This window comes from Thunnus thynnus, chromosome 11, assembly GCF_963924715.1.
Source record: "Thunnus thynnus chromosome 11, fThuThy2.1, whole genome shotgun sequence".
Classification (NCBI taxonomy): domain Eukaryota; kingdom Metazoa; phylum Chordata; class Actinopteri; order Scombriformes; family Scombridae; genus Thunnus; species Thunnus thynnus.
In genome coordinates, this window is record NC_089527.1 from 16,629,280 (window position 1) to 16,896,787 (window position 267,508).

Sequence of the window (267,508 nt, forward strand, 5' to 3'; positions counted from 1 at the left end):
GATGTTTTGCACCTGGCTTTGGGTGCCATTAAATGTCTCGCCGTTTGGAGGTTCTGCTTGTCTCTTTTCATCGTCAGAATTACATTGAGCATTTTTCCAGCTATTGTTTATCAACATCTATGTGTGTTTTGAATTGAAATATTAATATATATTGTGTGTTGAGCAGGCAGATTATAATGTACTCTGGTCTTTATCAACATGTTGTGTTACTGAGAACAGAATTCAAGGCCAAAACAAAAGCAACCTGTATTTTTCTCCCTCACTCTTGCTATACGGTGTAGGTGTAATGTCCTCTATTTAGATGCAATTCAAAGGTTGGTGTGGGTGTACTGCAACTTTAGCCAGCCAGAGAAAAATAAGAAGAAGCCCAAGAATAGCCTCATAGAGCCATGACTGAAGTATACCGATCACCTGAGTAACAACCAATTATTGTGTGATTTGTTGGAAAGTTACATGCACTGACATGTTAGAAATTCTGAATAAGCAAAATATAAAAGAGCTTATCAAGGGGCGACACAAGTTTCTGAAACTTTTACTGTTGCTTTTCATACTTGAGTTAAAGCATGATGTGTTTCTGAGGACAACATTTTCTTTTAAGATCTCGTAACACGTTAATGGAATCACAGGATTCATCCTGGGGGGCCATAATAGTTCAGATCTCATAATGCAATGATTCCCCCGAAACCAATGTTTTTCATGGTTGACAGGCAAGATTTAGAAAGCTTGCGTCCCATATTTTTTCAGTCATATTTGCTGGAAGCAATCTGGGTCCAGCACTGGCCTAGTTATGGCCCTCTATTTCGGGCAACCCTTTAGAAAGTATTAAACAGAAGAGAACAATGAAATGTTTGAGTGGCATGAAATACTCTCGCAGATGAGAGCCACATCTGTCCAAAAAAAGTGTTGGACTGGCATCAGTCATGTGACTGTAGACTGTGACACTGATCAGCCCTCGAGTGGTGCAGACAGACAGGAAATAGAGTTTTTATGATGTTACAGCCTCTTAATGTCACATCTGTAATTTCCCTTTAATTCCATAATTTCCTGCTTGTAAATTTGTGTTTGTTTGTGCAGATTGGGTATCTGAAAATGTGACGTAAAACTGCTGTGTGTGTGTGTGTGTGTGTGTGTGTGTGTGTGTGTGTGTGTGTGTGTGTGTGTGTGTGTGTGTGTGTGTCCTCAGAGTTTAAGAGATTGTCTCTTCAGTCTCCACTGAACCTGCTTTTGATGATTTCCTCAAGTGTTTGACCATTGAATTTGGGACACGGTCTGTCCACAGGTACTTTTCAGAGCCATGTGAAGATGAAAAGCGTTTACTTACTCTTTTATCATATTTAAGATTCTAATACACGTTTCAGTACCATTTTTTGATAAGTGACCCTTTATAAAAAGATTTATAAGTTGTAATGAATGGATTCAGTCATGGTTAATAAATAAATTCCTTTATAAATCAGATACAAGTCATTAGTAAGAACAACCTTTGGATTACCAGGTTGTGAAAAATCTCTTTCACTGTTGAGTCATTAATGAAGTTCTTAATAGTCATTAATGAACGTCAATAAACAATTAGGTCTGCAATTATATATATTAATGAATCATTAATAAAGGATAATAAACATCAAGTCTGCAGCTGAAAATGTCAATAAGTCATCAATAAAGGTTGAGATTAGGAGGTTTATCACTTTCTAATAAGCCAAAAGCAAAAGTTAGTAAGTCTGTAATCTGTAATTGTAAATGTCCAGTAAATCATAATAAATTAATTAAACCAGATGTTCAAGAGCATTTTTCAAATAATCCACTAGAGGAGCCCTCTTGAATTAAAGTATAATGTTGGAAGAAACAGCAGCCACAACCTGGCAACCTAAAAGTTGTTCTCATCATGGCTTGTAACTGATCATTACATATTAGTAAATGATTTGTTACCCATTAATAAAATCATTAGTTACAACCTATAAAACCCTTATAAAGAGTGCCCTATAAGAAAGTGGTATCGGTTTCTGTATCTTAAGTGTCAACACAAGAATGCATCCTGACATTTCCAAAACCAGCTCCTGTCAAAAAAAATATCTCAAGAGATTAAGATAAGAGAGAACACAAATTCATCTTGTTTTTCCATAAATCATTTGCCCACTCTTAACAACAGTTATTATGTTCTCTTTGTCCTGTCACTAAAAATCAAAAGTGAGAAAAGAATAAAACTGATCGGGTAATTAATAAACAGAAAAGCTTCAGAGGCCCGGAAAGGTCAGGGGTCAACTATTTTTGTTTCAGCTATGACACCGGACTGTATCTGTTCCTTGATCCATAACAATAGTTAATGTTTTGATACAGTCCTTTAGAAAGTTACACTGCCAGTTTAGGGTAACACTGCGGATACTACAGGAAAGGAGATGATCTGACACCTAACATTATGCATTTATTGCTTATTACTCTGTTCAAAAGGGAGAACTCAGGCTTTATACAACCACAGGCTGTGACCACAGCAGCTGCTCTGCCTGGCTGTGGGTTGAAGCTGTGACTGTGAACTCTAGACCTGGTTATTGCTGGAGCTTTGGCTGCACTTGTGTGGATTATACTGTGGCTATACTCTTTATTGCTTCTATTAACATTAGCCTCATCATTAAGCCAGACAGTCAGGATTTGAATCCGGTGCTTCTATTTGATATGACAGATGTGTTATCAAACACCACAGGAGTTCAAGAATAACTTCAGCTCAGCCAGCACTGTCTGTCACTCCACCGCACACACACAACCCCATCATGTAGTTAGTGACACTCATTAAAAATGGATGTGTCACAGCTGTCATCATAACAATCAAAGCCACAGCCATAATTACAGCAACAGCAATACACAGCTATAGCCACCCCATAGCCGTAGAATCACAGCTGATCATAACAAGGTGTAGATAACTTGTTTTACTAGTCTCCACTGGTTATCTTAACATTAGCTGCAGACATCGCAGCTAATGTTAAGATAACATTAGCTGTGGTCATAACCCGAGGCTGTAACTGATACAAGACATGATATCATATCAGCCTTCCTCTATGGGTCAGAGGGAATACAAAAAGACACTAGAGAGGGCGGCCATATTGACCTCAATATTGATGCAATCAGTAGGTGATTTGATCATTTTTAACAGGGGGGGTGGCCCAACAGGACTGCAGGATTATCATATAAGCCTAGCCTAATTCTTGATATTATAATTGCAATTATAATTTCAATTTAATAGAATCACTATTAGTCTAAATACATGTTTTGTGTAGGCCTATTCTCTACCAGATGTGGATATTAATATTTCAATAATGCTTATGCTCATAGTTTTGATGGTATAAACTTTACTTCAAATTATGTAACTGTTGCAGCTGAGCATGGTGAGGTCAGTGCAGGTTTATTTCCTCAGGCACATTACCTGCTCCACTGCCAGGTCACACAAACTATTTAAAATCTTTTATTACAGAGGTGGCTTGGTCTGAGGGTGTATTTTCAGCAGCACAGATGCTAATGAATGATCACAGAAATATTATAGGAATATTATAGGAATACCACTGGTAGCAGTGTGTCTCTATGATCCTCCCGCTCTTCTGTGACTACACATTGCTACTTCTCATTTTGATCATGAGGGTGACACCACTCTATAGAGTATATAGGTTAAAATATACTATAGAATTGGGTAGTTATATTATATAGTTTAGAGAATATTATAGATCCAAGATGAACTGACAGAGGGGCGGGACTGAGAGAAAAAGGTGCAATTACAAATCCGTCTGCTACTTCAGCACCACAGACAGCGCCATGGATTTATCAATACACAGCACAGTTAGACTACTAATATTTCAGAGCTATGATTCTAACTTGCAAAAACCTCAGTCAGATAAAGGATCAAAGAGTCAGGCAGACTAGACGAACATATTCAACTAAACAACCCCTCTGCTCCTTCACTCTCTCTGCTACTAGGGGATGGCAGGTTAACAAGGGGATGCATTTTGCTAACAAGGGATGGCATCACCCCTCATCCCCCCTCAAATCACCTACTGGATGTAATTACTGGTCAGGAGGTAGGTGGTGAAGGAGGGTCAGCTGATGCATATTGACCTGTTCAGGTAGACCCTCTTGACCCGTATTACTATGTCAGTCTGAATGAGATACAAGATGGATTCAGACTTTCCCTCAACATACAAAAACTGCACAGCTGATTTGCTAATGGCTAATTCAATTCAGGATCATTGTGAAGAATATTGTTCCTCAGTGAAGAAACCTTTCTTTAGAGAGGAAGGGAAACTCCAACTCTTCAAACATAGCAGAACGTATTATAAATTTCATGTGCAAATGTAATCATCCATCCAGTGCACTCTCCAACAACAGAATCACCAATTAATACAGACTAATCCACAGCAACAAAGACAACTAATCACATTTAGATATACCACTGTGAGCCATTCTGCCATCGAAAAAAAAACAAAAAACAAACTGCTTACAGGGTACTCACCCACCAGAAATAGTGACAGGATGAATCAGCATGTAGCTTTCAGCAACAAAAAGAGAATAATTTCAAACATAGCCCTGACTATTGAACACTTAAGCTTGAAGCTGTTGTCTGGAATTTGCAGGGAGAAAGTCATGCTCTGTGTCTAAAAGGGAAAAGTCCTCTAAATCCATTTCAAAGTCGAGGGCAGACAGTGACTGGAAAAAAGTAATGAATATTTTAGAGGCAGTGAGCACTGCACTGCACTCCAGGTGACACTCTTGCGTTTATAGAGCTTATCAGAGACCCATCACCCATCGAGCACGGCCATGGCAAAGCCATGTGTCTGATTGTTTATCAGCTGCTTGCTGGTGCCTTCCCCTGTTACCTGCAGGGTGGGTTCTCCTGTTACCTCGGGCCAATCACAGGGACATTATGCAGTAAATTGGACATATAAATGGCCCTTTTGAAATGGAGTGCTGCTGTTGAAGTTTTGCTCTGAATGTCTCAGATTAGAGATGGATTATATGAGGAAGCTGTATGCTTGCAATATAGCACTGGCTTCCTGTGGGGAGCTGATATGGTTTTCTATGATGTGTGTCAAATTGCATAAATTGTATTAACCCCTTAACTACTAGCTTTCCCCTTTCATTTCCCCTTACATACTATGCTTTACATACTGTATTTATGGCCACCAGTGTGTGTATGAATGGGTGAATGCAAATTGTAAAATGCTACTGTATAACATTTACCAATATATTCTAGATGTGTTGTGCGGTATTTTATACACATTCCTCCAAAAAATACTGGGATCTCCATTAGATTTTACAAAAAAGTTATGACTCGTTGTATGGATTTGGTTGCCGAATATGTGAGCCTGTCAGAGGGCGGATGCCAAAAAGAGAGATGGGAAGAAAGAGAGAGAGGAGGAGGAGGAGGAGGAGGGAGATATGAACGCATGAAATCTCACGTGCTGCAAATTGTGAGGAACTCTTGTTGAGACCATGATGGACAGTGAATGATAACCCTCATATTTTGGTTTACTTTCTGTCTGTGTCTATTTGTCAACCTAAATTAACTGAAACCAGTGCCGAGCTCAGTGCACGGCTGGCAGTGCAAGAACATGCTGGGCCCAGCTCATATACCACCCAGTCAATCAATCAACACTGCGGGGGACACTGCAGCGTATGTCATGGCCTGTTACTAGCTTGTACAGCCACATGGCTTAGTGGTAATTCACTGAGGGATCTCATTAAATTGTGTAACTGCTGCACATACAGTATATAATGCTGATGTTTGACCTTGTTGTTATTGTTTTTTTTATTTCTATCAACACAAACAACACATGGATGGCAAGGTAGAAAAAAATGTTGCAAAAGAAATGTTCAGAGCAGGTTGAAGTCTGGACTTTTGACTTGCAGGGAGCATTTCTACATACGTTGACCTCAAGTTTTAGCATCGTAACATAAATAACAGAAAATCACATAAAGCATATATGCTACATATATAAGCAACATGTCCCCTTTAAGGGTTAACAAGTTGAGGACATATAGTATATTTGGTCGACAAGGCTGTGAATGACACTCATCCCAGTCTTGAGAGGCTTTCCTCGCTGTAATCATTCCTCCGGTTCATACTGGCTATTAAAAGATCCCCTTCAAATGCACTTTCAATGTAAGTGATGGGGGCCAAAATCCACAATGTGTCCACACAGTCATTTTGTGCAAAAATGTATTTAAAGATTTATTTGAAGCTTATATGAGGCTTCAGCAGTCTGAGTTAGTCATATCAAATGGATATCTGCCACATTTACAGTCTTTTTAGCATCAAATTCCCTCTTTGTGTTTCCTCAGACAATGTTTCCCTGTTGAACTGCGGTGGGAGTATAGTAACAAAAGGAGGGACTTTGGCACTAAGAAGACTGTAATGTTGAAAGATATCTACTTGATTTGACTCATTTAGACAGCTGAAGCTTCATATTAGCTTCAGACAAACTTTTAAATACATTTTTGCACAGAAGAAGGACTGTCGATTTTGTCCCCCATCACTTACTTTGCAAGTGCATTATGAAGGGATCTTCTAATGGCCAGTATGAACAGGAGGAATAATTACAGCAAGAAAAAAACATGTTTCAGTGTTCATCTAGGGACCTGACTGTTGTTTTAAGATGGACTTCAACAATTGTGAACCTATCCTTTAACTTCCATCTACCTGCAGCACATTTTCATCAAATTCAAAACAATCCTCCATCAGAACAAATGCATATAAACTTGATTCCTCCTAATGCTTCTCCTCTCAAAGGTGAGGCACTGTTGGCACTCCATTTTCTTCTTTCTGTCACATAAAATGTGAGTGTTTGGGTTTTGCTCATCTTATAACTGACCTCTGGAGAGAAAGTGCAATTGTATGAAATTAAAAGGAAATCTCTGTAGGAGTGTAAATGCACATCAAAAGGGAGAAAAAAAGGTGGAGCTGACAACATCTCTCTACAGCTTATGACTCGCGCTGTGCCAAGCCTGCTCGTGCGGCAGTCCTTGAACAAGGGCGTTTTTTGATTTGGTGTGTGTCATCCTGTGTGTGTTTGTGAACTCTCCACTGCTCAAGGTGCCTGCTAACTGAATGACTTTGCCACGAGGGATTTACAGTAATGGCAATCCATCGCATCACCAGATCAGTCAGTAGCTTTTGAAAATGGAAATTATTTCAAAATGTTCAACTACATGTAACCAGCCTGCACACACACACACACACACAGTCATGTTTCCATCAGAGGAAACCAAGTCTTCACCCTAAAATTAATGATTTACTTATTAATGAAAGCAACTTGCTTTTTGTCCCCATAAGGGATGCGAGTCCCCACAACATGAGGAATACCTGGACCACACACACACACATACACAAACACACACAAGCCATCCTAAGACTTTACATTAGCTTGCATCATCATGCTTCTAATTGAGCTTCCTCTCATCTGCCTGCCTGCCTGCCTGCCTGCACCCCCTCCATCTCTCCCACTTTCTCTTCCCCTCTCTCCTCATCGCGTGGTCATCCAGTTACACAGTTCTCCTCTTCACCACAGAGCAGAATAGAGAGCGTACATTTATATAAACCGACTAGTATTTCGTGCCGTGGTTTTCTCTCCGCACTAGTGGAGAAAAAAAGAATCGATAGACACAATGCAGGGAAAAGAGAAGCACGGAGAAATCAATCTGGGCTCCCATTCAAGGTGAGAAAGGCTCTTGCATGTCTCTCATACAATCAGCTGCTAGACGAAGTGTGGAGAAGACTGTCTGGGACAGACGCCCAGAGGACATAGCAGGACTTTGTCTCTATAGTTAGAGTGGATCAATAAAAGAAAGCGTGGGGAGTTGGGGTTAGAGTGGCTTCACTGAGGCACAGGTCATCTTTTAATGGTGTCCAGTCCTAACTCTTCCACTGCACTCACTTCAGTTTTATTTTTACTCTTCAATGTAATTTTTCTATGCCAGTGCAGCGTGAGGAAGTAAAGGTTACAAAGTAAGGGACGCAAACAAAAACAAAGAACATCCCTCAAGACATTTCAGAGGAGGCAAACAACCACAGCTAAAGTAATGACTCAATTTTACTGTATCTCTCACTTTGCTTTGCTATTCCCTCCCCTCCCCATCTCTGGAGAACATTAGTCATCAGTGTGTCAGATGAAAGAGTGCATTTAAAAGGAGATTTAAACTTTTTTTGAAATGTGATAAAGCACTGCCTACAACAGACAAAACTGAGGGTAAAAAAGTGAGTTTCATTAAGATTTATTCATATGAAAATAATATAACAATAATAAGAACATAAGAGATGTTTTAACCTTCATTAAGAGGGACTGTGTTCAGTGTGTAATGTCAAGGGTTGTCCCTGAATAGAAAACATTTTATTGAATAACAGATATAGGATGTATCTGCTCTTTGAACACTCTGAATCACAATTTAGTTACTGAATCATTTTTTGACATGAGGGACTTCATGCAAAATGACTTTTTCTTCTCTTTTTTTTCCTTTTTTTACACCTAGTGTTTGTAGCATTGTAGCAATACATATTTGTGAACATTTGAGTGATTTTTGTTCATAACTCTCCAGGAAATAACTCTTTAAACATTAAAAAAGAAAATTAAAAGACTAAAAAAGATATTTAACCTAGCCCAGCTTCATTTTACTAACTGACTAATAAGGGGCTGTCCTATTCGTTTCATATTTGAGTGCATTTCTTATAACATTATGTCCATCAATACATCACAACACGTATTCAGCATCCTATTCTGTACTGTAATCTCGCTTTAAAGGTGCATTAAGTGACATTTTGACTGCCCCCGTAGCACAAAGTAACTGTGACACACTAGTCTAGCCTAGCCTGCACACCTTTCCAAGACTCCCCTTTCAGCTGGCATCACAAGACGTTTCACTCCGAAGCCGAAAAAGCAAATAATAATGCAGTTTTATTATAATGTAAGTTTATACGTAAATATTAGATATATCCCCCCTTCACTGGGTGTCTTACTAGTCTCTGTTGTGACGACGTGACTCCTACTTATGTAAAGTTCAGGCTACTGTAGAGCCCCTTTCACACATGCACTGCAACCTGAAATTTTCCAGATGTTACCCAGAGGAGCTGTATGTGTGAACTCGAATGTCCGAATCAATCGGACCGGACATTAAACGGACTTTACCCTGCCAGCTCCTTAGTACGAAGTCTGTGTAATGTCCGATTGAGCCCGTGTGTGAATACAGCAGTGAATTCTCCGGAGCAAGAGGGCTACAACTGCTCGCTACTGTAAGTGCAACAAAATCCGGCAGTAAGGGAGACAGTACAAGAAATTTATCCAACAACTGTTGAACAAGCAGAACATAAACTTAAATACGTCTTTGATTTCCAGCAGTCAACTCCCCTCTCATGCACAGCCGTTATTTTACACATGCGACCGGTGCTGAATAAGCACAACAGGCCAGCTAAGCTGCATTATTTTGACTGGGCCTGGTAGCTCTGCTGTGAAGCTAGCGCTAATGGGTGAGAAGACTTTCTGTTATTTCTCGTCAAATAAGAGCAGTTTTATTTCTGGTGAAAAGCTTAAAAATGCTGAATTACAACAGCAGCATTCTTCTGTCATGCTCATGTCCTGCCCTCTGCACCCCTCGCCTAAACCAAACGGAGTATTTCAGGCAAATGAGAATGCGTCTGACACGGACAATTTCATGATGTGTGCTACATGTGTGAAAGGGCAACTTCGAAAATGTCCGGACCTGATTCTCTGGAATGAACTCTTTCCTGAGTTCATATATGAAAACGGCTTATCTATGCCAGATACACGTCAATGCTATTTAATTTAACCTCTATTGCATTGACCTCTATTGGATTTAATCTAATAGAGGTCAATGCTAGTCATGTTTTGCTTCAGGCTCCATTTAACCTTGAACAGCACTGTAGTTCAGTTCAGCTTGACCAGAAAAGGTGTCTGGTGCTGATTAATGTTTTTAGAAAGTATTAAGAGTATCCTTGGTCCTTACTGGCAGGTACAGCATAGGAATGTGCTTCTGTGTAATCCTTGATTGTCAAACACTGACCTATACCTACCTACCTACCTACCACTTGTGTTGGTGTCAATAAAGTGCAGAGAAGTACAGCCAAAAATCTTTTTAACATGATAAATGGAGGTGTGTCTCAGCAGCTCGGAGCTGAGTAATTAACAGGTTTAAAGGTTGCTGTGCTTTAGGCCCATGAGAGGTAGCTGGCCTCGTAGTTATTGTGCTGAAATTTCAGAATTACTAATATATGTGGGTGGAGCCACTGACCAGAGAACAAGAAATGCCTTATCTGCCACTTGAATGTTGAATTAGAATAAAGTCTGACTGCCAGATTGACAACTGGAGAACACTGAGAATTACCTAACTGCTTATTATCATCAAGAAACCTACTTATACCACCTTTATTCACACATTATTTAGCTCCAGTAATATATACCTACGGAGAAATCTCACACAAAAGTCTCACTTTTTCTCTCACTTTCCTCCTACGGAAGTGCACCTTTTAATGATTCCTTCTGGATTTTAGATTTTTCATGGTATAATTAGCATGTATCATTTGGTCCACTGTGCATGTGCTTGATATTCTTGTGCTTCCGCTTTCTCCTTTGTTGTAAAAAGTTGCAGAAATTCACTCCATGCAGGGGATGTGAACAGAGGAGAGGCTGCGTGTGAGTGCAGGTGTACAGTCCTCAGCCACCTGCAGGAAAACAAATTTGACTCAAAACAACCCGACAAAGCCCTGCTCAAGTGTTTGAAGGGGGTTTGTTTCCTATTGTTCCGTCTAAAACACATCCTGGAGTGTTGTTCTCACTAATATGATGTTGCTCTGTGCATCACGCTCCCTCATAGTCAGTGTCCATATCAACACCTTGTCAGCTACACAGTTGTTTCAATCTTTTCGATGATCTCTATCATTGACTTGGAGGGGGAGAGCAGAGAACAGTCGTCCTGATCCCAGAGGCTGCTGGGGCTGGAGTTTCCATCTGTGCTCAACTCGTCATCCTCCTCCTCCTCGCTCTCCTCCTCACAGGACTCCAGGTAATGCAGACCCAGCGCGTTGATGCCGGAGTCCTCGGAGCTGGACGGAGAGGAGCAGTGGTCCATTTTGGTGCCCTTTATCTTGTCCAAGGGGGAGGGGTGTTTGTGCTCAATGTACACCTGTTGGACTGGTGGCGGCGCAGGTGCGTGTTGGATTGGCGGTGTGGGCTTGACTGTTTGCCGAGGCTGAGTGGCATTTTGGGGCATCTGAGGTGTAGCGGGAGTAGGTGGGGGAGGGGTGGGAGCATGAGGCGGTTCGGGTAATGCAGGCAGTGGACGCTGCACGTAGCACATCTTTCCGTTGATGCGTTTGACGATGTAGTCGTCCACAAACAGGTCTGCGATGACGCAGTACTTGGGCGACTCCAGGTGAGGCGGAGACTTAAAGCAGGGGGCGAGCTTAAGGAAGCGCTCAGCCAGAGAGACAGACAGGTCGATGGTGTTGCTGTACTCTGTCCCGACAGGCGGCACGGCTGTGCTAGGCAGCTGGCACACATTGGTCATGGGTTGGTACACATACTTGCCTATAGGGGGCAAAAAACAAACAAACAAACCACAGATCAGTCATTTTCATTGGTTCAGATGAACAAAATGCACACTCCTTTTCAGACATGATGGAGAGAATCAGTAAAAATATTTCTGAAAAGGTAAACATGTAGTGCAAGAAGTAGTGGCAAGAAGCAGTATGTATGCAGTCTGAAAAATGTGATTCATGTCAATAAGTGTTGATTTTAAAGGCGCAATGAAATAAAAAGTACTACATTTTTAAAGTCCTTATCCTTTGTACCTACGTTAATTGTTCTCTCTCTCTCTTAGTACATGCTAAATATTCACATATCAAAATCCCTTTCTTCTCTCTTCCAGTAAAATGTTTTTGGTGGCACATCCTGAGGCGTATAAATAAATGTATCCAATCAAATCTGATTTGAGGTGACCATCATATATGACAGCAATATAATACTGTAATAATAATTATAGGATTGTACAAACATGTATTTTCAGTTAGCCTCAGCCAAGAACACAATTTTTGAAGATGCCAAAAAGTGGGCAGGGAGCACATGTTTCAAGCTCATAGTTTGTCTGTGATGTCGTGTCTTGGGGACGGTAGCAATTTTCACATCACAAAGCTTTTGATGCTGCCAAAGGCAAAAGTACCTGCCTTGGCACCACCATCTAAGGTGGAGCTGCAGCCTGAATGTAATATAGTTTAAAATTTCAGGTCACTGAGAGCAGTGCAGCAATCATTTTTGACCCTTAGAAGCTGATGCAAGATTTAATTCAGAAATGATGAAATGGCAGATGGGATTAAGGCCAAGCAACATTTACAGCTCTAACATGAATTAGGATGGTGTCATTTAGTGTCACATGAATACTCAATAAGATAGACCACAAATATGTTGTGGAAAGTGACCACATTCATATACACATTTTCGAACGCCTTCCATGTGAGTTATGCCTCCCTTTTTTGGCAACTCGTGAACAGGTGGCAATTGCAAAATGACTGCTTCCAAATGTTACTCATTGTTTGCAGCCCACTGCCTCCAACTCTGAGCCGTGCTGCCTGAATAGCGCAGCTCAGATGTGTGTTTAACTGGCTCCCTGGAGAGAGAGAAACTACAGAAGCTGACAAGCCTACGCATCACTTCCTCTCACTCTGTGTCCTTGTCTATTGTTTTACTGGCTGGGGGATCCATTCAATCAAAAATCTTTTCCCAGGTTACACTGAAACATCAAACTACTTCAAAGCACAAAAGTGGCTTTGTTTTGCTTTGCTGAATGGACAAAGTGAGATTGTAACGCTGAACACTCATTTTTTCAGCACACAAGACATTTAGTTGAACAAAATCAGCTGAGCAGTCATGTTTGAATTAATTTTCTACCCACAAGAACAGTTTTAACTAAATTTGCATGACCGCCTCACTATCAAAGTCATAAAGCTGCATTATGCACCCATATGAAGTGATTAAAAAAGGTAGCAACTGAAGCTTGATGTCCGTATACTTGGGCATTGTTAACACAAAACACGAATGCTACTTTCGATGCAGACAAAAAGGAGGAATAGTAGCCATCCTCTGTTTGATGAGAGAAACTCAATGGTCCATGGTCAAACTGAGACGAGCTTATTCAGGCAGACAAGATAGTGGGAATAAATGAGAGCTAAAGCTGTAGAAGGCAATGTGTTGGCATTTAGTTTTTATTTAACATATTACATCTAATTGTGTTCATCCATCTGGAGCTTCTCATACCAAAAGCAGTACTGGGGGACAGACAGATGAATGGGCAGACAACAAAACAGACAGACATATGGAGCTAATGCTACACCAACACTAGTCATCCTCAACAGCCTTGTGGAAGGAACACAGGCTGTCTAGCTGTGGATCTACAGGGAACGCTGCAGAATTAGTTTGCACTAAGTTAGAAATATCTCTGTCTCCGTCAGCTCCAGAGGATAGTACGTTATGTGTGAGATTAATCTCACTTAGTCTGGCAAAAGGGAAGAGTGGTGAATCTTCACATTAGCAAAACACATCTTTCTGTTTTCTAATACCTGGATGCTATCTACTTGGATTATTATAAATACTATTATTATTACAAATACTGTATGTGGTTGTAATTGCTAAAACCTGCATTAGCTCATTTTATGGCCATTTGGGGGCAGTGGAAACAAGTTGTAAACACAAGACAGATCATAACCTCTTAAGTTGAACTCATTAGCAACCTTTTGCTTATTTACACATCATCCAGCAGTTACAGAGCAACATTATCATTCATATGGAGTCATGTTTCTGTCCACCTGATGAATATAAGTCCAATATTCACTGTCCTTTAGCTTGGTTTTTGCTCTCTACCAACTCCTGAGGGAAATATCTCACTCTTAAGCTGTTAAATGTGCCATTATGTTCACCAGCTAGTAACTAACTGTATCTGTTGGTGCTGAGGTAGAGTACAATGGATTTAAGCTGCCAGCTGTGGCCAAAAAAATGCAGCCGGACGGCTAAACAATGGGCTGAAACTTGCTATAAAGGCTCCATAAAGCCAAGGGTTCTTTTTCAGCAGCTTTTTAATGGCCTGATTTCCTTTCACATATTTTGTCTGTGATTGTTTAAAGGTACTATACCGAGTTTTTGATCACTAGTAGTGCTATGGAGCAATGTTTTTGTTTGCATTATGCTAACATGTGAGCATTCACGCTATTCCACTGACAAACAGCTGGTGGCAGTAATGTGCAAAGAACAACAGAAATGCACCAACAAAAGGAAGAAGACGACTGCAACTAGCAAACATAGATGTTAACAATGAACCATTTAAAATATTTACAACATTTGCAAATGTTTTATGAGGAAGGAAACGCACCAAATGGATCTGTCAGGCCTCGGATACACACAATGTGTTTTGGTGAGAGACACTGAATGTAAACATAACTCCTCTCAACAATGGACATTAATTTGACAAGCGAAAGCAGAGGCATGATTTCTATGTATCTATACTGTGCAGAGAAAAGCACACACTAACTGACAGCTAGTGAACGCTGCCTTTGCAACTATATTGATATTCAGTTGTACTCTAACCTTCTGTGTTGCCCAGTGCTGAAGCCTTGCATGACAATGTCAGCTGTTAGGCCGCCTCTACTCCCTCTCCCTCTGCTCATGTGTCTGTGTGTGTTTCCACTCCAACAAAGACCAGATGTCCGCACAAAGACAGAAAAAAATGTGAAATTCTCCTTATTGAGGATATTTTTGCAGCCTTCACCTCTTAGTTCAGGTTAAGGACAATAATTTTTCTTTAGAAGATAAAGCTGGTATTCTATATTTTTCTTATTGTGAACAAATCACATAAAAGGACCAAATCCAGCAATATGTTCATCTCTCAATACTTTCTGTCTTGGTTGCCCTGTCTGTGGCACTCAAATCACAAATATATTGCTCAAGTTTTTAATGTATTTTTTTAAAGGGTAAAGTATTTCCCTGAAACAGCTGTGCACTGCAGTTTTTTGTAAAAGTTTTTCAAACAGGAGTAAACAGTTTGTTTTGATGGGGACAATTTTCAGCTGCAGATTAATACACATTTGGTTTGGTTTGAGTATTTATAGTAGCAGGATGGTGTACAGTATGTGGGATTAAATCAAAATAAAATGCAGTGTTCATCTTTATGAAGAAATTGTGTGTTTTTAATAGATATATTAAAAATAATATTGTGAAGAGTGATTAAAAACCACTTCTGGTTATGTATCTAACATATTTTTTTGTTTTGTGGTATATTCTCTTCTGTAGGATAACAAGCTAAACATGGACGACATGATGTCACACGACAAAACAAGCCCTGTTTCAATGATGGTTGACATTAAAAGAAGCATTAGTAGAAACAACAGTAAATGTCAGGTTTTTGACTCAGTTGTGAGTCAAAAACTTGAGAATCAAATATTATGAGAGCTCTTCTGCAGACACAACCCTTTATACCTACAATCATACTGAGAAAAATAAACTGCAGAGGAAACACAGGCACAACGTTTACCACTGACAGCAGCCTTAATAGACCAGAACAATATGCAGCTATAGGACATGTTGCACTTTGAGTTAAAGGAGAGTGACTTTTACTTTTTCTTGACTGGAAAGCCTTTCATCACATTATCATTAAATGCCGCTGAGAGCAACAAATTCACCAGGGACTGATGAAAGGCATTGTGGGATGCATAGGAGATGTAAATGAGGCTGTTGGGCACATCAAAAAAGAAAATTACAGCTCTTCATTACAATTATCTGATTATGAATGCAGGATGTCTGCAGTTTAGAAGCAGTGGAGGTGACTCTTTCTCTTACTCTTACACTTATGGGAATTAACTTTTTCACTGGAAAAACAAAGAAAGATATCCAAAGGTACTAGTGATATCTAGAATATATAATATGACATCTGGGACTAATTATTTTAGTCAGTATATGAATCATTTAAGGGCGTTTACACACCTTTGTTCATTTGCTCTGGTCCGAATCAGTTGATGGCTCGGTGTATTTGGTGTATTTCCCCCTTGATTCAGTTTCTTTTCACAAAGAGAAAAATCCAAGTGAGCCAAAGGAAGAAGGTCCTGAAGAAGGCCCACTGGCCAAATACAACGTATTTCGTACTAGTCTAGGTCAGATCTCAATTCATTCTCCAGCTAGTTGTTAGTAACTGTTAAGTTCGCTCATCCGCATCCTAGTATGCAAAGCTCACCCGGCTACAGAAGCTGTTTCACTCAAACTTGCGGAGTATATCTAGTAGTTGGGTTGGATCAAGGTCAGATTACGTTCCCACCACAAATTAACCACTCCAGAGTTCATTTAGGATCAGACCAAGACCACCTCCACTGAATGGTCACAGTGTTTGCACCAGAGTGCGTTTACTGTGTTCACACCTGCCCGAATGAATCACACCAAGGGGAAATCAAACCAGAATTCGATTTAACTGGACTAAAAAGTGCAGGTGTGAAAACACCCTTAGAGGAGGTGGTCTTGGTCTGGTCCCAAATAAACTCTGGAGCAGTTTGTTTGTGGTGAGAGCGTGATCCGTCCTCAATCCGACCCGACTACTAGGTGTACTCCACAAGTCCGAGTGAAATGGCTCCCGTAGCCAGGTGAGCTTTGCATACTGGGATGCGGATAACAGTTGCTAACAAGTAGCTGGAGAATGAATCGACTAGCACAATGCAGTACTTTGTATTTGGCTAGTTGACCTTCTTCAGGACCTTCTTCCTGTGTTTACGTTCTTGCTCCTGCCCCAGACACATCTGACCAATGAGAAAAGTGAACATTCTCACATGGCTTGTAGTGACACATTTTGGCTTGCTTGGATTTTTCTGTGTGAAAAGAAACCAAACCAATGGGAAAATGCACAAAGTTCACCAACTCATCAACTGATTTGGATCAGAGCAAATGAACTATAGGTGTGAAAACACGTTAAATGGTCTTGGTGCAGTTGTTTTGATCCGCCCCCAAGTGTGATTATTGTGTTCACACCTGTGAAAAGTGTGAAGTGTGAAAACACCCTTAGCTTCATTTACATGTTGAAACAAGCAGATAAGAGAATGTTAAATACAACAATATATATTTTTAGCCATGCTAACAACGGTTCTAGGGATAGTAATTTCTGGTCTAATGTAAGGTTTGTCGATCAGTCGGTCCATCACTTTGGTCCAGACTGCAATATTTAAAATTTTGTTTCATTCATGGTTCCCAGAGGATGAATCCTACCAACTTTGGTGATTCTGTGACTTTTCCTCTGGTGTCACTGAGGTTGATATTTGTGGGTTTTGGTGAAATCTCTCAACAACTATTTGATGGATTGCCATGAAACTCTGTGAGGACGTTCATGGTTGCCAGGGGATAAATCCAACCGACTTTAGCGATCCCTTAACTTTTCCTCTAACACCACCATGAAGTTCTCATTTGTGGGACTTGCTGAAATCTCTCAACAACTATTGGATAGATTCTCATACAATATGGTACACATATTCATGTCCCCTTCATGTCTATGTGGAACGGGGCGAGACACAATCACTTTTGAGTGCAAATTTATTTAACTTAATTTAATTCAACAAGATTAACTTTGACACATGAAACCGCGAGGTTCTCCAGTGTCCAGTCAGCTTGAGAGAGGGGGTGGCATTGACCCTTCTCATGCCTCATGAGTAAATTGCAGCAGACTGCAGCTACAGTCTTCTTAATAGACATTTATGTTGAAACTCAAAGAGTTCAAGAGGTTAATGGGAAAGTGGAAGAACAAGCAGCACATTCTTGGAAAGTTAGCTCTTCAGAGGAGGGAGTGGAGTGCAGGAGGAGTGAGGAGGAGCTTCAACTCCTCTACTCCCACCCGTCTCCATCTTGAAAGCCTCCTCTGCTCTCTCTTGGGCGCTGCCTGGCCGACGGCTACACAGTCTGGTCTAATACAGGAGACCTAAATAATGCATCATGCAGCCCATGCATCTCTCACTCTGTTCACAGAGCTTCAACATAACTCTGTCCATATTTCAGCTCTACTGACACCCTACAGAGTGCAGCTGGAAGAAAAATACTCGAAAGAAGTTCATTGTAGACAAGCTCAACATGTACTGCAATCAAGATGAATGAGCACGACAGTCTCACGCAGATGATGTTACTTTAATATTGGCTTATATCAAAGCCTTGGTGGAGAATGAGTCATTAACACCCCCATCAGTTTGATTTTTTGTATGTTTGAGCCAAAGCCAGCAATCTTTATGTGCATACTGATCAGCAGATACTCTAAATACAACACAACTGTTCAAAGCATCATGTTGGTCCAACCTGGTGAGAAAAAACAATTATTTTAGCAGATTGTTATCGTGTTTCACAACAGCTGCTACACCCTTTTGGCCGGTGGATACGGTCCGCTCACACATCCGCTGCTCTTTGTGTTTAAATCTGTCCAACAAAGGGGCTGCAGCCGCGGCAACAACATAAGTTTCAGATTTCAGCTGAGGGGACGGTCTGACCCTGCATCATGTGAAACTCCTTTGCTGTTTCCTGTTTAATGTCTCCAGAGGCAAAGGCTGTTCCTGATTTATAGCCAGTTTGAAATACACTGTTTAGTCTATACTGAAAGTGAAAAAATACAATCCTCTGTAGCTGTTTTTTCAAAGCATAGTCAACTTTTAACGCCAACTCTTGTCATGGCCTTAAAGGATTGGCTTTTCAAGCGTATCTTAAAACAGTACTCACATATGTACATACCTCCCTACACTGTAACAGACAGGGGACAAAATCCACAGTCCTTGCTCTACGATTGTCATTTTTTATTCAGAATCTGAACAACTGTTTGAATGCTGAAAAAAATTAAATAGTCAATCTGTAATTATCATAACAAATTCAAAAGTCACAGTGTACAAACGCGACAAGCTGTGCTGTGTACTCCAGCAGGGCGTTTATAAAATGCACTGTCACAGTGATCTATTGATGCTCTTTTCATCTATCAGTAAACACAATTAAATTTTTCACAGCAGATATTTTGACTGATCATAGTAAGAAAAGCACAGGTGTTACTAATCACATTAAAGATCCTTTCCAGACATGTATGAAATCCACTGGAAACCCAAATCCACAGTAGCCTTCTAACTATGTAATTTAGGGTCTTACGTACATAATAGTAAGCATCTCAAAAGTATAAGAAATTAGTTAAAATCCAAATTCGAAATATTGTCATTTAAGTTTTTATAAACTTTCCTGATATTGGGTTTGAATCGGGCGTGGTTATTCTGGACATTTATTACGAAGAATTATGCAATAAATTCCACAAACAAATCATTAACAACATAACGTGCTGCGGTAAGCGTACTGTCTCATTTCTAGTTGCCGGAGTTTCTGTGTCATTGGTAGTGTTTCTGCATCTCAACCCAGTTAATTTTGCTATTTTCTTCATTACTGTGGCTAGTTACCCGCTGTACATTTAAAGCTCTCTCCTCTTAGCGACTTTCTTGCTCATCGCACAGTTATTTACATGCTTTTCAGCTCTGCTGTTTACTTTAGCTTATCGGTTAGCGATGGCTTCCCCCTCTCCCTCTCGCTCTCCTGCTCTCTTGCTCATGTTTAGCTATTCCCCTGCCTCATTTAATGATAATGGTACATTAGTAGTAAATGTATTATGTTGGATGCGAGGCTCAATGAGTTAGAAGCGCAGCTCGGCACCATGGAAACCCAGCCCTTTATGGTCAACGTTCCCTCACTGGATAACAAAATGGATCTGATCTGACTGAGACTGAGTGTTCATCAGGAGATGAGGAACTGTTGTTTTTTTTCTACTGACAGAAACTTAGCTAAACAGCAATATGCCGGACTCGGCTTTTCAACTCAACGGGTTGCTACTCTTCTTTGCAGATCGCGATCAGCTGTCAGGGAAAACCTGAGGAGGTAGACTCTACATATAATTATCTTTAATCATAAATGATTGGTTCCTTAGATTTGTGAGGTATGAAATCCTGCCCGACTGAATCCATTTTTTGAGACTGTCCTTGGTACACTGCAGTTTCAAAGCGGAAACGCTCACCATGGCATTGACTGCTTATTTTGCTCTCGATATGTCTTGTAACATTAGAAAAACAGGGTTAAAAACTTGATTTTCACTGGAGGAGGTCTTTAACAATGACTCTGTTCTATTCAAGTGTCCCAGTAAGCCATGTGACAGTGAGCCAGCATGCACAATAGCAGGACCCTGAAACTGAAGCAGCTAAATGGAATTCAGCAACCATTCGATTTAACTGTTACATTTGTTTATCTGCGTCAACATGTCTTCTGTGAAAAAAGCTAATTGTTGCTCTCTTTGTTAATGAAAAACTGAGGAAATTAATGAGGCGTCATGAACAGATAATCATGACACCAAACCATTTGAGAAATAGAAGCAGCATTTTGTTTTCTTAATTATTCATGGAAAAACTGTGGATAAAGGAGAGTCTCTTTGCTGCCTTTCCAAAGCACATTACCGCAACAACTTCACTTGTTAGCTTGTCACTCAGTAAGGCAGCAGAGGCCCTACGAATAAACAAAAACACCACTCTGTAATGTATTTTACAATTAATTTGAACAAATTACATCATTCTCATTCGTTCTAACTTGATTTTTTTTTTAAAGCAGCAACCCTGTCTCACTCCATGAATTCAGAACAAAATGCCCTCCTTGCGTTTCATCGCGCTGTGTTTGCTTACTGAGCTTTGATCAGAGGATACATAAAGGGAATTTGGTATGATATTAAGACAGACTTGAAAAAAAATCATAAACTATCCTTTGAAATATATGAGCAAACTTGTCAAACTTCAGTGTGGACGCTGCTCTGATTTCCACACTGAGAGACCTGCAGCTAAAGTGATCAAAGCTCTATGTTTCCCAACATGTGCAATCAATCCAAAAACTTCCCCTCGGGCCTGTGCTGACAACGTATTGATCCTTCGATAATAGGTCAAGCTTTTCTATGATTCAGCACTGCGGTAAATTTTGAATTGGTCACCAGATCAATCAGTATAGGGAAGAGCTTTATCCAATAAGACTCTATATTTCCCTTTAGAAATAGTTGCAACAGCAGCGGTGGTGTGACAGATGAGACTGCTGAGAAAGTGTGACAGAAAAGATTCTACTTTTCTGTATTTACAAGAAACGTACAAGTACTAAAGTATGAGAATCAGAGATGACAGAGTAAGAGTGGACTGACAAGACAGTTTGGGATTCATTAGAATTTGTTAGATTTTGTTCTTAATGAGTAATTCATTGCTCTGCCTGGTAATTGTAATCAGTTAGTAGAGAATAAAGAGAGAAAAAAACAGTCATACCAGGTGGTTCCAGTGCTGCTGTGAGCAGAAGCTCTCATCAGACATGACACATTGGCAGTGACACTAAACACAGCTAATTATCACTAATGAGAGGCTTGGACTGATGTTGTCACCAGCTGGGAACACTGCCTCCACCTACACACAATTCCATTTCCCCCCATTTTCTTAGCCGAAGGTTTCAACAAAACTACAACCAAGTGGAAACGTGATCGGTGTCGTCAAAGAGCAGAAACTGAGACATTCTGAGGACGGCTAGTTTGCAACGGCACATAAAGGAAAAAGGAGACTCAAGCAGGTAATAACCATAGAGATGTGCAAAGACCACAAATAAGAACACCTTAGAAAACCCTGTGATGGTCAACAGCACAGGAGGTGCAGCAAGTGAGCGCCTTTAAATACCTCGGGACTGTTTTGGATCAAGCCGTCACCTTACAACAAACACTCTTTCTATTGTGCAAACTGAGGATTTTTGAGTTTAGCCAACACATCTTACGTTTGTGTTCTTACATTCAACATTGTGTCCTGGTTCAAATACCTCACTGTCAAAAACAAGGCCAAACTCTCCAGAATAGTCGAACTTGGCAGCGCAACATCAGGCTGTAAACAGCAATCGTTAGCTCATCACTATGACAAAGCAGTTTAACGCATGACAGACAAAATCTTGAGGGATTCATGCCATCCCCTGAATCATCACTTTCAGCTCCCGTCCTCAGGGAGACGGTACAGAGTCCCCTGCGCAAAGAAAAATATCTATAAAGAAATAATTCATCCCACATGCCCCACATCAGTTAAACCAGTAAATAATGGACATGCCAATATTTTTCTGACCTGGCACTTTACTTCTTAAAGTGGTCTAGCAATTTATTCCTTTCTTTTTCAGGAAGTTGCATCTAATATAGTGTAAAATGTTTATTACTTACTGTTTTTGTAACATATGATGTTGAATGATACTGATGTTGATTGTCATACAAGCTGTAGACGAATTCCAACTTTTACGCTACAAAAGGTGGACAATAAAGTTGTTTTGCTTTGAACCTCATACTGCCCCACGGGTAAGATAGTGGGAATAATTTGCGTCAGATAATTTCAATGCTGAGCCAAGTCTTGAACACACGTTGACATTTTGTGTTTGTTTGCCTGGAAACCTATTAAAAATGTAATTAACGAGGCAGTCCAGCAAGGCTCCCTGTGGTGAATACACAATTATCAGCTTCAGAACAAATTTATACTGCAGGTTATAGTCATAGGCACGCTCCTAATGAAAACATGGGGAGATAACGCTATACAACATTTCACCTATTTCTATCCGGCGTTATTATGCATCACTAGAAAGAAGGGCGAGAGCAGAGCAGACCAGGCAGGCATTGCATGCGGAGGCACGCTGCTATACTTTTCTCTCTGGGTGTCCTGGTTCTGCCTGATTCCGCAGTCTAAGCTTGGTTTATTCTCACTGTGGTGCATGACTGTCCTGCGAGGGGAACCTGTGAATTACAGTGGAGAGTAACGTGAAGGTGAGAAGCTCCATTATAATGCAGCTGGCTCTTTCTTCTATAGCATAGATAAGCCTGAATTAAATAACGGACACGCCCAAGTTCACTGTGCAGATTGTACAGCACATTTTCAGGCCGTGTGATGAATATTTCAAAGCAGAAAGGAGGAAGTCTAAATGTTTACAAATGATGTAACACTGAACAGGCTTTGGCGAGAAAAATAAATCTCGGATGTGGCTCACGATAAACACTGGAAAGAATCCTTATTTTTTCTGCCACATCAGATATTTCAAATCACTCGGCTCATTCTGGACGGAGGCCGGCATCTAAATCCAATGATTACATGGCAAAGATTACAATGTGACTTCTGCAGTTGCACACTATAAGCCCCGAATGACTGGTGCAGAGTGGATGGTGATTGTGTTCTACACTGATCTGAGGATTTTCAGGGCAGCCAGAGATGGGATAAATTAGGGCAGCACAAAGAGACGGACATCCTGTCAGATTCAGACACAGCTATTGTGATTCTGTGGTGGTGTCGAAGTGTCAGGTCGATAAAGGTTCAAACGGAAAGAAAGTGTCTGAGACGTGGCTGGTGAAAATGCCTGTGACACTTCTCAAAGTGAAGAGAAAAGTGTGCATGTTTAAGCGGAGCTGAGGCCTCTTACCATCAACACTTCAGGAGTAAATATAGTTAGTATGATAGTATTGACTGAACTCAATTACCAAAATGGCCGTTGACTGACTGCTTCTCATGAAAAGACCTATTCTTGTTACAATAGTCAAGAAAATGTGGTAGATAATATGATGATATTGAGGCAAAAGACAGAAAATCTCATTGTTTTTCTGCATTTTTCTTATTGTCAACAAATCCCATGAAAACCAACCATGTGTTTGTCTGTCTCTCAGTACTTTCCGACTTCCCTGTTTGGGCACTCCAGAAACATTTGTAAAGATTTAAAGATTTATAGTATATAGTTTCATATTTTTAAAAGGCTCTTGTATTTCCTACAACAGCTGGGCATTGTTGTTTATAGCAATTTAACAATATAACAGAAGTAATTACAACATTTCTCAAGGACTATTTTCGGTTGCGGAGTAATACAGATTTGTTGCTGTAGTGAGTATTTACAGAAGCAGGACGGTGATTGACTCAAACTATAGTGCCCATGTTCATAGTGATGCAGGAACATGTCACCCAGAAAAGCTCATTGATGTGTTTTTAATAATTTGGACAACAATGGAGGTCTATAGCACAGAGTAATAAGCTACATCCAGCTCTGTATTGTTAGACGATACTTGTCAGCAGGTTAAATTCATTGTTGGTTTTTGTCTTTTCATGCGATTTGTTGACAAGAAAAAAAATCTTCTACTTTATAGTATTTATGATTACTTGATTTACGTGTATATTTTGATTGTTATGCACCACAACACCAAGGAAAATTCCTTGTAAACCTACTTGGCAATAAACTTGTTGGTGATTTCTGAAATATAGATCTCAAGTAGATCTGCGACAATTAGTTGATTAACTGATTGAAAGAAAATGAATTATAAACTATTTTGATTATCAAGTTATCGTTACAGTCCATTTTCAAGCAAAAATGCCAAATATTTGCTGATTTTCTGTTATATATGACAGCAAATTGAACATCTTAAGGCTTTGGACTGTTGTTCCGACAAAACAAACAAATTGAAGATATCATTGTGGACTATTTTTTAACATTTCATTGACTAACTGATCCAGAAAATAATCGACAGATAAGGGCGGTTGTGGCTCAGAAGGTCGTCCACTAATCATAAGATCGGTGGTTTGATCCCTGGCTCATCCAGTCCACATGTCGAAGTGTCCTTGGGCAAGATACTGATCCCCAAATTGCTCCCAAAGGTTTTGCCATCAGTGTGTGAATGAGCATCAGAAACTCCTCCTGAGGACCAGGTTGGCACCTTGCATGGCAGCCACGGACATCAGTGTATGAATGTGTGTGTGAATGGGTGAATCTTGGCTTGTAGTGTAAAGCTCTTTGAGTGGTCAGCAGACTAGAAAGGTGTTACATGTATATGCAGTCCATTTACCATAAATACGATGATGAAAATAACTGTTAGTTGCAGCCTTGATCCCAAGACCTTTAAAGTAGAAATGAAAGCAATGACTCACTTGTGTGACGTTAACGTGCACTCTCTCAGGTCTCTATTTCGCTAACAGTGTAGGGAAGTTTCATGGTAGTTTCAGTCAATGTTTTTTTTTTATTATTATTTAGATATTTAGATAACATACACCTGTACCCTCATATTTAGGTTTGGTTCAATAGCAGAGTCTCTTTTATATTCTTTTTAAGATGTAATACAAACACATACATTTATAACCATACATACATAAGCAATTAATCTCAGTTGTAGTTGGGTTTGAGTACGAAGTGAACTGGATGATGCTTTAAGCAAAAATTTAAGATTGTTTTCATTATTCTAGTGTCTCAAAAAGCACTCATCTTACATTAGTTGATATTTTGGTAAATTGGTTTATAGAAAAACTAATTTTACATAATTAAATTCACAGTAATCTGCTTTTACACATAACATAAAGACTGACAGACAAAGATATGAAAAATATGGATACTGAAGGATTGTTTAGATGGTATCTGTTTTGTTCGCTAGATTTTCAAGGCCTGCACTGAACTACAGCACACTGCACAGTGACAGTGTGGGCTGGATATCAAAATTTAACAGTCTACAAAGAGCAAAAACAAAACCAGAGGAACACTGGTAAACACTGGAGCCATGAATCTGAAACATTCATCTCTCTGCTTCTAAATTTTTCAGCCTCCACTGTTTAGACGACATAAACTATTCAATACAAGGGCGTCCATAGGAAGGGTTGACACTGATTAAGGATACATGTGATACATGTGACTCCATGTAGGTTTGACCTTGATATCAGAACAATAAGGAATATAAACAAGACTCTAAAATCGATGTGGAAGTTTGATCAGAAATGAAATCTGAGCTGGTCTGTTCCATCTGTAAGTCAGTTTAATGGCTTTTAATCTTTATCAATGTGACACATCATACCTCATTTAATATCTTATCAATGTCCAGATAATACCTGCTACATTTTAGTAATTTTTTGTCGATATACAGTGTGAATTAGGTTTTATGATGCTTCTACATTCACTACATGGTCGTGACTTCCAAATATCCTAAATAACTTGTCATTATACAAACAGTGATATATTTCTGGTAGCACAGAGAGCGGTTAAACCATTTAAAACAAACTTACAGTGACACCAGCCCAAGTGGCAGCACCAGTGCAGTTTGAAGCACTTCCCGTGGCTGTGCGTAGCGCAGATGGAGAGTCCATCACAAGGCAGGAAGTCTGGTCTCCCCGCGCAGCTCTTGGCCAAAGCCTGCGCCTCGTCCAACTTCTCACTCTTCGGACACCTCTGTGCTCCCGAGGCGGCCATGCCAACATTTCCTGAATTTAAAAACAAACCAAAAAAATTCGTCCGAGTAAATTATAACATGACCGCGAGGGACCGAGGCGAGGTTTACGGTCCACGCAGCCCAGGAAGCTGTTCAACTGGGGGGTGGGGGGGAAGACAGACGCGTACGACAGCGCTGGATCTCAAAGCAGCTCCTGCAAATTGTGGTAGAATATCCTGTAAAAGTAGGAGAGTATCAATTAGCGAGGTGTTAATGTCATATTCAAAGCCTCCCGTAGTCGTGATCCACACATCTCTCCATCCTCTCCCCTGGCGTCGGGAAGCTCCTCTGTCCGCTGGTGACGCGCGTACGGAACAACGGCGCGCATCTGAACTTCATCACATAACGGGAGGAGTCCACAAACACAAAGCCAGCTGCTCTGCGCACTTCAAACACACACCCAGGCTTTCATCAGCCCTTCTAAAAAAACTTCAAAACACCAGGGTCTGCATCTGAAAGGACTACACTCTCCATTTCACCTAAATATATTCACGCATGGGCCACAATCGGAATATCTGCTAATTATCTTGGTTTAATCAGATTCCTAAAACATGATTTTTTTAAATTATCATGCATTTAACTGCGATTAATTAATAAAAGGTTTTGGAAGTATTTTAGTTGTGGATAAAATGGAGCTTAATACAGTATAATCATAATCCAGCTGCTCAGTCTGGAGCTTTCAGCCGCTAGGTGGCAGCCCCAACATCTGCTCATTGGAGGGTGTGAGATTTATTTGGGAATGAGCCACTGATTTATATAAAAGCAGTTTAGAGCTGCGTGTCTCCCTCAGCTCTCCTCTGTCAACGCTGCAGCTGACGCAGCAAAAAAACACAGAATAAGCACCACATGAAGCTCAGTTCCCTTTTTTTTTTTGTCTTCCAGAGAAGCATATTTCCCTGATGGAGCAAATCGAAATGCCACTGCCAGCTTCTTGAATGTACTGAGGGTTAGAATAACAAGCCAAAAATAGCACAGGTTAATACTGTAGTGAGCTTTACACAAATAAATCACAAAAAAGGAACAAATGGGTATATGACATCTTTACTGAGGCAGCAGATGACATATGAGATGATACATACAGTATAAAAGTACATTCATATTTATTACAAAGCATTTATTTAAACCTGAACAAGCTTATTGTAAGAAGATCAGTAGAAAGGTTGCGAATAATTAGTGTTTTATTCAAGGTTAACCTGCAGATTGTGGTCACACGTCTTTATAGAAATCCCCTGCACATCAGAGTAAAATTCCCCATCAGTGTATTTCAATCACACACCCTGACAGATAATGCTTATTTTTTCTACTTCACAAAGAGGTATTGTATTAAGTACAGCTGTACTTTTGAATGCACTCCAATACAACAGCTCTGCAATTAGGGCTGCAACTGACAATCAATTTATGGTTTGTTTGTCAGAAAACTGTAAAAAATAGCTGTTATATTTTCCCAAAGTGCAACGTGACATTCTCAAATGTCTTGTTTTGTCCAACTAATAGTCCAAAATATTGTAAATAAAATATTTTATTTACAATGATAAAAACAACAGAAAAGCAGAAAATTAAGAAGCTGGAATCAATGAATGGTCATCATTTTTGCTAGAATTTTTTTTTGTGTGGATCATATTATGTTCAGTGTTGTTGAGACGGACAGAGACGTGTTTATTCAGCTCAGTCATTTTTGAGGAAGAGGTTTGTGGTGGTTTGTGTTATAGCTACTGGACTGCAGTTTATTAATAGCATTTTCTCCACCCTGTTTACATACACAAGAGAATTAACTTTACAAGCTTCACAAAGATACAATTTATTGCAGGGCTGCTGTTTTGGATTACACAAGATTGTTCAGCTGTACTTAATAAACTGGCAACTCAGTGTAGGCACACATGGCAGTTCAGATATTATGATTATTAATCACAGAAAGCACAGCAGCCGTCTTTAATATCACCAATGATCACAATAAATAAGAAATCAGTGAGTATTACTAGGTTGAAAAGCACAATTTAAGTGCAGTCCATTTTCTGTTTATCACAGTATGAGATCATGATTATTGAGGTGTATTAAGAGATTAAAGCTGAAATGTTGTTTTAAAGCTGGCTGTGGACTTTCTTGATGACTTCACTCCACTTGTGGACAGGCGGGCTCCCGCTGGCCACCAGCCTCCTGAGCAGGCCGCAGGGCTGCAGGTAAGGCACATCAGGGTGAGCCTGGTGGTAGTGCTCCAGCCTCTCCAGGACCCTCTCCAGCCCCACCATGCCAGCGTAGAACATCGGACCTCCCCGGTACCTGGGCCAGCCGTAGCCAAACACATAGATCGAATCGATGTCTTCAGGTCCTGCAGCTATTCCGTCCTCCAGGATGCGGAAGCCCTCGTTGATCAGGCTATAAAGGCAGCGCTCCAGCACCTCCTGGTGGTCTATGCGCCGTGCCACCAGACCGTGCCGGGCTCTGTACTCATCCAGAAAGCGGTGCACCCATGGGTCAGACCTGGCTACCTGACTGCCGGGTTTGTCATACTGGTACCATCCCCGGCCTGTTTTCTGACCGAACCGTCCCTGCTCACAAAGCAGGTCTCCCAGGGGGCTGTACCGGTGGCCTTGTTGGACTCTGGCTGGCTGCTCTGATGCCTTCCTGATCTTCCAGCCCACATCGAGCCCAGAGAGGTCGGACATTCTGAACACACCCATGGCAAAACCGAACTCCTCCAGGGCTTGATCTACCAACTCAGGTGTGGCGCCCTCCTCCAATAGGAAGAAAGCTTGTTCCAGGTATGGCTTCAGCATGCGATTCCCCACGAATCCCCTGCAGTTGCCAACAGCCACACTGACCTTGCCCATTTTCTTTCCCAGATGCATGGCAGTGGCCACGGCTTCAGGAGAGGAGCGTGGTCCATACACCACCTCCAGCAGCTTCATGACATGGGCCGGGGCAAAGAAGTGCATCCCAACCACAAGCTCTGGACTGCGGGTTTGAGAGGCCAGGTGGTCTATGTCTAGTGCAGACGTGTTGGTGCACAGGAAAGTGCCCGGTTTACAAACAGCAGACAGCTGCTGGAAGATCTTCTTCTTCAGGGCCATGTCCTCAAAAACAGCCTCGATGACCAGGTCAGCATCTGCTACAGCCTGGAGGTTAGAGCTGTAAGAGACCAGGTCGAGCACAGGAGCCACCCCACGTCTCTTAGCTCCCCGCTCCAACATCCCTGATACTGCCTGCTTTGCCTCCATCAGCTGCTTTTCCTGGGTCTCCACGGCGACAACAAACAACCCTGTCTGAGCAAGGGCTACCGTTATACCTCTCCCCATTGTGCCGAGACCTTGGAGGACAAAAAAAACAACAACAAACAAAAAATTACATGGTAACAGAAAAATTACTTCAGAATCACAAAAACTAAGGCCATAGACATTGCTGACTAATAAAGTTACTCTATATTTAAGTATAAGATTCTCTTTTGTGCAATATGCACATTGCTAGACTCTAAATAGTTTTTGCCTGGTAGCATAAGGTTTCTCCAAAGCTTGCAAATTTAATGCACAAGCTGCTGAGCTTCACATATCCAGATTGTCATACATCCAATCCTCCCTGTGGGGAGGAGAGAGTTCATCCACTTATACCCGGCTGAACTGTAAACGAGGGCTCGGTTTCCATAGGCAACGTGAATTTGGAGATGCCACACAGATAGCCTGATGAGTCAATGTACTCGTGTTCATAGAAGTTAAAAGCTCAAAGCTCTTACCAATGACAGCTGCTTTACGGATGGGCCTGGGCTTGCTCGTGTCCCAGCGGGCTCCACTAGGCATGCTCCACCTGCCAACGGCTCTCTGAGCAAAGAAACAGTACTGCAGAGCACGAGCCTGTCCTGAGTTGAAGAGAGTGGCCATCAGCTCTTGCTCCCGCTCCATGCCCTGAGTGTAGGGCAGGGTGGCAGCTGCCCGCACTGCCTGGACACACGCAACTGGTGCTATGGCACCACGGGCAGTCTGACGCACCTTCTGCATCACCCCCTCAAACAGAGCATCCAAGTCAGAAGGGTGAGGACACGGGTTGGTGCTTATACGACGGGCATCCAGCGATTGTTCTGAAACAGAAACATGGAAGAAAAGTAACTCCAAAGGAATAAACTTTTCACTTGTAGTTCTGTGATTCTTGCTTCCAGGTAAAAGAAAATTAATCAAAAATTTACTGTGGAATGTCATTTTTCTACATACATAATTTTTTTCTTGAAACTGAAAAATGCCTCCTAGTTTCCATTGGTAGCACTTTTTCAACATTCTTCAATTTGCCAGCCAGCACTCAGTCTGGCTGTAATTGGTTTTTCAGAAACACTCATCCACTCAATCACTGGATACCCCAGTAGCTTCTAAGAGCAGAGTGATTTGGCAGACCATTTCCAAGATAATCGGAGGGACTCTGCCAGTGCACCGTTACAGTTCACCTTGAATAATACCAATCTGAAACCGAATGAAAAGCAACAATTTAATTCTGGGCAAAATAGCTAGTAACTTTCCGACTCTCAGAGCAAAGGGGGGGCGAAATTGAATTTCTGTGATTCTACGGCCTGTGAGCAATAGCACAATACCGAAGCAAATTTCCAGGTGAGACTACATGAAAAGATTTAATATTAGTGCCTTAAAAACTTGACAACTCAAGACTTTGTGTGGGCAGTAATTTAAACCTGGAAACAGTGAGGGTGAAGAAGACGGCCACTCTGCTTAAACCCTGTTAAAAGCATCTTAATTCCCATTTCTGTCTCCTCTGACATGATTACATGAGACAGTAGACAGAATCCTTCACAGCTCCACTGAATTACACTCAGCTGTGGGTCTGGGCCAGAAACTGGGTCACCATGGCAAAGCTTAAAGAGACAGCAGCCACATCTGATCCATGGTCTCTCCACTTAGTCCAATAACAAACAATTGCGTCTAATAAGTGTACATCAATACATCAAGACTGAAGAATGAACGGTGCAGGTCATTTCAGCCAACAGTTAAATATACATTCATTCCACACTGAAATGTCGATTAGATGCTGAATTGCAGTGCGATGTGATTCCGATGTACTTTAGGACGGCATTATTGCAGCGGTTAATCTGTAAATGGTTGAGCTGTGTTGATGGATTTGTTGTGCGGCAAGTGGGAAGCCTGGTTGTCCTGACAGATGTAGCGGGCAGATGTTGCAACTACTGGGGTAAAAAAGTTAATCTGGTCACCAGCGAGAGACTTGAATCTGTGTGTGTGTGTGTGTGTGTGTCTGTGTGTGTGTGTGCATGAGCCACACGTGCATCAGTTTAACAGATTTTTGCCTAAATGTGCCGGCTTTACAGTGAGTGATGTGCTGTTTTTTGTTTGCACCTATGGATGTAAAAGACTTAATCTATTCTGTGCTGGTTGACTCACCAGCCGATGGCACTCACAAATTTAGATACACATTTCCTGTCGCCGTTGTATTGATTAATTGATTGATTTTATTTGACAATTTCATTTAAAAACACCAGCTCTGCCAGGGCATTGAGTGCTTACATAAAAGGAAAATCAGGATAACACAATAAAGCCCAAGTTATTCACTGTGTTAAATCAATCTCTTCCTCAGTGCTTTATTGCTTTGTTGCTCTACTCACCACTCAGTTAATAAAACTAATTCGAACTCTGTACATCATAAATAAATACATCAACATATCAACATTATTTCACAGCCCCCTCAGCAGATTATATACATGTCTGCAAGGTCTGCACATAATAATTAAAATAAACAAACTACATCAATACAAAACCAAGAAAACAAAATAATAACAGACATAATATCCTGCTGTAAATAACCTCTGAGCCAATTCTTAACTGCCAGCTTGAAACCTCCCAAGATGCTTATGATTTTAAGATTCCCTGGCAATCTATTCCACAGATTTACTGCCATGTACAGAAATGTTTCCTTCCCCAGGTTACTCTTAAACCTGGAAGGAAAAAAAAAATCAGTGGAACTGCCTCTGGTGGAAAGGCTGTGAATATCCCTCACATGGATGAAATAAAGGTATTGAGGGACAGCACCATTCACAATGCACAATTCAATCTGAGAGACTGTTTCCTGTATTTTCAAACACCAAAGCCTTTCAAAATGAGAAGGGTGAAGGTGAGTTCCCATGGGGAAATTCAGAATAACCCTGACTACCTTATTTTGAGACGTCTGAAGACTGTTTTTAAGGTATGAAGTTAGGCCATTGTACCCATGAACAGCAAGCACAGTCAAAATAAGGCTGGACAAGGGCTCCTACCAGGGTCACCACTGCTTTCCTGTCCAGAATTTTTTGAAATTCTGGCTAAGAAGCGTGTTATTTGATCACCTTTTCAGCCCACAGCCAAAGTAATTGACTGACTCCTTAGCTGCAAGCACGTTGTCACCAACAACAACATTAAAACCAGGGGACCTTTTTAATTTATCTTTGACCCAAACAGTATGGAATCCACTGTTCCTAAATGGAGTGACAGCTTATTATCAGTCATCCACCTGCTGACATTAAGAAGTTCTGCACTCAGCGTACTTTAAACTATGCTTTTATCTTCATGGGAAACCAGTCCTGCAGAGTCATTTGCATATAAAAAGAGTTTACATTAAGTGACAGACTTCAGGTCATTTATAAATAAGAGGAAAAATAGTGGTCCAAGTACGCTCCCTTGCGGGACCCCACAATCTATAGACCTAGGGTGAGATATTGTCCCACCAAATGCTTCCTGTCTTTCAGAGAAGAGCCTACCCACCTGACTACTGCCATATCAAATGACTTCTCTAGACCTAACATTGCCATACCACAAAAATTCCCTACCCCTACCTCCGTCCTGATGTAGGCAGTTAAATACAACAAACAGGTGTCAGTGGAGCCAGACTGAAAATCATACAGTAAATTGTGTGAGGACAGGAAGTTGTCAGTCTGATTAAAATTTATCTTCTCAATGATTTAACAGCCCTGCTAATTAACTCAACTCAAGATTGGAGTATCTGTCAAAATCTCCTCAGATTTCCGTTCTATCTACTCAAATCTCCATCATGTATGCTGTTGGCTTCTCTGTGTGACTCACTCTAAGCCTCAGCTTTACTAACAACGCTCACTTTCTCACCCACTCAAAGTCATCTTGGCAGGCATGTGTGAAAAAAAAGCATTTGTAAAGAGCATTAGACTGCAATCATATTTAATTGTAAAATGTTGTTTTACACAAAATCCTTGAGTAATACAGTTGAATCAGTTGAACTCTTGCACAGGTGGGGTGAGAGAAAGCACAACATCCCACACAGGTTTCAAACCAAATTAAATACCTTAGAAATTAGCTGTCATCGTCAAGAATGACTGTAACAAACACTTAAAGATCACAATTATGAAACAAGTATCCCTCTACCTACTGTATAGTACAGAAAACATCTTATGTCTCATCTCATGTTCCATTTCATGCAGAAAAATCAATGGCTCTTGTTCAACCAGTGACCTGCTGAGGAAAGACTGAACAAAACACACCTTCTCCTCATGTACTCTGACAATGTAAACACAAAGCCACACACCTACAGTATGTGTATTAGTTCACAATACCAAAGGGGATATGTGCGTTTTCACACCTTGGTTTTTGTACAAATAAAACAAACAAGCTATAGAGACATATTAGAGGTATAGAAAGACATTAGAGGTGCTGCTGGGCAGTTTTTTTTAGGAAGGAAGCCGGGCTAGCTGCTGCCTTCTGTTTCTAGTCTTTCTGCTAAGCTAAGCTAATCTTCTGCTGGCTGTTGCTTGATATTTACTGTAATGACATGATCTTCTCAAGCTTCTCATCTAATTCTCCACAAGACTGCAAATAAGCGTTTTTTTCCCCAAACAATTCCTTCAAAATGAAAATAAAATGTATATAATTATGACTTCTTGTTTCATTTGTTTAAATGTGTTGAATTAAATAATTCGCACAATAATAACAGTGGGAAAATTAATAATTAGAAATTGATACTTTTTTTTGAAAGAGCACAATAGATAAATCTTAAATGTTATTTTATTTTTCATTCAAGTTGAGCCTGCCAGTATTGTCTCTCAGTATTGTCACTGTGTAGTGAATTTGACTGGGTTTTCTTTGAAACAGACAGAGAAACAATTCCTTCAGAACTGCAGGGACTTGGCACACTTAAGCTATCCATTCAGGGTGTAAATGAGTCTGATTCACCAGCACAGGGCAATCCTTATCCACCTAAATGACTGGCAAGGGCCCATTATTAATATTCTAGGAAAGTTTGTCCCTTTTCGCCCTTCTGAATAATACAGCAAAAGCAGTGAAGACATCAGAGCACATCTGACAGAGCCATGAAACATTTATGGCTTCTGTGGTGGAGAATCTGCTTGCCGTGTCTTCTGCTTCCTTTGACTTCCACAACCTACATGTCGACACTTCTTGATGTTGGATTTGCCCAAAATAACTGCTCTAGGAGGAATTTCTCTGCCTTTCACTGAGTTAATTTTTAAACCAGTGAAAAGCAAGTGGATTTTATACCAGTGGGCACCTTGTGCTTTCTGGGGAGGGGGGGGGGGGTTTGTGTCTCACCTGCAACACTCAGGGCAAACTTCACAGCTGCATCCACAGTGTTCTGATCAGTAACCTGATCCACTATTCCAAGTGTCAGCGCCTCAGCAGCAGTGATATGGCGGCCTGTGGGAGACATGAAAGTCATGAAGGGTCAACATAGACAACATGTGACATTTGCAATTATTAGATTAGGATAAATGGGGCATCTAGGGGGCTTGATGGTTGAGACACATTCCATGTAACCACAGCGTACTCTGTTTATCTCGCCTTTATCAGATAAAGGCAAAATGCCACAAACATAATTTTTACAAAAAGGGTGAGGAATAACAGTTTGCCTAAATGTAATTTGTTTAGAAAATTTCTAACAATCTTAACAGAGCAGTGAATCACACAAAAGGCTTCAGTGGTGGTAAACAAAGTAAAACTAAATACACGCTGACCCCTGCTGGTCATATGAGTAGACTACAAATCTCTTGGTGAGAGCAGCTGCACTCCTGTTTACGGTGTTTAACTTACATTTTCATAAATATAACATGCATGGACACTCCATATTTTCCCGTATAACAAGACCCAACTGAAACTCTAAAAATGTGGGTGTACAAACTGAACCCTTTAAGAAAAAAACAACTTCTTCATATTTATTAATGTTTTGCATTAATCTATTTGGCACTTTAAATACTGTAAACTCGTAATTATCAACTCTGTAAAAGTGAGGCAAGGTTAACTTGTCTTTGCTACCTGTGGTGATGAGGTCTAAGGCTGCTGGGACCCCGATGAGTCTTGGCAAACGCTGGGTTCCCCCTGCAGCTGGCAGCAGACCCAAACTCACCTCTGGAAGCCCCAGTCTGGCCTGAAAGGAGACAAAGGTACAAAAAGTTTGATGAATGGAAGGTAATGAACAGTGTGGGTTTGCATGACTTTCACAGACACAGTGTCCTCTGGCCAGTAAACACATTACATGGATTATTACAGAAACTCTCACAAAAGAATGATAAAAAAAGTGTGATAAAACTACAAACAAGACTGTCTTTCTTACCTCCTGAAAGTACTGTATATTTTAGAGGGATAAAAAACAGATTTCCTTTTTCTCTTTGGCCTAACCAAGACGAACTGGTCCTGTTTTTAATGACTTGAAAACAGCTCTTTGATTGAGTGTTATGTAAAGGTCACTCTGTCACATGCAAGACGACACTGTCAGTTAGACACTGATGCAGCTTGACAGTCACATCAGAGAGACACTGACTGAGAGAGACACAGAAAGATCTGAATGGTAAACTAACTTTGGAGTGTGCAATTCGATAATGACAGCCAAGCGCCAACTCAAGACCTCCACCTAAAGCAAGTCCCTCTATGGCTGCCACCACCGGCTTGTCTGCAGCCTCTACAGCGTGGATCATCGGTACCAGCGGAGGCCCAGACATGGTGGTCCCAAACTCCTTGATGTCGGCTCCTGTTATACAAATTCAAATCGATGATGTAGTCAGGAAGCTCAAACAACACAGTATAAGGTGCATCTGGTTCCAAAGACTCCGAAGGCTCGTATAAATATTTTTCAATAGTTCATGTTTATCATACAACACACAGTTGCCCTTGTTATTTAATTAACATCAACCACTTAAGAATATTTATAGAGCTTCCTGGTGAGATTACTTTGTTGTTATGATTCCTGTTCTCATTAACACCCTGTAAGGTATTGTTGTGATTGCTGTGCAAAGATCTTTTCTACACATTTTTAATGAAATCCAGTTCCAATTTATATGAAACAAGGGTATAAATGTATTTACCTCCACAGAATATTCCATTATGTCCACAGATGACAAGAGACTTCACCTCTGGGTCGCTGAGAGCTCTCTTCACCGTGTCAACAATGCCCTGCCTCACCACTGAACTGTACAACAAAGACACAAGTTATTGCTATACAGTATGACACTGGACTCAACGTGTTGCTAAGGTTCACACATTAATTCACTAAAATGTGGGTAATCCTCCCCAGACATTTATAGTATCAAACACATTTGTTGTTAGTTAAGCTTAGGGGACAGTTCAAAGTCAGACCTCCCTGCTGTTCTTCCCTAATTAAAATAAAATAAAAAAATAATTATAAGACATGAGAGAAAACATAAGATCAGACTTTTTTTTTGGACTGGGAAGCTTTCAGGTGTTAATATGTGTAACTGTGTGAGTGTGAACAAGGTGAATAAATAAACTTTAAAGTCCAACTAAAATCACATTTAATTATCCCTCTTTGCAGTCAAATATTAATGTCAACATGTTTTTTTAAATATATATCGATATTGTTAATAGCTTTGTATTATTAAATTGAAGAAAAATGTATTTGAGGAAATATGGGAAATGCTACTTTTTGTCTCAGCCAGCTAGAGGGGCGTGTCAGAGGCTTGTTTGATTGACATTAGCTGGCAGGCTACCGGTACTACACATAGAGGTCCTACAATGTATGGCACAAGAGACAAAGTGAACAAACTGCTATAGCTACAAGTCATGGTCAGACAGTGTGTGCCTACCATGGATTTATATATTATGCACTTTCCCCCTGTGAACGTTTGTTTGGTGGCTCAACAAACTAAGGTGCAGGACAAGAGGTGTGTTCATGTTTGTAAGTTAGATAAGAAGGAGACTTTAGCTGGAAAGCTAATGAGAGTTTTTTTTCAGACTTCATATGAATAAACTGTTATAAAACTCCAGTAACAGAAATACAAACAGACTTATAAGGGCCTGGGGAGAGGAAAGTGCTGCTTAATCAGCCGTTTAATGGACCATATGGAAACCTATTCATCATGTTTTACAGATGGAGCCTCTGAGGCCACAAACAGAATTGTCATTTACTGTCTACAATATGTCATCAGCTCAAAAATCAAGTTTATAAACAAAGAAGTTTGAAGAAGTCATTAAGTTTCAACGTGATAAAGCAACGTTAAATATGTTTTTTTACAGGATTAAAGAAGTTGTTCTTCAGTTGTTTTTGACTCCAGCTCACCTGAGTGCGTTGACAGGAGGATTCCTGAGAGAAATCAATCCAACAGACCCAGAAACGCGAGTATATTGAGCCATGCTGTCGACCAAACACTACAAACGATCGCACTTTTTTCTGGTGTGCTGCAAGTTGAACTTTGTAACTTTACTGTTCTTGCTAACATGGCAACATCACCTTTATCACACTTTCACGTCCATGAAGCAATGCAGCGTGTTTCCAAAGCAGTTTCTTCTTCGTCCTCTACACTTTGTGTTCAACTGGCAGTTGACGGTAAGCCATTTTTCCCCTAGGAAGGTGAAATCATGACCCGCCCTACTCTGTCTCTGATTGGCTAATACTCACTGCATTCATTGGTTGGATCTGTTCGGTTTAGACATGAGGAATGAGATTGATTAGAGTTAGGATACGAATATGAAGATAATCCAATCAGAAGCAGAGTAGGGCGGGTCATGACTTCGCCATCCTAGGAAAAAAAATATCGCTGACGGTAACCGCTAGTTACGCGCATTTCCGCCCCCGCCTGGCCTGGATCGGAACAGAAAACTCTATTTATTTATTTTTTCTATCTATTTATTTTTTAGTATGCAGTTAAATTAGCTACCTTGTAACACTAGCTTTCGACCAAATAATGCAACATCTTTGACCTAAAATATTAAAATAAAATAAAAAATAATAAAAAAAAAACTCGAGTGTGTTGGCAGGGGGACGTGACGTCATGGCGGTTGGTCGTTGTGTCTTTTCCGTTGGTTGCTCTGACTGAGGGAAGGAGGAGAACCAGCCGTTTGCTGGTGAACAACAAAGTGAGGAATATGCGCTCACTTGTCGGACTAGTCGCTGTCGTTGTTGCAGCCAGCTTGTACCTGTACTCACTATCCCTCTACCTCCCTCCGGCACCACGGAGAAGCTCTCACGCAACTTCCAAGACCGAGCATGCTGAAACGGAAGAGTCCGAGGAGCCGACTGACAGCTCCGAAGAGTCCAGGTGACTAAGCTAAGCTGTAGCATGATAGCTACGTATTTCCATAGGATGTAACGCCAAATAAGTCTCTCCACAATGCCTAAGGTGGCATTGAAATTGTATGCTTCTCTAAGGTTATTATCCCTTAAGATAGCTGACTAATGCTCTCATGCTCCCATCTCCTCCACTCTGTCTTTCACACACAGATGCACTCATCAACCAGAAATAAGTTACCATTTTCTGAATAATTGCACAGTAATTCAGCACACTACGGTCTATTAATATTATCATGACTTTACAGCTGCAACGATCACACGATTTATCGATTAGTTGCCAACTGTTAAATTAATTGACAGCTATTTTGATAACCGATTAATTAATTTGAATCTTTTTTCTCTTTTTTTTAAGAAATCATGTCCAAATTCTCTGAATTTAGCTTCTCAAATATGAATATTTTCTGGCTTCTTTAATCTTCTGTGACAGTAAACTGAATATCTTTGGGTTGTGGACAAAACAAGACATTTGAGGACGTCTCCTTTGGCTTTGGGAAACAGTGATTGATATTTTTCTTACTTTTCTGACATTTTATGGACCAAATAACTAATTTAATCGATTAATCGAGAAAATAATAAACAGATGAATTGATAATGAAAATAATCGTTAGTTGCAGCCCTACATGAATTACTGGATTAATAGATTAATAGGTGACTTTGAACTACTGTCAAACTCAGTGACAACGAATCATGAATCAATCATCGTAATGTATCTCAGATGATTTCAGATTTTGTACTTATCAGCTAAACCTGATAAGCCAAACCAAGGTCCATATGTGACCTCAGCACTCGTTGGTTTTGGCCTGAGAAGAGATGTCCTCATCTAACCAGGTTCAATTACCTGATTTAGAGATTATAAAAATATTATACAACTATTTTTCATTTCAAAAGTTCAATTGCTGGACATGAGATGTCTTCACTGAAAAGTCTATTTTCAGTGTTTGTGCACTGGAGGCTTCAGGATTTCACATCGCATCTGTGTAGGTTGCATACTGGACCAGGTTTGACTTAAAACTAGTTGTGATGTTACTCAGTTTACTGTCATAGAAGACTTAAGAAACCAGAAAATATTCACATTTAAGAAGCTGGAACCAGAGAATTTTAGCATTTTTTCTTAAAAATAATTTTAAAAAAGACTCAAAACAGGTATGACTTAAAATCTTTCTGTGTATTGTATATTTGTATTTTATGACATATATTGTTTATTATAAATGTATAATTTTAAATGTTATATATTATACAATAGCCTAAAGCAGAACAAAAACAGTGTTAACACCATTATTTAATGATGTATTATTGTTGAAGATGTATTATTATGATTGATGATTAAGACTGATCATGATGATGATTGTATTATTATTATTGTTAATGATGTATTTTATTGAATGTGTTTTTTTTACGTTTAAGTATGTACATTTTCCCTGTGCAAAAACCTAAGAAAGTATATTTAAAAAGTAAAAAAAAGACTCAAAACGATTAGTAGATAGATAGTTGTAGATTAATTTGTCAATCTAATAATCAATTAATCGAGTAAACAAAACAAGCAGTTTGAAGGCCTCACCTTGAGCTCTGAAACTGTGATGGCCATGTTTCATTATTTTCTGACATTTTATCTACAAATTGATTAATTGAGATAATCGGCAGATCAGTCGTTAATGAAAATAATTGATAGTTGCCTCCCTAATGTGAGACAAATTGGGTAAAATACTTCTAAATTACAAATATCAGCATGCTTTCATTTACTTTGCACTTCAGTATGTGACTATTATGTGACACATGGTTTTGTATTTGTTAGCAGATATATTGTTACCATGTTTTTTTTGTCCATATTTCCCAGCGCTGTCTGTACATGAAGGATGAGCGGATGATGAGACTAACTGGAGTGTTGTGATGTTGTGGCAGGTTGAAGTTCCCGTCAGACTTGGAGGAGTTGAGGGAACTGGCTGAGCTGCTGCAGTTTTACAAGACAGAGCACACTGGATATGTCCTTGTACTCTTCTGTAGTGCTTATCTCTACAAGCAGTCCTTTGCCATTCCTGGATCCTCGTTCCTGGTACGTTTAAAAATAGCTTCAAATGTTCTCTGTACTGATGCTGGATGACAAGGGGGACGTTGTGACCGAGTGAACAAATGGTGTGTGTTAAAATACGATTAAAAGTAAATCTTTGGATTTTAGTGGATAAGAATTGGGACGTGGACATTGGAACATGTCTGAATATATGTGACAGAGAAAAGAGACATGGTTTAAAATTTTCCAAGAACAAAACCGCTTGCAGGAAAATAGGCCTGCATGTCATGTGTGGCTTGGGACTCTTCTTTAAAGACGCCATGCAGATGATGAAAATATTCAACTAGTGCAACAAACAAAGGGATGTCAGTCTTGCCTTTTTGTGTCAGTCATACAGGACTTTGTCAAGAAATCTTGACTCACATTAGTTTTATACTTTCTACCATCTGTGCTGTTGAGTGTGTCACACCGAGATGAGACCTCAACCACACGCCACATGCAGGTTAAAGTGGTAAAATCTTACCCTTAAAATCACTGTTAGATCAGAGTGTTTCTCTCCTTTCACAGGTAGAGATACAGTAGATCTGAGATGATTATTACAAACATATTGATGATGTCTTGTAACACAGGCTTCTCATTGTGCAGAACATTCTCGCAGGAGCTATATTTGGACCGTATGAAGGACTGCTGCTTGCCTGTGTGCTCACCACTGTGGGCTCCACCATGTGCTACCTTTTGTCCCAGGCCTTTGGAAAACACTACATCGTTAACCTCTTCCCTGATAAAGTCTCCATGCTGCAGAGAAAGGTACGTTTTCTTGTAAAGAGAACATATTCAAGGCAACAAATATTGAAAGTGTTTGTATGAAATTATATTTGACAGCAGGCAAACTTGTAGAGAACTGTTGCACAAATCTCAACATTCAACTGTTGCTTTAAGGGGCAAATATCTTCTGCATAAATGATAGAAAGGAAAAAGATCTGCACACTGTTGACATATAAATATAAATACAAGAAGCCTACGCATCTTCACTTTACTTGATACTTACAATTTACGTACATGATACTTCCAAAGTGCAAATAGTGCACAAATTTTTTAGTTATATAACCATCATTGGTGTTTTATAAAAGTCTAGAATTAAAATAAAATTATTATACGTAATCCACTGTTAAATACATCTCATTACTGCAAGGTAGGGCTGCAACTAATCTGACAATTAATTTCCCATTAATCAATTAGTCATTCAGTCTATAAAATGTCAGAAAATGGTGAAAAATGTCAATCACTGTTAGCCAAAGGTGACGTCCTCAAATGTCTTGTTTTGTCTAAAACCCATAGATCTTAAGTTTACTATCATAGAAGACTGAAGAAACCAGTAAATATTCACATTTGAGAATCTGGAATAAAAAAAATTTGTATTATTCTTTTAGAAAATTACTCAAAATGTTTAATCGATCATCAAAATTGTTGCCGTATAATTTTCTGTCAGTCAACTTCTTGATAAATTGACTAATCGTTGCAGCTCTATAACAATACATACAAAACAGAATCCTTTGTCTTAAGAGCTGCAACCATCAGTCATCTAGAAAACTGTTCATGCAAAATGTAATTGGATTTTCCACTTAAAAATTCTCCACCGACAGAGGAGGACTTATCTTTGCAATGCTTTTTGTAAAATCCCTTTAGATAAGTTGTGTAAACCTCACAACCTTTAAGAGGAAATATGACACTTACTTGAACAGGAGGCGATGCTACGTACTGACAATGAATCTGAGTCAAAACTAAATGCTTCCAACGAGTATTCAGAGTTATTTTTTCCAGACATAACACGTGATTATCATTTGTAAGTAAATCTAAAGTGAAAACAGGTTTTTTTCGCAGTGTTATTCATCAAAAATGGATCTGATTCTTCTCCAACTATAACAACATCAAATGATGATTCCTGTTGATGAGCTACACAGCCTGTTGTTATTGTGGTTGCTGTCATTTGACACTGGATTTCTTTTGTTATTACAATATCAGAAACCGATGTGACAGAACATCTCATCTAACATCTAACATCTCGCTCTCTCTCTCTCTTTCTCAGGTGGAGGAGAACCAGGACTGTCTGTTCTTCTTCCTGCTCTTCTTGAGATTCTTTCCAATGACTCCCAACTGGTTTCTGAACATGTCTGCTCCAATTGTAAACATCCCCATCACCTTCTTCTTCTGCTCAGTCTTCATTGGTGAGCACATGCAGACACCCTCTCCACATTCATCATACTGTACAACATGTAGTCACTCTGCCTGACAAATAATGTAAACAATAAATGAAGTAACTGAATCCAATCTGTACTAAAGTTTGGTCATAATAGGTTGCATGACAATTACTAATTATTTAATATTCGTCATCCACCTGCACTCTTTATATATTTGTCTCATTCCTGTTAGTTTCAATGTGTGACTGTGAGATTTGTTGATTCAGTTTGTCTGTGTTGTGTCTGTGATCTGTTGACAAGAGTTTTGAGTCTGTTCTTGATATATTTTTAACAGTAATTTTGCATTTTTTCTAATGGTGCACCTGCAGTTTGGGCTAAGATGATTTAGACTGTGGAGTTTTGTTAGTTGTTGCTTTTAAACTCACACATCAGTGTCCAGATTATAGATAACAAATGCTGTTATTTAGGATATATCCTACTTCATTTTCCTCCAGACCGAAACTTTTTTATTCATTATTTTGTCGTTTTTCATAAATTGTCAGAAAATCACAGAAAACCCAGGCACCCTGGTGTGAATTAAGAACCACAACATGCAGCTGGAGACCTTTGTTGCACGTTTGTTTTCATCTCTCTGCTGTCAGCTACCAAATAATGTAAAATGTTCCAAAACAGAGAAGAAAATCACTGAAAGCAGATATGCATCCATCAGTTCAAACAAGAATACCAAAGCAGTTTTCTCAGCACTGCAAATAACGTTTCCTATCATGTGTCTCTGCAGTTTGTTCATTATTTGCTCTGTTTTCTATCTGCTTTCACAGGCCTCCTTCCCTACAACTTCATCTGTGTCCAGACGGGCGTCATGTTGTCCGAGGTGTCGTCGCTTGATGACCTGTTCTCCTGGGAGCGGCTGCTGCAGCTGCTGGCCATCGCCTGCATGGCTCTGCTGCCCGGTGCCCTCATCCGCCGCTACAGTCAGCGCCGTCTGAAACTGGATGCGCCATTGCAGAATGGACTCGCCACAAATAAGAAGATCCAGTAATCAGTTCTGGGCATGAGTTTGCTTCCTGGCGCTTCGATGCCCTCAAAGTGATTGTCTTTTAAAGTGCGACTCTTCGGAAAACCTTTGTGCACACACGTGTGTCAAGGTCACTTTTATTTGAAGTGCTTTACTTCTCTGGAGTTGGAAAGGGATCACAGCTTTTAGAAAAACGGCACCGTGATATTGGAAGCTGAGTTTTTTTTGTTGTTTTTTTTTTTTTTTACCAAATGTTATTGTGTGCCACAACGTGTGAGCACATCATATACAGAATATGTATATAGATGTATGAATGTACAGTAATCATGGAGAGAGAGAGGGAAGGATTTTAAGGAAACTTTGCTCCTGCATGTGTGTGACACAGTGTGAGTTCTGCTTCGATCTAAACAAGTGTTTTAAGTGCCTGTTAAGCAGTTTTGGACTATTTCAAACTTCTACCTCAGACATGAACAAGTGGAAACATTAATGTAAATGTTCAGGTTCAGATGATTGTTTTGTTGGGTTTGTGTTAATTATTTGTAACTAAAATACTTGTGTTTGTGTATATACTATACAACTTAAAAGTTGTATTTTTCTTGCTTTATGAAGGTACGACAAAATCGCTATATAATACTGACAATCACATTTTCCAACTTCAGTATAAATTGTAATACAGTGTTTAGGGCAGTTTTTTTTTTACTGTTTTTCAAGAGTTTGGACAAGTTGTGAAATTTAGAGACCAGTATTTGCACTCATAAGACCTGAGTGCCATGTTGAAGAGTTATTTTGAGTAATTAATTAAATTATGTCATGATTTCATGCTATCTAATGAGCTGGATTCTTATTTGAAAGTGAATGTGCAGTAAATTCAGTCAGCGTGAAGCTTCTGTTAAATCAAACCTGAAGTTTTTGCTGTCTCTTTCATGAGCTTTTTGTACAGTAATCTGGTCCAACAGCATCTACGCTGCATTAAGTTTTGTTTTTTTTTTCTTTTGGGTCAAGATGTGTATTGTCATGTAAGCGTTCTGTTTAATCAGAGATTAAATTAAATTATTTGAAGCGTACTTTAATACACAGTGACATTTGTGGTGTGTCAGATCACAGATGATTTGGCACCTTTATTCCAGAGGTGAAAAAAAAAACAATTTTGAAGTAATAAAACAACAGAAAACACGTGAAAATCAGCATTTTCTTTCAAATTTTCTTTATTGCTCAGATCCAGGTTGCTCAGCAATACAGTTCACTCACAACTCAAAACAACAGCATGGCTGTAACCAGAAAAGGCATGGATCCACGAGATATATTGAACACGGATCGTATGTCTGTCCAGCGCACAGTCACCAATTACCTTGAGGTGTTTGGGACCTTTTGGCCCACATGGGAAACTTTAGGGTCGTGACCTACTGAGGAAACAAAAGGAATCCCCCAAATGGTGAAATGTTGTTAATAAATGGATCCATGTAAAACCACTACTGAAAGTCTAGTGCTATATGAAGTGTAGTACATACTGGATCACCTAAAACAGTCTCATGCAATGATTTGTGTTTTCTCATTTAACAAGACGGGACAAAAACACTGCTGTGGTTCTGCATACATCTGACCAGACTTTACTAAATCCTTCCTCAGCTAATCCATATTTTTTGGATGGTTGTTGAATGCCCTCTTTTCTGTTCAGTCCCAAAGGCAGAACAAGTTTTATCCGCTTTTTTTTTCCAGACCTGGATACTCTGTCATCCCTCCTTCTTTGCATGTCACAAATTCTTATATTTTATTTGCACCATTCTGATTCCTGAATCTGTTCAAAAATCCTAGCTAGCATATTTTAAAACCACAATTTAACAGCTAGTATTGGTAGTGATCTAAGAGGAATGAATATTAAAGCAAAGAATCCCAGCTACGACTCCAGACTACATTATTAAATCAGTGTAAATGACGAGAAAAACCAGATCAACAGAAAACAAAATAAAGCCTAAACTATCCAACCACCATGTGATATGACTAACAACACTCGTACACCCTCAGTGATGTGTGTAATTGTGGTTTTCGGGTACTGAATATTAACACCTAGCAACACCCCACAAAACTTAGAAACACCAATCCTTGGAAGTAAAAAAAGAAAAAAAAAAACTATCATCTTGACAAGTTTCGCCTCAGACTTACAGATGTCTCAACAACCAGGATGCTCTGCTTACAACACCACCACGATGAAAACGAACATCTTGAACCAGCTAGAGGGAAACCTGCACTTAAAGGACCAGAGTGTAGGACTTAGTGGCATCTAGTGGTGAGGTTGCAGATTGCAGCAAAATGAATAACCCTCCCCTTCCAAGCACGTAGGAGAACCTACGTTGGCTGCAAAACTCACAAAAAACACGAAAGGCCCTCTCTTGAGCGACTGATTGATTGATTGATGGATTTGTCTGTTCTGGGCCACTGTAGAAACATGGTGGTGCAACATGGCGGCTTCTGTGGAAGAGAACCTGCTCCATGGGTGCATTATAAGAGCTGGAAACGGCATCGCCGCTCAGTGTTGCAGCCAATTTTTCCAAGTGGCCACTGCGAAAAAAATCCCCCTGCAGCCCAAAAAGCATTTTCCCCATAGACCATCATTGTAAAAGAGACGTCTGCAAAACTGTTGACAGGACACCTCGAACTGCAAACAAGGTCAATTATGACTTTCTATTATAAATTTTTGATCCATGGAGGTTTTATATTTGTAAAACTTTCCTCGAGATGAGAAAAGTGATTTAAAAATCCATGACGTAACAATGTAACAGACCACAATGTAAAGTCTATGGGCCGAGGGGGAACTCAAGGGTGGGCCGCATATCCCCGGAAGTAAACCTGGAAACCAGAAACTATTCTTAAACAATTCTTATTGGACTAAATAGGCGCCATTTTCGGTCCGGTATCCAGCTCTTATAATACATCCATTACCCGCTCCCCTCTGTAGATGTAAAGGGCTCATTCTAAGGTAACAAAAACACAACAATTCTTATTTTAAGGTGATTATACATTAATTAACACATACTTATGAATATTATATTCCATTTCCCGCCACGACCGCTCCGAAGATGCCACTAAATTCTACACACCGCGCCTTTAAAGAGCCAAAAACACAAGAGAGACAGAGGTCTGAAGAGTCCTCCGCAATGCAAGAAAAGAGCGTCAACTTCAAAACTGCTCTAGAAACTACTGCTGACAGTCAAACAAACCATGAGTGAAAAGCTGTTTTCTCCGAGACATGTCCTACTACGGCGAAGCAGACCACCACAGGAGTCATGCGTTGCGAGTAGAAGCACCGTACTGCATTCATGTGGGTAAGGTCAGGGTATTGATCAGGTCTGGTGAGCGATCATCAGTATGAGGTACTGTACTGGCTGTGGGGAGGCTTGTTTAAACAGCCTCAGGCATTGTGTGAGTTTGAGAGACCTTTTATGTTTTTTTATTTTAGCACTGCTAGTCTGTGTTCACTGGGACAAAAATGATCTGCCTCATCTTATGACACAAGTCTGCCCTCCAAAAGGTTAACAAAAAAAAAAAAAAAAAAATCAGCTCTCAACAGTTAAAAAAACTCCAAAGACAAACACTAACTTTCACTAGATCATTCATTTATTTAATTCTTTTGCCCTACATCAGTTTTAGTAACTAAAGTCAGCCTTTGATTCTGAGAGGTAATTCTGAAATGTACAGCACAACAAAAAGAAAAATTCAAAATCGGTAGATCGATGAGAAAACCACTTAGAGAGTCAGTTTTTGAGGGAAGCTGTGACCACTCTAAACTTCTCTCAAAGTCTCTCTCACGATGCAGGTGCAGACTGATAAGTGTTATAGCGAGACAGAGAATGATGCATTTATGTGTGACTCTATTGTACATGTTTACAGATATACAGTTATCTTGTCGTACACAGTGACATTTCATCGACTAGAGTTGTTCTACATTCTACACAGAAGACTAGGGTTTTACACCATGTTCAAGAGTCCTGTCAGTGTATTTTTGCAGCTTTGTGTTTTCTTCAAATCAACCCCAGAGTATGCTGTTATCAAATAGAGCTGGTAAGATCGGGTTGGATTGTTACAAAAATTCCTTTTTCACAAGTGAATAAACTTCATTGTTTTGTTTTTTTTTGTTTGTTTTTTTTTGTTTTTTTTTTTAAGTCTCAAAAAACCTGGAGGTACAGTCGGGAAAAACAGGAGGTACAGTTGGTTAGTTTCTGTTTCTATCAGCTGATTTATATTGTTTTCTTTCTTTGATTGGTGAAATCAGTACACAACATCCTCATTCAGAACCACTTCGGGCAGGTATGTACCCCTTAGATCCTGCTCTTCATTCCTTTCTAGCAAAAAATCGATTTGGAAAAATCCTTTGACGTGTATCATTAAGAGGTTGTATGGCGTCCAGGCAAAGACAGTCCAACAGAGTTGACTACGGTTTACAAAGTTTCACTTGTCGGCTGGACCTGAAGAGTTTAGAGATTACTGTAGATTCTCTTGTTCTTTTTTTCATTAAAAAAGAAAATTAAAAACGCTCAAAATGATCAGTTAACAAGGCATACAAAATGTGGAAAAAGGGGAAATGAAAGATTGGACTGAGGTACCCTGAAGCCTGAGGTAGATCACAATACTGACATGCGCACTGTTCACATCCTGACCAAAGTTAACGCGGTGGTTCACTTTACTGTTCTCCCATTTTTTCAGGTTTTTATTTATATTATTATTCATAGTCTAGTTTTCAAGAAAATAAACACTTCCCTTCAAAATAATATGGCAGTGTCCCACTGAGGAAAAAAAGAAAAGGACTTTGTTTTCTTTTGTTTCTTATCAATAGCTCTCATCACAAAATAGGAAAAAAATAGATTCATAAATATTACTCTCTCTTTTTATATATATATATACACACACACATGCGCACACGCACACACACATACACACACGCGCGGAGGAAGCTGTGCGTGTTGGCAATAACCTTGCGTCTGGAAGATGAAGCTGATGGGTTCGATGTCTTGATAGGTGACGAAATAAGGCAACAAGCTTCCATGGTCTCCAAAGTAAAGCACAAAGGGGACACCAGGACCTGCGTGTCCAGCGTACTCGCACAGCAGTCGGCCAGCTCGCAAAATAAACGAACGAAAACAAAAGCGTTAAAGTAAAAGGAGAAAAAAAAAAAAAAAAAGAAGCGAGAGTGAGAATGACAATCTGTGTGTGTCTGTGCCGCTGGCCTGGCCTGCTGGACACGGCAGGTGGGGGGGGTGGGTGGGGGGGATTTTTTTTTTTTTTTTTTTTCTAAAAGGCTGCATATCGTACATTCACAGCTGTCATGTCAAGCCGTTTTAGAAAGCTCCCTGACAAGAGAGGGTTAAAGCCAAACGCGGCTGCGGTCACGTTTGTGGTTGTGTGTGTACCACAGGTCATACAGTGCCTCCCCATAAACTCCCACCCTATATCTAATTTTTCCTCACTGCCACTCCATAGGTATGCACTCTCCCTCCCTCCCCTCCCTCCCCTCCCCAACCCACTAACCGGGCCCTCGCCTCACATTTTGTTTTTCGCCCTCGTGACGTCCTCGTAAGGCTGAGCGTGTGGCGGTGCACATTCAAAATACCTGTCAACAAGCAAAGATGCACCGATTGTTTGCTTTTAAGACGTCAATTTGCTCTGATCGTTGAGGAGGATGTCTTTTGACACGTCCTTTTGATTTTTTTTTTTTATCATCAGGACAATAAGCATGAATGTAGATACAGTCTACTCTACAGCATGGGAGAGTGATACCCAAAAAAAAAAAAAAAAAATCCCTCTGTTGCATTTAACTTCTGTTGAGCACAAGTGGCAGTCAGTTCAACGTTATCAAAAGGCTAAAAAGGAAAAAAAAAAAAAAAAAAGAAAAAAAAAGTGTTTCTTGACGACAAATATTTTTATCCTATTAAAAATAACATTATGATTGATGAGAGAGAGTGATGAGAACGTGATAGCAGAAATTAGCAGAAAAGAAAGAAAAAAAAAAAGTGTAGCATCAGATATGAATGGTGCGAAACATTTCATAGGGACGTTATCTTTTGCGTTGGCACACACACAGGCTTGTTACAAAAATTCAGAACCATTCACCATATTACTAACGGTGGGGAGGAGGGGGGGGAGGGGGTGCTCGTTTTGATTTCAGTGACCTAAAATATGAACAAATGAGGGAAACCGCTATATGTGGCTGCTGCAGCCCGATCGATCTCTGGAACAAGCAAAATATTAAAAACAACACCAAGACTTACTGTTATTTTGATAGACAAATAACAGTTCATACTGTCAGTGTGTATCAATATACTTTTCTACCCTGTATTAATACTGCTAAGGATATTTAATCAAACTCTTGTGAGAGAAGGCGTTCCATTGTAACTCACTCTTGCTCTAACCCAAAGTATGAATCACAATGCCTCACCTACGCTCGTGTTAATACAGTTGCTTTTTCTGTTAGGCCTATGTTAGTCCAACTAAAGAGATAACGTTATGCAGGGCGACATACTACTTCCTGTTTTACCTTTTTAACTGTGAAGACAACAGTTCCCAAATTCTCTGCCATTTCCACCTTTCTTGATTTTTTTTTTTGTTGTTGTTTTTTTTAATTGTTTTGGTCTTTTTTTGTCTGTTTTTGCAGTTATATCAGTACGGTTTCTCCCACTCTATCTGCTCTCACAGGGCTGGCAGTGCACACAATGCCCTCAGCCTTTGGCTCTCACTTGTTTCCCCCCTCGTGAAGTTCTTTGGTTTTGATCCCGGTGCTGCTGGTCTGCCCTGCATGTCCCCCTTGGCCTTGGCCTTTGTCTGGGTAGGTCTCTGTCCGTTTGGGAGGGCTACATTCATTGGCTGGCGCCCACTGGAGCCACCCCGCTGGTCACTTGGAGTGGTGCGGTGACACGGCGGCGCCCTGCTGGTGCTTCTGTTCCTGTTGTTTGACCTGCTGAATGATCTCCCGGATCTTCCTCTGTGCAGTCTGTTGGAAAGACGTCACATGCAGGATGAGGTGTTAACTGAGACATGACAAGATGTCCATATGAAAATAACAGCAAGTTGATAAAGTACAGTACAATAAAAGGGAAAGCAGCTCCACAATGCTTAAAAACAGCAAACAAATATAATGAGCTCTAGTTGAATTTAAACTGTCATCAATTTCTTAAGGTTTTGTCAAAAATAGTGTTTACTTACTAGTGTAAGTAAGATTAATGGGATCTGTAGTTGTTGAATGCTGACAAAATAATTGTTGATGGGTATGTTCATGATGTTAAAACATTAATCAGGTCATACATACAGTACTGTGCAAAAGTTTTAGATATTTTAGATGTTTAGATTCTCATCTATTATGCAATACCATCAGGGAGGCGTCTGAAAGGCCCCAAATTTATTCTGCAGCATGACAACGACCCCAAACATACAGTCAGAGTCATAAAAACCATCTTCAGTGACAAGAAGAACAAGGAGTCCTGCAAAAGATGGGACGCCCCCCACAGAGCCTTGATCTCAACATCATGGAGTCAGTCTGGGATTACATGAAGAGACAGAAGCAGCTGAGACACCTGAATCCACAGAACAGCTGAAACAAATTCTCCAAGATGCTTTGAACAACCGACCTGACAAGTACCTTGAAAAACTGTGTGCAGTTGTACCGAGGAGAGCCTGTGTTGTTTTAAAGGCAAAGCATGGTCACATCAGATATTGATTTCATTAAGGTTTCTTGTCTTTCGTGCAATTTGTATGAAGTTAACTGATATGAAAAACTATTAATGGAATTATTTTTGAGAGCATCCTCACTTTACATTTAGCATCTAAAACCTTTGCACAGTACTGTACATATATTGAAAGTATAAGTGATGGACGGTGGACAAAATGAACAGTGTAAAAATTTGTTCCACAGTTTATCTGAAGCTAATATAAGACTTAACAGTTTGGGTTATACAAATTAAGTTGATATTTTCCAAAGTTACAGTTGTTTTTAATACAAAATTCCCTTTTTTCATTACTGTCCCTGCATTGAAGCCCAACAAGGAAACACAAAGAGGGAATTTCATACAAAAAAGACTGTTACTTTGGAAGATAACCTCTTTATTTGTCTGAATGAGATTCATAGTAGCTTCATATTTTGACGACCCGCTGATACCAGTCAGTTCAGTAGCAGATACGCAATGAGAAAAGAAAGTTCCTGTTTCATGATTCAGCTTTTGACAACCATCGATGAAAGATGAAAGAAACGATGAAAGAAACCCCTTCTGTGGCCTTGGTGTATTATAGTGATAGTAAAGTACATGTGTCACCTTCAAAGCTGCCATTAAACACACACCTAAACATACTTTTACCTCAATATGGTACATAAATACATAAATAATTATTTAGTCTTTAGAGCATGTACACCTATGGTACACAGACAAAGGTGATTTCAATTATTCTGCCTGATTAGACCTTTTCTCAGGTGTGCGGGTGTGCGCCGGCCGTGCATGATTGTCACTTTTGTGTTAGTTTTGTTGCAGCTGTAATTTTTACACCTTTATCATTGTTATTAGTACACGAGGCCCAGTGAACTCACATAATTATCATAAATCCACCCAGCTTCAACCTGAGCAGAGGTCTAATTAGCCAAAATAACCCCTGTGGAGGTTTGCAGGGCCTTTAACTGAGTAACGTCAAACATTTACATTTAATTACTTATTTTGCTCTTTTCATTCAGTTTTTTTTATTTATCTTTCAGTTGATTATCGTCTCGTATACATTTAGTGATAGTAGATACTGTATGCAACAGTTAGTTTTGGTTTCAGTTTAAATGTATTATGCATAGCCATGGTACGCTCGCACAGGCGTTTTTTGATGATTAAGCTTCTTCTCAGGTCCACCCTGTGGGTGTGTATAGACAACACATAACTGACATCCTCCTGACTCTCGTGTTGAGGCAATTCAAAACGAAACTGTTTCAGCGGAGTACGCTGAAATCAGCTATAATGTCAACTGATAAATAAAATTGGATAAAAGAGTGCAGAATCGCTTTGACAGCCAAAATGAGCAAAGACACAAAACACAAACCAAACAAAAGTGAGCAACAGTCACAAGTGAGGCACATACATAGCTGCTCAATTAAGAGTTGTTGTGAAATGCATAATTTGCACATTAACAATGTCACGCTCATCAAACTAATCATCCAAAAATAACCAACAACAACTGTGTGTTTTCAGGGCCCTAAACTTGTTTTGCATACCTGGCTGGCAAAGAAATGCCCACTGATTTTCACAAAGACCTCGTCGTTCTCGTCTGGAGTTTGGTCCCGCGGTACGATGACCTCAGCGCTCGTAAGGTTTTGCAGCTCGTTCACCTGGAAAACAAACCAGTCCAGAGGTCACCTCCAGCCTGACTTCTAAAACACACTGACATCACTTGTAAAAGGTATCAAATTACAGTAAACAAGGTACTATTTGATGTACAGTGTGGAGCACTTTTACTGATATTTATTGCGCTTGTGTTAAAATCTCTGTATATAATTATAAATAGTAGCTCATCTCAGTAAAAGGTTTCTAGTTTAAAAAAGAAAATGTCGTTAAAACTGATATTTTCCAAAAGAACAGAGTTCAGACTACAGTAGGTGGGAAGTGGAAATGTAAAAATAAATTGCACAAAGAACAGGTTTCTCTCCTTGCTGACTAATTTTTTTACCTTTGACCAAACACATCTAATTATTATGGAGATGTAAAATTGCCCCTTTTGATATAAAAAGTATCTGTTTATGTCAGAGTAAAATAACAGACTTTCAAAATTACTCCCAAAAGACTTCCGACCTTAACCGTAATTCAGTTCATTTTCTCTCCTGTGCATCAACTCACCGTCTTGCCGCCTTTACCGATGACCCTGCCAGCTGCAGTCGAGGGAACCTTGATGTGCGTCTCCAGTTTGACCTCTTCCTTCGCTGAGAAGAAGTTCTCCTCTTTCAGCTTTCCAAATATCCGACCTTGGGCCTGGAATACAGAGGAGGGTATGAGGCAAGGAGAGACTGGGGAAAATGGGGATACACAATGATCCACTGCTGTTTACTAGAATACAGAACGGATGATTTTTGAAAAGATGTTTATGAATTTCAAGCAGCAATTTCATCCTCAAAAATGTATGAATACAATTTCAGTATAAAACTGTCATTTTTAACAAACATTCATGCGCACATTCATGGTATTTTTACCTTAAACTGAGCCTCTGGGGTTCCAGTAATGATAACCATCCTCTCAGTAACATCTGGGCTCTCAGCTGGGGCGATCTGACATACACACAGAGAGGAGTTATGGAGACAAATAAGGACAACATTTGGTCGAAAGCTGTTGAGCTTGTTCTGTTGTAATGCATTTAACGGCTGCATCATCTGAGAAGCCAGCAAATTCTTAAAACGCCTTAAATTACGTTACAAAAAACCACTGACCAGCTGTCCCACCTCCCTAGATGGACCATGAATAACCTCCGGTGTGGTCTGCCAACTTGATAACTTCACCTTAACGCTCGATTTGAGGCTTTGAAAAATGCATTTAACCCGTATTTGTGGACTCAACCCTACACGTTGATCAGAGAGGGTTTGACCACCTCCCTCCCCTTCTCGCTGAAGTGAGCACTTTACTGACACACGCTGACAAACCCACCTTAATGGAAGCTCCAGCAAAGTGGGCAAGTTGTTTGATGTGCTGGCCCTTCTTGCCAATCAGAGCTCCGACTGCCTGAGTTGGAATAAAGAGGTAGACGACCTCCTGTTCTGGAGCCTGTTGCTAAAAAAAACACACACACAAAAAAAATCAACATAACCACACAGTAAAAAGATGTTTTACTACACTTTTACTCTACTGCTGACGGTGGCAAACATGCATGCACTGACAACAGAACAGAGACAAACACTTGATTTAACTTGTCAGATACTTGAAGAGCAGCCGAGAACGATGACACCACATGCAAGCAAAGCTAAATTGAACTCTCTTCGAGGGTTTGCGCTTTGGGTAAACATCCCACTTTGGCTGCGTCTGAATGGAATATTTCCTATTAGGGCCAATGGTTGCCCTGTGTTTTTGTTTTTCTTAGCATGGTAACACTCATGTACTTGAGGTTTATAAAGTGAATTTTTACGAGCCACAGGACAACTCTAGGCTGAAAAGTCCCCATCCAGAAATATTTGTGGTGTTCTGGTGAATGGGTGATGGTACGCAGGAATGTTCGACTCACTGTCCAACGCTAGACGCTGACTGAGAGGTTGTCATGGTCTGTTATTTATGTCTCCCTCTCTATTAGTCTTATATCTTTTCGCAGGAGTCTTGTAGGAGTTCTCCCTTGCCACACACAGGGAAGATAACTTTTCCTAAGCTTGTGTGGAAAAAAACATGGCTTTCAAATTGCCCTCTACTATTCAAAATAATCATCTAGCAACACAAAACACAAGAAGTGAGCAGGAGAGTCTCCAATCACCACGGCAACATTGACTGTAGTGCAGATTTAAGGGAACATACTGAGTGCTGGTGGGGGATGGCACTTGCTGGAGGAACCCCGTACAGGCCACTGAGATGTGAAGAGTGACTCTGAAAGTGAAGTGACAAGCAGACCGATCAGATGGCGCTCATACTAACACACATTCATTCACACACGCACGTACACAACTGGAGCTCCTATTAGGGGAATTTCAGGGCATAAACTCTGAGTGAATCACACTCTAACTTTCTTGACTAGGAAGCACGCAAATACATTCTCACACTGTGTCTCACACCACTTTGGCTTGCCTCAGGCTATGAGTGGAGACTTTGATTTACAGACAAACTGACTCATCTCTGGAGAAGATGGGGGAATTCTGGTTGTTTCAAACTGTGTGTAACATCATGCAAGAAGTCATCACACTATTGTTTTTTCAAAAAGCATTTCAGGGGCACCCGGTTTACTATGTGTTGGAAACAAATTGCTTTATCAAGTCAAAACTAATTCCTTCAGGGATTGTGCGTTGCTTTGCTGGGTGAATAAAACCAACACTCGACTTCCAAATGAGGTATTCTTTATCTTTTTTCCCTCTCACCTTTTATGGTTGTGTGTGCAGAGGTCGTGTGTGAAAAAGGAGCGTGTACTCACTAAGAATGGGTTGTATCCTGCTGGTGCCACAGGGGTCACTGCACCGCGTGGTCCAGCAGCAGGGGGCAGCACCGGCAGACCAGAGGAGAAGATGCCCAGAGCGTTCAGGTTCAAGCCTGGGATAAGGTTGGCCTGTTGCTGTTGAGGAGAGACAGATTTTAGATACGGGCTGAAAACTACAAGAAAAGTGGGGAAGACTTCATGACAAACTATAGAGATAAATTAGACACAGCAGTGGATTAGTTTAAACTGATTTTAAAATGGGTTTTACATCCACAGGCATCCATGAGTTATCCTTTCTGTTGCAAGAGGACGCTGACTACTATAGTTTTATCTGCAGTGAGCTCAACTTCTACCGCTGATAAGAAGTGAAGAGTAAATGCGGAAAAAAACGCATCACTCCTTCTAGGTGAGCATATTCTTTTTTACTTCTTTTTTAAAAAAAAAAAAAATAACACCCTAAGGGCCTTAATTCTTTAACTGTCCTTTATTTAATCTGACAACAAACTGAGGTCACAGAAACAAACATAAATCTTGCTTTTAATGTTTTCCTCTTACATCACCTTCAAGGAGAGAAAAGAAATGAATGTGTCCGACTAAATTTAAGGTGAAAAGCTGCAGCCATTCAACTCAATCGAGAAAATACACCAAACATTCTCTAGTTCCAGTTTATCAGACGTTTTTGTTATGTTAAATTGAAAATATTGGGGTTTTGGATTCTTATTCAGACAACACAAGTATTTAGAGGCATTTTTCATCTTTTTCTAATATTTTATAGACCAAATTTTTGATCAATTTATCAAGAAAATAATCCATAGATAATGAAAATGAGTTGTAGCCCTAGTTAGGTGAGTAGATCCTTTACTACTGTACCTCTAACTGCATTATTTATACTTGTGTGTGTGCTGTGTATGTGCATGACAAAAATATTTCAGTCAGCTATTCTGGTTTTCATGGCCGACAACACGCTGTCTCCTTTCACTTCCTTGTTACTTTTCAAAGTTTTGTGTAATGTCCACGGTGTCACGCTAGATGGCCCTAACCGCTTACTGTGTAGACACACGGTCCCAACAGGTGCCAGGACCGCTCACACCAGCCAGCACAATTTGACTGCATGCTGTGTGATACCTCTTGATGATTATTTCCAAGCCGGCATTCGGATCGTCGAAAATTAGGGAGAAAATTGGCAGCGTGCATGCAATTAACGGAGAATAAGCGGTTGTAGTCTGAGAAGCGACAGTGATTCTGAATCTCATCTGTGTGTCACTGCGACGGAGAGCGTGCGGTGTGTGTGATATCGTCACTATCTCTCCTCCTCTGAAGTTGACCTCTCTGGCTGCGGCACCGGTGATGTCATCAGGGCAGTGTGAAAGAGGAGCTGGGTGAGGGAGCAGCCTACAGATATCAGACGGATGCTGGGAAACGCAGTGTGTTACAGCAGACACACAGCGGGGGGGAAGTGAGTGTGAGTCAGAGGCTCTGTGAAACAGGCACACACGTACGCAGACACGCAGCGCTCACACACTCGAGTCACTGATGAGCTATTTGGTGATTGTTTACTGTTATCCATTTACTAAGCATACAACAACCGGTATTACTAACGCTGGTCGTGATATGTGTGAATGGGAGGGCGATATCATCCTCCTGTGTATCATCACTCCACTCTGTTGTTCACCTGTCAGTCTATGTGAGTCAACCTGAGATCATTACCCTAAACACACACACACACAAACACACACAGATGAGACTTTTAAAAGGCCTGCAGATGGTAACCTTTGAGTTCGGCTTACATTTATAGCAGCAATGTCATTCTCGTAGGCTTCCCTCAGTTTCTTCATGATCTCCGCCTCGGCTTTACAACACGCCTCCAAGCTGCCCTTCACCGTGATGGTCCTCTCAGGGTTGTAAATGGTTAAGTCTTGTAACCTGCAAGGGAGATCACACACAAACACACACACACACACACAAATAAGTACTCCCATTATGCAAATACAAACACAGAGAACAGGCACAGTCATATTCTGCTCACATATTTTCTCAGAAGGGCAGCAGATTTTAATTGGATTTCCTGTGTTTGTGCTTATCTCACTCAAGTGTTACTGTAGGTTGTATCATTGCTGTCAAAGCTGACGGTAAAATTATTTTCTTAGGAAATCAGAAAAACCATCTGCTGATGACAGAATTCTGGTAATTTAGTATTACACTTCCATAAAGTTTAACAACTCACAATAAAAGAGAGAGAGTGGTCAAAATCCTGACTTTAAGCTCTCTAGTATGAGTCAAGCTCAAAAAAGCCTGGATCCTACACTTCCCATAATGCAACTCAATGGCATCTTTCATTAGACCCTCCCTTCCTGGTTCTTTTAAACTCCACACCTCCAATTTGTAACACGGGCTTTCCGGGAAAAAAAAAAAAAAGTCTCCAAGACCAAATTTAGATAAACCAGATGACATCATCAGGATTATTTCCTCAGACTTGACAAAGTCTTCTCCAGAGCCGCAGAAGAAATTTCACAACCACTAACCGTGATGAAGGTCAAGATGCAACACAGTGATGTGCATATACAGATAAAATGGAGTCACATATCCTTGCCTATTATTTTCTGAATAGAAAAACTAGGGTAAAAGAGGCAATAGAGTGTAAAAACACTGCTGCAAAACATTTAGCTTGATCTCTTAATTTTGTGTAACAGCTGAATCACAGCTCAATCTCTCTGGATTTAACCACAGTTAGGTTCAAAAAAGTTTTAAGCCTTTTGCGAGACACATATTTTTCAAATCACGAATGATGATGCTCACCTTGATCTTTTTTCCCCTCACCTTTGCAGGAGCCTCAGAGAGCAGGTGAGCTGAAAACAGCGCTACTGAGCACATCAGTCATATCTAAACTAAATCTTTTTTAACGACTCTATAAAGTACATGATGGCTCCATAAACTACTTTGGCTGAAAGTTCAAACAAACAACACCTTTGGGCCTTTGTAGCAGAACCAGTTTATTCTCTGCTCAGTGTCTGTGGACGTGGAGAACACTCCAAAAGGATTTCACCGAGCCGTGAAAATTGTACGTACTGTCTGCCTCTTCTTAGAAGGACCATCTCCTTCCCGCTTCTTCTTTCTCCTCCACTCTGTCTCTTTCTCAAGGCTCATTATGCCCTCAGAGCTCACAGAGACAGAGCAATTCATTAGCCCTAAATGAACGAGGGCTGGTGAGCACAGTCCGTTAAATGGGGTGTAATCACCACCTTACTAATATCATGTTCTGGAGTGAAGGAGCTGTAATCAACTCTTAACATTTGTTCTCTAACAACTCAGTTAAGTGAAACCACACGCTGCGAAGGCTAATGGGCACGGAGGGAGAGAGGTGTGGCGCCAAGAAGTTGAAGTCACTGCCTGTTATTTGTGCATTGGTAAAATTTAAGTACAAACTTTGCCTTTGAACTTTGAAGTATAATTGCTGCTATTCAACAATGCCACTGTCATACAAGCACTTAGTGAGTGTGTGTGTTTTCCTCAAGGTGCTAATACAACCAGAAGCGTAGCTGCGGAGCGCCGTGGGCGCGTGTGAAAGTAGCAGGAGAGACGACTTACGAGGAGATGGTAATCTTGGTCCCTGTCTCCTCCTCAATCTTCTTCAGGTTGCGGCCCTCCTTCCCAATCAGTCGCCCCACCAGGCTGTTGTGGGCGAGGATTTTCAGAGGGATGTCCTCCGTCCTGCATACACACACACACACACACACACACGTGAGGTAAGATGACTGGGCACAAGCTCCGCTGGATGTCACTGATGTGGTGTGAGGAATGTTATGGTGTGATGGGGATGAACAGGAATGTGGATAGCTGCCCAGCATGAAGTGCTGTTGAAAGCACAGGGCACAATGTTAAGACACAAACCTTTCGTTTAATAGTGTGTAAATGATGTCAGTGTCTTTTGGATAAAATGAAATACTTTAAGTATTCACACGCGGATTTTGTGTCCACATGCACCCAAAAGTTGTTGCTATAAAAATAAACTGATCAATGTGGTTTACAGTAAACAAGAAAACAGCTCAGAAAGTGCTTCTGGTAACAGAATGTGAAGAGAAAAACAGGGTAAAATATGCCTATAAGACCCTATAAGCAAGAAAAAATACAATAAATAATGAAGCAAATTTCACATCAATTTTTTTCATCAAAAGAAAAAGATCAGATAAAAAAACTTGTTTTGATTCTTCATCATTTGCATCAGTTTCCTTGAAAATCTCCTGAAAAAAACCAATGTAATTCTGCACAAATTTTAGGCAAAGTTGTGGCAGCGTTCAACTGGTACACTTCCAATTCATTTATTCTAACTGATTACGAAGCACCTGAGTCTGTGCAACAGAAAGTCAGCTGAAAATGCAAAAATGTAAAAACTGTGTCCGGCAAGCACACAATTCAATGTAACGAATAAAGTTTATAAAAATGAATGAATTATTAATGGAAAATTACTTGAGATAAATAGAGCAGTTCTTTCAAAGAAATTCCTCTGGAAATCAACAACTGCTTTCAAACGCAACACAACTAACTAAAATAACTAAAACAACAGTCTCAGAACTCTATTTTCCCTGTAATTAGAACCAAATTACACAGTAATTTCTAGGAAATAGTAAATAACTAACCCGTAAAATAAAGCATCTCTGATTTATTCATTTATAAGTGTATGCATTTTTTTTAGTATAATTTTGATATAATCTATATTGTGGGGTGTGAGTGTGAATGTAAGTTGTGGTGGAGGGAAACCAGATGCTGTGGTTGTTTTTGGGCTGGGTCACAGGCCTACTGGTGGTGGTGTGTGTGTGTGTGTGTGTGTGTGTGTGTGTGTGTGTGTATAAGGGAGGGGGTGGCAGGTCAGAGCACGTTATAATCTTTGAGTGTGGATCTGGGCTGTGGGGTGAAATTAGTTTGGGGTGAGCTGTGGGGCAAGTAAGGGGAGATGGCAGTGTTGTGAGTTTAGAGGCCAACTTCAGTAGTTTGGGTTTCACAGGGTGTTGGGCCCCTTAGATGTGGTGAAATTAGAGGGTGTGGGGAAAGCGGAAGTGACAGGTTCATTTCTGCAGGTGTGGCACCCATGTTGAGGCAATTTAAAGGAAACTACTGGTGGCATTTAAAGCTACAGCCCACTACTATCTACAATGGCTTTATGACATTATGACATTGACATTATGGCTGTCATTCAAGATTCATATTCAACATTTGACTCAAAAATTAAAGATTAAACTAGGCTTGTATAGAATTAACTTCTTCCACTCCCACCCTCCTACCATAGATCCATTTTTGGGGGGAACAGGGGATGTTTAGGGGGAGATGGCAGGTCAACACTATATGCCACATAGAAGTGGTATACATCATCTGAAAGCTGGGAGCCTGAAGATTAATTTGACATGCAGTTTAAAACTGTTTGTCAAGTTTTACTAGTAATAAATTTGTAATGAACAGTGTGTTTTGGTTAGGCGCCTATTCAAATTTTTAAAGTTTAGAGTGTATATGGGCTTAGAACATTATAATGGAAGTATATGATAGCCATTCATATGCTCAAATATGTCTATAAAGTCGTTGCAGCAATTTTTGGGTTGATATCATTTGTTACACAGATTTGGTGCAAAATTCAACCATTTTTGACCACTCCAGAATTGATAAAAATGGTCAAAAATCCCTTCAAAATACTACATTAAGACACCAAGACCTTGAGGAACATCATAGAAAAATTTATGCTGTGATTTGGTATCAAAAACCTTTGACATTTGGAGATTTCTGTAAGAATTGCATTTTACAGCGATTGGATGGCAAGTAGAGGCAGCAGCGGGGTCTGGAAATTGCTTAGAAAGCCCCTTATTGTCAATAATATACCTAGGAAATCCAAACATCCTCTGAATGCCCTATGTCTCTAGTTTCATCCTAGAGGTCACAATAGGCCATTTTATACAGCGAGGTCAGTTTTCAAAAGATCGTCTCACTACAATGAAAAGGCTACTATGGGGATTAACATCATGAATACAATTGGACTCATTGAATCCAAAAGAGCTTTCCAGTCATACCCAATTCATATAATTTCCAAGACTGTTTAGGGATCCCAGTATGCAGAAATATTCAAATACACCATTTTTAAAATAGACAAAAATACCAAAAAACACATTCATACTGCATGCAAAAAACTGCATGGGATTAGCATAAAGTGGGCATGTCTGTAAAGGGGAGACTCATGGGTACCCATACACCCCATTTTCATTCAGATATCTTGAGGCAAGTGGTCAGTGGTATAAAATGACCTATTGTGACCTCAACTGGCCATGCCAGTTTTTCCCTCACCAAAATTTAGCCTAACTTTGGAGCATTATTTAGCCCCCTTCCTGACGAGCTAGCATCACATCCAATACCAATCCAGTACCAGTCGATTCCTTAGATCGTCTAGTTTCATATGATACCAGTATCTTCACTGAAGCTTTAAAACTGAGCCCACAAAAGCCTCTGAAAGACAGTAATGTCACCTGCGGACGCCGACATCCTCAGGGAGTTGAAGAGGTTAAAGGCTATCTGTCTTTTTTAAACCGTTAAACTACTGTGCAGTTAACTTAAATGCTTGTAATTGATTATGGCAATATTCTGTATTGTCATGCTGCCCCATCATCAATCCAGCAGCTAAACTCTGTTTATCACAAACGACAGATTTCATGCTCATCATTGTTCTCTGTATCACAAGATTGGATGGACTCCCTAACAGACAAGAAGAAATAATCATCTCATGATAATCATCTATAAAGCTCTACTGTTGAAGCTTCCAAACATCTCTTCTCTCATTTAAATCATGTAATTACAGTGCATGATCCAGTAACTATAAATATCTCATATGTTCGCACTAATGTTGGCAGAACTGGTTTCAGGTACTAAATACCTTTTACATGGAATGAACTGCAAACTGCCTTCAAACTAGAGTATTTCTTTCCCCTTGGAGATTTTAAAGCTTCACTATCTGATGTTTCTTGTGACTCTTGTTACTGTTTTTATTTATAGTTTGTTGATTGCGTCCTTCTGACCTTAATTGTGTTGTTTCTGTTTGCTGATTGTGTGCTTGTCTCAGTGTTTCTTGTTCTCAGGTCTCTCTTGAAAAAGAGATCTCAACCTCAATGAGACTACCTGTATAAAATAAAGATTTAAATAAAATTTTAAAAAAACCAAACATCTGGTTTACATTTCTCTGAGTCATGGTGTAATGCACGCTGGTGTATGTTTTCTTTTCAACCTTAGCAAACTTTAACACAATAGAAGAAGAAGATACAAATGTGGCCGCAAAGTTTTAAGACCTAACTTCCTCTGGATGTCAGGAGATTGACAGGAAGCAAAGTGTGATTTCTATCACAGCAAGTTGTGAAAAGTTTTATTTAGAAGCAATGCTCAAGATTTTCATCCAATCAAACAGCCTGAAATACTCTCTGGTGCCATGAGAAGTCTTTGAATGCACACAAAGACACAAAAGCACCGGGTGCAATCAAATGGCAAAATAAGCAACCCAATCTGAAATCTACAAATATCTCTAACAATGCTGGTAGTGTGCACACATCACCGGGAGTAATGTAAATGAGTGCAGAACCCTTGACAAACAATACATTTAAAGTGATAAACAAAGATAAACACGGGTATTATGTGTGAAAGGTGGGTGATGAAGCTCAAAGAGTTTAAAAGCTGCAGTATCTTGTTAAAAATGTCAAGCCCAATTAGACATGTTGACCTCATTTCTTAAATGCTAAGCTGCGATCACATGTTCACACCGTGTTTACTGTGTTAGTGGTCCAAGCCAGAGAATGCACAGTGAGATTAAAAAGTGTGCAGGCAGGTTAAAGGATGAGATTACAGGCTGCACACATTATAGCTAATCTCCCCCATGGAAGTGTATACATGCTCTGGATAAGCACATTCGAGTGTGTTTATGTGCATGTTTAGGAACGTTCGCGTGTGCTTGAGTGCCGACTCACGTCTTGGTCTCGTTGGCCTCCTTCTGCATGATGTCCAGGATCATGCGACAGGCGGAGGAGCAGCCCTCCGGAGTTGAGTGGATGGTAATGGGCTTTTCTGCCGCACCTGCATTTTCCTTCCGATGAATGTCCACCCTGGGAGAGGCATGGACACGACATAGACAGAGTGGAATAAAGACAGAGAGAGTATTAAAGTCAACTCTGCTTGCATTGCATATTGATTTGAAAGAAGCAAAGAGAAATAAAATTGCAGTGCTGAAAAGAAAAACAAAGATATCAAAAAGGGAACAAACAAATCAAGATAAACTGGAAAATATAAGGCAGCAGTAAACATGCCATCCTCTACTCATGAAGCAGTCATTATTTGGGCATCTCGTTTCCAAATATTATTTCACAACTTTTCCTGTGAGCTATCTTGAATCCCACGTCAGACAATTGGACTTCATTGATTTTTTTTATGAATTCAAGCTTCAACAAAATTAGAGCAGAGCTGTCTGAGACTTAAAAAGACCATGAACAAAGCAGGAAAGACAAAAAACCACCAGGAAAGATTTAGCGTGATTAACGAGAGTCTTCATCAGAGTATCTTACTTGGACTGCGTCTGTTTGGTGACATTCTTGATGGTGAGGCCCTCCTTGCCGATGATGGCTCCCACGAACTGAGTAGGCACGAGCATGCGCAGGGGGAAGTCGTGTTGCCGGGGGCGCAGAGCGCCGAAGCCTCCTGAGGGCCCAGGCTGAGGAGTGCCCTGGTCCCGGGACGATCGACCCCCGCGCCGTGTGCGAGCAGCCTGGACGGGCGGAGCAGCATCCATGTCCATGATATATGACACGTTGAAGGAGTAGTCGTCAAACTGGTGTCCTGTCAACTTCTCAATGGCTCTGGGGGGAAGTGAACACAAGGTGGAGGAGGAAGAGGAGCAGAAGATGATGAGGAGAGAGGAAGGAAGAAGAACAAAGGACGAGACATAAAGAGGAGGAGGAAGAGGAGAGGGAAGAAGGAATAAGAGAATAAGAGGTATGCGGCATAATAATGATGAGTCGATGTAAATCACATAAATAGATACATGAATACAATAAAAAAATACTGTCTTAAATGAAAGATCAGATTTCTTCTCAAGTCTCTGATATACTTGCTTTTAACGACACATGTACACATGACGGCTACCTCGCATTTACTGTGCACGTCATAAGGAATGAAGACATTTAAGCACATAAACAGTGGAAGTATATAAGGATTTGAAGCAAAGTCGGCAGCACACTCTGAACAAGCAACAGCAACAAAGGTGGAAAAATTTAAAGAAGCACTAAGACTATGTCCACAATATGCCGGCTAGTTTTTTAAACTATGTTCATGTGTGAAAACGAAGTTAAAGAAACATCTGAGCAAAGAGTAAAGTGCTAAATCTCATCTAAAGCCAACGCCTGGCAGGACGCTGGCTGTGATGTACCCTGTTTTAATACAGCTGAATTCACAGTTTGGTTTTTGTCATTTACATATTTTACTGTTTGTGGTGTCAGAGTAGTTTTGATTGCGGATCGCAGAGTACTACCTCTTAACCCATCAATCATTCCCGCATACAACAGCTGCACCGTGTGACTGGAAATATTTGAAATGAGTGATCACACGGAAAACGAGAGACGACAAAAGGTTGTCTTCTTACGTTTACTGCCAGACGCACTACAACAGCAACTGGGCAGGATTACATCATCGTTTTCCAAAAGGCTGGCGGTTTGAAATTGATCCACTCTGGAGACGTTTTTAATGCTGAACAAACTCGGCTTAATGTGAACAAACTCTAATAGAAACTTGTTGCTGCTGCTGCTCTTTTTTCTGCTGTGATCTCAACATTAACATTATAGTAGCCTCCTTGGGTGTCACCGTTTTTAATTATGCTTACGTTCTGCAAAATCGAGAAAGATTTTCCAGTGTCAGCCAGAGAGGATTTGACCTTGATCCGACCCTAGTGGATATACTTTTTAATCCTCCAGGTACACACAAAGAACACAATGCGGACAATACTGATTGTGTTGCAGCTGCTTGTCTGTGCATGTACGTCGGTAAAAAGCAAGTGTACCCCGAGCCTTATTCTTGCAACTCGACTGCATCAGAGAGATTATTGGTGCTGCTTACTCTTTAGCTTCCTCCTTGGTTGCGTACGTAACATTCACCACTGCTGTTTCTGTATCAGTGTTAACTGTGGAGAAAAGAAAGGCGGAGAAAAACAAAAACATGAGATACAGTAAATAAAGGTGTGGCCACATTTACACATGCACATAGCAGGTCTTTGTAGATGAGTTAGACACGCGTCCAGGTTCCCCTGGTGACCTAGAGAGCCACTTGTCTGTGTGAAACCATTATAGTCATCGCCGCACTGGCTTCCCTCCAGACCCCGCTGCTGCCTCTACAGATAGGAGCTGCTTAACACAATAGCCTCTCTGCCACTTGCACAATAACAGATTAAAGTTTGACATGACAGGCTAAACAAAGCAAGTAATCTGCGCAAAAGTGCAATGCAATGCACAACACAGACACACCTTGGGAAGATTTGCGGTCCTGTGCTGCTCAGTGAGTAAAGAACAACGTGCTTAACATGCTTTAAAAGATTGAACTGTGAGGTCAATTTGATTGAAATTAACTGACATCTATTTTGATAATCAATTAATCATTTCTTATGATTTAATAAACAGGATATGTTAGGTTTGGATTGTCGTTTGGACAAAACAGTTAAAGCAATTAAAACACAGAAAAAAGTTAGCTGCAGCCCTAAAGTGAGGACAAATCTCACAAGTAGTGGCCTCTGAGTAATGAGGCTGAACTGCAACTTTTTTCTCTGTTGTCTATGAGAACAAGCATGAAAATCACTTGTCTATTATACTAAATGTTTTTTTGAAATTGTTTTATATGAGGTATAAGTGTGTAATTAACTTTTGTGGTATATACACGTTTGCTCAACCCATGTAATCTAATTAACCTTTTCATCTTCTAGAGAATGTAATTTTCAGTACCTGATTGTAGAGAGACTAACAGTGATAGTAAGAGAAAAGGGTTTCAGAAATGAAGCATGTCTTATTGATGAAACGCTTTCTGATCTACCAAGGCCTCTGTCAGTAGAGACAAATGCGTCTCTGCTTTCTCAAGGGTGGATCTCTATTTGTGTGACCGCTAAATGTCAAAATAATGAGTCTACAAGGAAGCCCTTTCTCTTTGACTGTGAGGATTGGTGCCAAAGCTGGCAGAAAAGACATTTACTGCAGATGCTTTAGATAGTTAAACAAAAACAGGCTAATAAACTCCATCTCAACAATTGGCAAGTTAAACACATGAACACACAATCGCCAAAATAAATGAGCCAAGAGATACGAGGTATGTTGCCAATATCACAGAAATAGTGAAAAAGAAAAGTTTCAGAGTGGACTTTTTTTTTTTTCCTGTGAGATTTTTTTTTTTTTTTTTTTTTTTTTTTAGAAAAGTGAGGCATCATCGGAGCGATTCGCTCCATCAGTGAAAAAGCAAACTTCCAAACCTGCTGGTGCGTGGCGGACAGCAGGTTTGGAAGGGTTAAAACCAGTGAGAGCGCCCAGCTGGCTTAGAGAGGGAGAGTGGGCAGAGCCTGGCACGGTGCCCGGCCCCGGTGCTCACAGCCAGCTCTGCCCCGCCCCGCCACCGGCAGCCTTCACCATGCCACACAAGAACATGGGACTCCTCCAAAACCTCACCCTGTAACCAGAGCGCACGGGCGCAGGCACACAAAAAGTGACAGGCAGACAAGGTGCGCAGACAGGGTGTTGGACAGGGACACGGAAAGCGACTAAGACGGGGACAGACGTGTCTTTTGAGGCTTTCGTTGCACACTGAAACTGTGCAACTGTGACGTTCGGAAAACCGAGTTGTAGGATACAGAAGAGGAAATGCCGCGCTGCTGTCTGGTACAGTAAAGATGAAGTAGGCTGTTCTACAGCAGCGCCTGGCTTCTCTTTTAGCACCTGTCATGACTACAGTGGGTGGAAGTTGGTCTTGGCTGGTTAGATGCACAGAAAGGCACTCTGCTCGTCAGTGTATGTATGAGGATTTGAGTGAGTGTGTGTGCTGTACGCTTCTACAACTCGTGTGTGGAGACAGGGAACAGTTCCTACGGATAGCTCTACTGCTGACTACCCCGCAAACACACACACACACACACACACACATAAACACACACTCCATCAGACACTGCAAAACCCTCGCCACAGGCGCCTACAGTGTCCTCCCCCATTACCACGACGCACCTCCCCAAAACTGACGCACGCGCAAACACATAAAGGCATAAACACACACACACACACAGACACATTACTACTGGACATCTGCCATGTCTGCCCACTTCAATCCATACGCTGTGGCCAAGGGGGATCCGAGGCAATTCACAGTGCTTATTATAGAGGCTGCGTGTAATTCAAACGCTCTGCTCCCCGGGTCAAACTTATGAGACGCACGTGCACACAGGCACGCACGCACGCACGCAGACAAGATGATAAAAGCTGATTTATATGCAGAGATGGGTTATGTTTAGATAATGGGTGTGTGGGTTGATGGTAACGAGGAAGTCACACAGGGAGACTTGACTCACTGGGAGGTCTGTGTGTTGCTAAATAAGACACATGTGCATTGAACATTTGGAGCCAGATGATGAGATGTGCAACTAAAACCCAAGAAGAAAAGAGTCCTGTACCTTGTTCCACGTTTTCTACAGTACCATACTGAGCTAGAAGGCCATCCAAAACCTGGGGGAGAAATGAGAGAGAGTTAGAGGAAAAAGTACAACACATGAGCACATGGACAGACACACAAACACATACGCACAGGTCTGGTGCTGCTTATGTGGGCCAGTGTTCAAGACACAATGAAGCAAGTGGTAGTATTAAAGAGAGTAGAAGAAAAACTGGAAATTCAGGGTTATGTTGCGAAAGAACAAAAACCTCATTTAAAATCACTTTGACTTTTGTAATACTACAAATTAATTTGAAAAAAAAACAGCCTTCTAAGATAACCTTACTCAACAGTACTGTAGAGTATGTTGTGTAATTCACTCAACTTGTCTAGACAGGGATGGAAACTTAAAAAATGAAATGCTAAATTGCTTATTTAATATTTCAGTTTCAACAAACAAGACCAGTGGGTAAACATTTGCAGATGGACAAAAGAAGTAAGTCGAGTGGCCATGAGTAGTTCAGATACGGCTGTAAGAACACTTACTGGCTTAATAAGATGTGAAATAACTGCTAAAACGTTGGAAAGATGACATTAGAAGAGAGTGTTGGTGGATGCCGCATTCATGCAATGCCAGCAGAGGGTGAAAACAGAAAAACCTCCCATTTGTTCACACATTATCCCAAGATGTTACACTACACCCCAACTGCTAGCCTAAATCAGCTGTTTTTATTACATTTTTTTAATCATTTCTTTAACAAGAGAAACCAGATTCAAACAAATTCAATTGAATTAAAGTGAATATGGGAATTTATTTTAATGCTCACTGCTGTTAGCAATGGCGGCTTTACTGTCATGTTTGTTCACATTTCTTTACTTCTTTTCGCTATGTGGGAGATATCGTTTCTGTCAGTAATTTCCAATATCTTTAACTGAATTACGACTAGGAGGCTGACGTAAACAGTTTTTTACCCTCAGCTGCTTGTAATTACAGTCTGAACAAAATGAATGCTGTACATGGGAGAAAACAACTGTTACAATGATATACGTACGCTTACTACTAGCTAGTAAATCTTTTTTTGAATGCTAAAAACTTTATTGTTGTTTAATCAGGAAGAGCTCAAATTAATAGCAAGTGCTGTAGCAGATACTCATTTATCTTAGATTATTGGTAGTAAATCAGAAACACTGCCAAACAGAAACTGTCAATGAAAGATTGAAAGAGTTACTAGCATGGTTCACCATTAACACAGATATATGAGTGAAGTAAGTTTTTAAAATATTATTAGTCATTTTTATTATACTGGCATCATATTTGACACTTAACCTTTATAGTTTAGCATTTATTAATGCCATACAGGGCTGTAGACGCACAAACACCCATTTACCCAACTTGCATCTATTAAAATAACATTTATACACACTTAAGTTAGTATAAACACTGGCTGAAGTCAAGGAACAGACATATAAAACACAATTTTAACAAATGAGTTGAGATGCTGGACATATATTATAAGTGAATAAAAGACCTAAAAGCATGCGACTAACTATGAGCTCTTAAATTAGGCTTAAGTCTGTTACATTACTGTTGTTTTAACTGTCCAGTGCATCTACCTGTTGCTGCTTTAATGCGTTTATAGTTTAACATCAGTAGTTTAATAGTTATACTCTGAAACATAACATAGCTTTCTTTTTGAGAGTTAGATGACCTGATCGATCTCATGTCTGTGTGTGCAGTATAGAGCTAGAAATAGAAGGCAATTAGCCTAGCTTAGCATAAAGACATGAGGTAAGGGGGGAAAGATAGCCTGGTTGTGTCTGAAGTGAAAAAATACACCTACCAACAGCTCTAAACCTCACCAATTTATGCTTATTAATTATTACATTAACAATGCATAATCAGATATTTCCTTCTTCCATCAACTACTAATTCTGAAACAACAAATATTTCTCCTTGTATGCATAACATATATAAAGAAAACAAAGTCATACTTGCATCTGCAAAGGACTGTCAGGAAAGTGTTATTTTTTGAAGTTGGATTGTTTGACAGCACTACAGATGTTTCCTAGCAACCGATTTACAGAAACTAAAACAAACCAAAGTCTCAGACATTCCTGAATTGGTGCAACCAGATTTAGTAAATGACAAGTCTGAAACCTGGAGTCACTGTGAACAGTGAACTTTACAAACAAACAAAAGCTGTAATCCAAAAGTAAACTTCAACTTTAATTGGAATCTGCTATAACTCCAAGCATTATTATAAGATATTTTAATACAGGGACATTACACAACACTGTGTTTTAAATATTAAAGTTTTCTGGTGCTGTTTCATCAGTAACGTTAGTGATAACAGTTGAGAAATTCAGTTCAGAGATCAAGGTTTTTTCACTAGTTTTGGTATTCTGTCATGTTCCAAATATTGATCTATAGAGACACTGTTGGGTCAATTTATTCATCCATCACAGCTCTTGTGGGCTGCAATAGAGTTGCTGAAATTAGGTAAGACCTGGTGCAATAGGAGAAAACTGATATGAAAAAAATGGAAAGTCTACTGGATGTCGTTTGTCTGATGGAACAGATACACTTTTATTTTAATCAATAAGACTGTCTACACAGGCCATGTAGCAGCTTGCACCATATGCACATAAAAATTAGTCTATTTTCTTCTGTTTTACACACTTAACTACAGTGATTGTATGTTGGGGCTCTGAGTGCTACGGTGGCCCTGAGGTGCAAAACACAACAACAAAACAGAAAACACAACATTTTAGAAACTTAAACGCAGCATTTGTTGTTGTGTTTTCCACCTCGGGGGCCACCGTAGAGCACTGCCAAAACACAGATGACCTAAACTCTTTAACTGTGCCTGAACGCATCCTGTGCAGACACACAGATGGAAGCTGCTGCTCTGTTAAACGTGCTGCTCACGCTACGTCTCCTTTGTAAAAACAGTATAACTGAGCAGCAACTGCGAGAACATGACCACCACCAAAAAAAAACTTTTGTTTTTCGGTGAAATGAGCCACCTTTGGATTGCCAGGTTGCATTGAAATGTAAAAGAATAAAATAAAATCTGGGACTTTTTATATGTGTCAAACAAACAGGGAAGCTGATTTGCCCAAGTTGATATTTAAATTCCTTTAATGGTCCGGAAAGTTTTGTGGGTTCTCTAGGAGCTTGTAGACAAAACCTACTGATACGGTGGAAAGCAACAAGAGAGTCAGCAGGCATGAAGACGGAGACACTCACACTGAGAAAAACAACTCGGTCCCCAGCAAGGCTACAGATGTTGACGCACACTCACATTGTCATCCACAAAGTAACAAACACTGACGTAGACATAAGCACACACACATAAACACAAACAGTTAAGCCTAGAGAGAAATGCAGTATAAAGCCTTGTGACTCATTTTCGGGAAAATGTTTTATATACTACCTGGTGCTGTTCAGTGTCCACACACACACACACACACACACACACACACACACACACACACACAAACAACTGACCTCCCACTGTAGATGAGGGGGAATGTTCCGGATCTGGATCTTCCGACTCCTGCAGAGATGAGAGACACAGACGGAGTGGATTTAACCGACCTGAACCACAAACTCACAGACACTTAAGAGTTACAGTCATCTGTTGTGTTTACAGCAAAGCCAAACTTTACATTTATACTGTATATAGTATATATACAGTACACACATTAGCAGCATCAGCAGCTGAGACGCAAAGACATTTCGATAACGAGGGCAGAAATGCGGTCAGAGTCGATGTGATTTCACTTTCTACAACACCCACAGTTAATTTGACAGTGTCACAAGTCAAAGGACTGACAGACAGAAAGGTGTGTAGATGAGGATGTTTATTACACGGCAGATAGTGACTTTCAGTGACGCCTCCCTCCAAGTGCTAATTCTCACTACTCTCACTACAAGTGGTGGGAGTGACACAAGAACATGAAAAAAAAACATTTGTATGATCCATCACCGCTGACAGTCATAACTTAACAACTAAAAAAAAAAGCAACAACAAAGATATTTTTATTTAAGATTTGTCCCTGAAAGAAAAGAAGAAACTAAACTGTGAAGGAAGTGATTTAAATCACAAATAAGAAATGATAAAAATGAATTTAACATTCACACGATAAAATAATCAAGTTGCGCTAAAGTCGCAGGCGGCATTGGTGATGACAAGTTTTAAATTTAGCCATGTCTTAGACTACAAAGACAGGCCTCCATTGACAGAAATGGTCCTGAGTGAACAAATTTGAGCCTTAAATGGTGTTTTTGGTTTGAAATTGAGATAAGAGAACAAAAGAAACAACCAATAAACATTTTCATCTGTTCCTTGACAATTTATCCCTCTTGTTTTCAATTTTTACGCTCATTTTTTGTTGCTATTTAAACACAAAGTGTGGAGCATGTTAAATGGTGGCTGCTCAAACCTTTGTGAATTTGAATTGTGATCAACAACAAAGACGTTCAAACCCCTGGTCATCATGTTTTACTTCTTTATCTAGACAAGTCAGTCAGAGAAGACAGTGTCCCTCTCTGCCTGGTCGTTTTGGGATCCAGAGCTTCCACACAGCCTCTCTCTGCCTCCAGTGAGCGTGTCAGCTCAAACAGCAAAGCCACACAAACCGCCCAGTGACCACAAGCTGTTAACAACTACATTAACGTGAGAGCGTCCAGCTCCGCAATGAGAGCTGCTGATATAAAAAGCAGAGAGGCTGGTGGAGAAAAAAGCCACACTGCTGAGCAACTGTATCCTAAAAGCCCATTTAAGAAGCATTCTGGCGCACAATTAGGAGGCATTACAGGAGCGAGGCTGAAGGACAGAGGTAAAGAAATGAAGTAGAGGGGGAAAGGTAATGAGCGATAATTAGAGGTGGACCTTAGTTCAGGAGGACACTCTCAGAAACACACATTTCTCCATCTAGGTTTTGCATCTTTCTCTCCAAATACGTCTGGGTGCAAAAGACTGCAGGTCAGAATTTCCTGTCAGCAGTGAGGAGAGGACGAGAGGACCGAGCTGGCAGCTGGACATGAATGAATGACTCTGTCTGATTGTGGAGCTCGAGGAAAAAAAAACCAAGAGGAGAAACACAGCGTCACACGGATTTGGGACAGCCCTTTCCTCTCCTCATCCACCCAACAACATTACAAACACATTATTTTTAGAGTAGAATATGTTTCACATGTAAATCACATCTGCACTATACTAACAACTCTGTAAATCTATGTTAGTGACTTTAAATCAGTTTGAAAGGTAAATACTTTCATAAATAAAACGACAGGGAAATGATTTAACTCTGATATATCCTCTGTCATGTGTTTCCAAACAAACAGTGGACACAAAAAACACAGAAAACTGATAACTGCCGGTTCATCCTACCGCATGGTGGCCGGAAAGCTTTCTGTCAGTGACGGTGGTTTAAAGCGAGTGGTTCGAGGAAAGATCTCTCTTGGCAACCGGTAGCCAAACAAGGCTAAACCGATAAAATCAGTCTGTGCCACTAAAGCACATCACCTTTTTCAATGTAGTAAACAACCTCCTGCCATCCAAAGGCAGCCAATCGCTGAAAAGCATTTAAGGCCAGCTCAAAGCCTCAAAACAGCCCCAAACGCTGGCATCCCTGAGCTGCCGAATATGGAAACTAAAAAGCTCCTTTCATTCAGCGCCGTCTGCTTGGATAGCACACGAATTCTGAGGGCCCTGGTCTCTATTGTGTTTTTGCTAATTGATTTGCCAACTGTAACCTCGATGTGATGTTAGACTGCTCCTGGAGGACTGGGCAGAGTTTGGTGTAAACGTTTGTCTCAATAAGACTGCGCCATTGATCCCTCACGCCACTCCTTTCTCTTTATTTTCTTCTCTGTTGCTCGCACAGGTTTTAAAGGCCACTTGCTTGTCTGTCATTCTGAAATATGCAGAGGAAGCTTCCTGGATGGACATCTTTTGGAAAAAGTGACAGTGCCTCCCAACAGTTCTTCAAGGTCTCATTTTCAGCATGCCTGTGGCTGCAGGCTAACCATAAGATCACTGCTTTCTGTCTGTCTGTCTGTCTCCAGGGAAAGGAAAGACCCACGACACATGCCACCCTGCTACATACACTGTCTCTCTACAGTGTTCAGGTCTAGGTACAGATATTGACACATGTGCTGCTTTACAATCAGTGAATAACTCAGTGGAATTATGTGAAGCAGCAAGCATCTTCTAATTCCTCCAGTTTGTTTGCATTCAAGCTGAACCCGTCGCCCTTTCTCAGCTCCTCCTTTCCCAAAGTCCAAAATGAACTACAGTAGAAGATACAGACTGAAGTCAATGGTTACTTAATGTTTGTTGAATGTAACCAAACTGTCTGCTGCTGGTTTGGAGCGGCCTGCCAAGAGAAAAAAGAAAGCCTCTCAATTTTGGCCTTTAAATATCTGAGGGTGGCCATGTTCATTTGAAAAGCTAATATTTACTGCACCCACCTGCACGAGGTGAAAAACCGTGTCTGCGCACACGCGTGCATACTAATACGCACATGCATGCGGAGCAGTCGAAGGAATTTTAACCTCTGAGAGGGCGGGCGGACAGAGGGGTGAGAAAGAGGCTATTCACCCCTCGCCAACCTAAATATATCCGTGGAGGAATTATACATCAAAAACGTATACTTTTCTTTAAAAGCTTTTGTTTTCTGTAATGATTTAATACATTTTAACACATTTTAACACTTCTGTGTCTGAGGCTGAGCTGGCTACCCGCTGAGAGTTTAGAAGATGATGCAGGGGAGATAACATCTCTGTCCTCTTCATGTGCACATGACCTGACAGAATTAGCAACTTCTGCAGCAAATGTTGTAGATAAATCTTTTAATTTTTCTTCTAATTTTCAAGACAGCTCCAACTGAAGTCCACCATACCATATGAGTCACAGGGTTGAATGTGGACAGGAGTCGATTGAATAAAGAGCACGTGTCTGTCAGTACAAGAGGGGAAAGGCTTTGAAATAATACTCTGGTGGAGGCAAAAAGTCAACAGCTAGGATGGTCTGGGAGAAATTCCACCACAAATGACAGACATGAGATGAACATAGAACATAACATAATCTTCAATGTGCAGTAACTGTGAGTCAAACTCCTTTTGGGGGGGAGATATAATCTATTAAATGTAGAGATATGACTTCTAACTACCACAAATGACCAGGTAGTTATCACGTGACCTACACTTATGTCCAACAGCAGCAGATGTATTGCTAAAAGTAGCACACGATAAAAATACTCAATGCAACTAAAAGTCCTGCTTTCAAAATCTCACTTAAGTAAAAACGCAGAATTATTAGCAGCAAAATGTAGTTTTAAGCATCAAAAGTAAAAGTGCTTATTATGCAAAATGGTCCCATTCAGAGTGTCATATTTATCACATACAGACGGGTGACAAATTAAATGAAAAACCAGTACAGGTCTGAATGCTTGACCCCTACAGTGAGGGGATCTGGTGGCTCTGTTGTGGTTTGAGGAGCATTTTGCTAGCATGGTTTGGGTCCACTTGTCCCCTTAGAGGAAAGGGTCACTGCAAATCAATACAAAGTTGTTCTGAGTCATCACCTTTATCCCATGATGAAACATTTCTATCCTGATGGGAGTGGTCTCTTCCAGGATGACAATGCTCCAATTCATAGGGCCTGAGGGGGCACTTAATGTTTTGATGAGTATGAAAATGATGTGAATCATATGCTATGACCTTTGCAGCCACCAGACCTCAACCCAACAGAACATTTATGGAAGATTTTAGACTGACGTGTCAGACAGTGCTCTCCACCAACATCATCAAAGCATCAAATACGGGAATATCTTTTGGAAGAACAGTGTTAATTCCTCCAGTAGAGTTCAGAGACTGTAGAATCAATGCCAAGGAGCATTGAAGCTGTTCTGGGGCACAACACCTTACTAAGACATTTTATGTTGGTTTTCTCCTTTAATTTGTCACTCATCTGTATATGTTTATATAAAATTAGATTAGGGCCGCAACTAATGATTACTGAATTACATGTATTGATCAATCATTTAGTCTACATCATGCCTGAAAAAAGTGAGGAACACCCATAAAAATTTCCCAGAGCTTAAGTTGACATATTTAATTTGCTCATTCGTCCAAACAACAGTCTGAACCCCCCAAAAATCAGTTTATTATCCCAGTTTAAAAAAAAAAAAAACCTCTCAAAACTCAACTTTTTAAAGCTGCTTTTAACTAATGATTAGCCAAAACTTTTAAATGTTGGTGTTATGTGTAACTTCTTTTTGCCAATTTGTTTATCTATGTAAAGCATCCTTGAGTGCCTTTAAAAGTGCTGTATCAATAAAAATGTATCATTGTTATCACAGAAGTGTAAGAAAACTTGCACATATTTACATTCAAGACGCTGAAACCAATAAATTTTTGGCATTTTTGCTTAAAAAACGTCTTAAACATTTATCAAATTCATTGATGATTAAATATATGGCGATCGACTAGTCAACTGATTGTTTCAGCTCTCTTTTAGATTATTATTGATTGATGCATTAACATGTAAGCAGCATTTCAATGTAGTCAATGTGGAGATAATTTTTACTACTTTATATGCTGTTGGGTAGTTTACTCTGTAACAATTCATCATATTTTATAAATGCAAACTATCTACAGCTGTCAAATAAATGTAGTCGCCCTCGTAGCTTAAGTCACGTGGCAACAAGGTTTTTATTCGATAAAATTTCTTTTGAGAGATAGTTTAATTGCTTTGTTTGCTGTTATATGCATATATCCTTTATTTAACTAGGTAAAAGTCTCATTGAGATTAAAATCTCTTTTTCAACACTGACCTGGCCAAGAGAACAGCATAAATATTGTTACAACAATAAACACAAACAATACAAACAGACAAATAAAACTGTCACACACTACAAGCAAGTGAACACAATATCCAGTTAATGTAAAATACAAGGTCAAGGGCAAAAATCCAGTTATGATGCATAAACGGATACAAACAATTTCAGCAAAAATTTAGGAGCAATCACATCGACCAAGAGAACTATTTTCTCGATCCTTTAAAACTGACTTGAATTCCCACACAGTAATCAGCTCTGACAATCTCAGGTCCTTCATACATTATTCCAGGAGGAAGGTCCAGCGTGTTTAAAAGCTTTTTTGCCTAATTCTGTTCAATTTCTGGGGACCAACATCGGTAGAATATCATGAGAGCGCAGGCCATATTGATTTTGGTTTTATACATGTATGTACACAGATAAAGAGGAACCAGCCCAAAGAGAGATTCATATATATAAAAGCCAACTGATGCGAAAGTCTGCGAACATACAGAGATGGACACTTAGCAGCAGCATACAGAGTACAGAGGTGTGCGAGATCACCACAGCCAGTAATAAAACATAAAGTATCCAACTTCTTTAGGCACTGGTCAGGTGCATTCATTAAGTGCAGATCGCTGTAGTCCAATAACAGTAAAAAAAAGTTGACAAAATCAAGTGTTTCCTTGCCTGGAGGGAGAAACAAGATTTATTCCTAAAAAAGAAACTTAATTTAACTTTTAGCTTGAAAACAAGGTTTGCAATGTGTGATTTGAATGAAAAGTTCTGATCAATAATAATATCTAAATATTTATATGTGACCATTTCAATTTCAACCCCTTGAGCAGTTGAGGTCTTAGGAAGATTAGATGTTAACTAACTCTTTGCTATTTGAAAATAGCATGAGTTTGGATTTGTCTGCATTTTAACACCAACTTAAGTTGAGTCAGATGGGACTGAACAACATCAAAGGTAGACTGCAGTTGATTAGGTTTAATACCACAAAATCTCTTTCACACTCATTATGAACAGAAGATAATGATTATTAAATTCATCACAAACTCACAGTACTGACATCTCAGTGCAGACAACCTTTAGAGTTCCTTGACGGAGGGCAAAACCTTCTTTTCTTTTTCTTTTCTTTTTTTTTACACTGTGAATGATTAAACATTTCCCTCTCCGCTCAAGGATTTTGTCTAATGAGGCCTTTAAAAGCCTTGTTTACCTTTCCCTCCCTGCTCTGTGCTGATGCCCGTTCTGTCAGAGACGACTCACAAGGCACGCCGCTCTGTGCCCAGCGGGGAGGCTCTCTCTGGATGAATAAAAAGACAACCCAAATAGCCTTTCAGTTTGTTCGGAGCATTCTGTCTCACAAAGCGCCCACAGACACCTCTGCGCACACAGTCACCTCTACAAGAAACCTCACACTTAATTGTTTATTTATGCAAAACTCATCTGACTAATAAAGGCTTTGTTTCTCCATTTAACAGTCATTTTCCTTCCTCCTGTGTCCATTTAGCTGTCAACACGTTCTCAGACTGATTCTCAGTGCAAAAGTCAACGATTATAAACTGCCTGACCATTATTTCACACCAATATAATCACATATTTGCTGCTTTAGGTTTAAAGAGATAATTATTTTCTTAAAATTGATAAAATAATATTATAATTATTCTATTTCACCAATTCCATCTCTTTGTATCTGCCTGACAAAGCTCTTTGTTCTCGCTGAAGGCCACGCTTGATGGGACACTAGACACCGGAAGACCACATCGGTTCAGAAACTTCATATTGCACAGATGGTAATTGATGACTTTCAAAATGAAAGATGATCTGGTCTCCCTCACAGCTATACCATGCAGATAAAAAGCCTCCGCAGTCATAAATCACACTATTACATACTCATATTGCAAATCCAGTCACATACCTTCTCTGTAACACCAATGTCTCGGCTTTTTTTTCCACTGTGTAGCGGTTCAATGCGTCACTGCTGAGTGCAGAGTAATGTGATCATCTCACAATCAGCTACGTGTGTCTATGTGTCCATTATGGACTATAAAGCTCTAAGATTACAGCATGTCTGCACCATTTTTATCCTTTTACATCTGCAGCAGCGACCAATGACAATGTAGACGTGAAACATAGTATATGGGTCAGTCTGAGTGGTCAAACATTCTGGTGGTCCTTACACACCAACGATGGACTCGTCTAATCTGAATTAACCCAATTTCTAGCTTTGACCCGTAAGCTGTTAAGCACCTAAACGCTCTGAAATCTCAGAGCGGAAGCAACAAGTCAACAATATTGAGAAGACCCAACTGTGTGGAAGATGCCCCTCTTTTCCTCTTTTTAAACTCCGGCGGTTCTCCCACTGTGACCAACTCTCTGCTGCTGGATTAAAACGGAGCTTGTAGTGCTCCTGAGCGCTTCTCTAAGGCCCATCCAACTGTTGCAGAGCAGAGATAACAGGATTTGTATGAATGAAGTGTCTGTGCATTGTTATTGTCCTTCAGCGAAAAAGGTTTGTCAGCGTTATTGGTCCTCCAGAAGGACAAACAAACCCTGAGGCAGCTCTACAGCTCAAGTGTTACATGCAATATATACTGCAACCAAAAAAGTCTTTTTTGGCTTCAATATGTTGTCGTTTTTTTTTTACATGAGTACATGATTGTTTATCGGTCTGAGTGCAGAAATGTTGTTGATGACATGTAAGCTAGAAAAAACATGTTTATAATTGTAAATTTAGATTACAGTAATGTTTCATTTCAAAAGTCGACAATTTCTGAATAATTTCCAAGATGTTTCCTGGAAATAATGTTTTAGTTTGGTACTAATGAGAGGAGAAACCCAGACAGTGTTAAGTTTGTATACTTCCAACCAATTAACTCCAATTAATTGCTTATGTAGAGACTCTTTTAGTCACTGCACAGCAGGTCTGTGTGCAAAATGCAAAATATGTCTGCAAGCAAGCATACAATTCAACATATATGTGGAATTAAATTTCCAGTAATAAATGAATAATGACTGAATATTTTCTTGGGCTTAAACTTTTCTTTCAAGGATATTCTTATTTTTCCAGGAAACCTCTTGGAAATGATTAGGACCTGTAAAATAAAGCAATACCTTGACGGACACTATAATAAATCTACTTCAAATAATGCACACTCACAGTTTTTTATTCAACATTAACTGTGTCATGAAGACACTAACCATAGCATAACCCTTGTCCATTTTCACCTAAATCATTTTGATAGAACTTATAGGGGGTATTGTATTTATCATACATTACTAGCAGACACAACAGGAGAGTCTGAAACAATTATTAGGCCTAAAAGAAAGAAAAAGAGATAAAAGAAACCATTTTGAGACCAGCAATGCAAAAGAGGGCGAGCTTTAGTGTTGACATTTCAAGATGGAAAGCTCTGAAGATGGGCAAAGTTCTTTGTGACATCAAAGTTGTTTGTTTTTCCGCAGCAAAGGTAACTAGCTACATTAATCCATTTTAATTAACTAAATGAATTAATAATCTCCCTAATCATTATGATGTGAGTCATATAAACCAGAAACAGCCTCAGGGAAAAGCTTCAGTCACTTTGAGGGGAAATTGTTTATGCTCCTTATGTTGTAGAAAAATACCTGAATCAGATACTTCTGAGACAAAAAAATAAGCAGATTTTGGTTCATTAAATAAATAAACTAGAGATTTCCTATGTAATAACAGGTGACGGTGACAGTCTCCTTCACGGTTTCATTAATAAATCCTTTAATTCCTCTGAGCATTCATCTAAAAATCTATCATACAAAGTAAGAAAACAGGCACTGTATCTGCTTTTTCTTCCCCCTGTTGTTCCCTTACCACATATTTTTCACACTGATAATGCAGAGTGAACAAGGCTGCCGCTCCACAGTGCCTCTAACCATCTCATCTCAGCGTGCAGCGCTCAGGTACCTGGCTCTGTTTTCTCTCCCAGCCCTCGGCGGGTGAGAACTCATCAGAATTCAGCAGGCTTACCTGCCTGCCTGTTTCTCTTCACGCATTAGTTTTTTCGCTGTGGCACCGAAGCCGGGAAGCACAGACTGAAACGCAGGCAGGCAGGTAGACACACGCAGGTAGCTCTAATGCAAGCCACAGCCTTCCTGTTGACGTTTGTTTGCTCTTCACTGTCAACACTCAGTCAGCTGGTTAACACAGACATGTAAATAAGGAAACACTGCACGTTGTTTCTTCATCCATTACATGTAGTACAAAGAGCAATGATGAGGACTATTGGTGTACAGGGAAATTAGAAATAGATGAATATCTTCTACCAGGGAATGATTCAGTGCCGTATGATGTGACTGATTACAAAAAGATTCAATCGACATGAATGACTCACACTAAGCAAGTAATTCATACGTGAGGGACGGCTCATAGAAGCGTGACGTAAATCTAAAGTATCAACAGAAACATCTGTAGAGGCTGATTTTCTACTACACATCAGCTCAAAAGGATATGCAGATAATATCACCGCCGTGAAATAAAAAGTGAAACAAAACAAAATCATGTATCTACTGACAACAAGATAAAACACGTGCAGAGCTCTTGGACTGCACAAAGCTGTTTGCATACTGCTGCAGATATAAAATGATTTTTAGTTTTCCAGGTGTAATCGCTACAAATTAATTGGCAGTCGACGCTAAAATGCCACGGGGTGCCCGGCTGACACAAAACAAATCTTCTCCCGTCGTGCCACCTAAGCCGATGAAATGAGCATTTTAAAATGTTCCCTTTGCTTATTGCTGCGGCATAATATGTTTCTATTTAAATGAAAACTGTCTGTGACTCTGCAGATGCATTCACACATCCTGAATCGCCTACTGCAAAAGTCATTCTTGTCCTTGATTAATATAAACATACTGTATTTTATGCTGAACTTTCTTACATCCAGTACAGCAGGAGACCACAGCGGCAGGAAACAGTCGATTTCTCTGCAGCAGGGAGCTCATAAGTCAGAACTGTATCTGTCTTCTCAAGGGAGCTACACTGGCGTACACTGTGATAATACCACTGCGACAATGAAACATAACTGTTTACCCGAGGAAGAGTTAAGTGTCACTGAAACCACAATTAAATGTCTAAATGGGAAGCCCCAAAGACTTTTTAATGAAAAGACACGCTGACTCCAAACCAAAAAATATATTTCCTACTCAAATAGATTTATACCAACTGCCTAACAGGCCTAAAAAACACTTGTCAACACCTAAAACTGAAATATGACTATACATGATTATTGTGATGGACGTAAAACATTATGCACAATCCAGTGCAAATGCGATTTCTGCTAATCATGCAAAACACATGCAATCAGCTGTAAATACAGCATTTACAATTTAATTTATCGGTACTGAAACCAGTTCCCTTGCCACTGAGCCACAAGCATAAAACTGAAATAAATAAATAAACAGAGCGATGACTCAAGAGGACTTGCAGAGTCATGTGCTACGCTGCTCTGCCCTGTCCTGCGCACATCAAACGCTTGCTTTTCCTACACACTGCTACTTCACAAACTCCTCTGAGTCTCCGTCACAAAGCACGCAGTCAGCACTGTCACTGACAGGCACACAGCACCGACGACTCACACACACACACACACACACACACACACGCACACACGCACACGCGCGCGCACACACACATCTTAAACAAGCGGACACACTAACATATAGAGACTAGTGTGCCTACTCTTTCCTGCACGTACACACTTATGTATTTCTTGTGTCTTTCTCTCACACACACACACACATGCTCCCCAGTGCTAAAGGCTACTGACAGGTGGATACCAGCTCATACTGCGGTGGTGCAGTGTGGATCCGCTGTTAGCTGCTCCTCATGGCTGCGTTCTGTTGCTTTATGTTGAGTAGTGCAGCTTGCTCCTTAGGTCTCATCCTTTAATCTGCCAACCATAAGGTATTATACTGTGGCTGGAGGGCTGAGCCCGACTGTCATAGGTGTAGGTCCAGGCAGGGTTAACCTGGATCAATACCGCACGCACACCGCTCAACATTACGCAAGCCCTCAAACTGTTTGCCCGCCCGCTTTTCCTCTGTCTGTCTCCCCGCTCGACTACAGTCTGTCTCTCATCGTCTCTCTCTACCCGTCTCACTACTCCCTCCAGCTCCCTCTGGAGAGAGAGCTTTACTTGTTCACACACACACACACACACACACACACGAGCGCCTTCCCTCCTCTCTTCCCCCCTCCCCCTGTCTGCAGGGAAGTTCCTAACACACACAGAGAAAACATGTACAGTAACTAGCAGGAGGTGAGTGAAGATTCATCCTCTGACAAACAGAAAACACAGACAGGCCTGGTCAATAAGCAGCGTATTTCAAAACACCCCTGCCAGTCACAGCTGCCGTCACTGAGGAGTCCTTGCTCTCCAGACGCTGGCTGAACAAAGCTTTTGGAAACAGAGAAGCGCACACTGCGTTTCTCAAACGCAGGGTCGGGAACCTGCAGTCTGCCTGGGAGATCCTGAAACAGTCACACCTGACACGTGTAGTTTAATTACAGCTGTGTGTTTGCTTTTAATCATGGTGCCTCTTTCAAGTCCACTTTAAAGGATCTGAAAAATAACACCCTTGGTCAATGCGTTTCCTTTTACTATAAATGTGTTGTTTTGACTCAATTTAAGATAGTTTTAGAAAATTATACCTGTTTATGCACCTTAGCTGGATATTGTTTATATGTAGTGTGTGGGAGTTGTATTAACCTGTTTATGTTGTTTGTATTTGTTTTTTAATGTTGCTGTCTTGAAAAAAAGAGATTTTAATCTCAACAAGACCCGTTGAAAAAAAAGAAAAATGAAATGAATTCATCACACAGCATCATTTACATTTTTAAAAATCCCCTGCACAAGTTTTAGGACATAAATATAAAATATAATAGCATAAAAAAATGCTCCCTCATTGAATAATCCAGAATCTATAAATATACAAATGTTGGACACAAGATGTCTCATAATTCACTGTAAAGTCTATTCTCATAGTTTGTGCACTGGAGGCTTCAAGTTTCCACATCACATTTGTGTAAGTTTCATATTAAACCACGATTGGCTTTGTTGTGATGTCACATATCCTGCCCGTAGGTTTATGTCTTAAACTCACATTTAAGGAACTTGAAAGTGAAACCAGACTTTTAGTGTTGAACTCTGCACATTCATCATTCTGCACAGTGAAGCTCAAACACTCAACAGAAGTAACAAGAAAAAGTCATTTTTGACTTTTGAGGGAGACTTTAAATGGAGCAAGTATTAACAGCAGGTTCAAGGTTTTAAAATGTGAATTAGCAACTTTTCTTCATCTTCTGTACTTATAAATTGAAATATCTTTGGAATTTTTGCTGTTGGTCGAACAAAACAAGCAATCTGAAGACATCACCCTGAGCTCTGGGAACTTGAGATACTAATTTTTTTTCACTGTTTCCTGACATTTTACAGATCAAATTAATTAAACATTAATCATTTTTTATTGCAGTTAGACACTTAATATAAACCAATCTAAACATCACAAAGAATTAACTTCTTTTAAAAGTGCACATGGAGGAAAAAGTACCACCGGCAAAAGATAAGAACAGATAAAGAGATTAAATGAATTGCCGACTACCAGCAATTTTAAAAGCATGAGTGAAGTGTAGTAAAGTAAACAAAGTGTGGTAACTTCGATAAGCCATCAAGAGATTAACAAGGCGGAGGGATTATCTATATAGGACGCACTCGTGCAGGTTGGGTGGGACAGTACAAACGGGTTTAAGGTTAAAATTACATCAATATCCGGTTCTGTGTATAGAGAGAATAAATTCAATTGACCCTCTGCAGAGGATGAGCATAGCAGGGAAGAAAAAGTGAGGATGGGAAAAACAACTAATCAGCATCACTGTTTTCCTCGCCATCGTCTGTAAAAGAGCAGTTTTTTTTTTTTTAATGGTTATGGGTGTCTGGCTCTACGATGGGTGGAGTCAAATGGATAAGAGCCTCCAATACATTAATTACATTATAGTGCTCCTCCCAAAACCTTAGATCATCTTGTGTCATGTGACTCCCAAGTGGCTCAAGTGGCATTATCCCTGTCACACTTTAATCCTGCAGCTAAAATGGCTCCAAATCCTACTCTGTGAAATGAGGCAGGGGGCTTGAGGAGGAAGTGGACTGAACGTGGTTTGGAGGTGTGTGTGTGCGCGTCTCAATTAGAGGCGGGAATGAGAGGAAGGAAGGAAGGAAGGAAGGAAGGAAGGAAGGAAGGAAGGTATAGCAGGTTGAGTTCGGAGGATGTCTGTATGGTGTGTGGGAATGTAATTAAATTATCGGAGGCTCTGACAAGTGTGTCAGCCTTAATCAATACGCGATAAATACTCAAGTAAATATCTTGAGTTGACATCGATATCTCAAGTTAGGAGCCTGAGCTTCCACAGAGGAAGAGAGCGGGTGGGAATGGCTGTTGTGTGGGCAGCATTTAAAGTGAGACAGACAAGGCGAGAGAGAATTATTGGTGATTGTGCAAAAGCCTGAGGGAGAGGTTTGTTGTTGGTGCCTCTTATATATGTGACTACAAGACACTCAGTAGTGCTGAAACCTCTGCCAAGCCGGAGCGATTCTTCAACTCGCAAAAGCTGCAGCCTCCGTAACGGTTTATGTTTGTTTATTGTTTGTCTTCCTGGTTTGATTTTCTAACAAAATGCTACAGTATGTGAGTGAAACAGCACACAAAATAGCTAAAGATAACACATCAGGGTGGAAATCTCAAATCCTTATCAACACCAAAATCTAGAAACCAAACTTTACCTAAATATATTTTGTAATAAAAAAGAATAAACTGCTGAGGGACAAACCACAGTTTAAAAAAAAAATCATTTTGTTATAGAAAAGGCTCAGATCCACCTGAGGCTCAGTATCAAAACACTAATAACAATGAGAGAAGGTCTCTGATTTGTGAGAAAGGATATTCAAGGGTGCAGTCCACTAATTTAACAACTATTTCCAGCCCTGCTCGAGCTTACGACTCTCCTCCGCACAGAAACACCAAAACAAATCTGCAAGCATTTACAGGCCGGCTGCTTTCATCATTCCTGGCAGAAAACATACGAGGCTGGTTCCCCTCTTTAACAAACACCCTGTCTAAGTTGAGGGGCTATTAGGAGTGAGGGCTGACCTGAAATCCTAGCCGCTCATTCTTTGACACAGCCACAACAACTGCTCTGAAAACCTGTGGCTGTGTGTGTGTGTGTGTGTGTGTGTGTGAAGGCCAGGGGGATCTGAGCATATCACAAAATGGTAATTGGATCATTTGTCATATTTGGACCTCATCGTTGATAAGGTTAACATCTACTGTACAGTGGTGGACTGTATTTTACACAGACACTAAGAGCCTGCAAAAAAAATGGCCCGTGTCAAGGAAGGCAAATCAGAGCTGTTTTGTCTGGTGGCATTTCTGTTATTTGTACTGACGTTTGATCAAATCAGAGCCCATCTGTGTGTGTGTGTGTGTGTGTGTGTGTAGACCTGGCTTGTGAATCATGTGCTGAGAGCGCAGGGATAAACCAGCTTTGATGATGTGCAGTGCATGAGGAGGAAGCAAAGCAGCGATACTCTAAATGCTCCAAGAGCACCTGAGGTGCGCGGAGCATGGCCGCGCATCCGTCCAAGTGTGCAACAATTACACTCAACATGAGGAAGAACACACACAATTCCTGTTAAATTAGACTTTTCTCCAAGCATTTTGTTCTTGAATCGTCTACAGCAACTCCACATCTACACCACCGTCTCTCTGACATCAAACTCGCCTTTGAAGCTTTTCATTCTATATGTCTGTAATTTATTCTCCCACAACGTCAAGCAACCGGAAACCGTGCTGCCCGGAGTCACTCCTAACACCACTTAAAACAAAAACCATCTCCAAAATGAACTGTTGCCTCCCGTTTGGGAGCAACACACACACACACACACATACACACACACATGTAATGACATGCACACAGACGTCTACTGTTGTCGAAGAATTCCAATAGCGGTAACCACAACTCTACTAAGAATAAACAGCCTGTCTCTGTTACACAATCTGATAGGATGGCTCACATTCAGCTTACAGTACATAACATACAGTTGTACGCTATTCACACCCGCTCACGCAAAACACACAGCCGGCTTCATTCTGCACTGCCTAGCTGTGCCAGGGAGCAGTGACACTGTGGAGGGAGCGAGAGACAATGCATGGAGGCAGTACACTCAAAAAACTGAAATATTGTCTTCAATTGAATTTATTTTGTCAACAGGTTTCACGAAATTGTATGAGGTTAGTTAAAAGCAAACATGTTAAAATCATCGATGAACTTGTATTACGGTAACACAATGATTGTGAATCGAGTCAATTAAATAAAATAACTTCTGATCAACAAGAGATATTTAAGCTTGAACAAATGAAGTCAGTTATAAGGATTTAAAGTATATATAAATAGGCTACATATTTTACATGTATCCTTTCAACATGTATCTAATTTGTAGTAGTACAATAAAATTAATTTAAGTTTAATTGATTAAGACATTATGTTTTCATCCAATTTAATTTTTACTAATTAGTTTGACATAATTCTAGTTTGTCAACAGGTTCCACACAAATAAATTTGGTACACACAACATGTTTTTATTTCCTTTATTCACCAACACAGCACTGATCCAGTTCACATTTTGGTGCCACTTGGCCCCAAAAAAGAATACATTAACTTTTTTGGCATCATAAGAGTAGCACATATAATTAACGCTGCAACTATTAGTCGATTAATCAATTAGTCGATTGACAGAAAATTGATCGTAACCTATTTTGATTAATCAATAGTTTTGAGTCGTTTTTAAAGAAGGAAAAAAATGCTAAAATTCTCTTAAATGTGAATATTGTCTGGTTTCTTTAGTCCTCCATGACAGTAAACTGAATATCTTTTGTTATGGACTGTTGGTCAGGACCATATATGACACTTAAGGTTGCATCTTGGTGTATAAAATGCCAGACTATGGTCAAAAATGTCAATCACAGTTTCGACTAATCGATTAATAGAAAAAAATAATCAACAGAATAAATGATCATGAAATTAATCATTGGTTGCAACCCTACATATAATAAACCAAACTTTCAGTTGGCAACATTATGGCGCTGCATGGTCCAACACTACTAACAGTTGTAAACCTTAAAGCAGCATAAAAATCCAATAAAACATCCGTTCATTTCTCAGTATTATGGTCTAACAATACAACAGGCTTGCAGTTTTCAGATTTTTTGTAACAGCATAGTGGTCTAACAACCATCTAACAACCATCAGCACACTTGCCACTATCAACTTCTATTTTAGCATTGTGGGGGAAAATAACCTGAGATATAAACATTTTAATAAATATGTCAACTCGTTGTTGCAGGATTCTGTTAAAGTAGAGTTTTTAGCGTAGCTTGGTGTTAAAGAAGTCCGCAAAATATCCATTCAATCGTCAACAATTTCGGTGAAGCACGGTCTCTCAATTCAACATCCTTTCACTTGACACTTTGTAGTACCACTAGAATACCACTTTTCACTTATGGTAGTAGTTTTCCACAAGTTTGCCAAATCATCAGTTATTTTTCTGAAGTGTAGTTTTCGCTGCTCTGCTATTTTCAAAAAGGTAAACATCATTTTATTCAGTTTCGGCCCAAAATATAAGTTTCCCTTTTCCAAAGAACATTCAGCATCCATTGGCTTATTCATAAAGTTGTTTTTGAGCATCTGTACCTTAGTAGAGAGTCTGCAAGCATCCAGTTATAGGAAGAGCTTCTGAAGTACTTCAGAGAAGGCTTTCAGCTCCTGAGGATAACTGAGGTTCAGTGCATATATACACCCATTAAGAGCGCACATGCAGAGGAGATGTCTCCCAAGTCGTGCAGAACTTCAACACCCTCAATCACTATTCCAACATCGGCTGGAAGAACGGTGGCATCACCTCCCTCAACACTGATGCTGTAGATGCCAAGGATTACTTGTTCAAGCCCCCTCTGAACAGCATCAGAATCTTTTACATGGGAGAAAAAAAGGACAAAACCAAACTATGAAATCACAGATTGCAAAGAGTAATTTTTGCATTTCAGGTTTCCCTTATATAATAATTTAGCATGAAAATAGCATGACACTTCTAACAGTGTTATGTGTTTAAAAATAACAAGATGCAGTAGTGCCCTTTGATTCTATCAAACCTTAGAGATATAACTTTATATTATTTAATATATACACTCATCACGCACTTTATTAGGAACATTTGTGAAATCTAATGCAATCCAATCTTACAGCTCTGCCATATATTTTAGCTTATAAATTTCCAATTTTTTTTTACATTGTGTCAACAAATGTTCCCCTTATTTTGCCCCCTCATGTATGTTAATGGGGTAGACACAATATTTGGAACACTTTTCAATATAATACACTCCAGTGCACCACAACACACTGCGACCACAGTAATAAACATTAAGTAGAATTATCAACTTTCTGACAATGTCCGTAAGAAACTGAAAATGTATACTTTTTGTAAAAGTAGAATTTATTGTATCAGCAGTAACTTCAGCAGCTCTGAGATGGCTGAAAGGTAACCCAGTAACAAGCCTGATATTGAGATTCACATACAGACTATGTTATGTTTTCACAGTGGAAACGTGTTCAAGGACTGGCGGGTCTCAGCAAGATAAAGCAGAAAGACCTGGGTCATGCAGCTAACATGCTAGCTAATATGTGCAAGACCCACTTACTCTGTATAACTACACAAGCACGTTAAAAATATAGAACGTCTTGTATCACAAATAGAAAATACAATCATGCTCAATATGAAAATACAATGACAATAGGTACGGATGAAAAGAAATGTCCTCCTACCTCTTCCAACTTGGAAAACGAAGACCAACAGAAACTTGTCCACCAACAATTAACGCAGGGGAGATTTGGAGGTAAACCATAGACTCTAAAAAAGTATGGACGTAGTCACCATGACATGACCCATTGGTTTGTGGACTGCAGTTTTGAAACCTTGTGTTCAATGATTTAACCATTTGACCATCTTTGATTTTTGGAGCCAGAGGTGACCATATTTGGAGCTGTCCCTAGCGCTAGCTGCTAGTTTAGTTAGCACTGTGCATTTACAGTTTATGATTAACTATATAATATAGATATAAATAATGCTAATGCTAATTTTCGTTAGCAAAAAACAGGCTTAAAACCATTCAAACAAAATGTACTTACTGGAAAAACTAGACATCTGACTCCTCAGAGGGTCTTTTAGTGCAACCAAACACTGAACAAGACTTTATTAGCTGAACAAAATGTGTCAACTAACTTTCATGAACTGAAAACATATTGTGAAACGCCTATAATCTGTGAATACACTGTGGTTACATTACGTAATCAACGTTGTCGCTGTGGCAACAACTTGTAAATCACAAGGTAGCCATGCCCTAAAGCATACACTGCTTTATCATCAATTTTATTTTAAATAGGACCACAATTTACAAAATGAACGTCAAGTTGTATTAAGGAAGACTTGAAACTAGCGATTGAGACCATAAACTCATTAGGAAACTGTTTATTGAGGTAATAAATCAAGTGAGAAGTAGGGTCATTTTCTCATAGGCTTCTATACAATCTGACTTCTTTTTGCAACCAGTGGAGTCGCCCCCTGCTGGCCATTAGAAAGAATGCATATTTAAGGCACTTCCGCATTGGCTTCATTTTTCAGACTGGGAGCTACCCGTTTGAGGTAAACTAGAAACAGTTGTGTGGTCTGAAGTATGTTACTCTTCTTCATCTTTAGGGTTTTATGCCAACTGCTATTGTATTGCTACCACCTTCTGGATGTAAGAAGTATCTCAATCCTAATTCACTTAACTTAAAGGGTTTGTGATTAAACAACATATCAATATTTTGTACAGATAAAGAGAGACACAATTACATGGACTTGATTAGAAAATATATTTTAACTTAAAGGGGACTTATTATGCTTTTCCTTATTTTCTGTCTATGTATTATTTTACAATGTTAGATTTTCATATTCAACATGTCCAAACTGTCAAAATAATGAGGTAAATGTATGTAGACGTAACGCCTGTGAGCAAAAAGCAGCAGACTGAATGCTTGGTTTCCAAAGTTTTTTTCTACTTTCAGCCCAAGTCGACATTGGCTTGTGACAGATTTCTTTATGGTCATCTGTTCACTGCTCTGCTCCGCTAACATTGCGGCATTTTTCCATTGTTTTGGGGGTAGTCACACTGAGCCATGACTCCAGTCAAACTGGCACGCTCTGAGTGTTTTTCCATTACACAGCACAGCAAAGTAAAATAAGTTGTTTACCTGTTGGAGTTGTGCTGGTCATCTGCAGGTCTTGGCTGCTTGTGCTATCCCTCCCTGCATTATTTCTAACTGATCCTCTGAACAAAAAGCTCCAAATATCTCCATATGTTCTTGTGTCGACAACGCCGATAACAACGCTCTGCTAACTTGGTGAGGAACACAGGAAAAGTCTCCTTTTATTTAGTCATTTAAAAGCTTTTAATATGAAGTGGCAAAAGCAGGAAATGTTGGGTTTTCATCGGCAGCAACTTAACACTACTCTGATACGTGCTGTCCCTCAGCTTTCAGAAAACTGCCCAGTCAGAACAGAGTGGGCTCATCGTGAGGGGGGCCTTTAAGAGACAGAAGCTAAAACTGCCTGTTTAAGACAGAGGCTGAACTGAGGAGCTGCATAAAGGGCCAGTATAAGATAAGGAGGTTTTTGAACTGTGAATCATGTAAAGCTACTCAGGTGGAGTCTAAATATAAAAATATAGAGCTGGAAATTAGCATAATAGGTCCCCTTTAACAAAGACATTTATTTTAAGTAAACTGAAAATAAAAAATGAATATGAAGTACACAACCTGTTCTTTGAGTGTACATATGACATGGTATGCTGACACAAAACATGCACATGGGAGGAAGAGGAGGAGAAGGAGAGGGAGGAAGAGGAGGAGGAGGAGGAGGAGGAGGAGGAGGGGGATGAAGGGTAAACAGAAACCAAATGCTGCAGTGGAGAGAGAGTGTGACGTTGCCTTGAGCAAGGAGGTGAACCGCAGCTGCATCTTGTGGAATTTACCATCAATGAAAATGAAAATCACCTGAGTGAGCACAGAATGAGTTTGTGGTTGCTCAGTAAAATGTCGAGAAAAAAAAAATAGCACTTTTGGTTTCACTATTCTTAACAGGCAAAGACCCCATTAACTTCTGCAATCCTCCTACAAGAAAAATGCATGACTGCTTCAGCATCAAATATTTACTAATGCGGTGAGTTGAAGATGTTTTGGCCTTCAGGTTTTCACAAGATTGTGCTCTCTTCAATTTTAATTAGATTTGTGTCAGTGTGCACTTCATTTCACCTAGTGGGGACACGCAATTCATCAATCAGTGTCATAATGTTCTTTGCATGTGTAACGTGCTGCATTGCTGAGAAGTATCAAGAACTCCAGGCCAAACACACACACCCAATCAATCAACTGACTGGTATCCTAGCAACTTGCACATACATTTTGACAAACTGATAAAAAGATAGCATATAAAAATGGGAACATTATAGCTTGGAAACCTCAGGACTGAGATAGTGCTCCTCATGTACTGTACAACAGCGCTGCTGCAGCAGCTACTGCACCCATGGGAACCCTTGAGCACACACTGTTTAGTCAGACACACACAGATTAAAAACTTCAGGATAAAATATTCTGTTCCTCCGGGAAAATATTAGCAAAGGGTCAGCAAGACAACAACTATTTACAAACTGTTTTCACATTCTGCTCATGGCCCAGAGTGTGCAGCTCATCAAAAGGACTCCCGTTAGGCCCCTTCCTTCTGAGCACTGAGATATGGAAACTCCAATTCCATCGCTTACTCACTATGGCTTTCTTTCACATACATGCTCTGTCTGTCTCTCACACTGTGACTGGCTGCGTACTGGCATGTGCTGGGTCATCTGGCAGAGAGGCAGATGGAGCAGTCCTACTCTCCAGCACCTGCCTGGCCCACATTAACCGACTCATCTCTGTGCTCAGCAAATCATAGTCAGGATCACGCACAGCTGCTTAAAACAACAGGCTTATGCATATCACAACTGCCAAATAAAGCCTGTTGCAAGCGCAGCCACAGCTCAGTCCTGTAAAACACTAAAATAAAGACTGATACGTGGACATTTAATCCAAGGAGGTTTTTTTTTTTAAATGGCAAAAACCCAATATCAAAAAGCAAATCAATACTTTTTCACTGAACAAGATGAACAAAATCATTAAAGGAATAGGTCGAAAGTTTGGGAAATATGATCATTCACTTTCTTGCCGAGAGTTAGATGAGTACATTAATACCATTCTCAGATCTGGAGAGTAGTATCAATTTTCTCATCTAATTAAATCTAGTATTGGGGTTCCCAAACGACAGGTTGAGGTGCCAGATCAAGCCCCCGAGACGATTTCATAAGACTCCCCACATGTTTAAAACTTGTTACATCCAGCAAATTAATTCTTTATTCTATTTTCTTTCAGTCTTTCATTTGAGTGTAATGATCTAATTTTCAAGCAATGCTGCAAAAATAGAGCATATAAATTGGCACACATTTAACCTTTAGAAAGCCGCGCCTAACTGTGCAACTTGTCAACATAACACACTTAAGCTATAGGACCAACAGAACTTTGATTTACTACAGTGCGCCAGACACACAAACATATCTTCTTCTAAACTTGGAGGACAGACAGTCTCAAGAGAAGATGGAGTTTTATGTGTTGCTTTCTGTCTCATCTGCAACGACAAAGCTCCTTTCTCCAGAAACACAATCTCAACTGGCCTTGTCTACTAAATCCAATGTGCATAATGATAGGGAGGAGGGAGAGAAGAGTTGCTTAGCTTTGATGTGTATATTATTGAAACTGATTTTGTATTTGCTTTACATGATTTAAACTGTCTATCGAATTATCTGTAACTCTAGAAATTCATCCTGCTAATAGTAGCCTGAGAAGTTCATTTTAACATCAAACCACCAGTCAGGAGTCCACATATACAGTATGTCAAGGTGGCTCTCTTGCACTCAAAGAGGGTACCAACACCTTAGGGGAAAGAAATCAGTTGATAGGGCAAAAGAATGTAAGATAAAGAGTTGATGTGAGAAAACGTATGATTTCATTTTCTGTCAGTCTGACCCTGGAAGCCAGAATTCCCACTCTTTGTGAGCAGACAGGTCACAGTCTGCTTAGAGAGGGGTGAACCCACTTCAAGCCACCGACAGCCTCACTCAGCCTGCCAGGGAGCCTCACAGACAGGGGGAGGAAATACTGCCCTCTATCAGCAGTGCTCATTTCTCCCCATGTAGGAGCAGACAAACACACTGAAGGAAAAAGGATAAACACAAGTGTCACATACACACGTCTTTGACTCGGAAGTCTTCTCCATGTCCTCTTCTTCCGTCAGAGACAGTATAAAACAGAAGGAAAACACAATGGTCAGACTGTGTTCCAGGTTGTGTTCGGAGGCTCAGCTGTGAGCGGACCTAACTGTAGATGACTTGTTCTGGGAGGGGGGGGTGGGTGGGTTGTGGGGGGGGAGTGGGGGGAGTTCCCTGCTTCCGTTGCATACATATGGAAAAGGATGGAAATGATGGCTCCGAGTGGGTTTATGAATAAGAAAGGTCACAAAAGGGCTGAGGCTGTGACATAGATGGGCAGCCCACTCAGCAGTTTTCCTTGCTGCACTTGTGGAAAGTAAATGAGTACTTGAATGTTTCAATGGAGAAGATTTACACGGGCATTTTTACTGAAGCACCTTGCTGGGATATGTATTCACTGTCATATAAAATCAGCACTCTGACCACTGCACCGCCCATAGCAGGAGCCACCAACACACAGCTGGACTGCAGTCCGAGACTTGCAGCTATAACCAGTAGGCAGCCTCCACTGTCCTGGGAATGGTTGGAAATTATAGGGCCCCTAAACTGACAGTAGAGGACTGACAGTGATATCAAAATCTCAATAATCCTTACTTGTCGGGTGAATCTCATGCAGTAACATTTTTTTGTGTGTTGTCCTGTACACAGAAAGACTTTGGGTTCATACTCTGAAAGCCTTTATCGTTCCAGCTCTCCTCCTATTACTAAGCAAAACACTCAAAACTGGTTCCCATGGCAACGTGGAGAACCTAACCTGGAACAGTTGGAACTGAATGCAGCGCGACCTGTAAACACACATGGACACACAAACACATATTCGCACGAGCACAATGGCAGCAGTTTTGCTCAATTTTGCCTTTGCTTCGACTTTTGCTGCTTCACAGAAAACTCAAAAAACATCCACATAGGAGAAGTGGTGTGTAAAAAAAAATCCATGTATGTTGCTTCTTTACTGCAACAAATGTGGCTGTGGCCTAGCAAGGTAAGAGGCTGACAAATATCCGGGGAGTGGGGGGGTTAAGGTCCGGCAGAAGAGATTAAGAAGGCCATTTGACCTGGGTGAAGCTTTGGGCCAACAGCATTCCCAGCTTGACGCTCTAAGCCAGTGTCTCGATCCCTACCACCCAACCCGCTTGATTGGCTGCGTGTGAGCATTACGGCTCCTGGCTCACTCCGTGTCGCGCTCTGATTGGCTCGCTGGGAGTTTTCGCCATATTCATTTCACCTGTTCAAGACCCGTCAGAGCACCCAAGTTCCACAGGGATGGTGGGGTTATATGGTGTTGATATGGGACAAGGACAGGGTCTGCCTGTGTGAGAATTGCCACCTGCTGTGCGCCTCAGCTGCCCACCCGTCCATGGAGACCACACCCTTGGGTGTCCACTGGGAGCACTGGCACACTCAAGGGTGAGAAACACTAAACTTTACATCCTGTTCAGCTGGGATTCACCACAGCCTCTCTGTCTCTCCAGTGTCCTCCTCAAGCTGCGTGTGAACATACATGTGCATAAACACCCACCCTCATATACATGCTGCACACACACAAGAGAAACAGACTGAGCAAACGGACAGATGTAGCAGCTGCTACATCTTCAAATTACTTCCCCAAAAAAGAACTTGGTGTACAAACTGCGCTACTAATAATCACGATTTTAATTCATTAAATATTCACATGCAGCACATTTAAGATTCCAGCGATTCATCAAACTCTACTCCGCAAATCAGCATCCTCAAACATCTGCTCAAAACAATGTCCCGTAGAGGATTAAGATTTTGTAGAAACAGCAAGTGTTGTCTAAAGCACACCTGGTAAACAGGTCTGTAAGAAAATTAAAATATGCAAAAGAATAAGTTGAATTCACTCACTCCATCAGCACCGAATGTGACGTTTCTGTCCAAAATGACCAGAATATAATTCTTATATAATCAGTGCTGCCAGAGTTATCGAGAAATCAACTTTTTCTTTCATTTTGTAGAAGCAGAAACTGCCTTCAACAAGCATATGAGATAAGTGATCATATGTGTCATCAGTAACAAACTCTCTGCCAGACATTTAGAAGAAAAATGGCTTCAGTGGCTCAGTTCGAGGAGGTTTTATGCCTCTCATCTCTAATCAATGAAGGTTTATTTTCCTTCTACTATTCCTTTACTTCCAGTCATTCAATAATAACAACTAGTGAGTACTAATGTGTAACGGTGAGGTCACAAATAGAAACAAAGGCAGAAGAAGCACCCCCTCTGACTGAGTGCCCTGTTGGATGAATACAGTTTCGCAGCCAAAACTGCTATCTGTCACTGACCAAGCACATCAGCAACTGCTGCTCCAATTCTGTCACTTCCCTTCACGTGAAACCATCTCCAACCAGCCATGGACAAGTAGTGAAGTCTCGTTTTACTTCTCTCATCTCCGGTATGTTTGGGTGACGTATTATTAGCAGAAAAATGCGAGACTTGGGATGTCCAGTCAAAACAATCCTCCTCATCCCCGGGCCACACCTTCCACACCTCCTCACTGCTGCTCCTAGCTGGAGAGTCATGTCTGATGATTATTTAACTCCTGGTTGTAATGAGTGTAATGCTGCTGTAACATATTAGTCATGCAACAGGTTGGAGAGGAATGTGAGTGACAGCTTGCTGAGAAATGAATCTCTGCAGTTGCTGCTGTGATGTACATGCAAGTGTCTGTTAAAAGAAAGACTCAAACTCTCAAGGAGCTTTAACAGCGGTCCCACGGGTCTGATAGACTCACAATGAATTTACAATTCTCTCACATCTAATCTCGCTGTTCCCCTAAGCTATGTATTCTCTTGCACTAGATGGTCTGTTATCACTTCAGGAGAAAAATACACTACTCTGGCTTTCGTTAAAAAAAAAGTTAATAATTGATTTACAAATTTAGCAGCGCTGAAATTTAAATGCAGCGGCTTCAACACACTCAAAATACATAGCCTTTATCTAATACATGGCGAGGAGTGAGTCATTATTTCTGGGGGTGCTAATGATTATTCTTCACACAGGAGCATTATTTTACACCACAGGGACTCAGTCAAATATAAATTGCTCTAAAGCACAAAGTATACTCTCTTCTTCACCCCCCCATTAGTCAAAAGCCTGCAACAAGCCAACAGTGAGTTAAAAAGACACCAACAATACTCTTCAGGGCAGAAAATGAACACAGTTGAGAGACACCTTGGTTATCTGCTGCCCTCGTTCCTCAAAGCAGATCACTTTGAGCGATCCCTCCTCACAGACAGGTGAGGGGAGACATTAGGAAGAGGGTGCAGCGGATGTGGCTGTAGAGGGGAACAGTGCAGCGCCTCCTGCTATCACCGGAGCCTGAATTGGAGAGCTTCCCCTACACCCAGGATCAACTGGGGAGTATTAATGGATTCGGAGTGGATCAACTGATGGCTATCGTATTTCACTGTTTTGACTCAGAGCGCACTGACAACCCAACACACACATCTGCATGTGCACTGTGGTGCAATGCAGATGTTTACACCCATGTCTTGGTTTGTATTATTTTGTAAGAAATTGCTCTTCCAATCAATTTTGCTTCATCAAACAACATTATCTTATAAAGTTAGACAGTTCAACTTGTTTTTGTTGTGATGCAACCAAGCAGAGTGTTCAATCACAAGTTCATCGCTTGTTTATTTGAGTGTATTTTCAATCCAGGTTAACTCAAAGGTGTAGAGAGATAAGTATGAGAGGAAATGTCTGGTTTTAACAGCAAAACAAGCCAGTAAACAAACGCGTGTACTATTCAAGAAGACATCTTTAAATGTGTTTATCCCACAACAACACTGATGTCTCCACATGCTTAATATTACTCACTGATCACAGCTCACTTTAGTCTCTTTGTCCACACCTTCCACACCTATTCGATAGTCAAGCAACGCTGGATATCATTAATATAGCACCGATATCAATTAACACCAAGTCACACACTGTTTCCTCGTGTGTTGCACCAGCAGAGACTTCGCCACGTGCTTTGCTTAACAAGGACACTTAACAGGGAGGAAATTTCAGCATAAGCCACCATGAAAAAAATATGCAAAAATGCATTCAAGATATTTACAGTTGAACAAACAAACTTAATTTTCTGATCAAACAAATTTGTGTTCTTCCAATCAAATTTAGACCATATAATTAATAAATTAATAATAATCATGCTCCATAAATCTAATTATTTTCTTCAGTGTTTTATGACTTCTGAGGTTTGATTTAACAGTTTATTTTTTAAAATCTACAATTATAGAACAAGCTCAGATGTTTATAACAATCATACTACCTGTGTCAAAAATATGATTTTAAGTTTTACTCACTAAAATAAAAAATATTCAATTAATTTTAAATAGCAGTTGTCTCAGGAATGAAATCTAATCAATATGAAGTCAGCTTCATTATTATAATACTGATCAATTGAACAAAACAATCCTAATAATTATTAAAAGTATATTTGAAATATGAATGACAATGTGAAACTAATTATTCTGCATTTCCAGAGACAAAAAGCTTCAAAAGCTTTTTTTAAATAAAATCAAAATGCTAGTTTACTTTGATAAAATTAGTCAGATCCAAATCAGGCACAAACTGGCGCCACTGAACTAATTTGTAATTTCAAAATATAAAATTAATTTAAGTGACATAACATTTAAATGAGAAACATGATATCAAAATCACAACAATTCATACCTTTGTCTTTACTATGTTATTTAAATTTGCATTTAAAAAAAGGCCTGGTCCTTTACATAATAAACTCATTAGCAAACAAAATGTTATTACAAAGGCAGAATCATTAGTCAGTATTTTTTGTCCCTAAAAATAGAGATAATTTAATTATTAATCCCACTATGCCTGTCAGCACAATGAAGACATTACACAACAAAACACCACTAAAAAACAAACACACAGCAAACAGCAGCCTTTACAAAACCAAGAAATGCCAGCAGGCCTGAAGATGAGACTCACACACAGCTTCTTAAAGGACAAAACAAAAACTGATGATTGGTTCACTGTTTCACTGTGACTCCACTGCAGAAACCATGGATATTTAAAATCCATCCCATAAGAATACCTATAATTATTTATACTATTATTTAAATGAAAGATTGAGAAAATAACATCAAGAAATGAAATATATAATTTTATAATTCTGTGTCTGTATTATTAAATATAAATTTCATGTGTCAGTATGTGCAAGACAACTAGAATGAATAAAATTATATCATAAAAAGATAAATCTAAATTTGCAGCTAATCCTCTATAAATGACCACAATATAAATTACAACATCTTTCAATGTAGGACGAAAAAAATGTGTATTTTAAACAGTCAGTTTTATAACAATGTGAATATTTTTGCTGTAGTTGACATGCGCAGGCTGAACAATGACTACAAACACTTTTTGGGAAATTTCAACATTAAATTCTGAAAGTGCAAAAGCATCCTCGCTTTGAAATGATTTGATCAAATAATATGAGGTTACACCCTCCACGTGTGATTTCTCCCAGTTTTACACTGGCTCTGTGTTTCATAATGAACACCTGTACGTGTCATACGCTGCACACACGTCGACCTCACGGATATGGCGAACATTACGCTATAAAGGCCTGTACAGCTCATGCAGCAGCTCCAGCAGCTCCACACACAGCCGATTGGACGCATGCAGGCACATGTATGGACATTTGCGCCATCTGATTCCGCCTATAGCCGTGCAGTGTGCAGGGCCATCATGGCAGCCATTATGAGGCTCTCCAACATTGCCATGGCCTACGTGCACATTAACTGTGGGGAGTGGCGCAGGCTGTTACACCATGTTGCGCCCTGCAGTTTGCAAAGAACACACTCAAATCAAGCCATAAAGCGAGGAAATAACACAGCAGCTCGATCACACGATGTTTTAAACGTACATATTTCTCTCTACGGTGTCAAAGCACAAAAAAGCGAGAGCTGTGGTGCAGGAAAGTGTAGCCTGCAGAGGGGGAGGACTATGCTGGAAGCGCATAAAGTATGGGTCACGTGTTCCTCCACACGGGGCTTGAATATTTACCTTTTTGTCACGCAATGTAGTCTTTCCCTACAGCTAAAGGCAATGTAGTGAAAAAAGGTGGCTCTATATGTTCTGGGAGAGTGTAGGCTGCATCATATGCCACAAACGAAGCAGTTTAATTACGCATTACGCACAGGGAAATGCTGCATATTTTTAATTAGCCTATTATCCAAAGCAATTAAAAACTCATGGATGTCTGCTGTTTGTAAACTGCGTGGACGAGCTGATACAAAAAGCACAAAACATGGCAGTGTTTGTCGTGAATGTGGAGTTTCAGGGTTTATCTATAAATTAGCTCACACACAAACCTTCAACTCTCGCTTTCCTCGCAAACACACCAAAACCTGTCTTTGTCACATACATACACACACACATACACACACACACACGCACACATGGATATATAGTATACAGTGGAGAGGCTCAGCTGATTGGTATGCAACTCATCGCGCATTGCAGTGTTACAGTCAATAACAAAACCTAACTTTAAGGCCACGTATTGTCTTGAGAGGGAGGGGGGGATTGAATATATGTGCAGCAGGCAATAATAAAGTTTGACCAAAGCTTATATGAGATGAAATTCAGATGCAATGATTGTATGTGTGAGCTCTATGTGTTCATGATTTACAGTAGGAAAAAGGCCTCGCTGCAGATCACGCGATATCGCAGCAGCCACCGTGTTTTCTGCGGATGTTGAGCACTAAAAAACTGTTTCTTTGTCGCTTTTCTTTCTTTTGTTTAATCACCATGAAATTACATTCCCAGCGCCAGACAATAACACACCGCCAACACATACATTAAAAATCACACAGTCACACCGAGAAAAGAAGGGGAAATGTGCTTGCTATATTTCTCAGCGGAAGCCTACAGGTCACACAGTCTGCCATGGGGCACAGTATAGGCGTATGACACAATGTGTATGTGTGCGTGAGAGTGAGTGAGTGAGTGTGTGTGTGTGAGTGTGTGTGTGAGTGTGTGTGTGTGTGTGCCAGATTGTAGGCCTACCTTAGTTTTTTGGGAACAGAGTAGTCTACCTCTATCACCTTTCCGTGTAATTCAACTTTACCTGTAGGGACGAAAATTGATAGTGTAACATTAGCTGTGTCATGAAAGTAACAATGCAAGCTGGTAGGGCCACAGCAACACTTTGAATCACTTCACCAAGTAGGTGCGTCTCCATTCAAACAGCCAACCCCATGAAAAAAGTAACCTTACGCGGGCGCGTTTGTGCGCAGGGCGGCGGATAAACAGGGTATGTTTAGATTAAAACGTCCACAATGTGACATTTTGTGGGTCACAATAGACGGAGTCGGCGCCAAAATGAAGCATGATAAGCTTATATAGTGTGTGGGGGAAATAGGCAGCCATGCTTTCCACTCCCACAACCCTCACAGTGCAATGAGGGGTATTTTTTTCCTGCTCTCAGTAAAGAATGCAACATCAAAGAAGGTTTGAAAGAAGAATGACTCTTTCTATTGTAGGTAGGTGTTTCTTAATTCTCCGTGTTGAGCCAGCTCGGAGGGTTGAATTTGAAGCGCTCCTCGGCGAAAGCTTGAACACGGCTTTTCGTTACTATTACGAGTGGCCTGCCTGGCGCAGCACGGAATTAGCGTCTCACCTCGTCCCCCCTCAGCTACCTGTTTATTAGCTCTTTCCTCCGGACCCCCATGACCCACCTCCAAGACACCTCGTAAAAACATACCCAGACACCAGAGGAACATGGATCTGACAAGTTTTCCGCGGTCGCTTCGCTCTGCTCTCTTCAATAAAATCAAGATAAAAAATAAGTGAAAAATAATTATGCCTACCCGAACCATCAGACCATCCCATACATTCCAGCGGGTGATTACAAAGTAGCGCCCCACAGTATCGGAATCTCCAAAATATAGGTTATTGTGCGTAAATGCGTTACGACGGCTCGTGTTTTCTTAAACGGGCACCATAAAGCCCCGAGTGTCCTGTGATCGATAATTTATCCTTTTTTTTTTTTTTTTTTTTTTTTTGGAGCGTGCATGACTGAGCGTTCATCTAAAAAACTCTGATGGCACACGGATGTGATCGCAATCACTGTCCCGAGCACAAAAAAAGAGAGAGACAATACAAGCAATGATTAATATTTCACATTTCGGACCCTCTGATCTATTGTGCTTTTTAAAAAAACCTGATTCTTGCAGTTTGACTCGCTGTGAATTTTTCCCCCTGTCACCGCAGCATCACCCGTGTTACTTATCAAATCCACACTTACCAGAAAGAGTCTCTATAGCCTTTATGGCCGAGTTCTGGTCGGGGAAGTCCACAAAAGCATAGCCGGATTTCAGCAGGACCTGCTCGGCCACTGGCAGCTTCCTCTCCCCAAAGAGCTGCTGCAAGTCCTCGACAGTGACCGAAGGACTTAAATTCCCAACATATAGTTTGTTCATGATCTGAAAGAGGGAAAAAAAATCTCGAAGGGGTATCAGGTCCTAAAGTGTGTGAGAGAGAGTGACGATATTCAGATAAGTAGAAAAAAATAAAAATAATAAAAAAATAAAAAAGGAAAAGCTGATGGGGAAAAAAACGCAGCAATTACCCCCCTATGAAATACTAAGCTATAGGCAACCCCCCAGCACCAACTCTGGTCCTGGTCAAACTCTTTTAACAGGGACTGGGAGGAAAAAAAAGTGTCGTTACGACACTACTCCACAGCCAACAAGCGCCGCCTCTAAATAAAATCTCCCCTAAAATCACCAAAAAAATGTTTGGAGGTACATGCGGGATCCCTCATGGTTTCCCCCAGCGTGGAAAGTGCATTAGGGTATGAAAGTGGCATGATGATCACATTCAAGCAAAGGGATGGGCTTAAAGAAGGCAGAGGGGTTTATTTCATCAAATCATAATAAGGGCCGTGCCTTTGGGTCCCTCCAGGCTGGGGAGTGAAAAAGGCTACTGTGTGGAAAATCGAGTCGTTTTGTCGCTGTACTTGTCGATTCAAACAGTGTCACTGATCCGCACTGTTTGCCTTTTATTCATTTATGAGCCACTTAGAAACATGGATTATTGGAGCTGTGCGTGCAGGGGAGGGGGGGGTGGGGGTCCAAACCTCGCTGAGAGACACCCATGTACGGAAAACTGTTAATGATATTATCCCATAATTTAAGAAAACTTCTGCAATGATATCAATGATTATTCCATTTTGCTACGATTGCATTTAAAAAAGAAAAACAATATTCTAATAAAGGTTTATAACAATAAGGAAAGTGAAACCTAAAAATCAACATCCTTGTACATTTTGTCCTTGTGCAAAGCAACAGGGAAATTAAATATTCTACATTTTCCTGGGGGTCCCCTGCATCCTGATCAGGGGGACCCAGTGAGGGTAGAAGACATAGCTGCAGCTAATGCTCTTTTCACATTTCCTCAGAGTTGTTTTAGGAGATGCCACTTTCACTTTTAATTTCAACCTGTGGACATTGCTGATACAGATCCAACTGCAACATGTAAACATGAGCAGACATTTTTTTTTTTAAAAAAAAGGCTGACATGCAGAAGAAGCAGGATTCGTGGCCCTTATTTTATCTGAAAGCAGTCTGTGCATGGATTAGATGCCCTTTATGCAGTGTCAGAGCTCAGACAGGCCACAGACATAGTATAGCATCTTTTTTTTTTTTTCTTTTTTTTTATGGTGGTTGTGGTGTAGGTGTGTGCACGTGGGTGTGTTTGAGAGTGAGGTGGATTTTTTTTGTGGAAAACAAAAGCTGAAACATAAAAGAAAGGCTTGTTCTTGGCGAGGCTGCAGCAGTGCTCATGCATGGATGTGTAGCCTGTGTCTTCTTGTACCTACACTAGTTACCAAGGGGAGGAGCCTTTGCCTAAACCACTTGAGTGTCTCTACATGTGACTCGCCTGTGCCTTGGAACATTACTGCCACCCTACTGTAGTGAAGAGACTGCCAGCAGCAGGAGTGACCATTCCTCTCCTTGTTTACGTCAGCGTGAACAGAGGAATGTCCAAGCTGTGGCCTATTTACAAAACAGCTCTTTAGTTACTTTCTTGATGACATGCTAACACAGTTGTTGCAAACCTTTTCCACTGCCAGCTGAGACTCATTCAGATCTGAGTTCAGAAAAAATGAGCCAGGAATTACAAAACTAATTTACTGCTCTGAACCTATTGCATTATATATTATAACTATTACATTACCATCACACTACCATGCCTTCATTTCCTCCAGGATCAATGAAGTATCTGTCTATAGATTCATTTTACAATCCTTGACATTGTACGTCATTGCTTTTAAATAGCAGCCATATTTTACTGTTTTGTCTGTTGTTAAGTGGTAAAAACCCAGAGAAGAAAAATGCCCAAACTACACACTCTGAATTTGTTTACATCCTTTCCTGTACATGTTAGATCCAGCATGCTGACAAAATCAGGCAACCTACCAAAAATGATTTCCACTCCGAAATAGAGAGAATGAACTGGAATTGGAGGGGATGTGACATCTGGGGCGGGTGGGAAGGGGAGGGGGGGGGTTACAAAGAAAAGAGAACTGCTGACCAAAACAAACAACACTGACATACACATAAATGAAGACTTGTGGTAAAAAAAAAAGAGGGAAATAAATTCGCTTATGTAGTTTCCAAGGTGTGGTCAGCTTGTGACTGCTGTTGGTCTGATGTGAAGACTGGTGAAAAATGCTGGATCACCTGATTTATCTTATAACTCACAAGTATTTCAGTGGATACTACTCATATTAGCTCTAAATTGATACATCTGCAACACTATTTACTGTATTTTATTAATGATTTTAAATGCTTTTTACTCTCCAAATAGTAAATCTCCTTTAATTTAGAGACATGGTACATTTTACATTTAATATTAATATCTAAAATGTCTCAAAGGTAGGTTATATTGTGCAATTCACTAAAGTGTAACTATTTACTCAAGTGTTGCACATGAGAGTGGTTTTAAGGAATTAGCAGTTTAAACTATTATTTCCTTTTCTGTTAGATTACTGCTTGTAATGCACTTTAACTACATTACAGCAAATACTTTGAGGAATATGGGTTTACATATAAAAAATATGCTTAAAAGCTTATGGCAATAAATATAGTTATAGTTTTAAACTACAAAATATAAATTAGTGCATCAATATCTTTCCTACAGGAAATAAATACTTTTTTATTGCCAATATTATGAAACTTAAATTTAATGGATTGGTTCACCCATTTTACAAAAAAGAAAACATTTTTCTGTGCTGTTAGCTTCACAAATGAAATTCCACTCAACTCCTTCATATTGGAGTAAACGGAGAAATAGATACTGCAAAACCTGGACAATTAAAACAAAAATGATATTCATGTCTAGGTACACTAGAGAAAAGTGACAAAATATGTTTTTTTTTAATCATTTGGGTGAAGTAACCCTTATAAAGAAACAGCATATTCTTACTGCTTTTCTTTAACCCAAAGATTTGACTTCTTTTTTCACCACCAAAATTTAAAAAATAACAACAATAATAATAATAAAAGAAACTATAAACTACAGCTCCAATAGGACACTGAGTTTGTCATGTACTGCACTCTTATGTCATAGATGCTGGAACAAGTTTGGTCTCTTGTGTGACCAGTAGGGGTAGATGTTAGACTTCAACGTAGTCCCTCAAGGCAGGTCTTGCTACACCACACAGTGAGTTTAAACAGCGGTACTTAGTGAAATGAACTTGATTTGCTAAATTTACTATTGGATTAGCTGTCCTCATCAGTCTGCTCAAAGACTATAAAGAGTGTCAACAAAGTATCAATGTTTTTTTTTTCCTTACAGTTTAAACTTGTGCCTGCTCGACTGACAAGCAGTGGCATTTAAATCGGAGGTTTATGGCTTTCGATTGAGGGAATAGTAATCGTATAATCAGAGTGAATTGCCGTTTTGTTCCACGATTATTGTCTGAATTGGTAAAAAAGATCAGAGATGTGGGTAAAGATTCAGAGATCGGGAACCAGGCTCAGAGAATATGCAGTTCTGTAATATTTTCCCCTGGGGTTATTAGATAATCTAGGACTTTACTAATGCATTTAGCCATATCCATTCAATTGTCCTCAGGTTTTTTTTGATAAAACTTGGATAAATTATGTATTTATAATGATGTTTATTTGATGTTCTAGTTTATTTCAAGTAACGGGCTATTTCTAGGTATTTTTTCCACAGAAACCTTTTGAAAATGATCAGTTTGAATGTATTTCGAGAATATTTGTACATAGTGATATACACAAGCTTAAAGAGTAGCTTGGATACATTTTGACTAATTTTATAATTTATTGAGACTCGTTATGTGAGCTCATGTTTTGTTGTCATCATCATTCATTTTTCTATTGCCTTGCAATGACAAAAACACCATGTAGACGTGTGCGTATGGAAGGACATGAGTCAAGGTTAAAAATCACATCTCCCTTTAATCTGTTCAAACATTAATTTTCACTCATTGCATATACAAAAAGGGGGGAAAAAACATTGATATAACCTTTACCTAGACATTTAAATTAAAACCCTTAGGAGGCAGTTTGAGTCATATAAAATGCCACTGCTTCACCACTGATCAGTACAAAGTTTCCCAGACTAGTCACGTACATCATGAGAAGTGCGGCGACCACCTTAAGGAAGAAGATTTATTCAGAAATGAATAAGTTACCACACAGAAACATTTCCTTTGTGTGCTGGCAAAGAGACAGGGGTTTTGATTGACAGCAACGTTCAATAGCCACCTGTGAAACAAATGTCATTAGAAAAACCTTCAGCTTGTTACCTGCTGAAGGCTTCAATAGCACAGCAGATCATTTAGAAAAATAACTTATGAGGAGAATAAGACCGTGATCTGGGGTGAGACCTTCAAGTCCCTCTGCAGTACGGTGATGAAACAAGACAAAATTAATTAGTCTTCAGAGTATGTGAAACGAAAAACTAAACAGGAAACTAAAATACCCTTGGACTTCATTTTCTCAATAATAATAATAATAATAAGCAGGAGGACTGCTAGTAGATTGAGATAGTCACCTGTATGATGTGTAGTGGTCCCTGTTGTCATAGCATTCATATCCACGGTCGTAGTCACGTGAACAGCGTCGAGGACCACTTAGACCACCTCCTCCACTACATAGAAGAGAATACCAAGATGAGATTTACAGTTGTGTCTTATTGTCTTACAGTTGTGTTCTTTCATTTTTGTTTTTTTGTTTCACCTCATCTGTGTTATTTCTCCCGGACTGAACTCGTGCTTTTTACAGTTTTGTGTTAATAATGCCCGCGGCTGAGCTAAAGTGAATTTGTGATGATTTAGGTCCATGTTCTAATCACTTTGACGAACTTTGGGTATCCATTTAAAACCCTGCTTTCCTAATAAATTACATAATACTGGTTTCTAATGGGCAAAAGCATTTTTACAGATCTTTCATAAAGGCCCTCTATTTGGAGATTATAAAATGACCACTCTCAATTTTTATTTTAAGGGGACATATTATGTTCCCTTCAGTTCAGCCTCTTTCTGAAACGGGTCGCTCTGGCTCCCATCTCTTTAAGGCCCCCCTCCTGATGAGCCCACTCTGTTCTGATTGGCCAGCTTCTGGCTCCGGAGGCTTTGACCATGTTAAACATAGACATCTGATATCATAACAGTATAAAAATGACAGAAAATCACAAAAAGCATAATATGTCTCCTTTGAGCATTCATCTCTTAATGGATTAGATCTAAATAATAATAATTAATAATAATATAAAAAATAATAAAAAGTACTGTACATCAGAACATAACTGTTTAACAGGAGAACTGTGTGTTTTTTTGTTAACGTATCTTATTAATCCACAAACACTCAGAATACTTCAGGGTTGGACTGTGAGGTCTTTTTGTGATGCAGAAGTCCGCTCTGATTCTGCCTCCATCCAGCTCTGTGCCATTGGCTCGTTCCTTTGCCTGGAAATGAATAAAGATAAATTATCTCTGTACACTCTGGAAATATTTCAAGTACAGGTGCGACAGGGGTCTTTGTCAACTAGTATTCTTATATCTCCAGCGTCATCGTGTTCTTGGAGTGCCTCAACAGCTGGTCATACACAATACACACATCCGCCAGGGGGTCGTATTTAGAGAAGACTGTCATTAGATCCCTCTCTGTGGTGTACAAACTGAGACCAAACAATCCCAGGCAGCAGTTTGGATCTGGATTGGTCTGCAATTTTAAAGACATTAAAGGGTTGATTAATTATTGATTACACAATCAACCATTGGTAGTGTCCTTTTTTTTTTTTTTTACAGCTGTGTTTCTTTGTCATACATCAAACTAAGTCTACAGACAAATCACGCAGCTGATTCATGTGTTTTGCTCTCAAAAACTCATTACTACATTACTGCAGTGGCAGAGTGGAAGCAGAAAACATTTACATCTAGCGTAAAAAGCAGAGATATTGATGAGCTTCTGTCCGACCTCCACGGTCTGGATGTGAAAGTGCTGTGTGGAGTAACTAATTAAACCCAGCAGGAATTACTTACTAACTTATGATTTTAATTGACATACTCAATGATTATTTATTATGATTTCATGGAGCAGATGATTGTAGCTCTTAATTTCTGTTTTTTTTCCAAAGAAAAGACTCCAGAAAAGACAAACCCATATTTTAAAACTGGTCCAAATTTTGTTGAAAAGTTGATGTTTTGTAGATTATATACCATTTATTTTAATGTCAACTGGTTGTACAGGACTAGTAAGGACTACTAAAGTACTTTACATACATTACAGTGTTACGGAGTTTCACTGGTGAGGTGCCACAGCAGTAATGGCTACTTGCCCACTTCTACCAACAACCTGGATTGATCCACAGGAGTAAAAATGTTTTTAAAAAAGCTTTGCGTATAGCGTGTACTGCAGAGCAGGAGAGGGTGTCAAAGATGAATGTATAGACAGAAAAATGGGTATTTAGTAGTGTTTAAGAACTGAGCTACATACTGTATATTCATATTCCTTCAAGAAGAACGCAGGCAATGCTGACTGGCTATTTAAAACAAAGGCCATTGAACACTTACGCAGTTGCTGATTTGCCTGCGGTGATTAGACATGGGTGAGCGGCTGTGGCTTCGGTGCCAACGCTGTCCACTGTACTGCGAGAACGGCAACAATAGGACCTTGAGCGGGAGCGAGATTGGCTGTAGTGTCTGCGTGAGACACGGTGGGAATGAGACCTGCATAGAAATAAGCAACACTTCCACATTCACATTGGTTCTATGGTTATTCACATTCAATTTCTCTACAACTGCATTGTTAGATGGACCAGTGATGACATATCTAGTCATTTTGTGTCATTGTAACTCCCTAAACATTGTCACTCACCCAGATTTTGACTTTGGCCTTGTTTCAAACGAGAAGGTGAGCGGCTTGCCGACTTCTGAGCCCTGCGAACTCCTAGAGGCAGAGCACACACACCAACACACCCCTTGTTAGCACCAGTGAGAGGGCAAACTCAGACATTTGCCTACATAATTCTGTGTAGTAAAGAATAAATTTTATCCTGTGAAGAGTATAGAAAAAAAACAATTCAGAATGCAAGACAATGGTACTGATTTCGCCATGGATAGTAAGACAGCAATATCATTATTAATCAATATAAATAAATTGTCAACATGATGAAAAAACATAAAATTATCAGTTGTGTAAAAGACCAGAAAGTTACTTACAGAAAGCACTGTGACCTTATCTAGATTAATTCATAACTTAATTTCTGTAGCTTCACATTATTCTTCTTTCTTTAGTTGTTATACTTCTTCTTACTTCCCCCATCTCTCACTGCCTTTACTTCTTCCCTCCTTATATTTTAGCACACATTGTTGAATTCAACTTTGAACATCTTAACTTTATTGGAAATAAAATGAACATGAGACTTGTTCTGCATTTTCTTCGTCCAACCATAACCTTAATGAAAAAGGATGAAGAATATATGACTACAATTAAAACTGCACCCTCATTCAAATTTCAATGACTTATTATGATCTTATGACATGTACGGGAAGGTTTAAGATCAAATCACACAAACCTTCAATGTTAGTTTTGAACACATTTCATTTTCAGTGGTTCTACATCCACCGTTATGTCCATCAGCCACTTGCACAGACGTAATGTAGCATCTTGGATGCAGACATAAATAAATATGTAATTTTATAAAACCTGCTATTGAAATGGAAATTTAAACATCTAAACACATGTTCATCTATTTTATCCATTCTGGTTGTTTCTACTGTGAAAGGATGACAGATGGCGTCTGCATCGGGAAAACAGAACAAACAGTGTTATCCTACACACACTTATTCACAAGATGGTAAATAATAATATGAACTATGATTAATATCACTATGATCTTTTGCAATATAGATATTGTTTTCCCAAAGAAAATTCCCAACTGGATCCTATTAACACAACTCCTGACAAGTGGCCTCTGTGCAATAATAGACAATGAATGTGAATTAAGTCTAGTCAAGAATAAACCTCACCAACAAAGCCTTTTTCTTTCTTACTAACTCTCATCTTAAGTTAGCCCAGACGACCTCAAGATGCTGCTACCACTCATTTGTACCGACTTGCATCACTAGCACTAATTAGAGCATGTGAAATCTTGAGAGCCAAGCCTTAGCACATAAACTGTAGCTATACCAAAATTCAAGTAAAATTTTCTTGACAGAAACTGTAGACACAAAGGCACATACAAATATATACTCATTATAGCCTTGTATTGTTCATTTATTTAAACTAAAAAGAAAATTGGTCATAATGTCCAGTTGTTTTTTCTTCTTGAATGTTCAGCAAACATTCTCCAAATCACTAATTGTGATGGATTAAATCACGTGTTTTTTTCTTTAAGGCATGAGATCAGTTTTAGATAATCACACTGTAGAGGCTGGTAAATGTTTTGGGTTGTTCGTTTAGCAAGCCTGCGCACACGTCAAGTCTACAGACAATGTGGGCAACAGTATTTATAAGAAAAGTTTTGTTTAACAAATACTTTTCACAGAAACAAGCGCCCTGCCCCTGGAGAGAGAACCAGCTAGTTCAAAACAGGTTTTTATGAAGTGTCCTCCTCAAATATACACAGAAAAAATAATCAGTTAATCTGTTGTTATAAACTAACAGCTCAGACCTGGACTAAACCAAAAATGTCCTTGGCTTTCTATGCAAAAAAACAAAGACACATAAGACAAACATAGAAACGCCATCATCGTCTGGCCTACTAGGCCTATGCATGCTGGATGCAGCTTGCACAGTACAGTAAATGGTGCACACACTACAGTACATTGTTTTCAACTTTAAAAGATAAAGATAAATTGATCAGCGCACTGACAGAGAACATGAATCAAACCTGTTTTCAAACAAGGTTAACATAAAGTATAACGTTAAGGGCTGAGTGTGCGAGTTAATGCAAATTAATAAGAAGAATTCTTGAGGCTGTTGTTTTAAACTGTTGAAGCATTTTAAAACCTTTATGTCGTTTGACTTACATAAACAACATCGCACAGAGTAACCAAGAAAGCCAATGTAGCTACAGTTATCCTTGCAAATAATTAAATTTCCATTTAACGTTAGATAATTAACATATCACTAATACCAGTGGTGTAAAGTAACTAAGTTTATTTATTCAATTACTGGACTTAAGTACAATTTTGAAGAACTTGTACTTTACTTTAGTATTTCCAATTGATGCTACTTTATACTTCCACTCCACTACATTTCAGAGGGAAATATTGTTCTTTCTACTACAACCACAACATTTATTTGACAGCTTTAGTTACTTTTCAGATGAAAATTTAACACAATGGATAAGATAACAAGCTTTTAAAATATAACAAATTGTTAAAGATGAAACCAGTGGTTTCCAACCTTTTTGGTTTTTGACGTCTTACAAAACACAGTGTGTAGTCGGGGTCACATTTCACATGTCTATGAGTTGTTAACAGCTTCACCAAATGGTGATTTTTCCCTCTAAACTTCTCACATGGTTTCATTTCAATAAATGTTCAAATGATCCAATATTTCATCAAAAATCAAAGATTAGAGAAAAAGTCCAAAAGCTGAAAACAGATCTGTGTATCAGAACTTTGTTTTTTCTTCTTTCCTCTCCCATTAATCATCTCACAACCCCTCAGATTTATCTGGTGACCCTTTGAAGGGGCCGGACCCTTAGGTTGGGAACCACTGGACTAAACTAACTAACTGTATATAAAGTAGTTGAAACTAGCTCCACCTCCAGCAGCTACAACAGCAACATGCTGCTTACACACTGACGCCTCAGTATTAATAATCTAATGATGCCATAAATGATAATATATCAGTCAGAGGGACCAAACCACTACTATTACTGCAATACTTTAACTACATTTTGCTGCTAATATTAATGTACTTTTACTTAAGTAGGATTTTTCATGCAGGACATTTACTTGTAATGGAGTATTTTTACATTGCTGTAACGTTAACTACTTTTACTTCAATAAAGAACGTGAATAACGTTACTTCTTCCACCAGGAGCTAATACCCTCATTATGCAAAATATTTTGATTATATATATAACTTATATAATATAAAGTTTTAGGTTTTAAACCCTGAGTTGGCTGAAGCTGGCATCACTGGCTGACGGGGCCTAAGGTCTAGCTATCATTAAAGTTAAAGCTAACATTAAGTTAAAAAGCTAGCTTCCGACTATAACAGATAGATTTACAGGGACATAATTTGTCAATATAATATCAGTTAATCAAAATTAACATGACAAATACAAATACTTTAGAAAACAACTTAACGGTTTTCGACGGGAACTTGAGACATCAAGCTAACATTAGCTAGCCAGCATTAGCCAAAACAATGTAAAGACTGTTAACATTTGTTTCATTAAACAGTCATTTAACTAACTATATCTCCATAAACCACGTTAAAACACCAAAGCTCATACGTACCCGCTCGCAGTAACATTTGTCGTTTTCACTCATGTTTTGTGACAGTAAACGTTTCAAAAACAACAGATTTTTTTGTCTGCTGCTAGCCAGCTAACCTATATACCTACAGTGTGTGTATGTATGTGTGCGCGTGTGTGTCCCTCACTCAGGCCTGTTGCCATGGGATACGTGCCATACCGCGGCCACCTGACCATAATAAACCTTTATGTTTCTCATTCACAAGCTCTTAAGACTACGTCTGACGATTATCTTCTAATTAATCCGATTATCTGCTTTATCCAATTATCCTATTTTCCTCGATTAATCGATTAGTCGTTTGATCCAGAAAATGGTGAAAAACGTTGATCTCTGTTTTCTCTGAAGCCCAACATGACGTCATCAAATGATAACAGTCAACAACCCAAAGATGTTCAGTTTACTATCATGTAAGACTAAATAAAACAGAAAACATTCACATTTGAGAAGCTGGAATCAGAGAGTTCAGACAGTTTTTTTCTTTAAAATAAAAAACATTAATTGATTAATTTTATTTCCATCAACTAATCTATTTGTTTGATTAATTTGATTAATTGTCTAGTCATTGCAGCTGTCTACTCGCTTTAAACCAAGAGAAAGCAATTGAAGTTATAGTTAGCAAGCCGTTCTACTAGAAATTACACCTTCATATTAATCACAAAAACAAATGACTTTGGTAAAAAAAAACAAAAAAAAACAAGTACAATTATACTACAATAATTAAAACAAAAAAAAGCAAAAAAACTGAGAATAGAGACCAAAGATAGGACATAAAATGCAATAAAAATGTCAACAAGTAATTTAATTTTACAAATCAAATAAATACTGCTAGGAAACATCAAATTATACCAATGCAAGTATTTGATTTTGGCTCACATTGTAATTGAGAACAGATGTCATGTCCAGCTACCATCTTTGTTTGGATTTAGAAAAGGACAAACAAGGCAAAAGGAGTAAAAATCTTTGTTATGCCACTTATCAAATAGTAGCCTATGATATAATTTTAGAAATCATTTAACTAGTGTTCTCATTGATATTCATCAAGTCAGATCATTTAGTTTTATTTGTTAAAAGATGTCTGTCCACTATTGATCATTGTTTTATGATTTCTTGCTTTCACCTTGAAGCCAATAAGACTATCTTTTGGAAGAGAAAAGATTTTTCACACCTTATGGGAACTAGAAATGAAAGCATCTAACACCATACCACTGTGTTAACTGTTTGTTGCTGCTATCTTTTCCAGCACTTCTCTGCATTTTGTTTGTCTTCCACCGCAGCTAAACCTAAAAACAGTAAAGAGCAGAAAATAACACTCAGACACACGTGGATAAGGAGAAGGTAATGGCTGTTAATTCCAGTGTGGAGCACTCCTTAGCAGCTAGTTGATTCTCACTGGATGATCACTTGTATTTTTTTTCACCCTACATGAAAAAAGCAGCCCTCTCATTCAAGTGGAAGGAGAAAATGAAGAACCTCAGAGGCCAGTGGTGCAAAAAAAACTGTTTTATTTGACTTGTCTCTTTAGAAGCTGCTGACACAGGGTTTCATGGCAGTGGAGTGTATTTCATGAAAAAGGGGAAGTCCAGTGGGAAAGGTCAAGAATAAATTACATTTTTTTAATTAACCCCCAGTTCTAATCAATATTCATTCAGTAATACTGTGTATTCCAGCTGAAAGTAACATCATAAAATCCATATAATAGCTGATTTGTAGCCCATCTCTGTAAGACACAGTTTAATCTATCACATTAAAGATGTGTTAAAACAGACCCTTTAATTTTCTTTATTTAAAGTGGGCAGAAGCTGAGAAGTAGAAAATAGAAAAAAAAAATTCTGAGATTGGAGGCAGGGATTTAATTGTCAGCTGCAGGCATGTAAAACTAGTCAGTGGCTTCATCACAGTGCTAATTTTAGTTACATTACAGAAATGCTGCTTTAAACTATTGCTTGGCAGAAGAGAAAATGACAGAAGAGGAGAAGGTACATCTGGATCTAATTACTCGTTGGCACCTATAATGGAGTGTAGAGAGAAAATTCGGTCAGTCGTTTTGAATTAAAGAAAGATTTTTTGATGTATGTGGTAGTTCACTTACCGCAGTTATACAGGACATTTATTTTATGAAGATCTAGAGCACTCGGTCCATCTCGCTGGCCAATGGGAATGTAGGGATCTGGTTTGGGGATTATTGTTGGTCCACCGTCTTCAGAGAAGGCATACCTGTATCAAAAATATATAAAGTATATGGTATAGTAACATCCCAGCAAAACACAAACTATGATTATATGTTACCTGACAAAGCAGCTCACCTTCCATAATGCATGACAGAGCTGTAGTCATATGGGCTGTTGAGATTGTTTGTCACCTGTTTTCTGAAGTTACTTATATAGTCTGTCAAAACACCAAAATTAGAAGACAGGTGTGAAATTATTAATCTAAGAAAAGACTCATTTGGTTAAAAAGCTGGTTAACTGAATGCAAGCGATAAAATTATTTAACCTAACCTGGCATGATGTTTTTCCATACAATTGTGACGTAGTGGTCTCGATCTGAGCGGGACTGTTCATGTACGAAGCCGAGAGCGTGCATGAACTCATGGGAAGCCACTCCTGACCACATGCACCCAGGAGTCTGCAGTGACAGGGTCTGGCTTCCTCCGGTCTGCCCAAGGAATGACCAGCAGCTTTGAGCAAAACAGAAATAATCCAATTAATTAAATTCAAGTTACAACAGTGACAAAACCACCACACAAGACTCATGCATATAAATCAAGGCAGGTATTACAAGTGAAACCCTTTTACAGGAGTCGTGCTTACCCATATCTAGGCTGAATATCGAGGAAGCTGGTCTCATGGGTGCGTGGAACAAATTTAATGCATGTTCCCGAGGAAATGTCTTGCATCCCAGTTTCTATGGTGATTCTGTCCATGTCGTCTGTTGTACAAAAACAATCGACAGCTGAATTAAACAAAACAGATGTGAACTGTCAGCATGTTTATAACTGTAAATCAGCAGATTCTGACCATATAGTGGAGAGACGATGTAGGGAACATAAACAAATCCGTCAACTGATTTAGGCCACAGACAGGCACTGCCAGGGCAGGATATAGCACTCCGTACATACGAGCTGGCAATATCGCCATCTCTGAATGACAGTCCTCGGGGGGCTCGCAGTCCTGATGAGAAAAAAAAAACATTTAATTGAGTTCAGGATATAGTAATTATCTTTAATTAGTACCATTCTGTATCATTTACATCTTACTTACTGCTATTGACTTCCAGGATTTGGTCCATTGCATTCATTTCATCATGATCTGTAATTTCATCTGAATGTAAATCAAAGAGAGAAAGATTTTTAATAGTCATCCCCTGGTCTCCAAAATCAGCAAGAGTATCATTTATTACATGTGTGATAAAATGTATAAAAATAGTAACTTAATTTCTCCAAGAGCCCACCTGAGTATTTCCTTCTCAACCTCACTTTCCCCTCATGTACTCCAGTTGAATTCTGCAATACAAGGGTGCATTATATTATATTTTGGCTGCAAAGCATGACAAGGCTAAAAGGGGTATTTGCTCTAAAATTATTTTTCTTGGTACTGACCTTAACAGGTAGAGCGTACGCCTGGGTCAGCAAGCCAAACAAAACACACAGAAGCATCACGGTAGAATGCATTGTTGTGGTTCAGACTGAGGTTCAGCCCGCAGTCTTCCAACACAAGAGCTCAATGAACTCCTCACCTCCAACGAATCTATATACCCACTTCTCCTCCTGTGCTCTGTACTGATTGGGCACATATTCTGTGATGAAGCATGATTAAGACCCCTCATCATCCAGTGTATGTAATTAACTCAAGTCCACTGCTGATCCGTAACAGGTGGTCCCGACGCTGACCTTCACTTGTGCCCTGTACTTATCGCATGTTAAGATTCAGCACTTTCAGAAATGAGACACTTAAAGGTGTTTTGCTGTTGGATTGCTACAACCCAGCAGTTGCTATCAGGAGAATGAATAACCGTCCACCCAGTGCAACAGACCATCAATTTGTGTTTGACTGAGCTGGCAACCAGTGATTTTGTGATAAACTATCGGCTGATAACTATGCTGACAACAACCATTTTGTCACATAGGTAAATATATAAAAACAAAAACCTATCCTTCTCCAAATATCATTTCTATTTTTATCAGGGGGCCAATTTGAAGGGTGTTGACTGAGGGAAGAATCCCAGTGTTAGCAGTTTATGAATACTTGTCTCCATGGTTACTGCAGCACCGTTGGTACTATAACATGTAGATATCTGAGCTGAGGGCACAAGGATGGATACTTAATCAAGTTTCTTCAGTTTTCCTTCACATTAACCCTGCTTTAAATATGTATGCAAGCATGCACGCAAGTAGGATTATATCTTCTTCACATTTAAGTCATCTCTTACTGATTTATGAGATGACTTATGCTGTAGATATTGGGTGGACAATTGACAACTTTAAACCAAGCTATCTAGTGTTTCAACTCCTTTATTCTCTTTACTACAAACAAAGTGCACACCTGCTGAGTTTGTCTCATGAGACACTTCTTATTTAAACACTCAAGATTGAATGCACACAGGGGAGATACCGGTAGAAAGCTTGAATCAATCTTTATTGTAACTGTTTCCATGATTTAATATCATTTTGTTGGATTAGCTTTGAGAACACTCCTGTTTCACCTCAGTTCAGTTTCAGTACTCGTCTTTGTCACCTGAGGAGAGAGACAGAATGAAATCAGGAGGGTCATCTTTAGTATTATTTGCTTATTCAAGAGTATATTTTGCAGTCTGACAAATCAAAAAAAAAGTCACTAGTTCTTAAATAATTACTGTATGTTATTTCAGGATATTTGGTACCAACCACACTTATAAAGCCTGTTGATTTTCAGCTTATCAATGTGGCTGAGAGACGATGCTTGGCCCAACTTTATGTCTTTGCTGTTCTTAGGAACGATGGTTGGCTCCCCATCCTGAGAGTAGGCATACCTAAACATATTCATATTACATATTACAATATGATACATTAAACACATTATAAGATATCTAGCGATCTACATCAAATTATTACTTACATCCCAAAGTGCAGGATTGAGCCATAGTCATATGGTAGGTTCAAATTGTCAGTCTTGAATTTCTCAAAGTTCCTCAAGCGATCTGTTGGAAATTGGAAAATATTTTATATTTATTATTTGTCTGCATACATTTTCATTGTTGTTGTTTGTTTACAACATAAAGCATCTCTCATCTTTGTTTTGAAACCTGCTATAGAAATACAGTTAATTATAAATATTCTTTAATTTTCCATTCGTGGAGATCTCACTCTCCAATGCCACCCCCCTTCCCGCCCCTTTGAAATTACCCCTCCAAATGTTTGGCCACATGATGGTGACATAGTTGTCCCGGTCGAAGCGCGACTGCTCATGCACAAAGCCCAGGGCATGCATGAACTCGTGGGAAATCACTCCAATTCTGAAGCAGCTGGGGCTCTGGAGAGACACAGTCTGTCTTCCACCACGTGAACCAAGGTAGGACCAACACCTGGATTAACATGCACGCATAGACACAGCACATATGATTAGAATAACTTCATGATTGGGAGGAAAGCAAAATGGCAACTGACTTAACAACACTCCCTGAAGTTAATGATTTATCCATTTCAATTGTACTTGTTTTTCTAAAATCTGCTGCTACTCAAACTGAAATGAAAATAAAGACAATTCCATGTCCCTCCAACTATCCAAACAAGCCACATTTGAAATCAGGTCTATTACAAGATGCAATCAAACTCTCCAAGCAAAAGCTCTCACCCGGACTTTTGCTGGATGTCGATGTAGTCTCGCTGGTGAGTCCGGGGAACAAACCGCACACAGGTATCTTTCTCTATGTTCTCCATTCCTTTCTTTATCATCTTTGTCTCCATCTCAGCTGTTCGTTTGTTTAAACAGAATACACAGGGCACATAGAGTCTATAAATAATCGAATAACACAATGGTGAATCTCAAAAAGTATCAGACTGTAAAGAACATACAGTATTCAGGTGACATTCTGTATGCAATGTAGACATGTCCATCCACAGACTTAGACCAGAGGCAGGTGCGTGCAAAGCAGACTTTGGAGCGCCTTCCAGAAGACACGGCGATGTCTCCCTCTCTGAGACTGGTAGTGCCGTCTATGATTCGTGAGGCTAAGACAGAAATCAGGGGAAATTTAATTGTTCTAGACAGAGCAACAGGACCTAATTTGTTACAGTATGTTGTGGAAGCTGCAAAAGAATTAAATCAAGCAAAAAAAACGTGCACAAATTACCTTGGAACTCATTAGCTTTAATAATTTCATCCATTGCCGTCCCATCTCCATGCTCTTCATGCTCTTAAAAAGAAGAGGTGTAATACAGTGTGTTTGTTTCTACAAATTGAGTCACAAATTAAATTTTCAAGCAAGTCCAAATTGCATTTACCTTTATAGCCTCTGGGGCCCCATTTTGGGTTGAAAAAAAACTTCTGCAAAAAAGAAACAGAAAGAAGACAGTTGTTTGTTATTCTGTTGAATTTAAAATCACAGTCCCACTTCGCTCCCATGTCTACTTACCTGAGCATGTACGACGGAGAGGCAGGTGGATACCATGCATATGAGGATAATCCGCTCCATCTTTGCCAGTCAGATGTGTCCTCACTGTTGCCATTTTACCTGCACTAACACCTAGCTTTATATGTGTTCCCAATCGCTGTCCTGAGATAATACCCATGATTATCTCTTAAATTACAGAGTTGCTGTTATTTGTTTGTGAGTGAGTTTAATCCCCAAATTAGTTAGATTCTTTCATAAACAACAACTCCTACGGCAAGATAATGTGAGGTCTCACTGTGTGTAATAATAGTTCCAGTTCAATGACTAGCTTTAAATTAAATGGTTTAATGTTTGGCAGAGGTTTAGGGCAATTTAAGGCTTTAGATGTCTTATACACACACCACGAGTGCTGTTTTCATTCTACTGAAGCTCAATTTACGAGCAGTTGACATGTTACGTTGTGCTGATTATTTCAGAATAGTAACTATCGCACAATCTATGCGTTCATACTGTTTTCCAGGTTGTGCAGAAAAAGGAAAAAAATACTACCGCCCGAACAGGGACTTGAACCCTGGACCCTCAGATTAAAAGTCTGATGCTCTACCGACTGAGCTATCCGGGCTCTTCTAAAGTCACCGGAAGGACTCTTTATAAAGCAGAAAACGAGCTTGCCTAAGCACGGCGATAAATCAATAAACCCTGTAAGAGATTTCAATTAAAATAGGATATAATGACCGCTTTTTCTGGACATACACTTGCATATACACAAGCTCACACCAAGGTAAGTTCACGTTAACTTGTAGCTAACTGTTACCTCGTTTAATGTAAGTTAAAGCTAACGTTAGCTTCTTTGTTGTTGGTAGCTCAAGTAACGTTACCTTAATAAAGTTACAAATTAACTAGCAAAATAACATTAATATAAAAACATTGGTATTGCAGCTTGCTTACATTAGAGCTACAGTGTATGTTTGTGTTTGTTTGTTAGCGTTAAGCTAAGTAACGGTGTGTTTACTCTCGTTAATTACAGGAGCGAGTCCAAGAGCTGCAGCATGCTGTCGAAGAAATCACACGGAAACTGGAAGAAGTCCAGCAGGAAAGACTGCGTGCCGAAAAAGAGATAACTAACTGGTACAGTTATTAGTACGGTTCAAGTGTAGTCAACTTAAGTTGGGTAAAATATAGTCACTCAGGTGTAAAACGTGAAAAACTGTTTTGTCACAACGTGTGGGTCTCCTCTGTGACGTCATTGCATACTTGGCAGGCAGGGCACAAAATTAGTACCAGACACCAGCCAAATACTGGTAAAATATGCAAGTGGCTGGTAGATTTGCTTCACTCACAAGCCAATTTGAACATTCACTAGCCATTTGGTCAGTGGACAAAAAAGTTCATTTTGCACCCATATGGCAGATATCAATATTGACTGTCTATGTAAACTCAAGTCTCAAAGGACAGGTTGATAGTTTTTCAAATCTGTCTTAAAAGAACAGTCAGGTGCCCAAATGAACATTGAAACAGGTTTTTCTTGTTCTAATCATTCCTCCTGTTCATACTGGCCATCAGAATATCCCTTCATAAGGCACAAAATCCACAGTCCTCCCTCTGTGCAGAAATGTATTTGAAAGTGTAACTGAAGCTAATATGAAGCTGCAAACACCAAAATTAGTCAAATCAAGTACATATCACTATATACACTATATTTCCACTGCAGCTCAACAGGAAAACACTGTCCGAGGAAACACAGGAATTTAGAGGGAATTTAGAATTATAAGGTTCTACCTGACATTTTTGGGAAAAGATAGTTATTCACATAAAAGCATTCTTTGACAATTTATTAACATTTTGTGTAGGTTTATTCATTTATTTCTGTATTTTTGGCCCTAAAATTTGAGAGAAAAAAAGGTTTGATCTGAAAAGTCCATTTCAAACTTGGTGCTGTAAGGTTCCATCTGCAAAGCACCAATCATGCGGAGGGGGAACCGGAAATGTTGTCCCAGGTGGTAGTTGCGATGGATCTGAGTGGTTTGTTCAAATATTTAAACTTATCAGTCTCGGCATACTGGACTTTGCACTTGGTTTTGAACAATGGTTGCAGAGTGTATGGACTAATGAGCACAGAGGTAAGTAGAAACAGTAGCTATCAGCTACAGCTGCTGTAAAGAATATGCAGAGGCACTGAGAATAGTTGAGGGAGTAAGTAACAAGAGCCAGGTAGCAGGGAGGCAGCAATCCTTGCATTCAGCAGTACCACATGACTCTGTCCTGGTCAAAAAGAAGGCATTTCTTGCATTTTTTCTGAGGTAGTGTGAAGAAGTGGCAAAGAATGGCAGGGGTGTAAATGACATTGACAGTATCAGTTTTACAATCTGAAGGACAGGAGGAAGGTGACAACAAAGGCTAAGGCTTGTTAAAACATTTTAAACAGTGCATAGTTCAGCAAGCAAAAAGAAGAGGGAGGAAAAGTTGAAGAATGAGAATCTCAAACTAGAGCCTAATAATGCAAAAATTTAAAGGACTAGTGTGTAGGATTTAGGGGGATCTATTGACAGAAATGGAACATAATATTCATAAATATGTTTTCATTAGTGTATAATCACCTGAAGATGAGGACTGTGTTTTCATTACCTTAGATTGAGCCCTTCATATCTACAAATAGAGGGGGTCCTCTTCCACAGAGCCCACCATTTTGCACCGCCATGTTTCTACAGTAACCCAGAACGGACAAACCAAACACTCGCTCTAGAGAGGGCCTTTCGTGTGTTTCACAAGTTTTGCGGCCACCAAAGGTTCTCCTACACGCTTGGAAGGGAAGGGTGAGCGGAGGGGTATTCAGATGGATGCAATCTGTGACCTCACCGCTAGATGCCACTAAATCCTACACACTGGACCTTTAAAACAAGCCATTCAGAAAGGGAGAGACACAACATAGATGGGTTCGGGTACCAGATATTTAGCCATCTGGATGATCTGGTACTAGAGGAAATATTAGCATTAATCAATACAATGTGGGAACATGGACATTTGCCAAAGAATGGAAACACTCAATTGTTGTCTCTGTACAGAAATCTGGTAAAACAGCAGATGAACCTGGTTCTTACCACCCAGTTGCACTAAGAGCTGTATTATTTAAAATAATGGTGACAGACAGACTAGTATGTATGTTTTAGAAACAGGGAAATTTCAGTGTGGCTTTAGGGTTGGACCATCGACTCTGGGCTGTGTGAGTGCTAGATTTGGAAGGCTTTGGCAAATAAAGAAACTGTAGTGGGTGTATTTATTGACATTAAGAAGGCATATGATATGTTGTGGATGGAGGGTTTAGTGATAAAGCTGTATGATGCTGGGGTACGAGGCAGGATGCTAAACTGGATCAAGAACTTTTTGAGAGATCGTATTATTCAAATAAGAGTAGGTGGGGCTATATCCTGTGAAGAAAATGTGGCTAATTGGACCCCCCAGGGAAGTGTAATCAGCCCCGTATTGTTTAATGTAATAATCTATGATATTTTTTGTAAAGTTGGAAATGTTTTGGTGTATCATCATTGGCTGATGATGGGGCCGTATGGAAAAGAGGTCTAAATTTAGACCATATTCATAAGCAACTGAAGCAGGCATTGGATAAAGTAGTGACATGGGCAAAGGAATGGGGTTTTAAAATCTCACTTGCAAAGTCTAAGTATGTGGTCTTTGATTTTTAAAAAGACAGCATCACAGCAGGACCTCAGGCTGTATAACAAGCCCATTGAAAGAGTTAAAACATTCAATTTTCTGGGCGTCTGGTTTAAGGAGAGAATGACATGGAGGGTACATGTAGAGAAGACAGTTACAAAGTGTGACAGAGTCATTAATGTCATACGATGTCTGGTAAGATTTGACTGGGGAGCGGATAGAGGAACATTAATGATGATATACAGGGTAGTCATAAGATCTGCAATTGATTATGAGTGTACGGCATATGGGACAGCAGTTTCCTCTGTTTTAAAGACGCTGGATGTGGTGCAGGCTAAAGCACTCAGAATATGTGGCGAGGCTTTTCGAACAACACCTATTAAATGCTCTTTTAATTGAAATGGGGGAAACCACATCAGAGCTGAGAAGGAGCAAATTGTCTCTGAACTACTGGTCTAAGCTACAGAGTTATAGGTTCTTAATACCTGCTAAGCGTTTGTTGGGGGAGTAATGGGAACTTCAGGGAAGGGGTTGAAAAGTAAGGAGGGGGAGTCTAGTAAATTCCATGGGTGAGAGAGCACGGAAGTGGGAGTGAAAGATTTGTCAATGGGCCCGGCAGTGTGCTGGCCACCTGTTCCACCATGGCTTTTGCCAGAACCCGATGTAGACTTTTCCATATTAGATCGAATCAATAAGAAGGATGCAGGTGATCCTGTGACTTTAGTCAGTGACCATCTTAAAAGAAAAATGAGCAGATTACATACAGATTTACACTGATGGCTCCAAGAATCTGAACAATGAAAAAGCTGCAATAGGAATAAGCATTCCGCAATTAAAGATACAACATGGAAAGCGGATATTAATTCATGTGTCAGTCTTCACTACAGAGCTTGTGGCAATCTTGTGGGCACTTTGGGTGGGTTAGCTAGACCAGGAAAGATAATTATATGCTTAAATTCTACTGCAGCACTAATGGCACTGAACGGTGGGAAAAGTGGGGCCAGACCAGATCTAATAGTAGAAAATTTTAAATTGAGTATCTAAGTTGGGGAACACTCTTGGATTTTTCTGGGTCCCAGCTCACGTAGGAGTACAGGGGAATGAAGAAGCTGATAAGGCAGCAAAAAGAGCCGTCAGCTTGAATTAGATCTGGAAGTACTGTATGGAAGGGTTGAGTGTAAGAGCTTAATACAACAAGGAATAGCAAAGTTATGGCAAAAAGGATGGGAGGAGGGAAACAAAGGCAGGTTTTATTTTTCAATACAGCCAACACTGAAACACACTTCAAGTACAAGAATGGGCAGGAGAGACAATATGGTAATAACTAGGCTGAGACTGGGTCACTGTGCACTGAATCATGGGCTGGCACTGGTTGGTAAGCACCCGGATGGAAAATGCATCTGTGGAGAGGCAGAAACTGTGAATCATGCTTTGATGGAATGTACCAACTATCACACACAGAGAGAGAAGCCTCGTGCAAGCAGTGCTGTCAGAAATTGGAGTAACGGATCAGTCATTCAAATCAATACTCATCGCTGAACAATGTGAAACAATAAAAACTATAATTAATTTTCTCCATCGCACTGGACTCTACATAAGGATTGAATTAATTCAGTGGAGTTCTACAAATGACCAGTGGAGGGCAGCAGTACCCCTTTGCTGTGTCTAGTCTGCCACAAATTTTATCAGAACCGATCAGTGTTTGATATGCAGACAGGAGGACCGATCAGGTTCCGCCTCTTTAGCATGTGACCTCACTGCTCTGTGACTGTGGTTAAAATGCAGATGAAATGGCATTTCGAGATTATCTAACTTCCGTATCGTGACGTATTTCCAAGTGAAACAGGATAGACAGGCGGGACATGACATTGGGAAGAATTTGATTTGAACATTGGAAAGTGGGCGTGTCCTAATGAATCTTGCCACTAAAGGATGAAGATTGATCAATGGGTGGATGTCATGATATTATTGGTTGAAATTGGTTGGTTCAAACCTACGTAAGCATCCATCTGAAAGAGGAATCACTTTGCTTCCCTGTGGTGACACATGAATGATAAAATCAAACATACACTGAACCACTGCTTCAAAAAAGTTAAGGTACTTCATTTGATATTGAATCCCTGGTTATACAGAACTTACCAGTTTACCAGCAGCATAGAAATGTGAAGACCACCTGTCAAATTGGACACTTTATTTGTATGTGTGAAAGGTGCAGTGTTTTACCCCACAAGGAAAGTGACCCCAAATCTAATTAATTTTACATATTGAACCTGGTTGCACTTGATATACAGACCTGTTACCCAACAGTTTTTGGCCCCTCTTAAGGTTGGCCGACATTGTACTCAACCAAAAATATGCACGTGTAACAAAATGTAATATCGTATTACGTTGATTATTGTGCAGATTTTAAAAGTCTTATTCATCCTATTCTCTGTTGCAGCAAATGGGAAACTGAGCGCAGGGTGGATTTGACGATGGATAAAAGTGGCGTTGTTGATGTGTTGCAGCAACTGGGTCATCTGCTTCAGGAGGAAAGGGTCCTTTCTGAACAGCTGACTGGTCAATCCTCTGCAGAAAGGTATTGTGTTGTATTGTATGCATAGAGTGAGAAAAATAGATAAATGCATAAAAACTCACTGTACATGTGTAATCTTTCAGAAAACAAAGGAGCGATTTACATGAAAGGAACGAGCGTGTCACAAACAAAGCGAGAAACCTCGCTACTGAAATTTTTGAGGTGAAACAACATCTGGCAGAGGCCAAGGCTCGCAATATGGCTGGTAAGGGAGGTATGGGGGTGTCTACATCCTGTTAAACTTCATTTTGAAGTAGTTTGTAATATATTGTCTTTCTTTGCCAACAGCACAAGCTTTGATTCATGCATCTACCAGCAAATCAAAGAGAAATCAAAGCAAATCCAAGTAAATCAGTCATTTAAAGTTTGTTTTGTGGATACACTGACGGTTGTTTTTCTGTTCAATATTTCTAATTAATTTTGTATATATTTTAATATACCTAATAAAATGTTTGATTTTACCTTGTCCAGGAGTATTTTTACTTGATCCCAGCAGATTAGCTCTCTAGATATACTCTGAGAAGGGACCTGAAGTGCTAAGTATTTCTGTAGTGGAAGTGCACCCATCCGACAGTTTTCTCTACAAGAGACTGGGCACACCTCGGACAGGTAGCACAGATATACACAGAATTACATTCACGGATGGATGATCAAGAGTCACCAGTTCACTTAGTGTAGTAGTTTCAGTATTTCAGTTTCTTTTTGTGTCAAAAATAAAATAAGGCATTTATTATGTTTGTTAGAAATAAATAGCAATAGTGGTGATGCTACATTGTCAACTTTAAAATATGCATTAACCAATGTTTCCCATAGTTTTTACCAATGAATCTACTGAAACTTGGTTATGTAGAATGGCATCTAATGCCGCTGATTCCACTGAGACTCACCACCCCACTTTGCGGCTCTATGTTGCTTTCAGCTCATTGCTTTGGTTCAACAAAGAAAATCTACATCTATGTTATGTCTTAAGCACTTCAGGTGTGTAGATTCTTATCCATTATGCAAATTTATTCTGCAGCATGACAGTGACCCTAAACATACAGCCAGTCATAAAGAACTATCTTCACCTACAAAAAGACAAAAAAGAACAAGGAGCCTTGCAATAGATAGTATGGCCCCCACATTCACAGCCCTGATCTCAACATCATGGAGTCAGTCTGGGATTACATGAAGAGACAGAAGCAGTTGAGACACCTGAATCCACAGAGCAACTGAAACAAGTTTTCCAAGATGCTTTGAACAACCGACCTACCAAGTACCTTGAAAAACTATGCAGTTGTACCGAGGAGAGCTCGTGATGTTTTAAAGGCAAAGCGTGGTCACACCAGATATTGATTTTATTTAGGTTTCTTCTGTTTACTGGACTTTAAATAAAGTTAACTGATTAATAAAAACTATTCATGACATTATTTATGGAAGCATCCTCGCTTTACTTTTAGTGCCTAAAACTTTTGCACAGCACTGTAAATCTCTCCAGCTGTACTAAATGTACAAAAAGCTAGTTAAACGTGTAATAAATGTACAGTAAAGTTACTTGTACGAAATACTGACATATGCTGGAGAAAACATGGCTAGGTTGTAACCTTTGGTCGGTGAACGCCTTTTTATTGGTGCTTTTGGGCTTCCGTACATATATCAAGAGGACGGAAGCGTTGGGTAACAAAACGTAAGCGTAAGCTGCTTCATGAGACATCCTTCTACGGTACGTTGAGTTTCTATTTTTTAAGTTAGTTCATTGTAACTTATATAATTTACCTAAACATCTATTAGAAGATGCAGACAGCAGCAGCCGCTCAGTGAAGACAGCGGCTGCTATAAATGACTATACACGTGTCGGTCAAACAACATGCTGTCACACATCAGCTAACATTACGTTTGCTTTGTAGAGTAAAAACAGTACAAACTGGTGTAAGCTGGTGGCAGTAATGTTGTCATGTCCAACAGAAAGAGGAGTTGTCAAGAAGCGGCTGTAGTGTTGTTAATTATTGTGGATAAGTTAGAAGAAAACGTGTTATTTTGTATAGCGGCAAACAAAACTTAAATTATGTTTCTCTGGCTGTGATTTCAAAACAGGTCATGAGGTAAAGACACCATCAACAATGACGGCTTGTGCAGACCACCGCTCCATCTTTGGCTTGTGCCCAGATGATGAGGCTTTGATGGGGCTGAGAGAAGTGAACCCCGTCCAGAAACACAGAGAAGACACTGACGGTATGTGTTGTCTTAAAGGACAAGTTCACAGTTTTTCAAGTCTGTCTTAAAACAGTCAGGTGTCTACAATAACACTGAAATAGGTTTTTCTTTCCTGTAAATCATTCCTCCTGTTCATAACTGACCATCGAAAGATCTACTGTATTTAAAAGTTTATGTGAAGCTTTTATGAGGCTTCAGCTGTCTGAGTTAGTCAAATAAAGTGGATATGTGCCACATTTACAGTCTTTTTGGTAAAACACTTCTGTCTTGTTTTCCTGTTCAGCTACAGTGGAAGGATAATAACAAAAAGAGGGAATTCGGTACCAAAAACACAAGAACTTTAAATGATATTGACTTGATTTGACTAATTTGAAAGTCTGAAGCTTCACAATAGCAGAATCAGTGACATCTTTTAAATCACTTCTCAAAATGCATCTTCTTAGAAAGGAATTTATTTAATTGATACCCCACTGTTTTATTTCCAACATGTTTTATCTATTTTATTACTATTATTTTATTATTATTTTTAACACAATACTTTACTGCTTAATTGTAGTACTTAAATGTTTTAACTATGTAAAGCACTTTGTAACTTTGTTTTGAGAAGTGCTGTATTAATTATTATTATTATTACTATTATTATTCTTGAATAAACTTTTAAATACATTTTTGTACAGAAAGAGGGCTGTGGATATTCAAAGGGATCTTCTAATTGCCAGTATGAACAGGAAGAATGAATACAGCAAGAAAAATATTGTGTTAATGCTCATTTGAGCACCTGATTGTTGTTTCAGGATAATCTTGAAAAACTGTGAACCTATCTTTTAATAGCTGTGTCTGCCTTCCACACAGGGCTGGAAGATAAAAGCCCAGAGGATGACAGACAGCGGGAGCGCAGCCTGGTTAAAGAGGTGTCGGACAAGATGGTCTGCTCAGCTTGCAGATGCCCCTTCATTAGCCGTGAGGAACAGGTGACTTCATACACTCCTCTTTTCAGATTATCTAAAAGCTCCATTGATGTTGTAAAGACTGTACATACATGAACGGGTTGTTAAAATTTCAGATGGAGCACTACAAGCTCGACTGGCATCGCTTCAACTTGAGACAAAAGATGGCAGGAATGCCACCAGTCACAGCAGAGGAGTTTGAGAAGAAGACCGGAGCTGGTGAGGAAACCACAGTCTTACAAATCTAGCATGGAGTTCGGCATGAAAAGGGGGGTTTGTGGGGCTGTTGATGTTACCAGCTAACTAATTTTCAGTCATCACTTTACAGGAGATATGTCAAGTATCTCAGGGTCAGAGTCCGACTCAGAGGAGTCAGATAGTGACGATGGGGGAACAAGCAGTAACGTCACTGGCACAGATAATGAGAGCTCAGCTGAAACCAGTTTAATTACCGGCCGGCCCTCCAGCAAGGTGGTTTTCCAGAACTCAGCAGGAGAGTATCTATCAGTCTACCGCTGTATTCTCCAGGGAAAGGTGAGGCTGAGCAGGTACAGTACGTAGAGGGTTATGTATGTCCATATCTTTACATATTATTGGATGTTTCATGTTCTGTTCCTGCCATATTTCAGTCAGATGGAGAGCAAGATGTGGAATCCTGCCTCAAGACCATAAGTAAGAAGACTTCGTGGATCATTCTCATGACAGGTGGTGGCCACTTTGCTGGTGCTGTTTTTCAAGGGTAAGTGAACTGTTCTTTTGTCTGTTTGATTTTAGCACTTTCAATGTCTGTTATACACATTATGGCTGTGAATTATAAGTTCAGTAGCACAGTCAGCTCACTGGTGTGTAAGCATCTGCCCAACACAATGTATTTATGTTACAGAAAAGAAGTCCTTCAGCACAAGACTTTCCACCGTTACACTGTTCGTGCAAAGCGAGGCACCGCTCAAGGACTCCGAGATTCTCAAAACCGCAGTCACGCACCAAAGTCTGCCGGAGCTGCTCTGAGGCGACACAATGAGGCAGCGCTAGTCAAGGCAAGGCTACATTCCATTTAACAGAACAGTCATTTTACCTTTACAGTGACAGCCATGAAACTGTCCATTTCATTTATAGAGGACACATAAATTAAGCTTCTCTTAAAGGTTGAGCTTCTATTGACGATCCACATAACCATGATGAGGGCATTCTGCTGAATTGAATTCGTTTTTCTCTGCCAATGAACGTTAGTAGGTCATCCATCCTCCTCCAAGAGTGACTTATTTACTTCTGTGAGAGTGTGCTGCTGCAACCACACAGCAAAAAATGCTGCTTATTTATGAATTTATGAAAGTGGCTGTGCTGTCTTTGTAAGGTTGGGTACAGTTGCAAATTTCAAAAAAGTCAAACTTGAGTAAGCAATTACTGTACTCAATGCCAGAAGACAACTCCTAAAACTTGAATTATTGTTACCAGTTTTAATGAGATAGTGATCCAAATAAATACATTTCAAATGTAACAGTGATGTATTTAATCTATCTGGTCTTGGTGTGAATTTCTTCTAATTTTTTTCTACTTAATGCACCTCATTCATTAGGTGAAGTTTCTTTATGCATCAACACTTCTGTAACCTTTTGCAGGACATTCAGGATCTTCTATTAAGTTGGGTTGAACACTTGAAGGAGGCCTCTGTAATATTTGTACGAGCCCCAAGCTACAATAAAACCATCTTTTTTGGCGGTCGCACGGCTCCACTGGACAAAAAAGATCCCAGGATCCGTACACTTCCCTTTGCCACACGCAGGGCAACCTTCCGAGAGGTACAGCGGGTGCATGAGGTGCTTTCCACCGTTCAGATTTATGGTAAGTTGAATTATATACTTGGAATAATAACATGTCTGCTCATTGTCACACAGCCAGGGTATAATCAATACTGTCGTCAAAATATCTTGACACAGGGAAAGACACAGACATGTCAGCAGTCTGCAGTACATCTAAGAAGGCATGGAAAAAAACAGTCAAACCTACAGCACAAATAAACACCGATCAAGAGAAAGGTGAGTTTAAGAGGTTAAGACTGTGGATTTATACCATGTGCCTGTTTTACCCCTTTTGTTAAAATTTCTGTTTCAACACAAAGTTTATTCTTGTGAAATGTGGTATAACAGCACATCTCCTTTTTTTTTTTTTTGCATTAGCAGAAGATCACCATGATAGTGCAGATATGGAAGAGGAAGGTGAGATCCAGCTGGAGATGGTGGAGCTGACATTAGGAACTCTGGACCTCAGGGAGTCTGAAATCCAACCCTCCAGACACAGGAGGAGGAGGAGAAGAAAGAAGGGGGAAAATAAAAAGGAAAATCAAGGTGGGTCTAGTCTAGTGTGACATCATATAAGTGGCTATAATTTGTGAATTAAGGAAATGCTTGTCACAAAAAACTTGTGCACGGTTTACGCAATTTCATATTCGTGTGTGACAGACTTGAGTAACACAGAAGCAGACGATCAAGATGAGGAAGCACCAGAAGCTACACCAGCAGAAGAAACCCCTCAGGAGACGCAGTCAAAGAACAAGAGGCGGAGAAAAGCACAGAGTAAGAAACAACTGGAAGGTGAGTTAGCGCTCTTTTCTCTGTATTCATTATATTTCATCTGTTTCTCAATGTTGCAGCTTGTCACAATTTTGCTTTGTGTCTCTTCAGAAACTGTGGATGATTCATGGGAGTATGGCGTAAGGGATACGCTCTTTACAGCCTGTAAGGTTGGGGATGTGGACACTCTGTGTAGACTCCTCCATCTATCTGAAGAAACTCAAGAGCTGTCGGAAAACAACACCTCTGATGCCCCAAGTCCTCTTACTCTCCTTAATAAGCCCATAGACTCGTCAGGGTTCACTTTGCTGCATGTTGCCTCAGCAGCTGCACAAAAGGCAGTAATCAGGTTGCTCCTGGACGCAGGAGCAGACCCAGCCTTCAGGTATGAAAAAATAGTATAGCCAAGTGTAGTAAAAGTGAAATTACATTGTAATAAGTTGCATTATTTCTGCAATATTCCTTTACAGGGATAAAAAAGGGCAGACCCCATATATCGTTGGCCCTGACAAAGACACCAGGAACGTTTTTCGTAAATACATGGGCGAGAATCCTGATAGATATGACTACAATAAGGCACAGGTAAGTAAATAAAAGGCTTACAGTTGATTTTTTGACATGTATCATGTTAACAGAAGCTGAGCACTTCTACACTTGTGCAACTCAAGGTCCCTGGACCACTAACAGCAGAGATCGAATCTAAAAAGACAGAGAAGAAAAAGGCTCAGAAGGCATTGAAAAAACAGCGAGAAAAAGAGCAGAAGGAGGAGAAGAAGAAACAAGAGTTGGAGGCAGAGGAAAAGAAGAGGTTTGCATCACTCACTGAACGCGAAAAGGTGAGTTAATGTGCATTTGATCAATCATATTCAAGTGATTGTTTTCATTTTTAAACATTTGCTTTTTGATTACAGAGAGCTTTGGCGGCAGAGAGGAGGTTAGCGGAACAAGTAGCTGCAACAGGAGTCAACCTCTCTAACATCAAGTAAGTGCCATTTTGTCGTAGAGCCTGATCATAATTTAATCAAATGGTCCATTTTGTAAATGGTTGATTATTCAAAAATATGTACTGAGATTTGCTGTGTTTTTTTTCTGTGTTGGTTTGTCACCAGGAGGTGCTGGCTATGTGGGGATTCTCTGCTTGGGAAGGTCCCATTTCAGTACCTAGATTATTCGTTCTGCACCACCAAATGTGTCCAAGCACATCGAAAAGCCAGTGCTCCTCCAGGCAAGACCTAACACCCACATGGAAAATTTTAGTCTTCAGGAAGCTACTTCTAACATGACTCTAATATGACTGTGATTTGCCAATATGCTCGTGTCATTTTCCACTCTGAACATACATTTCAGATTTTACTATGGCAGATGTTCTTAGATATTTTAATTCAAACACAGTGTTCACTGGATACAAATACTGTATCAAAACAATCAAATGTATAATTTATTCAAAGAATCTGCAATTCAAAGGTCAAGTAAAAAAGCAAATGCAATAAAAAAAAAGAACTGAAATACTTTGTTAATTACATAATTTACCAATGTAATTTTTTCCACAGGCCTCGGCATTTTCTACCTTTAAGACAAAATCAACATCATTGTTGTTTGACTATGAAGCTGTTGATATTGATTGTCTTAATTCAAGACCGATAAAGAGTTCCCTACATGCTGTATGAAACGATGTAATCTCAACTGATGAAGAGTAATGGTGCCACAGAAATAGTGTGCAAAGCTTTGTCCCTCAATTCCCTCACATTTGAGGTGAATTATTCTACTTTGCTTCAAACCGTGTACTGATTCCTTGTACAGAATGCTTTAAACAGCCACTGTGATGAAGTATTCAACCAGCTGAATGTATATGGTACGCTGAACACACCAATGTTGTGAAAAGTCTCTTAAGGCTTTTTATCAGGGACACTGAGTTGTGGCCGGTCCATAAAAAGAACCCTTAAGTTTGCTGGCGCCCCCTCTAGCTCCAGCACTGTGATGTTGTTGGGCAGGGTGGTGCTGAACAGGGGTCCAGGGACGTAAAGGGTCTGCTGAGGGCCCCTGGCTGGCCAGTATCGTCCCAGGTTCACACCATTAATCCAAACCTGACCCTGATGGGAAAGAAAGGAACCATGGAAACATTTCAGAACAGCCTTGCATGTTTTGGGATTCTTTGGTAAACCTGCATTGTGTTGTAGATGAGCATTTTTGACTTTACCTTAGTCCATTCATTGAGCTTGAGAAAGGTGTCCCATGCCAGGTTGTTGGGCTGTAATGTTCCCATGTAAATGGTTGGCCCGACTGAAGGTTCCTCCTCAAATGCAGGGGAGGACTGAGGCCATCCACCATCAATGGCTCCATCAATGTCCAGAGGGTAGATCTTCCAGTTAGTCAGTATGTCTTTACCCAGGATCAGGTTGCTCAAGAGGCCCTGCAGCACACATACAGTTTACCAGATAGCACTTGTACTTTGTGTAAGTAGGTTTTACTTACAAAAAACATAACATAAGAGCAAATAGTTCATATTTCATTTACAAATTATAAGATGTGTGTATTTGCTATAAATTCTAACTGGAGCTGTCTCATATACATATGCCATCCAAAATATAGCAACCTTTATGGGTCAGTTTGGGATCCTGGAGACCCTGGGCCGTCTTTGACAGCTCATATGATAATGCAGTAATGCAATACCTTACACATACATAAATATATTGAGAATATGAATTTGTATATTTTGATTTCCATTAGTGCAGTTCCGTCATTATCTAGTTACACACATGACATCTTTGTGGATTATTTTTGGCAAACAAAGGAATAAATTTGTTAAATTTGTTTGCCCATTTAACATAACTAAAATATTACCTTAGTTGGTGTAATAATGCTTTGATAATTTACATGGTTTATTTACTGAGTTAGATTAAAATAAAATAAAACAAGGAAAAGGGAAAACAACTTAATTTAGTAGTTATTTTTACACATACAGCTTTGAGGTCTGTGAGACCTAAAACAATGGGGAAGTAAAGACAATGTCAGCAAAACAGAAGTGGTTTAAGAAGCGATTGTATGCGTGTGCTGTAATGTATTATGTATGGGATTGGACTTTTTTCTCTTGCCTTATGGTCATTGATTTTGCTGCCAAAGTTAACCCTGCCCATGTTCTCAACGAGGATATCCATAGTGTCCCCCTGCTGTCCAGTGATGTTCATCACCAGCACAGTGTCTCTCTCCAGCAAGCCCTGGAAAACCTGTTCACACACTCTTGGTCATGAGTATGAACACTAAAATATACTGTACAAAACAACCATCTAAATATTTGAACTTTCACAATCTAATTTTTTTTTATGAACAAGCTTGCTTGGTCTTAACCTGTGATATTTTCCCAATACCTGACCTGGAAATCTGATTGGCCAGACAACAAAAGTTCATTGTGAAGGCTTACCCCATTGACGGACACATATGCACGGTCATGAACCCCATTCAGTGGAGAGATAAGTGGTGTGGGCTCTGAGAGGTCCCTGGGCAGCGTGGTCTGATACAGCATGTATCCATAGTACTGAAACACAATAGACATGACAGGCTGCAGACACAACAGTCTAGAAGTTCTCCATGTTTCAAGAGGCTTACTGCCACTGCAACACCAGTCCCTCCCCTGTTGTTGCCTTCAGACAGACACTGTACCTGTTTCATCTCTTCAAACGTCAGCGGGTACTGGGATTGGACAGGGCCCAGGGGTGAGAGGATCTTTAGCAGACTGCTAACCTTGCCTACCTGAAACAATGTTGGCATTATTAACATCAACCACAGCAACCTTTTTATTTTGTGCTCTGAAAAATTTAAAATAATGCATCTTGTCATCATCATATTACCTTTCTCAGAGTCACAAAGCCGTAAGCAAACTTGGGAGTAGCTGGCGGCATGGGTCCAGAGGGAACCTCTCTGAACTGTAGAGAAACAGTCATGCATTAATCATACAAGTGTAATCAGGACATCAACCTTGGTGGGTGGCAGTTCAATCAGTGGTACCTGCTTAATGACATCTCTGATGGCCAATAGCTTCTCTGTGGGGTCTCCTGCTTCAGTCAGCGGCGCGTCATAATCATAACTAGTCACTACTGAGTGGAACCTGTTGTCATGATCAGCACCTTTGGGACAGAGAACAGTAGAGACGACTGAGCTTTTATCTCCAACTCCATCATGTAAACAACGATACTGTTGAGAATAGTGAAAAGATATGACTTTACCATTCCAGTAGCCAAAGTTAGTACCTCCTTCAAACATGTACCTGAGAGGAAAGAGAGAGAGACTGTATGACATGACGGAAATCTACTGTTCATCAAACAGACAGGTCGACCTCTTGGGAGAAAAGACCAAAACCAGCAAACTGATCTGACTAGCAACTATCATCTGTGTAGCCAAAGTCTGATGTTTCATATTCTCCTGTGCCATAGACCTCTATTGATGTCCAAAAACTATTAAAAACTCATCAGTGAGCCTCACTGTTGCACTGTTACATGTTCCTTCATTACCAAGAACATGGTCATTGTAGTTTGTTTTTGAGTCAGTCCCACATGTGTGTCCTTCTGTTTGAGAAACATTTGCTAAAAACTACATTGCCCAGCTAGTTCAGGAAAGTACTGAGATTTTTTTTTGATGAATCTATATATGGACCTGGTTTTAGATTGACATTTTAAGTAGGAATGCCAAAGAGAAAGTCGAAAAGTCAGAAAGTACGAACTAACAACACCAACACATTGTTGGTTTTGGTCTTTTCTTGGGATTTGTTGACAATAAAAAGACAGAACAAAGGCAACTTTTAATCATTTGTACAGAGAGGAGGAAAGTTTGGGAAGACTGAAGGTTTGGGGAGACATACAGGTTGACGCTGGCCCCCATGGTTAGCATTTCTCCAAGCATTCTGCTGACCCTCTGAGAATCAACCACAGCATGTTGATCTCCCCAGTGGTCCAACCAGCCAGTGTAAAACTCTGAATTCACCTGTAATATCATTTAAAACATTTTCCAAAAAATACTTTAAGTTGGATTATTCCATAAAGAAAGGATGTAAATAATTTACAAAAAAAATAATAAAAATCACATGTAACTAACCAAGGGGCCTCGAGATTCAAACCGTCTTTGCCGGTTGAAGGCTTCAGTTATGTTGGTGTCTGTATGAGGGAATAAATATTAGAAATTATAACTTTTTCTATGAATAACCTCCGACTGAGAAGATCCTGCTATCTCTTTCACATAATACCAACCTGTGCCAAAGTCTACTGTGGCGTATAATCCTTCTAGAGTCCCGCAGGTCATTTCTTTGTCTGTGTTTCCATCAGTGGTGAACAGGATTGTGTCTTCACCCAGAAAGAAGCGGAAGAGAGTCCGCAGGTGACGCATGTAGTTGTAGTCACACATGTAGTAACTTCCATATTCATTCTCAACCTGTAGTTTAGAGAGATGATAAACGCACACCATATTAATATCCTAACTATTAAAAAAAAAACATACTCACAGGTACCTGCTTGGTGCTTTACCTGGACACTAATGATGTTACCCCCATTATTGTACAGCCATGGCTTCATTTTGGGGAGGAGAACAGTGAGCCAGCTGGTGACGGCCTGCATATAATCTGGAGCAGAAGAAAATCAGTGGCCAAAATAAATGAGAAAAGATATATATCAAAGACATGTATTTCAATGTTATACCTGTGTCAGTTGAGCGCAGTATGATGTTTGGTTTCGTTAGTAACCATGCTGGCAATCCACCCTGGGAAAAAAGAGAGGGGAGACAAATAATGTCTCTCTTAAGATAATATCAACAAAAAATCTATATTTTGAAAGTTGGGCTGGGTATGAAACATCAAACCTTTATACCTTTTTGCTTTTGACCACAAAGTCTCTTAACACTAAGTATCAAAAACTGTCAATTGCTGCATTGTTGGAAGCTGGAAATGAATGTCAGTTTACCTATTCTTAAAATCAGTTATTTGCTATTAAAATCATGATTGATGATAAAAATGTGAGTCATAATTTTACCATTTTAGACTGGATTTTAGTTATGACTGCTTGTGTTTAGACAACATTTAATATTTAAGAAGTTTAGCATTTGTTTTTATGAAAAATAAGATTTGTAGAAAACCATGTTTATGTTTCTCAAAGTTCAGTATCAGAGAAATAAAAAGTATCATTTTGTTATTGGCGCTGAAACTAAGGTATCATATAGACAGTTTGAAGAGCATCCACCCGTAATAGAAGTTGGCACAGAGCGTCTAACTCATATCATTTAAACAAACAGACAGGAAGCATTTAGAGATCATGTTTCAGATTTCTCAGTAGTGACTAGTGACTAAAACCCAAAGCAGATTATCTTATCAGAGATAACCTTATCATCTGTCAGAGTCAATTTTGTCTCACTAAATGGTTTTGGAATGACCATTAAGAAGTCATTATATGGGAGAAAACATGACAACAAATAAACTTAAAAACAACAACAACAACAAAAAAAAACATATATATATCCAGGTAGCATTAGTTACCTCATTACCTCACTCATCATCATTTAACAAGTGCAATCTTTCAAAAGTCTTATGAGGAATATTTAGGTTATAAAAAGGAAAAACTACACAATTTAACAACAATGACATTATTGCTTACTTTGAATGTAAACCCTCCAGTTTGAAAGATTTGGAACATACATCTTATTTTATTTGTTTGTTTGTTCTTTGTTTGCATTGAATCTTTTAAAGTCATAACTAGGGTTTCAAATAAATGATTGATATCATTTGTATATTTATTAATAAATTATTTTTCAATTCAATTCAATTTTATTTATATAACGCCAAATCACAACAAAAGTCATCTCAGGGCACTTTTCGCATAGAGCAGGTCTAGACCATACTCTTTAATTTAGAGAGATCCAACAATTTCCCCATGAGCACTTGGCAGCAGCGGTAAGGGGGGTGGGGTGGGGCAGAGAAGCAGAATAACAACAACAATAACAATAATAATAATAATAATAGATTGTATCTTAACATATTTATAAATTCCATTTCTTCTGATTAAGCAACAGTTCCAAAATCTCCTTATTAAATTTACATTTGCCTTAGGTATGGGATAGTATGTTCAGTTTCTCACCATTTCCCATTCTGCACAGATGTAAGGACCTGGACGCAGGATGACCAGAAGACCCGTCTGGTTGGCCAGATCCAAGAAATGCTCCAAATCTCGGTCCGCCGTGAAGTTGTACACCCCCTGTACTGTTTCATGGAAGTTCCAGGGCACATATCTGTGTGGAGACATGATAAATGTAGTCAGTAATGAAACAAGATCGTCCAATGACAAAACAAATATTCAAGTATGAGATTTGTTTCAACTTACACTTGGACTGCATTGAGTCCCGTCATGTACATCTTTAGGAGCCGATCCTTCCAGTAGTACCGTGGGATTCGGGAGTAGTGGATACTGCCTGAGATGTACTGAAAAGGCTCCCCATCTTTCAGGAAACAGTTGTTTTTGTAGTCTATAGAGAATGATCTCTTTCCAGACACCTGCAAGAGAGGCTCAGTAACTGCTCTGAGGGGAAAATGATATTTTAAAACTGGTGAAAATTCACCACTTAAGTCTGTCATTCTGGAGTGAGTCTGTAATTAAGATTACATGCAGTACGGTGTTGTCACCAGAGATATAAGGTCTAATCTTAAAAAAAAATGCTAATAATTTCCCCTGCAGACAGATGTTATCAGATAACATCTGATGTTATTATTATATATTCTTAAAATATTGCAAGTAACCATTATTTTTCATTATCTATTAATCTGCAGATTATTTTCATGATAATTTATTAATTATGTGGTCCATAAATCTCAGAAAATAGTGAAAACTGCCTGTTTTAATTTCCCAGAGTCAAAAGTGACATCTTGTTCAACTAACTGTCCAAAACTAGGGCTGCAAATAACGATGATTTTCATTTTCATTATCGATTAATCTGTTGATTATTTTCTGGATTAATCAATTAGTCCAAGATGTGACCTAAAATGTTGTTTTGTGACGACCAACAGTCCACCACCAAAGATATTCAGTTAACTGTCAGAAAACTAATTAAACTAGAAAATATTCACATTTAAAAAGCTGGAACCAGAGAATATTGATATTTTTTTCTCACAAAATTACTCAAAACGATCAATCATCTATGAAAATAGTTGGCGACGAATTTTCTGTCAATCTATTAATCATTTAATCAATTAATTTTTGCAGTTCTATCCAAAACCAAAAGATACTCTGTTTACTATCACATTTGAGAAGCTGTAACCAGCAAATGTTTGGCAATCGCTTAAAAATGACAAAAACGATTATTCAATTAATTTATGACAATAGTTATCGATTGATTTTTTTGTTGATCTACCAATTGATTAATTGTTGTAGCTCGTTTTTTTTAAAAGATTAAACTTTATTAGCTCAGGGTTCAAAGAGAATTTCCAAATTATACAAATACATTATACAATATCAAGTTGACACTTGTTCCGGGAAACAGCTTTTATAGATTACCATGTGACTTTGCTGTTATTAAAGCAGTCCACTTCTAGTTTCTTTCTTACCAAGTTTCCACTGACAGATAAACAGGCAAAGCTCACAGCAACGAGGAGGAAAACACTCGCAGCCATTTCCGCTGCCTTTCTGCGAAGCCTGAACTTAAAACGTAACCATAACTACTTTCTGTTAAGCTGCTGCGACTTTACATCTGTAGCTGCAAGTATGAAGCTTTCAGCGCGTTTAACTGTGGAGCAACATTATGATCGACGTGCTGTACGTCATGTGATTCACGTCGGTCGTCCGCAGGGTCCTAAAGTCAGTCGTGTTCATGTCCCGGCAGTGTTGTTTCTAACCTGTTCACGTGATTAATTATAACAAGCATGACGGTTGTTGTTTAAATAGGAATCAAAAATAAAGAAATATTAGCTGGAAACATGATCAGCCCACTTTGAAATAATGAAAATATTCAGACTTAAACGTTTAATGTATTTGCAGTTTGACCACTAGATGCCACGTTTCGGCCTTAACTGTTAATATGTATGAGAAAAAGGAAATAAAATAACTAAAATACAAATATACATAATACAAAATAAATAAATACAAATATGTAATACAAATAAGCTGAAGTCTCTGTGTGTGTCATCACAGAGAGCAATTCAAAATAAATAATTATAAAATCACATTATATAACTACACAGCCTAAGAAAAGAAAACAACAGAAGGCTACCATATGACATAATGCTGTCACATAATACTATACATTATGTAGGATGAGAACAATTACCATTGTGTTTGTCATGGCAAGGTAACAAAGCAGCTAGTTCAGGAATAGTTTGCTTTATTATAGCTGCAGGACTCGGCTCTGTGTCTGTGCATCTTTTCATTTTGTTTGAATGACACTTACATATCAACCTTTAATCATAAAACTTGCATTTTTATTTAAGGATTTGTCTCTATTTTTTGGGACAAATTCTGGCTTTTACTGTAGTTTTTCTCTGGAAAATTGCCAGGCCTCGATGACATACACAGTGCTTCATTTTGTGATGAAATGAAGACTGATTAGTGTAATTATAATAAATCAATTAGCAGACTGTCTTCTAATGAGAATTAAATGTATTCAATAACTTTATATTCTTTTAAGGACACTAGATGGCGCTTCAATACCACAATGAGAATGCTGGTATAGTCTTATAGTATGCAATGGGACAATGTCAGTGTTTCATAAGAGAATATATCAGTTTAAAACAGTAAGTCAGATCAAGAGACTATCAAAATAATATCTTTATACAACAGGGAAGCTTTATTGTAAATATGACTGTGTTAAATTTTAAAAACAAGTGCAAATTACCTCCTAATGCTCAGAATTATTGAGCTCAACTGCTCTTCTTTTTACTAATATGTTGACTGATTTTACTATTGACTCCAGCAATTAAGCAGCCTGCCTTATGTCTGTTTAATTGCATTTTTCCGTCTTAACTGAGAGGTTTTTCCTGTCTTGTCACTATAGCGATATAGTGAGTCATTTGCTTCCAAGTGAGAGTCAAAGATACTTTTGCTGCAGACCCGCACATCATTATGGTTACATAGAGCTCTTAAGTGGGAGTAAAGTGGCTGATGTGCAATGGAAACAGAAAAAAACAGTTTCCAGAGACTCTGTGTCATGTAAACACAAAGCAGTAAATCCTGGTAATTTGGGTTAATAATGTTTGCATGTGGCTGCTGGTCTGTCATTTTGTTAACACACATGCACACACACACTTTTAGAGATGATTTTTACTCTTTTCTCAGCCCCACTTCCTCAGCAGTAATGATTGTCTATACAGTAATCCCATTTCCTGCCCTGCCTCTTTATTCATCAGTCTCTGTTTTAAGAAGATTGAAAGGGGGTAGGGGGGGTCACAATTGCTAATGGCAACTGATCTCCACTGCAGATAGGACAAATGCTCTGGCTCTGTGGCTCATTAGCCCACCGTCAAACACTGTTAATTGTCCTGGGAACGAGAGGAAGAAGGACATACATAGCTTGTAATTTGGTTATGTGTGTGATAGTGTCTGAGGAGAGCTTGTCAGAATGGCAGCTTCGGAGCCCCTTAGCTTGTAGAAAATGGATGTTCAAACCACAAAAAAAGCCCAGTGACTAATGCACTGAGGACAGCACCACTTACTGAGAGACTACAGCAAATGTGGGAGTCTAAAGGAAGTGACTTAGACTAATGCAATCACATTACTGCAGTCACAGACAGCGTCAGATGGGCTCAGGTTGCACTTAATACACTGCATATTGTTTTTAATACTCTGTAGTCGCCCTTCCAATTACTATACAATGGTACAGATCAGAACTGCCTGCAGTAATTGAACAGACCCGCCCCTATTTGTGATGGGAGACGTAGAAAAACTCTCGGCCCAGGATTGGGCGTCAACTCAGTGAAGTCATCTCCCCAGTCTGTAATTAGACTGAACCCTTCCCACCTCCCCCAAAATTTAGCCCTCTTTGTTGTCTCTGGTGGAAGCAGGTGTATTCAGACACCCCTGCCCCCTCACACACACTCACCGCCCGGAAATACAGTTCAGCTCAGCTTGGCATAGCTGATGTTAAAGGGGGAGTTCACAGATTTTAAAAGGTCAGTTTATTAATCTTGAGGAGTAGTACTCAGCCTATAAAAAATGGTTCACATATGACAAATTTAAAAATAGTGTTTATTCAAAATTACCCCATTCACTCCGTGCGCACACACTCACACAGGGATGGTGCAGTGCAAGCTGCTCGCCTGGCCATCAGGAGAAAATTGGGCTTCAGTATCTTGTTCAAGGACACTTCAACGTGTGGACTAGAGGAGCTGGGGATCCAACCACCAACCTTGCAATTAATGAACAACTTGCACTTCCTCCAGAGCCACTGCTGCCCCAGTTGTAGAAAAAACAATTGGAAAAAATCTTCTGTGTCTCAGGAGTCTGAAAAGATAACCCTGATGATGTCAGGGTTGGAGAGAACAGAATATATAACAGAAAACCTGCACTAAAAGCTGCTCAGAGGTTGAAAAATGTAGCCATTTACCAGGCAGGGAAGATCTAATGAAAGACACTATGCAGTTGCATTATGGGAAGTGTAGGACCCTGTGTTTTTGAAGCTTGACTGTAGGATCTAGGGAGTAGGGTGAGGGAAAATCTTTTTGAAGAATGGTGTTCATCAGCCTTGGCATTGATTCTACAGTCTCTGAACTCTTCTGGAGGGATGAATACCATTCTTCAAAAAGATATTTCCTCATTTGGTGTTTTGATGATGGTGGTGGAGAGCACTGTCTGACACATCAGTCCAAAATCTCACATAGGTGTTCAGTTGTGTTGTGATCTGGTGACTGTGAAGGTCATAGCGTATGATTCACATCATTTTCATACTCATCAAACCATTCAGTGACCCCTCGTGCCCTGTCCCATGCCCACTCCCATCAGGATAGAAATGTTCCATCATAGGATAAAGGTGATGACTCAGAACAACTTTGTATTGATTTGCAGTGACCCTTCCCTCTAAGGGGACTAGTGGACCCAAGTAAGTTTTTCAAGTAAAATTGCTGGCTATTCAGTGGTTGCAGCTTCTCAAATGTGAAAATCTGAAGCTTTTCAGCTTTTCTACATGATAGTAAACTCAATATATTTGGATTTTAGACTGTTGATCAGACAAAACAGGATATTTGAAGACATCTCTTTGAGTTTTAAGACATTATAGCAGGCATTTTTCTCTTTCTATAGACAAAATGATTAAATCATAAGAAAGAGGAAATAATCCAATTAATTGATTATGAAAATAATTGTGGCCCTAACTAGTATGACACTCTGTCAGATGTTGTTTTACTGTTAATACTAATGAACTTCTTCTTAATTAAAATGATGAATGCATGACTTTTACTTGTAATGGAGTATTTTTATATTGTGGTATTGCTACATTCACTTCAGTACAGGATCTCAGTACTTCCTCCACCACTGATTAAGACTGAACAGCTCACGTGCATTTTCCCTGATGACTGTCTTTGCCGACTCTGAACATACTGTAAGATAAAGCTCATTGCTCACTGATGTAACAGTGAAGGGGAAATCTGAATGCTTAACTGTTTGTGAATCACACAGTTGAATCATACGATATGAGACAGAATTCCCCGCAGGTCCCCATATCAGTCCTGAGCTCAGGATACTATGAAGAATGTACCCCCCTCTGTTTTCTCAGGCTCCGAATGGCCAGTGAGTCACTGCTGAGCTCATTTAGACTAATACTCTGGACTCTGAGAGAAAACTGTTCTCACAATAAACAATAACATCTCAGTAACATGACACCTGTCCACTGGTCTGTTTGCATTTTATGACAGATTTAACTCAGCAGTTGTTTGCATCCTTGGTATAATTTTCCAGGTTTCTGAAAGCAAGCCAAAGATGGAAACAGATAGGAAGCAGAAGACAATCTTACTGTGGGAGCATTGAAATATGAAGCTCTATAAACAAACAGGAAGTTGACAGTGTGGGGGAGCATGGGAAGTGTGTGAGCTGGCCCACGTTCTTCAGCCTCAAGGAAGATATGGTATGCGTTTGGGCTGCAACGATGTCTGAGGAGGAATGTTTGTGGTGAGATATATTGTGAAACCCTGCTGCTTGCACTCCAGTTTAATTCCATTGACCGGGGGAGGTCCATTATTGCCGATGGAGAGATTTAACCCATATTAATCGCTGTGATGAATGTCTTTCTTCCGTCCTCTCCCCCTTATTTCCCAGTAGTATGTTTACTGTGAATACATAAGCGTTCTCAGTTTATTTGAAGCTATATTCCTGAATGCAGAAGGACTCTTGGAATGGCAAATTTGGTCAATCGGTATACGTCCAATACTCTAGTCCATACTAGTGAAATATCTTGACAACTATACAATGGATTTCCATAAAATCTTGACACTCGTTCCACAGAGAATGAAGCTTTGTGACCATTGACTTTTCTAGCAGTATCCAGTGATATATTTCTACATTTGATGGATGGATTGGGACAAAATTTGCTACAGACACTCGTGGTGCCCAGTTATTTTATTCACTGTTGGCCCATTTGTTAGATTCTGAAGATATATACGCCATACATCTCTCTCTCAAGTGTTGTCATGGTTTCAGATGAAATGATGACACGTCTTTTTTTTATAAAAAGGTGGTTTAGAAAAGTTTCCCTTTATGTACATCTGTTTAGGGGAAAAAACACAGAAGAAAGCACTTACATTTTATTGAAACAAAAAATAACTGTAATTGAATCCACCGGATTGTTTTCTCTTACAGAATATATTTGTCCCATCATCTTGTGGCCTTTATCATAAGAACCAGACTGCTGACATAGGTGTGAGTAATGCTTTCAATCTGAGACTTTCTGGCTCTGCGGTGTTCCAGGATCAGCCACATAATTTAATAAATGTGGCACCAGGATTTGTCATCGACCATATTTACACATTAATGTGACGCTGCCAGCAAGAGTGATCCTATGTAGATTGAATCACCTTTGTTTAATGATATTGACAGATGTTCCATTTTTACGACAATGTTTAGTTTTCCTGCTCTCCTCTCGTCATCCACCTTAGCCAAACTACATTTGACCTAATCCATTTTTTTTAACCCCGTCCCTCCCTCTTTTTTTTCTTTGTTGCTTGGGTGTGTCCAATACAATCCACCTCTCCCCTGACACAGCGGTGCCCATCCTGAGAGACGAATAAGCAATTCCCACATCAATTTCATTAGTGAAATCCAACAATAACAATCATGACATCATTACTCCCATTTACATAAATGACTTAAATGAGTAATTTTGTAATGTGTAGCGTATACTTCATTACCCATAATACTTTATTTACCTTATATTGTCATTCTGTCTTTCCATTTCGTCATTTTACTATTGCTACGTCTGTCTACTCAACATCTTTAGGACATGTATTGTATGTCTATTCCTCCTCTGGTGTTCTTCCTTAAGTTTCTCAGCTTTTTTCCCTGTTAAAAGTTTTTTTTTTGTTTTTTTTTTAGAGTTTTTCCAAGTGACAAAAATAACAGGTGACATAAAGCCCTCCATATAAATAACATTTACTTGACAATTCTAATAGTACAATATAGCTTGTAACCATCAGGTTTTCAGATCAACTGGTTCATTGCAACACATTTCAAGTGTTATTTTCATCAATGTTTCAAAGTCTGGCAGTTGCAAGCTGTCTGGATTTTCAGTATTTGAACTTTAGTTTTACACTATTTCCACTGCTTTTAAGCATAAATCGTTTAAAAAAGCAGCTGATGCCATGATACTACTGTGAATGGTTGCGGTTTAGTTGGCACTCCGGGTTCAGGCAAAACATGGTTGGGTGCTTTTTACATAATCAAACCAACTCCAGTTAAGCGATTATCACGGTCTGGTTGTGACTAACAGCTCATGGCTGCAGAGAGACTAATCAAACAGTCACTCTCAGTCAGGGGGACCTCCATCACATGTGCTCAAGCCAGACTTACCCATTATTTGACATGAGGCTGCAAAAGGGTCCCTCACTCGACCTGAATGACTTTGCCTGAGGTCTTGTGTGCCCATTGGAGGGTCATCACAGACTCTCTATCTCTATTAGCCCTATAAATACACAATTCTTCACATGTCGCGCTCTATTTTCACGCTTAATCAGATATTTATATGAGAGAGGCAGTAGATTGATCTGAAATGGTCACATGACCCTCGCTTGTTAGGACTAGTCCATCGAAAAAACTGTCTTTAATGCATGAGGGTTATCAGGTTTATCTGTTGGTGCCACTGCATGTGTGGCTGCAGAGACCATTTCTGAAACCACACATTTTCCCACAAATGGACCACATGCTGTAAGAGCCGGATGTGGTGGAAAAGATTGTACAGTAGATCTGTATGTGTGCTGCCTCGAGAATTTTAACAGCTTGTAAAATGCAACACTTGAGAGCTTTTAAAAACATTTTGTTGCTATGATACTGTAGTCTCATTCTCTTTATCCTCAGCCCTTTTTCTCACTTATTGTGATTTTCTCCTATATGGGGAGAATGAGAGCTGCAACTCGCCTCACAACTGTTGTAGGCTGAAGGGCTGATAAAAGTCCTCCATTATGCAAACAAGTCTGATGGTGGTTTTCAATTTCGCACTGAACACAAGCACTTAGTACTGAGCACTAAATCAGCCTTGCAAACCCGACACTCAGCTGATCATTTCGTCAGTCTGTGGTATATCTTTTGTCTCCAACAGTAGTCGCGCTGGTATGCAAGGTCAGAGATCTGTTTTTCCAAATGTAATTGAAAACCTTTAAGGCAAAAATAAACCATGACATATGCACTTATCCACATACTTCTGTGACACTGACAGCAATGTGCTGCAAAGCCGATAGATAAGAAGAAAAAATAGATGTTTTCTAAAAGTGTGACTGGATAATAATAACTTGTGTTCCAGTCATTGGAGGTAATTTAGGTTGTATGGCCACATTGGTTCCACTTTTATTAATGTAAGCTGTGTAAGTTATTGTTTCTTATTTACTTCATCATTTAAAGTGTTAACTATATAAATGAATAGCACTCTAAACACAAGGTTATGTAGTATTACTGGGTCTCAAATAACACTATTGTGCTTGAGATGTTGCCCTCTTCACCATTTTCCTGTTGTGATGGTTCACCACCATTTTTAAATGTTGTATCTGCTCCAAAACAAGAATAGACTTCAAAAGCACACCTGCACAATTGTTCTCTTCAGAAGACCAAACCAGCATATGTTGACTGCTTGAGACCATAGCAGCAGGTCTTATGACCCTCGTCCCTTCCCCCGGTCCCTCTGGGGATTTTGATGACCAAATGGATGTTTTGTTCTTGTTCTCTTTGTCCTCTCAGGTAGAGTGAAAGAAAGTTTTGCTCTTACATACAGTCGACTCCCTGTCTGTCTGGTTTTGTCAAATGTCTAATGGGTAATGTTTAGTTGATACAACCCTGAATATACTCAGCAAGCGACCCTGTCTAGTGTCAGTCAGAGCTGGAATTCATCCCTTATTTCACAATTCAGGTCAAATCACCCAGGACATAAAGTGGACTGTTCCTGCACAACACTCAAGATATGTACACATGACACAGCACAGAATGGCCAAACGGATAATGATATTGATATTTGGGAGTTAAAAGAGATCTGATAATGATATTTTGGCCTATAATATTTTAAACATAAACACATAAAGAACAATATTCATTCTCTTAGATTTGTTTTGTATTTTATTGTGATCAAGATACATACTGACTTGTACATTTTATAGTTGAAAAATCAACTTCTCATAAAGGTTGGGTTATGGTTAAGTTTATTGTGTATAGTTGTTCCAAAGGGCTACACTTGATGGTGGAGTGAAACGTTGTCCATCATATAGAGGGGGGAGACGGGATATTGTTTAAAAAAGGGGATAACTGTACATATTTCCTGACTGTCTCTCCTGGAAGGAATTCATAGTGTTGCACTCGGTTGTTCACATGAACTGTGATGGAAATCATTGGGTCAAGAATAAAAAAAAGAGAGCTAGAAGTTCACACCCTGACTCCTTTTCTCGCCTCCACACAGCTGGCCAATCATGGCATGAAGTAGGTGTGAACGTCACATCGTCAGTTTCTCAAAGTTACAGAAATGGACGTACACAGCCTGCCCTAATCTGAAATCAGAGAGGTGTGGGGGGAGGAAGTTTCTAAAGATATTCAACTATCCAACAAGCACTTCTGGCAGAGTACACTTAATGGTGACACTTCTATATGACCTCAAACCTACTTTGGCATTTCTGTACTGCAATTTCTTATCAGCTTTCATATAAAACGCTTTTGATATATCTGCAATAAACTCATATCTGCCAATATCAATATCAGCCCTTCTGATTTATTGGTCTAGCTCTACAGCACAATACCACTCTCAAATCCGAGAGTGGTACAGTTGATATTTTGATACTTAACTGTGGTCTGTGTTGTGTTGAGTGTAACTTTAAATACTTGTGTTGAGCAAAAATTCAATACAATGAAATGACAAAGCTAAATCTGGTGTTGGTAGCATTAAAACTAAGAATAGATTTACTTCTAATTGCATTTATAAACTGTATGACATATTTTAAGTAACAAAGAAGTTTTAGCCATGTTTTTTACATAATATGCCCTAAATGCTCCTTTGTTCCATTACTGCTATATATGTGATATAACTATAAAGTGCTACTATATATCTGTCAAAGGTCAAGGAAGGACATGGCTTTAAAAAAGGAAGATTTGTCCAGACGTTTAGCATCTCAGAGGAGAACCTGTCTGATCTGTTGCTATATGCATTGAAGTGGAGTCATTAACATGCAATGATTGATCCATGTAGCACTGGGGACAATTAGAGCAGCTGGTGGTCTGTGGTGCACGTGGAGGACAAACTTTCTGGTCAAAAGGTTTCTGAGGTGACGCCCAGCTGAGGCGCTGGCACAGGGACAGTTCAAGTATTATTCTATTAACGTCCTTACAGGAACACAAACAATGATTCAGCTGTTCTTATGAAAGCTGCTTCACACCTTCAATCACCGTTAATCAGGAATTACTAATTCACCAAAACAAGCTGCCCGCTCTCATTCCACGAGAAAATGCAAACTGTACTTTTTTTAACGAGGGCAAGATCATTGCAAAAAGGAGCTAGAACTTGACAATAGTCTTGATTATCCTTTTATCTATACACATGACTAATCAAGACTACCTTAAATGGTAACATTTAATACTCTTTCATCTATAATTGATACATTTAGGAGCTTAAGCAAAATTTAGAGGTAGTCCTTTGGTCTATAAAAATCAAATTTAGGTGTTTGTCCCTTTATGTTGGCTGACAGTACACATTTAAGGGGCGTTTAGGGTATTTAATGAGGTGTTCCGGTTCCTTGGGAGAGGTGTAAACAAATGTACTTTCTGTTGGAGTTGAGCAGTTTTTCTTTTAAAACTTTTCTTTTAAAACTTTAAAAGTACTGAAATGCTTCATTCACTTTAGCACCACCCAAAAGCTTAAATCACGATAAGTCCAACTATATTTGAAAGTTAAATAATTTAATGGATTTTTGTAAAAATAGTGATCAGACAGGAGGATGACATCTAACAAAGCCACCAGAAGCCGACTTCAGTAGCTTGAAACAGCATTATCAAATGAATTTCAGAGACTGAGAAAAACATTCTGCCATGCCACTTTATTAGCTGCCATACAGTCAACACTGATTACATAACAGACTACACACAGCTCGCCCAGCTGGATCTATTGCATGTCTATCGCATATAGATTAACTTGAGTCTGTCTGTCCACAGTTAAGCTCAGGTCATGACTGGGTGACTGATCTTACTGGCATAAAGTCACAGATTAAAAAGCTTGTGTCTTTCCTCTTGTTCCTCAGAAATTAATGTATAAGCTTAAAAGGTAACCACTAATCTAATTCTATCTGGTAAATGTGAGGAAATTGTACAATAACAATGCACTGCTGTGTCTTTTCAGTTTAGTTTGCCAGCTTTCAAACAATAATCTACATGCCCCAAGAGGATATTTCTAGCTTCTATGATCCGTGCAAATTCTCTACTCTCACTATGTGGAGCAGTAGGTAGTTATAATCTCTGGTTCTGGTATTTCTGATAACTGGTTAAGACTCAAACCTCATACTGACCCTTTGTTGTATTTCCCTTCTCTCTGCCCCTGTTTCCTGTTTCTCTGCATTTTCATCTAATAGAACCTGTAGCATTGATCACAAATTATTTCTCTATTCATTAAAAAAGAAAGTAGATGAAATAAAGATTAAAAGTAATTAAAAAACAACAACACAACAAAATAAAAAGCACGAAATATACCTTTTCCCTGAAAACAAACACATTCTTCTAAGGAAAATAAAAATAAATAATTAAGATTTAAAAAAACCAAGCCAGTAATCTTAAATAATTTGCTGATAAGTTTGCCACAGTAATCAATAGTAGGCATGAGGAGACTATTCAGGGTGCAGAGAATTATTATACCGTTTCACCATACATCATACAAATAAACCTAATTTTGTCATTTGCTTTAAAGCTGTGTGAAGTGATTTTTGACCACTAGGGGGCATACTCCAGGGTCCAAAATAACTAGTCATGACTGGTCACCTTCTGAAGGTGTGTTCTGCTTGAATGCAAAGAAGAAAATCAATGTAAAAACACAACAAACAGATGTCAATAGACTGTTTTCACAGCAGACACACAGCACAGGTGTAAATAATATCATTAACGATGGCTAAATTCAATTAACTGTCTCAGTAAGTTATGTCGGTGAGTGAGTGCTGGAGCTTGTTCACCTAAATGCAATAGAGCAATCATTAATGTTATTAATTCCACCTGTGCTTTTTTTGCTCTGGACGGTGTAAATTGAGGCAAAGACATCTTTGCACAAGTTAGAAATGTAAAACTGGAGTGAAAAGTTTGCTTTTATCCTGCTGATGTGTTTGCAGTATGAGAGTAAATAATCCGCCCAGTCCAATGTTACTTGGATGTTTGACCCTCATGTTTGATACTACAAGGTTGTTTTAAAGGGTGAAAGTTTCTCTGTGCTCACCTTAAATCTGACTTTAACACATGATGATTTGTGACATCACAAAAGGCAGTCGTGGTCCAGCATGCAACTTATACGTGTGTTATAAGTGTGATGGGCAAATCTGAAGCCTCTGGTGCTCATACACCGACTTCACAGTGAAGAAGACATCTTGTGTCCAGTATTACACTTTTGAAGTGATTTTTTTGCATTTTTATAGATTCTTGAAAACCACCCATATCTGACACAACTTATTATCCCAAGTATAATAATATAATAAAACATGTCTGGATATTTACAATATACAGCTTGTATGATCAGACCAATGACTCAATCTCCCAAAACGTGGCATATTTATCACAAAATACCCACATTACACAGTACAGTATTTATTTACCATGCAAAATATTGCAAATATCCTGAGATCCACATCTATTGGTAAACAATCACTGACTAAAATAAAGGCCACTTGCTCCCCTCTTCCTCTTCCCTTTCAGTTTCTTTCCAATGTTTCTTATCCTCAATGAGCACATGCAGGGATAACTGGGTGTGAATTCAATCTTTGAACACATATTTTTGTCCTATGTGTTTTTTAAGAGTATTGAAAAACACAGGGGGGGCACATGCACACGTCCTCTCCGATCATCAGACTCTTTGTGGACACAAAGAGGGCGTATGCTGCAGGAGGTCTGTGGCCCTGCAGGCTCCGCCTCTCTGCATAATGTGCCGGGTCCATTGAAATCAAATGGCCAGACAGCAGAGACGCACAACAGCAGCACAGCGGCTTCCCGGGACACTGAGCCAGCGGCACAGACAACAACTACTCTCAAGTGTCCGAAAACAGGACTGCAAACATGCCTTGCTTCTGACCGGTAGAGACTTTTCAGCTGAGGGACGAAAATAAGCAACTTTTTTTTTTATTAATCTGTACGAAGCGGATGGAAATCATTTGGGAATACAGCTTCCTCTCCTCCTCCACTGTGGTACCCTGAACTCAGACTACAAAGGGACGTGAGGTCGGGCACTGGTTAAAATGGATACTTTCTTTTTAGAGGTAAGTTAACCTCGTTTTTCTACACAAAAAAACAGCACAGGCTATTATTTAAAACCATTTCCAGCGCGAGTCCTAAATTATTATTGGGATCGCGGCGGGTCTTTTGTTTTGTTTCAGCATGTTGGGTTGTGCGCGTCTCCACACTGATTTCAGACCAGTTATTATGCCTCTAAAGAGCTCGTTAATTTATCACTAAAAAGCACCACTTTTTCACATCTACTTTTCTGTGTTTGTTGTCTTTTTGTTACCTTCTCATATCCCAGACTATCAGGGGTGTGCTTCTCTGCACTGGGCTGGTCTACAGGATGCAGCTGTAATGGGACCTTGATACTGGGAACTTTAATACATGTAAAACATCTCTCCTCCTCTGACAAACAGAGACAAACAGAACTCAGGACTGCATCACTGCCATTCTTTATGTGTTTCTCCTCTATTTCTTGCTCCTCTTTTGTAGTTTTTATTTGTGGCAAAGAATCCAGCAGTAGCTGCCTGTTGAGGCTGGATGTGTCATCTCTAAATCAGCCCAGACACACACAAGCTAAGGAGAGAATAGCTATAGTTCTGATTTGTCATACCCTTGTGACTCAGACAAGGACTCACAGAAAGAGAGACAGGGTGTGTGACTGAGGTGAATCCTCCTCTGACAGACCCTCTATTCACCTCTTGTACCTGACCAACAGCGTCAGCAGTGTTGTCCCCTCGAGGATGTGCTGTGACTCCCGGTGTTGGTTTCCATATGAGGTGCTCTTTATTCTCAACAGTGGCAAAAAAGTTATAACTTATGCATGTCATTATCATCACCATTATCAATGTTATTATCCCTTTTTTGAGCTTATATTTACATGATCAGTTGTTAACATCATGTTGGGAGTGAGATCTACATTTAGACTGATAATAGGAATAAAATTGTGCTACTTGAGGTCTTCCACTCATATGACAAAGACTTCTGTTTGACCAAAGCTATGTTAATCACCATGGAAAAGTTGTATTTATTGTTTTTCATAGTCTTTTTATTCAGTGATCTAATATTTTTAGTTTAAAGGATGTGATCAGTCACAGAGTTTAACTAAACTACAGGATACAGTTTGGGGGAAATCACTGAGTTCTTGTCATTTTTGGCAAGAAAGTGGTCAGACTGAGCTACACTTCTTTTTATCTACTGGTGACTTCAGGTAAATGATAAAGGCATCAGCCTTTGAAAGCCCATACAGGTAGAACCATGCTGACCTACATTGTGACTTTCAATATTCTGCTGTATAAGCAGCGAACACATTGAGCTGAACTCAATTCTGGTTCATAATCTGATTTTATTAGATGGATATGCTGTGCAGAGGAAGGTTATTATTTCAGCTCTGAGAACATTGTTATAATTTGGTGCGTGTCCTTTGTCCTGTACAAACTGTGAGAAATTTCCCCTGAAGATTTATTTGACTTTATCCAGGTTTCCTTTTTTTATTATTTTCTCTAATATGGTTATGTAGTACATTACTTTTCATCCTGAAATATAACCACCTGCACTGATCCATGTATCTACCAACAGATGTTATATGGATCTAGTTTCTATGTCTAATTTAGTCAGACTGTATCCATTATTAATATTTTATGTCAGAGCATTTCAGTTATGTCAGATCCCTTTTCAAATGACACTTTTGGGCTCATTATTTTGCCACTATATGTAAATTGGATGACTCACTCTGACAACATCATAGTGACAATACCATGCAGAGAAAAGACACATTAACAGAGAATCATTCATCTTGTAATCCACTCCATCCAATAAGATAATCATAGTACATGCTTCCTTTGTAAAGGTTATAATATTAAATCAAATATATTATCTTGAATAAATATAGAGCTAATCCAATAGTTAATAATGAAGTGTGACGTAAACTAGCTTTTTAATCAGTAGAAACTGTAGAAATAGGCAGTGAAGCAGGTGTATCTGTGATGGTTGTTGCTTTAATATAAATGAATGACCTGCTCTGTCTTTTAAAATGACTTTTGAGTAAAGAAAAGAAGCCAACATCCTCAACGACGTAGTGCTACCAGTGTGGATTTAATTAAGCAGAAATACTGGAAGTGAAGTAAGATGAGGATTAAACTGAGCCAACTCGGTGGAATCAAGTGCAGCAGGATAAATCTTCAGCATGATTCATTACAGTGCCTTCAGTGAATCTGCTCTTGACAGCTAACACAACTTGGATGTCAGTGCATGAATGATATGATTGCAAGTGCAATCTGCTTCTTGATCTGAGAGGACGCAGATTCTTTTGCAGGTCAGGTTCATTTAAGTTAACCGTTTATCAAGTGTCTGGCAGTGTGTCTAGTGCTTATCTAGAGCCAGCTTTCCCTTGCACGTCGTCGCTCATGGTGGTTAAGGTGGCAACGGGGGTTAGCAATAGTGGCAGGTACAAGGGTGTATGCTCAGAGGTTTATCCTGAAAGCCCATCCTGTCCATAAGCACGGCCTTTCCTCTCAGGAGCTGACACAACACCATAAAACCCTCAGTGGCCTGCCTCCACACCCAATCCGTCCTCTGAATGGATATGACCCACTAAACACACACAAATACTGGGAGTGTTGTCGGAGATCTTGTCAGTGCCTGCTAACTTCTGCTGGATTTGGCCATCCTAGACTTCCCTGTATCAGGAAATATGGCTTGTGTGGCTTTCTGTGTGTGTGTCTCTTCCCATATTTTTTTTTGAACATAGCAGAATCCCTTAGATATTTTATGCCTTTGTGAAACATCCTGTTGACAAAACTGGATCACGGCTATGTGCATTTCTAAACTTGGTAATCAGTTCCTTTATAGCAGCAGCTGCTACACACTGTAAAGCCACATGGGGATCTTTCCACACCCGTTAACTCCTTCCTAGCACAGCCTTGCATTACACACCAAATTCCTTTCTCTCAAAGATATTCTGACAAGAGGGAATCCCAGATTCCCAACCCTGACCCCTGAAATTCCTGGTCATGGCCGCCTGTCATCCAAGCATTGTAGAGCTGTGGTGGCAAGCTTTAGGTTTCACACCATCACCACCACCCCACACACATACAGACAGACACATTCTCCCCATCCTGATACATCCTTCGCAGCCCTATGTGCTGTTTATGTCTAGCTCTTTGAAGCCGGAGCCATGCATCGGCATGCTCGGTAAGCATTCTGTGGTGAAATGGGTAATGTGAGAAAGGCCAACCTGCTCCTGAGTGTGGACTATTTTTTTCTTGCGATGGCAGGGTCTTTTCTACCCAGTTGTCACTTCCTCCAGCTGCCGCTTTAGAGAGCTGAGAAGCCATCTGAGATCGTCTCTCTTCACCTCCAGCCATGCGAACGGTTGATTTTAGTAAGGAATGAGGTCAGGAAGTGAAGTTAGGATGCAAGGAAGGAAGGAAGGAAGGAAAGGCACAAAAATGGTTAATGGGTCTTGCATTCCTTTGAATCTTTTCTGCAGCTGTCTTAACACGTAATTAAACTTAAAGAGGTTATTGTGTGCTTTACTGCATCAAAAGGGAGATTTTTTAAACAAAGTTGCTGAGAGTGTCGTGTCTGAAAGTTGTGGTAAATTAACAGTGCTGACTGTTTCTGAACAAACAGAGGGAGGTATTATTAAAGCAGCGGTTTATGTGTGCGTCAGCACAACTCCTGCAGCTTGGGTACAGTCTGGAGGTGGTTTAATCTGTCACAAGAGCACTGGGACTAATTACCAACAGCCATTGTCTGACCACACGCCAAATAACATGGATAATCCTTGCTCATAATGACACGGATGCCTGGTGTAAGGAGAGGTAGTTTAAAGGTGCAGTGTGTTGGATTTAGTGGCATCTAGTGGTCAGGTTACAGACTGCAACAAACTGTATACCCCCCCTCCACTTCCAAGCGTGTAGGAGAACCTATGGTGTCCGCAAAACTTGCGAAAAATGCAAAAGGCCCTCTCTCTCGAGCCAATATTTGGTTGTCTGTCCTTGGCGGAGCAACATGGCGGGCTCCGTGGATGGGAACCTGCTCCCCATGTAGATATAAAGGGATCATTCTAAGGTAACGAAAACACAACGATTCTTATTTAAGGTCATTATACACTGATTAAAACATACGTCTGAATATTTTATTCCATTTCTGCCAAGTCCATTCCGCAAGATGCCGCTAAATTCGGAAACCACAGCTCATAATAAAAATTTGGAATCTGTTGAATTAGGATTTTCCATTTTAGCACAACAAATATTTTACTACATTTTATTTCTGCTTTGAAACTAGAATCTACTCTTGGCTAATATCTGTGCCTCTCCTTTTCACCTGGCTAGCTGCATTTACAAGAAATGCAAACACAAGTAACCTGACCCCTGTATATCAGCGAGCTGACCATCATGGGGAGTTCAGTGCTGTGATAACCTCCTGCTGACACCATGTTATTGACTTTAGCTTTAGTTTGCTACATCACCAGGCTCTTTGGACAAAGCCTTCTGTGTTTGTGGTGATTAGAGGAGAAGGATACCTTTACCTTTCCACAGTTTGTTCACTAATAGCAAATAATGCAGAACAAGAGCTTGTCGTCCTGTCTATTCATGACAAAGGACAAATAATTGCAGTATGAAGTGACAGTTTTATTCATGGAGTCTCCGGTGGTCTTGTCTGCTTGTCCACACAAAACCAGTAACCTTTAAAGCAGTAATTTGATATTTTTGGAAAAACGCGTGTGACTGGATTGTCACTTTCTCTTTCCTGTCGAGAGTTAGATGAAAAGATCGATACTACTGTCAGTCTGTATAGTAAATATGAAGTTACAACCAGCTGCTGGTTAGCTTAGCAAACTTAGCTAACTTAGCAAAAAGACTGGTAACGAGGGGAAACTATCTCACCTGTAACATGTCACATCCCAATTGTTTTATCAATGCGAAAACTAAACTGTAAAAACAACAAGTTGTGGTTTTATAGGTTGGACTATTTTTTGGGCAAGTGCTGTAACTTCCTGCAACATTTTTGCACCTTGATTTTTGTACAAATTAAACAAACGAGATATAATTATGAGCTAACAGGCTAATAGGCGGATTTGTCAGACATGGCCAGACTAGCTGTTTCCCCCTTTTTTGTCTAGTCTTTACACTAAGCTAAGCTAAATGGCTGCTGGTGGAAGCATATTTACTGTACAGACATGAGTGTATTGAACTTCTCATCAAACTCTCAGCAATAAAGCGAATAAGCAAATTTCCCAAAATGTTGAATTATTCCTTTGATAGCTGAGCCTTACTGACGACCCGCCTGATTCTGGTATTCAACCCCTCATTACTCACCCTCCCCTGAGTCCCTTGTAAGGTTTGACTGAAGAGCGTCAGATCATTTTATAGGTTCAGAGCTCACAAAAAACAAAACCTACTGACGTTCGATCTGCTCTCCAACACCCATCCTTCCTGTTCTCCCTGTGTCTGTATCCCTATCACAGCAGCCCTGGGTGTGTCATACTCTGAAATATAAATCACGTCAGGGCACTTGGGCAAGTCACTAATTTGCCATCTCAACAAGGCTATGATGAAAGAGAATATCCTCAACCACCGTCCACTAAATCTGTGAATTAAAACGAAATGAAGAAATCATCGCACAGTCATGCAGAGTTACGTCTGGACTTGTACAAGCAGTTGCTCATACAGTAACAGTCAACCGTTTGGACACACTTCATCATTAAAGGGAATCTGAAGGTGTGTCCAAACTTTTAACTGGTACTGAAGTTTAATCTACTTGCGGTCCTCCTGTAGGAACAGGTACATAAAAAGAGTCCTATTTTCTTTTTTAATCAAGTACATGGCAAATACTTTGAGAGTTATTTAACATTTCAACATTAGTAGTGACATATTTCATTGCCGAACAGATTGTCACTGCAATCACCAGCAAGTTTCTGAATGAAAGAAGAAGATTTATGCCCCTGTACATTAAAACCAGATCAATCCTGCACTCCACAAACATAAGAATATTTTTTTAGCAGATTTGCGTGCAGTGTATTTATCTGGGATACTTATCCAGAGAAAATTAAAGTCTACCGCCGCTTACCCCGACACATTAAAAGTCTCTTGGCCTTGACCTTGGCTACCCTACCTGACAGACACTGCGAGCTGGTAATAAGTGTATTTTAAATCCTCTCAGTTAAGAGGTCTTGTCTGGCAGCTTAATAACAGCCAACCTGTGATTACTGCTCCCGGCCCAGATGTTGACTTTCCTTTTTTAGCCCCCTATGATTACTGCACACAGAGGCAGCCTATTACAGGATCTCGCCTGCGTATTTCATTTTCCTATGTGTGTAAGTTAAACACATCACAATAGCCACAAGGGAGTATAGCCTAAGGGAAAAAAATACTTAAAAAATATAAAATTGTTGACTCTCATGATTATTATTGCCACAGTTGTTATTTAATCTCTAATTGCCAAGATGAACACTCAGCTGTGTTTAAGTACATGTCCCACGCTGCATGAGTCTTGAATGTCCTGAAGAGTCTAACTGGCACTTTGGTGCTTAACAGAGGCAAACAACCCAGCATGGTGCAACTCATAGTCATGACATGTTAGCATTCCCACCCATTCCCAGTCTGGTTTATTAGACATGAGTGTGTGTGTGGTTAGGCCTGAGGCTGTTGAAAGATCATATACCAAGATACTAAGACTCACATGAGGTGGAATGTCCCATGTTTTCATGACTCAGAGGCCCTGAAAGAATGAAAAATGCTTTCCCCAGAAGAAAAACATAATTCTTTGTAGTCTTTGTTCAGCCATTCCTGGAGTGAAGTATTGCATTTTCTGTGTTTTTTGAACTTTCATATGCTGCATGACGTCACACATAAAGGCAGGGTTATACTTGAAACAAACTAGTACGCAAGAAGGATCATCTAGCCATGTCTGAAGGCAAAAGTGTTTATAGCTGTGGCAAATGGCCACACTTGAAAGCAAGGTGAAATGGAGAGACGTTTTAATTGTTCAAACTTTTGGACAGTCTCTCCTGGAAGACATTTGTATTGTTGCAGTCAAAGAGAGCTTGCCTGGCCAATCACTGCACAAAGTAGGAGTCAATTTCAGTTTCTAAAAGTCACAGAATTGTTGAATGCAGCCTCCCCAAATCCTAACATCATGAGGGTGTTGGGGGATGGGGTTCAGATGCTCTCCGACCATCTGACAAGCACTTCTGTGGAGCATACTGTCACCTTAACTCCAATGCGTTCAGTCATTTTCACCACAGTAACATTATCCTGACCTTCTATTTTCCTTTATGACCATTATAGATTATCCACATAAATAATGTGCTTTAAATGTGATAAAATATATGCAGAGAGTTGGAAACTGTGACAGTATTGGAAGTAGTTGCATGTTTTTGTCATTTAGTCAATCAATGAATTATTTCAGCGAAACAAACACATGTCCACAATTATAAACCATGTAAGACAGGAGGGTCCCCAAGAGGCAGAGTGATCAATCTGGGCCAGCATGAAGTATCGGTGAAGGTCATTGGCAATGTAACCGGACCCTGGTCACCGTTCACAACCACTACTCCACTGGCCGTGCCTCAGATGACTCACAGAGTCAGACAGACTCATCCTCTGTCTCTGACAGTCCTGACTGAGCAGCATTCCTGGAATATCTCTGGGATTCCTGCTGTGTGAGCCCATAACAGTCCACTGATGAGTCCAGAGAGGGTTAAACAAGTAAATGACAGACAGGAGGAAGAATGACAGGTGACACTGTAGAGATTGTAAGTCATGAGGCTTAGCTGACAATCCAATCACAAATGCATCAATCACATCATTTGCTGCCTCCATGTCCCATCCTGGAACCAGTTCTGTTGTTAAAAGAAAGTCATAACCTCGAGCACAAGGTCATATGCTTTGATCTGTGTAGAACAGTATTGGGAGGAAAATATGTTCACACAGGATGTAAAACAGAATAATGTGCCGGGGGTCTGTGGCAGAGACTCAAATGTTCCTCCTCTTTCTGTTGTGCTCCTGAAGACATCATTTGTAATGCAAATTCACTTCAATACACTCATTAGCAACACGGCAGATTAGCTCCATCAGATGATGATGGTTGAGGTGCTTGCTAACACCCCCACACACTCAGGCACATAAACACATGATCCTGTAAAAACATGTACTTGCTTTACTCGCTAGATTTTTATTGTGACTTAATCGTTCCCTTTGGTGTGTTAATGAAAATAGCTTAAAAGACAGTGTTGACAACAAATTGCTGCTGCAATGCAACTTAGTGAAACAAATACATTTAAGTCATCATTGTTAGACCTCCTTCTTTAACAAAAACAACCTTTGAATATAAAAATGAAGCATGACATCATTCAGTCAGTGAGCCACATGTCAGATTGCCTCACAGTGTTTACCGATGAGGCTGCTGCCTCCAGGCCGTCCAGCTTTAAGTCTCTGTATAGCTGCCTCTGCAGGGGGTTCCTTGGAGTCAAGAACAGTTGATGAACTACACCCTCCATCCTTATTCTGTCAGGCCCCCACCAAAGACTGGGGGAAGCCCTGTTCCCCATGGGACTCCTCCTCCTCCATTAGCTAATTCCTGATCAGCTGCTCCCTTCATCATTTATTCATCCGTCTTCCAGCACAGATGCTGAAGGTTGCCTTTAATCATCATGTGATTTTTTTTCCCCCTCGGTCACCCACCCTGCTCTTCCCCGCCCTCACCCCGTGCTGGCTGCAGGCGTGGGCTGCACCCTCTGCAGCAGGCAGACATTACAGTGGCACAGAGGAAACAAAGACAGAGTACTGTAGAAGCACATTTTTATTTAATCGCTGTTGGTCTGATTTATTCTTTACTGCTGAGCAAATATATACAATATGATTAGCCTGGTGGCAGTGGTTGGGCTGAATCCTTGGAAAATATGTGCAAGAACGTGGATGAGAAACACTTTTCCTTTCCCTCAAGAAGCTACTGAAGAGCTTTGGAGAATGGCTCTTAACCCCTGATTGGCCAAGTGGAACTTCTCACTCTGAACAGTAGAAAAAAAATTAAATTCCAGTTTGATTTCACATACATATACACGAAACAAAAGAAAACATTTGAAATCAGTAGCCTAGTTTTCATTTTCATTCCCACATTTATAAAAAAAAGTCCTTACATAGACGCAGCTGAGTCAAACTGTTGAGGTAATAAGCAGCTGGTTTCTCATGTTTGTGATGTGGAATTATATCCAGTAACTTTCAGCTGAGGTTGGGTTTTTTGTAAGACGTAAGGCTTTCACCCTACTGGAAAGTTTGTGGCCAAAGACCTAGCGGGACCTTTGCCCAGATCCCTGTCCCAGCCGCACTCAGCCTGTTGTTTAATCTCACCAGCTACTTGGCAGATTCCTCCTCGTTCCACTCACTCAGCATTCAGGAGATTTGGTTACAATCCCTGAATTTGTCTTTGGTTCCTTTTTTAATGGATAAAGCAATAAACCCCTGCATTGTTACCTTTATTTTTCTTTTTTTTGACGGGGTTCTGCTGGCAACGTACAGTCTTGTGACTTTATTGGTTTTTGTATGGCCATTATAACCACATTTAAAAAAGGAAAAATGAAAATGTTTAATAGCAAAACTAACAAGATTATTGGAGTCCACTGGCTGACAGGGGGCCTTCTGTTCTCTTCATGTCTGCATATGTTTCCTCCCACAGTTCAGAGACATGCAAGTTAGGGCAAATTGGAAAATCAGGCTGGATTTTGATGGTTTTTATTTTTTACTATACTTATTTTTGGTTTAACATCAATACAACAGACTAATTTCTTGTGAAAACACACAACTTGCAAGTGCCAATATGCTGTTTGACCTTATTAAATGCAGCTCAGCCAGTCAATGTCCTGGACTGCACATCTGTCCAGGCACCCTGAGTGGGGTCACATAGGGTTAGCAACTTGGCCTCATGCCTCTCTCTTGTTATTGTAATGTTGATACGTCTTGGTGTTTGAGGTGTAAATAGGGTGCTGGACCGCAGTCCTGTATAACGAGATGACGTGTTGAACATTTGCCTCTAAATTACATGCTTTAAGTCAGTGAGAACTTGCAGTCTAAGACAAACAAGATAACCAAATAATTATAAAAAACAAAACATGAATGAACATGCAGAGGTGAAGAGATTTGCAGCAACAGCTGAGTATCCTTTGGACTGCGTTTGTGCCAGTGCCTGGTGGATACGTTCCTGTGTTTGGTTTATCTTCCTCCACATCCGGGCATGACAAATTAGATGCTTGTCAGGAATCCAGCAGAACGTACTCATCCTTCTGCCAGGCATCAGCCCTGGCCAGCAGTCAGCCCTACCTGCAGCACCAGCAGCCATTCACTGCCTGCTGTCCGCTGGGCAAACGTTCACTCACCGCTCCCTGAAACCACCCTGTGATCCAAGAAGTTAGCCTATCATAACTAATTGTTCAACTGTGTCCATGTTAGACTGAGTTAATTAGCTTTCTTTTGTGCTGGCTGATGGGATCACCTGATACTGTCTGCGCTCATGCTACACCAGACAGCAGAGAAAGAGCCCATGGCACCTTGTACTGTGTATGCTCTTAAATATTTAAGACGCATTCATTAGCAAATCTTTGAGCTTGATGTCATTATACAAGCTGCGGAAACTCAAGCCACCGACTCTGGGATCACATCATTCAGCCCGTGTGGTTTCTGTGTCAGAAAGCATGACGGGACATCGATGTGCAGCCTGTTTTCGGGGGGTCAGATTACCATTGTCAGCTGGTTCTGCCTCAGCGGTGCTACACGTGCTCAGTGACATGGCAGCAGATCAACTGTGCTTTTTATTGGAGCTATTAAAACATCTGGCGATCGTAGGCACGGGAGTGGGGTTGACACCTGGTAATGAAACCCATTGAAGACTGTGCTTCATTACTAAATGAACACTGTACTTTCCAATGATTATTATGTAAGAGATGGTCACCATGTTTCCCTAGTTTAGTTAGAATGATCAGTTGTGCTGCAGCAGGTGATTGAAGTCTGGGGGACTTAACATGAGCCCGTGCCCCTTTGTGTCCCAGTTGGCTTTTGTTTGGGATATTTCCGCCTGGTTAACTCCTGAGCTCTCAGTCAGAGGTGGTTGCCTTTGTCTTGACTTCGTGACAAGGCTTGAGGATGGAGGGGATAAGGGGGAGGAGTTTTGGTGACACCATCTGTTGCTGAGACAGTTCATCTCTACTTTACCCTCCAGCTTCAGACTCTTTCACCACACACACGCTCACACACAAAGACATGAGCAAATGGACAAAAACATCTGGTGTTGGCTTTCTTGAGCCCTCAAGTTACTGCGAAACCCCACCTCACCTCTACCAACTGAAATTGTGCAGGCTGATAGTTATCCTGACAAATACTGTGATTATTTAAGACAGACCAAAACCTCCTGACATAACATGACATTTTGGATGACTTATATTTCAACTAGACCAAACCATGATTGCTTCCTCAATCTGTGATGGTTTGTGGCAATGTACAATTAAAATCTAGAAATGTGAGCTAAAAAATATGTCAAATATGGGATATTCTTATTGTATATACTGTATATTAAGGGTGCAACATCATAGAGAAGGTAAGGGATATTAGTTGGAGAACACTGGGGTGTTGAAGTTGTTCTTAGTTGACCACCTTTTATGTTTAAAGGGAACATATGCTTTTTGTGAATTTCTGTTATTTTTATACTGTTATGATGTTGGGTGTCTATGTTAAACATGGTAAAAGGTCTAAAACTTGAGGTGAACGTATGTAAAAATGCTCCTTGAAAGTCAAAAGTCCAGGCCTCAGCCTATTTGTTGTGTTTGCAAAGTTACTTCTACTTCCTCCCTGTGATGATGTCAGATTGTTTGCACAAACAGACGGCCGTCTGTCCCGTAACCTTTGTTGCTAAGGTTGTTACTAAGGTTGTTTCATAGGCTGCTCGCGTTGTCCACTGGCATATTTTGGATCAGATTTGGACTTGAACATGTATGGATGTATTTGAGAAGTTTCCATTTTGATTAAAGAACAAGAAAAACAAGTGAAATCCTACCGCTATAGTCAGCCTGCGGATGTCTGCCAAAGGGCGGCTTCCAAGAGCTGGCCAATCAGAAAAGAGTGGGCTCCCTGGGACGGGCGCCTTAAAGATACAGGATATGACAGGATATGACATATCAAGCACATTTCAAGGTCAATATTTTTATTCTGGGGCAGTCTGGTTTATCTTTGTATGACTCACAGTTCAAAATACTCCCTATTTATCTGATACTGGTCCTTTACGCAGCCCCTCAGTTCAGCCTCTGTCTGAAACAGGCCATTTTAGCTCCTGTCTCTTCAAGACCCCCGTCCTGATGAGCCCACTCTGTTCTGATTGGCCAGCTCTTGGAAGCTGCAACAAACTATAGTTGTAGGATTTCAATACTTTTTCTCTTTCTTTACTCAAAATGTCAACTTCTCAAATACATCCATACATTTTCCAGGCGGAATCCAATCCAAAATATGAGAGTGGACAACACAAACAACACATGGAAAAACAAACAACTTTAGCAACCAAGGCTATGGAACGGACGGCCATTTATGGGCATGTGTGACAATGTTTTCCCTTTTTTATTTTCTATTTTCAAATATCTGAATTATCATAGAGCTAGAGGACTGTGTACAAATAAAATACAAGTTTGTTTTTTTTACAGTCTTTAAAATATTAAAATCAATTAAAACAGAAATAAAGTGACCAAAAATGATTTGCTGAATCCAATGAATGTGCAAGTTTTATTTGTTAGATGACTTCTGATGTGGCTGTTACTGCCAATTTTGATTTTAGTGTCTGATGGGCATTTCTCCAAATCACTCTGCACAGACGCTGGTGCAGCAAGCCAAGCTGGCATTAGTGTCTTTATAGGCCAGCTTGTTGCTGACTTTTAGTTTACCATATAGTTTAAGCAAATTAAGCAAGTCTTATCTGTCTTGATGGTGACTAGGCATTTCTTTGAGAAAATCCTTGTTCCTATGAATGTAAAACCTCTGAGACTCAGACTCAGCAACTGAACCATATTTGCTTCACTAGAAGGTTCTTAATTGAAACAATACTGGTTTTCCATGTCATGGCTTGCCCACTGTCTTATCCCGTGTAACTTCTCATGTAATCTACCTATTGTTACAGCCTACCCCCTGCATGTTTCTACACTTTCTCAGATCCACTGAAGCAGTTACAAATACAAACAGCCTCCACAAGATGATGACTCACAGCAAAATTCTGCTGAATTCAATCCCTTGTGATTTCCAGTTACATAACAGCAACTGATCTTCTTAAAATCTATAGAGTAAACACTATTAATCTCCTGACTGGACCTCAGCGAACTCACGTGAAGCAGCTTTTCCTTGAACAGGCCATGCATGCCAAGCTGGTACCAGGCAGGCACAGTCGGCAGTCAGGTCAGTAGGTGTTCATGTGTGGCCACGTGTCGGAGAACATCTCTGTAATATTCACGTCCCAGCGTTTCTGTTTGTCTGCCTGTTTTTGCAGACAATGGGGGGCGAGGCATTATCAAGTGCTTGCACCCTTCCTCTTTCCCCTCTCACTCCCCCCTCAGCCTCCTCTTCCTAATTTACACGACCCCCTTTATCCCACTAACCGTTGCCCCCTGTGGTTTAAGAGAGCCACATTTAGCTGTGCTCCATTAGCCGACTCAGAGAAAAAAAAAATCCTTGATGATGGAAGTAGGTTTGCAGACTGGCTGGTTGGCCATGGGACCCTTTGTTCAAGAAGGAAGCCTTAAAATAAAGAAAAAATTTGAATTAATAACAATTTTACTCTAAGCTGTTGAGCAAGTTCATTTAAAACAATAATTCTTTAATATTGAAATAATTTCCTCTTTGTCTCTGTGATTCAGCAGTTTGAATCACATAAACATCTAGTCATGTATTAAACAAAAGCATCTTGATCTTTGTTCTGTCCCTGATAGCAAACACATTTGTGCTCCGTGGATGAAAGCGTGTGTGTGCACACGTGGCAGCCTGTTTTTAATAGTTAATGAGGATTGATGTCTGGAAGTGGTGACCTTGTATAAGGTTTCCAAGTGGAATCCATACATATTGATCCTTTCGGTTTTATGCTCTGTTGGACACACAATTCCTTTTTGCTCCACGTTTCCCCGGCCACCTCAATGGTCGCACTTGTGATGATTAATTGTGTTTAGTCGGTCAAAGACAGGCTTCTTGCAAGAGAGGTTCGACTTTCAGCCCAAAGTTCTTTAAACTGCACATCCTGTAGTCTTCATATCTTCAATTAGCATTGTTTTACTTACAGTAAAGACCAAAGACTGATGAAATACAGGGTTTACCATTGGATGGTTTTATCTGATTATTATTGTTTAACCAAAAGCCACATTTGGTGTTTTGACTTTGACAAAGTTGGCTTTAGTCATCTTTAGTCATCCATTTAGACCACGGGGTCAGACAGTACAGACGCTCTCTCTCCACTACAGTCAGTAAAACACAACGGGGTCTATAAATGTATCTTCCACCGCCGTGAGGAAATGACAGTCCGTCTGAGCAATCAGCCTCAGATTCCTGTTATTGCTCCTGGTTACTGAGCTGCCAACAAACATGTCGGGGAAGGTCAATGACTCCACATTGATACACAAACATTGGAGACCAGGCCACCCACATCAGCTGTAGTGGTGGTGTTGATCTCTCTCTTGAACCAGGATGTGATGTGAGACTGTCGTGAGAAGTGTGTTCAAATATAGAAAAGAAGAAAAGATGCTGGGCAGAAAAAAACATTTGTATTGATCCAACTGCAAAAGTGGCAAATGCTTATCTGGAGTCATATTATGTTTTTTTATGGACTAAACAAGCCTGCACAACCAAAGACTGAAAGCCTTTCTGACAGTGTCAGACTCTAAATGTTAGTTTGAGTCTCTGACACACCCTCCGCATGCAGGCCGGCAAACAGCTCTTCTCTACTAAAAGGCAATGACAGTTTAAAAAGAGGATAACAGTGCCAGTTTGGTGCGGTAAGGGAGTAGCTATGTGGCACAGAGTGCTGAGCAATGCTGAGAAAAATGGAAGAAATACAGAGAGAACTAGAGGGCGTAACCCCTGCTTTCCTAGAATAATTTCTGCTTTTCTCTCTAACTGAGAAACTATTACTCAACTGTCACATTCATATTACACCTGAGTAAGATGTTTTTAATGCTATTTCTAGAGTGAACGTCTCCTTCCTTTTTGTTCATCCTTAGTAGATGGTCTGCAAGATGCCTAAAACTATGATTGTAATGCAAATGTCCAGTACTTTTATGAACCAGATGACTTCAATGTGAGCCCTGTGTCCAGATGCTAATGGTGTTGTGCTGGCTATTATGTTGCAGGAGGCCCGTGTCTGGCTGAGACACAAAGAACAGCTCCTCCCCTCCACCGTCACCTCTTGTGATGATGCATCCCTGGTCCTCACCACCGATTATGGGAAGGTAAGAAGACTTATTTTTCACTGCTGAAGCATCAATACTGTCAATGATTCATATCCTTCTTGTCTGTCTTCACCATGTGCTGTCACATTTTTCATGGATTTAGAAGTCCACCCTTAAGGTTAAGGAGATAGTTTTTAAATCAACACTGTTCAGTCTTTCTTATGCATATCATCCTTCTAATTTATCATTGGCTATAACTGACATAGTGAACTTGTAATCCTCCCCTAACCTTTCAGTTAAAATGTGCAAGGGGAGGGGAGGGGTCTTGTGTATATGTTAGAGGGTTAATTGTTCGCACACATGTGTTTCATCTCTCGGCTCTTCCGTGGGATCAACACCTTTTGTAATAAAGTAAGAATGACAGGAATGAGCTCCTTGTGACAAGTCATTGGCCTGAGCTTATCTGTTTGGCAGTGCATGGTGGTCTTTGTGTCTGGAGGAAATCCTGCTAGAGAGAGGGGGGTTGGGGGGTGGCGATGGACGGTTAGAAAATAGCTGTGAAAATGAAATGGATTGAAAATGAGCTTTTCTGTACCGCTCGTGTCTTATGGAATGCCTTTGTACTCAACAAACCTTATGAGCAGTGTATAGGATTGCACACCAGCTCCATACGTTCACCGTCTGTCCAAACTCAAATGCAGCCGCAGGTCTTTGAATAGGTCAAGGCCTTAGGAAGGAACAGGGAAGGGCCCAAGGACCAATTCTGTCCACAGGATTAAGATGTATACCATCATTTCCACAACAACTACAAGCCAAGACCCACAGAGAAATATCACCTTATTCTGCAGCTGTAAGAGTTTTAACGTCTTTCAGCTCATTGTGCTTTTACAGCCTGAAACTTTCTAGCAGGCAGCTAATAAACCCACTCACTGTATACAGTACTACCTACACAATGTCAAATAGCACAGTAAGTGCATTGACATCCACCTGTTTTTATGCACATTTTCGATTTGCACATAAGAAAACCTGAGTGAAAACGCAGGAAATTTGGAAAAATTATGAAATGCTTGAAGCTTGTGATTTATACGTCACTCAAGCTTTTGCTCCACTGATGAGACGAAATAAGCGTCACACGAAAAACATCAGATCTGTGTAGAGCGAAGAGGAGACTGTAACATTCCTCAAATTAATACATGACACAAACATACATGCCATATTTCCATCACTTTAGGTTTGACTGGCCCTCTTTTAATTATGTTGTCAGGCCCTGTTCTTTTGAAATGGTTTAATGGCACCTGACTGGAGAATTAGCACCACCAACTGTTTATCTTGATACGCCCAACTCCTAAAATCAACATAACAGTAGTGGATGGAAATGCATATTAGTTAGCTTTTTTTTGACAATTTTCTGGAAATTCAGTTGAAATTTATGCTACATTTGGATGGAAACTTGACTACTGACAAAGCTAGCGACTAGCTGGTGAACATAGTGAAGAATTTAGCAGCTTAAGAGCCAGATATGAATGAATGAATGTTACTCTGTTTCTGCCAGATGTGTAAACAACTGTTTGCTCACATGTGAAACTAATAAATGCTGAATCCTCTTGTTCTCAGATTGGAGTATAGTCTGTTGGTTCTCTATGATCCATATCAAGGTAACACTGTAAGACAAAAAACACTGATGTAACTTTCAGTGTGCATGAATGTGAGAAAGGAAGAACAAACACCTTTCTGTCTCTTTGAAGATGCAGATGAAAAGAACAGAGACATCAAACAGTGTACACCTTCATATCATATCACATCGCATCTTGTCTAATAAAATTAAATCTCTTTTTATTACAAGACAAGCAAGTTTAACCTTTTTCCATGTGATATATTATTAGTGTCATAAGACCAACAATTTGCTGCCAGATATGTCACCTTGGCATGAGAGTGAAGTCCACGTGGACCACAAGTGATGAAGCACGTGAATTAACAACTACACAGTAGCAGATCATTAGGGCATGTGTGTAGTGCATGAGTCGTTCTGTAGAGTTTCCTGGACCCAGAGCAGGGTGGTGTATAAAAGGTAGAGAGTCATAGAGGACATATGAGAGATGAGAGGGAACATATGAGCTCATTCATGTGCCCTTCATCTTCAGCACGTTTGTTTAACGATTCTGTGGTCAGTGGTGAGGATTCTTGTAGTGAGAGAGTGGCACGAGTGAGTCTGAGCGGTGGAAACATCATCAGTCACAGCTAGGAGGGATTCACTGCACCAGGTCAGAGGTTGAGTCTTATTTATTGTTTAAATACGACCAGGAAATACCAGCAGGGTGCTGTTCTCAGTCCAAAAACATTTCACCATTCTCAGTAGGATTGAAAAAGATAACATTTGGTTAAAACAGCCGGGCAGTTGGATCAATGTGATCTTCACGTGTGAGCCTAGAATTTGTTGGTCAGCAGGCCAGACATATGGATGTCTCCTCTGGCTGCAAGTCCTGAGACTCTGCAGCCAGAATGAAAGGAATGTGAGACTGATAAACAGACGGCCTCCACGTTCAGAACCGCTGCCTGACCTCATGTGATCCTCTGCTCCTGGACCACATATCTGCTGAGGTTTATTTGCGTTTCCTTATTTAGCTAAAAACTTTATTTAAACCAGCAGGCTCAGGGTATTATAAACGTCTATCTTCACTGTGTCTTAATGTTTTACATCTATGTGCCATGTCAGAGGTGGTTTGGTAAATGTATCCTGGCAGCATTTCCCCCTCAGGGCCGTGATATACCATTATCCATTGCGTCAGTGCTCGTAGTAAGGTGCTGCTCCCTGAGCTTGCAGACTCAAGACAGCACTACCAGAGTGTCTTTAACCACATGGCCTCGGCTTTAACGGGCTGACCTGGCTGCTGCCACATTAACCATCATATCAGCATTCATCATTGTCTTTTCCCGGTACACCACAGATCTGAAGGAGAACAGTGAGATACAGTGAGCAGGCACACTGAAGCCAAGAGATAAATGTCTTGTGGCTTTGTGTGTTTGAGTGCATGCATCCATCTGTGTATGTGTGTGTGTGTGTGTGTGTGTGTATGTTTTTTTTTCTATGGCCAGATGGCACCAGCTGGATTAATAGTGTGTGAGTTATTCCCAGTGGGGTGTACTGTGCACATGTAAAGAAAAGCAGGAAGCGAGGTCTGTCACCTGAACTAAATAGCTGCTGCCGGTGATGTCATCTTTGTCTTACACACATCAATAACTGTTGTAATAAATTAACAATAAAGGAATCCCGAACTGTGTTAGTCTATAAGGCCTAAATAGTGTTTTTACGCATGAATCATTCGGCACATATAGTACATATTGCTCATATTTTATATCTGTTGCTAGGTAAACTTTATGGGGAAAAACAGCAAAATTATGGCCAGACGTTTTGTAACTGATGTAGAGCTGAAATGATTAGTCTATTGATTTGTTAGACGATCAATAGAAAAATGATTGGCAACTATTTTCATTATTGATTCACCACTAATGTAATTTTTTGGACAAAAATGCCAAAGATTTCCTTGTTACAGGAAATCTCTGGTGAGGATTTGTTGCTTTTCTTTGTCTTATGTGGTAGTAAAGTGAAAATATTTGTGTTTCTAACTGTTGGTCGGACAAAATGAGCAATCTGAGGATGTCAGATTGAGCTTTGGAAAATTATGATGGCTGTAAATTGTCTCTAGACTAAGTGAAAGAGATGAGATACGTGTGAAGCTGTTCAGGCCCTGTAGACATACAGTCTGTGAGGTTTAAAATAGGTCATTGATGGCCCCTCAGTCTTTTCTGGATTATTGGTCAATGGAGCCATTATGTGAGCCTTTAATTGAGTGATGTGCATTCATGAGTGCGCTCACAGAAGTAACGTGCTCACACAAACATTATTGTAAGAATCTGCGTTTGCTGTACGCCATGTTAAGAAATATCAATATAAAGATATTGCCTGATGTCTCAGTTAGTTGTAATACTACATAAAGCCCTCTGTGTGTACCTCACTAACTTGTTTTCACAATTTTCACCATTAATAAGCCTAACGCACCCCCCATGTCCCCCGGGTCTGGGTGGGATCCCCCTTCAGCAGAAGGATTCACTGGAGGACAGAGAGAGAGTCAGACTGAGTAAAAAAAAAAAAAAAAAAAAAGAGACAGAGGCAGAAACAGTGATGAACAAGACTGTGTTTGTATCCACAAGCGTGTGATTTTTGTTTCTCCTCATGTGTTATTTCTAAAGGCTTGAATATATGTGCCAATAAAACATAAGTTCACTGGGCCTCTGAGCCAGACCCCGCCTATACGTGAATATTCAGCAGAGCTGCTTGAACAAAGCAGCAGCAGGGTGTGGCTTCAGTGAGGAGGAAACAAAAGGAAAAGAGCTTTACAGCTGCAAGAAAGTTTTAAAATTCAGATGGTTGCTTTAGCGTCATCATCAGGAAATTTAGTCTGTGTTGTTTTTGTGAGACTTTTCAATTCTTTGATAGGTTTAATTCATGAGAAGTTCTGTCTAAATAAGATGATTTATCAGGGCTCACCTAATAGTGCTGGAAATATTTCTGTTTGTTGTCTATTAAACCTTTGACATTTTTGTCTGTGTAAAATATATCTCATGCGTAATTCGCAAATACAAATGAGTCTGGAACATCTCAGTTCATTTTCAATTTCCAAGGGGCGTTATTAACGGGCACAGACGAAAATGCCTCTGGACGCAGTTGGATAGACCTACAACCAATGAGAGCAACAAAATGTGTGACATAGCATTGAGTGGCATAGCCCTTTGTAGCCCTCTGAACGAGAAGGGTCTATCTTGCAGACCTTCATGACACGCCCACCTGACCCCTGACCCCAACCCTAACCACCCCATTGCTCATGCCTAAACCTAACCAAGTGAGTGTGTCATCTGGTAAAGTGGGTGTGTTGTGTCGATACTGCGAGTCCGCAGATAGACGTACTTGCTCTGTACAGTCATTGTATCAAACCCGCCCCCATATTAGATAAATGGTTGTGATTGGCCCGACCCGGACCAGGTGGGCTGGAAATCTGTCTGAACGGGAGGTGGAAGTTCAAAATTCATAAATCTGCCACAAATTTAAGATAAATGGATGAAGTTTATTGTCTGCCATTTTTAGTTTTTGAGTGCTCATTTTTTGTAATGGACCAGACTGCTGTGCAAAATTTGGGGTGTTTTTGTTCATGGGAATGCAAATTTATTAGAAGAGGGAGGAAAGAAGGAGTACATTTAAAAAAAAAAAGAAAATGTAAGAAAACAAAAGAAAATACTGGCAAAAACTATTTGCTCTCTACTGTATCAGTTTTTTAAATATCTGCAGTTCACCATATTGTTACAAACTCAAAGGAGGTTTTAGGTTTTAGATTTTATATCAGCAAAAGTTTCAGTCTATTGGTGTTTATTATTTTTTCTGTTTTGTGTCTAACCACGTGGCCAGCAGTGAGCTGTTGCAGTATCAACACCATGCACTGTTTGGTGAGAATTGATTAGTACAATGAACAGCTTCACCAATCAATCACATGACACATGTTGTTGTAAGTGGCATGAAGTTGCCTCCAGCCATCATTACATCACTCAAACTGTTCACACTGAAGAAGCTACAAACAGGCCACGTGAAACAGGCGTTATGGCTGCTGTGGACTGACTGTAACCATGAACAAAAATTAAATAATGACTTTAATTACAGCCCTTATAGCCTTTGTGAGTTTTGATTATGAGTTGAGGTAAATTCATACATTCATACTTTGAAACTTTGAATTGGTTTTATTAGGTTTTTGGGAGTTGATAATGAATAACAGTGTTATATCACTGTGGTCGAGTCAGGCACAGAATCAGGCTTTTGTTGAAGTGTTGTTATTTACACCACATGAGTCCAAGGCTGACCGCTCTACAGCTCCTACGGGGAAAATGTTCCAGTGTGTCTAATTTTATAACGGACTACAACAGAATTTTACAGCATCTCCCAAGAATTGAAACTGAAACAGTAAATAGTATTAGTCTGCGTCAGTCTGCGTCTAGACCTTATCTGGTCTCATGTTCCATTTTAGTCTCCATTTAGCTTTATCTACAGGATGTTTTGTACAAAGATGTGAATAAATATTGATGAGAAATGCAGTGGCTGTGAGCTGGAATGAAACAAAAAATAAAACCAAGCAGGGAAAGACCAGAGTGGGGCAAAAAAGAGGAATGTGAAAGCTCTTTTGATGCTGGGAACTCCCGCTCAGTTTTCTCCAAGCATCTCTGATGTCTCAGGCATGAGAAACTCTCAGAGGCCCGCTCTGAGAGATCTGAACAGAACATTATTCATAGGAGATCAAAAACAAAGGTCGCAGAATATGATAAACAAACACATACATATTGAGTATCTGCACACACACAAAAATATGAACTTCTTTGGGTTATATATTATTCTGGTGAAGGTGCTTTCCTAAACCCGACGCCCTCACTGCAATCAAGAGTGTAACGCGGCCCTGTAGCCTCTCATAGTCGTTTGTTATCCTGAATTATTTTTTCTTGCAGCCCCTTTAGTGCAACTTTGAGCTTTGGGAATGTAAAGAATGCTAACACAGGCGCTTGACGTATCCCAGATTTCTTTGGTTTATTTGATTGAGTGTTGGACACAGTGTCTCATCATCAATGCTGACAGAAAGTCAACGCCTAGGAGGCAGTTTATATTCCCCATTTTACAGCGCATTTTTTGTTAATTTGACAGGATGAATAATTGTTATTATTTACATTTTATCCAAATATACTAGTGCAAGCTCAGTATTACATTATCCTGTATAAATGCACCGCTGTGTCCAACGAAGGCAAACATCGAACAGTGATTGTTGTTTTTCTTCATCATGAGCGGATTTTCATATCTTAAGTCCCATAGATGCTTTAAAATGATCATCTACCCCCTTTATGTAATGCTGTTCAGAAGGGAAATTAAAGTTATATTTTGCAATCATTGCATTTTCAATTGTTCATTAGATAATAGGCAGAGTTGTCAAATAAACAGGTGTTGATGATGACGTCAAGCACGTTAAGCGACTGATGTAATTGAATGTAAAATGATAATGCTGATTAAGGATGTGGTACAAGTGAAAAGCCTGTTTGATTTATTCGTCAGTCAGGGCTCATGGTGAATAGTGAATCTGGGCCAATTTGACAGAGAGGAGAGGGTGGAGTTAAAGCTGAATGTTTAGGGACAGCTGGCTGTAAATCTGCTCGATGGATGACATCACTGCACATGCTGCCTTTCTCCCCAAGGTCCTCACCCTTTCAGAAACCTTAATACAACAGAGATATGTAGCAAATCACCGATGACTGCATTGTTATTGTGCTTTTCCCTCAGCATACGCCCGTTCTCTGATGGCCATCTAAAGCTAAAGTGGACACGGCTGTCAAACTGCAGTATAATTAAAACATATTTTCCCTCATTTTTATACAGATTCACTTTAGTTAATGCTTTTGCATAAATGTGCAAAAGACAAAAACCACACATACATATCAGTGCAATGATTTCTTAATACAGAGGTAGCCTTTTAACACTGAGACCTTCTTTAGAGTTTTAAATATCTGCCATGTAGAAGGATGAAAATTAGCATTTTAACATAGAGGATGGTGTCCACAGTCAAATTGCTTATACTGTTCAACTGACTCGTCCCACTGCAATGATTTGATAGTGCCAACATATAATACTATAGATAAATACATGGGATAAGTGTAGGATAAGATGAGTTAGCATAAGGCATGACAGGGAGCATCTTTAATTTGGCAGTGATAGAGGCTTTACAGGCTTTCTTGTGATACTATTGACTTTTTTAAAGCTGCACTGATCAATTTTTTTACATTAACAATGGATTGAAAGCTACTATGTGCAAGTGTGTCTCCACAGAACTCAGTAGTGTCTTTTAGCTCGTCGTTTTCATTTATAGCCTTCAACTTTGCTGTTTTAGTTCACTCACCGCTCTAAAAGTCTTATTTCCAGCAGCAGCCAGCAGCTATTTTCAGTGGAAAAAAATCTGACACTACACTTCCTGCCCAGCATCAAACAGCAGACAGCTAATGAGCATAGTGGATCATTTAGCAGCAGAGCCAGATATTAGCTTCAGGAGTGGGTGGAAACCAAAGAAGAGCTATAAGGAGAGGGATTTGATAGGTGGACACAAACAAGACTCCAAATGAATGTTGCTCCATGTCTGCTGGAGGCAACTGTCATGTTCACCAAATCCATTTTATATGGTGATAATATGTCGATGTTGTGTTTACTTGTTCCACTGCTCGAGGTTGCCAAAAAATATATATGTATCAATGAATTCTGCTTTAAATGTATAATAGTATATGATGTTTTTTTGACTATTACAGAAAGATTTTGGTACCTCAGATTAATTCATTTCACCTTCAAAGAATCAACTAAACCCTTTTAAACCTTCACCTGCACTCGGCAGCTCCACTCGTCAGTCGGGTACCGCTGAGCCCCAGCAGCCAGTCAGTGCTGACTCAGCAGTTCTCTGAAACCCGATGTCTTTTCCCATTTGGGACGCAAGTGAATATGCAAGATGAGCCAACAGTAATGTACTGGGACACCACAACCCCAGCCTCTCGTCCATCAGTATTGATCTAGACTCTGCTTCCCATCAAGTGACCAACACTGTTCTGTTATCTTGTGTCTCGTCCGTTAAAGTTCTGATAGCCGGAAAGTCTGTGAGACTCTCTGACTCCCTGTTTTATCTCTGTTGCTTTATGAGACTGTTTTCCTGTTTCACTGCAACTATGTAGACACTGGTTCATCTTGGTTCTTTCTCACTATGGTTACCTTTTGATCCATTTCAAATCAACACTCTAAAAATGGGCCTTGAGCAGGACATGACAAGGACATCTCCAGACATCACATTTACTGTACCGCAGCATCTAACTGGCCTTGTTACAGGAATGTGACATGGTGAGAGATTTGTTGTACAGATTGAAAAGTGAGTCAAACAGATCAAGGAGAGAGAGGCCCAGGCATGAGTTTGATAGGGGGGTTTATTCTGTACCTGACAGGTATGCTGGCAGCAGGCACAGGCAGGAACATATCAGGGATTCCAGTCTGTCACCTCCACCTCCGTTAGTCAGGTATCATCACAGTCATCCACGCATGCATGTGTCTGTGGTCACAGTGGAAGACTGATGTTGTGCCAGCAGTCTTATTCAGATCTGTGTAAACGTGTAGGTTTGGTTTTCTGGCTGTCTGCCGCCTTTGTTAGCTGTGATAGGAGAAACTGAATGTCAGCAAGAAGTCGCTGCTTTTGTACTATTAAAGTTATATATGGTGCCGTTCACCAGGATAGCAGTGTGTTGTATTGCTGATATTATTTGTCAATTAATCAATTAGTTTGCTTTGTTGCAGCAAGATGTGACTCACTAAAGCAGAACATTAACGTCATGCCAACACATATTTATTCTGTTAATGCCATGCAGCAGGGTTGCCAATTAAACACTGAGCATACAGCCGTGCTTGAATTTAATTGAGTGGAGTTGTGGCACATTAGATTTTTGTCAACATCAGTACTTTTACATATTAGTATCAGTACTTACTACTGTCTGAATGTCGATACATGATGGTGTCCTGTCCAAACATGCCACAAGAGGAAATAAAAATGTGCAATGTGTGGCTTTCAGTCAAAAAAGCTGCTAGATAATTTTTTAAATTACAATTCAAACACTGACCCTGAAATTCATTATTATGAAATCTAACTGTTTGGATATGTGTGTGTGTATGTGTGTGTGTTGTTCCAGGTGATATACCTGCAGAAGGCTGAGATAAACAGAGAGACAGTTTACCCGATGCACCCCAGCAGCATCCATGGAGCAGAAGACATGTCCACACTGGCAGAGCTGCATGAAGCTGCCATCATGCACAACCTTTTTCTGCGCTACCAGAAAGACAACATCTATGTGAGCGACCACACTATATTAATTATCATGTTAACTACCATGATGTACCTGGTTATGTTGGTCCATTGTGTTGTTATTATTCTTACTCCAGGGAACTGGAACATGCAACACAACTACAGTGTAATTTAAATGTAGAAAAGTTTTTATTCAAGCAAGTATCAACATGATGAAATATGAGCTTTTGGGTATAGGTTTTTATATAAGGAGAATGCAGTTTGGCAAGAATATAAAGAGCCTGACCCACACTTTATTTTGACTATGAAAACTCACTTTTGCTTTTACTCTGCTGGTACTGCGCTCATTCTCTTCTCTGCATGTATAAAACCCAGCTGAGCAGTTTATACACATTTTTGGGTGCTTGTCAAAAGGCATTCAATGAAAAAAACACTATTATTTTAACAAAAGTGAGCAAGGCCGGATGAGTGAAAGTTCATGTATTAAAATGTTAAACACCAACATTTAATAAAATGCTGATAACTGGAACTAAAGAGAATTCAGAGCTGGATTCCAGATACGTTTGTTTGACCCTATCTCACTCCCAGGATTATTTTCTCGGTGGAACACTAAAGTCCCCTTGAAACTCTATCCAGGCTTTATTAAAATAATCATTGACCACAGACACATGGTAACTATGTTTTTCGAAATCCTATCTCCTAATCTCATCTTAGAGGGTCTGCCCGGTCTGTCTGTGTGGCATCACAGAACATTATCATTGTAGAATGATGACCCACAAACACACTTTTGTGAGGCACTTTTCCCCAAAGCGCATTAACAGAGCAGGAGCAGTGGGCTGGATCCTAAAATATTACCAGCCTTAGTGAACTTGTGCAAACTAGGGCATTCATTCACCATAGTTTAAGGTTATTTTCTAAGAGCATTAATGACTACACACACTGTGTCAGAAGAAGGAGACGGGAAACCGGGTGAATCTACTGAACTGATAATGTTAAGAAATTGTACTGTAGATTTCACATAGCAGCTCAATGTTTGTTCAAGATATGAGCTGTAAAATACCAAGGATTTTTCTTTCATGCTATGTATATTCTGTTATCTTTCACTGATAATCTTATCTGTCTTCCTCTCTTTTTTATCTCCCCCTTTTCGGCTGCACTTCTTTCTGCTTTTTTATTCCCATCAGACCAACATAGGTTCAATCCTGGCAGCTGTAAACCCCTATAAGCAGATAGCGGGCCTGTATGACGGCACTGCAGTCGATTTGTACAGCAAACACCAGATGGGGGAGCTGCCTCCTCACATTTTTGCTGTTGCCAATGAGTGTTACCGCTGCTTGTGGAAGAGACATGACAGCCAGTGTGTTCTCATTAGGTAAGGATTGGGAGGAGATCAAAAGCTGCATAGTATGGATCTCTGAAATTGTGCATTTGATCTTAAAGTCTTTACATGCATGTTAGAAATAAGTTTGGCTGATTTGTTTTTCTTTTGTCTTTCTTTCTCTCTGTCTGTACATATTATGTCTTCAGTGGAGAAAGTGGTGCTGGGAAGACAGAAAGCACCAAGTTGCTGCTGAAGTTCCTCTCAGTGATGAGTCAAAACTCAGCAGGTACTCCTCTGTCGGAGAGGACCACCAGGGTGGAGCAGGCCCTCGTCCAGAGCAGGTACTGTATGACACCCAACCTCTGACCCCAAGTATGTTTGAGTTTAAAGAAAAACCCTCACCCTACTATTTTTTTTGCTTTCCAAAATGATATTCTTGGAGAGTCTATTGGCAGGGTGGGAAAATCTCTGAAACACCATTTAGACCATCATGGGTCACAAAAAATCCTGTTGAAAACCACAGAATTCAATAAATGAGTGAAAAGTGTTTATTTGGTTAGTGGGTCTATGTGGCAACCCACAGTAATTATCAATAGTAGGGAAATCTCTGACGTACAAAATTCCATTCAAATTTCACATTTTTTTTAGTCACTGACACAGTTTGCACAGCGCAGAGATACAAATACACGATGCATAGTTCTCCCAAGGCTGCAAAAAATGTAAAGAAATGTTCAATCACAGGATACATTTAAAAGCCTCCTTGACTGAGGCAGAAATACACTAACAGAAGGTTGTTTGATTTGTTGGATTTGGTGGTTGACTTGCTTGTCCTTTGTCTCCAGTCCCATCATGGAAGCATTTGGGAATGCTAAGACTGTGTACAACAATAACTCCAGTCGCTTTGGGAAGTTCATCCAACTCCACTTTTCCCAGAATGGAAACATCCAGGGAGGCTGCATCACTGACTGTATCCTTTAACAGTATATTTAGATAGACGATAAAGAAAATAGATCTTCGCAGTGTTTTGTGCAGATGACACAGACCTTTTTGTTTTTTCTCCTTGACTTTCAAACATCAGATTTGCTGGAAAAGGTAAGTTTGTGTCAAAACAACCGGGATCAGCATATTTCTTATTTGATGAGATCAATGTGTAATATCACATTCAGCCTTGAAATACTTTTACATCTTCTTCTAACCGTCCTCTCTTTCCAAGAACCGCGTGGTTCGACAGAATCCTGGAGAAAGAAACTACCACATCTTCTACGCGCTGTTAGCAGGGGCAGACAAAGACCACAGAGGTTGGTGTTTACAGAGTTTAAAGGAATAAGGTACAATTTTTCACCCATGTAGTCACCAAAGTCATGGGTGCCAACACTTTCACATACACCAGACCCCTGTTTAGAGAAAGCAAGTGACTTAAAATGTGTGCTCCAAGCAGCACTGAAGCCAATTGGAAACTCAATCAATCAAAATCAAATATACACAAAATATAAACAGTTTGAACCAACATGAATTTATGTTACATTTTTCTTTGTTTTCACAGGAATGTATTGTAGTTAACTGCTAAAAATGTTGTGAAATGTTTTTCTCTCTGTATAATAGTTCTCTCTAAATCTGTGAGAATTAGTAGCGCGGAGCAAAGGGCCTTCTGATGTTATACGGAGGATGAAGTTGTCTTTTTTTGCATGAATACATTCAATTTCATTTGTCATTTCTCTGTGTTGCAGACATGTACTTACTGTCTGAGGGTCCTGAGTCGTATCACTACCTGAGCCAGTCAGGCTGTGTGCAGGACAGCAGTCTGGATGACAAGCAGCTGTTCAACAGCGTTATGGTAAGGACAAGGAGAGGAAAGAAGGAATATTTTCAGTGCACATGGTTTGTTGTACCTCAAGGGGGCACCATCACCCTTATATCGTGATGGTAATCCATTTTACCAGTCAGACCTCCAAATTCCTGAAAACATGAGGGGAAAATGTTTTGTACTATTGAATTTTGAGGCACATAATGTTCATTTTAGTGTTTTATCATCAGTGATTTGTCATCAGTGATTCCGTGTTTCCTCACATGTTGTCCAACTTTGTCTGTGTTGTGTCGCAGGAAGCCCTGAAAGTGATGGAGTTCACCGAGGAGGAGATCAGAGACGTGTTCAAGTTGCTGTCTGCTGTCCTCCAGATGGGCAACATTGAATTTATGACTGCTGGCGGGGCTCAGATCACTTCTAAAGGGGGTAGGAGAAGAAATTAAGGGAGTGATAACAGATTTACTACTCAGTGTGCGTGTGTTTGTGTGTGTGTCTGTGTGTGTGTGTGTGTGTGTGTGTGTGTGTGTGTGTGTGTGTGTTAGATGGACTCGGTCAAAGTGGTGCAAGCATCCTAAATCTGTCCTGTGCTGTTGAAACTTTGAGGGAAATGGATGAAATAATGAATGTTTGTTTGGGTTTAAAGGGAGTAGTTCTTTCAAGAAAAAATCTTATTTTCCCTAAAATTAGTACCAAATTACATCATTTTCCCAGTAAATCTTTAGGAAAGTATTCAGAAATTACAGATCCTTTAAATAAAGTGTTGAAATTTCATTATTCATTTTCAAAACAGAGAAGAAAAAGTAATATTAGTTTTATGAGAACCCATCTCTTGCCAAACCATTTCTCAGACAAGCAACCTCATAAACTCTTTGGTGAGACCATCATTATGAACATATGCCATGCCTTGTGAAAACCTGTAGAGTTTAATTTTAAAACACCATTCACATTCCTGAGATCTTCAAACATAACAACAAGGTCGGGTTGAATCAAAGGGAAATGTGTGACAAAATGGTCCAGTTGCTGTTTGCAACAAGTGGACACAGTACGTGATGTTTATCATACAGTGGAAAAAATGTTTTATCTAACTTTGAAGCTGTTTGCGGGGAAATCTGGGAGCATGTGGGTTTTAGTGGTTAAGCCTGTTAAAATGACCAATTGTTACTTCCTGCTGGAATTTATTGTAGAAAACCTCTATTTTCTAAACCAGATGGATAGTTCACTGCTGATGTTGGATGTTCTGCAGTATTCCTTATGCCCCTGAGTTTGATTGACATTGTACTAGCAGACAGAGCTCTGAACAGGCTGAAACATGAGCTCAAGGCTCCTTTGTTAGCTGTGTCTGACCTCTTTTCCAAAGAACCAGTGAACTACAGTGACTGCAGAATACTACAGCTCCGCCAGCAGAGTAGAGTTTCCTATAGACTGTATAGGATCGCAGTATATATGTCAACTCTTTTGTTTGACATAAATAGGAGTGACTTGAACTGTCTGTGGCCTGCCTTACACGCATACATATCCAAGTATAAAAGTAAAGTTTAAATATTTGTATATCTATGTTTGTCTGTGTGTGTGTGTTTCAGTGGTCAGCAATGTCAGCGAGCTGCTTGGCCTCGACTCCTTCCAGCTGTCAGAGGTGTTGACCCAGCGCTCCATGATCCTCAGAGGAGAGGAGATCTGCTCACCGCTCACTGTGGAGCAGGTAAACAACACCTTCCAACCTAACTTACTCCTCCGCTGCTCATCAAAGGAATCATACAGAACAATCCTGAAACATTTGCACATCCTTCCTTATTTCCCACATTTCAGTGTAGTATCTTGGGATTTGGTGCAAGGTGGCACAAAGAGGTGGTTCAGAGGTTTTTTTCTTTCTTGAATTGAAGACACTGGAACATACAGTAGATGCCTGTTTGTCTCCCTCCCCTCTCCTGGTGACACTCACAGCCTTTCTCCGGCACTCTCCCCCACATGCCTCTCCAGATCCCTTGCGTGACTCCCAGCCATTTCCTGCTTTTTGTCTGCCAGATTCCCAGCACAATAAAGCCATCGTGATAGTGATCTGAGTCAAAAGCACAATAGAGCCAATGACTGGGGGATGAAGTGAGGGACTTCTCCTCTGGAGGCAGTGCAGCCAGGCACGAAGACTTGAGACACCGTAATAATTCACTCATGCCTTGCTTGGCTTCAAATGTCCACGCTGCGGTTTGTAATTAATGTGAATATTTCAGAAATCTTCATCTGCATGTGTTATCCTTTTCGCCATATGCCAGAAGAACATTGTGACGCACGACACAATCCTTGTTGGATGAGCACAAGCCTCCAGCCCACTCGTTCTCACAAATGTCAGCGAATATGCAGAATGGACCTTTACTATAATCACAGGGACACGAAAGTCACAAGAAAGCTTTTCATCACTGGACAAAGATCTTGTGCTGTCACCCCGCTGCTGCTTGTTCTGCCTGGCCTTTGAAGCAGCCTGTCTCTTAATAGAGTGCATTATTCCAGTCCTGGAGTCAGTAAGAATGGCCTCTTCTCACAGTGGCCAGGGGTCACCCACCCTACGACTGCCTGCAGTAGCCCCCCTCCCCTCCTCTCCCCTCCCCTCCCCTCCTCATCCTGGACAAACAGCCATTCTTCTCACCCCTGTGACGGAGATCCTGGAGCCGCCAGCTTTCTGTTCACAGCCGCTTGTTGCAGGAGGCGACTGGCTATGATGGATTACTCAAAAGCCCGGGAGCATTGTTGCCCCAAATACAGTACACACCGCCACACTCTGTTGTGTTTTTAATTCAAGCACAATGCCTGTGGAGGAAGTGTCGCTGGCAAGCTCAAGCTGTTTGTATACATGCACGGATGATGTCTGTCTTGCTGAGAGGCCGACTTCATGGCAGCTGGAGAAAATCAGAAACTCGAACGGCTGATAGATTTTGTCACTACATAAGTATCAAATTACATGAGCTACGTTGTCAGTTACAGAGAGGTAAAGTCTCTGATTATGATAGTTGACAAAACAACTCCTCTCTTATTCTGGACTTTCGATTTTATCAACTTGTCTTCCTCAGCAGGCTGGAAACTTGGGAGCTTTTGACCTTTTTTTACTCTAATTATGTTTAATTGTTTAACTGCCATGCAAAGAAAATCCCACCTGTCTGCTAATCCCAGCAGATTAAAATATACTTAAAGAAGATTTCTAAAAAATATACATTTTTTAAAATCAAACTCTTCATTATAAGTCACGTGTAAGTCCTTCGAGTACTATGCCTTATTGGACTGTATGACTTTTCCTGGGTGAAGTGAAAGGAAAGGTGCAACAGCAAAGACATAATTTCCTTGTGCAGGGTTTAAAAAAAGAGAAGCAATTATCTACAAAAGCGTGTTTATACAATGCTCTGATTTGACCTTTTTTTCTCCAGTTGGATTTTTTTAATATAACAAATACTGCGAGCAGTGCGTCATTCTTAAGATATGAAGGTGATAAACGACGGTGTCTGTTGTGAAAACACACATGGTCTTACCTGCTGCCTGCAGACAGATGCTGACATAACACACCTTTGTCTCCAAACCACTGTTTGTTTTATAGACTCTCCGCTGCGGCCTCACACAGCCCGTTAGTCAAACAATAAATGTATCGTTGTTTTTAACCGCTTTAACCTCAATCTTATTGAACTGATGGAATGTATATGGTGATAAAATGTTGTGTTTAGGATATACACTGCAAAGTTTCTTCATTCATTATTTATGCCTGACTTGGTATCCATGGTAACCTCTGTGTCATGATTCGCAGGCCGTGGACTCGCGGGACTCAGTTGCCATGGCGCTTTATTCTCAGTGTTTCTCCTGGATTATAATGAGAATCAACCACAAGATAAAAGGCAAAGACAATTTCAAGTCCATCGGCATCCTGGACATCTTCGGCTTTGAGAACTTTGAGGTGAAATCTTACTCGTTGAATCCTAGCTTTATTCAGCAAAAAAAAAAAAAAAATCTAAATCCTCATTTAAAGGTCCTGAAAGCTTATTTTATCACTCAGCTTCTTACCAAGAGTAAAGGGATCCTACATGAACACGAAACTTCCCTCCAAACTTAGAACAGTTTTGGTGATTTTGCATTAGAAAGCAGAGTATTTCCTTTTTTCTCTGTGCTTAACTGGAAAAAGGTGATGTCACCTACTAAAGATGATTTTTAAGACATTGAGTGTTACTTATTTAGTCAGGAATATTTAATGTTTTTGAGAAATACTTAAGATTTGGAGCCACATTTTCAGGGGCTTTAAAATCATCATTTAAAACTTTAAATCTTTCAGTGAAATGAGATTTTACTTGTATCCAACACCAATAAACTCTGTAAAAAACATAAACATGCCATCACTTGTTTAAAGTCACACCAGTGAATCATTTTAAGACTCACATGACTTGTTGACATGCAATTATTTGCATTGAGAACTGATTACAGATGACCTGCCAAAGCTACAGAACTGACGGTTATGAAATTAAACAATTTTCTTCCGTCCTGTAGGTGAACCGGTTTGAACAGTTTAACATCAACTACGCCAACGAGAAACTTCAGGAGTATTTCAATAAGCACATCTTCTCACTGGAGCAGCTGGAATACAATAGGTACAAAGTCTCAATAAATTAAAGTTATTTTAAATAATTACATTGTACAGATTATGTTTCTGTGCTGATACAGTAGATTTGTTGAAAATAAAACAAGGCTTTGCATGTGCTGGAGACGGTCCCGCAGACAGAAAGGGTTGGGGATGGGGGTTGGGCCTCTTCTTGGCTTTACAGGCAGACTGCCAGAGGTTTGGATTCAGCTCAGATTCTCCCCCAGACAGTTGTTTTGTTGTATAAAGGACCAGCAGCTTGGACATGGCTCATTTCATCACATGTTCATGCTGGACAATACAGCCCTTGTGTCTTGCTAGTTGTTTATATTTATATACTGTGTATGTCGTGGGTGTGTGTCTTTGTCCTCACAGGGAGGGCATCCAGTGGGAAGCCATAGACTGGATGGATAACGCAGAGTGTCTGGATCTCATAGAAAAGGTAACGAGACAGTCAGACCCCTGACAGAGCAAAGTCACCGCCGGGACTGACCGCTAACCGCCAACCAGAGCGTGCTGACCCAGACGCCACACTGTGCTTACATTGCCCTCCTTCTCCTACTCTATCATTATATAGTCTCGTTTTGCATGTTGTGTGCACAGTAATGTACATCAGTCAGCAATTAGAGGTATGGCTGAAGTGAAGCATGAAGAAAACTTGTGTTATTTTATCACCATAGTTATAATGGTGGGCCTCTACAGAGGTGGGCTTGGGTCTGTATGCTTTCTGGTTCTTGGAAACCTTAAGGGAAGCAATAAGACTATGGACTACATACACTTGTGAATAGTCTCGGTGGCCATCGTTAGATGATTGCAGCTATATTAGTGTGACTGTGTGTAACTACTGGAATGTGAAGCACCGTGTCTGTTCAGAGAACCCTCTCTTCATAAATAAAAAAGAAAACTGAATGAATTACTACGCTGTTTCCTGGACGCATTGTTATAATAAAAGCTGTCAGATTATAACTAGTTCCATCATGACTGCAGTGTGTTTCACCCTCTGTGCTCCTCTGTCTTGTCTCCCCTTTAGAAACTGGGCATGTTGGCTCTTATCAATGAGGAGAGTCGATTCCCCAAAGGCACGGACTACACCCTTTTGGAGAAACTGCACAGCCGACACGCAGTGAGTCCACACGCACACATGAAAACTTACATGCATTTTTCACACGTGCTGCAATGCAAACACACCCTATCCCTCCCACGCAGACGCTCGCATGCAGATGCAAAGGCGTAAGAATGATCCAAACCCCTGGCTCGGATAGCCTGTAAGAGTTAAACCTGTTGCCTTTGGTACGGCGCTGAACGTCTGTGCAACACTTGTACATGCCCCTGAGCGCTCTCACATGCAAACACAACAATGCTGAAATGTGATCAGCCGTTCTCCCGGCCCGATCAGCATTGTGTGCAGGAGAAAAGAGTGTCCTCAGAAAGCCTAACGGGTTTTTTTATGGCTGACGGAAACAGGAGAGCTACAAAAGTGAGGTGTCAGGCTTCACTGCTGAAGCTTTTGTTGAGCTTTAAGGTCATGTACGGGGGAATTGATAGTCTGTTCATTGATAATTAATAAAAAGAAAATTAATCAACAACAATTCTGAATTATTTAATCATGTACTTGCATTTACAAGAGATTTGTCAAGTAAGAATGCTAAATATTCACTGTTTCCAGCTTCTCAAATGTGTTTTGCTTTTCTTTGTATTATATTATTGTAAATTGATTGATTGATTTTTGGGCTCATTGATCAGACAAAACAAGTGATTTAAAGATGCCACCAATCAATTCTTGTCCTTGGAGACAGCAGTTGTCAAAATAATGCCGCTAAAGTTTCTGGAGTTGCACACAATCTTCCTGAGAAGCTTCATCTGACAAAGAAGATCATGTAATACAATTGAAAGCTTTAGTGGTGAAATTGTTTTACCAACTGATAATGAAAATAATCATTAGTTGCAGCCCAACATGGGTTCCTGACCTTTGGGTTCCCTCTCGGAGGACTCAACGTACTCAATGTACTCTGCTTAGTTGGATTGTAATTAATAAAGAGGACATGAACAGTAAGTCTGGGGGCTCTTTGTCCTTTCTTCTCAGACAAACCCATACTATGTGAAGCCCAGAGTGACTGACCACCAGTTTGGCATCAAGCACTATGCTGGAGAGGTAATTACCAACACACACACATACACATATACAGTACAGAGCGAAACAATCACTAGAGCAAGTCATTATCTCCCTGAATGCCTAAGTTGAGGAAGTGAGTTAGTCGTTGGATGGGCGGTGGGATCTTCTTTTGCCAAAATCCTCTACAGGATGTTGACACCACACTGCCATGCTCCCCTCCCTGTACTGCTCTTTTCCCTGAGTCAGGAGAAACTGCTTCACCCTCCCCTTCTTTTTTTTTTTTTGCTTACATGATGACAAAGATTACTCTTGACAGAAGTGTAGAGAAAGGCAAAAGAGATCAGGGAAGAGGTGTGCTGGGCTCAAAAACAGAGAGTGAAAAGGGCAGGAGGGATGGCATATGAGGCGGGGTAGGAAGATTCGGCCTGATAAAGAATGGCCTTATAAAGTCTGCCTTAGACAAGGTCCCCTCAGTGTGAGCATGGCAGCTCAGTCACAAGCCTGGCATGGATGCCTATGGTAATGATGGTCCAGAGAGGACAGGCAGGCCAGCCAGTTGTTCCCCCTCTCTCTCTCTCTCTCTCTCTCTCTCTCTCTCTCTCTCTCTCTCTCTCTCTCTCTCTCTCTCTCTCTCTCTCTCTCTCTCTCTCTCTCTCTCTCTCTCTCTCTCTCTCTCTCTCTCTCTCTTTCCAGTGTGCCTCTCAGGAGAGTTTAGTCGCCTCTCTGAAAGCTCCTTCTGTTATCTGAAACGGTGCCCGTGACTTCAGTTGGGGAAATTGCAGCATCCTCCGATAAATTTGATTATTTGTGTGGTGCCAGAGAAATGCAGTTAATTTAAAGCCTGGAAAAAAAAAACTTTCAGGCTACATTTTTAAGTGTTTTGGACTATGGCGAAGTTGTCTACATGTATGCTGCCTCCACCTTTTATATTCTGTGTACCACAGTGCTCTACGATTTATAACCAACTCTGATTCCCGTACTCATCATTGAACTGGTTGACTGGCGGTCACTAAGTCTATGTAGACAACTTCATTTGTATATTTTTGTGTACAAGGCCATGCTGGGTAAACTCCCTTCATATATATGTAACCTCCTGACGCAGTCTTCAGCTTCACTCCACCAGGAGGCTTCATTACCAGGTTTCAAGGGTTTGCACTGAGCTGGGAAAAAAAAGCCTTCTCCTACTTTGCTCCCTGGACTTGGAATAATCTGCAGAGCATGCTACATCTTAATAATCTGCCTAATAACCTTGGAAAAATTTAAAGCCTTGTTAAAAGTCCATGTAACTGAGAGATGTAACTGCCTTACTTGATCTGGATTTAGTCTTTTCCTTGTGTGTTTGCGATCCCTATCCGTTGTGTTTTATTGCTATTTAAACTGTAACTGGTGTGCTGTCTTGGCCAGGTCTCCCTCAGAAAAGAGATTTCAATCTCAAGGGACTTCCTGGTTAAATACAGAATGAACTCTCTCACTATTAGATGTGAACTTTTAACATCAAACCCAAAAAACCACCACCTTCTGAACATTTAAGTGTCTCAGTCTGCAAGTTTACAAATACAGTGATTGTATAATGATGCAGATGGACTGAATTTTATTTCTGTGGATTCCAGTGACTGTATACATCATCAGCGCATTCACCGCTTATAAGATTTTGTGTTCATATTGTGTCTAATTCTCCGTTACAGACCCATTCCTCTGTAGCGTCATGAGGCTACCCTAGTTAACCTTCTTACTTAACTAAACCTGAAACTGACAGACACAGAGAGCCTTTTGTATGAGTCGACTCCAATGAGAGAGGAATGGAGTGTAATTAGTGTGTCTGTGAATTATAAATACATGTGTCGTCAAGTATGGATCTCATGGCTCCCCATGAGCCTCAAGGCTTGGGGATGGGGTGGTGGGGGTTGTTATTGGATTATAGTGTACACACACAGCTGTGAAAACAAGCTCACATGCACACAAATGTGCTTGTGTTTGCATACACATGCAGATTACGGTATGTATTTTTATATTCTTTTATACATTTCAGTTGATAAAATACTTTTAATGCACTTTTATTTTATATCATACTGATGCACATACAAACACAAACTTAGAGTGCATTACTGTGGCGAGGAACGCTGTGAGTTAAGACGAAGGCTGAGCAGAACACAACAGGTGACTGCATTAACACACACGGTGCTCTGCTGTACTTGTCTTGTTCACACTGAGCCTCAAACACGCATTTACAGTCCCTGCTCAGGTCAAACTTTGTGCACATAGGTGTTAATCTGAAAAATTTAATACCCCATAGCTTTATTTCCAAATGAGTCATCCATCATTTGAAGATATTGGTGTCCAATCTCAGTTATGGGTCGATAATGACAACTTTGCATGCAAAATTGTTATATTTTAAAGTTTGAATTATCTGCACCTCTGAGAGCAGATTTTGAAATACTGTGTTAACACTGCTACCCACATAGCTGCAGAATTTCTACCAACTAATAGTTCATATCTGTGTTGTTGTAAATCATGAATAATACCCTGACAACAAAAAACAACACTTAATAGCTGCTTCAGTACATTATTTTTCTGTCTTCATAATATCACATTCATCTGTAAGGATATTGACTCTTATGACTGGACATGTTCTGTTGTTTAATAGACTATTTGATAAACCTGGATTATATTTGGATAAAGCTGCAAATTACTGGTTGTTGCAAATTAATTACTATAGAGCTGCAATGATTAGTCTGTTAATTAACTATTAAATTAATTGCCAACTATTTTTAGAATCAGTTAATCATTTGGAATTAAAAAAAAAATCCAAATTCTCTGATTCCAGCTTCTCAGTTGTGAATATTTTCTGACATTTTATAGACCAAACAATTAATCGATTAATTAAGAAAATAATCGACAGATTAAGTTGCAGCCTTACATTACTACTGCTCATACATATTTGCACAGCTTTTTGTACAGTGCATAAATCATGTATATGGCCCAAGTACTGTATTGTATTCATTTCTCATTTCGTTGCATTTCTTTTTTTTTTTTTATTTATTATTCAATACAGTTTGTTTCCTTGCTCTTTTGACTGTTTCTTGTACTGCTGTATCATGCTCTGGGGATAAATAAAGTCTCTCAAATGTAAACACACTCTGCTCTTACTTACTTTTTTGTTTTCACCTGTTTTAGGTGCTTTATGATGTGCGTGGGATCCTGGAGAAGAACAGAGACACCTTCAGAGATGATATCTTGTTCATTCTCAAGGACAGCAGGTAAACACAGCACTTTCTCCTCTGCATGCTGAACACGGACCTTTATGATTCAGTCAATGTTCAAGTGTCTACAATCAAATGCTCTGTTCTGTACTCTGTGTCTGCAGACTTGACTTCATTTATGACCTCTTTGAGCGTGTGGGTAGCAGAAGTGGAGATGAGACCCTAAAGATGGGCACGGCCCGACGCAAGCCCACCGTCAGCTCTCAGTTCAGGGTGGGTGCAGAGCTTCTGTGACCTAAATATCACTCCCAGTTCCACACCCATGATTGTGTGATTCAGTGATCAGACAGACAACAAGTTTATTGTTCCTCGTGTGCTACTGCATGTAATGATCACTTTATCTTGGCACGATGAGTGTCCGCACGGGGACGGGGTGAAAAAGGGCAGATAGAAATCATGGAGAGACAGAAGGGCAAAGGGAATACTGTCTGTGTATTTGATCTGCAGAGAATGGTGGGTGATGGGATATATGAAATATGTGGTCGGTCGGTAGTGGTAGTGGTGGGGATTGGGGAGGGAGGGGGGGGTTACAGTGGAGGGCTTAGTTTAGCATGTCCTAACTGCAGTGTGGAGAGAAGGAGCAGGGGAGGATTTGGCAGGCTGCCCTGGTCTACAGTTCCTAAAGCCAGGAGATTAGGGTTGATGGCTGGGCAGAGAGGGGCCAACCAGGGGCCAATCACGTTCAGCTCTGCCAGGCCAGGCCTCGCTGGAGACAGACTGTCTGAGGCAGGGAGGAGAGCGAAGCTGACATAGCCTGCTAGGTTCAAGGGTCCTCGGAGTGTGTGTTTGTGCATGTGTGTGTGTGTTAAGGTAAATATGGGCTGAGTGATACCCTGTAAGACTTCAAAAGTACTAAAGTACATTTACTCGGTACTTTTACTGCTGTTACATTCTTTTTGTTATTGTGCACAAGAAGAGAAAAGCACATGAAATATTGGCTGATTATAAGTCCTTTCTCTAATAAAATATATTAGCATGAATAAATGTCATAAAGAAATCAACATAAAGGAAAATGTTTGGACTAATGATTCTCTGCTGCTTTAATCTTTATCCTCTTGTTGCTGATGTGTTTCAGGACTCGCTCCATTCTCTGATGGCCACACTAAGTGCCTCCAACCCCTTTTTTGTGCGCTGCATTAAACCAAACATGGACAAGGTAGGTCATGCAAATTTCATTGCACAAAAAAATGTCAGAAACCCTGCCAGGTCTTGTCAAGGTCAGCTCCTGCAAAGTTAAACCTCCTCAGTGCTATTCATAGTTCCCATTGCTCAGAGCTAATATTTAGTCTTGTTGTTTCTGTGAAACTTTGACTCTTGCCAAGAGCAAAGTCATTTTACAATGTAACAGCACTAATTACCACAAAGTCATGAAAATATTTCACTGGAAAAGTAACAGTATCATTTGTTTTTGCACATTTTCACCCCTAATAAACTAATGCGTCTCTCCTGCTTTGGCGCAAAGACTCTCTTTGTACTTCCTCAAATAAAAGGCTGTGTACCAGCACATTCCTACCACTTTAGCCCCTTCACCGGGGTCAGAGGTCACCGCTGGCCGCACCAGCTACAGCGGCTTGGCTGATGCTCTGCTGATCTGGCTGCATCAGTGAAATGCCAAGATAAGACCACAGCGGCTGCAGCAGAGCCAGCGGGAGGTTTATTTATTCATCCTCTATTCCACTCCTCTTTACCACACCACTGCAAACACTTTCAAATCCAGCACTGTTATCCAGTTTTCTTATATTGGTTCTTATATTTCTTTATTCTCTGTGCGAGACAGTGAATTTGCGGCACTGACATCCTCTCTGTTACTTATTAATGTGGTGATTGTCTTCTTCTCTCAGCTCCTTATCTCCCACTCCTGATTTGTCATTCCACGCCTTCTTGCTTACTTATTATCATGGAAACTTCACTGTCCTCCTCTCACCCTCGTTCTCTCCACCCGCCTCTTTTTCTCATCCGTCCCCTGCTCTCATTGGCTCTGCCTCGCTTTCGCTCACCTGGCCTCAGTTGGTCAAGATGGAACAAGCCGTGCCTCTGTTAATCCCACAGAATGACAGGATTGCATACACAATCCTCAGATATGATTGCACGCATGCAAACACACACACGCGCACACGTGTGATTTACATGCACGCGCTCTCACTGGAAAAAAATGTCACTCGGAGGAGGGCCAGTTTGTTTTCACTCAAACAAGTCAACATGCCATACCTCTTTCAGCTGCCTAAATCCTCTGCTAAAGAGCAGGGTTCAGAGCTCAGAGGAGCTCAGGATGCAAGTGTGCAAGTGCCTTTGTATTCAAGTGTGTCTCTTTCCACGCATAGTAGCATTAGCCCATAATTAGATTGACACATTTGGGGAATGCTGTGGTCCTGTTTGGGGCTTATCCAGCACTGCATGCCCTCTAGGTGACAATGGCCTTCGTGTGGTCCCTCTGAGTGATCAGGCAGCCTGTATAGAGGTGTAAGGCGGCAGACATCACTGATCCTGCTCTCTGATATGCAGGCTTGAGGAACACGGTGAGCTGTGAACAATGCAGCTGATTATTCCAGAAAGAAAGGCCTCCTCGGTTGGCAAGGTCTTGCTCCGCACTGTTTGTGTTTCTCTGTGATGGTGTGTGTGTGTGTTTTCTTTGCGCTAACCTGATTATTAATGTAAAATGATAGCGTTCAACGTGGTAATTTACTTTTTAGTTCAAATTTAACCTGACTCAGCAGTAAGATCATTTGAATAGGTGTGTAGGCTCATCGGTGGAGGATTACATTTGCCTGCAGAGTTCCACTAACAGATACTGGTTTCAAGGAGATTATATTTAGGGAACACATACTTAGTCACTAAAACATCAATTGTTCTGCATAAGGTCTGTATTCAAGTCATCCTTCAGTGCACAGCTGTTCAGCTGTTGCTGAAAAATGCCATAATCAAGTAAACATGGAGCTGTTAGTGTTGCTGTCCTTTAATAGGAATAAAAAGGACATTTTGGTTTCTGCTGTTTTCATGTGTCACTTGTCATCTACAGAAGGCCAACCAGTTTGATCCAGATGTGGTCCTGAACCAGCTAAGATACTCTGGCATGCTAGAAACGGTGAAGATCCGCAAGGCTGGATTCCCTGTTCGCAGAACCTTTAAAGACTTCTACAGCAGGTCAGCAAAATACATACACCAAATTAAAAAAAAACTATCTCTCAAGTGTTGCTGCTGCATTTTGTCTAATTGCACTGAAATGTTTGTTTATGTAAAGTAACGTTATGTGTGCATGTGTGTTGTTTCTGTGTTTCCACAGGTACAAGATGATCCTGAAGAACAAAATACACTCAGACGATGAGAAGCAGAGTTGCTCAGAGCTTCTCACACTCCATGACAAAGCTAAAAAAGAGTGGCAACTGGGGAAGACAAAGGTGAAGCACACACGCATGCAGGCATGCCCAAACTTGTTTTTGTCACATGGGAGGACATTTCATTGTCTTACATTCACGCCCTGGAGACTTGATCATAACATATGCTTAGCCCCTTACCTTAAACCTTAAACCTTAACCAGTCCATACTTTAAAATTTAATGGATTACCTTGTAGGGATGAGCTCTTTCCCTTTTTAGATGGTAGATGAGTCCCCCATAATGTGACTTTGAGAACTGATTTTTGTCCCTGCAATGTGGTTAATACACACACATAAATACACACACACACACATGCTCAGACAGGATAGAGTTGCAGGCTTGATGCAGACAAGAACACAGCTGGGCAGGCTGAAGGATCAGGTGAAATGTCAGTCTATGTTCTCTTGTAAGACGGACTCTGCAGTACACTTGTAAGGACTGTAAGTGATCAATCCGCGTACGTGCTCTTCAAAACACGTTCAACAAGTCTGAAATCACAGTTTTCAATCCATAAAGATGCAACAGTCTGCAGAGAATCATGACAGCAGATTTGTTCAATCTCGGTGTCCTGACTCAAGATGTCGGGCTGTTAATGTGCGCCACAGTTTGGACGCCCCCCTCCGTGACTCACGTCCAAAGGATTTTTCTGGCCGGTTGTGGTCAATCTACTGTTCTCCTGTTGACAACCACAGAGTTACACGGCAACTCCGAAAAAACCCTGACACCAACAACTGTTACTGTAACTGTAACCCAGTGTGGGGGTTTGCAGTAATCCTGAGGCAGCCTTAATGTAGCTGGAAGGGTGTTAGCCTCTTGACACTCACCGAGCTGTTGATTGAATTCAGACTCAACTCCCAGAGAATGATTTGGAGGTGGTGATGAAGCTGAGCAGAGGTTAGAGGAAAGTCACTTCTCATGCATTCATCTTAGAAAAGTTATCACAGCAATATAATCTGCATCTGTTGCAACACAGCTTGCAGTGATGCTTATGTTTCACTTATCTTTTCCCTCTCTATTCGTCATTCTCTCTTTTTCTCTCTCTGGCTCATTATTTCAAACAATCATCAACTCCCCCCGCTGAAAGCCCTTTGTTTTTTCCACTGCTTTCTCAATGAATGATTAACCTTTAATGACTTGTTTGATCTGGAAAGAAAAACCTCTTCGCTCCATGTTGAACTCAGCATAAACGGCCCCTACAAAGCAAAAAGCGAAGATATAAATAAGACAGGCTTTATGGGGTTTCTTGAAATCGACTAAATCCACATTTGTCCCGCTGTTGCTTCCTGCTCTAATTTGTGGTTCCTCCATGGCTGTTAAATCACTGAGACATTTCAAATTTGTTGGTTCCCTTTTGGACAGTTTTTTTTGTTATTCCCCATTTGGCTGGCAGACTATGAACAGTGTCAGCTGCACACATGGCACGCTGAAATATACGTCAAGACCAAAAATGCTTGATGTGAACCACATGTTGGTTGTTAATGAATATATAACCGGGGCATAACCACTAATGTGCACATGCCTACATACATTAAAGTTCTCACACACACACAAACACACACACACAAACACACACACACAAACACACACACTTACTGACTTTTCGACTCCAGTGAGGAATCATTTTTCCTCTGTGTGGGTGAAACTTCATTACGCATCCATGGTCAGCACTTTGACCTTTGGCTGACTCACTACTGGTGACTGCTCCACTTCACACAGCATATGCATCAAGAGAGGGAGCGAGACTTTAGTTTTTCAAAGTGAGACCTAAAAATGCACAGAGTGGCTGAGTGCGTGTCAATCCGTGCAAGTGGTTGTTTCTTTAATGGCAGCACAATATATATTTTTGGGGGTTCAGGGAAATGTAGTGTGGGTTGTGGGAAGGGAGCTGAGAGACAGAGGGGGCTACATTTCCTTTGGAGGAACAATCTGTGTGTAATTATATACATGCTGATTGTGTGTGGAGGAAGTGTGTGCCCAGAATTAGGGGCTTGGACGACGTTGCACGGAGTAGGTGTGTGCGGGTGTTTGTGAGCCATTTGTTTTACAGATGAGGGAAGGATGTGGAAAAGAGGAAGCTTCCTCCTCTTGCAGACTAACAGAGAGCAGGCAGGGCTGCAGCTGTGGGATCCTTTGATTAGTGGAACATCTGGGACACACACACACACACACACACACACACACAGCCACTCAAAGGCCTCCACCCTTCACACAAAAGTAGTTGATCCTCCGGGCTAGCAATAGATATCGCATTATCACATAAACCCAGATACACAGCTGGCTGGCTCTCCCAGCATGCTAAAATGTTCAAACAGATTAAATCTGATTATGTTGTATAATGTCATGCTACCACTGTATGTTTCTGTGAAATGACCCACACACTACATACGTTGAAAAAAAAAAAAGTCTCCAGTAGCAAGGGAAGGGTTAAGTAAACTCTTTCTCCTTCCTTCATAAGAGCAAGTAGGGGTGTGGCTTGCTTTTCTGGACACCCGCCACCATCCCTCCCCCTCATCCCTCCATCCCTCCTCTCCCTACCTCCCCCTTCCCCTCCCCTCCCTCTATGTGCCTCTCTGCCTGTGCACGTCAGTCGGGCTACCAACGCAGCGGTAGCAGCAGCAGCAGCAGCAGCAGTAGGGAAATGCTCAGGAAGGACGCCTGAACACAATGAGGCTCTGCAGCAGCGGCATTAGCAGCAACACTGCAGTCCTGGTGCCAGTCTTCCCCTCTGCTCTGCTCTGCAGTCAGGGAGAGCAGCTAGCCTGCTAGCCTCAGCTGCACCACAGCTTCCTCTGCAGTGGGCACAGGGTGCTGCCAACAAACAACAGGGGCCCTTCACATCTCTGCGGGCCCTCTTTTGCAGCCTTACCAAGAAGAGGAACTAACCCATCCCGTTTCCTTCCAACCTCCCCACCCCCCACCACCCCCCTACCCCCCCCACCCCGACCTCCCTCTCTGTGTGTCTCTGTCTCTGTCACTCCCTGACGGCCGTGGCGCTGCTCGTCCCGCAGGTGTTCTTGAAGGAGGCCCTGGAGCAAAGACTGGAGAAGGAGAGGGAAGAGGTGCGGCGCAGGGCTGGCATGGTGATCCGCGCCCACATCCTCAGCTATGTGGCAAGGTGAGTGGAGGAGGGGTGGAGGGCTGGCAGCGACAGTTGTCAGTGTTTGTTTTGTAATAGAGTTGTGTGCAGCCTGTGTGTACGTAGGGAGGAGGAGGAGGGGGGGGGGATTACGGTATGTGCATGCCTTTGTGTTTACCTTTGTGCACGTGTGTTAAGTGATTTAAGATTTCTTATGCATTAAGACTAGTATGTCTTGATTTGAAAAGAGGCATAGGTCGTGTCCCTTCATTGGCCTGTTCTTGTAAGGCGGTGTTTAATTTAATATAATGGTACACTAACAGCAGTACAGTTGATGCATTTTTCTTCACTCAATAAATCTCAGTCTCCTCAGCCTGAGTAGAAAGTTTCCCACCTTTCCACTCCGCCTGACAGACAGGACATCCATCATTTTAGTGGTTTAAAAATCTGCACCAACAGGCACCCCCAGACATGTAATCTAGCTGAGCTCCACCTGCGTGCCACCTTATATAAAGTCACATAGAGTCCTGTGAAATGCTCCGTTGGGAGAGTATAATGGGACTGATGACAGCGTTCATGTTGTGGGTTCTGTTCCCTTAAGAGCCACTCTTACTAAAGACAGAGGCTCGGGGAAGTTCCCTAAAGACACAAGTAAACCCTTTGTGTTATTATATGTAACAGTATCTCTGCTCAGAGTGTGTCCTGAGACTAGTCATGGAGTGATTACTAGGCCACACTCAGGGTCAGAGAGTCAGAGCATTGTGTGTGGTCCTTTAGCGGGGTCACGTGTGTTTTTGTGTGTGTGTGCGTGTTTATACTGTATGTGTGTGTGTATTTGATGCATGTGCAGCGTGTGGGTGATGGGGCTTGGTCACAGGGCTAAACACAACAGCCCACACGGCCACAATGGAACAGCACAAGCTCATCAAACTCTAAACATCGCACAGTTCACAATGTACAAGCTTTTTTACCAGTGTGTTTATTTAAACAGAGGGTGCCAGCGGGCGTTCAGCACAGTGGTGTGCAATGTCGCAAATATGTTTGTGGCGACACAGAATGTTCTCAGATAATGTTAAATTTGGGACTCTGCTTGAGTTGACACTAATTACAAATATGTGCGTGTTTGATTTTCTCACCAGGAAACAATATAAGAGGGTTCTGTCCAGCGTCGTCACCATCCAGAAGAACTACCGCGCTCACTTTTGGAGACGAGTCTTCCTGCGCCTGCGCTTGGCCTCCATTGTCCTTCAGAAACATCACAGAGGCCAGCTGGCTAGATCCCTCTATCGCCAACTCAAGGAGGAGAAACAGAAGCGAGAGGAGGAGAGGAGGCGAGTAGAGGAGGAGGAGAGGAGGAGGAGGATGGAGGAAGAGAAGAGACAACAGGAGGAGGAGGCAGAGAAGAGAAAGAGGGAGGAAGAGGAGGAGAAACAGAGGCTGATGGACGAGGAGCTGAAGAGGAGGGCGGAGGAGGAGGAGTCGAGGAGGAAGGAGGAGCTGAGACTAATGAAGGAGAAAGAGGAAGAGGAGAAAATGGCAGCTAAAGGGGGCGCGAAAAGGTAGAAATTATTTCACTTTTTACAGGTGCAATCATTTATATCAGAAGACTTTTATTTGAACCACTAATGTATTTTATCTTGTCTTCAGGAACTCACTCGTGGTGAACGGCGCTTGTCAGAAGGTAATTCCACTTCATTAAAACACATTAATATGAATCGTTCACATGGCAACATAAAGTGCTTAAATGTGCTTTCTGTGTCTCTTCTTCTATGCTTGTCCTTTCTACAGAGGGAGCTGTCCCAGACTCTGTCCAACAATCACACCACTGAGGAAGAGAGCCGTCAGATGGAGGAGATCCTGCGGCTGGAGAGGGAGATCGAGCGCCTGCAGAAGCAGCAGGAAGACGGCGTGTCCCTTCTTGGAGACGTCTCCCACGAAGAGCGGCGGCAGATGAGGGACGCTGAGATTTACAGACTGGAGAAAGAGGCCTCCCGTGTAGCTACGGAGTTCCTGGAACTCTTGGACTTTGGTGGTTTGGAGCCATCCCTCTCAAGTGAGGAGAACCTCCACGACCCGACTGAATCTACTGCTCCTCTGGCTGAGGAGGAAGTAGATGAGGGTTTCCACGCTGAGGACGAGTGCGTTCCTTTGCCTGACTTCCCTCCACCAGCTGTAGTTCCTCTCGACAAGGAAATATTCCAAAGTATTCCCCCTCCTCCGCCCGCCTTTGCAGAAGGACTACTCAGTCGCCCCTCTGCCTCCTCTGCTACCCCGGCACAGCCCTCCCCATTTACCCCCAATGGACTGAGTCACGTCCCTGTTCTCAGAGACTCCAAAATCCCAGGCCCTCCTCCACCTCCTCCTCCTCCTGTGGTCACCAATGGAGAAAGGCAGCCATGCCAGAGGGCCAGCAGGGGTTCGGATTTTGAGCCTGTGAGCGAGGAACCGTCCCACTCAAACCTGCCAGACACAGAATCGGACTATGACCAGGAGGAGTTTGAGGAGGTTCACGGGAGCTCAGGTGCCAGCACCAATGACGGCCATATCACAGATGAAGAGGTGTTACGAAAATCTTCCTGCACCCAAAACAGTCTGGACTCCTTCAGAGGCAGCTCAGACTCGGTGAGAACTAACAGGCTAGGAGTCTTTCCTGTCAAATGCAACAGATCTAAACCAAATCCTTTCAAGCACCTTCAGAGGTCCAAAACAGAAGTGAAAGTAGATTTTGTACATTAAGCCAAATTCATTTGAATTGGAGAAGTTGTTTATGTTTTTTTCCCCTCATATTTTACCCTCACATGGGATCCCTGTATTTTCATGTCAGATCAAGCTTTTTTCACACATACACTGACACACGCCTAGATTTTCTCTGAGGTTATTTTATTATGCTTCCAACACACATTCCAACACCTAAACTGCATATCCAATGTACAGAGTGCATGTGTGCAAGCCTGAATCTTCTCTTATCCTATCAAAAGGCACAGCTCGTGCCAGAATCACTGCGAAATACTGTTGCAATTATTTGTTTTGGCTCTGCTGATGAGCATGTGAATCTGTTCCCAGATACTGCTAGTCAAGCAGAGAGCTTGGATCTAACACTGTCAGATCAGCAAAATGTCAAAGGGGAAGAAGGGAGTGTGTGCATGTTCGGGGCACTGATTTACGTACTGAAATTGCAAAATGAGGACCAAAGACTACGTCTCATATTCTTCAGAATGCATAAAAAAAGCAATTTTTTTTTTTTTTTTTTTTTACATAAAATTTGAAATTTGCAGGTGTTCATTTGTTAATATTTTTGACGCAGATCTGCCAACCCCTTTTAAAATGTCATATAAAATCACTTACTTTTTATTTATTTGTTTTTTACCCTGAAAATAACTGCTAAGTGTTCTGTTCTTTGTTTGCAGTTCATTGACAGTGATGAGGACAACGATGGCTACGTGGACACAGATGAGGAAGTTTCCAATGGGAGAGTGAATCTGCTGAATGGCAGTGGGCCTCCCTACTTCCATGGCTACCTCTACATGAAGAGTTAGTAGCTTTAGCAAATCGCTGCCCAGCAGGCATGCAGATGTTTATGCATTTACTATGCACAGCTGAACGTGGCTTGTGTGGTCATATCCTCAATTTAAGAGATGTTTTATAGGCCTTCTTTGTTTCTTTCTTCCTTACTATTTTTTGCTGTTCTAATGCTCCTATTGTGTATTCTGTTATTGTTTATTTTTGTTGATTGTAGCTTGGATGTTTAGTCTCAAGAGGATGTATGCGTGTGTGTGTGTGTGTGTGTGTGTGTGTGTGTATATGTGTGTGTGTGTGTGTGTGTGTGTGTGTGTGTGTGTGTGTGTGCATATTACTGAAATAAATTGACATTTCACATGAAACAACAAAAATGAAAATCCTTTCTTTCTCCTTCCGCACTCTTTCAGGTGGCCTGATGATCCCGTGGCGTCGTCGCTGGTGTGTGCTGAAAGATGAAACCTTCATGTGGTTTCGGGCAAAGCAGGACTCTGTTAAATCCGGCTGGCTTTACAAGAAAGGAGGAGGAATGTCTACCCTGTCTCGACGCAACTGGAAGATGCGCTGGTTCGTTCTGCGAGACTCGAAGCTCATGTACTTTGAGAATGACAGCGAAGAGAAGCTCAAAGGAACCATTGATATCCACACGGCCAAGTAAGATCTATTCTCAGTCAGGGAGGTTCAAAATCATGGCTCTTTTTCTCCTTTATGTGTAGCAGAACAATATATGGTTACATGTTGGTCAACTCTGGGTCTTTCTCTACAGGGACATAGTGGACAATCATGAGAAGGAAAATGCACTGAATATTGTGACTGACGAGAGGACCTACCACATCTATGCAGAGTCCCCAGAAGATGCCAGGTACAGTAATCCTCAACCAGCTGTGGCTGTTTTGGAAGTAGTGATTTACTTTGTCATCACTTCCTTGTAGACGTAATATGTGGAAATAAAGTTCCCCCTTGTGGTCACCAGTGGAAGTTCAGGCTGTAATTTTCACTTCCATATTTGCTGACTTCTCCCTCGTTTACTTTCTGCCCTCCCTCTGACCCCATCCAGTGGTTGGTTCAATGTGCTGAGTCGGGTCCACAGCGCCAGCCCGGAGCAGCTCATGGAGATGCACCATGAACAGGCCAACCCCAAGAATGCAGTGGTTAGTGCTGTTTTACCTCTCTACTGCCCGGGCCGTGGCTTCAGCTCCATTTTTCAGCAATAATCATGAAGCGTGTGACTGAATCGGCTGAAGTATGATATTCCAGATTCGGCTCATATAGTAATTTGAGTGGAAGAAACTAAATCCATACACTGGCGTGTCAGTGTTCATGTTCATGTACATTAAAAGATTGCATTAGGGTTAATACCTTTCACAGATATGGAAATCAAATAAGTATAAAAGCAATGAAAGCAAGACAAAAAACGACCTAGTACATAGAAACAAGCTAACAAATATGTTAAATTTAACTTGCACATTACTATTAACACCAATTTACTCACCTTTAATCCACCGTCTCCCACCAAAGAAAATATTTGCACATGTGCCAACAGTTAGAAACTATATGTGAACTCACCCCTCTCTTCTCTGTCCAGGGCACATTGGATGTGGGCTTGATTGATTCTGTCTGTGCATCAGACAACCCTGACAGGTGAGGAACGGCCAGTAATTTGAACCCACGTCTGGTTTAAAGATGTGTTTAAACTGTAGTCTGAGTATAAAAACGTGTTTTGTCTTTCCAGACCAAACTCATTTGTGATCATCACAGCCAACCGGGTGATTCACTGCAACACAGACACGCCTGAGGAGATGCACCACTGGATCGGCCTGCTGCAAAAATCCAAGGGAGACTCCAGAGTTGATGGACAGGAGTTTCTAGTCAGAGGTCAGTCAGCAGAGATACACACCTGGACAGTTTGAGAGTCGATTCATGTACTTACTGTATGTATCAGGCAGTACACTGTGCCTCAAGTTTACTCCTTAAATGGCTTTTTTGATACTGAAAAAGGTAAATGCTTTTAAGTTGTTTGGGAAAGGAAAAATCAAAGATGATTGATCGACAATATATGAAAAATGCTCTAAATCAAAGAGTAATTCACTCATTTATCCGCCCCCAGGCTGGCTGCATAAAGAGATGAAGTCGGGAGCGAAAAGCACCTCTCTGAAGCTGAAGAAGCGCTGGTTTGTTCTCACCACAAACTCTCTGGACTACTACAAGTCGTCGGAGCGAAGCGCCTCCAAGCTGGGAACTCTGGTCCTCAACAGCCTCTGCTCTGTGGTGCAGCCAGACGAGAAGGTCTTCAAGGACACTGGTCAGTTCGCTGTCAACATTTTTCTCAGTCATCTTGCTGTTAATTCTTATAGGGAAATATACCAAAGTAGTTAAGCCTTAGTCCCTTAAAGGTTTGAAAGGCCCTGTGTGGATCTTCTGTATTTTTATTTTTATTTGTATTTCACAATATTTCATATCTGCTCATTAGTCAGATCTTAGCAGTTAGGGTAAAAATATTTCTGACCTGTTAAGTCGTTTGAGCGTCTTCCAGGGAGATGTTTTGTCTCTTCTCTGTTGTTGTTATAATTATTTTCTTCCATTTTCATCCAGGTTATTGGAATATAATCGTCCACGGGCGTAAACACTCTTACCGTCTTTATACCAAAATGCTGAATGAAGCCATGCGGTGGGCGAATGCCATACAGGGAGCGATAGACAGCAAAGTTCCCATCGAAACGCCAACACAACAACTCATCAGGGACATCAAGGTATTAAAGGATTCAGTGGGCTGTTTCTCCAACTACTCTGTGTACGATGGGTGGAGATTTCATGCTGCATTTATGCAATGTTTAACTTGCTAGATGGACTAATTTAATTAAAACAAATAACATTTAATATAATTTTAACTCCAATTCTTTTCAGTCATGCAAGCCTTTGCCAAGGACACACACTGTAGTAAAGTGAGGTATTTGTACTCACTACGTGTGTGCCGTGATCTTCTCTAAGTCTTTTGTTTACCTCTTTTCCCTTCTTTTGCACTCAACTGTTTGCTGGATTTACTGCATTGACACTGATATTACTACTGTGTTATTCTTCCTAATCTGGCTTTGCTTAAAATAATTCATGAAGACTTTACTGAGATCACTGATCCCGTCTTTCTGTCTCTGCAGGAGAGCAGTTTGAATGCGGAGGCTGTGGAGCAGACGTATTGGAGGAACCCCATCCTTAGATATACCCAGCATCCTTTGCACTCCCCTCTTCTACCTCTGCCTTATGGAGATGTCAGCGTCCACTGTGAGTGTTGTAATCTGCAGCTACTGTTAATTCTGATAGATGAGATTAGATTAGATACCCTAACAACGCTGTTGGGGGCAACACATTACAAGATCTTAGATCAGCTTTTTTCTTTTGTAACATGTACTTTTAATGTAAACATTTTTCAGTTTATGTAAATCTAAGTTGACTACTTAAAACTAAAACCCTGCTTTTAACCTTGTTGGTTGTGTCTGCATTACAAGGCATTAAAATTCAAAATAATTAAACTTTTAGCAATACATTTGGGAGAGCTCTCATATAATGAAGTAACTAGTTTGTAAAGTTGTTTTACTGGCTGATCTTTATTTCAAATCTGTCTCTTTTTCTCTCAGTGCAAAAGGAAAAGGGTTACACCAGCCTGCAAGATGAGGCCGTGAAGATTTTCAACTCACTGCAGGAAATGGAGGCAGTGTCAGACCCCGTGCCAATCATCCAGGGAATCCTGCAGACCTGTCAAGACTTGAGGTCATTAAGAGATGAGGTCTACTGTCAGCTGATCAAACAAACCAATCACGTCCCTCACCCTAACAGTCCTGCCAATCGCGCCCACTGGCATCTCCTGACGTGTATGAGCTGCACCTTCCTGCCCAGCCGCGGCATCCTACGCTACCTCAAGTTTCACCTCAAAAGGTACGGGGCCACATTCAGACATTGCTTTTTAATCATAGCAATACAATCCTTCAAATACTCCCCAGCTTACTGTGTTTTGTGTCTTTGGGTGTTCTCAGGATAAAGGAACTGTTCCCCGGTACAGAGATCGAAATGTTTGCTCACTTCATTGGTGAGTCTCTGAAGAAGACCAAGACCAGGGAGTTTGTTCCCTCCCAAGAAGAAATCATAGCACTGCTTACTAGACAGGAAATGACCACCACAGTCTACTGCCATGGAGGAGGATCCTGCAAGATCTCCATTAACTCACACACAACCGCTGGAGAGGTAGGCGAGCTGCAGTCACACCGCTACCTAGGATTTCTAAATGTTACTCAGCAAGATATTAGTATTTCCTATTTACACAAACTCTGGCTTGCTTTGTCTAGGTGGTGGAGAAGCTGATTAGAGGTCTGGCTATGGAGGACAGCAGGAACATGTTTGCTCTGTTTGAGCACAACAACACTATAGACAAAGCAGTGGAGAGCAGGGTCCTTGTGGCTGATGTTTTGGCCAAATTTGAAAGGTATGTTATACAAGATCATGAGTTACTTTCTATTATATTATTATAAATTCAGGGTCCTGTTGAGATACTTAACCTGTTGAAGTACATAGAAATGTGTTTTCAGGACATGATATTGATAAAAGTAAGTACTATAAGTGACTGTCTTGTGGCTTTGTGAATTCTCATCAGACTGGCTGGCAGTGAAGAAGCGGAAGATGAAGGCCAGTGGAAACTCTATTTCAAACTCTACTGCTTCCTGGATGTGGAGAGCATGCCCAAGGAAGGAGTGGAGTTTGCATTCATGTTTGAGCAGGTGTGTTTAACTTGTATTGCTATGCTTTGTTGAGGGTCTTTTTAATCACATGTTGGGACTAATGTTGAACTCTTGTTCTGTTCCTTCAGGCCCATGAGAGTTTGACCCGGGGCCACTTCCCTGCCCGTGAAGAGACCCTGCAACATCTGGCAGCTTTACGCCTGCAGTTTCTATATGGAGACAAAGCACGAGCCACCTGGAGCCTGGAAAATGTCTACCCTGTGGGCCGTCTGCGCAGTCGCATCCTACAGTTTACCAAAGTGGGTGGTGCCTCAGGGTCCGGCCAAACTTTGGAGCGTCGGAGGACCAGCTTCCTGGATGGGACCCTGCGTCGAGGGCTGAAGACGGGCTCGATGAAGAAGCAGCGCATGGAGGAGGAGCAGATGCTGGAGATGTGGATAAAGGAGGAGATGTCTGCCACCAGGGCGAGCATCCTAGAGAAGTGGTCCCGCCTCAAAGGTCTGGTCCAGCACCAGGCCATGCTCAAATATATGACTATCATCAAGGAGTGGCCTGGCTATGGCTCCACACTGTTTGACGTCGAGGTAAGTTTACTGGGTCTTTGATGTCAATCAAGTTTTAATGTTGTCAGTAGGGAGGTAACCTCTTCTCTCCTGATACTAATTCCAATATCTCACCTCAGGGTATCTGCTGATACTGAATATCTATCCAATACCAGTGTTCTCTTTTTCCCAAATCTGTATACCTCACTGTGTGGAGCTCAATGGAATATTTTTTGAGTAACATGATTGCTGTGGAGCTAACAACTGAGTTGGTGTCGAAACATTACATCTGGATGATACCCAATCTGCAAAGGTCAAGAAATGGCCTCGATACTGGTCGCACATTGGATGATATTTATGGGATCTTGTGTTTGTGTCTTCATAGTGCAAAGAAGGAGGCTTCCCTCATGATCTGTGGTTGAGTGTGAGTGCTGAGAACGTGTCTGTTTACAAGAAAGGAGAACCGAAGCCTCTGGAGACCTTCCCATATGAGCACATCATCTTCTTTGGGGCTCCGCAACCCTGCACCTACAAGATCACTGTGGATGAGAGAGAAATGTTCTTTGAAACACCACAGGTACCCATTTGTTTATAATATTTTTCTGTAAAAAAATTATTGGAATTAAATTGATGAATTAAATCTCAATTTCAGTTGGTTTCTTCAAAAATGCAATGTTTATATTTCCCCAAAAAATGTAGGAAAAAGGCGGCACTCCAGTGGTGGGAATAAAAAGTCAAAGAATCCTCTTGTATCTTGTTAATTTTGGTGAATTTTATTTACAGTTAATAGAGTAACAAAACTGCTGATGCATTTTGGATCAGAGTGTAATCAAGCAGCAGTAAGCTCTCATTTCAAGTTTTGTCTCTAAGTTATAAAATTCATACAAATGATCAAGACATGAGGAGATTCTTTTCCGTTTTTTCAGCAGAGTGCCTTTTCACCAAATTTATTTTGGGGAAACATGCGGTTTTGTTGCTTCTCTTCTCTGCTCACCGTGTTTCATTTGTTCATTCCCAGGTTGGAGAGATCACAAAGATCATGAAAGCCTACATAAACATGATCGTGAAGAAACGGTGCAGTGTGAAGTCAGTGTCCAGCTATGGTAGCAACTGGATCAGGTGATTGACAGGACAGGACACAGTACACCTGGCCCCAAACAAGCATGGAGAGAAGATGTAGAGATGACAAGAGGAACAAATCACCTCAACAGAGACTTTGACGCGTTTTGTAGCAGACAAACCCCATCTGGAAAGATTCCTTTCCGTAGAGACACAAAAAAGGTGACGTCTTTACTGCTTCTAGCAAAAGTGAGGACACTCAAGCGTTTGCACCATTTTAAGCTTTGCAGTCATCCCGAGTGTTGCTTTCCTCCATGCAGTCTCCAAACATGTACACTGGTCATTTGTCACGTTACTTGAAATGTACTTCAGGTATCTTTTAGTGGATTTTTTTTTTCAATAACAAGAAAAAGTTGACTGAGCTTGCATGCTCTTGGTTTTTCCACCAAACCTTGTATCAACAACAATTCAAGACATTCATATCTAAATCAGGCCTTTTTAATTTCCAAAAAAATGAATTTCTTTCAAGTTAACATCCCAAACTGCACTTTTATTGAAGTGTTTTTTTCTACAGAACATTGCGGCCCATTTAATGAATGTTCTCCTGAATGGAGATTCCCTCAGGTTAATGTGTAATATAACTGTAAACATCCCAGGGAGATTATCTCCCTCAACTTGCCTTACTTAGCTTTTTATTCTTGCTATTCTGGACTAATAGTTTCAGTGCGGATGTGGCCTTTCAGGAATGGATTATAAACTGTTGAGGGGTAGTTATGGCTTCAACGGGTGCATGTGTCACAAAAGCACGTCCCTATCTTAAAGAAAATACAATTTGACTTCTATAAAAGACAAAAACGCAGCAAACAAATAAATTAAATGTGAAAAACCACAGCGTAAGTGGAAGTGCAAAGTCTATAACCACTGCACTGACGTATTTTCTCAAAATTACTGAAACAAGTCGAACAATTTGCGCTTCTATCCTACAGCGAGTACTCTGTTGAGCTGTTGTACTTGCATACTAAGTTGAGGTAATGTCTTTGAAAGTTTTTTTGTAGCTAAGACTGATATCGCTTGTTTAGAACGTCTGTGTCTAAGGAGTGTTTTACTGTGTTTTTTTTTTTTTTAGTGATGTCAAAGGCCATGTGAGGGTGGGGTATTTATTTATTGCAGTATCAGTGGATTGGGAGAAAAATCAGAGAAGATGAGCAGACTCACCGAGGTGAACAGTGGGCTGGAAATGAGTTGATGCAGTTTTGCTTGTATTTTTGTTTTTCTATTATTTGTCTATTCAGGGACACAAAGTTAACAAGATTCAGAAATAGACAAGTTGTTCATTACTATCAATTTTGTCCAGATGGTGCCCAGTTTCTGAGCATTTCCTTAACTAAAAATAACTGTTAACCCTCAAAACCCAACAGGCTCAATTCCTTTGATTGTCTTGTTTCCTCTCATAGGCCACTGTACATGAATACAAAGAATTCAAGCCTATGCCAATCAACTTACAGTATAGTTCATGATAAGAATATGATCCACACATAATGAGCTTAGTATTTACCTCACATTGCATCACTGTCTTCCATTGCTCTCCAATCGTACTCACTTAGGCGATCTGGTCAGCTGCCGGCGGCCACACCAGAGACTGATCTTACCATTGACGATGACTGTACCTTGAGATTTCTGATTGTTTTCGAGAAGAAGAAAAAAAAATCAGAAAATGTTTTATATCAGAATTTAAAGATGCTTTAATAAATTATTGTATTTCAAAAGCTGCTTTGTGTGTGTGTGTGTTACTATTGTCTCATTTTCGATGTGTCCACCAGTTCTGTAGATCTCTGTGCATCAGGTGCCAAACCTTAACACATTGCTACAAATATACAGTACAATGAGGTAGCTAATTGTTGAAATACCAAACCTGGAGTTTGAATGAGTGTATATGTGCAGTTGTATTGGCTTGACCTAATTTCTGCATTTCTAAAGGAATAATGTTCAAACTGATGGAGTATAAGAAATATCATAAAGAGTCCTCTTTCTCCCAACAGATCAGTCTGTGATTAAAGTGTCATAATTATGGTTAAATTGTGATAATATGTTAAAGTACAATAAGAAATCATTCCTTGAGGACTCTGCATGGCATATAAACTGCATGCTGACAAAACTTTATATTTTTATAGATTTTATATTTTACTCGGCATGAAGAGTATGTGCTACTCAGCCTGTGACAACAGTTGCAAAATTTCTTCTCTGGCTCTGATGATATCATCAGGGTTATCTTGACTTGGGTTAGGAGACTAAACGTTTTCAACTGAAAGCCTGCATTATATTAAAAAAAGGGGTTGTAGAGATTGAAAGATGTGTGTGTTTATCAGTCAGGGACTGTGAAAGAAGCTATTGATGGAACATGGGAAGTGTAGGATCTGGAGGGGTAAAAGTCAGGATACATCAGCCTCTGCTGCCTCATTTTGACCATTCTTTTTAAAATCAGTGTCTCATAAGTCCTCCAACGTTTTGGAAGTGCAATAATAAATTCCTTGAGTATCCCTTTAATAGGTGCTAATAACTTGTTAATGAATTGATTTTGGTGATGCTCTGTAGCCCTTTTCATAAGACTTGGTTGATCATATAAACCATACTAAGAACATATGTTTTTCAATTGTCAATATGCAGATTGTGAACTATGTGGAATATTTAATGGACATGGCTGCATGAATTGCTAAAGATTTTGTTGGAAAAAAACCCCAAAATTAAAAAAGAATGGTAAAGAAGAAACCTAACAAACAGACAAAGTGTGTGGTCTGCTGGAGGAGGATAAACACCTGTTAGAGACATTTTTCATAACCTGGCAACCCAAAACTAGTTCTTATGGATGTATTTAGTAAATAATGTACTAACCACCCATAAAGTCATTAGTTACAGCATTAATCTTGTTAAAAAGTACGACCAGCTTTGTTTTTGGACCGTTTTTATTCACACTCAGAAAATTCAACAAACTGACTAATTCCCTGCAGGATGTTATGTTGTGTTTTCTGGCATCAATTATAACATTATATTCGGTTAAGAGGCCTCACTCTGCAGCTGTTTGATGACACCAGCGTCAGGAGTTCGTGACGTCAGCCCTCGTGAAGTAGAGGTCCACCCATCAGTTGGACAACAGACACGAGAGTTGGGTTGTTGTCTCTCCACAGTCGTGTGTTTCCACTCGTGTCACAATGTTTACAGTTAAAAGCGCTCCAGTTATTGTTTTTACCATCATTTTCTGTGTCACTGTGACCACAGAGGCGCAGACATCGACCCCTGATCCAGCTCCGGGTAAGTTTTTTTTTTTTTTTCCTCCTTTTTTGGCTGCTGTGCCTTGTTTTGGTCAGGAGGCTGTCACATGACGGCAGCAAAATGGATTTTCAGTAATCATCATGAAATCTCAATTTGTTGTCATGGCTTGCCTGTTAGTTTCATAATTGGACATGTGTTGTATTGTGCGGTAAGCAAACTTTACCCTTCTGGTAGCAAAGTATCAGTTTAACTGACTATAAACTTTGTTGCTGTCCATGATTTGTTGCTGGGGGCAGAAAATAAAACCTCCAGTATGATTATTACTTCATTTCCTGTCTTATAAGAAGTGGTGGACGGTCACATGACATTAAAGTACATTTATCAGACAGCCAGTTACTTCTTCACAGATTAAGATTTCACTTAAAAAGCATGTGATAAACTTTTCCATACAATGCATAGTTAAAGATTAAATCAGTGTTTCCTTCTCAAACTTTTTGGCTTTTGACCTCTTAAAAAAGTAGTAAAGTAGTGTCTATGTTGGGGCCCGTTGTTAGATGTTTAATGAAGATTTTCCTTCTAGATTACTTAGATGGTTTCATTTAAAATAACTGATTAAGGCCCAAAGAATTTAAAGTATCTAATACATCACAAAAAAAACAAATATCAGAGAAAGGGCCAAAAAATGAATATAGATTTGTGTATTTTTTTTCTTTTCTCTTATCCCCATTAATCTTTTCACGACCCCTCAGATTTATTTGTGATCCTTTGAAGGGGGTCTGACCCTGCTGGGAACCATTGGACAAAACTACCTAACTGGACCTAAAGTAGATAAACAAGTTCCACCTCGACCAACTATGACAATAAAACACTTCTTACATATTGATGCATTGTATTATCAATCTAGCAATGAAATATGTAATAATATAGCAGTTACAGAGTCCATTTTTCAGCAAAATGAGTATTTTTACTTTTTGCTGTAATACTTGTGTACTTTTACTTACAGTACCCCACCACTTGTAAGTACATGTATCAGTTTGAGCCTATACAGTGAAGGGAGGGGCTGTAACCTGCTTTAAAAACTGATATCTCTGTTTCAGCTTCTTGTGCCTTGAGGTCCAACACCAGTTGTAATGAATGTCTGCAGAATGTGACAGTAAGTCTCCTAAAATCCAGAAAGACAAATACTGTAACTGTCTTCAGTTCAGTTAGAGAAGTGTTGCCATAAATACCAAAGATAAGATAATCTGTGTTTGTGTTTGTTGCAGTGTTTGTGGTGTATACCAACCAAACAATGCATCGACTACCCGGTGAGGAACATCCTGCCCCGCAAGAGTTTGTGTCCATTAAATGATGCACGATGGGGGCTGTGTTGGGGTAAGACTGACCAAACTTTACTCCTCATTAATGATAAATATGTGTGTAACCTGCAAGCGTTTTTGATTTTGGGGTTTGATATTTGGGATGTGTGTGGGACAGAGTCCAAGCGGAAGACATTGTTCAGTGTACGAAAGAGCTGAAACTGTTAATTAATTAATTAATTGACTAGTCAATTGACAGAAAGTTATGTGGCAACCACTTAGATAAGCAATTAATCATTTGATCACTGCTTTTCTCTGTCTTATTTGGCCATAAACTTAATATTTTTTTGGTTTTGGACTGTTGGTCAGACAAAACAAGCAATTTGAAGAAGTCACCTTGGAATTTGGGAATTTTTGACTCTCTGACACTTTACAGGTTAAACAATTAATAGAACTATTTGGCAGATTAATTGATAATGAACATCATAATTGGTTGCAACTCTGGTGTTTGACTTTCCTCAGATAAAGAAATTTGTTGTTGACCAATATCGATTAATTGACTGAATGATGATTTAATGACTGGTTGCTTATTCTCCTTAGAAGAACGATAATAAAGTTCTCACTAAAATTTTACAACCCACCGACACCCCAAGTAGCTGCTGAGGGCAGCCAAAGTAGTGTGTATTTTAATAAGATTTTCACATGAGAAGGTGATTTTCACTGCTTGTTTTTCTCTGTGTGTCTGCTTTTGATTTCCAGTAAACTTCCAGATTTTGATTATCACCATGTCCGTGCTGGCCGGCATCGTCTTCATCGCCATTCTTGTTTGCTGCTGCTGCTGCTGCAAGTGTGAAAGAATTGGGTAAGCATTAAGTCACATGAAGTGTTGGTTGTGAAATCGGGTTCAACATGGAAGGGGAGGAGGGATGAGCAACACAATAGGTTGTTATTCTGCAAGGCTGATACCGCCGTCTCCAAAGCCCTGCCAGAGTCTGTGGCCGCAGTTTAGCTCTGAAAATAACTTTTCTCTTTCCATCAAGATGCCTCGTCTAAAAACTAGTAAATAACGGCTGTTGTGTGAAGAGGAAATGGTGATATTCATGGTCAGATTATCAGACTGATTAGTTTTGCCATGATGATAGCTTTAGAAAAAAACATGTAATGAAACATGAAACATGTAAACTGTAATAAATACATATTGTTATATTCAAGAAACAAGAGACAAGATGCAGAGGTGGAGCGACAAACCCGTGCGAGGAAGTCCCGTCAAAAAGTGAAGTAAGTGGCTGTTGAGTAGAAGTCTGATAGTAACAAAATTAACTATTTACTCAAAAATACAAACTAGTTTATGCCTCTGTCATTATAACAATATCCATCAAAGAACATAAGACATCAGCGTGTTGATCAGCTGCAACGATTATTTGATTAATCGATTAGTCAATCAACAGAAAATTAATTGCAGACTATTTTGAAAATTGATTTTTTAAAAGAAAAATAAGACAAAATTCTCTGGTTCCAGCCTCTTAAATGAATATAATATAATATGAATGAATATTTTCTGGTTTATTTCAATGATAGATAGATAGTAAACTAAATATCTTTGGATTGTTGACTGATGGCTGAGACAAAACAAGACATTTGAGAACGTCATCTTGGGCTTTGGGATTTTACAGACCAAACAACTGATGGATTAATTGAGAAAATAATCGACAGATTAATTGATAATGAAAATAATTGTTATAGGATAAACATTCATTAAGATAAATGTTGAACTTTTTGTTTGTCAAAAAGGATTTGGTCTGAAGTATGTTGATACTGAAGTCTGAAAAGATGTTTATATCAGCACATGTCCACTGTTTGACATCACTTGGCCTTTAAAAAATGTGAAATAGGGTGTGCAGGTACCATCCACATATTACAGCAATAGTTTGTTTTAATTCATAGGTGAGAATTCAGATAAACAGACACTGCAGGTGTGAGTGCGGCCAGTATTCTCTGTTTGTCTGACAATTTGTCTTCTGCTCAAACAGGAGAAAAGAAATGCAGCTGAGACATGATGAAATCAGGCAGAAATATGGTGAGACACATCTCTTGTTTGTGTGGTTTGAGTGGGTTAATACATGTAAATTTGGAAAGATGGAATATCAAATATATGTCTATGCTTAGTTTGCTCGCACAGTAATACAACAGCAGCATAATGAGTAAAAATCCTAATAGGGGAAAAATAACCCTCATATTTGAGCAGGTGATGTGCAAAAAGGGAGACAACTGAAAACAATCAGAGAAAATCAACACAAACAACAACAAACCCTGTAGCGCCATCTGCTGGAGAGAAACAACACTGTACATACCTGAAGTAGAATTTTGTTTAATGTGTTTAACTCACAATTTCAAATGCATTCAACCAGTTTACACAGCTCATCTGCATATATAAAATTCCTGATTGTTCAGAGTGAAATGTCTGTAGCTGTACTGTAATGGTTACAATACATTGTTCTCCATTGCTCTCTTTAGGTCTGGCCAAGGATAACCCATACTCTCGTATGGACACTAATTAAGAAGAACCCCAGCGATGATTTCCTCTAAAAAAAATGCCTTTTGATGATCTTATTGATGCCAGTAACATTAAGATACAGCTTATCATTGGGATAGGCTGTACAAGTAGCATGTGATAAACTGTGATTATCTGATTTGATTTTATTGTTTCAGTGCTTTCAAAAAAAAAAAAAAAATGTCACCAAGATGTTCTGAAATCATTTTGACTGAGTGTGCACTATATTTCAAACATGGTCTCATATGTTATTTCATAATTGTATAAATTTTTTGTGGAGATATTAGTTTTACATTTCTCATGCATTAATTTTAATGCAAATCACTTGAGTAAAATCTACTCAGTTAACCTGTAATGGAAACTAGATGTAAGGGCAAACCTGTCAAAACATGTTATCCACCATGACATGCAAACACTCCTACATGAATTAATTCTGCATGAAATGCAGTACTGTAAAAGTTCTGCATCTCCACAGCAGATCAGTGTTTGTGTTGCTTCTTTTATAACCAGCTGTTTTGTTTTCATACTGTGTTTGAAATACACACCATTTTACCGATGTCTATATTACAACATTTATTTTTATATCAAAAGTTCATTTGTAACATGCATGTAACACATTTTTACATGGTTAATAAATGTCTGTACTGTTCCAGAACATTCTTTTTCTTTAAGAGCAGAGTTGTGGGATCTTGGATTACATAATTACATAATTACATTATTATGTGAAATGTTTTTGTGCACAAGATTATGGACCATACATTTCAAAATTAAATGAATAAGAAATGTTTTTTGGGACTTGCATTTTTTTATTTTGCATTATAACAAGATCAAATTTCATCTGCATAAATCCATTTCCAAATTCACAACGTCCCATATTTCCCATCTCCACCCAAACGCAGAAACAAAGTAGAATTTTCAGGAAGGAAAGGGAAAAAAGAAACACTACAATACTGAAAGAAAAGTATAAACGCACAAATCCACCTCATCATTTCAACAGCTTGAGGAAGTATTTTCCTGCCGTATTCACACAGCTTATATTACAAGCTTTCTAATGCAGAAACACTTCCTAACTCTGTCAGCTAATTGTGAAAGCAGGGACGTCAGGCGTCACCCAGTTCCTGAGAACCGTTATTGCAGTCTGGCATGGCCCTCCAGTGAAACCTGTGAAATCCACAACATATCTGTGAATGATCAACCAAAACTGTTGATTTTGGAACATATCCACAGGGAGTGTACCCTCATCTCCCCTATATTTCCGGCAGGCAACAGAATTAAAAACGAGTCTAAATGATCTACTAGGTGATACAAAAAGAGGGACTTTGACACTAAAAAGACTGTAATGTTGAAAGATATCTACTTGATTTGACTCATTTTGATGAATGAAGTTCCATATTAGCTTCAGATAAACTTTTAAATACATTTTAGCACAGAAAGAGGCTTGTGTCCCCCATCACTTACATTGTAAGTGCATTATGGAGGGATCTTCTAATGGTCAGTATTAACAGGAGGAATGATTAATGCAAGAAAAACATGTTTCAATGTTCATTTGGGCACCAGACTATTATTTTAAGACAGACTTGAAAAACTGTGAACCCGTCCTTTAACTGTGAGCTGTAATTAAAATATTTGACAACATTTGAAAAGTGAAATATTGATTGATTGATTCTATTATTATTACAGAGATAATATATTCTCAGAAAAATGCATTCACCATCATGCCTCTGGTTGCTTGGTTTGTTGGGTTTCTGGGACTCATTGCAAGGGTTAATTTTAGTTATTTAATTATTTGGATCCTTAAAACAAAAGTTCTTACCTTCTTAGTTTCTTTCTCAAAGGTTTCTTTGCAGAAGGGCCCTTTTGTTTCACCTATCTCACGGGGATGCGCAAATTAGCTTGCGCGCTCACGTATCCGCGGCCCCGAGGAAAATGGAACACGTGACCACTTTGGTCGAATTACATTTTAAATTTCAGTGCGCGCTCCCGGTCCAAACGACAGAGCCGACGGGACAGATAACCCGCGCAGTGTTAGCAGTCTGTCTCCACGTTATTAATAAAACCCGCAGGATGTCCGAAGAAAAGCCAAAGGTCAGTACTTGTGTTTCTTCTGAGGAGCATCGTGTTTACCGTTTAGCTCTGGTGATGCCAGTCGCAAGTTAACGTTAGCACGTAATGCTAAGCTACCAGCTTCCAGGCTACAGATGGCGCATTTGAGCGGGCAGAAAACAAAGGTTGACCAAATTTGCGGATCTTTTGGCTTTTATGCGCACACGCTGCGTTTGCACTGTTCATCTAATACAAAGAGCCACTGCTTCTTCGTGCTGGTCTGCTGTTTAAAGTATGTGAGCTTGTGTTGGTGTCAGAGAAATACAAGTGAAATGAGTGATTTGTGCGTTTCCTTTCATTTGCGCCATTGTGGCTTTCTGCGCCAGTTTGTACATGGGCTAGCATGCTATGCTAACCAACGGGAAAACCGAATAAGCGTTTAGTACGTTATGTGCGGTGTTTTGGATGCTGCAGCCTGCTTTCAAAACGAAGCTACTCGTCTTAAAGGTTGCTAATTTAGCCGGCTAGTTGAGTTAGCTGTTGGCTAGCGTTTGAGTGTGCTCGGTTACCGGTTTGTCGCTGCTGATGACGGCTGTGTTTGTTGCAGGAAGGCGTGAAGACGGAGAACGACCACATTAACCTCAAGGTAGCCGGTCAGGATGGGTCGGTCGTACAGTTCAAAATCAAAAGACACACTCCGCTCAGCAAACTCATGAAGGCATACTGCGAAAGACAGGTAAGTTCATCCTAAAAGACTGCAACTTAACTTTCCACTCTCTGTCACCTCCAGCTAATTTTAACATCTGTATTAACTGTGGGCTTTGTTTACATCTCTGACTGGATGCAAAAAGCTCACTGAAATGTTGCACCTGTGTTTTCTGTCTTTTTTACAGGGATTGTCAATCCGTCAGATAAGGTTTAGGTTTGATGGACAGCCAATTAATGAAACAGACACACCTGCACAGGTTGGTGACGACTCAAATTTCCCAACATGCTTTTCTTAAGGCCCACCCAGTCCAGTCATGTAGAGAATTTTTGTGTGGGATCATCATTGAGTCATATCAAGTTTTTAATTCTAAGCATTAACATGTCTTAGCACATAAATAGACTTCTTTAGGAAGTGTGTTTAAGTCAGGGCTGGAGATAAAGAAAATTATATAATTTCTCTACCTTATACTATATGTTTGGTGCCTATGCTGCTCTTTAGCTGTGCAATGGAGAGTAGATGTGCTATATTACATGAACATGGTGGGAAATGATGGAAAGTGTTTTCCATAACAAAAATTTAAAAATATTTTCACACCACATAGTCATGAAATGTATATCCTGTGATAAATTGCCATATTATGCAGGTATTTTACTGGTTGTGGAATTACAGAAATGAGAATTGACAAACTGATATTTTCTAGGCTTCAGACAACTAAACTGCTGGAGTAAAAGTGAAATAGAGCATGCCAGGCGTATTAACAGGCTGTGTTTGTTGTGTTTTCTTTGCTGTAGACAAAACATTACATACTTGTTTCATTTTATGTCGCAGAATACTTTCAGCACTATTTTGCCTTCCCCCAAAGAGTCAAGCTCATTTTTTTCATTATTTACTTAACTATTTGTGTTACTTTTCATGTGAACAATCAAGCAAAACTGTGAATGCCTTCCTGTCTGAAAATGTGCACCATTATCCCCATATTTAAACAATATTGTATCTTCCCCCCCTTTCAATGGCGGTCGACCTTACACTTGACATTCAAGTGCAAATACTTTTGATTTTCGACGAGGTCAAACAACATTGTGCAAACTTCTTTTGGTGTATAACCCGACCCTTATACTGCATCCTTTCCTGACTTGGATCATCACAACCCTCAGGAATGAACAATGTTTCGTCATAGTATGTACCTAAACACTGTTACGGTTAAATCTTTGCAATGTCCAGGTTGTTTCAGACTTTTGACAGTGAAATCAGAGACAGTTTATCACTGTTTAAACCTCATCACATGTTGCCTTAAGAATCATTTAACCCTTGCATACTGATCACAGCATCCCCTCATAATTAGTCTTTATACCAAATTTCTGAACCACAAATCTATTTTTCATTCATTATCAGTCATTAGTAATTGGGTGATTAATCTTAAATGGAGCTTGCAGAGAGAGCACATTCTTTGGGTTTTACACAATTTGTTTATGGAGAAAAAAACATTAAAAATCACACTGTATTCTGGTCTCATGTTACCTGAAACAGGGGAACATGATTTCAATTAGTTTTATTGAATGTGAAGAATGTAATAACAATTTTGAACAGTGATTTTTGAATAAATATGGTCAAATTTAACCAAGAGTACTCTATGTACAAAAATCTATATCAGATGCAAAAAAAAAGTTTCCATTTTTTATATATTCTGGATCTCTTTAGGAAAAGTCATAAAATTTCAGGCCAAAAAAAATGCATTCAGGCTGTTTTTACTGCTCTCAAATGTAAAAAAGGGTCAAATTTGACATTAACAGTATGTAAGGTTAAACAGAGCACATCAGTCATACTCCATATGTTTGCTCTGGCATAAGAACAGTTTCAAATGATCACTAAATATGTTGTAACTGGATAAGGAAAACGCATGTTAATGGTCTTCAGTGAACTCCCAGAACACATTGAGATCAGAATGCGGATCAGCCAAACCACATCAGGAGGTGGTCTCTACAACGGTGGTCTCACATCGTGATCGGAGCTCAGTCACGTGTAAATGCAATCCATATTGCTTGACCACATTCTTAAAATCCAACGAAAAAAAGGTCAACTCAGCCTCTTCTGCCAGCTCAAACCAACCTGGCGAAACCTACAAATGGTATCAGTGGCTACAGTATCTAAAAATGTCAAAATACAAACAAAAAATTAGAAATCTGACCAGACATTCAATGTTAGGTTTGAGTAAATAGTTTTTGATACTCTCACTACAGACACACTTTGGTTGGTACCAAAAACTATTGAAGCAACTTGAGAATAAATATGTGAAAATATGCAGTAGAAAAAAAATAAATATCCTCTGTGTTGTTGAATGACTGATGTGTGAATGTGTTTGCCTCTACAGCTGGAGATGGAGGATGAAGACACTATTGACGTATTTCAACAACAGACGGGAGGAGCCTATTCTTAAGTGGAATGTGGACTTAACTCTCAGAAGAGCATCCACACCATTTTTTTTTTCATGTTGTAATTGTTTATTGCTGTTTTTACTTATTTCTTTTTTTTCCCCCCATTCTGCTTGTCTCAACGTCAGGCTTTTCACAACATAAAAAGACAGGAGCGTTTTTTCATTGGGGGCCAAATCTTAACATTGAGATGCAGGGTCATTTAAAAAAAATAAACAAACAAACAAAACAGTTATATTCACATAAATAGAAATCGTCCAAGGCAGGGACACTTCTCAAACTAGATATGGCTTGAAATGGAAAAACTCAATGTTCTTTTGATGTCCTCCTGCATGTCTCTAACAATAAGCTGAACTACATGCCAAAATTCTTTTTATTTTTATTTTTATTTTTATGTTTTCCAGATTGTTATAAGCATTTAAATTCAGGATATGGGCTCAAATATTTTAAGTCATGTACGTGATAGGACTGCTTTTGGAGGAACATTTCTGGATGGGAAGGAGCGGTTATTCTGTCCATAAGTGGGAGAGATTTATTTCTCATGTAACACTTTTTTAGTAGTTGTGTTTTTTTGTTTTTTTTTTAGGAATATTCAAAATAATTTGATGTATCCATGCCCATTTTACCTTGAGCATTTGCTAAGAAAAATGCTTGTTTACCTCAGTACTGTTGCCCTCAATGCAGATTTAACTGAATGGTAAATAAAGTACAGTAATGTTGCTGGACCAAAAATGCTAAATGAACAGTGTTCTTTTAATAAAATGGTTTGGTTAATATATAAAATGTAGATGTAAAAGGCTGCTGTACAACAGTGGTCTTTGTCATCACACTACAGGAGAACCGTTCTCTTAGCATGTCGATTCAATAGTTTCCAACCTTTTTAAAATATAAACACATCACCTTTTTATCAGTCCAGAAACAGTATGTCTCATCTAAAGTTATATTTCAGTCAGTGTATCAATATTCAATCAATTCTGAATTGCCAATTTGAATACATTTGTCCAAAATCTAACAAACATTCTCAACACATGCTCGGTTTGTTTTGACTCTTGTGTATTGGTAGCAGTCTTGTTTTACAAGAATGTCCACCTTCATTTTTAAAAGTTGACATGTGTTAGATTTGGAGGGTGACATTGTCAGGTATTCCACAACTTTTTGATTTGTACATTATTTGGTGTCCCTATACTGTATACAATAAATATAGTTTGATACTCAGCCTCTTGAATTATATGTAGAGTTTTACAGTATTTGTTTGGACCTACTATAAAATGGATATTTCAGCTGCTACAACTTCACATGAAATATTCAAATCTTGGGAACATGCAGGCAATAAAAGACCTTGGCTAAAGGGAGGGCTGCCGACTGTTGAAATGGTCTTTATTATCTCATTTCACCAGAAGTGTAAATAAATATTCTGGCCACCAATATATATATGCAGAAAATATAAGACTTGTTTACCTGTGTGAAGCCCTTAGTTTGTCCAATCCTATACTCATGTTTATCTGTTAGTCTCGATTCAAAAAATCAGTGGAATTGAGCCTGAAATATCGGAGAAAGATTAATGTTTACAATAAAGCAGCCTGATCCAGAGAAGGCAGTACAGTCTTCACACATTAGAGGGCACCATTGTTCTGAACATTCAATAGATCACTGTTCTCTGATATCTGCATGTCTGCACTCGGATGAATTACTGCAGCCCTTAAATTCAAACACAAAGACACATTTGTTGCTCCAGTCGAGGCTTGTGAAGGCCATAACTTCACGAGCCTCCTCTTACTTGAGAGAACTTCATTTCACAGATGTTACTGAACTGAGCGGCCAAATGAACTCCCTGTGAGGCTCCTCGCACAGCGGGCTGATTGTGCTGCCTTTATTTTTGGCGTCTCCTTTGCATTTTATATTTCCTCGTGGAGATATCTGAAGTCTCACATACTTCCGTAGACCTCTTGGAGATGCAGCTGCAAGGTGCCCCCTCCACCCATACATTCACTCCTCCTTTTATTGATACTGGAATATATATAATGGTTGGTGAGATGCAGCATCATGAAAGCAGAGCTGTTGAATTGCACCAGTTGACCTGAGAAAATCACCATTTTGAGGGAAAGTTTGTTTTATTTTGTCTTCAGGGTGCCACTCTGCCAAAAAGGCTACAAATATACTAATGAAGCCACTGAGAAAACATTGAATATATAACCCAACGCTCACATTAACACTAATAAACAAGATTCCCATCAATTAATTCAAATCCCTTTTTTTCATTCTGGCTGTGTTGTGTCACCATCAGTGTCAGGACACTTGTGAGGCAGCAGAGACACTTTGTATTATTGTTTTAAAGCTCACTCATTGTCTAGCTTATGTCACATGCTGCTCCGCTGAACACGTACAGTAAGGACCATTTGTTTTATTATTGTGACAAGATAATAGATGGATTATTGAGTCCAGCTACACTGTTACTAACATGTATTTGGAATAAAAAGGGGACGATTATTTTCACTTTAATGTACATCCAAGACTAAACTTTTACCAGAAGATATGTGCACATTAAACCTACATTACTCATTAGGTTCATGTTTATTTTTAATCTTTATACACTTTCTTGAATCAATAATAGTTGAATAACATTTTAAAGACTCCATATAATATTGAGTGTGCTCTACATTGGTCCATCATAGCTTAATATTGTATAAAACAAATCAAAATACTGCTGCTATGCATTTGTATTTGTTGGGCTGAACTCTGGTCCTTATTTATATATATCAATGGACAACTGTAAAAATAAAGAAATATAATAATCTGAATAAACTGAAACAATTACTAAAAAATGCACAAAAAAGGGAAAAAGGGCATTAAAAGGTCAAATAAAACAATACAGAAGTGCACCAGAATGAACAGCATCGTCTAAGTAAATAAAATCCAATAAGTGGATAAGCATGTAGTTCACAATACGGGGGAGGGGTCCTCAGGCAGAGCAAATCAACTTAACTTGGAACACGCAATGATCGTATGAGGTCAGTCAGCTGTGTTTTGCATCCTCAATGTGTCCAGCCAGCTAACCTCAGATGTGACATACTCCCCTATTGAATCAGACCAGCAGCCTGAATAAAACCACTGTGCATCTGGAGAACCTCTGGATCGTCTCCAGAGTGCTGCATGCTGATGTCACCCTCTTGTGTGTCCCCACCCTGTCGGCAGATCAGATTTCATCCCGACGCATGTTGAAGATCTTGAGGGGAGAAAAACATGTTAGGAACCGTGTTATCGTAAAATTGTTGTAATTGTTCACTTTTTAAAGGCTCCCCCTCCGGACATGTTTTCAGACATAAAACATTCACTTCTTCGCCCCCGTTGAAATGTGCACTGAATGCTTTGAGTTCTCAAATCACACTTGATTAAGTCGCACACTGGACCACGACTGGCTCCAAACTAGTTGTGAGGTCACAAATCACGCTTGTATGTGCGCATTTTAAACTGAGATTTAAGGTGAAACTTTCCTTCTTCTGCACATAAATCATGTGTGAAGCTCAAACATCCAACTGTGGGAACAAAAATCAAAACACACTTTTGACTTAAAATAGAAGTGAACAAAGGTAGTGAAACCACTGTTGAGTGTGCAGGGATTTTGGGTAGTTTTAAAGGGACTGCTCTCACTCAGTTCTAGTCAGGACCAAAGATGTATTTGCTAAAGGTTTTGTCACCAAGTATCTTTGTCTGAAGAGATATGCTATAATGTATTATACTGCTACATGAGACAAAAGAAAGAGGCTGAAAAAGTGAAACTAATCACAATAGGCCCTGTTCACAGCAGATATATTGACTCATCATAGGAAATATAGTAATATATAGTAATATATTAAACAGGGAGCTAAGTTAAATATGATGTCCAAGTTGTGATGTATTGACTGAGGAAGCTGGTGTGCTGACTTACAGGCTAATTAGGAGAATATTGTTAATATGATGGTCAGTCTGGTTAACCTCAAGCATGTGATAGAGGCTCATGTGTGAATGTTTTCCTTGTGTCTGAATGTTACAGACACAAGTGACACAGTTATGTACTTGTAACTCTTTCACAGCAAACATTTGGACACATCACATCACATTTAATCACATTTCCCTTTGGACTAAATAAAGTATTTATCTATCTATCTATTGTGCATGCTGTATCATAACTTGGACATACTGGGACACTTAAATGGAGCAAAACCATCTTTTACACTTGTGCTTTACCTACTATGACAAGTCAAAACGTCTACAGATGAGTGTCTGTAAGGCAAAGAATCAATTCTGCCTGGATGGAGATATTTTAACGATGCAATAATGAGTGAGCTCAGTTAATCAAGTTATGATTTGTTGACTGGAGCTGCTGGTTCACTTCAGATGCTATTTCTGGCTTATTATTGAATGTTTTTCTAATGATGACTGACACAAACCTTACATTTCCCACTGTAGGGTCGCAACGAACGAGTATTTTCATTACAGATCAATCTGCTTATCAGTTTGTTGATTAACTGATTAATTGTTTAGTTTATTGAAAGTCACAAAATAGTGAAAAAAAGGTGACGCCTTCAAATAGCTTCCAATAGTCTAAAACCCAAAGATATGAAGTTTAATACCACGTATGATAAAGAAAAGCAGCAAATCTTCACAATAAAGAAAGTGGAAACAACGAATGTTTGGCAGTTTTACTAGAAAAAATGAAATGAAAACTGTTATCCAAATAGTTTCCAATTAATTTTCAGTCAGTCCACTAATGGATTAATGGATTAGTTGATTCAGCTCTATTCCAGTGTGGAGAAGGATAAGCTAAGTTATTGAGTCATGATATGAAACTCGGTTTCTGAACAGAATATTGTTTTTTTTTTTAAACATCCAGTAGCACTGAATGGATAAATCACTATGTAAATGGCCTCTTGAACAAACACTTTAACCAAAGCCTATGTGTACATAAACAGGAAAAACATACTAAGAGGAAATAATGGATTCACTTTTCATTCATTCAACCTTTATTTATACTCAAGAGATCATTGAGGGGCAACCCGACATCAAGTCAATTACAAAAGTCAAGAAGAGGAAAAACAGCAAAGACATACTAACAGAGAAAAGGATAATACCACAATAAGCTAATAAAAAGCCTTAAAACTTTCCAATTAGGGCAGATCATTTGATAAACAAGTTAAAAATAATGAAAATGTAGATTTAAGGTTTAAGATCAAGTTTCTAAAATGTCCAAAAGGTTTAAGTGTGTTGACTTTACAGAGCTCCTTTAATCAATCCTCAGCTGCCTGCGGGGGTCCTCTACTCAGGGGCCCCTGAGGGGGGTCGCAAGGGACACAAGTTTTCACAATGGACTCAAAGTACCACAATGCAACACAGAAAATATCATCTCCTTGGCTACGGCTTTGGGAGCTACGCCCCAAGAAGTGGGAGGCTTGCCCCTGAAAGGACTCATTGTAGGGAGGGATGAGAGTGTGTGCAGCCGCGGTGCATGTGTGTGTGTGTGTGTAAGTGTGTGTGTGAGTGTGTGCGGACCCCCTCCTCCTTAACTATCCGGTCAGCAGCAGTGGGATTAGTAAAGCCAGCTCCGATCACTCACTACTAACACACGAGAGAGGAGGGGGGGATTGCAAAGCGTGAATCATGCTCATCGTCATTACTACCGACTGGGAGTGGAGCCGAAATTGTGCAAGATACGGATAACAACGAAGGAAGGTCCGTGTGGATCGAGACAAGTTTTTTTTTCCCCCAGGTCTCCTCATTCTGCCGTGAAAATGCCTCATCAGGAGCTCTGGTGCTGCTGCTGCTGCTGCTCCTCGGTCCCTCACATGTGCTTCATGTTGAAGAAGTGACCCAGCACCTGGAAGAAACCTGTACGGAGCAACAAAAAAACCCCAAAAAAACCTCCAACAACGTGCGGATATTTTTCATTTTGTCGCCGTGCGGAGATTTTCCTGAAGTGGACGAGGGAGGGAAGGAGGTGGAGGGTGGTAGTGGTGGTAGTGGTGGTGGCGGTGGTGGTGGTGGGGGGGGAAGAGTTGTACTTGTTGGTGTGAAAGCGCAGCGGAGGAAACATGGGGAACGCAGGGAGCATGGACCAGCACACTGATTTCAGAGGACACAACATGCCTCTGAAACTCCCCATGCCGGAACCAGGTGAACTAGAGGAGAGATTTGCCATCGTCTTGGTAAGCAGTCACAATAAAAACAAAAAAAACGTTTGCATCTGCTTGCTCTTTGTTCCCTCCATGCTCCAGGGTCCTGGGACGGGGACAGCTGTGTGTAGGTTGGACCCCTGTTTGTCCAACACGCCTGGTCCTTTGTTGCTCAGGGAGAAAAAAAAGGGATATTCCGACAAAAAAAAAGAGGCTTGTTTACTTGTGACAGAGGGAGAGATCTGCATCTGTTGCCCTGGAAGAGTACACACTTCAGAGTTTGGGAGACATTTTCTCACAATCTTTTTAATCCTGATCAAAGTTGGAGCAGTTATGTGAGCATATTGAACTCAACAGCAACTCAGTCTTTTACAACTCTTTTACAACTCGTTTGCCTTTGAAGTATCTAAAAATATCAGCCAGCATTTGAACTTTTTTTTTTTTAACTATCATGGTAAAACACATCAAACATCCCATTTTGGCCCCTAAATTCAGGATACTAAATGTTTATCCAGTAGTCTTCTCATTTAGCAGCTTCAATGCTTCTAAATTTCCAAATGTTATCACATGAGACACCTGCAGTCATAACACAGCAAATTATTAGTTTTATGGCTGTCCTTTTTTCTTTTTTTTCCCCAGCTTTTATGAGTGTAGGCTCTAGCTCACTCCTTGAAGCTGTATAAGTGCCCGGCATGCCAGGTCCTTTTGAAACATCTGTCACATCATAAAGTGTCAACATGCAACGGCTGTCGACAATTATGCTACCTGTAAAATGAACGTTAGACTTGCCAGGTGTTTTAGAGAGGTCCTCGAGATTTTGGCTCGGATCAACAGTGCGGAAAAAAAGACAGGATTCGATGCTTGAAGTTATACTTTTATGAATAATATAGAGACACAAAACGGAAGGGAGCTGGCACAAAAATATGCACAAATATACATAAATTATGAGTAAAGTGTTCAAACTGCCATTGCCAGTGTTACAAGCTTATTCAACGTGTTCTCTTGTGCTATAAAACATGATTATGGCTGTTATTGTGAATATAGAATCACCGTTTAAGAGTTTCCGTTGCTCCCCAGTCAGCGAATAAAGGCCTGAATAGAAGAACAGTGAAACAGTGAGGTTCGGCAGTTTGGGGTGAAATTTGAGAGCTGGAAAAATGTGGGTCAAACGTGATTGTCGCCTGGCTTACTGCTCTCATAAACATTAGCTCCTCAGCAAAAGGAATCTGGCTTCAGATAGTAGCTTCTTTATGATTGTAAACTTGTCTTTGAGATGAGGATGAAGTTCAATTTCTTATCTTTTTATAACTTTTTTTTTCTCCTGTTGCACAGATCTATCCTTTTTTTTTAATACGTTTTCAGGTTGGTGGCACAGATCTTTTAGCCTGTAAGCCCATTACAAAAAGCGGATCAAGTGTAGGTGGAAGTCAAATCATTGTGTGTCACAGTTGTGTCGGGGTGTGATTGCTGCTAGTCACAGATGAATCTGAGTCAGCGGCTGGAGGCAGCAGACTTTGGGTTAGATGAGGTTTGACGTCACACCCGCTGAGGGATTTGGGTCTTCTTAATCAGGTCTGATTTTAGAGTCACCTATCTCTGAGCTATCCCCTTACAGCTGGTTTTATAAACACTTTTGAGTGGTAAACGTCAAGGATCAGAGAATGATCAGGATTCAAAAAGTTGCTGGTTTACAGAACTAATTCTCATTATGCTTCCCGGAAATAAAATCTACCTGTCGTAGTCAAGGAACAGGAGAGGATTTCATGGGCTGGCTGTCAGGAAAGCCTATTCTCATAGCATGTTAGGAACTCCCCCACTCCCTCCCTTCCTCCTCCCCGCTGCCAGCTCTTGGATGGAAGCCCTCTAGCATTAGAAGAATTTAGTACCATAATCACAGCATTTAGCGTTATTTACTGCCAGTTAAACCCTAACGTCTCTCAGCCGTGCCTGATAGCAGTTAGCTCCATTGATTGGCTGAGTGATTGGCTCCGTGGCCCTGTTCGCACCTGGCATTAACATGCATCTCGGGTGATCCGATCACAAGTACGTCAGTTCACACCTGGTATTAGAATGTGTCTCTATGTGCAGCTCGAGTGACCACTTGTGATCGGATCTCACTTCCCCACTCTATATGCAAATAAACACGTACATCGCTTCCGTCGGCAAAGACCAAATGTGTTGTTGTTTTTAACTGGCGAGAGGCAATTTGTATGTTCTGGGCTACTGTAGAAACATGGTGGTGCAACATGGTGGCCTCCGTGGAAGAGGACCCGCTCCCTATGTAGATATAAAGGGCTCATTCTAAAGTAATAAAAACACAACAAGTCTTATTTTCATGGGATTATACACTAATTAAAACATACTTATGAATATTATATTCCATTTCTGCCAAGTCCGCTCCACTAGATGCCTCTAAATCTTACATACTGGTCCTTTTAAAACAGGAAAGAACAAGTTTGCAAAGACCTTGGCACACGGGCAAAATCAAAACTCATCAGCCCAAATGGAAATCAGACAGCGTGTTTTGTGTGTACTCCATCCACAAGAATCCATTTTGTCTGTTGTTGTGGCTACCTCTTCTTCTCGTTTTGCACTTTAATATGACACTGTTAGCACACGTATGAGTATGTGCTTCTGCTCATGTAGAGGATGGCAGTTGAGTAAACGGTCCTTCAGTGTGTCCCAGGACACATTTGTGTACATACTGTTAAAAGAACGTGACCATATGCAGCCAAGACCACCTCCGAATGTGGTCTGAACGATAAGATTTCAATGTGTCAGTGTGGATCATTTTAGCACCAGGTGTGAACAGGGCCTGTGTGTCGCTGGTGACCTCACTTTAGTTTGAACAGCAGATGATTAGGAGGACACCTTGTCATACTTCTTAGCATCCTAACGTGATCATGATTAATCTAAGTGCACTTGGCTACTGATCAACTGTCCTTTCACCTACTCATTAATCATTTTTGATATCATATTGTGAATGAGAAGCTTTACACACAGGGCTTTGATTCAATCTGTTTGGCTGGTGAATCAATTATGTAAAATACAACCAATTTTTGTTTTACAATTCCGTATAATCTAGACAACGCTGTCCTTCTCCTCAATATTTTTGGTGAAAGAGTAGCAGCAGGACTGTTTACTTGCCACTCCTAATAGGTTTGATCAACAGCAAGCCCTGGATCACATTAGGGAACCGTTACTGGATTAAAGGCTTGTGCTGTGTGGGGCCACATTCAAGCACTCGCCTCTCTAAACCCTGGAACCTCTTATCAAGAGGACATGCAGTGTTTGAATTTGGATCCATGCTGTGTGCTGTGAAAGCAGAGCAAATGTAAAATAAGGCGAATTCCTTCAGTAAGAATTTCAGCCTTCATTTACATTTTTACTGGTTTGCTGAGTATTATCTGAAAACTTTCATTGCTTGGCGCCAAAACAATACTTTTCAGGAATGTAAGCATGTTTTTGTTTTAAAATCCCTTTTTTCCCCCCTGTTTTTCCAAATTTTCCAATGTCTGATTGATTCTTTCACTTAAACCAGGAACAGAAATATCTGATCAAAGAATAAATAAACAAGAAGACCTGATCAAGCATTTCATGCCATCTTTGGATACTTGGCAGTTTGCTAATCAATAGATTTTGAGCTATACTCTAAAGTATTGATTGTGGATATCCAGACATAAATACTGGTTGTGTCTGCTCTAGGGCTGCAACTATTGATTATTTTCATTATTGATTAATCTGCAGATTATTTTCTTGACTAATTGAATAATTGTTTTCTCTATAAAAGGTTAGTAAACAGTAAAAAATGCCTGTTATAATTTACCAAAACCCAAAGATATTCAGTTTACTATCATGTATGACAAAGAAGAGCATCAAATCATCTCATCTGAAAGGCTGAAACCAGCAAATTTTGATCATTCATTTTCTGACAGTCGACTAATCGTTGCAGCTCTAATCTCACATAATTCATAATTGCAGCCTGTTTGTTGAAGCCATTAAATCCCAAAAACAGTTTCCATCAACCTGTGAGTTCATCTGTCCCAGTAAACATGAAGAATTTGGCTTTGTTGCGCTATCTGAATTTATTGTGTCTGTGTTCATTACGATTTCTATGAACACATTATATATTAAATTATACTCTGGTGTCGGTTACCTCAGGTCCCCACTAGGAAATAATTTTATTACTTCACTTTGACATTTCCTTGTTTCTTGGATCGTCTTTAAGCAGGGACTGTATTTCATGTCAAGCTATGTTTAATGGTCTAAAGTTAGTATTTAAAGTACAAAAATAACAACAAACTATATAATCAGTCGACATATAGTATGCATATCAAAATAAGTCTGATATCTAAGCTCAGTATCAGCGTTTACTGATCACATACGGTGATCTCGCTGTGTATGATACCATGAAAAACTCAGGGTTTACTGCCAGCTGAGTCGGCAGTTTCTTCTAAATGAAAAGCGCCCATTGAAGCCTCTGTCTCATGAATCCCCGGAGCCACGGGCTGATCTTGGAAATAGGCTAATTGTAATGCAAGGCCTCTGCCATGATAAGAGAGGCTTATTCACATGTGACCTTGGCCGTGAAGTGAGGTGTAATTTAAACCCAAATGCTCGTTGTTTAAAGTCCTGAAGGGAGGTAGATTTACAGGTATTTATTATACTGTTGACAAGTTTTTCAATGAGCATTTCAGTTTAAGGCCTGCTCTTTACTTTAGTATGTCTTGTGAATGTTACTGGTGTTATTTAAGGCTTAGGTTTCCCCACACTGCATCAAGGGTAAAATGTCTCTGTAGTTACTCTTGGAAACATGTTTACAAGCCTGCATGTCTCTTGTGGTTGCCATAGTATCTGTGACATAAGTCCTCAAGAAGAAGAAGATGGCTCGCACATGATGATGAGGCGGTACTAGGGCAGCCCTCTTGATGTTTACTCTGCACAGCACAACACAGTGAGGATACTTTATGGCTGATCATATCAACATCTTGTTAGATCAATTTACCCCGCAGTTATTGTCTAATCAATCCAACATTGTCGTTTAGCCAACCATTAGAGGGTATGAGCAAAGCTTCACAGTGGCATTTTGGTCTCTCGGTCTATAAGTGCATACTGGCTGAAAGCATGTGAAATGACTGCAATCAATCTTTGTGAGTCACATGTGCAGTATGAGCTGGTCTATATGCTTCATGCCGAACCACAGGAAAATGACTGTGTGTAACAGGAATGTAGCTCAGGACTCGTGTCTGCTCCTCTGCCTCAGCTAACCGCAGAGTTGACATCAAATTAAATCGTACCCACATTCAGTTTACCATCCACTTCGCTCTCAGGGTCGGCTGGATATCACAACATCAGAGAAGTTTACAGCCATTATTTGTTTAAATGCCATATGGGGACTATAGGCTTAGCTGTTGTTGTAGCTGCACTTCTCAGTAGTCTGCCCAGATTACATCTAAGCTGCTTTGTTTAAAGGCTGCCGAAGCACCACGAGCTGCTGTTATTTGTGCTGTGAGGCGCTGCATCTGAAATCTACTCCCTAGATTAATCACATGAGTAGCCTTCATGTTCGGCCGAAGTCTAATTTGTCACACCGACAGGTCTGAGCTGGCTGTGCCTTTTTTACCGCACAACCTGAAACCTGGAGGTTTTTCAGCTCTACTGAAGTGAACAGAATTAAGGCTGAAAGTGTATTTAAAGCTGCACTAATCAATATTTTGATATGAATAATGGGTTAAATTACTATGTATAATAAGCAAGGGATCATTCACAGTGACAAATCCACTGTAAATTATCACCCTGCTCTGCAGTTCCTCTCAGCTTGATGGAGCTTTTTTAGCATCTTTCAGCTCGTTGTTTTAGTTTTACGGATGGCAATTACACTGTTTTTGCTCAGAAAGCAGCTTTTTGAATCAAGAACGCTCTTATAAACCTGCTAAACGCTACCTGCTCAGAACCGAACGGCTGACAAACAAAGGTGAAAGGCGAACATATAGTGGAGCATTTTTCGAAGACCAAAATAGAGCTAAAAGGAGAGTAAATACTGAACTTGAGAAACTTTATCTGGTAGGTGTGTAAATAGAAATAGGCAATTGTTTGCTAACGCATTAGCTGTAATAACTTTACATGACAAGCAACCAAAAATACAGATTAATGCTGCTTTAAACATTTGCTTTGTCATTGTTTCAAACATTGTATTGTTGTAGAAAAGATGCACCTTTTTAAAAAATGATTATTTTGTAATTCAATATCTGTATATAAACTCTTATACAAGTATGAGTCAGATTGTTGTCATCCACTTTTTTTCCCGTGTTAGCCAATTTTTAACCCTTGTGCGTAAACAGTGACCCATCCATCTCTGACATTCCTACAAGGGACCCAGGAAATGACTAAGCTAGCCCTCCTAACTTTTCCACGTCGACTCTTCTTCATTAAAAAGCAGAACAATGGGTATTGTCTGAGGAGCAGAGGGTGACCAGTGGCTGAATCCCGTGCAGCAGGCCCGGGCGAACAGAGCTGCTCTTTTATTCTGTGGAGAGCCCAAGACTGAGCCTGGCATTAGACCCAGACCCGGCAGGCTGTGAGAGGCCAACCCACATACTCATATGTGTGTGTACATGCTTGTATATGGGCATGTGTGTGTTTTGAGCCCCGGGATGCTCACCCACCAATTAGCAGTAACAGAGCTGAGCATGAAATGCCTGGGGGAGCGATGAGATCCAGCAGCCATTGCGCTGGCCTTTGCAGAGCCTCGAAGCAGAGCCTGAAGGCATCTCACCTGACTGGTGGAGGGTCAGCTGATTATGTGGAAATGGCTACTGCGGAGGTGAAACCAGTATTGTTGTTCTCAGTGCAGTTCGTTTTGGGGGTGGTTTGTTTTCTACTGGCTGTGTCCAGTACTGACCAAGTAAAACGATACTGAAGAAGGTAAACTAAACCTTTTAGAGGGTTTTCACTATGATCATGTTTAATCATACCTGATAATAACAGTCCCTGACCCTTGTTTGAGTGCTGGATTAATAAGATGAGTCTTTGGAGTGGCTTTATTAGCAAGAGCAGGGGAGCTTTTTTCTTGACACAACTGAAATGCACTGAACGCCAGCTATAAGTAAGAAATAAACTGTTTTGTAAGAAAGAGAAACTTGATGTTAGTCAGAGGAGTTAGCCGTTAGTTCTGGATGCATCCCTGTATTTGAGTATATTTGCTGTAGGTCTTCTTGAGTAAGGAGCAGGTGGAAGATGACAGTTTGGAAAAAGCCCGTTCTGGTTCTTTTATGCTGGTCACAGCCAGTTGCCTGTGTTGTCCAGCAGGACCGACCCGAGGTTCACACAAAAGAGCAGGAGAGTCACAGCTCTGTGGTGAAGTGCACTATGGTCAGGATCTGTCCGGGCTCCAAGGTGGCAGCTGCACTATAAAGCGAAACGGCTTGGCCACAGTGCTGCACAAGAGTGGGTGGATGTTTCTGTTATGAATTGCTGATGCTCGTGGTGTTGCTGCGCTTGATCAGAAACAAAATCTAGAAAATCCTTCACATGTCGGTGTCATTCTGACAAATCGGTGGTGTGTTATGGCTTCAGGGTCAGCTGTATCGTGTGACATTGATGTTGTCGTCACTCTCCTTGAGCTGTTTGGGGTATGTGTATAGTTTGATATCAGGCAGAATCCTCATGGTTTCATCTGTTGATGTAGCCTTTTGGAACTGAATAATGTGGATTTGTGAAGCTTGTGTTAGGGTGGGGACTCGTGGTCTATCAGCTGACATTTTGGAGTTGTTAGTACATGTTGTCCATGTTTGGACTTTTTGCAGCCTTGTACAATATCTACACTGTGTTTTGCTTCTAAATGTAGGAAATGTGCAGACAGAGTCGTAGCATAAGCTGTAACTTGTAGTCTAATATTTTGATTGAAACGGCTCAGCTGTTTATTTAAAGGTACCCTCACTTCTTTTAAAGCTTTTATTCCCTGAATGTTTTTTTTCTTGACATATGCTGGTTTTTGAAACAGCCAAAGTCAAAAAGGCAGGTTTTGTCTGGCAGCGACTTGCCAGAATTAACATCTGCAGAGCAGAATGGGAGGTCCTGTTGCGTTTTGAATGTACTGCAGTGCTTTTTGCCAGGGTTTGATATAAGCCCCATCACATCTCCAGACAATGCAGCTGTCTGTTGTTTCAGGCTTTACTGAACAGAAGATGTACCTCTCGTCCTGGACCCCCCACATGAAACCAAAGACTCATAGTTTAGTGTTTAGATTAGTAATTCCAGTAAAATTCAAATGTCAAATGAGTAGGACTGCAACTATTTTCATTATTGCTCAATATCATTAATATTTTTTCTGTAAAATGGTGAAAATGCCAGTTAAAATTTCCCAGAGTCCAAGTTTACATATTTAAATGTCTTGTTTTGTTCGACCAACAGTCCAAAACTCAGAGATAAGCCCTTTAATGTCGTATATGACAAAAGAAAAACATTAAATCATCACATTCAAGAAGTTTAAACCAGCAAAGTTTTGACATTTTTAATAATAATAATAATAATAATAATAATAAACTTTATTTGTATAGCACCTTTCATAAAAAATGCAGCTCAAAGTGCTTCACAAAAAAATAAACAAAAATAAAAAAATAAAAATAATATATATATATATATATATATATATATATATATATATATACATAGATAGATAAATAAATAATAATAAATAATTGAGAACATTAACAGGAAGAATAAAAGGAGGCAAACAAGAAAAATGAGAGATAAAAAAAAAACTTTTTGCTTTTTGCTTAAAAATATGCTTAACCAAAACTATTATTAGATTCAGATTTGCCGATTAATTTTCTGCCAATTGACAAATTGATTACTCGACAAATCATTGCAGTTTTTTTATTTAGAGTGTCTGTCTATTCAACAGCCATTTTGAGTTTAATAAAAGCACATTCTTAAATTGTTTTCCTACAAAATATAGCAGAAAACAGGATTTATTATGCCAGGAACACAGGTTCAAAGCCATAGGTGAGCAGATTATTTCCCATCCAAATCCTAGAGTAGACTGACTCATCACTCACAATACAGGAAGTCTGGATAGGCTTATAACAGAATTAGGAATTAGGTCAGTAAAACTCTTCAACTTTGGGAGTAAAAATGCAAAAAAAAAAATTAAAATCATGATCAAAAATGCTCAGTGGGTACACTTTGCATCACATTGTACCCATCTGTAGTTTTACTTTTTGTTGATTGAGAACTTTACCAGCTTGTTTTCAAAGTCCAGAGTGTGATATTGTTTTCAAAGTTAGTCAATCACATTCAGGTTAATATGTGTTTGTAGATGATCAAACTACCGTTCAAGCTTTCAAGATTGATTGATCCAGATGCACATTACGATGGCGGGCACCTGCAGTTCACCTCATCAGAGGGAGTGGTTGTGTTGCTCTTTGTTTTTATTTCTCTAGTGTTTTTGAATGTCAGGGAAATCACTGCGGTGAGGTTGCTATGTTTGGGTTTTTTAATCATGCATTTATCTTTAAATGGAGTTGATCCCACAGCTCTGTCAGAGATGTTAGCAGGGCTGCCAAAACTATTTCAGAGGCACAGATAAATCAAAGAAGAGACCAAGCTTGTCGCTCTGGATCAGAGTTGGAAATAAAGAATCACTTTGCTGATGTAAATCATTGGAAGTTGGAAGATTTGGTGTTTTAAGGTTTGGTCATGTAGTGAACACCTCTGCTCTACCTTAGGTGTTAAAGCTGATTACTGTTACTACATGAAATGGTGGAGTATAGTAATTTGATATCTCCAAACACCAGCAGGGCTTGCTGGATAATTTTCCATATCAGTGAAAACAAACAGAAAGCACTAAGCTTTCAGTTTTTGTGTTGACATTTATGTGCGACAAGAGGCCAGACCACGTTTTAAAAAAAATCTTTTCCACTTAAACGGTTCAGAATCTGTAATTATCTCATGTTGCCACGGATAATATTTTTTTATTGTGATGTCTGCTATGTGAAGTTAGAAAATAACCAGAAAATACTTTGAAAGCAGTCTTTAAATAATCCTTTAAAGTTTTATTTTGCACCCTTATGAGATGTTATATTGAATTTTTCCTATTTTTTTCTACTTACTTTACTATTGTATTGTTCTAAGACAAAACTTTTGCTTGTTTAATGTTGTTTTAAAGGGACATTAGTTGGATTGTGGCTTCTAAGTAGGAGGAGGACATGTATTGCACCACAGAAACAATCCATTGTGACATAATGTTGTGCCACGTGAAAACTTTCCCGTAACGTTGGGGGGGAAAAAAAGCCTTCACACAGACATAAAACTTAAAGAGATGCAAACAAAGATTGATATAGTAAATATCCAAAATGAATAAATGTTTTTGTCACAACTTACAAATATAAGATGCTGCATACAAACTTTGCCTGTGAGCGTGTGGTTGCATATGCTGGGATGTTAATAGAAGACAAGGATTAAAAGCTCTACAGGATTATACTTAGCAGCAGTATTAAATTAGTCAGCCTCCTTTTTGGTGAGCTCAAAGATTCAAGCATCCTATTTGTGACTGAGTTCATCCCACTGCCGCCTACTGAAGTAATGAAACTTTTTTTTTTTTCTGTAGGTGTTTTCTTCAAACATTATATAACACATTTCAAGTAAACCGATGATTTCATTCTATAACCCACTGCATTTAAACTCCCTCGAGCTGTTGTTTATGTTTTAGACAAACAACTTTTGTGATTCGTATTATTTGTATGCTGGAACAGGAACGTGGACTCCACCTCAGTCTACACACTTTCGCAACCCAACATCTGGCCTGGCCAGAGCTCCTCTGTGTTCATGTATCACTTGTTTTATTTGGACAGCTTCCTGCTGCTCCAAACCATCTCCATAATGTTTCTGGTATTTGGATAACGTCCAGCTTGAAAGCCATTCTGTATCAAGCCAAATTATTTTACCCACAACGTAAACACTGCACTATATATACATATATACATATATATATATATGCCCACAACACTGCCAAATAAGTGTTACAGAGTTTTTAATGTTTTCCTGAAGCTACATTGACACAGCACCTTGGCTTTAAACTTTTAATATTTTGCACAGAGGAAGTAAAATTGGATTCCTCCCACTCGCAGCTGCTGCACTATCACATTTGATTTCACTGTGTCATTACTCATGTGGTGTTGCTTGTTGCACTTAGTGTTTCTGAAAGTAGTTTGATGACAGTTGGGACGGTGAAGCGAAAATTACACCAATGAGGTGAGATGTGTCACCCAGAATAGCAGGTACACTCTTGTGAGCTTGTGTTGGTGAATGTAAGGTTTCAGTAACACTTTCTCTTACAGTTCCCTTAAATTTATACTAATGTTTGGAAAAATTTCTGAGTAATTTGCAAGTATTTCACTCTTGAATATTAGGACATTTTACAGAAAGCTTCATGTAGTTTGGTACAAATTATGAGATTTGTCAGAAAAAAAGTGTTAAGTTGGTTTAGTTGTTAAGTGCCCACTCATTATATTTGGGTTCATTTGTAGTTGTTCATTTGCAAAAAATTCTGTTTAGTGTGAAGTTTTCTGTGTCAGACGATATATTAACATAGCCTATTAGGCTTTTTCAGTCATTTCCTAAAGTAGCTGCTGTGTAACTGTTTAATTCTAGGATATTTCTTTGACAGGGTTATCTAGTTTGGTAGTATATGGGAGATGTGCTCATTATAGTCTGTATATCTGTATTTTGACACAAAATTACTCCCTGAAAAGTATTTTCTGTCAATTAAAGAAATGTTTTTGCAAATTAACAACTATGTATGAACCCAAATATAATGTGTCAGCATAACATTTTTTTCCCATTTTTTCTTATTTGCATCACTCTCTATGTAAAATGTCTAAAAATTAACCGTTAAATACCTGCAATTAGTATAAAATAAAAGGGCCTGTAAAATAAAGCATTACCAAGGTTTCACACAGTGGCAGGGATAAGTACAGACTGTTAAGTACAGTATCTAAGATTATACATTGCTCGAGTAAATTAATGGAATTTCATTGGAATGTGCTTGTATTGGGCGGAAAAATGAGAAGCCACGCTCCAACGTTTGAACTCACCATTTGGTGGAGCGGCATTCCAGCGAACAGCTTCACAAATATAAACACTACTGTCCCGATGAAGGAGGCTGCTGAGCCGGGGCAGGGGGTCCCGGGGATTACAAAGCTAATCTGAGGACAGACAGGGGACACCTGTGCCCCCACAGAACACTGAGGATTATAGTTGCACGCTGTGCTAATGAGGGGAGGACAGCTCGGTTTGGATAGCACATGCTTCAGAGCCGCCCTACTCCTTTCACCCCGGTGTTGTTGCTCACAGCCTCTATGTTTGACTAGATTTTGAGCTGTATAGTTTGAAGCTGCAGGGCTCCTCCACCTCCCTGCGGGGAAAATCGAAAAGAGAAAGAACCGGAATGTAACATTTACATGCAGTGTGTCACGTACTGTAGTGGCACACCTGGAGAGGTATTTTACACCTCTGAGACTAGCCTGCAGCACTGACCTCATTATAACTGTAAATGCCTTAAAAACATTTAACACCCCTGTGACTGATGAAGCAAGAATTGTGGGGGAACAGCACAGCATCCACTCATTTCCAAAGTATTGAGCAATTTTTCAAATATCTGTTATGACTAGTTGTCAATACATGATGTAGCCAGAGGTTTTCTTGTTGTGGCATGTAGCATGAGTTAGAGGTTGGAACATTGCTTTGAATGATGCAAACTGGGTATTCACAACAGGACGTTATGTGATCTGTTAAGGCCATTAGTTTGATTTAACGATATGATGTAACAGTCTTGATGATTTGGATCATGTAATGCTGGATCTGCTGGCTCAGTCAGACAGATTGGACTTCTTTAGGGTCGTGGTGCATTAGCAGGGAACAAGGTAGAGATGGAAGAAAGAGGAGAGCGTGGGTGTGTCTCGAACTAATTTCAACTCAAGTCTCTGAGGACAAATCAATCCCTGCTCTGAAATATATCTGAGAGGAGGCTGAGAGGCGCTGCACTGCTGACTTTCGTCAGTTTCTGTATCTTGTTGTTGTGTATAACGAGTACATCAGACGAGGTTAACACAGTGAACTTGAGGCAATAAGGGTTGATTTTTGAATCACTAAATTGCATTCAAGAAAGTTTGTTTTTCTTAGCGTGGTAGCATAGTTTTGAGTTTCTTGTTGGAACAGTTAGGCTGCAATGGTGAGCGAATTCACTTTCATCTCCAAGTTTTGACTTTGATTTATATGTTTTTGACCATAAATCACACATCTGCAACTTTATTCCCCCTAAAAACCGCTGTATTTTCTATTCAGCCCTTTGTTGAGTGCACTCAAGTTAAAATTGCCAAAGCACTTACTGTAAAGAGTCAAGTGATAATGTGAAACTCAGGATGTGGAAGTTAAGTGATGTCTAACTACTGTATTGTAATTTTTTTTCCAGCACACTCCGGTTTCCACACTGCAAATCTCCTGATGCGGTGCTTGGTAAACACTATATACTGAGCATGTGCAATATAGTTTTTTAATCATTTATAAGAACAGAAACAACACTGCACAAAGGCAATGAAGCAATGAACACATTAAATGTAATTGTGTATCAATCACAGTAAACTCCAGAGAGGGCTGACATTATAAAAAAATATTCAATCTGCAAGATAAGATAGGAGAAATAACCTACCTGATCATCCAGAAAAGTACAGACTGAACAGGATGGACAGCAAAAGTGTTGTGATTTCAGATTTTCTGTGTGGATTGGTTTGAAGTCTTTTTTTTTTTTTGTCAATGGCCAATGGACAGTTTGCACACTCATGTAGAATCCATTTTCTACCCCATATCTTCTCAGTTTTGTCAACATAGTCTACATCTTTTCACAGCGATACCGAAGTGAAGCAGGCTGCAGGCCTGTCATGTGGGCTGTGTTTGCTTTTCTAGCCAGCTGTGCTGTGAGGGCCGTGCCTCCGCAGACCTCCTGGAAGGTAGCGGGTGGTTGGTGGGCTTTGAGCCAGCTGTCTATTTTTACTCCTTTTTTTATGACTCAAGCTGCTTAATGAAAGGATACATGGACACTAATAAGTTCTGTCTGTATCTGTTATCCTTGAGGCCTGATGTGAGTTAGACATTAACATAAAGTGATATTGGTAGCAACTGTTACATAACTGTATATAAAACCCTTTTTCACCGGTCGGGTATGGCATACTTTAGCCGAGGTCACAGACGTTACTCTGATCTGCTTAGCCCTCAAGCCAGCTGTGTCATTTCAATAAACCACTTTCCTCAACATCAACAGTAATGATACCCTGCTCTGATGGACAGGAGGTGTCGGTGAATGAACCGCCAACCCTGTGATTAGGGAGCAAACCTGAGCAACAGCTGCCCATATTTTTTTAGCACTTTTTGGGGCAGACTATTGCTTTTAAATATTGCAAGAACAGAGACGTCAAAGTAGAAGCAGCCACAGTAAACCGATTAGATGAAGACATGCAAGGGACAGGTGCTCGCTGCCAAACTTTCAACATGTCATCAAGGTTTGCCACGTCTTTTAATTAGCTTTCCTGTCATGGAAACACATATGCAACCATTTGCGCTGGTTGTGATCATGGGTACTCACTGCGTTGCTGGGCATCGCAATCCAGACTGTATGGAAAAACGTTGCAGAGTTTGCATAGAGGTGGTTTTTGGGATCCTGTGTTGTATTAATGTGTCGGCTCGCTCATTCAGAACTGGTCTCTGAACATGAATTAAATCTCATGTCTTGTTAGTGATCTCCAGTTCATTGTTGCTACACATGAACCCAAAGAGAAGACACAAGGCTGAGTGGCAGTTTGTGTTTAAAGATTTACTGCTATTGAGGTTTTAAGGTTGACAGCCTTTAAGTGGTCTGTAACCCACTATACAAACAAATATTTCATGTCGCCCCAGAGTGGTGCTTTTTGTCTGACTTTACAACACGCCAGTTGTAGCATAGTTCATGAAATGCTGAGTAAAGAATTCCTTTTTTTTTTTTTTTTTTCTTTTCTCTCTCTTACTCACACACTCACGCACACAGACACACACTTGCTGGGAAATGTGCAGCAATAACTAATATGGCTTTTTTAATCCAAAAAGGTTAAGGTTTATTATCCATGTGTTTTAGCTAGGTCTTTGTAATTAATTCATGTTGTGCTCCTTTGTGCACCTGAGGCACCACATGGTTTGTTACACAGAACCATCTGAGAAGTCGTCCATGGAAACAGTTTGGAAAAAGGGCAGGCACCTTCAAAAAAAATACTTGGCAGGTTTTTGGATGAACCATCTGTCTATCACGGCTAACTTTTCGCCACTGTTGGTTCGGCCACAAGCACATAACTTGAAGCCTGACAAGATAGATTCTTGCGTGATCTCACGAATCCAGCTGTCTCGCAAGGTAACCTTCACTCAGCAAAGCCAAAAAGTGTAGCCCAGAGTGGGTTTTGTAATGAAAAGTTAGAGTCTAGCCAGTGGTAGAGCTGGATAATAAACTAAATCTAGCGAATTACATATTTTAGAATATAATAATATAATACAAAAATCTTTTTTGTTCATTCCACAATTAATAAGTTGTCTAAATCAGAACTTCTAACAATCAACCCAAAGTCAAGACTAGAAGTACACATTCTTTAATGGACCTTACTGTAAATAATCAGGATAAACATATCAGTATTGAGCCAAAACAGGAAAGGAAATATAATATGTTAATGTTTAAACAGACAGTTGTTGTTAAATTCTTAAACAAGGTTAATGAGTGACATGTTATCGTGAAACAGATTTTAAGTTCTGTCATAAAGTGTTGTCCAGTGTGCTGTCACTTATTAATGACATACTGTAGGAATCATGTTTGGGCTAAAACTCACAGCTTTAGCTTTTTCAAAATGCTTTGAAAGGAATTCACTGACTTGCAGTACAGATGTGTGACAGCTGCTGTGCAGATGAAATGTCAGTTTGGCAGTGTGAAGTTGGCGAGAGACGTCGAGGCGTTGAAACCCCACATTTTCACAGAAAGGAGTCGGTCATCCAGGGCAAAAAAAATTCCACGATTTCCCCCCCTGTTATCTTCATTTTGTTTCTACATGGAGGGAGTTTCCTCTTGCTTGTTCATTGTTTCTTGCAATGTTTGCACCCTGAGACAGTTATGTTCTTGGTGTTTGCTGCTTGTACAACTTAATTATAACCCTTTGCATGATACTTCTGCCCTGTATTATTGAAGCTTCCTAACGTATATTCTTCCCCTCGAAACACTGAAGTCACTTTTGCTATTAAGGGTATAACACCTCCACACAGCTGACGTGAAGATGGAAAGCAGCTGCTGTGGGTGGTGTAGTTATCATGTGATGTGTAGCTTCTCTTTATAGTAGGTTGTACAAAATTGGGCTGTATGTAATTACATCTGTCACTAGATCATTTCAGGCTGTAACTTATGTTTTCCTGTAACATATATATATATATATATATATATGTGAGTGTATATATTATATGGTATTTTTGGCTCTGGACCAATGCCATTACTGAGAAATGTATCAATACATTTATTTTTGTAGAGATGTGATATTTTTGCTTGTGCCTGTCGAATTGCAGTAGCACTTTAATTACTGTAGGATTTACTACTAGGTGAATGTGTATTTGTCAGGGTGGTCTGGCATCAGGTGACCATGGAAAGCTGCCCCACCCTCGTCAACAGCACCCCATTAATAACACAAATGCACACATACACACACATGCACAAACAGTGCAGCCGTAGACGTAGGGTAACCTGACCTCGGTGAGCTGAGTGCCTGTCACAGCTCATTAGCATTGGGGTGAAATGAAGGCTGGTAGAAGTGGTTCTTTGCTTTAGTTGGAGCTTGACCAGACAGGAAGCCCACAGCTCAGTGCACCCACAGCAACTCAGCAAGCACATCCAGACAGCGCGCAGGAGCACAACACCTACATCGAGCTCCGACATCATCACCACAAACCCATTTGTTTCCAGGCCAATACTTCTCCAATATCTAAACATAACAACTTAATGATTTACCTTTAATTCGAGCTCGCAATCCACCAAACGTAGAAGGCTTTGCCTGTTTGCACTTCTGTATATAATACAGAGACTGTTAGTGGTTTTCTGTCATTTAATGTGACCGTCTACTCAGGTGTCAAATTGTGTTTTAATGTGTTTAGGGAAGGAAAACTGGCACTAGTTGTCTGGTTACCCCTTCTGACTCCCAGTTCTCTGCAGTCAGCCGACTGGCAGCATCTGCTGAATACTAATGCAATTTCCTGGCCGCTTTTGTAGGGGCGACTGAGAGTGCATGGCAGGCTACAACCTGTGTTTGTACCAAATAAAACAGTTGTGCTTTAAATTGATTTTGCTGCATCTAAAGACATCATTGAGAGTAAACTGTTATCTTATATATTTTGCAGGTATGATACATTGGTACTCCTGTGCAGGAAATCATTTGATTTTGGGGTAATTGTGTTTAGCAAAGCAAATAGACAGAACCAAGGCAGAGAAGTTTTTTACTTGACCATTTAATGGAATAATCACCGAGCACAAAAGTCTACAAACTAGTAAATCTTCTATCCTCAGTCTTTGTTAGATCTGTTGTTATCAGGATTAACCTCATTTGTACAAATCTGCTGTTATTTACCTTTACATTAGTCTTCCTCTCGGTAGCTGTTAGTAACATTTGTACCAGCTCCTTCCCTGCGCCTTCACAGCAGCTCTCTTTTCTTTAACAAATGTGCTCTTTCAAAATTAAAATGGATGATTGTGTAGATCAATAGCTGAGCCTGATTGTACAATATTGAAAAATAAAGTATTTTTAAAAGCAAGTTGGGGATCGGACTACTCGCTCAGTGTCTGACTCTATCCTGGTATTAATCTGTCATGGAAATGGGCCTGATCCCAAATATTCCTCATCCATCTTTCCCTCGCTCCCCCTGTGAGCGCTGCTGGAAAATCCAGCAGAGGAAAAGTGGAGGCAGAGTGCTGAGCACACACTGATAGATGATCTTGCTCATCAAATCAGGGAGGGGAAAAAGAACCCCTAGCTGAGCAGTAGCAGCACAATGGACACATTTTTCCTTTTTAGCAGTGGAAAACATTCTCACAAAGCCAATTGTAATGTCTTTTTATAAGCGAAAGATGTCTACAGTCAGGAGAGCCACTGCTAAAGGATTGTGCCAACAAGCATAGAAAAACTGCCAAGATGAAGGTTTTGATGTTTGTAGCATTGATTTTACAAAGGCTGATGTTACAGCAGCACACGCCTGCATTGTTTTCCTATTTTTTTAACACAATGTTTTCTGTCTCTGGAATTTTTTTGAGTTTGCCCTGACTGGCTGACATCTCCAGCTGGGCGAAAAATTTTATTTAATTTGTTATGCTGACATATTTGCATGTTATGCACTCCACATACTGTAGGTGGTACGATTAAGTGCTGGTTAATTGTTTCAAGCTTGTCTCATTTACACGAGGGCGGGGTGAGTCACGCTCGTGTTAGAAATTGCCAAACTTTAGATGACTGCAGAGGTGTTGGTACATGAAGCAGATGTTGATGGAGGGAAGTGGTTAAAGCAGGATAAAGAGAGTTGTGTAACAGTTTTTGGACGATTGGGGCTTATTTTCAGACATAGAGTGGATAACCAGCACATGGGTCAGATTAAATTAATCCAGAACCATACACACTCAGGAAATCATTGTGAAAATCATAAAAGAGGAATATCTTATTTACTCTGCAATCTGGACAATAATGAAAGGAAGAAAAATGCCCGTGTTTGAAGGTATAATGCTGACAAATTTTCATAACATCCTCTTGTTCTCAGTATTACAGGGTCACGCTGGGTCGTCAGATTCTCAAATTCAAAGCATTGACTCAGACAACAGAGCTTAGATGTTTCTCCTTTCTCCAACAATATGTTGCAACCCATTTTTAATCAACTCCCACAGCAACTTTTGAAAAGGTGCCTCTGAGCAAGGCACTTAATAGGCACTACACTTGGCAGCTTGCAGTCAGTGTCTGTTAGCGCTGCGTAGTCTGAAAATGAATGATTGACAGTCTAATTTCCTTTATCATTTAATAACACATTGCATATGTCCTCTGCTCACTGCTCATTGGTAGTTTCACAGTTTTCAATCAGCTGGTTTGGGACATCTCTTACATACATTACTGTACAACACATAATGTCACCTTTTCAGTTTCATCTGGGGACCAGTTGCAACAAATGTCTTTGCCTTTGCTTCCTCTCCGTCTCTACTTTCAACCATCAAAAAAATGAGACCTAAAAACAGTGGTCACTCTTGGTTCTTTATCACTATATGTGAACGTTTATGTTTGTCTGTTTATTGGTTATCAGCGTAACTTGAAAACCTATGGGCATTTAGGAAAGATGTGATATTTGTACACTCCTAAGTGCTCCCAAGAGGAAGAAACACATCAGGATCCAATTACGTTAGCTGATATATTAGCCAAAGCACCACACTTTGGCTAGTCATCTTCTAAGTGCAATGTTGAATGTGAAGGTAACGTCCAAGTGGAGAGATTATTAAGCCTGAGAACAGGTCTGCTATCTATTTCTTTGGGTCTTATGTTTAGCTCCAAGTGGTATTACAAAGGTATTAAAAAATTTTAACTATAGCTTTTTAAATTCTGCCAAAGCAGGATGTTAATGAAAAAGATGAAGAAACATGCATCTTTCCGATGATGGACAATTCCCTTAAATTCCCTTTCCTCCTGTGTATGAGCTTTGTTGTTGTTGTTGTTATCTGGGTTGTCAGTTTTTACTGACAAAAAAACAACTCGTGACTGATGATATTTCATTACCCACATCCAATTAACTCTGACCTTTTTTCTCTCTTTCAGAACTCGATGAATCTTCCTCCAGACAAAGCTCGACTGTTACGGCAGTACGACAACGAGAAGAAGTGGGAGCTCATCTGCGATCAGGTGGGCATCAGTCACTCATCTGTGGGACGTGATCTGCTGTAGCTGCTGCACAAGTCACACAAGTCACTGCATAATAACCAGACTGACCCCTCCAAAAAAATTAATTAAGCTTAGATGCATAGTTATCAATCAGCCTCTCATACAATTTAATAAAGTCAACAAAAATGACATAATATATGCTTTTTCTAACCTAGAGAAGGTCTGTCTTACTGCGTGTCATGACCACAGCACCATTGCTCTGTTGCCCTGCCTTTATCCTGTAAGCCTTTCTCTGTTTTTACACACTGCCCTGACTTTCTTGGTCAAGTGGGTTAAGTAGTGCAGCAGGGAGCACGTCAGTTAGCCAGTTAAAGACTCAGCCTGTTATTGGCGTCAGCGCTGCATGTAGGAAATAACAGAGGGTGCACGTTGTGCAGTGAGCTGTGGTCTGAGTGCTCCACTCAGCCCGCAACCTCCGTGCCAGAGAGTTTTCTGCATCCTTGAGCAGAGAAGAAAACGGAGAAGAGATCAAGACCACCACCCACTCAAACGGTATTGATAGCCACTGACCCTGAAGGGAACAGTGCCAGAGAGAGCCCACGGGGCTGCTGACCAGCAGTCAGAGATCCTCTTTCAGTCTGGAGTGGACTCCATGTTCCTCTGTCAGACGTGAAGTGAAAATAGTTGGTTTCCCTTTTCAATGTCAGTGAAGCAGTTTCCAGAAACATTGCCCCATGATATGGATGACAAACATCTTGGCTTCTTGACATTTGAACTGCTTATCTTAAGTATACTCACATAAATCTGTGTTATTCGCCTCTAAAGTGACTGGTATCCACTGCGGGTGTGGAATTGTGTAACTATACAGCATCATAACTTCTGATGGTTGATAATGTGCCAAAAAGTTCATGTTTAAGATGGAAGACTATCCATTTTTCAAAGAACATCGCTAAATTAGCCCCAGCCCCTTGATGTCTTCATTCCTGTCTTGTTTTCCCAACACGCTTATACCCATGACAGCACAGGCGGCTCTGAGAGTTAAGTATTTTCTGTGTCATAGCTACAGTGAATCGCTTAACGTAACCATGGCAACAGTGATGGAGAGAGGCAGAGAAATGGAGATGACAGGTACATCGCTTTGAAAAACAGGCCGTGCAAACGCAGCCAGAGGCTGAAATATTAAAGGTTTTAAAGCAATTATGAGGATTTATGAAATATGGACGATGCTTATGATGTGAGCGCAGGGTTAAAACGTCCACATATAGAGAAAGGAAAAACTAAGAATTCTCAGGGTTCTTTCCTGTCCTAACTTTTTTCTAACCAAGAAAGTTTTCTTGGTTAGAAAATCTGCCATCCCCAACTGGGACTGTTTGCCTCCTCCTCTCTTGAGTCTGTGCTTGACTCCTCAGGTGCGGAGGGCAACGTGCACCTTATCTCTCAAATTTAATCCAAACCACCTCCCCCAGACAAACTTTGTAACTGCCACAGAGCATGTTGGGACATGTTTTTTATGTGCTCCTAACAACAGATGTGTCCTCTGTATAATATAGTCTCTTGCTTCATGTATTGACATGCATCACTCCCATTTGTTTACATGCAACAGGATATATACAGCCCTTGTCAACTCATTTATTATTTTAGATTTTTTATCTTAATTGTTTAGCATCGACTCACTCCAACGGGGTCGAGCCGCCTGTCTGCCTGTCGCTGTCAGCTGTGTCCATGAGAGTCAGCTCTGTTTCCTGACACCACTGTCGTCTTTCCTGTTTTTGCGAGGCAGTCACTCTCTGGCAGTGATAAATATGATGCTGTTGATAACACAGTGCAGCCCAGAACATTTGATCTGAACTGGTTCGTAGGACGTCCTGACCGACCCTGGCGGAAATCAAAAGTGTTTGCAGTTGTTCTGAACAGCTATACTCAAAGGCGGAGTGAATCATAGAGAGAGGGGGGGGGTTATATTGTTTAAATGTGGGAATAAAAGTGACTGAAATGTTCATGTCAGGAATGTAAAAAGAGAGCTAAAAAGACAACTTTATCACCTCTGCACAGCTCGCCAATCGCTGTGGGATGTTGATGGATCGTCTGGTTCCGACATTTAAAGAAATAGTCATAATCTGACGTGGGAAAGGTGTTGGGGAGGGGGTTTCCGAAGCTATTCGACCATCCGATAAGCATATACTGTATATATACCGGCCCCTTCACTAGGGTTAAAGTAATGAAAGTACTCAAGCGAATGGTGCACAGGTGCTACAGAGATCCAGAGCTCAGTTCCCACTAATGAAACTTCCAATTTGTGTGATCCTGTTTGTATTCATACTGTAAGTGGGAGGCAGGTGAGGGATCTTGTCCTTGTCACTGCGCTATCAACTCCTACTGCACATAGGGGGATTGGATCTGGGCAGAATATTGAACCTCTTTTTGGTGAAGCCGACAGTATGCGTTGACTTCGGCGCCACTCACAAAACCATGGAGTTACTTCCAGGATTCACAGTTCTCATTGAGCTGATTCATGCATGTGTGACTTTCCCACAACACTTACCAGCTTTAAGAGCACATATTTCCCATGAGGGAAAAAAATCAAATAACACAGAGAGACAGATTCTTAAAGATGTGCACTTGAGGTTCTTTCATAGTCTGATTTGCACTGAAAATCATAGATGGACTATATAAAACAAAGCGCCAAAGTTGGACTTTCTTGAAGGCCAGTCAGTCATCCAAGCTAATTCCCTAAGTAAGAATATTTATTGACTGTCTTTGCCCACATTGTGTGAAGAGTACATTTCCTCAATGGCACGCTCTTCTGTGTCATTCTCTGCAGTGTGGTACATCGCTAAACAGAACAGAACATTCATGCTGCTGTGGTGTGGCGCTCGGCCTGATCCGAAATACCGTTTTCCCACTCTACACACTGATCCAAATCCAGCACTGATCTCCTGTATTTATATTTACAGCACAATGGTGAGGGATTGCTGGGGCTCAGGTCAGGTTGTCCGTCAGGTTGTCCATTTTATTGCATTTTATCTCCGGCTCATCCTGTCCACCTGTCGAAGTGTCCTTTTAGCAAGACAGTGATGAGTGCTGTCGGTGCGTGAGAATATGTGGATGAGAGGCAGATTGTAAAGCGCTTTGGATAAAAAGCGCTATAAAAATGCAGTCTATTTGACTGTTGAGATGTTAGCTCAGGGCATCCAGTTGCTTCCTGGTTGAACTCAGGACATGTACTACACATACAGCCACACACATTTGGGCACAATCCCCGAGGCAGTTTATGCTTTATACGATATTAAAATGAATGACGATCACTACCACCAGCGAGATCATTTACGTATCCACTAACAGATTTGCAGTTACAGTACAGTTGTCCACACAAAAGCCATTTGAAGAGCAAAACTGTAATTTATCCTGGCATGGACCGAGAAGTAAATCTCAGGCTGAGAAGCAGAGTTATGCCCATCTCCACATCTCCAGGAAGATGTCCAAGAAAAACTGGTTCAACTCATAATTTCAACGGCAGTATAATTTAATTTTCCGTGTGTGTGCAGCGGACTGGTTCATTACACCCAATGTCCGTACATTCATACAAAGCACATGTGACCTCATACAAAGGCTTGTTGTGTCCACTAAAGCAGGCTGGAAATGTGCTTGTGGACTTGTAGGGGTGTGATTCTTCTTTTTATGTTATTGAATGAACAAAATCATAATAAAATCTCAGAACAAGCCTAAAATTAAAGCTAAATCCATAATACTCCTGTTTAACCTTTTACTGTTACCCATAACTGCTGTCTTTGTTACTATAAAAGTTTCAAATGTTTAACAACCTGTCTCTGCTCTGTATTCTCATTCTCCTCCTCCTTCTTTCATCTCAATCTTGCCTCACCGTTTTTGCTTTTTTTTTTTTTGACAGGAGCGATTCCAAGTGAAAAACCCCCCTCACACGTACCTCCAAAAGCTGAGGAGTTATCTAGATCCTGCAGTCACAAGAAAGGTGAGAGCCCTCGCTAACATTTGCTATCCTGTTCCTCTGGCCGGGCTGTTCCACTGCTGCAGTTTTTCCCTTCCCCCCTGACCTTCTATCTCTTGTCCAGGATATCCCTACAGCTGAAGAAAGATTGCATACAGGGCTTCTGGAGGAGACAGCTTGGGAACTTTAGTTACAAAACAGGGGAACAGTGGAGCTTTCTGAGAAAAGAGACAGTTGTTTATCTGAAACGCCCAGGTTTGAGAAACCTCTGCCCAGCTGTATCATTAGGCAAGACACTGAATTCTTACCAACTCTTAATAGTGGTGTTGTTCTGCGGCTCTGATGTCTTTGTCACAAAAAAAAAAAGCATAAATAGAGTCAGTTGAAGGCAGAGGAGAGAGCACTGCAGACAGTTAGAGAGAGAGACAGAGATCCAGTTCACTAATTGCTGCAGTGACATTGCCTTGCAGCATGGCAAGAGCATATAGAAGATATCAGAGCTTTCTTAGCTACACGATAAAAATTATCTTATGTCATCTAAGCAGCCAATTCTGGCAGTGTCCCTGGCTGCTTGGAAGAGAGCAGAGGGGAGTAAGAAAAGGAGATCCAAGTAAAGTATCAGCCAGCTCTCTAGGCTTTGCCCAAAATTAAGTCTTTTTTTTTTCTCTTTTTGCTCTGGTGAGAGAGCAGGAGAGGGGAGTGCAGGGGGACCGGGCTCTGTGATAAACAAATTAACCAATAGACTCTGCCAGAATAACAACAAATCCTTGAATAATTCAATTTGCACTGACGGGAGTTAAAATTTTACATCACAATAAGCCAGCTAGAGCACAGCAGGGATAGATGACTGTAGCAGAGAGTACAACATGGGCACACTTGGAGTTACATATAGACACACAAACTGCTACAAGTCACCACACGCACACACACACACACACATACAAAGTTGCTGAATTACATTTCTCTTCTTGCTTGATTTAATAAAATGTGAAAAAAAGTGTTTAGTCTTGTGTGTGATATGATTCAAACCTGCATTATTGATGTCTAGGACACTGCCTTGTGATCCCTAATGTAATGCCTCATACGTTACACACATGCAGGAGATCTGATAAAAACAGGAAGCGAGAAGAGAGTGACGTGTGATAGTGAAAGCAGACATAACAACATAAAGGTTTCAGTTTATGTCACAGTAGAGATTGTCCCAAGGTTAGAAATGCAGGCTTGTTGACAGCTGGTTTGAATCTCTAGACTGGCTGAAGGATGAATTGTTCCTCCTCCCTCGATCCACACTTACTGCTTAAGTGCCTCTGAGCAGGGCTCTTAACACCCAACCACCCCATATTATAGATATGAGGTAGCTGGCTGCCATTTAGTTTTAGAATTGATTTTAAGATCTACTCATTATGTTTTAAATCACTTTAGGGCTCCAGATTACATCTCTGACTTACTCTCCCCTTATCAACCTCCTGGCTGTGCCTAATGCAATGCTGAGGACTGAAGCAGACAAAGCTTTTTCTGTCAGACCAATACTATTATATAGTATATATATATATATATATATTATAGTAAGGCTTTCTAATGATCGTTATTTATTGATTTATTTATGTTTGTTTTTAATGATATATATAGGCGTGAATGTGTCTATATTTGGCATTTTATTCGCATTTATTCTGTCCTTTGTTCCTTTTATGCCTACCCCCATAAACCACTTTGTTATTGCTGGTTTTGATACGTGCTATATAAATAAACTTTTGTTTCAGCTCGACATTTTGTAAATTATGCTTATTTGCTTTTTTGCAGAGAGTTAGCTGAGAAGATTGATACCACTCTCATGTCCTTCTGTCTAATATGAAGCTAAAGTCAGAAGCCTGTTAGCTTAGCATAAAGACTGGAAACAGGGAAAAGAAAACAGCTAGCCTGGTGTGTCCAAAGGTAACAAAATCAGACTACCAGCACCTCTAAAGCTCATTAAGTGAAACAATACATCAGCACAAAAGCTGCAGTGTAAAAACAACAAGTTGTGGGCACTTTAAAGGCGCTTGTAGGTGGATTTTGAGAGCTAGGCTAGCTGTTTCCTGCTGTTTCCAGTCTTTATGCTATGCTAAGCTAATGTCTCCTGGATGTAGCTTCATATTTAACAGACAGACATGAGAGTGGTGTCAATCTTCTCATCTAACTCTCGCAATAAAGCATATGTGGGAGTGTTCCTTTTAGAAGATGTTGACGAAGTTTAAAGCTTGGGTGTAAACACTCAACACGCTCCTGGCTGAGGGACTTTAACCAGACGTCACTTTGTTAGTTCGCTCTTCTGCCAGACCTGATATAAGACAAATCTCTCCTTTTTAGATTAAACTCATCTGTGGCTACATCACTAATTGGTTGTTGGATCTATATTAAACCATTCTAGACAAAGCAACCTTTGTGAGACTCAGCCAAGCCTCCCATTGTTTATTTATCATCTTGTTTTTAATGTTTAGTCTCATGGGCTGAAACATGTGGGATTTTGGAAAATCAGCCCTCATTGAGTCGCCGCCTCTGCGTACTCCTTGCCTTGATCAAAAGCTGGACGCAGACAGGGACACAGCAGCTGAATGAGGGAACAAAGTGAGAGGAGAAGGAAGGGGAAAGACTGAATGATTAGAGAGAGGTAGATGAGCGAAAGGTTGAAGGAGAGAAACAGACAAAAAAAAGAAGCACAAGAGAAACATAGAGGAAAAGAAAGAGTTATGGGCTTCTTTCTACATTCCTGCTCCATCCCCCTTTTCTTCAAACTCAAACAATTGCCACTTTGTGCCGCTGTGAGAGAACTGGAGGTCATTGCCTCGGCTTTCCATAGGCAGGCTCCGGTGCATTCCTCTGGGCAGCTCCCAGCCAATAGGCAGCCAAGGAGGAAGAGCTCCAATCCAGCAAGTCCCCAAGAATGTATCAGCCATTGATTTGTTTCCAGGATGACCCCTCCTGAGCTCACACTCCCCAAAATCTCTCCCCCCACCTCCTCACCCCCTCCTGCACACTCTTTAGTCCTGTCTCTCTCTCTGCTCTTTACTTTCATTCCTCTTTCACTGCTCCCTCAATGTCTCCTCCTCTTTTACTCCTTTTCCCTCACACCATCTTCACCCTCTCTCCCTGCTCTGTCTGTTCCTCTCTCTCTCTCTCTCTCTGTCTGTCTCTCTGTCTCTCTCTCTCTCTGTGTTGCAGCTGGTAGTACTTAGTGTGGAGTGTAGGGCGTTTGGTGGGAGAAGCAGAGGGAGGAGGAGGGGGTGGGGGTGCCTCTGGGAGCCTGCGCAGTACCCCTAAAAATGCTCTGCTTTCCACACAAACACACAAAGGGCTCCTCCCTAATAAAAACACTCTGTTTCTCATCTTCTCATGTGCCAAACACACACCGCCCAAGCCCAAAGACACAGACTGTAGAGAGAGAGAGAGAAAGAGAGAGAGAGACCCGAGCTATGGGAACAGCTTTCTTCTCTGTGGATGTTAATAATAGGTTAACACAGGGCTGAGCTCTGTTTCCTCCCCGATACAAACACATCATGGAAAGTGACCAGGCCCTCCAACCCTGGGTGGATCTTCTCTCCTCTTCTTCTTCTCTCCTCTTCTTCTCTTCTCTTCTTTTTTCTTCTCTTCTCAAAAAAAAAGTACAGAAAAAACACCCTACCGAAAGTTGATTATTGTAGAAAGGTTGGGAGTTCATGATAAGGGCTGTGACAAATGATTATGTTTTAATGTAGATTAATCTGATAATTATTTTTCTGACTCATAGATGAATTTTTTGGTCCACTAAAATGTCAGAAAAATGTTCCTCCCAGTGTCCCAGAGTCCAAAATAATATTCAGATGTGTTGTTTTTGTTTTGTCCGTCCAACCAGTCTAAAACCAAGAGATATTTAATTCACAATTATATAAAACGAGAAGCAAATCCTCACATTTGAGAAGCTAGAAGAGTTTTTGGCATTTCTGCTTAGAAAAATGACGATTCATTTTTTTTCTCAAACTAATCAATTAATTGACTAATTTGTTTCATCTGTAGACATGATTATGTCTGAATTTATTTAACTGGCCTGGGACTGTTTTATATGAAGAAAGGAAAACATTTTTAAATGTAAAAATAACTTTATATCCTTGAAGTTACAATTATTAAGGAGATGATTTTAGCAAAGGATAAACGTGAGATGGTGTTTTCTTCCTTTTGACATTCAGTGATATTTTAACTGTACAAAGATATTTGTATTTTTACATCTCTTTTCAATTTCTCCTCCTCTCTCTCTCATCAGGGATTTTCCCTTCTTGTCACACTGAGGCTGTTTGATCACTACTGAACCTTTGCTTTGCTTGTTTTGTTCCTGCAGTTGTGTAACAGCTTGAAGGGCCTTTCTTTTTTTTTTTTTTTTTTAGTTTTTTGCTATTTCACATCACCTCCTGTCAGATGATGAAAGCAAAGAGGAGCCCGTTCTGTTGTTCTCTGTTTCATTCACTGGCAGCTCATACCTTCATTCACGTCGCTCTTATAGCTGTAGTCCCAGTGACAGGGCCAAGAATGTGTGTGTGTGTGTGTGTGTGTGTGTGTGTGTCTGACTGCTGGGTGTCCTGGTAGGGCCTGAGAGGTAACCAATTAGGTTACTTGATTTTATCTAGCTGTTACCGGGAGGGATTACTGCTATATAAAGAACCAACATTAGCAAACAAGATAACAGGGACTATTCCACATTCAGTTTCCAGTGAGTCAGCTCGCCGTCTCTTTTAGTCTGTTCAACACTTACTGGCAAGTAAAAGGCCCACAAAAAAATCTGACATGAGAACAACCCGATCCCAGCTTTGATTTTTTTTTTTTTTTTTTTTTTGGGGTGGAGGTTAATCAGTGCACAGCCTGCCTGCTTTCACATTAAACGTCACTGTGGTTGTACGTCTATGTCTGTTTGTCTGACCTTTCAGTCAGAAAAACTTGTCTTTCTTCAGCATAATTGAGCCAGCCACAACATCCCTGTGCTACCACATGATGATATACAGATCTATTAAATCCCTCCCTTCTTTCCTCAGAAATTCAGACGGAGAGTTCAGGAGTCCACCCAAGTCCTGAGAGAACTGGAAATTTCGTTACGGACCAATCATATAGGGTGAGTCACTGTGTGAAGCTTGTTTCAGTGTTGAATGTCCCAGGGCTGGTTATATCAAGATTCAGGAAGATAGTCTGGTGTTCCAGACACCCGGAGGCACAGACGCTGACACCACCACCATCCCCCATTCATCTCAGGTGCTCAGGCATAATATTACACAGAAAGCCATGTGGCAATGGAGAAAAGATGAATCGATTGATTGTGCGGGGCGACTGACATATTAACAGCCTCTGGAACGAAAACACATTTTTCTTGTGGTAGTTGAGCTGCATAACCTACTTGCATCAGTGTTTCAGTGTTTAGATGTTACTAGTGGCATCATGATTTCACAGCGGATAAAACCCTGGGGTAATTCCAGGTATTCCAGGATGACGAGCCCTAACCTGCCGGAGCTGATATTAATTCAGCGTTGTACAGTCAGCCTCGAGGAAAGATCAATATCTCAATGAGCGTCACACAACGTCTCCATGCTTTGTCTCGCTCGCTCTGGATCGCAGAGCTTGTCTCCGTGATTAGAGGCCCTGATAGTTGAAGACTTTGATGGATAGCTCAGCATCATTAATGAGGCCTAATGCATTCTGGGATCTGTAGGATCCAGGGACCTCATTTATCAAGGCACTTCTGAATGTGTGTGTTAGAGCTGCCTGCATGAAGGAAAGTTTCATCTTAACACACAAGTGGATTGTAGTCAAGTTAATGAATAAAGATACAGCACCAGGACTGAAAAATGAAAAAAAAAAAAAAGATTTAATTTAATGTAATGGTCAAGTAAAGAAGTACAGTACGCAAAACATTGAGCGCAATACTTCAGTGTAATTGATTGATTACCACTTTGCTTTTTAATTGTACTTTAGCAAACCAGAAAATAGATCTTAATTAGATCAATTAAAAGTATGTGAACAGAAACTGTACAGTTCTTTATTAATGCAGTACTGAAGAAACAGGATGAAACAGCGACATTAATGGCATGATTAAAAATATAAAAACATTCCTGCACATCTTCAGGAATGATAGTTGACAATGAGAACCGCAACGATTAGTCAACCGATAGAAAATTAATCATCAACAATTTTGATAATTGATTAATCGTTTTGAGACATTTGTTAAGAAAAATGTCCAAATTCCCTGAATCCAGCTTCTCAAATGTTAATATATATTATATATAAAGTATATTCTGGTTGCTTTAGTCCTTTATGACAGTAAACTGAATATCTTTGGGTTGTGGACCGTTGGTAGGGACAAGGCAAGACATTTGAGGACATCCCCTTGGGCTTTAGGGATCAGTAATGAACATTTCATAGGCCAAATGACTAATCAATTGATCAAGAAAATAATCGACAGATTAATTGCTAATGAAAATAATCGTTAGTTGCAGCCCTATTGACAATCTATTATTTATGCTTACATGATTGACAGCAGAGTTGGTTTGAGAATTGGTTTACCAACAATTACTGGGAGTCAAACATGATCAGGAGTAGTTTGAAATGTACTTACATTCTCAAGCCCACAAAGAAATTGATAAATTGGCATCTATGCATATAAATGAGTATGTGTGTGTGGATGGTTTAAGCAGAAAACTGCATACAGATGATAATCATAAATGAAGCCCCAGGAGTTATTGGTAGGAATGAGGATGAGGGCTAGCAGCTGGGGAGGGATGTTGGAGGTGGGCGGTCACAGGAGACATAGAGACCCTGTGAAGGGCAGGAAGAAGCAGCCATGAGAGCGTCCGCAGCTCACAGACTGTTGTGACAGCAGTAGTGATGCGGAGGTACACGAGTTACATAACCATCACAAGATCTCAGACACACACACACACACACACACACACACACACACACACACACACACACACACACACACACACACACTATCTTAACTACATCTCTTAATCCTTCTGTTTTTCTCTTTTCCTTCCTCCCACACACATATAACTTTACTTCAATTCGTCTGTTTCACTCTCACACAAATTCTCCAATCATCACGTGTTTCTGACATCGTCTCTCACACTCCTACGCACTGTTTACACGCTGATCAAATTCTGCTCTTTAAACCAAAACATACTACAACCACAGCCAGAGCCGACGTCCGTCTGGCAGAGCAATTGAGGCATTGTGCATTGACCTTATGTTGGTAAACTAGATTACATATATAATCTACTTAATCTAGATTAGACAATGAAGCATTACCATAATGGCAGGGGGGCAGAGATTGAGATAGTAGCGGAAGGAGCGGGTGGGGGGTTGGGGGGATGGAGAGGGAGCAAGATGTCACCCACTCAGACAGTGAATCATTACTGCTTCTTTTCAGAGGTGAAACAGAGAAATTTATCTAACGTGGAGGTTGCATATAATAGGCAGATTGTCCCTTTATGAGCAGCGCTGATGCTAACCCCGGCTCCCTGCTCCTGACATGTTGCTCAGTGGTCAACAACATGTGGTGAATGGGAGGATTGTTAGTTATTGTCTTGTGGTAATGATTACCATGTGGCCTGACAAGACCACACCTCCAAGCCCTTTTAAAGACGACGGGGCCCCACCAGGCACCGCTTTACTGGACGCTCTTGTTAGTCTTACTCGCTTCCGTGTAGTTGCACTGCGGGGGTGGGGGGGGGGTTTAGCCTTACATCTTCATCAGCGCAGTACCATGCAAAAGCCTGCCTGTGTGTCATTATGTTTATGCCCTGCAAATTTGTCTAAATCACTGAGCAATCAGGCCCGCCGAAGCAGTCGGACCTCAAAGGCAAAGCACCTTTTATAGGGATGTGATTAAATAAAGATGCTCTGTGATTCGGCTCACAGTGCTTATAAATATGGAGGGAGAACAGCACATGCTGAAGGTAGTGGGAACTTTCGTGTGAAAAAGCTCGGCTTTTCTGTGCAGAATAAAAAATGAAAGCATGCGGAGTGCTGAATGGGTGGCCCACTTCAGTGTCTGTAAGGAAGGTGAGAATGGGCTTTTGATCATTCAATTCAGTGGGCTTGTCTTTATCTAGAGTTAGAAAGTGTGTGTGTGTGTGTGTGTGTGTGTGTGTGTGTGTGTGTGTGTGTGTGTGTGTGTGTGTGTGTGTGTGTGTGTGTGTGTGTGGAGGGATAGAAAAGAGAGGCGGATTCAATAATGAGATTCTGTTTATGTGTGTGTGGTTGCTTGTGCATGTGCAAATTTACATACCATATAATGCCACATTATATACATACTACACAAATAAACTCAAAAATACCTTAAAGATCCCCTTCAGACATGTTTAAGACATAACAAATAGCTTGCTATGAATAATAATTTGTATCTAATATGTTTTTGCTTCAAAATTACCTGGTTAAATATTCTTACAATGACATCTACTCCTTCTCCCTCATTAAAACAAATCTAGAATCTATGGTTATACATGTATTACTGTCGGACACAAGATGTGCCCTACTTCATTAAAAAGTACATTTTCAGTGTTTGTGCACTGAAGGTTTGCAGGTTTACAAATCACACTTGTGTAAGTTGCATACTGGACCACAATTGGCTCCAAACTAGTCGTGATGTCACAAATCATGTTTGTTGGTCAAGCTTTAAACTCAGATTAATGGTGAGCACAGAGAAACTTTCCTCTTTCAGTGGATGAATGTGAAAACAGACTTTAAGTGTCAAACTTTGCACATGGGTCATTCTGCACAGTGAAGCTCAAACATCCAACTGAAAGTACAAGAAGAAATTGAGCGGGAGCGGGACTTTGATTTTTATCGTAACAGCAAGTGGTTACACTTACAACCGATTTGTCTGCTGATAAACCGTAGACATGTTTTGTTGAGTTCAACTTGTTTTCCTTCTCTCCTCAGGTGGGTGAGAGAATTCTTAAATGAAGAGAACAAAGGCCTGGACGTGCTGGTGGAGTATCTTTCTTTTGCACAGTATGCCGTCACGTAAGTCACTACCAGCCCTTTCACTCTACGCCACCATAGCCTATATGCAGAAGTGACAACCAAACACAATGCTGCTATTCTGCACAGTCGCTGATGCGTCTCCACACAGCACCACCGCTACTGCCTGGTTGTCAGAAACACTGAGTCACTCGGGCCCATTGCTGACACATTGTGTATTATACCAACCATAGGCTTCTATTCATAGATTGACGGCGTGATTATTAGTCAGTCACAAGGTCCCCGTTCAAGGCTGGAGCTACGCAGTAAAATTTTTAATTCACCCCCCCAACTTCACCATATGTTATTATGGTCTGTCCACATTATGAATGGTTAGCCATAAAAGTGTGTTTACCACTGCAGCCGCGTAATGAAAGTCATGGAAACAACCAGTCTGAGAACTGAAATAGATCATAACAGGTATACTGTAACTAGCAGCTTTTTCCAAGGTTTCTGCCAAGTACAACAAAACATGAACTTTGTTTCTTACCAATCATGTCTAAACCAAAAATCTGAAATTTTATCGTCAGCGCTGTGAAATTGAGCACTTTTTCACCTCTTCCACCACACATCAATACTAGTGCCTGACCGATATAGGAGATACAGTAGAAGTAGTACACAAGTACCTCTTTGTATATCTGTATTTTTTATGTAGAGTGTGTTTAATATTTAATGCTTGACATTTTTCTAGCACACAGAACATGTATCTCAGAGACTGATGTTAGCCAAACAGTGTTAACATGCTATTTACTTTCACGTTTCAAATAAAGCTTTTTTTCAACTGCAAAATGTTTTGCCTCCGACATATCTCTAATAACCAAATTTTAGGGATCCTTGCAGAATATGTCTATGTGTTTATGTACAAAACAGTTATATCATTATCAGATTTATTTAGATATCGGCCTCAAAAATCCAGTAAGAAAACATTTGTAGATCAGAATAAAAGTTGATGAGCACTGTGATAGTTTCTTATTTTATCTTTGGTTTCCATGGTGCGACAGGTTCGATGGAGACAGTGTGGAGAACAACCCAGAGGCTGCGATGGATAAGTCGAAGCCCTGGAGCCGCTCTATAGAAGATCTACATGGAGGGAGCACCCTGCCGTCTCCCATCACCGGGAACGGCATCACGCGAGCCGGGCGACACTCCACGTTACGGTAAAATATGCACACAAACTCACCAATGGTTTAAAAAAAGATTCCCCACTAACCACGTGCGTTTGTTTGACTTTTCACAGGTAACTTTGCTTTTCAGGCTTCTTTTTTTTTTTGTTTGACAGGAGTAATGTGATTTACATTGTGATTATTTTGAGAAGTCACACATTTCATATGATGCCTCAGCAGCCCCTTTGTGTAGTCACGGGGCCTTTTAAGACTTTAAATGGCTTAAGACACATTTGTGCAGCAGGAGACAAACACCATTTGTCTGTATTTTTTGGATTGTCAAAAAGTCATGATTTGTGCACATGATGCTGACACATAAGTGACAGAGATTTCCCCCGTGTGACAGATGATGCAGCAGAAGGAAAAAAAAAAATCTTTTTATGGAACACATCTGTTTTTTTTTTTTTTTTCCTGTTTTGCTTTTACACCAAACAGTAACTGCAAATCCTGTACGCAGAGGATTTCCCAGCAGTTAATTCATGAGCCCATGCTAATATATGCTCCGAAGCACAAATCCCATTCACTTGTGCATTATTTCTCTAATCCTCCCTGTCATTCCATTGATGTTTCAGTACGGCACTCGCGCGGACTTCTGTGACCTCTAATCCTTTGGTTTGAAGAGGTTAACTTGAACACATTGTACACAAAGAGCACTATTGAAGCGACGAAGCACATGTCGTCTTAACATGAGATCCTTGCACGATAATCAATGTTATTCATTATTTTTTTTCTAATATTGCCTGTTGTCTGACAATAAAGACATTTTAACAGACGTTTTTTAAGTAGAAAGAAAGTTGTGAGTAACTGTAGCATAGAAAAACTGCATTATAGTAACTTAGACGTTAAGCCTTTGACATCAGTCATAAGATTAGATAAGAATGGTGTGTCTTGTATATGAAGCTATCCCTAAAAGGTGCAGTTCATCAGAAAACCAATGAAAAATGTAATTGAAAATCTGTTGTGGGAAGTGCTTTTTTTTCATTATGATTTATGCATATTTTTATCTGTGCCTAATTGGCAGAGATTTCACTGATATTGGTACCGCTGTAAAACATTAATATTGGCCCGTGTTAATCTGTAAACTGGCATCTAAAAGCGTCTACTGCCTCCAGATGTGACCCCTTGTGTCGTCACTCTGGAGCGTGTACAGTATGTGTAACGAGTCAGAGTGTCTTCATTGAGGCTGACTGTGTCTTCTGTTCTTTCCTGGTGCTCCCTCATAGTCATCTGCTCTTCTGTCTGCCACTCTTCGACAGCAGGCAGGTCTAAGCTCCGCTCTGCCGGCTCACAGCAAGCTTTCTGCAGAGTTAACCCCGCATCCCTACTCCCTCCCAAGACACACACACACACACATACACAAATATACACAATCCCCTCTGCCTCGTTGTACTTTATGCCTCCCTGCTAGCGCTGCCGAGTTTATTTGTCCCGCTGTCTGTGTTGGGGATGTGAATTATTTGTACTGCCAGCCTCCCCTCCTGCGCTTGAGACTGAATTCTCCTTTCCTTGGAGCAAATGGGTTTTTCTGCACCCATTGTTCTCGCCTCTGTGCCTGTGTGCTGCTTGTGTGGCTCCCTAAACGCCATTCTGTGCAGAAGCTAGCCTAGTTTCTACAAAGGCCCTGTAAAAGCTTAACTCTAGGCTACAAACAGCAACGGTAGATTAGGTAGCCTCTTAAATCTTCTGTGTTTTGGAAGCATCAAGTCTGCAATATTTCTGCTTTTACTGGTTAATAGAGATGTCGCACTAATTGGGGAAACTCTAATTGTCAGTGGTTTTGTAATCCTTAAATGTCCATTATACAGAATATTTGTTCCTTTATTGTGTTAATCTCTCATTAGATTATATTAGTTCAGATTAACTGTGTAACTGCCAGTAACTGGGTGTCAAATAAAGACTTGTGTGTGTCTTCTTCAAACTGCCACCCTGAAGTGTGCCGGTCAGCTGTCCAAAGTGTTCTCAAATGAGACGGTATGTCTGAAGAGCTACATGGAGTTAGATACAGTACATACAGTAGCTGTGTTAGCCTGTATTTTATAGTCTGTAGTTCTAGTTGTAGTGTTTTGATGTTGCTCTGTGGTGTCTGTCGTCCTGCTGGGCAGGAAACTTTGAAACCAGGACATCAAATCCTGGACAGTTCTGACCTTTTATCTCGCTTAGTGAGAATAGATCAGAAGTTGTTTTACAGTTTTGCAGCACTAATCTCTCTTTTTACTCCAAATTTTGGGTTTCCTGTTTGATTGAAGCTTTAATTATCAGCTTTAATTATATCCAAACATTTCTGTGTGTATCTAACCTGGAGAAAATCATCCACTCTTTCATATCCGTTTACCTTATCAATCTTTTCTCTCTGCTACTTTAGATCAACTATGTTTAACGTGTCATATAAAGTTTACTCAAGTCATTTCAGACAAGTCAAAGCAGGTCAAGGTATTGAATTTTGTTGGGCGTTACATAATCATTTTCATTAGTTTGGTTTGAGATTAAGAAATATTGTTGACTCATTTCCGCCAGATTGCGCCACGCCTCAGTTTGGATGTTGATTAACAAGGAGAGGAAAAGCCCGGGACAGATTTTTCTGCTCCAGTTCTGTCAGCGAGTGTCTCATGAATCCACTGCATTTATGTCAGGGAGCTTGTTTTGCACCCGGTCGGCACCACATCCTGCTAAACAAAACAAAACATGTAGGATATTCACAAATACAAAGACGCACAAAAACTCACATGGTGAATGTCAGACCTTTGTGACTACAGCAATGTTTTGTTTTTTTTAGCTTTTTTTAATGACATTACCTAATAAAAGAAACATTCTCGACCATTTTTTTTCTCAAAACTGCTGCCTCTTGTTTTCAGACACACACACCCACAAACACACACACACACACACCATGTTGTGACTCACATAAGAGTCACGCCTTCAGGCATGGAAGCTGACATGAATCGGCGTGTCTATCAGTAGCCTGAAGACACATTTTTCCCCAGAACTCAGGCTGGTAATTGAACCTCGTGACAAAAGTCTGAAAATAAATCGTTTGGCTCTGACTGGCTCTACATATTACTGGTAATACTGCAGCTCCAGCATTTTGTTTTTTATTGTGGGAGCTGCACCAGGAGTAAAAAGGGCCCGGTTTGTCCCCAATCACTGCACTGCATGCAAATGACTTGCTGCTATTGTGCAAGCTGTAACCGATATCTTTGAGAAGGACGTTAAATTAAAACAATTAAAAGAGGGCATCATGCGGCCCCCTGGAGAAGCTGTAGATTACATGGCCTTTGTGTTTGTTAATGTAAGGTGGCGTGTCAGTTTAATAGCCTCCCTATGTGAAGGAGGCGCTGTGTGATGGAGGCTCTTTACAAAAGGCATCTGTTTCTCTTCTTCATCCAGGCCTTGTGCACTTCTTTTTCTCTTTTTCACTGAATTGTTTTTTGTCTTTTCTGTTTGTTTTGTTTTGTTTTTTTCTTCAGTTGTAACACACTGCCCAGCCGGAGAACACTGAAAAACTCCAGACTGGTCTGTAAGAAAGATGATGTCCACGTCTGCATCATGTGCCTACGCGCTATCATGAACTACCAGGTCAGCCCTCTGCACTCTTCACAGAGCGTCCAAACAGACTGCGTGTCCCTCCGGACTGAAGCGCACTCTTAACTGAAGCTAAATTCAATTTGTTCCTCCGCTAGTTCTCCATGATTCATTTATTATGTAGAGGAATGCACATCTTGCTTATTCAGTGGTTAATTAGCTTATTTGTCTCTGTCTTTCTCCCTCTCTTTATTTTTTTTTTTTTATATTCCAGTATGGCTTCAACATGGTCATGTCACATCCGCATGCTGTGAATGAAATTGCACTAAGTCTCAACAATAAAAACGCAAGGTAAGTTAAAACCAGCAGTTAAAAAAAAAAAAAAACAACCTTAAATTATAGGAAATAAACTCTGATATTTTACAGACTTATACCCAAAATTCATAATGGAACATCCAGAACCAAACATTATCCTCCTCAGTGCACCTGCACAGTCTGATGCAGAGCGAGTGTCTTTGTTGCTCAGGGGCACATTCATCTCGACAGACGGGTCAGGGCACCGCTGGCACACACACTCCACTACACTGGCAGCTGCTCACTGAGACAGCAACCAGAAGGACTCACTTCTGTGTGACTGTCTGAGTGAGTGTGTGTGTGTGTGTGTGTGTGTGTGTGTGTGTCGTGTATTCACTTCATGGCCCGGGGCTTAAGGATTTCCTCAAAAGTGGATGTGAAACCACTTTGCATCACCAGTCACATATTGTCCCATCCAGACAGAGAAATCCTGCATGAATAAACTGGATACTTGACGCATATGATGCACCTGTCTCACACACATACACACATATACACACACACACACACACAGATTAGATACATGCAGATCCACTTTGCACAGATGTTTCAGCAGTGGCAGGATCTTAAATGACAGTTTTCCACTTTGTTTGCTGCGTGTTTTAAGTACAGGTTTGCTGCACTTGTCATTTACGAACTGTTCTTGCCTTTATTTTCTCCCTGTTTTATAGAACTAAAGCTCTGGTCTTGGAGCTCCTGGCGGCGGTTTGTCTCGTGAGAGGAGGCCATGAAATTATTCTCTCCGCGTTCGACAACTTTAAAGAGGTACGAGCAGCACGGAGAGAAGGGACGTCGGGTCTGACAAATATGTCATTACATTTCAACTATGCACTTACAAACGGTGACTCAGTCTGTGGGAATGCCTACTCTATAGACGTGAGACCAGCAGACTGCTGTCGGGGATAGCATCTCGGAATGAGCTCGTCGTCAACAGATTACAGAAACCGGTTTAGCCGCATAACACAGGAAGACACACACTTGACCTCCAGATATAACAGTTACTTGTGCGTTAACTGGATTTGGCAGACACATTAAAACTCAGAATAGCAGAGAGACTGATATACCAGACGGTCTCGCCTGACCTTGCCTGTCTAGATGAGGTATTCAGGCTGCCGGTTAAAAGGAGAGGAGGGTTTGTGATGGAGTGGGCGCTAACAGCAGCCCCATTTTGTAGCGTACGACCCACAAACACAGGCCGACTGCAGTTAATGCAATATTTACACCCCTGAATGAAATATTGAGTGTTGCTCTCAGAGGCATTGGCATTAGTGGTAGGATAAGGCTTAGGGAGAACGTAACTCATCTAATGAGATGAAGGTTGAGAAATGGTCATGATCATTTCGGCTGCTGGAAGCCCGTGAGGAGCGAGGCTCACATTTCTTTTGTGGTAGAGGCAGACTTTTGTTGTTTTTTTTTTCCTTTGATTTAAACATGACACTTTCAAGTGTAGTGTCATTTGATCCAGTTCACTAAGTGTCTTTGATATCCTGTCTCAGAAGCGGGCTGCGGGCTGAGAATCGAGGCATCGCACAGAGGTTTTTGGATACACGCCGCTCCTGTTTATTCTTCCCCTCCTCCTCAGTTCTTCATCATGCTCCATCTCCCTCATTGCCCCTCAGATGAACTGTCTGAACTACAGAGCAACTGCCTCTTTCTTTTTATCTTTTCTACCAGCCCAAATTGTAGTCAAGCTCCACTGGCAGGTCAAGAAACTTCAAAAGTGAAAGTTGTACCACAAGCAATATTGAACACAGATGCACTGAGCAGATACTCAAAGAAATCATTCAGCAGCAGTTCATGAATAACTGATCACCATAATTATCACTCTTAAAAACTACTGCTCTTTTTCTCTGATGGCAAGTGGTGATGTTTTTAGCTGCTGACTTTTCATCTTTAGCAGGAATGGTTAATGGGGGATATTAGATAATGGTCCTGACAAAATCGCAAGCTGTATTTTGCCTGATTCTTTTTTTTTTTTTTCCTTTTTTTTTTTTTAAACTTGTGTAAATTATGAGGAGTCGGTGGTGTCATTTTTGCAGATCACTGATTGATTGCATTGATCAGTGATGTGTGTTCTTCCACACACCTTGACTCGAATGACTTCAGTAAAGTGAGATGTGTTTTGTTTTGCAGAGGTATGTGTGGAGGAACAGCGGTTTGAGAGGCTAATGGAGTATTTCAAGAACGAGGACACAAAACATTGACTTCATGGTACGTTCACACACACACACACACAAACACACACACACTTTCTTATAACTATTGATCGCACTGCGATCCCTCCAAAGCCGGCATCCAAACCACACAGAGCTTGTGGAGCTTTTCGAGCTGAGGAAGGCTGAGTGAAGGTGTTTGATGATGTTTCTTTTTCTCTGCTGTCAAGAGTTTTAGAAGCTGCAACTTGGACTTGATGTAATCGATGTGTTCGACAGGTTAAAATAGTAAATAAAAAGAATCATCTTTTCCAGGTGGTTAGAAAATACAGATATCTTGAATATTTTTAACACGTGTCCTCCTACGTTTGTCCAAAACTCAAAAATAACCAGTCTGCCTGCACACACTCACAGGGCTATCAGTCCTTTGTACAAGCACTCT

At 40.2% G+C, this 267,508-nt stretch overlaps 12 protein-coding genes, 1 long non-coding RNA gene and 1 other non-coding gene across 20 annotated transcripts in view; 6 read left to right on the top strand and 8 right to left on the bottom strand.

Moving 5' to 3' along the window:
• Nucleotides 1-8,228: 8,228 nt before the first annotated feature.
• Nucleotides 8,229-26,663, bottom strand: zgc:162707 (UPF0524 protein C3orf70 homolog B). The gene is made up of 2 exons (XM_067603404.1): nt 26,111-26,663; nt 8,229-11,567 (listed from the first exon to the last, which is right to left on the bottom strand). Exons 1-2 carry the CDS (start codon nt 26,292-26,294, stop codon nt 10,882-10,884), a joined length of 870 nt encoding a protein of 289 aa, XP_067459505.1. The 5' UTR covers nt 26,295-26,663; the 3' UTR covers nt 8,229-10,881.
• A 675-nt stretch (nt 26,664-27,338) lies between these two features.
• On the bottom strand, nt 27,339-38,135 carry ehhadh (enoyl-CoA, hydratase/3-hydroxyacyl CoA dehydrogenase). Its single transcript, XM_067603405.1, has 7 exons — nt 37,840-38,135; nt 36,629-36,732; nt 36,125-36,294; nt 35,583-35,694; nt 34,863-34,967; nt 30,038-30,379; nt 27,339-29,617 (listed from the first exon to the last, which is right to left on the bottom strand). Exons 1-7 carry the CDS (start codon nt 37,911-37,913, stop codon nt 28,392-28,394), a joined length of 2,133 nt encoding a protein of 710 aa, XP_067459506.1. The 5' UTR covers nt 37,914-38,135; the 3' UTR covers nt 27,339-28,391.
• Nucleotides 38,136-38,534: 399 nt separating this feature from the next.
• Nucleotides 38,535-45,132, top strand: tmem41aa (transmembrane protein 41aa). The gene is made up of 5 exons (XM_067603411.1): nt 38,535-38,818; nt 40,750-40,900; nt 41,501-41,662; nt 42,942-43,080; nt 43,872-45,132. Exons 1-5 carry the CDS (start codon nt 38,646-38,648, stop codon nt 44,090-44,092), a joined length of 846 nt encoding a protein of 281 aa, XP_067459512.1. The 5' UTR covers nt 38,535-38,645; the 3' UTR covers nt 44,093-45,132.
• Nucleotides 45,133-45,255: 123 nt separating this feature from the next.
• On the bottom strand, nt 45,256-114,500 carry igf2bp2a (insulin-like growth factor 2 mRNA binding protein 2a). Of its 5 annotated transcripts, none has more exons than XM_067603406.1 (21): nt 114,165-114,500; nt 110,563-110,634; nt 110,259-110,414; nt 109,060-109,151; nt 108,239-108,334; nt 103,455-103,632; nt 102,215-102,275; nt 72,357-72,405; nt 68,868-68,919; nt 66,290-66,353; nt 64,747-65,037; nt 64,156-64,290; nt 59,759-59,881; nt 57,961-58,096; nt 56,171-56,308; nt 55,564-55,632; nt 54,712-54,834; nt 54,264-54,338; nt 53,914-54,045; nt 53,295-53,408; nt 45,256-51,047 (listed from the first exon to the last, which is right to left on the bottom strand). In XM_067603406.1, exons 6-21 carry the CDS (start codon nt 103,627-103,629, stop codon nt 50,949-50,951), a joined length of 1,836 nt encoding a protein of 611 aa, XP_067459507.1. In that variant the 5' UTR covers nt 103,630-103,632; nt 108,239-108,334; nt 109,060-109,151; nt 110,259-110,414; nt 110,563-110,634; nt 114,165-114,500; the 3' UTR covers nt 45,256-50,948. The 5 variants fall into 5 exon arrangements, with proteins under 5 accessions (XP_067459507.1, XP_067459508.1, XP_067459509.1 ...); XM_067603407.1 differs by having other exon boundaries at nt 109,049-109,151; XM_067603408.1 differs by having other exon boundaries at nt 108,239-109,151; nt 110,259-110,387.
• Nucleotides 88,344-95,259, bottom strand: LOC137192594 (uncharacterized). The gene is made up of 2 exons (XR_010930590.1): nt 90,588-95,259; nt 88,344-89,736 (listed from the first exon to the last, which is right to left on the bottom strand). It is a non-coding gene; the product is annotated as an uncharacterized lncRNA (long non-coding RNA).
• Nucleotides 114,501-115,168: 668 nt separating the features above from the next.
• On the bottom strand, nt 115,169-118,687 carry hce2l1 (high choriolytic enzyme 2-like 1). The gene is made up of 9 exons (XM_067603418.1): nt 117,781-118,687; nt 117,633-117,684; nt 117,443-117,502; nt 117,200-117,352; nt 116,993-117,110; nt 116,681-116,859; nt 116,486-116,567; nt 116,272-116,396; nt 115,169-116,188 (listed from the first exon to the last, which is right to left on the bottom strand). Exons 1-9 carry the CDS (start codon nt 117,850-117,852, stop codon nt 116,175-116,177), a joined length of 855 nt encoding a protein of 284 aa, XP_067459519.1. The 5' UTR covers nt 117,853-118,687; the 3' UTR covers nt 115,169-116,174.
• Nucleotides 118,688-118,789: 102 nt separating this feature from the next.
• hce2l2 (high choriolytic enzyme 2-like 2) lies at nt 118,790-121,427 on the bottom strand. Of its 3 annotated transcripts, none has more exons than XM_067603415.1 (9): nt 120,792-121,427; nt 120,661-120,703; nt 120,510-120,572; nt 120,232-120,387; nt 120,011-120,128; nt 119,563-119,741; nt 119,276-119,357; nt 119,065-119,189; nt 118,790-118,915 (listed from the first exon to the last, which is right to left on the bottom strand). In XM_067603415.1, the coding sequence occupies exons 1-9, from the start codon at nt 120,849-120,851 to the stop codon at nt 118,896-118,898; spliced, it is 846 nt and encodes a 281-aa protein (XP_067459516.1). In that variant the 5' UTR covers nt 120,852-121,427; the 3' UTR covers nt 118,790-118,895. The 3 variants fall into 3 exon arrangements, with proteins under 3 accessions (XP_067459516.1, XP_067459517.1, XP_067459518.1); XM_067603416.1 differs by having other exon boundaries at nt 119,034-119,189; XM_067603417.1 differs by having other exon boundaries at nt 120,661-120,700; nt 120,788-121,427.
• On the bottom strand, nt 121,320-121,392 carry trnak-uuu (transfer RNA lysine (anticodon UUU)). The gene has a single exon. It is a non-coding gene; the product is annotated as a tRNA-Lys (tRNA).
• A 7,186-nt stretch (nt 121,428-128,613) lies between the features above and the next one.
• Nucleotides 128,614-134,111, top strand: ankzf1 (ankyrin repeat and zinc finger peptidyl tRNA hydrolase 1). Its single transcript, XM_067603413.1, has 16 exons — nt 128,614-128,716; nt 129,088-129,225; nt 130,060-130,178; nt 130,271-130,373; nt 130,483-130,688; nt 130,784-130,893; nt 131,038-131,191; nt 131,774-131,996; nt 132,092-132,190; nt 132,332-132,499; nt 132,614-132,745; nt 132,836-133,109; nt 133,195-133,306; nt 133,393-133,560; nt 133,636-133,706; nt 133,834-134,111. The coding sequence occupies exons 2-16, from the start codon at nt 129,114-129,116 to the stop codon at nt 133,958-133,960; spliced, it is 2,178 nt and encodes a 725-aa protein (XP_067459514.1). The 5' UTR covers nt 128,614-128,716; nt 129,088-129,113; the 3' UTR covers nt 133,961-134,111.
• A 32-nt stretch (nt 134,112-134,143) lies between these two features.
• On the bottom strand, nt 134,144-141,727 carry glb1l (galactosidase, beta 1-like). The gene is made up of 16 exons (XM_067603414.1): nt 141,294-141,727; nt 140,077-140,246; nt 139,834-139,984; nt 138,406-138,466; nt 138,235-138,329; nt 137,962-138,142; nt 137,810-137,868; nt 137,577-137,698; nt 136,945-136,985; nt 136,727-136,845; nt 136,570-136,644; nt 136,382-136,471; nt 136,143-136,256; nt 135,817-135,948; nt 134,922-135,134; nt 134,144-134,814 (listed from the first exon to the last, which is right to left on the bottom strand). Exons 1-16 carry the CDS (start codon nt 141,357-141,359, stop codon nt 134,611-134,613), a joined length of 1,893 nt encoding a protein of 630 aa, XP_067459515.1. The 5' UTR covers nt 141,360-141,727; the 3' UTR covers nt 134,144-134,610.
• An 11,816-nt stretch (nt 141,728-153,543) lies between these two features.
• myo10l3 (myosin X, like 3) lies at nt 153,544-208,900 on the top strand. Its single transcript, XM_067603421.1, has 41 exons — nt 153,544-153,848; nt 169,175-169,273; nt 179,000-179,158; nt 180,297-180,484; nt 180,640-180,774; nt 181,276-181,400; nt 181,512-181,525; nt 181,647-181,731; nt 182,161-182,267; nt 182,534-182,663; nt 183,818-183,936; nt 186,019-186,165; nt 186,750-186,850; nt 187,216-187,282; nt 187,871-187,963; nt 188,924-188,992; nt 192,128-192,210; nt 192,318-192,426; nt 193,289-193,369; nt 195,230-195,354; nt 195,494-195,608; nt 198,595-198,701; nt 199,802-200,221; nt 200,310-200,343; nt 200,451-201,284; nt 202,070-202,193; nt 202,589-202,832; nt 202,945-203,040; nt 203,236-203,329; nt 203,764-203,819; nt 203,911-204,053; nt 204,286-204,480; nt 204,771-204,928; nt 205,331-205,454; nt 205,808-206,105; nt 206,204-206,411; nt 206,513-206,649; nt 206,818-206,941; nt 207,031-207,486; nt 207,830-208,021; nt 208,463-208,900. The coding sequence occupies exons 1-41, from the start codon at nt 153,828-153,830 to the stop codon at nt 208,565-208,567; spliced, it is 6,321 nt and encodes a 2,106-aa protein (XP_067459522.1). The 5' UTR covers nt 153,544-153,827; the 3' UTR covers nt 208,568-208,900.
• A 2,719-nt stretch (nt 208,901-211,619) lies between these two features.
• LOC137192599 (pituitary tumor-transforming gene 1 protein-interacting protein-like) lies at nt 211,620-216,406 on the top strand. Its single transcript, XM_067603420.1, has 7 exons — nt 211,620-211,809; nt 212,868-212,923; nt 213,036-213,144; nt 213,828-213,930; nt 214,281-214,346; nt 215,099-215,145; nt 215,583-216,406. Exons 1-7 carry the CDS (start codon nt 211,710-211,712, stop codon nt 215,624-215,626), a joined length of 525 nt encoding a protein of 174 aa, XP_067459521.1. The 5' UTR covers nt 211,620-211,709; the 3' UTR covers nt 215,627-216,406.
• Nucleotides 216,407-217,570: 1,164 nt separating this feature from the next.
• sumo3b (small ubiquitin like modifier 3b) lies at nt 217,571-222,015 on the top strand. Its single transcript, XM_067603422.1, has 4 exons — nt 217,571-217,704; nt 218,270-218,398; nt 218,556-218,627; nt 220,740-222,015. Exons 1-4 carry the CDS (start codon nt 217,684-217,686, stop codon nt 220,803-220,805), a joined length of 288 nt encoding a protein of 95 aa, XP_067459523.1. The 5' UTR covers nt 217,571-217,683; the 3' UTR covers nt 220,806-222,015.
• A 4,221-nt stretch (nt 222,016-226,236) lies between these two features.
• The window catches only part of fmnl2a (formin-like 2a), a 55,564-nt gene continuing 14,292 nt past the window's right edge, over nt 226,237-267,508 (top strand). Inside the window, 11 exon segments of the mRNA XM_067603423.1 lie at nt 226,237-226,979; nt 246,833-246,916; nt 250,803-250,883; nt 255,896-255,972; nt 259,797-259,880; nt 260,879-261,034; nt 264,505-264,613; nt 264,834-264,910; nt 265,585-265,678; nt 267,049-267,105; nt 267,107-267,124. Coding sequence (XP_067459524.1) covers nt 226,866-226,979; nt 246,833-246,916; nt 250,803-250,883; nt 255,896-255,972; nt 259,797-259,880; nt 260,879-261,034; nt 264,505-264,613; nt 264,834-264,910; nt 265,585-265,678; nt 267,049-267,105; nt 267,107-267,124 — 951 coding nt within the window. The 5' untranslated portion in view covers nt 226,237-226,865.

Bases quoted from the DNA above. Each gene is read 5' to 3' on its own strand.
- zgc:162707 (XM_067603404.1), bottom strand. From the start codon at position 26,294: ATGGCCGCCTCGGGAGCACAGAGGTGTCCGAAGAGTGAGAAGTTGGAC. The intron at 11,568-26,110 runs GTAAGTTTGTTT...TGCCCCCTATAG, and splicing joins CCACTTGGGCTGGTGTCACT to GCAAGTATGTGTACCAACCC.
- ehhadh (XM_067603405.1), bottom strand. From the start codon at position 37,913: ATGGCTCAATATACTCGCGTTTCTGGGTCTGTTGGATTGATTTCTCTC. The intron at 34,968-35,582 runs GTAGCAAAGACA...TGTCTCCCACAG, and splicing joins CTTAGACCTCATCACCACAG to GCCGCCATATCACTGCTGCT. The intron at 29,618-30,037 runs GTAAGAGCTTTG...TTGTCCTCCAAG, and splicing joins CCGTAAAGCAGCTGTCATTG to GTCTCGGCACAATGGGGAGA.
- tmem41aa (XM_067603411.1), top strand. From the start codon at position 38,646: ATGCGCTCACTTGTCGGACTAGTCGCTGTCGTTGTTGCAGCCAGCTTG. The intron at 38,819-40,749 runs GTGACTAAGCTA...ATGTTGTGGCAG, and splicing joins GACAGCTCCGAAGAGTCCAG to GTTGAAGTTCCCGTCAGACT. The intron at 43,081-43,871 runs GTGAGCACATGC...CTGCTTTCACAG, and splicing joins CTTCTGCTCAGTCTTCATTG to GCCTCCTTCCCTACAACTTC.
- igf2bp2a (XM_067603408.1), bottom strand. From the start codon at position 103,629: ATGAACAAACTATATGTTGGGAATTTAAGTCCTTCGGTCACTGTCGAG. The intron at 72,406-102,214 runs GTAGGCCTACAA...TCATCTCTGCAG, and splicing joins TCTGTTCCCAAAAAACTAAG to GAGTCGGAAGATCCAGATCC. The intron at 64,291-64,746 runs GTAAGATACTCT...TGCCTCTCCCAG, and splicing joins ACCAAACAGACGCAGTCCAA to GGTGGACATTCATCGGAAGG.
- hce2l1 (XM_067603418.1), bottom strand. From the start codon at position 117,852: ATGCATTCTACCGTGATGCTTCTGTGTGTTTTGTTTGGCTTGCTGACC. The intron at 117,685-117,780 runs GTCAGTACCAAG...CTTGTATTGCAG, and splicing joins CGTACGCTCTACCTGTTAAG to AATTCAACTGGAGTACATGA. The intron at 117,111-117,199 runs GTCAGAATCTGC...TTTGTACAACAG, and splicing joins CATCGTCTCTCCACTATATG to ACGACATGGACAGAATCACC.
- hce2l2 (XM_067603415.1), bottom strand. From the start codon at position 120,851: ATGGAGCGGATTATCCTCATATGCATGGTATCCACCTGCCTCTCCGTC. The intron at 120,704-120,791 runs GTAAGTAGACAT...TCTTTTTTGCAG, and splicing joins TCTCCGTCGTACATGCTCAG to AAGTTTTTTTTCAACCCAAA. The intron at 120,388-120,509 runs GTAATTTGTGCA...TTTCTGTCTTAG, and splicing joins TAAAGCTAATGAGTTCCAAG to CCTCACGAATCATAGACGGC.
- ankzf1 (XM_067603413.1), top strand. From the start codon at position 129,114: ATGACGGCTTGTGCAGACCACCGCTCCATCTTTGGCTTGTGCCCAGAT. The intron at 132,746-132,835 runs GTGAGTTAGCGC...GTGTCTCTTCAG, and splicing joins GAGTAAGAAACAACTGGAAG to AAACTGTGGATGATTCATGG. The intron at 133,110-133,194 runs GTATGAAAAAAT...ATTCCTTTACAG, and splicing joins GGAGCAGACCCAGCCTTCAG to GGATAAAAAAGGGCAGACCC.
- glb1l (XM_067603414.1), bottom strand. From the start codon at position 141,359: ATGGCTGCGAGTGTTTTCCTCCTCGTTGCTGTGAGCTTTGCCTGTTTA. The intron at 140,247-141,293 runs GTAAGAAAGAAA...CCTCTCTTGCAG, and splicing joins TATCTGTCAGTGGAAACTTG to GTGTCTGGAAAGAGATCATT. The intron at 138,143-138,234 runs GTAAAGCACCAA...TCTAAACTACAG, and splicing joins GTAACATCATTAGTGTCCAG to GTTGAGAATGAATATGGAAG.
- myo10l3 (XM_067603421.1), top strand. From the start codon at position 153,828: ATGGATACTTTCTTTTTAGAG. The intron at 187,283-187,870 runs GTAACGAGACAG...TCTCCCCTTTAG, and splicing joins GTCTGGATCTCATAGAAAAG to AAACTGGGCATGTTGGCTCT. The intron at 204,929-205,330 runs GTATTAAAGGAT...CTGTCTCTGCAG, and splicing joins AACTCATCAGGGACATCAAG to GAGAGCAGTTTGAATGCGGA.
- LOC137192599 (XM_067603420.1), top strand. From the start codon at position 211,710: ATGTTTACAGTTAAAAGCGCTCCAGTTATTGTTTTTACCATCATTTTC. The intron at 212,924-213,035 runs GTAAGTCTCCTA...TGTTTGTTGCAG, and splicing joins AATGTCTGCAGAATGTGACA to TGTTTGTGGTGTATACCAAC. The intron at 213,145-213,827 runs GTAAGACTGACC...TTTGATTTCCAG, and splicing joins ACGATGGGGGCTGTGTTGGG to TAAACTTCCAGATTTTGATT.
- sumo3b (XM_067603422.1), top strand. From the start codon at position 217,684: ATGTCCGAAGAAAAGCCAAAG. The intron at 217,705-218,269 runs GTCAGTACTTGT...TGTTTGTTGCAG, and splicing joins TGTCCGAAGAAAAGCCAAAG to GAAGGCGTGAAGACGGAGAA. The intron at 218,628-220,739 runs GTTGGTGACGAC...TTGCCTCTACAG, and splicing joins AAACAGACACACCTGCACAG to CTGGAGATGGAGGATGAAGA.